Consider the following 224,305-nt stretch of genomic DNA (forward strand, 5'->3'; position numbering starts at 1 on the left):
TTCTATGGCCCAAGTACAGGTTATGTCCTTTTAGCCTTGCTGGTGGTCTTCCTTGGGACTGCCCGGCATCAGCGGGTTTTCAGGGGCATAGGCTTTGGTACTTTCTCTGGTGGGTAGGCCCCTGGGGATGTGGGCCTAGCAAGTCCCAAATTTATTGCCAACAGTCTTAGTCTAAGTTCTTCATAAGTAGTACACGGTATTTCTGTAACACTAGGAGGTTTTACTGATTTATTCCCTTCCTTAGTCCCGTTAATCCCTAACTCCAGGGAAACATCCCCACCTGGGGAAACAACCTTTCTCGGGGAGGTGGCCCTGGTTAGAACACATAGCGCTAAGAAGGGGAACAAACATATTAAGAACAGTATGCCATATACGCCAGGTCCCTTGGAACATATGCTGTGCAGATGTTTCTTCCCTGCAGCGACTGTGTCAAGCAGCAAGGATGGACCAGCTTCTGGCATCCACCCTCGTGCCTTCTGCATCCCCTTCGTCCTGTAGGGGAATGTGTCGACGCCAGGGCATGCGATGTCCCATCACTGGCCTCTGATGGTCGTGGGGATGGCTCCCAAGAGTGTGCCCACCTGGAGCCTGAGACCTTGGGCAGCAGAAGTGCCCTTCATGCAGGGTGGGTGGAGGCAGGCAGGAAGAAAAGTCCGGCCCTGGCCAGTTTGGCTCAGTGGATAGAGCGTCGGCTTGCGGACTGAAAGGTCCCAGGTTCGATTCCAGTGAAGGGCACTTGCCTGGGTTGTGGGCTCGATCCTCAGTAGGGGGTGTGCAAGAGGCATCCAATCAATGATTCTCTTTCATCATTGATGTTTCTATCTCTCTTTCCCTCTCTGAAATCAATAATAATGCATTTAAAAAATAAAATAAATAAATTTCAAAAACATATTAAAAAAAAGAAATAAAAAGGAAAGCCCACGAGGAACACTGACAGCGCCCACTCCCCGCATGTCTTCAACCCCGTCCTTCCTCCTCCACCGGCTCCTCAGCAGCTTCCTTTTCAGCCCTGGGGGTGGGGGTGACCCAAACTTCTGTTCCTTCAGGACAGGGGTCCTTTATGGGCCTGTGGCTAATGAGCTCCTTCCCTTTTCCCAAGAGGAAGAGCCATGAGGCACCACAGGGAACCCCCGGGGCTCCTCACACAGTGCCTGCCCCCATGGAGAACTATTTCACTTCCCTCTGAGGCCTGGGGTCACAGGGACCCTTCTCTGCTGGCTGGTCAGGGGCCAGAGGAACCAGAACCAGCCGGGGGGCGGGGCCCCTCCGCGTTACTGCCTCAGAAGCAGGACTATTTCCTGGTGGAGACTCCTGTCGTGGACATGAGCCCTTTGCAGGAAGTTTACCTGCCTCTGGTCTGAAGGAAAAGACAAGCATCCTCTCTCCTAGTTTTCGTATAAAACACCCTGAAGAAGTCGTCTGATGGGTCTGGCTCAAATCACAGTGACCCCTGATCAGGGGGATGGAGAGCTGACCAGCTGGGTCTGGGGGACATGCCCACTCCCCATGGCAGCCCCTCTAGGACCCCACGAGCAGACTGGAGACTCACAGGGCGTGGGGGGAGTGGGTAGGGGGTACCAGGCGGACAAACACAAGGGCTGCCTAGCAAAGGGACAATGACTTGTGTCCTGTGTACATGCTGTGAAACGTATCAGAACACTAAATGGAAATTTCAGGAGACAACAGATGTGGATTCTCAAGCCAGGTGTCAGGTCACCATATGTAGACCGTCAAGGGCAGTCATTGGAAACCGGTCCCAGACCTGGATTCAGAGGCGAGGAAGAGAGGGGGTCTGGGAACTTGGTCCTGCAGGGGCACAGAGCATGGGGTGTGCCACCCTTCGCCTGAAGCCTAGTGAGGGTGGCTTTCAAGTGATTCCTCAGAGCTTAACACTGGCCCTTATCTGGAGGTGCAGTGGACTGTGACGGACCCCAGCCAGGAAAAACAGGCAGGTGCTGAGCAAAGTGAGGGCGGCTGGAGAGGAGCGTCCAAGGCGGAGGGCTTGGCAAGTGCAAAGGCCCTGGGGCAGGAACAGTTGAGGAACAGCCAGGAGGCCTGTGAAACTGGAGTCTGAGATTGAAGAGGGTTGGGGTAGAGGGCTAAGCAGGGACAGGCTGAGCCAGCTGGGTCTGGAGATGAAAGGATATACTGCCCAAATGGGGACATTGTGGGGACGAAGGACATTGTTATACTTACACTGGGACAAAGACACAAAATAGGGACTGTCCCAGACAAATTCAGATGTCTGATCACCCAATTCTTTAAAAGTCAAGGTAAAGAATTCGGTCTTTATCTTAATACCAGTGGGAAAGCTTTGGTGTTGAACCAGGTTGGCACGACCCTTTTTCTTCTTCCTTTTTGAGGTATTATACACACACGGTAAAGTGCACAAATATTTAATTAAAATTTTTAAATAAATGTTTTTATTGATTTCAGAGAGGAAGGAAGAGGGAGAGAAACATCAATGATGCGAGGGAACCAGGCTGCCTCCTGCACGCCCCCTACCGGGGACTGCAACCCGGGCACAGCCCCAGCGGGAACTGAACCTCAACCTCACGGTTCACAGGTGGAAGCTCAACCACTGGGCACACTGGTCGGCCAGTGCACGCAGATCTAGAAAACGGTTGAAGCTTTATGTATGCAATGGCCCACGCAATGAGCTGGGTTTGCCTAATCAAGACACAGACTGTTCCTGCCGCCCCAGAAGCCTCCCTCGCACCCCTTCCAGCTCATCATGCCCCCACGAAACCACTCCTCTGGCCTCCAGCACCAATGACTAGCTCTTTAAAAATGAAGGTGTAATTACAGCAAGTGGTTTGCACGGCCCTGAAGGGCACAGTGTGAAGACTGCTGCCCACGGGCACCCCTGCGAACCACCGCCCCGAGTCTCCCTCTTGCCCTTTCCCCAGTCGAGACGCCGACAGGGGCAGCCGCTGTGCTCACTCCTCCCCCCCGTGGGCTGGTTCGCTACAGGCTCCTTCGGTTTTCCGTCTGCAACCCTCTACCCGCCCCTCACGGGCTCCGCGTGGCCGCCCTGCCCCTACCGAGGCTGCCTCCTCCCGTTCCCGTTCCCGGGGGCCCGCAGCCCTGCACCCTCGCTCCCGGCCTCACCCACCCCAGGGCCTGGGTGATCGCCCACGGGTTCCCGCCGGCCCCTCCTCTCCCGACGCCCGGGTTGGTCTGGGTCGGGGTACCCATCACCCTCCTCCCCGCCACCCCAATAAGCCAACCACCTCAGCACAACCAGCGCCTCGCGGGGGACTCAGGCCGGAGACCCACAGCCGGCCGCCTCCGACCGAACTGCCTCCCCGGGACGTGTGTTTGCGGGAGGGGCGCGCGGGGCAGCGGGACGGGACGTGGCCACCGCGAATGCACCGGGCGCTGTCCCGGCCTCGGTCTCCCGCCCGTCCACTCAGAGGTGGGCTCCCCGGCTCGGGACCCTGGAAGCCGGTCCGCGGAGCGCGCGCGCCTGCGCACGCGCCGGCGCCGCAATCTCGGCGGGGCACAGGCTCCCGCCTTCCGCCCCGCCTTCCCGGCATCCCGCCTCCCTACGGCGAGCGGCGAGGCCCGATCCCGCCGGGAGCCTGGAGCCGGGACGCAGGGCGGGGCGGCGCGCTGAGGTCAGCGCGGCGACGGCCGGCCCCACCGTGGTTGGCTGCGCCCGCCTGGCCGCGCCCTGGTTGGCTGCGGGCCGCGGGGCTGGGCCGCCGGGTCGGGGCTGGGTCGGGCCGGGGCGCCGGCCGGGCTTGCGCAGCGCTCGGGTCCGCTCGCTCCAGGGCGGCGGGGAGGGCGCGGCCGCGGGCGGGGCCGAGGGCCGCGGGCGGGGCGGGCCGCGCCGGGCGGAGAGGGCGGCGGCGCCGAGGGGAGGAGACCGGCCCATGGACCCGTGGGGCCCGGCGCCCCAGACGCTTCGCCGCCGGGACCGAGCCCAAGATGTCGGCCTAGGCCGGCTCGCGACGACGCGCACGGGGCGGCGACCAGACGCTGCCGGGGCTCGCGGCCGCCGGGGCCCCGAGGGCGCGCCCTGACGGCCTGCCGAGCGGGCGGCGAGAGGCGGGCGCGTGGGGAGCGGGCCGCGCGGCACCATGTCGGCCAAGGTGCGGCTCAAGAAGCTGGAGCAGCTGCTCCTCGACGGGCCCTGGCGCCACGAGAGCGCCCTGAGCGTGGAGACGCTGCTCGACGTGCTCGTCTGCCTGTATACCGAGTGCAGCCACTCGGCCCTGCGCCGCGACAAGTACGTGGCCGAGTTCCTCGAGTGGGGTAAGTGCGCGCGCCCCTCCCCAGCCGGCCGCCTCCTCCGCGCAGCCCTCCGGCCGCCGCCCCACCCGCCGCGCGTCCCTCTCCGGTCGCTCCCGGCGCGCCGGTCCCTCCGCGGCTCTCGGTCCCTCCGCGGCCTTCGCACGTCCGCGTCCGGCCGTCCCGCCCCCTCATCCTGCCCCGGGAGCCACATCCTCCGTCCCTCCCCCACCCCTGGCCGGGCCGTCGCCCCTGCCGCTTCCTAGATCCACCCTGAGCCTGGCTATCATTTCCTGCAGCCCTGCCTGGACATCCGCCCCCGCCCCGCGCGGTGGGGTCCGGGATCAGCGTCCGGTCCGCCCCCCCCCCCCCCACGCGCGCTGCCGGCCCGTGGGGGCCGCCGAGTGTGCTTTGTGCGTCTGCCTCCCCCACCGCCCGTGGGCCCCGCCCGTGGGCATCTCCTAGGTGACAGCCGGCCTACAGCCCCGTCACTGGGGCTCCTCCACGGGCGTTTCGGGGTTGAGAGCCTTATTTGGAGCACGCCACGCAAGAGCAAATTGACGTTTCTCCTGGCGGTTGCGCCGGACCCCTGCAGTATTTGGGGGTAGTGGGAATTGTCAGCATGTGGGAGCCCCTTGAGAACTTCCTTCCCCTGATCTTTGCGTGCCTTCCCCGCCTCATTCACGGGTCTACGATGCTGTAGTCCTTGGTCAGCTGACCTGTTATGCTTTATGGGGCCATAACTTTGATTAAGCCACTTAATGGTCATGAGACTCCAGAAGACAGTGAGACCCTCTGGCTTCGCCTTCTGCTACCGTGGTGTCTTGTCAAGACCCTCAGACTCACCTAGAACGACCTGGTGGGCAGACCCCGCCTGTGCCATGTTCAGGCCGCACCTGTGAGACTCCTGCCCTGGGGTCATCTGTGTCCTCGGCCTGGTAGGACATGCAGTGCGAACCAGTCATTTCTAATCTGTGGGGCTGATCAAGCTGCTGTTTACATGAGGGAACAAGCCAGTGTGTTCTGTAATACGGCCTCCTGCCCTGCCAGAATGGTGTCCACAGGTTAAAGCTCACGGTGCCATGTTCTCCAGAGGGCTTGCCTCCCTCGCTTTTTGCTCCTGAGGGAGATGCTGACATGATGTCCTGTGAGAGCAGCGGCAGGAGGAGGCCCAGACCCTCGGGGACCCCCGGCCTTGGTCACCATCAATATAGGGAAGAGGGAGTGTTCACTTTCTGGGGTCCTTTATCAGTGACCTGATTTCCAGCTGAATAATTTACCGGCTTCACAGTTGACTCGAAAGTGAGGTCTTTGGTGCCTGTTACGTCTCGGTCTCCTGAATATTGTATTGGCCACTCCTGAGTGTTTCATCTTGAACTCCAGTTCCACAATCAGGTCCAACCCCGCACAGCCTAGGAGTAACAGGATGATTGAAGGGAGGAAGCAGGGGAAGGTTTTAGCTGGGATGGTGTGGACCAGCTGGCCTGTGGCCTGGGGTCCGGGCTGTGCCTGGACTGGGGTTCGTCCCAAGGCTGGGTGCCCTGTGGAGCAGTGGTCCTGGTGCAGGCCCCTCGCCATCTGGCTTCACGGGAGGAGGCTCCCCAGCATGTGTGGCAGTCTTCCTCTACAAGATTTGACCTTTCCAGATCTAAACAGGAGCTGTGTGCTACGAAGATAGAAATATTTTCAAAATTGTATCCTGGCCCTTTGGAAGTTATTATCTATACTGGAGGCCTGGTGCACGAAATTCATGCATATAGGGGTTGGGGGGGGCGGCCCTGGGTCCCTCAGCCCAGCCTGTGCCCTCTTGCAGTCTGGGATTCCTCTGGGGATGTCCGACTGATGGCTTAGGCCCGCTTTCTGCACTGCTCCCATCACCACCTCTGCAGTCTGCTTCTGGCTGAGTGGCGCTTCCCCTGTGCGAGTGCACTGAACACCAGGGGGCAGCTCCTGTATTGAGCGTCTGTCCCCTGGTGGTCCGTGCGCATCATAGCGACTGGCTAATATGCTATGTGTCCCTCTGTCCATCCGACCAGTCCTATGACGTGCACTGACCACTAGGGGCCAGACGCTCAACACAGGAGCTGCTGAGCTGCAGTGACTTGGCAGCGGCGGTTCTAGGGTGACGCACCCTGGAACCAGAGAGGAGCCCGATTCCTCACGGGGCCGTGTGATTCCACCTTCGGCCGTGGGTTATGTTGTTGCTGGGGCCCTATCGGCCCCAAATCTGGTTTACTGCACACTTGTGTTTGCATTCCACACCCTGTACGACAGCAAGTTTGCAGAGTGCCCTCTCGCACTCTGGGACCCCTCGGGGGATGTCAGGGTGCCGGTTTAGGCCTGATCCCCACAGACCAGGCTGAGGGACCCCACCTGCCGAGGGACCCTGCTCACTCCACAGATGCTGGGAGGGACCGTGGGAGGTTGGCTCCAGGGCGTGTCTGGCCCATCTTGCCCAGTCCCGCCCCTCCGGCCACCTTCTAATTCATTTCCTTTCAATGTGCACAAATCTGTGCACCGGGTCACTAGTTATTAATAACTTACATTATCCTAAGAACTTAATTCACATGGAAGTGTAAACTTGAAGTCACACAGGCAAAGCATGGACTTAAATTTAAGGTGGCATTTTAATGAAATGGTAATGTCTTTTATAAACAGTATTTAACCTGCTGTATGTTAACATACGCTCCATGTAACTGCGGTGGTGTGCTGGTAGTGGGTGCAGTCATCATTTATTGTTACTTGGGATGCCTGGTGATTGAGATTGGAAGGCGAAGAATGGTCTTTAGACAGAATTCTTTGTGGAGCGTTATCAGGGACCCTAATTCCTTCTGCTCAGGAAACTAGTGTCGGCTGTTGGTCCATGGATGGTTGAGTTTTTGGAGTCACACTGTGTGTGGTGTTTGAAACCTTGGCTGGATTGTGTCCTGTCATGTGGAGGGCCAATCCTTTCCCACCTTCCAAATCTTGCTAGTTGTCTATGGAATTCTTGAAGCTGAGTGAAGAAAAATGGCTGATTGCGCTCAGACTTGGAGACTTACTAGGAGGTCTTTGGGGAAACCTGGAAAGTATAGGTAACAGAGTTGTTACCTTTTAAAGAGGACCGTCGCTGCTCCTGTTTCCTCATCCCACAGAGCTGCATGGGAGAGTCATCCTGGCTTCATGGCAGGTTTTTGTCTTTAATTTTCCTTTCATTGTGTTTATAGTTTGATTAGTTTCCTCTATTCAATCACGGGCCTTAATTAAAAGTTGGAACTATCCTGCTTTGCATGTGTATTTTTAAGCTATTTCTTTTTAAAAAAATATATATTTTTATTGACTTTTTACAGAGAGGAAGGGAGAGGGATACCAGAGAGTTAGAAACATCGATGAGAGAAACATCGATCAGCTGCCTCCTGCACACCCCCTATTGGGGATGTTGCCCTTGACTGAATTCGAACCTGGGACCCTTCAGTCCGCAGGCCGACGTTCTATCCATTGAGCCAAACCAACTAGAGCTTAAGCTATTTCTTAATGAACATTCGATATTGTTTGAAGCAGAGCACACGAGACACTGAAATTTCAGCACGTGAACAGCAACAAATACGGACAGCTAAAACGAGGTGGGTTTGTTCGTTCTTCTCCGTCATATAAAGATGCTTTTGCGGCGTTAAACATGCAACGCCACTTAAGTATCATGGCTGGTGTTACATTGGGATGGAGCTGCTGTTTGGCATTGGATGGACCACAGCGGCCCTCTGCACTGGTCCCCACTGGCCGCAGACGGGGTGGGAGGTCGAGGGCTCGCGGCTGGTGGAGGCACACCTCGTGGAGGCCGACCTGGGCTTGGGCTTCCCGGGTCCGGTCCAGGGCATCTTCTCTCCTCCTGACACACTTGCTCCATAAGGAGTTTTAAATGTTCTCCTTGGTGCTTTTCCCTCTGTGATTGCAGCGGCCCCTGCGCAGAGCTCCCCTCTTGGCTGTAAATTTGCGGGTCTTCGTTGTGAGGATGGGTGCTCAGCACTAGGTGTGAGTGGGATGACTAGCAAAGCAGTAAGTTCAGGCTTCACAGATGGTGCTAAGCATCTCAGGATTCATTCTAATCTGAGTGGTTTCTCCAGCTGGGGTGGTTGCATAACACGGGGACACTTTATTTTTACGACTTTTTAAAATGCTCAACCCAAGGGTATGCTTTTTATTGATTTTAGAGAGAGGAAGGGGGAGAGGGAAAGAAGGGGAGAGAGAGAGAGGAACATCAATGCGAGAGAGAAATATCAATTGGTTGTCCCCATACACACACCCGACCGGGAATCAAACCCACGACTCTTCAGTGCACCGGACGATGCTCCAACCACCTCAGTTACAATGGCCAGGGCAAGAACACTCTTTTTGAGAAACAGGTCTTTTGAGCAATAAGATACAAATTGTAGGGAAATATTAGGGTTGCATAATAAAAGATTAGGCTAACATAGTTTAGATTTTATTAATAGCTATTTAGAACGCATAGCTGTGGAGCACATGGCATGAGATGGGACAACTGAAGCTGCCTAACATTACCATGCGGGCTTCCCCTCTTCTCTCCTAAAACCTCCTTCACTGACAGACTTTAAAGTGGGCAGCTGTGTCTGTGCTAAACCCAGACCTTCAGCAAATCAAGTTGGAGTGGAGTGATTTGTTCTCACTTTAGGGCACCACCAAGTGAGCAGCCTGAAAAGCTGATCCGGTCAGTAAATTGCTCTTCAGCAAAATAACGCGGGTGGGTGAAAGCCTCACCTCCTGCTCTGGCAGCTGCCCCTGGCCGTGGCCCGCCTTCTGCTGCAGCCGGGCCGTCCTCAGAAGTCCCTCCTGTCTGCTGACGGGGATGACGGTGAGCACATGCGCAAACAAGACTGTTAATTCCAAACTGCATTAAGTACGGCCCAACTACTGAGTGCTTTTCTTGGGAAAGAGGCAAAGAGTATCTGTTGAGACTAATAAATAAGGATCTTGCTGGAAGAGACCAAATATGGATTTTTTAGCCTTTTTAAAAATAAGAAAACGGGACTAAATAAAATTAAAGGAAATTTAGAAAGAATTGAGAAAAGCAACAGTCCTGTAATCACATCACCTTAACCCCCATAACATAACACTGTTTAGTCTCTGTCCTCAGTTTAAGTTGGATTCTTAGATTCTTAGAATGTTCCAGAATGACAATATGTTAAAATTATCTTAAATGTGTGTGAAAATGGATTGAGAAGAAAAGACACTTTCCTTAAATGTAAAATCCCAAGTGTTTTGACAATGTGATATACGTGTGTGTGTATATAAAAATATATATGTATACGTATGTATATGTATGTATATATATGTGTGTGTGTGTATATATATATATATATACACTTAAAATCTACAGAGGAACAACTTTTTTTTTTGAGGAACAACTTTTTTAAAAGATACTGGTAGGGTCAATGAGGGAAATAGGAGATATATGTAATGCTTTAAACAAAAATAAAGATACTACCTATGGAATAAAAGTTACACTCTACAGGATGACTTCAGACAATCTGTGTATTAGGTTTTGACTGGTAGGTGAATTTTATTGACTGGCAGATGCTGGCAACAGAATTGTTTTTTGATTAAAGCTTTGCCAAAAAAGACATTTATATAATAGAAGACTTTGGATTTTGTTATCCTTAGGAAAGAATGAGAAATTCAAAGAGAAATTTAAATTGAATTAAAAAAATCTTAAAAATTGATTGATTGATTTGAGAGAGAGAGAGAGAGAGAGAGAGAGAAACATTGATGCGTTGTTCCACTTATCTGTGCATTCATTGGTTGATTTTTTTTTTAATATATTTTATTGATTTTTTACAGAGAAGAAGGGAGAGGGATAGAGAGTTAGAAACATTGATGAGAGAGATCAATCAGCTGCCTCCTGCACACCCCCCACTGGGGATGTGCCCGCAACCAGGGTACATGCCCTTGACCGGAATCGAACCCGGGACCCTTGAGTCCACAGGCCGACGCTCTATCCACTGAGCCAAACCGGTTCGGCTCATTGGTTGATTCTTACTAGTATGTGTGCTCTGACTAGGGATTGAACCTGCAACCTTGGTGCATCAGGACGACACTCTGAACCAACTGAGCTACCAGGCCAGGGCTCCTAAATTTCAGTTGAATTTATCCTGTTTTAAAGCTTCTTTGGAGAGTGTGGAACTTAATTTTTCTAAGGTGATTGTTAACGCCATTGGGATGGTGATGATCCCTCTAGCCTCCAAAATTGCAGGGGCAGGGCTTTGAAAACTGTTAGGAATTTGAGTGATGACATGGTCTGCCCTCTCCCCCAGCCCCGCTCTCCCTTGGGTAAACTCAGACTCTGGACATGTTCCTGAGTCATTCCCAAGCAAGCAGCCCCTAGCCAGGGCTCCTTTTCTCCACGGCTTCATCGCCAACCCTGGGCCTCTGCTGGCACCTGCTTTGAAATATCTCGGTTTTATTTTAGCCTTTTCTTTCCATTTTCATTATCACCGGCCTAGGTGAAGCTCTAAGCCCCAGACCTAAATGAATGCTTTTCTCACGTGCAGATTTAAATAGCTTTGCAGGTCTGTCTTAAACACTGCTTTTAATTTCATCAACTCTCCTTTTTCAGAAACCTCCACAATGACTTCATATTCTGTTGCTTTTCACCCCTTTCCCCACAACTTGTGCCCCAAACACACATCCCTTCCTCTCCTTTTTTCCAAATATAAGGTTATATAACCATTTTTGTTTAAACTGATATTCATTGTTTATGTTGCTGTCATTAGGTGAATCTTAGGAAAGACAGGGGATTTTCGTTTTTATCGGAATGAATTATTTTTTCTTTCCTTTAGCCTGGATACCATGCACCGTCATGAATGTAGTCCCAGGTGTCTCGACGAAACTCCCCAGTGCAGTCTGACCCCTGGGTGGTCTCTCGCTTTCCATCCTTGCAGAGCCTGTCATTTTCCTGGCCTTTCCACTTGCTCTCTAAGCTGCTGCTTAGCCGTCCCGCCGGCTTCTTTCCTGGCGGGAATTGGTGTGTCTCTCTGCTGAATGCCCCTTTCTGGAGTTCATGCCTTCCTCCTGCGGGTGGCGTATGTCTTCTAGTGGTTTCCTGAGAAAGCGTCCATCAGAGATACATTTTGTGAGACCTAGCCCAGTGGTCGGCAAACTCATTAGTCAACAGAGCCAAATATCAACAGTACAACGATTGAAATTTCTTTTGAGAGCCAAATTTTTGAAACTTAAACTATATAGGTAGGTACATTGTTATTAACTTAATTAGGGTGCTCCTAAGCTGGCCTTTGCTAAAAAACGTCCTCAATCTGATTGCAGTACGTTCGCTGAGGTCGACCCCTTCCAACTCTCCCATCCACACTCGTCTTGTGTCTTGTATACTTGTTTTGTCTATCTCCTTTCGTTCATCCTCTCTATATGTCCAAACCATCTCAACATACAGGGCACCTAAAAAATGTTTCATTTTATCATAATAAAGCCACCAACACAAAATAATTACAATTCTTAAATTGATGATAAAAATACCTGTAGGATTTGCAGCTGGTTGGAAAAATACAGGTAACTTTATGCTTCGAGTAGGTACTTTTGTCACCCGCGTGCGATTTGCGGACGCGACTAGCACTAACCACTGCACAATAAGACTGCTGACTGACTGGCTCACTCAACTCGTGCATGAATCACGCGCGCCTCCCCCACGCTGCTGCGTATCCCCCGGCCCGCCTGCACTGCCCGATCGATCGATCGACCGACCGACCGACACCCCCCACTTCTTCTAACGACACTTCTTCAAAATTGACTAGCTCAGGCTGAAAATCGACTTCTGCGCATGGGCCAAGAAGTTTCAATCGCACTGTATGTGTGCGCCCGCACGTGGTATTTTGTGGAAGAGCCACACTCAAGGGGCCAAAGAGCCGCATGTGGCTTGCCAGCCTCGGTTTGCCGACCACTGACCTAGCCTGTCTGAAAATACCTTTTCTTTGCTCACACTGCAATGACAATTTGCCTGAGTGTTAAATTCCAGGTTAGAAACCAGTTTTCCTCAGAAGTTTGAAAGCGTTACTCCATTGCTGTCTACCTTCCAAATTTGGTCCTGAGAAGCCTGAGTGAGACCTTGTGACTCCCAAGCCTCGGTGGGACTTGTTCCATCTCTGAGGCTTGCAGGCCCTTCTGTTTGTTCCCGGGGCTCCTTGATGGGGTGGCGGGGCTTTTGGCGGGGACACGGGTCCTTCAGATTTGGGGAACTTTTCTGTGTTATTTCTTGATAATCACTTCTCTGATTTCTCCACGCTAGCCTTCTTGATCTCCTGTTATTCAGATGTTGGACCTTCTAGCGTGTCCTGCTAATTTCCTTTTCTCCTACTCTCTTCCATTCATTATATTTTTGTTTTGATTTTTTTTTCCAGGAGCGGCCCTCAACTTTATCTTCTAGCTCTTATATTGAGGGTTGTTTTTTTTTAAAATATATTTTATTGATTTTTTATAGAGAGGAAGGGAGAAGGATAGAGTTAGAAACATCGATGAGGGAGAAACATTGATCAGCTGCCTCCTGCACACTCCCCACTGGGGATGTGCCCGCAACCAAGGTACATGCCCCTGACCGGAATCGGACCCCGGACCCCTCAGTCCGGTGCTCTATCCACTGAGCCAAACTGGCCAGGGCTCTTATATTGAGTTTTTATTTCTGCTGTCATATGTTTCATTTCTAAGTGCTTTTGTCCTCAATATTTCTTTCATTTCAATGTTTTTATAGATTTTAGAGAGAGGGAGAGAGGGAGAGAAACATCAAAGAGAGAAAAGCATGAACATTGACTGGTTACCTCTTACATGTCTCCTACTGAAGGTCACTCCCACAGCCCGGGCTTGTGCCCTGACCCGGTGACCTGGTGCCTGGGTCAACACTCAGCCACTGAATCACTCTGGCTCAGGATTTCTTTCTACAACATCCTATTTTGTTCCATGAAGGCGATACCTTTTTTGAGCATTTCTTCTTGGTTATAATTTGTTACTGATTTATGTGCGCACATTCATACTTACAGACATTTTCTGTTTCCTGTGCTGTCGCTGTTCTTCTGAGTCCTTTTCTCCTGTTTTCCACTTTGGTCTTTGCCTTTGATGTCAGAAGCCTTTGTCCAAATATCTGGTGATTATTGGCTGTCTTTTCATCATCATGAGCGGGCTGATTGGAAATTCTTTGTGCATGGACAAGTTTTAAATGTTGTCTCACCTCGAGGAAATAGGATGGGGACCCTGCCGGTTTGAGGGGATAGCACCAGAAGTTGCTAACGTAATTCTTTGTCTTGGGCTTGTCAGTTTCCGCAGAGAGGGGCTTCCCTCTCCTGCTTGGGTGGTGAGGAGTGTGGTCTGCGCCCAGCTGCCGGCTTTCTGGGAGGGTGGGGTGAGTGGTGTGGATGGCGGAGGAGGTCTGGGCATAGTTGCTGCTGCAGGCTTGAGTCACGCGTGTTTTCTGTCCATTACTGTTTAGGCCCCCAGAGATCCCGGGGCTGCCGCTGAGCTCCGACATTACCCCTGCCTCACACAGGGGTGACTTCCAGTTGCTAGCTTCGCTTCCCCCAGCTCAAAATTAAGTTGACATTTCTGGTCTGCTGTCATCTGTCATCCATTCATTCAAGTGTTCTTAAGGACTTAAAGATGTGCCAGGCACTGCAGTGGTGAATGGACTCCGGAAAAGGAGAAGTCAGCAGAGGAGAGTGATGAAACAGCCTCTTTCTCGGAGCTCAGTCATCTGCGAGCTCAGGAGCCGTGGGCTACATTTTAGTGGGGGTTTTGCGACCAGAGATAAGCTGGACGTTCTGTACGCTGTGCTAACTGGAAGGTGCCCCAGGGTTTATCCCAGTTTCATCTCTAGGTAACATTCGAGTGAAGAGTTACTAGATCCTTGATTTGGATGTACTGCCGTTTCTATACTTATTTATTGGAAACTAGAGGCCCGATGCACGAAATTCGTGCAAGGAACTCGGCCCTCCCAGCCCCAGCTGCCTCGCCCCCCCCATCCCCCCCACCCCCTTCGTCTAGAAGGTCATTCTGCTGTTTGGTCTAATTAGCATATTAGCTCTTTATTCTATAGGATATTCCTCCAGTAGAAGGAAGACATGGGAATAGGGAGGGCAAGCTTTTCTCTAGTAACTGCAGGACATTGAAAGGGAGAGAGGGGAGAAAGGCCCACGGTACAAGGAGGGGAGTGGCGTGCTGGCTGCTCTGAAGGCAGATAAAAGGTGTCTGGGAAGTGCTTCCGGGGTCTGGCAGGAGGCGGGCGGCCTCCTGGGGGCTAAGGTGCTGGGCTGTGCAGCGTGGGATGTCGGGATGGGGTTTGTGCCCCAGGCACTGCGTGTAGGAACTTCATTGGCTGGTTCTGTAGCTCCAGAGCTTTTTTTCCAGAGCAGGAAGAATCGCTCATTTAAAATAAATGAGCAGAGTAAGCAATGTTCTTGCCACTCACAATTTTCTAAAAACACAGATAAATGAAATGCAAAGGTAAATGACCTCCTTAACCGTGACTCGCAAACTACATTTGCAGGCTGTTGCTCAGTTGTACTTTATCCCTGTCCCCCTCATTTTGTTTAAAAACTTTAAATTGGGCTGATTTTATTTTTTTAACCTATACATTATTTTAACTTGAAATAGCATTTGTGTTGATTCTTCACTATTCAGAAAGATGTTGATTTTATAATGAATGTGTATGCAGCAGTCCTTACAAAATGATTTTGCAGCTCTGTCACAAATGGGCTTATTTCTTTTTTAAATATATTTTATTGATTTTTTACAGAGAGGAAGGGAGTTGGATAGAGAGTTAGAAACATCGATGAGAGAGAAACATCGATCAGCTGCCTCCTGCACACCCCCTACTGGGGATGTGCCCGCCACCGAGCCAAACTGGTCAGGGCTGGGCTTATTTCTTATCTAACCCAGTATTTGAAGTTAGGTTGTTGAAAGACTTGACGTTTTGATAATCTCGTGAAATAATATGTTAAGAGGGTTATTGAACAAAAACAAGTTGTCAGCAATATTTGAGAGAAAAGTAAATTGAGTTATACAGATAATTGATTGTTTATTTTAATGAAAAAGAAAGGTTTCTTTGCCATTTTCAATTACCAAATGATTTCTACTGTTTACTTACTTATTTTTGGTAACAGCTTCATTGAGACATAGGTCATATGTAATCTACCTGTTTCAGTTGTATAATGCGGTGTCTTAGGGGATAGCCGTGCAGCCGTCTCCCCTGTCCCATTCCAGAACATCTTCATCACCTCAGGAAACCCCTGTGCCCTTTAGCACCACCCCAGCTCCTCCTCCCCAGCCCCCGCAGCCACTAATCTACTTTTATTATGTAGTTGCCTATTTTGGATATTCCTGTGAATGGGTCATATATTACGCGACCTGTTGTGCCTGGATTGTTTCGCTTAGCATAGTGTTTTCAAGGATATGTCTGTGTTTCATTCCTCTTTATTGCTGAGTAGTTCTCTGTTACACGGGTAGTCCACATTTTGTTCATCTGTTTATCGGTGGATGAACATTGGGGTTGTTCCTACCTTTTGTTTATGCTAATGCCGCGTGAACATTCATGTGCAGGTTTTATTCATGGGCGTGTTTCCGTTTTCCGTGGGTGCATGTCTGGGAGTTGCTGGGTCCTTCGTAGTGAGTGTTTGAGGAGCTGCAGGCTGTTCCACGGCCGCTTTCCCCGGTCAGCACGTCGGGGCCCACCAGCAGCACGTGAGGGCCCGGCTTCTCCACATCCTCCTCAGTACTTACTGTCTTTTTAGTCTTGTCCGTGGGTGCGGACAAGATGCGTGTGGTTTGGTTTGCCTTTCCTTAAGGCTGATAATGCTGAGCCTCTTCCCTTGTGTGTATTGATCATTGGTATATCATTGTGGAAACGTCTGTTATTCCGTTGTTCATTTTCTGTGTTGTCGTTTTGTTGAGTTCTCAGAGTTCCTTACATATTCTGGATACAAGCCTTCATCAGTCTGTGATTGGCAAATATTTTCTCTTGTTCTATGGGTTTCCTGATGGTTTCCTTTGAAGCAAAAGTTTTTAATTTTGATGAAGTCCAGTTAAATTTTTTGTTGTTGCTTTAATTTTCATATCTGAGGATACATTGCCAAATTCAACGTCACAAAGATTTATACCTATGTTTTCTTTTAAGATTTTATAGTTTCTCTCTTACATTTAGGTCTGTGATCCATGTTGAGCCCATTTTTATTTTTATTTATTTTTTAAATATATTTTATTGATTTTTTACAGAGAGGAAGGGAGAGGGATAAGAGAAACATTGATGAGAGAGAAACATCAATCTGCCTCCTGCACACCCCCTACTGGGGATGTGCCCACAACCAAGGTACATGCCCTTGACCGGAATTGAACCCAGGATCCTTGAGTCCGCAGGCCAACACTCTATCCACTGAGCCAAACCGGTTAGGGCTATTTTATTTTTTAAAATATATTTTTATTGATTTCAGAGAGGAAGGGAAAGGGAGAGAGAGAAACATCAATGATGAGAGGGAGTCATCGATCAACTGCCTCCTGCAGGCCCCCTACTGGGGACTGAGTCCGAAACCCACTCATGTGCCCTTGACCGGAATTGAACCTGGGACCCTTCAGTCCTCGGGCCTACGCTCTGTCCACTGAGCCACACTGGCTAGGCGATTCCATTTTTATATATGGTGTGAGATAGGGAGTCCACAGTCATTCTTTGCATGTGGGTGTTCTGTTGTTCCAGCACCATTTGTGGAAGAGACTGTTCTTTCCCCATGGAGTAGTCTTGGCATCCTTGTCAAAATCAGTTGACCACATAGGTGTATGGCTTCTTTCTGGATGCTAATAATTTTCGTTTTTCTGATTTATTTGTTTCTTTTGGGGTCGGTTCTTTGCTTACCTTGGAACTTTTTCTAGTGATTTTCCTTTCTTCTTTTTTAATATATATTTTTATTGCTTTCAGAGAGGAAGGAAGTGGGAGAGAGAGAGAGAAACAGCAATGATGAGAGAGGTTCATTGATCGGCTGCTTCCTGCACGCCCCACACTGGAGATCGAGCCCGCAACCGGGCATGTGCCCTGACTGTGAATCAAACCCTGATTGTATTGCAAGTTTAGTGAGGCTTAAGATACTATATTTATTATCTGAGAAAAATATTCTCCAGTAAAATGAACTTTAAATGTTATTAAAACAAAGTCTGGTGGGGAGAACTGTGACTAGTTTTCCATGCCCCCAGAGTGTTCTCAGCACCGCCTCAGAGAGGGCGTCTTTAGGTAAACATTTAGCAGTGAGTGCGGAGGTAAACCTCGTACAGGCAGAGGGCAAAGTCCTGCTGGAGCGGTATTTCTGATCAGATCCGGGGTGCGCAGCGGTTATGCCGAGTGCTGGAACCATTAGTCACGCCAGCCCTGCAGAGTTGGTACAGATCTTACCAGCTCGTAAACTGCTTTATGACCCAGAAGGAATGCCAGCAGTGAAACAGGCTCGTAACCAGTGCCCTGGCACGTGGCCGACTCTCCTGCCCAGATCCGCGTCCGGGAGGAAAACTGCTGTGCGGCTGGGGTGGGAGCTCGCAGCACGTGGAGTCAGTCGCTCTGGTTTGAGTGTTTGTAAAAGGAAACTCGTTTCTCAAAAATGTTCAGCCTCGTGTCTGTGGTCAGGCCCTCGGCTGTCCCCCACTAGCTCTGCAGTAGCGGGGACTCGGTAGGAAGATGGCACTGCCCTTCTTGGAGTGGCGTGACTTGTTCCTGTGTTGATAGTCTTATTGTTGTAATCAGTCCCCTGAAAAGTGGTGACAATTTCTTGTTACAAATGTTTAATTTTGTTATGATAGGAGTTTCAGACACCTGAAGAGTAGAGAGAGAACCCCCGTTCCAGTCACCGTCTCAGCAGTTGTCAAGGCCTGGTCAGCCTTGCTTCCTTTTTCCCCCCCTTTTCCCCAGGAGGGTATTCTGAGGCAACCCCTAGCCATGTCGTCTCACTGCAAGGAAACAGGGCTTTCTTTAAAAACAGCCGTGATAACATTATGACATTAAAAACCCCACAGTACAATCAAGTAGTCATGGTTTAAATTCCCCCTTTTTGTTGTTGTTTTTCGTGGATTTGTTCTCTGCTGCACGTGGCATTATTCCCCTTTCACCCCCGGCTCCTTCCTCCTTTCTTTCTGCTGTTTATTGTGGAAGGAACCAGCCATTTTCCTGTCCTGCTTATACCATTTCCTTATTCCTAGTGTTTTCCTAACAGGACAAATCGGCTGTTAATAAATCCTTCCTATACTTTTGTCCCAGGATGCTTTTGTGGGGAAGAGAGCTATTTGGGGATTTAATTGTAAAAATGAGGTATTTCTTGTTCCATTTGAGATGTAATTTGTACACACTGTTGGGAGGTGTTTCCTGTCAGGGCAGGACTTGCTGACGGTCCTGAGTGAGGGCTGGTGCCCGGCTGTGGCGGGGTCAGGGGTTCGTGTTCCAGGCGGCGGTGCCGGCCGGGCGGGGCGGGCATCACCTCCCTTCCTCTCCCGGCACCAGCCCGGCCCTGGGGCCCGCCCTTCCTCCTGGAGCCCCGAGGTTGATTCACCCCGACCCCCGCATTTCCCCGCGGGGCATGTTAATGAACCCCAGACATTTAAGGAGCTGATTAACGTTTAGCTAAAACCCTTCCCCTTCCCCATACTTCACATTGGCTTCTTCAGCTTTTCCCTGTTCATGTCTTCAGCCCTTCCTATAGGAAAATGCCCTTTTCTGTGTTGCTTTTCTGTTTGCCTTTTGTCAGCACTTGCTGGTGTTCCGTGCTGAGTTTATTACACAGTGGAAGTGAGTGGCTCCGGGGCCTGAGTGTCCAGTGCTGCCCCTTCTCACTGAAGGCCCCGCTGTGGGCTGGATGGCGGCTGGGCTAGTCTCACAGCCACGTCCACAGCCGTGGAGGGGGACAGTGTGGCGTGGCCCTCTGTGGGAGGGTCACTCTGGTCTGGAACGGAGTGGGACGGCAGTCGGCCGGACGGCCCGGAGGCCTGGGAGTGGGGACAGTGGTGAGAGTTTGCCGGAGGGTAGGGGTCAGGGCAGACTGGGGCGCAGACCACCCTTGCCGGGTGGAAGCCATCAGGAACTGGAAGGAGGGGTGGCCCGCTGTGTGCCGGGGAAGTCACTGCTGTCTGCGTGCTGCAGGTGGCAGCCCGGCCACCCCTCGCTTCACTCCGGCTGTGGCGAGTGGTTCTGGGGCTGGACCCATTGACACCTGCACAGAGTGTCACACCGTTAGCCTGGCGGCCTCGAAGGCACGTTCGGGCAGCTGTCGCCTCCTCGGGTCGTCCTGCACCCCACCCTTTGTCCAGCCGCGTACCCAGCTTGGGCCTTCCACGGCGGTGCTCCCCGGGGACACCGGTGCTTGGTCTCCTGCTGTCAGGGCAGCCCGGAGCCCTGGGGGCTGTCTGTGGGCGGAGGGCTGGGCAAGCCCCGCGTGGCCGGTGATGCCAGGAGCTTGCTGGAGCCATGGCAGTCGACAGGGCTTTGGGGCTGGTGAGGGGGCTCAGGTAGACCAGACTGGCTGCTGTCCCTCCTCCGCACCCCGCACTGAGGACCCTCGCTGGGCCGGCGACTGCGACCTCTCAGCCGTCCTCAGCTGTCACCTCCCTGGCCTTTTGCTGCGAAGCTGCAGAGGCTCGGACCCAGGTCGGGTTCGGTGCGTGTGGACCTGTGGGAAGTGTCCTAACAGGGAAGTCGCAGTCATTCTCCTGTTCTCACCCTGGGGCTGGCGTGTCGGGGCAGGCAGGCTGTGAGTGTGTCTGTGCTGGAGGAAGTGGGGGCGCCGAGGGGACCGCAGACGGCCCGCGACAGCAGAGGGGGCAGAAGTGAAAGAGGTGGCGCCTCGCCGGTCCTTCGTGTCCGTGAGAATCACCCGCTGCTCTGAGCGCCCAGGGAGCGTCCTGGGCCACCTTGTCCCGGGGCTCAGGTGTCTGCACAGTGACCAGCGGCTCAGGGGACCCAGCGTTTGTCACATTTCTCTGGGAAAACACGTAATGTGAGGCAGGTCTCACCTGTGACCTCCTGGTTGTTCACTGGAAACACTGGGATTGACATTCGTGAGGACTTTAAGTGGGATCTTACGCTTTTTAGTTTTTGAGTTGAACTTAAGAAAAATGAGGCTTGCTTGTCCACCTCAGGGCGGTGCCCCGTTGTCCTGTGGTGGCTCTCGGCTCCCCACAGGGCCAGCTCCGCGGGGTGGGGCGCTCCCTGCTGGGGGCAGCCAGGCCTAGAGCTCCGTGTGGTGTGGAAGGCCTGCTGGGCACTAGTGGTCATGCGGGCCTTTCCTCACTGAAGGGCTGGGTCAGGGAGAACGCAGCTCTGGCTGCCTGGCGCACAACGCAGACTTCACAAAGCCAGCATCCTGTTTGAAGTGTTAAACATTTGCCAGCCGGTCAATGAAATTTCATTGATTTGTGGAGCTCTTGTCATTTGCCTGATTAGTGGGTCTCATCTCTGGCAAATACTGGGAAGAGGAACCGCTTGCCCAGCCACAAGGAACCAGAGTGAGACCTAAAGTCTTACTTAAAACCAGCTTCCTTCCTGTCCATTGATTAACTTCTCGTGTGGACGGAAGGCCCCAGCTGGCGTGGCTCGGTTGGTGAGCATGTCCCAGGCGCCGCAAGGTCACCGATTGGATTCCTGGTCAGGGCACAGGCCGGGCTGTGGGCTTGATCCCTAGCAGGGGGTGTGCAGGAGGCAACTGATCAATGTTTCTCTCTCATGGATGTTTCTTTCTTTTAAAAAAAAAGAAGGGTGGGGAACTCGGAAGACACCCTTCTTCTCGTCTTCGTGTCTGCGTTATTTTGTGTGTGTTTCATTCCTTTATGCTGACATTTTTATGTTACTGAAAAAATACTGAGCACAGAGGGTTTGCTTTCGTATTTTAGCAGAAGTACCTCAGAAATGCATGGGTTGGCTCAGTTGGATAATGTGACATACCATTTAATGCGGACAGTGGGGCCTCCAATTGAGTTGATGTTCAAATAAATGACATTTAATGTGAGTGAAGCCCTTTACCACATCCAAACTGTTTCTGCTCCTTTTTAAGCCCTTTTTCAAAAAGCATACACAGAAAGCAAGACTAGACTCTGCTGTGCATTCATGAGCATTTCCCCCTTGGCCTCGGCGGCCGGGCGAGGGCCTTGGACACACGTCCGCAGGTCTCGGGGAGCAGCGGCCTCCAGCAGGAGCATGTCCCGAGGATGGCGCTGGTTCTTTTCTGCGCTCAGAACCGAGGCCTTGACCATCACTAGAGTGACTGTAAAGACTCACTCTCGCGTGAGTGCTCTTCTCTCCACAATCACATCTGCCCCTGGGGCTGCAGTCCGGCTTTTCTTTGTAGCCGCAGGTATCTGGCATAGAATTAGGTTCTAGAAGATTCCTATAATTTTGGTAGAATACGTTTTGCTTTTTTCTTCTGGAGACATTTATTCCCTGTGCAAAACACAGAGCTTGTCACGAAATTCAGTGAAAGCTCAACGGGATCTTGGACACGAGAGGATTGCCCACAAGAACGTTTCCCGGTCGGTCCTGGGGGTGGATCGCTGCCTGGCTCGGGCGGTGATGAATGGTGAGGAAGTGGTTGCTACAGCGGCGTAGGGCTTGCAGGAAGGCTCCGGGGCCTCAGGTGTGTGCTAGACTTTTTCTTATTCCCTGGCATAGTTTTGTTCTAGTGTTTTCTAATTCAGTATGTTTAGACGTAAGTAGCAATCCTGTTGAACAAGAATCCCACGTCCTGTGTTCAGATAGGAGAGTGTGTGGTGCGCACAGCGTGAGCACGGAATGTGAGGAAGGGGTGGCTGAGAAGCCTTCTCGGAGCAGTGGGCACGTGTCACTGACACTGGGTCCGCGCCTGAGCGCTCCGGGGCTGTAGGGCTGGGCAGGGAGCGACCTCGCTAAGTTCCTTGGTGCCGGTGGAAGAAAGTGGTGAAAGAAGTGGTGGAAGGCCTAGAGCTGTGGGCGGGGGGAAGGCTGCCCGGTTGAGCACGGAGGTGTGGGCTGCGGGACGGGTGTGGGCTGCGGGACCGGTCTGCCCTCGCAGCAGCGGAGCCCGCCCTGCAGACAGGTGTGTGTCCTGCAGCACGTTCCTGTGGGGAAGGAGTCGGGGTGGAGCACAGTCTTCCTGTGACCAGGCCTGATCTCAGCATGACTAATGGCTCTGCGTGTGGACACAGTGCACTTGCTCATGGTTACGTCCACTGTCACATTCGATCCTCCCAGTGACCCCCAATCCCAGGATTGTCCCTAATTCACCGAGGACATGAGCTCAGATCAAGCATTTTGCACCAGGAGCAGGGCGGCCAGGTCTGGCCCCAGTGCCTGCTCTCAGCCAGTGTGTCTGCTGCTTCATTTCAGTAATTTCTTTAAGTACCTTAATGCCGTCTGAATAAATTCATGAATGATCATGTGCTGACCGGGCTCTCTGTGACCTCCTCTTCCCTCCTCACGCATGACCCCTTCCTTGACCAGCAAGCACTGTTGTGACACACATCACAGATTAGTTGTTTTAAGTTTATTATTATTATTTTTAAGTGTACGATTTACTTACTTTTAGAACATTCAGAGTTGTGCAACCATTACGACTATCTAATTCCAGAACATTTTACCGCCCCTACAGGAAACCCTAGACCAGCGGTTCTCAACCTGTGGGTCGCGACCCCTTTGGCGGTTGAACGACCCTTTCACAGGGGTCGCCTAAGACCATCCTGCATATCAGATATTTACATTACAATTTATAACAGTAGCAACATGACAGTTATGAAGTAGCAACGAAAGTAATGTTATGGTTGGGTCACAACATGAGGAACTGTATTTAAAGGGCCAGAAGGTTGAGAACCACTGCCCTAGACCCATTAGCAATCACTCCCCAGCCCCCTGCCCAGCCCCTGGCGAACACTAGTCTACTTCCTGTCTCTATGGATTTGCTGTTCTGGACATTTCATAGAAACATGTTTGTAGCATGTATCAGTGTTTTCTTTTATGGCTTCGTAATAGTCCGCGTTTGGCTCACCCACTCATCAGGGATGGACATCTGGGTTGTTCTGGTTTTTGGCTGCTGTGAATAATGCCGCTGTGAACATTTGTGTACAGGTTCTGTGTAGATGTCTGTTTTCACTTCTGTTGGGTTCGTACCTGGGAGTGGAGTCGCTGAGTCACAGCCACGCCATGTGAGCATGTGAGGAGCGGCCAGGCTGTTTCCCACAGGGCCTCTGAGGGGCTGAGGCTCCCTCTCCAGCGCTTTGCCAACACATGTTACTTGTCCTTGTTATTCTGGGCACCCTAGTGGGTGTGAGGTGGCATCTCATATGGTTTCGATGGGCCTTTCTGTGGTGGCTGAGGATATTGACCATCTTTTCATGTGCTTCGTGGCTATTTGTGTATCTTCTTTGGAGAAATGTCTGTTCAGATCCTTTTGATGCCAGAGGAATTGATGGGCCAGGTTTCTCTGACACGAGTGGGGATGAGGTGGAGGTTCTTGGGCGCCACTGAAATTAGCATTTTCAGAAGTCCCCGGGAGGGCGGGACGTGGAAGGTTTTATTGCCGTGGAGTTACATTTCCTGGGTTCCGAAGTCCCCTGCCCCTCGAGCCAGCCCTGGAAAGGGTGCAGCTGGGGCTCCTGCAGAGCCAGAAGCAAGACTGGTGTCAAGAGCTTCTGTTCCATGTTGCAGCCGGATGTGGTTCAGCGTTCAGGCCAGATGAAGCGTATTAGTTCATGTGTGGAGTCCAACATGGCCGTGCGCCATGTGGGCACGGGGGAGAGCACCCCCTGCCGCAGGCGTCCCAAGAGGGCGAGAGAAGAGAGCTTCCATTGTTGGGAAGTTTCAGTATTCAGGTTTCGCATGTTTGCAGTGGCCACGCCCATCTTGGCCAGGCCACTGATTCACTTTCAGGTGATTGACAGACAAGCACCTTCCCATGTCACTCAAACCTTTACTGGGCAATGTGTCTAATTGCCTTAGCCTAGGCCCTTCCCTGTCGGTCAGCGGGAACAGACGTGGAGCGTGTTCAGTGCACCTTTGGCAAAGCTGTGTAAGGGACATGTCCACGTTGTTTGGTCTCCCCTTCCACTCCTGGTTCAGTGATAACCAGATTATTACAGTGGCATCACGTAGCCCATTTTTCATTGGGTTGTCTTTTTATTAGTTGTAAGAGTTTTTATATATTTTGGATATAAGTCCCTTATCAGATATATAAATTAGCACATTTTTTTCTTCATTCTGTGGCTTATTATTTCATTTTTTAAGAAAATTTTTTATTGACGGGATGACTCCAACCAACTGAGCCACACTGGTCAGGGCTGTTGAAGTCCCATTAGAGATTTATTTTCTTGCTTGTGCTTTTGGTTTCACATTTAAGAGTCCCTTCTTTGCCTAACCCAAGGTCACAAAGATTTATACCTGCATTTTCTTCTAAGAGTTTTGTGGTTTTAACTCTTACTTTTATGTCTTCGGTTCATTTTGAGTTAATTCCTGTATGTGGTGTGAGGTAGGGGTCTGTGTTTATTCTTTTGCATGTAGATATCCATTGTCCCAGCACCATCTGAGGCTGTTCTCTCCCCGCTCGGCTGTCTCACAGTGGTGCCTGTCTGCGCTTCCTACAGGGGAGCCCTGCGTGTCCCCGTCCGGTTTCCTCAGCCTCACACTGTGTCCTGAGTTCATGGGTCATGCCTGCAGCAGGAGGCCGTTTCTTTGTTGCTGTTGGTTTTCTGTTGCATGCATTCTTCTGTTAGTGAACAACTTGGGTTGTGATTGGTTGTTGACAGTTATGAATAAAGCTGCTCTGAGCATTCTTGTATCATAACTGGGTCATAGGCATACATGTTAGCTTAAGAGCTACAGACATACACGGGGGCGGGGGACATGATAACCGTTCTGTTTAGAGGAGAGTGGGGAGATTGTTTCCTTGATTACCAGTTTTCAAAGAACCTGAGCGATCACCTGAGCTGACCTGTCACTAAGGTGGTGTTGGCGCCATCGGGACGTTAGACGCAGCCGCTGTTTTGCTGAGAGAAAACACACTGGATAACGTGCTGCCTGCCCAACGATTGTCAAGACAACGAGAAAAATAAGCGGAGTTAAGTTTTTCCCTGTCTTTTAAAATGGAAATAAAAATCCTCTTGATTGAGTTTATTGGGGTGGCATTGGCAATAAAATTACATAGGCTTTAAGTGTAAAATGGGCCAATGTTAATGTTTTAAGAAGTGTGAAGAGTCACATGTGTGGGGAGTAAAGATAAGTAACAAGGAATAAAAATACTAAGCGCTTATGTGAACTTGGGCCTTGTGTTTTCTCCGTTTGCTTATTTACCAAAAGCAGGTGACACTGCGCTGCAGGTTTTAGAGATTGTTATGACATCTCTGACACACATGCAGGTGTTCAGAAATTAGCACCGGGTGGGGGGGTGGGTGTTAATGTTCCATCAAATATTTGGGGTGGAAGAGAGTAAAAGAATTTAAAGTACAGTAAGTCTTGACTGAACAGCGTCGACAACGTGTAGTGAAACCACTTTCCCATAAGCTAATGTATATAACAAGATTCCCACGGCATCTTGTTGATGCTGTGATGAAAGGGTACCACCCAAGGACCAGCTGTGTGAGTCCAGGCCTCCCTTCTCACTCTCTCCAGTGGGACCACGTCACACATTTGAACTAATTATAACAGAAGGTTGGTGGATAGTATCTGGTTGCTGAAAATTCTCCCAAATTACTGATCCCTGAAATTAAGTTGCCTTCCTTGAGTGTATCAATTTGCTGATGTTTTTTTTTTTTTTTATTAAATCTTTATTGTTCAGATTATTACATTTGTTCCTCTTTTTTCCCCCCCATAACTCCCCTCCTTCCAGCTCCCACCCCACCCTCCGCCCTCACTCCTCACCCACTGTCCTCATCCATAGGTGCACGATTTTTGTCCAGTCTCTTCCCGCATCTCCCACACCCCTTTTCCCCCCAAGAATAGTCAGTCCATTCCCTTTCTATGTCCCTGATTCTATTATAATCACCAGTTCATTCTGTACATCAGATTATTTATTCACTTGATTCTTAGATTCACTTGTTGATAGATGCATATTTGTTGTTCATAATTTGTATCTTTACCTTTTTCTTCTTCTTCCTCTTCTTAAAGGATACCTTTCAGCATTTCATATAATACTGGTTTGGTGGTGATGAACTCCTTTAGCTTTTCCTTATCTGTGAAGCTCTTTATCTGACCTTCAATTCTGAATGATAGCTTTGCTGGATAAAGTAATCTTGGTTGTAGGTTCTTGATATTCATCACTTTGAATATTTCTTGCCACTCCCTTCTGGCCTGCAAAGTTTCTGTTGAGAAATCAGCTGACAGTATGGGTATTCCCTTGTAGGTAATTGAGTCTCTTTCTCTTGCTGCTTTTAAGATTCTCTTTGTCTTTTGCTCTTGGCATTTTAATGATGATGTGTCTTGGTGTGGTCCTCTTTGGATTCCTTTTGTTTGGGGTTCTCTGCGCTTCCTGGACCTGTAAGTTCATTTCTTTCACCAGGTGGGGGAAGTTTTCTGTCATTATTTCTTCAAATAGGTTTTCAGTATCTTGCTGTCTCTCATCTTCTGGTACCCCTATTATTCTGATGTTGGTACGCTTGAAACTGTCCCAGAGGCTCCTTACACTATCTTCGTATTTTCGGGTTCTTTTTTCATTTTGCTTTTCCGGTTGGGTGTTTTTTGCTTCTTCGCATTTCAAATCTTTGACTTGATTCTTGCGCTCCTCTGGTCTGCTGTTGGGAATCTGTATAATATTCTTTATTTCAGTCAGTGTATGCTTACTTTCTGGTTGGTCCTTTATCACACCATCGAGGGTCTCATTAGATTTCCTGTACATCTCATCAAGTTTATCAACAGAGTCTAGAAGCCTCTTGAGAGACCTCAAAAGTGTGGTTCTGAACTCAATATCCTCCCTTGATAGTTTTGTCCTGTTTCTTTGTCTCTGCATTTTTTATGCTTTCTTGGTGCACCCCCTAGTGGTCTTTGTGCGCTTGTTGTAGTTAAGCCTTGATTGTTGTAGTTAATACTAGAGGGATTTTACCTCCAGGCCGACTGGCTGTCTTGCTGATGTTTTGCCAACTTCTTACTTTCTTGTGTTACTCTCCCTGCCCTGCGCAGTTGTGGCGTCCTTTCTTATTAAGTAGATACCGTTTTTTATCAGCGCCTGTGATTAGTGTCTGCTAGACACGACCACCAGGCTCAGGCTCCGAGGCGGGAACTGGAAGGGTGAGGTGGACTTACTCTAGCACAGTGATGGCGAACCTATGACACGCGTGTCAGAGGTGACACGCAAACTCATTTTTTTGGTTGATTTTTCTTTGTTAAATGGCATTTAAGTATATAAATAAATGTCAAAAATATAAGTCTTTGTTTTACTATGGTTGCAAATACCAAAAAATTTCTATATGTGACATGGCACCAAGAGTTAAGTTAGGGTTTTTCAAAATGCTGACACACCGAGCTCAAAAGGTTCGCCATCACTGCTCTAGCAGGAGCTCCTTTCTGTCCTTGATCTCAAACAGGCTAACCCCGAGGCATCCTGGGAGGAAGGGGTGTTGCCACTCCCTTCCTCGTTGCTCACGTCCTCCCCGCCCTGCTCTAAGCATGAGAGCATCCCCGTCTCTAGGAGGCCGGGCTGTGTGTAGGGATGCACTGAGGGCTTCTTCCTTGATTTCTCATCCTGCTGCAGGCCTGCCCTGAGCTCATTTCCTGCGTCCTCTTCCTGGTGATGGGCAGGGTGTCCGCTCTCAGGGTGGATCATGTGGGGTCCTGCCCAGCTGACCCTCGGCGTCACCTAGAACCCTCGGGTGCCCAGCACAGTGTACTGCCCTTTGTCTTCAGAGCAGCTGAGCAGAGTGCCAAGGGTAAAGCTGGTCAGTTCCTGAGATTCTTAGATGCGGATCTAGTTAACTTAACGAGCCAGATTGGGAATTAGAAAACCATCTCTAGCGTGGCCGTGGCGCTGCACTGCTGAACTTGCCAAAAACCGCTCGTGTGACTGTGGTTGGTCTGAACTGCCTTGGTCTGGCTGCCGTGAAGTCTGTATGCTTACCAATGTATTTTCTTTATCAAAATTCAGTAGAGAATGATCAGAAAAACTAAAGAGAAACCAGGGAGTAAAATCACTAATGTCTCCTCCCCCCAGAATAGAGCCCTAAGAGCCCCCTGGGTGCCTGTGGAAGGAGCTGGTGCAGGCGAGCGTCCCAGGAGACCGCCGAGTGGCTGGGCGTGTCGGACACGCGGTGAGGACCATTGCCGCTCGCTGAGGGAAGGGCTGTCTCCCGTGGATTGCACGCGGAAGCTTGGGGCGTTTATTTTGTAGCCTTAGATTTGGTTTGTTGGTCTCTGGCTAAGCCAGTGAAGGGAGCTTTCTGATTCTGGCTGTGCTGGGAGAGCACAGACCTGTCCCGTCTTCAGTCGGGTTACTCAGTCCCTGAGATACCAGCATGGCTTTGGGGCGGATCAGTTTCACCTCCACTCCAAGATCAGTGTTTTATTTTTTTAACAAAACATTTGTTGAAAATGATTTCAAGTATATAATCCATGCATTTTTTTATTTTTATAAATTTCTTATTGACTTTTAAAGAGGAAAGGAGAGGGATAGAGAGAGAGAGAAACATGGATGGGAGAGAAACATCCCACAGGCCCCCTGCTGGGGATTGGGCCCGCACCCAGGCATGTGCCCTGACTGCAGATCGAACTGGTGACTTTGGGTTCATGGGTCAATGCTCAACCACTGAGCCACACCACCTGGGCGCATTTTTTTAGCAGCAAAACTCTGTAGAGTTGTCTGTTCTCACTTTCTCCACTCCCTTCTCCCTAATCAGACTTTTGTCCCCCACCACACCCTCAAAACTGCCACTTTTGTCAAGGCCACTGTGGTATCCTTGGGGCCAGAACGAGTAGTCCTCAGTCCTCACTGCCTCGGGGTGAAGCCCTGGCTGCCTGCGTCAGAGCCGGGCGCTCTTCTCGGCTGCGCGGCTTCCTCTTCGCTCCCAGCCGGTCGTGGAGCTCCCGGGCTCAGGCCCTCCTCTAGCCCTGCCAACTCCCTGGGGATCGCATCCAGGTTTGTGACTGATACCAGCTGTACAGCCAGTGCCCCAGTTCCCCAGCCGGCGCCCCATTCTGGAATCCGTACCGCATACCCGCTGCCTGCCTGAGGTCTGCTCCATCCTGCCCCTCTCGCTTGTTGGCAACTCCATCCTCCCGTTGCTCACGCCAGCGCCTCGGGGCCGTGGTCATCTCACCCTGCACATCCAGTCCTGCAGGAAGGCCTGTCGGCCCCACCACCTCCAGGCTCTGTCCCGACCGCCGACACCTGGGAAGCGTGGCTGTCCTGGCCCACCATGCTCCCTGTCTCCCAGATTCTTTTCATCGAGAGCGTTTATTGTTTTCTATGTAATGTACTTGCTTCACGTTATGTATGGTTTTTCTCGGTCTTGCTCCACTAGCATGTGAGCTCCACGAAGGCAGGAACTTTGTTTGCTCACAAACCTCTCCTACTGCCTAGAATAGTTCCTGCAAAAGCAGGTGCTTCATCCCGGCTCCATCGGGCCTGCTTTAGAACCGGCAGCCTCTCAGGTGCTTACAGGTTAGGGGTGGTCACTGCGGGGGGCAGCAGCGTTCCCCCCGGGGCTGCGGTGTACGGAGGGCTTTCGCTTACCGTCTCATGGCCATTTATTCAGCTCCTCTCCCCCAGTCAGCACATGGTCCGTGACGCGGGCTCCTCACTGCGGCCCCGCGCGCTCAGGGTCGGTGCCTGTGTCCGAGCTGGCCTGTCGGACTTTCGCAGCCAGACCTTTCTCCACTCCCTGCGTGTGGCTTACCCGGCAGCCTGGCCAGGCCTTTTGCCTCCCAGACGCTCCGTGGTCCCTTCTCCATGCTGCGTGCAGCTGCTGCTCTCTAACCCGTCCTGCTTGTGAATGCGCGCACACATGCTCTTACCTCACACAGTGGAGGCTTCAAGGTTGGTTGAGCCCTTACTGGTTGTTTTTGCCTCTGCCTCTCTCTTCCACGTCCTCCTTCCAAAAAAACGTCAAGTTCCCTCCTGTGTACTCTCACAGTTGGTTTCTTTTCTCTCGCTTTTAACAGCTTCATTGGGATAAAATCCCATCCCAATAGCTGTTTCTTTAAATTCTTTATAGTCCTTACCTTGTTCGTCCATGTGCGATACGCAGTGTGTTCCTGTCCCGCCCTCTGTCACCAGGAGGACCTGAGTGGCAGGGAGCAGCCTTGTGGTGGGTCCCTGTGGAGGGTCCCTGTGGAGGGTCCCTTGTGGAGGGTCCCTTGTGGAGGGTCCCTTGTGGAGGCTTTGCTCAGTGAAGAGGGATTGGGAAGAAGTTGGACTGCAGGCCTGCATTCCTCTGACCATGCTGGACCTGCTGGGGATGGATCAGAAAGCGGGGCCCTCCCCCAGGACTGAGAACTTCCTCGGACAAGCAGAGGGTGCCCATGAGGGTGCCCATGACACTGCTGCCAGCAGAAGGTCCTGCCAGCTCCTGCCTGCGGCCAGCAGTGGGCAGTGCAGGCGGCAAAGGACTGGCTGCCAGCCTTCGCTCTGTCTGCTCAGGTTGCCAGGCCTCTCCTCTCAGGTGGATAACTCTAGGCGTTAGAGGGAGATTTCCTCAGAGCTGTTGTGTTTTAGGAGCAACGCAGGTAAAGAAGGGCCCGGAAGACGTGTGCTGGAGGGAAACATAGAAGAGGATTGACAGGCCCTAGAAAGCTGAGCAGCGATGAAGGAGCAGGACCTGGGCTGGGTCAGGAGAGGAGAAGGAGGCGGCCAGCCTTTCTTTTTTGTTTTTCTTCCTTCTTTTTAAATATATTTTTATTGATTTCAGAGAGGAAGGGAGAAGGAAAGAGATATAGAAACATCAGTGATGAGAGAGAATAACCGATCGGCTGCTTCCTGCATGCCCCTACTGGGGATGGAGCCTGTGACCTGGGCATGTGCCCTTGACCGGGAGTCGAACCCAGGACCCTCCAGTCCGAAGGCCGACGCTCTATCCACTGAGCCAAACCGGCCAGGGCCAGCCTCTTTTCACGGCATGGCTGCTGCTGCTTCGTAGATACACACTCAAGTGAAAGACGTACATGTATTAAATTATGATTTTTCTGAGTTAAATTTTGGAACGGGGTACATTAGAGGGTAGCAGAAACCTAGTAATTTGTTCTTGTATCTGTCTTGGCGAGAGTAATCCCAAGAGCAGGGAGGTAACTCAGATGGCCTCGTGGGGAAGGTTACTAGAAGTGGCCCTGCCGACAGGGCCCTGGTCTCCCAGCCGGGGCCAGTGCCTCGTTTTCCTGCTGTGTTATCTCAGGCCGCAGAGGGTGAGACGCATACCTGGCTGTCCCCTGGAGCCCGGCCCCGGGCCCTGACCGGACACAGACCGCAGACATGGCGCCTGCCTTGGGTCAGGGCTGCAATGGGACGCAGACCCGTGGCGTTCTCCTCATAGACGAGGCTGAAGCTGCTCCTGCAGGGTGGCTGGGTGGCGGCCAGCAGCACCGCAGGCTGGTGCAGACTCGTGGCCTCCACTGTGGCTACTCAGCCGCTGTGGTTTCAGCAGCAGGTGCGCTAGGAGATGCTCTAAATTAGTGGGTTAGGGCTTCATGCGCCATGTAGACCTTGCCTTGGACCTATCTTACTAAAATGAGGTCAAACAAAATAGAGAACTAAAACTTTTCTGTTGAAAGTTCTACTTACTGCAGGAAAAATAAGAATCTTTCAAAAGGTTTTTGTCCCTAGAGCCGGAGGGTGACGTATCATGGGGCCCTTTCCAGGGTGTCTTCAGCTCGCACACTGGGGACAGACGCCAGCTTCAAGGCCTGGCCTGCGGGTGCCGGCAGTCTCTGCCTCAGGCAGGCATTTCATTTCAGTTGACCTTCCTGTTTCACATCAATAAGGAGAGTCTAAACGACCTCACGGAAGAGAAGTAGCCTTGCCTGCGTGTCCAAGTGTGAAGGTCATCAGGCACGCTTCCGTTCCCTCCACAGTCCGCAATCTCCGACACATCGGTAGGAATGCCGGTGAAGTCCGGGGTCCGTGACACTCGCTCCTGGGGGGGCGGGTACTGGCTGGAGACTGACTGTCGTGGTTTGGAGTTTGCAGGTCGATTTCCCTTCCTCCCCTCCCCGGCAGGTGCAGGGGCCTTGCTGGGGGCGGCCCTGCTGAGTGAGGTGTGCTCTGGGCTGCATGTGCCAGGGCCGGGTGGGGCTTTGGGGCACTTAGTTTACAGGTTGTGTCCCGTGTGACCTGCCCGGTGGAACTCAAGTGGAGCAAGGGTGCCTTGCTGGCTGGTACTGTAGCTGGACTCTAGGGCGATTTTGGTGATAGTTTGTTTACTTGTTAAATATGACATAGAAATAATGCAAAATAAGTGATTAAAAGGCAGAATGTCACCCAGTAGTGGCAGGAGCTCCGTTTAATGAGAACTTACTACGTGCTGGGCATAGTGCTGCATGTGTTGTGGGACCATCTGATTTAATACTCGCAGTGACCTCGGGTAAGTCCTGTTACTCGGTTAGCAGGTGAGGAGCTGCCTGGAGGCTGGTAGCCTGCAGGTAACTGGCCCCACAGCGTTTGGATTGAACACCGGCCCCACAGTTTGCCTGACCATGAGGATGCCCCTTCTAGTTACTAATGCCCGGTGGTTAGGGGGAGCTTAGCGTCCTGTCCCGTCCCCGCCTCCCCCCCATTTCATGACCTATACTCTGTACCTTTAGTGGCCCTTTTTCTTAAATTCAGAATGTGTGTGTGTGGATGCTTCTAGTGACTCACGAGTAAATGGCCTGGAAGCTGGCTGTCTCCCCGGACAGGCTCCACACTTCTCACAGACAGTCTCCTGTCTGTGCCTGTCTGTGCCTTCCTGCACTTCTGTGACTTGTCCATGTGACTCTGCGGCTGTGTCCCTCAATCCTTCCTGTGTGCACCTTAAAAAAACGGTGCATATTGGTGTTTGCATCAGCAGGGAGCCGGCTCTAGCAGAGGCGTGTGCTGTGAAGGTCACTGGCTTTGCACAGACTCTGCCTTGACAGAGGGATCCCAGAAGACGGGCCCTGCAGACTGGTGGTCGGGGCGCGCCGCCTCCCGGACTGTGGCTTCTGGGGGCGCCGCCTCCGCCAGAGGACAGGCACTTCTAGGTAGTCCTGGGAGGTCGTTCAGCAATGACAAAGCAGGATGGGCCAGATGGGAAGGAAGTGACGAAATTAGTCGAGCTGGAGAGAGGAAGCAAAGATGAAGGAATGCGTGGCTGACCAGAGTCAGGCCGAAACGAGGTCGCAGCCCGGGCAGCCGGCCGGGCAGGTGGCCTTCCTGTGACAGCAGCCTGTTGGAATGAGGACTTTCCTGTGCCGCTCCCCACCTGGCTCCTCGGCTCCTCCCCGACTGGGTCCGAGCCTCGCTTGGCCTGTGAGTCAGGGAATGAGGGCCACCGCCCGCTCCGAGTCCTGCCTCACCTGGCGCGTGGCCTGACGGGCAGCGGGAAGGGCTCGCGTCTGGAGAGCAGCTTGTGGAGTTCATTTCGAACAAGGGTTTGTGGCTGACGCCCTGGGAGGGTCTTCTCTCATTTGAAAAACGATCTTAGTTATAAACAAACCAAACCCATTGAGTGTAATTTAAGCACATTTTCCAAACACTTGGGGAGAGGTGTTGATCTTGTGTCGGTGTGTCAGCGGCCTGAGCTGTGGGAGTGAGCTTCCAGCAGGTTTTGGAACTGCACCCTCACCCCAGTGGTACTTGTAGAAAGTGGTTGCTTTCTGGCCCACGCTAGGCCCAGCCTGCTCTCAGCTCTCGCCTGTTGAACAGTTCCCCTGGGTTAAGCCGTGGTGCCCAGCGGGCATTGAACTTGTGCCCTGTCTGCTTGATTGTTCTACCTGGCCTAGTACACTTGGCCCCTTCTTCCCGGTACAGAGATTAGATACGCAGCACCTGGCGTGTTCCTGCTGCCCTGGCCGCAGCCTCAGGCCTCCTGCACCACCTGGGGGTGCCTCCCACAGCACCGGTGCCTGCGCCCTACCTGCCGGGGCAGTGCTGTGGGCAGCAGCAGGTCTCCGCACTGCTGTTTGTGCCAGGGCCAGAGCGGTAGCTGGCATTTACCGAGGAGGCCTTCCTGGGAGGGAGACCGCCATGTTCCTGTGGATAGAGATCTGTCTCCTCTGCATGGCAGTTGGCCTTGGGAGCCTGTGTTTTCCTTTCGTGTTTGATCGGGAGCATCTGTAAGATCATCTCCGACTTATGGCCACAGAGTGGCTGAGCCCGATGGCACGCGCTGGCCAGGGGCAAAGAGGGGCACCCCGGCTGCCTTCGGGGGCTGCTGTCCTGAGACACGGCCTCTTTCCTCAGACGTCCCTCTCGGGCCTCCAAGCGGCTCAGATAGAAAACCAAAGGGGGCCCAGCCGGTGTGCTCAGTGGTTGAGTGTTGACCTATGAACCAGGAGGTCCCGGTTCGCTTCCTGGTCAGGTCACATGCCGGGCTGTGGGCTCGATCCCCAGTGTGGGGCATGTGGGAGGCAGCCGATCAATGCTTCTCTCTCATCATGGATGCTTCTATCTCTCCCTCCCTCTCCCTTCCTCTCTGAATAAAAATGTATTAAAAACAAAACAAAATCAAAGGGAGGCATCAGGTTCTCATTGCCCGTGATTTTCTGTCTGTTTCAGCCAGAGACCCTCTCCTGCCCGGTCTGCTGGCAGAGCTCTGTGTACGGGAGCCCTGGTCTGGCTCTGCCCGCGGCTGGGGCTCCTTTGCCAGGGCTGCCTCTGGAGCAGTCCTTAGTCTGCCCTTGACTCCTGTGCCCTTGGAACTCGGACACATGCAGGTTGCAGGCTGGTCGTGGTGTCGTGCTCCTTCGGCGTACGTTCCCCTTCCTTCCGTTTCCTCATGATTAAGTTCAGGTTATGTAACTTGGGCAGGTGACGCACACCTTCTCCGTCACGTGACTGATGACCTTCACTCGGGTGGCCAGGTTTAGGCTGTGTCTGCCAGCTGCACGGCAGAGCCGCTTGTCCCCGCAGGATGGGGCGGCTTGGCTGGGATGTACTTTGTAACTGTCCCTTTCCGCACCAGCTTTTGCCTTCTTTAGCTCACTGCCCTCACCTGCACTCCTGGGGTCCTTACCGGCCGTCGCTGTGACTGTCCGTCCTCACGTGGGTTCGCCATCTTCCTTTGAGCGCTCTCTTCTTTCGCACAGGGCTTGCCTTGTGCTCCCTGACCCAGCTCTGAACGCCTGGAGCCCGGGTTTCTTTGCTGCAGCAGGTATTTCGAAACCACGATCTGACACTAGATACGTTTGTTGTTGGGGTGTTGCTGCGCCCGGGCTGCTCTGTGGACAGAGCTGCGCTCTGTGGACGCGGCATGTACGTCTGGTGTTCTGGATCCCATACACTGACCCATGAGTTCACGCGGGGGCCTCCAGGCCTCACCCAGCGCTCTAGGGTGTCCTCGCCCTCCTCCATAATCCCACTCTGACCCAGGAGCCTGGCTTCCAGGTCCTCACACCTGTTTGCTTCCTGGTTCAGCCTCCTGTGTGCCCATCTCCACTTTCACCCTGTGCCCAGCACGGACGTCCTCACCCCAGCATCACCCCTCTTGGGCTCCACCTAAAGGGGTGTTGAGGGGAGACTGGGGACCGGAGGAAGGAGAGGGACTTGGGGCTTTCTGCCCGCCCCCTCTTCCTTTGAGTGACAGCGAAGCGCTTTCTAGTGGTGGCTGATCCCAGTGTGGCGGCTCCCACGCTGGCGGGGCCCGGCCTCAGCTGGTCCAGCCCAAGAAGCCCCACCGTGAGCTTAGAAACCCCAGTGCCAGCAGCAGCCCAGAGCCCTTTGCGGGGGTCAGAGGTCCAGCCCTCCCTGTGGTCCTTCCTGACTGGCTTCCTGCGCCTGCTCTCCGAGAGAAGTTAGGGGTCAGCGTCGCTTCTTAGTTCCCTGCTTCATAGTTCTGTACATTAAAGTCTCTGTTCAAGTGACTGGTGTGGTTTCCGTCTCTTGACCCTACCCGGTCCAGATGGCAGGGTCAGCGTGGCCTTGTGTGGACACGGCTCATACCCTGTTGAAGTGTCACTTCCTCCTCTGCACCTCTTACGTCCTGTCCTGTCTGCTGAGCTCGTGGCCTGGTGCTGAGTGGTCTGCCGGGTTGGGCTTTCTGTCCTGGCCTAGTAGCCGTGGTGCTCACACAGGGCAGTGCTGCTGCTGCTGCTGAGGACCGATGGGAGCATTCGTGTTCTTGAGGAAGTGACTTCCCCGGGCTTGTCCTCCTGGCCCTCTTGGCGCCCACTGCTTAAAACGAGCGCCCGTGCCCACAGCTGCTTTCCGCTGCCGAGCCTGCCGTTTCCCGGTCACGCTTGCCTCTCAGGCGTGTGCCCGTAGTCCTCCCTGCTATCGACGGGCCCCGGCAGATCGCGCCGTCACTCAGGGAATTGGCACGGACAGGAAAAACGCAGCACGCCAAATGCCAGCAGCGAGCAGGAGCCCCGATGACGTGCCGGCAGTTGAGGGTCCTTGATGTGGAAAGGTCAGAGGTGAAGAGAGCTGCATGTAGGCTGCAGCCGTGGCACAAGTGCTTGACTCCTGGGCCTCAGTTGTCACTGCTAATGGGTTCCTGCCGGGGGTCGGAGGGACCTTTGGCCCACTTTCTGGATGAGGAAGTTTTGTCACAGGATCCAGTGCCTGCCTTTTCTAGATGGTACAGCCACCATGGCGTCCTCAGGACTTGCCTCCCTGCCTGAACGGAAGCTGGCTTTCCCCTGGGCCCACAGCGGCATGGCCTCTCCTGCCCGTGTGGCGGAATCAGCAGAATTGGGTAAAACACATCAGACCACTTAATACACATGGACGTTAAAACTGGAAGTTAAAATAAACACTCTAGCCCTAGCTGCTTTGGCTCGGTGGATAGAGTGTCGGCCTGTGGACTGAAGGGGTCCCGGGTTTGATTCCGGTCAAGGGCACATGCCCAGGTTGCGGGCTCGGTCCCCAGTAGAGGGTGTGCAGGAGGCAGCTGATCAGTGATTCTCTCTCATCATTGATGTTTCTATCTCTCCCTCTCCCTTCCTCTCTGAAATCAATAAAAATATATTTAAAAACCTAAAATAAAATAAACACTCCACACTCCAACGTCCTCTAGCCAACAGGTGAATAATGGGTTAACTATTTAAAAAGCCATTCAGCAAAAAAATAAGGTTGAATATCAGGTCTTTAAAGAGTTGACAACTTTCTAAATAAGCCTTAATAATAAAATGACAAAGGAAAAAGGAATTAATTCATTTTTACCAAAGTAATAAATTTTATACAATAAATATAGCATAATTAAGATGTAAAGCAGGAACAGAATGAAGGGGTGATGTTCGCAGCGCTTACGTTTGGGAGAGCCACAGTAAAGCACTTACACTCACTGTCTAAGCAGGTGTAGGCACGGCCGGTGAGCAGGCATGACTGGGCGCTGGCGCCGGGGAGGGCGATGGCCTTGGTGTGGGGACAGGACAGCTGACTCAGGAGGCAGTTTGGAGGGCAGGTTGGGAACCATAAAAGGTGAGTGCCCTTTGGAGAGTCCTGGCGTTTCATTCCAAAAATTACTGAAGGTGTAGAGCTCTGTGCCTGATGATGTTCATTGCATATTCTTCACCATAGCAAAATCATAATTTTGAGAATTAAATGTTCAGCCGATGTGTTTAATAGATACATGATTTTAAAATTGTTGGTGTGCCGCCCTAGCTGGTTTGGCTCAGTGGATAGAGCATCGGCCTGCGGACTGAGGGTCCTGGGTTAGATTCCAGTCAAGGGCACATGCCTGGGTTGCAGGCTCAATCCCCAGTAGGGGGCATGCAGGAGGCAGCCAATCAGTGATTCTCTCTCATCATTGATGTTTCTCTCTCTCTCTCCCTTCCTCTCTGAAATCAATGAAAACATTAAAAAAAATTGTTGGTGTGCCAACTTATTGAAATACTAGAGGCCCGGTGCACGAAATTTGTGCACTTGAGGGGGAGGGGGTCGCCTCAGCCCGGCCTGCACCCTCTTGCAGTCCGGAAGCCCATGGGGGATGTCTGACTGATGGCCTAAGCCGTCAGTTGGACACCCTTAGTGCTGCTGCAGAGGCAGGAGAGGATCCCGCCACCGCCGCTGCACTTGCCAGCCGTGAACCCGGCTTCCGGCTGAGCAGTTCCCTACCCCCCCATGGGAGTGCACCGACCACCAGGGGGCAGCTCCTGGTGGTCAGTGCTCGTCATAGTGACTGGTCGTTCCGCCATTTGGTCAATTTGCATATTAGCCTTTTATTACATAGGATAGGATTATACATCCGTTAAAATGACAGTTGAGTAGGATAGAAATCTGAAAATATAAGAAGTGAAATAAAAGCAGGATCCAAGTTGTGTCAACATTGAGTACGTCTGAGCAAGCATGGAGAGGGAGCGGGCACGATGCAGAGGCTTGGGTTCAGTTACGGGGTCTTGGACTTCGCGTGTTGCTGCTTGGTTTGCACATTGAAAACCGCTCGCGAGCTCCGGGAGTCTGGGTTTGTGGGGTGTCCGGCTGTAGTGTTGGGCCCCTGCCCGAGGAGTGTGCGGACGGCGACAGCGCTCATTCCTGGGCGGTGCTCCCTCCTTCCAGACGCGCTCTTGGAGGAAACAGAACGCGTCTGATTAATTGGGGGTGTTTTTCTTCATGGTAAAATGGGAGGTTCACCCAAAAGGTACCACGGGGGGTGTGGCCATCAGTGGCTGTTTAAACACATTTCCACGCGCAGTGTTGGGTTATTTCTGGCCATATTTGAAAGAAATAAAGATGAATCACAGATGACCTTGAAGTTCTAGCACAAGGGTTTTTCTACCCTGGCCTTAAACTAAGAACTCAGGGCCTGTGTTCCCTTTCCTGTCTCTGCCGATGGCACTTGTAGCCGGGGCAGCAGTTCACCGCCGATGGCACCGAGAGCCTCCTGGGCACTGGAGCCTCCTGGGCACCGAGAGCCTCCAGAACACAGAGCAGGTGGCAGAGCCGGACCAGAAGCCACAGGCCTGGCCTCCAGACTCCGCCCATCCCACTCACCGTCTAGCATCCCCTCTCCTACACCTGCTCCGATTCCACCTTCAGGCCTAATCCTTACGTCTTATGCCAACTTTCATGTTTGTCCTGCTCCCTCAGGTCCCCCATGACTGCTGTCCTGCAAACACTCCCATGGGGGGAAACTGGGCAGAGGGCAGTGAGCCAGGAGATGGGCCTTCCTGGCACACCCACAGTGAGCCAGGAGATGGGCCTTCCTGGTCCTAGGCAACTATTTAAGGAGAAACAGTAGCGAGTTAGGTTGGTAATGAATAGGGAGCTCAGTTAGCAGCCGGGATGTGTCAGGGGGCAGGGCTGCTTTGGAGATAATGCAGATGTCGGGTAAGAAAGCAACAGAAAGAGCCCTGCCCTCTGCCCAGTTTCCCCCCATGGGAGTGTTTGCAGGACAGCAGTCATGGGGGACCTGAGGGAGCAGGACAAACATGAAAGTTGGCATAAGACGTAAGGATTAGGCCTGAAGGTGGAATCGGAGCAGGTGTAGGAGAGGGGATGCTAGACGGTGAGTGGGATGGGCGGAGTCTGGAGGCCAGGCCTGTGGCTTCTGGTCCGGCTCTGCCACCTGCTCTGTGTTCTGGAAGGAAGTCACACAGACAATGGTGCAGTATCCTGGGCGACTGTCACAGGAGAGCGCCAGCTGGGGGCTCCCGAGGACAGAGATGAAGACGGCTGTAAGCTCTAGAGCAGCTCCCTAGAGCTCCCCTCTGAAGGTTCCAGGGAGGGAGCTTCCTGCCTCTCCCAGCTTCGGGGCAGCGTGTGGGGCACGACTGTCCTCCACATTCTCAGCTATTCTAGAGTCATTCACAGGAGACGGATTAACGGGAGAAAATGTCCTGGGTTACTACGGAGGTCCACGTGTGGGTGCCAGGCGACTGAGACCCCAAGCTGCATTGGGCAGAGGCTTAGGTGCCCTTCTGACTAAGGAGAGGAGGCCGGGGTCTGGGGCTTCTGGGGGAAGCAGAGGAGAAAGAGCAAACTGGCACCCATATTCCAGTTGGGCCGCCAGGAGCAGGGGCACGGACAACAGACGCCGGGCCAGCTTCCCCCGGCCCCACGCAGTTCCCGTCAGTGCCCAGGGGGTGCCCTTCCTTTAAGCAGGGTTCTGCCTGGATTCCTGAGGCAGGTAACGGGGGAGGGCCAGGGACTCTCTGAGTCTTCTGCTTCTTAAAAACCAGCTTAACGTCAGTTTCCCAAAAGGCATATTGCAGGATGGCCAGCCTGTGGTCCCTCGGCAGCCATCCCTGTTCCTTGGCCTGCACCGGAGCCATTCCAGGCCATGCCTCCATCTGCGGCCCCTTTCCCTCGGGCCCAAACCCCCTCTCGTTAGAGGGACGGCATTAATGCTGGCTTCAGGGCTCTGCCCATTCCTCTTGAGTCCTCATCTCATCCTGAGTACATCTGTAAGGCCCACTTCCAAACAAGCAGCCGGGTGGACGCTGTTAGCTAGTGCGTGCGCCAAGAAGCCTGGCTCCCTCTCCTCCTCCCCACAGTAAGGGTAATAATGGAATTAATCTCAGAGAGGCTGTGCGGATACAGGAGCGCAGCGTGGAGTGGGGTTCCTATGGGAGGAGCCATGCGAGTGTCAAGCCCCGTCCCCTCCGTTTTCTGGGGGGCACCTCCGTTGCTCCCTTGAGTCCATCTTGTGCTCCCCCAGCTGCCCTGCAGGTGAGCTCAGAGCTCACTCACCTGGAGCACATCAGTCACAGCTGCTGCAGAACAGGCAGCACCATGTCAGCTGCCTGGGTGCCGTTGGCAGCTGGATCTTACCTCGCATGACCTGCCGGGCCTCTGCTCTGAGGGTCTTTGTCATAACAGGTGTAGCTGTGTAGGTGCTGATGACAAACATCCACGTTAATTTAGCATAAAAGTACTTATTTGAAAAGTGAACATTTTTCTATAAAAAGTATAACTTCCTAGAATAACCCAATTATTTGGTTTTAGACAGCATTCATTTAGTTAATTCCGCTTTCTTCTTTGTAGCCAAGCCCTTTACGCAGCTGGTGAAGGACATGCAGCTCCGGCGAGAGGACTTCGAGATCATCAAAGTCATCGGGAGGGGCGCCTTTGGTGAGGTGAGCTCAGCTTCGTTTTGTTGACTTTGCACAGATTGCCAGGGCCACTGGCAGCATTCTTGGGGCCCTCCTGTTGATTTTGGGGTGAAGTAATTGGTAATCTTGGGAGAGTGCTGGGACAGAAAGGTGGAATTAAGAGAAAAACAAAAACGAAAGCTTGTGACTGGTGAATTACCCTGGGCATCGTTCTGGCCAAAATAGTTTCTTACAGACCAATAAGGTTTTAAAAAATCCACTTGTTAATTTTCTTTGAAATGCATAGAGAGTAAAATATGGTCATTCTCATTACTTGTGGCTGCTGCCACCAGTCCGTGCCGGCCACGAGTCCCCTGCCTGGCACCAGGAGAGGGCAGCTTGTCCAGCACGGGCCGCCTCCCTGCCCTGGGCGGGTGGTGGCCTCTGCAGGTGGCGCGCTCCTCCCAGGCTCGCCACAGCCTCGCTGTCAGAGATCAGGTGGCTTTACAGTGAGCCACCTTCAGAGCGCCTCTCACACTGGAGCGCATCGGCCTGTGCTCTGCTCGGGTTTCAGCTGCCGTGTCCTGAGGCCTGTGTGAGGGAGCCCTCCAGGTGGGCGAGAGCAGACGTGAGGTGGCCTTGGCCCTGCAGGCGTTCTGGGCTGTGCACTCGGAAAGGAAGCGAACAGCAGTTTCACTGGCGAGGTCTCGCCTGTGGAATCTCTCGTGACTTCTGAGTTAGAACAGGGCCTGGCATCTGCCTTAGAGAATGTCTCACTGCTGCCCATTCTTCTGCCGCAGACACACGGGGGCCCACCCATGGAGCTCACAGGGCTCCTGCAGAAAGCCTGCTGGGCCGGCAGCCGTGTGCTGACCGTCTTGTCTTCCTTGGAAACTGCCCTGGCCTCTGACCAGCCCCCAGGCCTCTGATAGGCCCCATTCCTCTCCCTCATACCACCCCCCCCCCCGCCCCGCCCCGCAGCCCTGCCTTCCAGCCCCTCTTCTCCACCCCTCATCCCTGAGAGTCAGTCTCCCCCCAGGCGTGGGGGGAGGGGAAGCAGCACCACGGGGGCCTGCTTGGGGGCAGCCTTGTCCTCTGGGATGGCCGCTCCTCCCAGGCCCGCCCCAGGCTGACCTGATCTCCAAGGTCACCTCAGAACCCAGGGATCCAGGGTCCTCAGCCAAATTCAATTCACTGTGGCTAGGAGGGGACAGGGAGGGTCCTCTGGTTTTGATGTTGAAGTACAAGGACATATAAATGCCCAGATCTCAGTGACATTGGGAGTGTGGCAGCGTGTGCACCCCAGTTGGAAGACAGCATTTCTCTCCCCTAGAAGGTTCCTCCTGTTGCTTTCCAGACCCCCCTCCTGTGAGCTCCACAGGCCCCCAGGCAGCAGCTCTCCTGGTTGTCACCAACGGGGAACTTAGTTTAAAGGAACCATAGGAAAGACTGAGTTCTGCATAGAAATAGCAAATCTCTGAGCTGTAGGTAGTTGTGTAAGGCATGGTTTTTGATGTTTGGTGAGAAGAGAGAGAAAGCCTGTTGAAATCAAGCCTGACTCAGTTCAGTCTATACTTTCACCAACTGTCGTCCTTGTCCCAGGAGCCATGCCAGGCTCGGGCTGCACAGTGAGCAAGGCCCAGGCCCTGCACAGCTCTGCAGCCAGTGTCCACGTCGAAGGGGCCCAGAGGGACGGGGAGAGACAGCGCCAGAGAGCGGTCCCTTCAGGAGGGAAAGGAAAGAACGAGAGAACACTGCTGTGCCGATTGTTTATAGTGACTTTTATTGATTTTTGAAATTATTTCAGAGAGAGGAAGGGAGAGGGAGAGAGAAACATCAATGATGAGAGAAAATCATGGATCGGCTGCCTCCTGCACACCCCCTACTGGGGATAGAGCCTGCAACCCGGGCATGTGCCCTGACTTTGGACTTGAACCGTGACCTCTTGGTTCATGGGTTGATGCTCAGCCACTGAGCCACACCGGCTGAGCTATAGTTCTTTTTAGTGCTCTTTTTTGCCAAAGAACTTGATACAAAATTGTTCTGAGTTTCAAAGAAGGTAACAAGAATCACTTTCCACTTTCCTTCAGATTAAGAGAAACACGTCCTTCCCAGGCCTTTGTGGAAGCCTGCGGGTTCTCTCCTTTCCTTTGCCCCCTCTCAGCTTTACCACCTTCTCTGGACTCACCCCCTCCACCCCCACTTCAACCCCCGGTCAACCTCCCTGGCCCCGAGGCCTGGGCTCCACACCAGCACTCCGCACCTACTCCTCCCACCACCCGGCACTCTGCCCCGTCTGGGGCCCTGTGCATGCTCCCATGCTCCCTGCCAGCGCTGGAACCTCGGATTGTGTCGACAGTCTTACTGAGCCCCCGTTGCTGTTCTGGAGCATCCTCGTAACCACGCACCTGGAATGGGCCCAGCTTCTGCTTCTCTGTCTCTGATGGTGCCGGGTGGGTCACAGAAATGAGGCCGCTCCTTATCGGTGTTGGGATCGGAAGCCTCTTCGCCTGTGCTTCTCATCAGATTATTCTTTCCTAAGGACGAGCCAGGGGCGCGCCAGGGCGTTCATGTGGGCTTCCCACCATCAGGCCCCGGGGAGGTGACATTGGATGATGCCCGTCATTTAACATAGGCTTCAGAAGCAGGCCCCTGGGGTGAGAGTGAGAGTTGGGGAGCCTGAACTGAGAGCGAGCGGGCAGGTGCTCGGGGCATATTGGCTCTCGGGAGACCTTGGCTATGCGTGGCATGTGCTGGTTAGAAAGCAAGGAAGCTGGTAGTGAGGGACTCTGCTTGACACCTGCTGTGGGCTGCCTGCCACTCGCAGCAAAAAGGTCTGCTTGCTCTCACAGAAGTTAGTCACTGTCAATACGCAGCTTATGGCCTTGTGATGGAGACTCGGGCCAATGAACAATCCATTTATGTCAGGTAGAAAGTGCCATGTGATCGCACAGACATCACATCTGGTGTTGGTGGCGGTGGAAGAGCTCATTGGAGATTGGGCAGGGATCAGGAAGTCCCAGAGGGCTTCCTGGAAGAGGTGGCTGTGTGTTGTACTTTGAAGAATATGGCTGCAGCCAGCATGCTGAGTCTGACATGTGTCTGATACCGTCCTGAGCACATTGCATGAGAGCTGAGTGAGAGGTGGGCCCCTGAGCACCCATGGGCGTGTAAGCATGAGCTCGGGGATGGTGCACGGGGGCGCAGGGGCGAAGCTTGGGAGCCGGTGATGAATTTTTAGAGGTTTATTATGAAACTCTCCAGACGCACCCCAAGTAGAAGACTCTACGCACCCAGTACTCAGCACTACATGGTTTTTTGTTTTTTTAAAAAATATATATTTTATTGATTTTTTTACAGAGAGGAAGGGAGAGGGATAGAGAGTTAGAAACGTTGATGAGCGAGAAACATCAATCAGCTGCCTCCTGCACGCCCCCTACTGGGGATGTGCCCGTAGCCAAGGTACATGCCCTTGACTGGAATCGAGCCTGGGACCCTTGAGTCTGCAGGCCGATGCTCTATCCCAGGGGTGGGCAAACTTTTTGACTCGAGGGCCACAATGGGTTCTTAAACTGGACCGGAGGGCCGGAACAAAAGCATAGATGGAGTGTTTGTGTGAACTAATATAAATTCAAAGTAAACATCATTACATAAAACAGTACGGTCTTTTTTTTTTTTTTTTTTTTTTTTAGTTTTATTCATTTCAAACGGGCCAGATCCGGCCTGCGGGCCGTAGTTTGCCCACGGCTGCTCTATCCACTGAGTCAAACCGGTTAGGGCAGCACTGCAGGGTTTTTTTGCCTGAGGGGGTGTGATCGATCATTCAAGTTGCTGTGTGGCTCAGATGAGTTTTGATGATTAAAAGAGCAAGTCCTGTGCTTGTGTAGCCCGCCCCCATCCAAGGAACAGCAGCCTCCTGATCACCATACCCTCTGTCTGAGGAATAGCAGCTGTGTGTGAAGCCTCCCCCCACCAGCCAGAAGAGCCACCACAGTGGTGAACAGCACCCACCACAGGAGCTGCTGCCAACTGAGGAGCAGCTGATACCACAACCGCCCGAGGAGCCACTGCTACCCAGGGAGCAGCCACTGAAGGACTCAACATCTAGATATGTCGGTGAGATCTAACATGGGTAGACAAAGAAACCCCCAAATTAAAGAAAAGGAGGACTCGCCAGAAAGGCAGCTAAGTGAAACTGAGGCATGCAGCATGACAGAAAAAGAATTTAGATTAAGGGTCCTAGAGTGCATAAACCGGATGTAGGAAAAAATTAACAACTTATGCAAGAAGTAAGAAGAAACAGATGAAAAAATCAGTAAATTATGTAAGAACCAAGAAGAAATGAAGAGTGATATAGCTGCAATAAAAAACACCATTGAAATTTCAACAGTAGACTAGGAGAAGCGGAGGACCGAATTAGCGAATTAGAAGACAGGGAAACAAAACACACCCAAACTGAACAGCAATTGTAGAAAAAAATTAAAAGACAGGAGGAGAGCCTAAGGGAGCTATGGGACAACATGAAACGAAACAACATACGAATAATAGGGGTGCCAGAACAACAGAAAGAGGAACAAGACTTAGAAAACCTATTTGAAGAAATAATATCAGAAAACTTCCCGGAGGTGGGGAAGAAAAAAATCACACAGGCACAGAGAGTCCCAAACAACGTGAACCCGAAAAGACCCACACCAAGACACATCATAATTACCATGGCAAATGTTCAGGACAAAGAGAGAATCTTAAAGGCTGCAAGAGAGAGACGGAAAGTTACATTCAAGGGATCTCCGATTAGATTATCAAATGATTTCTCAACAGAAACACATCAGGCCAGAAAAGAATGGACAGAAATTTACAAAGTGATGCAAAGCAAAGGACTGAACCCAAGAGTACTCTATCCAGCAATGCTATCATTCAAAATTGAAGGGGAAATAAGAAGCTTCACAGACAAAAAAAGGCTAAGGGAGTTTATCACCACCAAGCCAGCAATGCAAGAAATGCTAAAAGGATTGGTGTAAAAAGACGAAATAAAAAGCTCAGAAAGAAAACAGCCACACAAAAAAAGAAATGGCTACAAACAAGTACCTTTCAATAATAACTTTAAACGTAAACGGACTAAATGCTCCAACCAAAAGACATCGAGTAGCTGAATGGATAAAAAAACATGACCCATACATTTGCTGTCTACAAGAGACCCACCTCAGAGGAAGGGACTCACAAGGACTGAAAGTGAAGGGATGGAAAAATATCTTTCAGGCAAATAGAAATGAAAAAAAAGCTGGGGTAGCAATACTTATATCAGACAAAATAGACCTCAAAGTGAAGGCCATCACAAGAGATAAGGAAGGCCACTTCATAATACTAAAGGAATCAATACAACAAGAAGATATAACCCTGATAAACATATATGCACCCAATGCAGGAGCACCCAAGTACATAAAAAAACCTCCTGGAAGATATCAAAGGAGAGATCGACAACAATACAATCATAGTAGGGGACTTTAATACACCACTGACATCACTGGATAAATCCTCTAGACAAAAAAATCAGCAAAGAAACAGCAATCCTAAATGACTCACTAGATCAGCTGGACTTAATTGATATCTTCAGAACACTTTACCCCAAAGCCACGGAATATACATTCTTCTCAAGTGCTCATGGGACATCTTCAAAAATAGACCACATATTGGGTCACAAACAAAGTCTCCCCGAATTCAAGAAGATTGAAATCATACCAAGCATCTTCTCAGACCACGAAGGCATAATATTAGAAATAAACTACAATAAAAACAACCCAAAATACTCAAACACTTGGAAGCTGAATAGCATGTTATTAAATATTGATTGGGTTACCAATGACATCAAAGAAGAAATTAAAAACATCCTGGAAACTAATGACAATGAAAACACAACAATCCAAAACCTATGGGACACAATGAAAGCAGTCCTGAGAGGGAAGTTTATAGCTCTACAGGCCTACCTCAACAAACAAGAAAAAAATGGTAGTAAATCATCTAAATCTACAGCTCAAAGAATTAGAAAGAGAGCAACAAGAAAAGCCCAGAGTGAGCAGAAGGAAGGAGATAATAAAGATTAGAGCAGAAATAAATGACATAGAGACCAAAAAAACAATACATAAAATCAATGAAACCAAGAGCTGGTTCTTTGAAAGGATAAACAAGATTGACAAACCTCTAGCCAGGCTCACCAAGAAGCAAAGAGAGAGGAATCAAATAAAATCAGAAATGATAGAGGCGAAATAACAACAGACCCCACAGAAATACAAATGATTGTTAAACAATACTATGGACAACTCTACTCCAACAAATTAGACAACCTGGAGGAAATGGACATATTCCTAGAAAAATACAACCTTCCAAAACCTAATCAGGAAGAATCTAAAAATCTCAACAGGCCAATAACTATGGAAGAAATTGAAGCAGTCATCAAAAAGCTTCCAGCAAACAAAAGCCCAGGACCAGACGGCTTCACAGGGGAGTTTTACCAAACATTCAAGGAAGAACTAAAACCTATCCTCCTCAGACTACTACAAAAAATTCAAGAGGAAGGAACATTTCCCAGCTCATTTTATGAAGCCAGCATCACCCTAATACCAAAACCAGATGAAGACAACACAATGAAAGAGAATTACAGGCCAATATCCCTCATGAACATAGATGCCAAAATCCTCAACAAAATCTTAGCAAATCGGATCCAGCAGTACATCAGAAAGATCATACACCATGACCAAGTAGGATTTATCCCAGGGATGCAAGGATGGTACAATATCCACAAATCAATAAATGTGATACATCACATAAACAAACCGAAAGAAAAAAACCACATAGTCATATCAATTGATGCAGAAAAAGTGTTTGACAAAATTCAACACCCATTTTTGATAAAAACTCTCAGCAAGGTGGGAATAGAAGGATCATACCTCAACATAATAAAAGCCATATACGACAAACCCACAGCCAACATCATACTCAATGGACAAAAACTAACACCATTTCCCCTAAGAACAGGAACAAGACAGGGATGCCCACTCTCACCACTCCTGTTCGACATAGTTCTGGAAGTATTAGCCATTGCAATTAGACAAGAAGAAGAAATAAAAGGCATCCAAATTGGAAAAGAAGAAGTAAAACTGTCCTTATTTTCAGATGACATGATATTATACATAAAAAACCCTAAAGGCTCCATCAAAAAACTATTAGACTTAATAAATGAATTTGGCAATGTAGCAGGATACAAAATTAACGCCAAGAAAACTATGGCATTTCTATACACCAATAGTGAACTTACAGAAAGAGAGACTAAAAAAACAATCCCATTTACCATCGCACCAAAAAAATTAAGCTACCTAGGAATAAACTTAACTAAAGAGGTAAAAGACCTCTACTCAGAAAATTACAGGACGTTGAAAAAAGAGATAGAGGAAGACATAAACAGATGGAAGAACATACCATGTTCTTGGATTGGTAGAATCAACATCATTAAAATGTCCATACTACCCAAAGCAATCTATAAATTCAACGCACTTCCCATTAAAATACCAACAGCATATTTCACAGACCTAGAACAAACTCTCCAAAAATTCATCTGGAATAAAAAAAGACCCCAAATAGCTGCAGCAATCCTGAGAAAGAACAAAGTAGGTGGCATCTCAATACCAGATATCAAGCTGTATTACAAAGCCACTGTTTTCAAAACTGCCTGGTACTGGCACAAGAACAGGCATATAGATCAATGGAATAGAATAGAGAGCCCAGAAATCGACCCAAACCAATATGCTCAATTAATATTTGACAAAGGGGGCAAGAACATACAATGGAGTCAAGATAGTCTCTTCAATAAATGGCGTTGGGAAAATTGGACAGATACATGCAAGAAAATGAAACTAGACCACCAACTTACACCATTCACAAAAATAAACTCAAAATGGATAAAGGACTTAAGTATACGACGGGAAACCATAAAAATACTAGAAGAATCCAAAGGCAACAAAATTTCAGACATATGCCGAAGCAATTTCTTCACCGATACAGCTCCTAGGGCATTGGAAACTAGAGAGAAAATAAACAAATGGGACTACATCAAAATAAAAAGCTTCTGCACAGCAAAAGAAACCATCAACAAAACAACAAGAAAGCCCACTGCATGGGAGAACATATTTGCCAATGTTATCACCGATAAGGGTTTAATCTCCAACATTTATAGGGAACTCATACAACTCAACAAAAGGAAGATAAACAGTCCAATCAAAAATGGGCAAAGGACCTAAATAGACACCTTTCAAAAGAGGACATTCAGAAAGCCAAGAGACATATGAAAACATGCTCAAAGTCACTAATCATCTGAGAAATGCAAATCAAAACAACAATGAGGTACCATCTCACACCTGTCAGAATGGCTATCATCAACAAATCAACACATGACAAGTGCTGGAGAGGATGCAGAGAAAAAGGAACCCTCGTGCACTGCTGGTGGGAATGTAGACTGGTGCGGCCACTATGGAAGACAGTATGGAGTTTCCTCAAAAAACTAAAAATGGAACTCCCATTTGACCTTGTGATCCCACTTCTAGGAATATATCCCAAGAAACCAGAAACACCAATCAGAAAGGATATATGCACCCCTATGTTCATAGCAGCACAATTCACCATAGCTAAGATCTGGAAACAGCCTAAGTGCCCATCAGTAGATGAATGGATTAGAAAACTGTGGTACATCTACACGATGGAATACTATGCTGCTGTAAGAAAGAAGGAACTCTTACCATTTGCAACAGCATGGATGGATCTGGAGAGCATTATGCTAAGTGAAATAAGCCAGGCAATGAAAGAAAAATACCACATGATCTCACTCATTTATAATAAAGACCAGTATAAACTTATGAACAAAAATAGATACAGAGGCAGAGCTGCCTTGAACAGATTGTCAAACTACAACGGGAAGACCGGGAAGGTTTGGGGAGCAGGATTGAGGGGTAAGCGATCAGCTGAAGGACTTGTATGCATGCATATAAGCATAACCAATGGACATAAGACACTGGGGGGTAGCCAAGGCCACGGGATTGTCAAGGGCGGGGTAAAAAAGGAGACATATGTAATACTCTTTGTAATACTTTAAGCAATAAAAAGTAAAAAAAAAAAAAAGAGCAAGTCCTCATTTACATAGAACACTTTCCTTTTCTTAACACCTCTTTCCAGGCAATTGATATCTCACTGTGAGTTTATGAAAACGCACGTTTGTGACACTCCCGTTTGTATTCCAGGTTGCTGTTGTCAAAATGAAGAACACTGAACGAATTTATGCCATGAAAATCCTCAACAAGTGGGAAATGCTGAAGAGAGCAGAGGTGAGTGTGAGCGAGCCACAGTCCCTGCCGGTCTGCGCCTTCCTCCTTGACAAGCGTGAGCTGCTCCTGGCATCAGATGTTGGCTTCCTCCCTGCTCTGCCCCTGTGTTCTCGCCTGTACCCTCACCCCGCCCCGGGGTCCCCTCACCCCGCCCCAGAGTCTCCTCGTCCCGCCCCAGGGTCCCCTCATCCCACCCAGAGTCCCCTCACCCCGCCCCAGAGTCCCCTCGCCCCAGAGTCCCCCTCGTCCCAGAGTCCGCCTTGTCCCGCCCCAGAGTCCCCCTCGTCCCAGAGTCCCCCTTGTCCCGTCCCAGAGTCCCCCTCGTCCCTCCCCAGAGTCCCCCTCGTCCCAGAGTCCCCTCGTCCCGCCCAGAGTCCCCTAGTCCCGCGCCGGGGTCCCCTCATGCCACCCAGAGTCCCTTCACCCCGCCCCAGAGTCCCCTCTCCCCGCCCCAGAGTCCCCCTCGCCCCGCCCCAGAGTCCCCTCCCCCCGCCCCAGAGTCCCCTCGCCCCGCCCCAGAGTCCCCCTCGTCCCGCCCCAGAGTCCCCCTCGTCCCAGAGTCCCCCTCGACCCAGAGTCCCCCTCGTCCCGACCCAGAGTCCCCCTCGTCCCGACCCAGAGTCCCCCTCGACCCAGAGTCCCCTCGCCCCGCCCCAGAGTCCCCCTCGCCCCGCCCCAGAGTCCCCCTCGCCCCGCCCCAGAGTCCCCCTCGCCCCGCCCCAGAGTCCCCCTCGTCCCGCCCCAGAGTCCCCCTCGCCCCGCCCCAGAGTTCCCCTCGCCCCGCCCCAGAGTCCCCTTGAGTCTGGGCGGTGCTGGTTACTGTGAGGCCAAGCACAGCTCTGTGGACCTTGTAGGCATCTCTCTCGGTTCTGCTCCCTGTGCAAAAGGAGTGATGGGATTTGGAGCCTTGTAAGTGCAGATGCGTGTTTCTGTCCCGCTCAGCGGGGAATGGAGGCTATATGTAACCGTAGGCGACTGCTGCTCCGCAGTCCCATCCTCCTTCCTCCCCTCATGTCCTCCCTGCGGCAGCTGCTCATGCCCGGCACCCTCTCCGCAGCCCCCGCTGAGGCAGGCGAGGCCACCCAGAGCCAGGCTTTTCTCCAGCGGCTCCACTTCTGTCTCCACTGAGCCCCTCCTCCCCCGTCCTCCACTGCCTCAGAGCCAAGGGCCCTGCCAGGTACCGCGGGGCTCTGCCTTTTCCCACCTGCCCAGCACCCGTCCAGGCCCTCTGACTCTGCCCACCAGCGAGCCCTCAGCGCCTGGTCCCTGCAGTCCTCTCTCTGAGCGGCTCGTGCATGCCACACCTGCTAGGCAAGCCCTTTGTGGGGGGCCCTCCCTCTGCAATCGGCTGTTCCCTGCTTTTGGAAATTCCTCTTTTGGTTTCTAGCCTCTCATCCTATCCCTGCAAACCCTCCTTGTAACTTTTGGTGGCCCTTTCCTCTTTTATTCTGGAATTCTCTTCCCATGGTAGCTGCTGCCTTGGGCAGATAACAGAGCAGGCCACTTATTTCCGTGGTCACTTCAGGTTGTCAGGGCGTGGTGGGTGGGTGGGCATTCTCAGCCCAGCATCCACGAGGGTTGCTCTCCCTCCTCCCCGCATCCTCCCCTGTGTGGCACTTGTCGCTCAATAAGTGCCCGTTGGTTGACAGTGTCATGACCGATTTTGCAGTCACCTGGGCTCGCAGGGCTGGTGGCCCATGACTCTGCCTCAGCCCTCTCCTTCCACGCTGAACTGCAGCCTCCCTCCGCCCGTCCTCGCTCTGCTGGTCTCCTGCACCTGCGCCCTCACTCCTGCCGCCTCGACGCATCCCTCCCTCACGTCACCACTGGCACCTTGGCAATCGCAGGAACTCCTGTGGGGACACAGTTCTTCATGGGGGAAGATACAGCTGCTATTACATGAAAGTTTTGGGGGAACAATGGGTGTTTGGGGGAAAGAAATAGTAAGAGCACATTCCATTCAAGTTGTATTTCTACCGGAGTTGGCTTATGAAAGACAGCCGAGCCTGTTTAATAGCGCTTGTCATGTTAACCTCCGGAGTGTGTGTGTGTGTTTAAATTTTGAAAGTTATATAAGCCCCAAGGTTGTTTTCTCTGTTGTGCTAGTTAGTAGATAGGCGTGTGAGGACGTGGTGTCATGGTGAGTATGTGCGAGTAGGGATTGCTTGTTTAATTTGAACCTGGTGACACAAAGCAAGAAGTCAGTGGAACAGTTGCAAAGCAGTGTACGTTATAACTTGTAGACCCTCTGGGTGTTAGTTTAGCTTTCTTGGTCATAAAAAATAAAAATTAAAAGCTCTTCAGAGAAAACAGAACTGCTGGATAATACGTCTATTTCCTGGATGGTCGCCGTGCTGGCCGCCAGGCTAAGCGTGGACTTCACCGGGAATGGTGATGGTGGGTGCCGGTCATCCGGTCATCCGGTCATCCGCTCTGGAACTGTCCTGGGCCCAGCCGCCTTCCCCAGGCCCCGGGGCTGGGCAGGACTGGCTAGGGTGGACTGTGGGCCAGGCGTCCTCGCGTCTGCTTCTAATCAGTAGAATCAGGACATATCCACCTCAGGATTCCTTTTAGAAAGAAAAGGTTTTTAAAGAAGTTGAGAAGAGAAAACGTTTAGAGAAAGCGCATTGTAAAGGTCCTACTGAGACTTGGAGAGAACAGGTGCTCTGTCTAGCGCCCTGCACCCAGGCCTGCGTCAGGCCTTGTGTTTTTGCAAGTTTCACAGATAAGGAGTGAAAATCTTATGTTAAATACTCAATGAAGAGGAACTTTCATTGTAATTATGCTGAAGACCCGGTTACTTTTTTTTTAAAGCTCCCCTTTGCTCCCTGTCAGTTATTCCCACTCACTGCTGTGAGTGTTCCTGACTTTTCTTTCCCCATCGCCTTGTCTCTGCCCCTCTCTGCAGCTGTCAGCTTGTTCTCTGTGTGTGGGTATGTTTCTGTTTTGCTTATTTATTCACTGAGCATAGTAACCTCTAGGCCAGTGATGGCGAACCTTTTGAGCTCGGCGTGTCAGCATTTTGAAAAACCCTAACTTAACTCTGGTGCCATGTCACATATAGAAATTTTTTGATCTTTGCAACCATAGTAAAACAAAGACTTATATTTTTGATATTTATTTTATATATTTAAATGCCATTTAACAAAGAAAAATCAACCAAAAAAATGAGTTCACGTGTCACCTCTGACATGCGTGTCATAGGTTCGCCATCACTGCTCTAGGTCCATCTATGCTCTTGCAAATGGCAAGGTTCCATTCTTCTCCAAGGCTGAGTAATAGTTTCTTGCACGTGCCTGACATCTTTATCCACTCATCTGTTGATGGGCACTTGGGTTGTTTCCATATTTTCGCCATCCTCCTATATAATAAAAGGCTAATATGCAAATTGTCCCCTCGGGAGTTCAGCCGCTTGCTCTGATGTGCACTGACCACTAGGGGGCAGCATGGAACGAAGGAAGGCCCTAATTGACTCTGATTGCTGGCCAGCCCTAGGAACCCAACCCATGCACGCATTTCGTGCACCAGGCCTCTAGTTGTAAGTAATGTTGTGGTGAACATAGGGGTGCATATATTGTTTTGAATGAGTGTATTTGGTACTTTTTGGATAAATACTGAGAAGTGGAATTGCTGAGTCATATGGCAGCTCTATTTGTCATTTTTTGAGGAATCTCTATACTGTTTTCCATAGTGGCTGCACCAATTTGCAATCCCAACAACAGTGAATGAGGGTTCCCTTTTCTCCACATCGTTGCCCGTGGCTATTTCTAAATACAGATTCAACCTGTGTGTTAAAGCTCTTAAAAAAACCCAAAACTATATTCAGTCTAAAAAAATAGTCTTCTACTCACATGCTCCAGGCCATGGTTCTCATCGTAGAATTCTGTTAGGATGTGAGCATCTGTATCCTGCCAATAGGTCACGTTCCTTAAAAATAACCCACCCAGGCGAGGAAGCAGGTGTGTGCTCGTTCTGCCAGTCACGTGGCTGCTAGACTGTGGGTCCATGACGGGGCAGACACGAGGGGTGGCTGCACTCCTGGCCACCCCCAGGAGGCTGACCCTGTAGAGAGAAGGCAGGTGATACTGGATGGGAGGGGCCCAGCGGGGACGCTGTTGCCGACCCCACCCCCACAGTGAGTCTCTAGTTGGGCAGAGAGACAGCGGGTGTGGAAGGGGTGGGTGCAGGAGCAGGAGGCACAGGTGGGCGCAGCTTCCAGCTGACACAGGTGTGCTGCGGAGGGGGCGCAGCCGCCTGGGGAGACAACGTGCGCCTGGTTCCAGGTGAGCGGGAGGCCGGCTGCCGCAGCTGGAGCACAGGTGATGCGTGTCCAGAGCCTGTGGCAGGGGACCCTTGTCCAGGACGCCCTGGGGGGTTGCAGACGGACACTGACGGCCCTGATGCCTTGCAGACGGCGTGTTTCCGGGAGGAGCGCGACGTGCTGGTGAACGGGGACTGCCAGTGGATCACCACCCTGCACTACGCCTTCCAGGACGAGAATTACCTGGTATGTGGTCGGGCCGCGGGTTCTGACGCCTTCATGCTGTCACTGAAAACCGAGAAGACCCCGAAAACCGGCCTTTTATAGGAATCTGACTCCATGAAACTAGGGTTTGTCTTACATCGTCATTGGCAAGTGGGTTTTTAAATAGACTGTTCTGTCCCTGTTCTTCTCCAATCACTACAGAGCCTGGTTATTTTGTCCTCTGGGTTTATTGCATTTAAATAAACGGGGGGGAGGGGGCGGGGGTAAAACATTTCTGTTTTGAAGAAGAATAGGAAGCTGCTGCAGGGCTTTAAGAATTGAAAAGCCTCCTATTTGTGTGGGCAGAGGGGCAGCTCCTGACTCCTGGGCGCTGCGTGGGTTTCTCGGTCCTGTCCCGTGACCCAGCGAGCTTGGCCTTCACAGTTCCCATCACTTTCTAAGGCGGTGCCTGGGCACAGAGGCAGGGCCTGTGCCAGACCGGCCTAGCCGTGTGGCGGGCGGTGCGGGCGCCCTAGCTCTGCAGACAGCGCAGTCCTGGCGCTCGGGGCCATCCCCTCGGGAAGCCTTGCTCCCGCCTTGTCGCCGCCCCATGGACTCTCCAGTCCATTTCCTGTTTGATGGGAAGTGAAGGAGGTTCCTGAGGTGGGTACGGGCCCAGAAGGCACTGCATGTTTTGTCTGGGAAGTTTTCCTGAAAGCAGCGCAGCGTTGGGCTCTGAAACGCTAGGCATGACCCCCTTTCTCTAAGCTGACCTGGCCTTCCAGCCAAGGAGCCGTCTTGAGGTTGGAGGTGCCCGGTTAGAAGAGCAGCGAAAATTAAGGAGAGAAGGAAAGCGAGGGCTCTGGCGCCTTCTAGGATGTGAACACGCCGCTGCTGCGCTCAGGCTGGGCAGGCTGTCCCTGCCGCCCACTAGCGGGGTCCTTAGGTGAGTCCCCGCCCCGGGACAGTGGCAGGTGCCACTGCAGGGGCTGGGGGAGCGGCAGGCCTGGAAAGCTGGCCCCGGTGCGCGGCCTGGCTGCTGTGAGGCGCCTGGGCCCCCTGCAGCTGCTTCATGTAATTGCTGTTGGCATCTCATGAAGACTAAACCTGCTCCAGCAGAAACTGCGAGGGTGTGGCCTGTGTCGCAGGACAGGAAATAACTGGTCTCGTTCTTGGGAAACGAGTGTCTGCCTGCGGCCTCCTGCGCCCTGGCAGTCCCTTTCCCTCTGGCCTGAGCCCAGGCGCCCGCGGCCACATGGAGCACGAATGCTGCGCGTGCTGGTTTCTTCCAGGTTCCAGCCGACGTGGGGCGGAAGGCGAGGCGGGGATGCTGCCTGCCCTCCTGCTGCTTCCTTTTTATATATATATACATATACATACATATATATACATACACATACATACATATATATACATACATATACATACATATACATACATATACATACATATATACATATATATACATACATACATATACATACATATACATACATATATATACATACATACATATATATACTTTTAATTGATTTTTTACAGAGAGGAAGGGAGAGGGCTAGAGAGTTAGAAACATCGATGAGAGAAACATCGATCAGCTGCCTCCTGCACACTCCCTACTGGGGATGTGCCCACAACCAAGGTACATGCCCTTGACCGGAATCAAACCTGGGACCCTTCAGTCCTCAGGCTGACGCTCTATCCACTGAGCCAAACCGGTTAGGGCTTGCTTCCTTTTTTTAATATGTTTGTATTATTATTATTATTTTTAGAGCGCTAGGAAGGGGGGGGGAGGGGTAGAAGCATCTATGAAAGAGAATCATGGATCGGCTGCCTCCTGCACGCACCCTACTGGGGATGGAGCCCGCAGCCCAGGCGTGTGCCCTGACGGGGAATTGAGCTGGTGACCTCCTGGTTCCTGGTTGATGCTCAACCCCTGAGCCACGCCGCAGGGCATTCTGCTGCTTTCTTTAGGGCCCACAGACTCCGGCTGTTCATGCCTTGCTCTCCCTTCACCCACATGCCTCCATCAGCAGGTGCTGTGGTCTCTTCCTCCGCTGTCGGCCCGTGTCTTCATTCTGTCCACCCCTGCCCAACCCGTCACCCTCGCCTCCTGCCTGGACCACATCACGGCTTCCTAGCCCCGGTCCAGTCCTGCTCCTGCCCTTCCTCCCCAGCCACTCTTCACAGGGCAGTCAGACGGCAGCCCCTGCGCGCTGGAGACCAGCTTCTCCCTCCTCACTCGCCAGGCCCCGGCCATGGCCACCATTGCCTGTTTCTGCAATGGCCACCTTCGTTCTCTCTCAGCCTCTTTGCACGCATCCCTCTGTCTGGAATAGGTGGCTTCTGTCTGTCCCTCAGGCCTCACACCTGCCCGATGGGTCGTGTGCAGCAGTGCCCGCCATGCTCTGCCACGCCCTGGGCTGGTCCCTCCACTCGATGCCAGCTCCATGGGGGCGTTCCTGTCGCCTGGAGGGGTGCCAGCAAGCTCGTTATGGAGAGAATGAGTGCGCGAACCTCCTTCCGGAGTCGTCTTTGTGGCAGGAATTGAGCCGGGGGTGCGGGAGACAACACAATTCATCAGGCTTCTGCCCTCACAACTCGCTGTCACTGGCAGGGACAGGCCCCAGTGCCCAGAGGCCAGCGGGAGGCCTGGCTGAGGCTGCCCTTGGGGAGGGGCGGGAGGGTCCAGGAAGGCTTCTCAGAGGAGGTGGCAGTGGGCGGAGTCTCGAGAGCTGAGTTCCCAGACAGGTGAGGGCTGTGGTAAAGCATCTGCGGGCGCGGGCTGAGACCCTGCAGCGTAGGGTTAAGGTGGTGGGCTCTCGCCCCGTCACTTCCGCTGGTGACTGGGCCGCGCTCCTCATTGTGGACGGGGATCATGCTGGTCCCTGTGAGGCCCGGTGAGGTGGCAGGGAGTGGGCGTGAGCCCTGGGCCTGCAGCGGTTGCCCGGAGTGTAGCTGTGCTCAGGTTCTCAGTTAATATCCAGTGGCTGTTCTCCAGGCAGCGTGTCTCCTCCCTGTTGGCGAGTTAACTGCTCGGACCAGAGCGTCCATCTCTTATAAGGAAGCCAGCGTCAAGGAAGGGGTCCTGGAGGCCGGACCGGCAGCCCCTCCCACAGTTCAGAGGCTGGGCAGCCACCCCGGCTCTGGCGTCTGGGGTCTCTGGCGGGTGGGGTGCCCCATGGGGAGCCCCTCACCCCAGCCTTCCCAGTGCAGGAGGTGAGCTCTGAGCGGGTTTGGCTCGCCTGGGCCAGGCAGGCACATGCCCAGTTGCTCTGATTTCTACTCAAGCAATCGATTTTCTGGTTCTTCCACAGGGTGAACCCCCAAGTACTTAGCTTTTAGTTTGTTCATGTTACCACTGTCTTTTCTCATAAGAGCTGCTTGTTTTCTGTGATTTAGCTGGTTCCCCTTTTCTCTGGCCCAAGTGTGCTCTTTCTGTGACGTGAGGGCCGGGGGATGATCTGAACCCTAGAACTGTGGCCCATCGTGGTGCTCCCGTGGGGCCGCTGGCTCTCAGAGTGCCGCCTCCTAGAGCCCCCAGTCACTTCCCGTGGGTCCATGGAGCATCTGCAGGAGCTCATTCCCTGCCGGGAGCACGGCCTAGGTGGCCGCGGGGTTGTGATCGGCGGTGCGTGTGCTGAGGGCGGGTCCTGGGCCCTGTCCATCACTCTGGGGTCGCGGCTTCTGCGGTGAAGTTAGGCCTTTGCTCGTCAGGCGCAGTGCTGACTGGACGCCGTATTCTGTCCCCTTCCCGATCGCAGTACTTGGTCATGGATTACTACGTGGGTGGTGACCTACTGACCCTGCTCAGTAAGTTTGAAGACAAGCTCCCCGAGGACATGGCGCGGTTCTACATCGGGGAGATGGTGCTGGCCATCGACTCCATCCACCAGCTCCACTACGTGCACAGGTAACCCCTCCAGGTCATAGAGGCCACAGCCCTTGAGGTGATCCCCCTTCGGGGTCCCTGAGGCCTCGACCCCGTCCAGGTGATCAGCCCGGTCATGCACTTGGTGCTCACGTTGAGCGGCCCGGTGTTGGCACCAGAGGTCCCAGTGTCACTGACGGGAAAGCTAATGTCAGGCAGCCACCTGTCCTCAGTCAGCTGACCTGGCCCCCCTCCCCTGCACCCCAGAGCTCCTGTGGGGTCCCCACCCCATGTCTCCTCTCTCTCAGCTCCACTTCACTTTCATGCCAACCCCACAGGGCCCTTGGCCTCGAGCGCCCCGCAAACCCTCACAAAGGGATGTGGGGTGGGAGGGGTGGAGGGCTGTTAGGGGCTTGTTTGTGACGATGGGGCCCTGTGTGTCCGTCACGGAGGACAGCCAATCACTGCCCCGCAGAAGCCGGCCGGCATGTGGGCTCCTTCTGGCTCTTAGTGCTGCTGGGGGCATGCTGTGCTCCTTGTGCTCAACACCCTCCTTTGCTTTTATTTTATTTTTTTTAATATTTTAATATGTTTTTATTGATTTCAGAGAGGAAGGGAGAGGGAGAGAGGCATAGAAACATCAATGATGAGAGAGAATCATGGATCGGCTGCCTCCTGCACGCCCCTACCTGGGATTGAGTCCACAACCCAGACATGTGCCCTGACCGAGAATCGAACCTGGAACCCTTCAGTCTGCAGGTCAATGCTCTATCCACTGAACCGCACCAGCTAGGACTGCTTTTATTTTTATTAATTCTCACCTGAGGGTATTTTCCCCATTGATTTTTAGAGAGACACATCAATTGGTTGCCTCCCGCACACACCCTGACTGGGACCAGGAATCAAGCCCGTGACCCTTCAGTTTGAGGGCAGACACTAACCACTGGGAACACTGGTCAGGCCCCTCCTTTGCTTTCAAAGTTTCTGTTCCCTTTTCATGCTTATTCTGTCAGTGACGGCGGATACACAGACAGCAGGTGCGAGCGCTGGTTAGAGAGGCAACTGGCTGCTCTGTACCCAGGCAGGTCACCTCGCGCTCCCACCTCTATAAGTACAGTTTGGGGGTCCTGGTGGTGTGTGAGCCTGCAGTGGGGGGCCACCTGACCCCTCCATGTGCCACTCTCTGTCCCTCACCTGTTTCTGTTCTTCCTGTTCCTTCGCGGCCCCCACTGGTGGACTGTGCCGGGACCTGATGTGCAGGGTGAGAGGTGTGCCTGCTGCCGCCTCGCCTGGCCAGTCCCCGCAGGAGAGCTCGCCTGCCGCCCGGGGGGCGTGGACCTTCCGAGTGGGCGTGGGGTGTCAGGTATGTCTTTGTCTCACCAACAGGGACATCAAACCCGACAACGTCCTTCTGGACGCGAACGGGCACATCCGCCTGGCCGACTTCGGGTCGTGCCTGAAGATGAATGACGATGGGACGGTACGTGTCTGTTCTCAGTCCTCGCACGGTAATGTGTGCATTGAAATGCCTCTTAGAGAAGGAGGGAGGGAGGGAGTCAGCGCTGTCTGAATGGGGCGTGGATTTCCTTCCCCACCTACGCTGCACTCCATCAGTGTGGACGCGCACCCCGAGCGCCACCTGACCCCCATCGGCCAGCCGTCCGTGCAGCTCCTGAAGCCGCAGGTGGGGCGTGGCCTGGCCCGGGGCAGAGCCAGCGCCCTCCTCATTCCTGCGGACTGGCTCTGGGCTGCTGTCCGCTCTCTTCCGGACTGGCCTTCCTCGGACGTCAGGCCTCGCTCTCCAGGGACTGTCCTGCCCTTTCTGGGGCCTTAGCCGCCGGGAGACTGAAGGGCAGGCTGTGATGGGCAGCCTGACCCCCCACAGCAGGTTAGAACTGCTGCTGCCTGGAGCCTGTTTCACCAGCGCCCGGGGCTCTGTACGTGGGCGCATCTGGTCCCGACCACAGTGAGCGGCAACAGAGCCGTGGGAAGTGGCACCCCCTTGGGCTGCGACGCCTTGGGGGCTGTGAAGGTTTGGGCATTGAGACTGGCGAGCAGGAGCCCCTGGCGCTTGCCCTGCTGTGGCAAGGGAGCACCCATTTGCTTGAATTTTGAAACTCAGGCGTTTCTGAGTGAGAAACTTGACCCGGGCGACGTCCCAGTTCCCTTGAGCACGCCCTCTCCCCAGGTGCGGTCGTCGGTGGCCGTGGGCACGCCGGACTACATCTCGCCGGAGATTCTGCAGGCCATGGAGGACGGCATGGGCAAGTACGGCCCCGAGTGCGACTGGTGGTCGCTGGGTGTCTGCATGTACGAGATGCTGTACGGGGAAACGCCCTTCTACGCGGAGTCGCTTGTGGAGACCTACGGAAAGATCATGAACCACGAAGTAAGCGTGCCCTTCTGCATCCCCTGTCCGTGCTGAGGCCCAGCGCAGCCGCGGGAGCGCTCCGTGTGGAAGCTGGGGTCGTTGGGGAAGAGGCGGGGGGGTGAGCTGGGGGGGCGGCGGGAGCGGGGAGATTCAGGAAAGGGTAGCGGTGGACTTGGCTCAGGCTGTGACACAGCAGGTGCAGGCGGGGCTTCAAGGTCGGTCCGCGTTCTGGGGGCGAGGATGGCGTTCGTCAGGTCAGAATCCCTGCAGCACACGATGCGGCGCGTGGTGGCCGTGCCGTGTCCCCGGGACGCCAGCGGAAAGGACCCGGGCTGCCTGACCGGGGTCTGGATTTGCCACGCAGATCAGCACGGATCCAGGCCGTTTGCAACCATAGTAAAACAAAGACTTATATTTTTGATATTTATTTTACATGTTTAAATGCCATTTAACAAAGAAAAATCAACCAAAAAAGTGAGTTCGTGTGTCACCTCTGACACACGTGTCATAGGTTCGCCATCACTGCTCTAGTCCCTTCTCCACCCCTTCGCGCCTCCCTGGATCCTCTTCCCTCTCCCAGCCGCTGCCTTCTCTCGGTTTCCTTCGTTTGCTTGTTTTTATTTTCTTTTCCGACTAATGTTTTTGTCATCTGTTACTTTTCTTTATATTTTTTAGTCAAATATTTCTTTCTAATGCCCATTTCACCCTCTGTGCTCTCACTCACTCACACGCTCACACACTCACATGATCACACACTCACATGATCACACATTCCCGAAACAGCTCCCGGGGGCTGGTCTGTACTCGTGGGGAACGGTCTTCTAATGACTCAAAGCAAGGGGTCCTTTTAACAAACACTTTTTTCAAAGTAGAAATACATTTTTCACTTGTAAATTAGGTTATACTTACTATAAAACCTTCAGACGATGCCATGCACACAGTAGGTGGTGACGCCACCACCCGCTTCTCACGTGGGCGCAGTGCCGTGCGGGCTCTGAGTGCCTCCAGGTGTGTGGTCCTCACAGCAGCCCGGGGACTGGCTGTTGTCCCTTTTCATGCGTCACAGGTGACCTGAGACAGCCGTGGTGGCTGGCATGCAGGCCCCTGTGAGAAGGGGAATGCCGCAGGGGTGGCCCGGTGCCCTCTGGCAGGCCTGCCGCTGTCCCCCCACACGTGCGTGAACATTCACCGCTGTTCCAGTTCCCAGGAGGGTGTTGGCACCCGGCCCCGATAAAGCCGGCCAGGCCATGCTCTCGCTCCCCTGAGCTCACTGTCGTTAGCGGCCGTCTGCGCTGAGTTTGTTGACAGATGCGTGCTCTGCCGTGCCTCCCCGAGCGCCCTCATCATGCACCCACTTACCCCCACCCAGGAGCGGTTCCAGTTCCCGTCCCACGTCACAGATGTGTCTGAGGAGGCGAAGGACCTCATGCAGCGGCTGATCTGCAGCAGGGAGCGCCGGCTGGGCCAGAATGGGATCGAGGACTTCAAAAAGCACCCCTTCTTCCAAGGGCTGAACTGGGAAAACATACGGAACCTGGAAGCACCTTACATTCCCGACGTGAGCAGTCCTTCTGACACGTCCAACTTCGACGTGGACGACGATGTGCTGAGGAACATCGTGAGTGTGGGTCTGCCGGGCGTGTGCAGCGGTTTGCTTGCTCGGGGAGGGGCTCGCAGGTCCACAGGGGAGGGGCTCACAGGTGGGGGGGCTCACAGGTGGGAGGGCTCACAGGACCACAAGTGGATGGACTCGCAGGGCTTGTGTCCAGACAGAAGTCGTGCAGCTGCGCTGGTTTTTGAAAGGTTGGGCAGGAGTCTCAAAGACAGCGCCTTCTAGCTTGGGCCTTATTGTCCCTTTTTAAAATAATGGATTACAGTTGGAGTGGAAGCGAGTTAAACAGCTGTTTGTCTTAGCATTCATCAGAAACTCTTACCTTGGTTTTTATGGCAGTTTGTATGTTTTCAAAGCAGGTAGCCTCCATTGTCATATTAGAGGTCCCCCGAGGCCCCTCACCTCTTCCAGCCTAAACCCCCGAAGCCTCTGGCTCCCCCCCTCCACCACCCCTGACTCTGGGGCACGTGGCCATGGCCTCTGCTTCTCAGCAGCACTCGGCCCACAGGCTGACTTCCAGGTCGGATCCTGCCCTGGGACCCTCCGGGGTCTGAGCTGGTCGACAAGCTGGGTTCTCACACGCTGCACAGTTGGTTTGGTCTCGTCAAGCCCAGCCTCTTACTCTGTCCGCTGTGTCCCGGTTTGGGGACAGTAGCGGTCTAACCAAGGAAAGGGCGAGTTGGGTTGCTCCTCAGTTTACCAGTCACAGCTGCCTTCAGAGCACACCGGCGAGAGGCACCGGCACTGCTGAGCTCGCACCGCAGCTCCCAGATAAGTCGTCGCTGCGGTTTTATTTTGAATAAAGAAGCATTGCCAGGCTGAAGATAGGGCTGTAACTGGTGCTCACCTAAGATAGTCTGCCTTTGGGTCAGACCTCCACTCTGCCTCCGGCCTGATTCAGGCCAAGAACTGCAGCCTCTGCCCCAAGTCCCTGGGCGGCCCTGTCCCCTCTGCTCAGGATCATGTTGAGCAAGATGCGATGCCGTGGCTTTAAAAGTGGAAGTTACTGGCCTGGTCTGAGTTTGGCCTGTGCCATTATCACCATCAAAAGGAGTGTGTCTACCCTCCTAACTGTGGTACATCAGACGAACCAGGAGTGGAAAATGGCCCTGCCAGTGGCCAGCTGTGCAGGGGACCCCAGCAGTCACCCTGGGCAGGCCACAAGCTCCCCCCACTGCACCTGTGTGCTCCCTTCCCAGTGAGCGCACGCTCAGTGTGCCAAGCACACCATCACGGCGCCATGCGTGCTCTCACGGCGCCATGCGTGCTCTCACGGTGCCATACGCGCTGCCATACATGCTCTCACGGTGCCATACGTGCTCTCGTGCAGGAGATGCTGCCTCCTGGCTCTCACACGGGTTTCTCCGGGCTGCACTTGCCGTTCATCGGTTTCACGTTCACCACGGAAAGGTACGTGTGGTTCTGCTGTTCCCAATGTGAGGCTCTGCTCTGTGCAGTACGTGTGTCAGGGCGCCGGGTGCCCCATTAGGGGAGGCGTGGGGGGGGGGTTCTGTCCTTTAAAAATGCGCCCTGGTCACTGCATGAGCTGACGCAGCAGGTCAGACTCTTCTGAAGAGCCTGGAAGGAAGTGACTTTAGCACCTTCTTGGTGCCTGAGGCGGGGTGGCCCCAGGCTGCCGACTGCTGACCTGCCCTGGAGGCCACAGCACTGGTGCCATGCGGTCCAGTGGCGCCTCGGTGGCAGCCACACGCTCGGGCCAGAGCCGCCTTTCATTAGGACACTCTGGCCTTTCAGGGACGCCCGGAGCCCAGCTTCCTTTAGCTGGGCTGGAGCACACTCCCTGCAGAGCGAGAGCCACGCCCACGTGGGCCTCCAGCCCCGCGCCAGCCACTGTGTGTGTTTCTGTGGGTGTCTGTCTCGAACGGGCCTCTCGAAAGTCATGTCTCCCTCCCTCTGAAAAGGACACTGGGCAAGAGGAGAGGGGTTAGGGCGATGGCATCAGGTGCAGCTGCCACGGGGCCTGTAGGGAGCACAAGGCTCGGCTCCTGGTGGTTCCCAGGGGCTGGGGCCTGAGCTGACGTGAGCGCTCAGGAGAGGCTGCTCGCTGGCGCGGTGCTCGCAGTGCCTGAACATCAGCTGAGCGCCAGAGGCGGCTGCTGCCTCCCGCCCTCACGGGTGGCCCAGGAGGGAGCATGTTGCTTTCCTGTCTGTCCCAGGTGCAGGGCTCGCCACCTGCCAGGTGCGCCCAGCTCACCAGGTGCCGGTCAAGCCTGTGGCCTCAGGCTCGGAGGCTGTAGTTTCTCGGGTTGGACCCTGGGATGCACACTCCCCCAGGACACACCCCCCTGGACATACACCCCCTACCCCATTCACACTCCCCCAGGACACACACACCCCCGGGATGTACACACACACCCCGCCCCCCCCCCCCCCCGTGCACACACCCCCAGGACGCACACACACCCCCCCCCCCGTGCACACACCCCCAGGACGCACACCCCCCCCCCGTGCACACACCCCCAGGACGCACACACCCCCCCCCCCCCCGCCCCGTGCACACACCCCCAGGACACACACACCCCCGGGATGTACACATACCCCCGCCTCCCATGCACACACCCCCAGGATGCACACACCCCCGGGACGCACGGCATCCCGGCATCCCGGACACACAGCACCCCCAGGCCACTTTGAGAAACCCTGCTAGGCCCTTCCGTGCTGGTGCCTGCTGCACTCAGTGTAGGACTCACCGTCACACTAACGGCAGGAGCTGAAAGGGAAAGTCCGGGAGGGGAGCTCTGTGTGAGAGCGCCTCCTGTCTTCGTCTGCGCCAGCCAGCTGTCCACGGTGACCAGCTCAGTGGTGCTGTCAGCCTCTGGAATGGAAGGAACCCTCAGGTCGCACAGGGCTCGGGCCCCAGGGGCTGAAGGAACTGTCCCTAGTTAGTGGCAGAGCCAGGAAGCCCTTGATGCAGTGGTTCTCAACCTTCTGGCCTTTTAAATACAGTTCCTCATGTTGTGACCCAACCATAAAATTATTTTTGTTGCTACTTCATAACTGTCATGTTGCTACTGTTATGAATCATAATGTAAATGTCTGATATGCAGGATGGTCTTAGGCGACCCCTGTGAAAGGGTCGTTCCACTGCCAAACCGCTGCCTTGATGGCTTGTGCTGCTCTGGCCACGCCGCTGTCCTCCGGTGTCGCCCAGTGACACCTCTGCGCAGCCCAGCGAGGCCTCACAGGCCCAGCTGCGCACTCCCCTTCCGTGTGAGCCACGGCTTAGAAATTGCACTTCACTGATTTGCAGAGACGAGTCCCTGACTGGCTCCGAGGGCGTGTCCTGGGGCCATTGTCACCCAGTTCCTGCGTCAGGAGGACTCTTGTCTGACTCTGGCTCCATGAACAGTAGAGTCTTTTCACAGGTGTCTGTGCTGCCTCCCCCCCAGGGAGCCTTTAAATGCTGACGAGGCCTCTGGTGCCTAGTGGTGAGGCCTGTGCTTTGTTGCAGCTGTTTTTCTGACCGAGGCTCTCTGAAGAGCATGATGCAGTCCAGCACCTTAACCAAGGACGAGGGCGTGCAGCGGGACCTGGAGAGCAGCCTGCAGGCGGAGGCCTATGAGCGGAGGATCCGGAGGCTGGAGCAAGAGAAACTGGAGCTGAGCAGGAAGCTGCAAGGTGAGGGCCGGCTCCTGTGGCTACGGGGCTGGCACCAGGGCCGCGCTCACACCTGTGTTCCCCCCCTAGAGTCTACGCAGACCGTGCAGTCCCTCCACAGCTCGGCTCGGGGCCTGGGCGGTGTGGCCCGAGATAAAGAGGTGAAAAAGCTGACTGAGGAGATCGAGCGCCTGAAGAGTAAAATAGCAGGTACATTCTACAGTCGGACCGAGTAGTCTCTGCTCTCAGAGGGCGTTGGTCTCTGCAGAGAAAACTTCAGAGCCTTTTCTCGCGGCGCAGAAGCAGGGCAAGCCTCAGCGTTAGCAGGCCGGTCAGAGCTGCACATTTTGTCAGTTTATTGACAGCCCTTCCTCAGGTGCTGAGCGCTGATGCTCCCATAGCTCCAGCAGTCAGTTCCTGCTGTTCGCCCTGGCCTCAGAGCCTGTTGCCCTCCCTGCCCTGGCTCCTCGGCTCTGAGACCACACCCGGCCTCTCCACCGCAGCGAGCCTGCTCTCAGTGTCCTGGTGCTGGATCTGCTGCCCTGGTTCCTGGGTTCTCAGTTCCCTAAAGACTCAAGTCACTTCTAAGTCTTAACCCTTGACCTGACGGGTTGGCGCTGCCATTGACGCATCGCCAGGCAGACCCGAGGCGGGCAGCTTCTCCCCAGGTCTGTCTGGAACCCGCATCCCCACCGCAAAGGCTCCGTGGAGTCTGCTCTCAGCAAAGCTGTTGCCCCTGGGGCTCCACTGCCAGCTGCACAGGGTAGTGAGGATGAGGCAGGAGGGTGCACAGGTGGCTGCAGGGCCCTGCTGTGCGTGGGGAAGTCCGGAGGCCTCTGCCTGAGAGCGGGCGGGTCATGCGTGTTCAGGCCGGAATCAGATAGGAGCTTTCGTGGGGGAGGGAACACGATTTGTTCTCTCCTTTGCTCAGACTCAAACAAGCTCGAGCGACAACTGGAGGACGCAGTGGCGCTTCGCTCGGAGCAGGAGGGTTCCGCGCTCCGGCTGAAAGGCCTGGAAAAGCAGTACCGCGTGGCGCGGCAGGAGAAGGAGGACTTCCACAAGGTAGCGGGCGACTGCTGTGCAGAGGGGACGGGCGGGCGGTCTGCGTGCTCCGTGTGGCACAGCCTGGGGGCAGCCCCCCGGACGGTAGCCCCGCAGCTGCCCTGCTTCCAGAGGGACGCTTGGTCTCCACAGTCTGTGCAGAGGAGGTCCTGCTAACACTTAGGTGTTTCCCCAAACTCCGCTATCAGTTTGACTTTTCAGGAGGACACGTTGCTGTGTTCACTCGGGGTTGAGTTTTCTAAAAAGGCTCATTTAGACCCTCAGGTCAGTGGGCCTGCGCTTGGGGTCTGTTCTCTAAGATGTGGGGCTTTCAAACCCAGGCTGACGGTGGCTCACACGGTGTCACGGCACCTGCAGAGCGTGGTCTGGTGTGCGCTGGGGTGCCCTGCTGCTCCCCGTGTCAGAAAGCCGCTCTGAGCCCACGGGGCCTGGTGTGGGCACTCCCCTCCCCTCTCAGGAGCTACCCCCAACCTGTTCGGGTCCCACTCCTTCCAGCCTCGGGCCAGCGGGTGCCACAGGGACCAGCTGCAGGGAGTGGAGGTCAGTGCAGCCAGAGGGACACCGGCCTCCCCCCTCAGCCTCCAGGAAAAGGCCAGCTGCCCGGCACTGTTCACAGTTCTTTACTTTGATCGGAGTCTTAAGCCTCCCCGTGTGTAACATGTCCTTTCCAGTTCTGCTGTCTGAATGGTGGGAACTCTGGTTACTTAACATTCACCAGAGTTCATGCCTCGTCCACCTTTGTGCTTGTGTGGGCGGCACAGAGGCGGCCGCCGTGCAGGTGTGGAGCGTTGTTGCCCTGGCCAGAGGGTCTGTCGGGATGGGGGCTGAGCCGAGCTCAGGTGCACTTCCAGGCTGCACACAGCCGAGCTGGGGCTGAGGGACTGTGCCTGGCAGGCGAGCCTCGGACCGCGCTGTCCCTGAGCTCCCTGCCTTCACATCTCTGCGACAGCAGCGTCCAACAGCGTCATTCTTTCTGTTCAGCAACTGGTCGAAGCGTCCGAGCGCTTGAAGTCCCAGGCCAAAGAGCTGAAAGATGCCCACCAGCAGAGGAAGCTGGCCCTGCAGGAGTTCTCAGAGCTCAGCGAGCGCGTGGCAGAGCTGCGCGCTCAGAAGCAGAAGGTGTCCCGGCAGCTCCGCGACAAGGAGGAGGAGGTGGAGGCCGCCATGCAGAAGGTCGACTCCATGCGGCAGGAGGTCCGCAAATCCGAGAGGCTCAGGAAGGAGGTAGGAGCGTGAGCGCGGCTGCACCGGTGGGCCTCCGTGTGACCTGACACACCTCTAAAAGCTGGCGCCACACAGCGCCTGCAGAGTGGCTCATGCACTCAGGTGAAGCCCAGTGAGGGGATCTGGCCAGCGATGGCTCAGGGGTCAGCCCTACGTCCATGTGTGACGTCAGTAAGTGACTCCGGTAGTGCTGGTTTTTAAAGTCGCCTGTGAAAGCTGATAGAGGTACTCATGCCCACAAATGTGACAGAAACATGCCGCGATGGGCTGCAGCGGGGCTTCCGGGAACGTGCGCACCTGCGTCCATGCAGCAGCCAGGAGCGGGCGGGCTCGGCCCGCGCCCTATGCCCGAGGCCGCGGTCCTCACACTGGCAGGCCAGTGGGGCCTGGAGAGCTTGTCTGTGTGGCTGGTGGCTCTTAACGTTCACCGCGTTAGACCTGAAAAGTGGCACTTTTTTCATTATAACAGTAAACCCATTACAAGTTAGCATAAATAGTGTTTTTAAAGAAGTGTTTTCCCCAAAAATGTAGCGAGAAGAGTGGCATTTTTCACATTTTTGTACTTTTCTTAGATAACTGGCTGAACAGAAAACACCTCTGTGCCCACCTGCTCTGTGTTCTGTGTGGTGTGCACTGTCTGGGAATGGGCGGGAGAAACCCTGGGGGGCGGGGCGGGGAGCAGAGGGAGGCCTTGCAGGCCCTGGAGAGAAGCGCGGCCTCGGGGTCCCTGCGTCCTGCTGTTGGTGGGGACGCGCTGTGAGCCCGGAACGCTCCTCCTCCTCGCTCAGGGCCCTTCGCCATCCGCTTCAGAAGCCTCTTGGCTGTGGTTAATGTTGGCCCCGTTACAGACACCCCTCGCTCCCCAGTGCTCGCCTTCACCACCCAGTCCCCGCCTTCCCCACACTGTTGTCTGTGTCCGTGGGCTGTGCATGTGCATGTGTGTTCTTAGAGTCCGGCGCCTTAGACCACTCGGCCATCCTGACAAATTGGTACATGTATGTTTATCCCGACACATTGGTACATGTATGTTCTCTGGTTAGTTTCTTCCAGTTCCCGTCCCCCTCACCCCCCTCCGAGATCTGTCGGTCTGTTTCATGCAGCCAGGCCTCTGGTCCTACTTTGTTCATCAGTTTATTTTGTTCATTAGATTCCACATATGAGTGAGATCATGTGGTCCTTGTCTTTCTCTGATGGCTTATTTCACTTAGTCAGCATAATACTCTCCAGGTCCCTCCCTGCTGTCTCGAAGGGTAAGAGGTCCTTCTTTTTACTGTTGCACAGTGTTCCATGGTGTAGATGTACCACAGCTTTTTATCCACTGTCTACTGATGGGCACTTGGGCTGTTTCCAGACCTCAGCTATCGCACATTGCGCTGCTATGGGCACGGGGCGCACACATTCGTTCTGATGGGTGTTTCGGGATCCCAGCAGTGGGATCACTGGGTTAAGTGGCAGCTCCATCTGTCATTTTTGGAGGAAGCTCCACACTGTCTGCACAGCGGCTGCCCCAGTCTGCATCCCCGCGTGCTATTCTGCAGCCCGGATGCGTCTGTAGTTGTAGCCACTGTGACTCAGGGGGAGCCTGGGAGCACCGCCGCCCAGTGGATGGGGTGAGGGGTGCTGGGCCCGCGCACCCGCTGGGAGCAGAGGTGCTGCATTTAAGAAGCGGATGCGTGTCCTCCAACAGCAGAGAACTTGTTTTCACAAACCAGTGCCTTTCTCGATGTTTCACGTCAAATCACCCATTTCCGTGAGAGTTTAACGTTGTTTTACTAACCAGCCATTCTAGTCAAGCCCTGAGGAGTGCTCCTCAGACTTGACCGAGTGATGAAACCTGGGACAGAGTGAAGTGAGAGCTTGCAGGATTCTGCGCACTTAGAGACCGTGCTGGCGGGGAGGGGTGACGCGTGCAGCTGGCTCGGTACCTCTGAAACTCGGTTCTCCGTTTTGCAGCTGGAAGCTCGGCTCGAGGATGCCATGGCCGAGGCCTCCAAGGAGCGCAAGCTTCGAGAGCACAGCGAGAGCTTCTCCAAGCAACTCGAAAGCGAGCTCGAGGCCCTCAAGGTAGAGCCTGCTGGGTCCCGCTCCCAGCAGCAGCTGCGACCCTCCCTGCCCGTTGGGGACTCATCCCAAGGAGCGGCCCGGCCTTAGGAGCCCGTCACTAGCACCTGTGCCTCTGGACACCTGGGTTTCTAAACTCCTGGGCCCACTTCCGGGAAAGTTCCTTGAAGCCGGTGTCCTGCCACCGACAGTGGAGACAGGCTGGTCGTCCGTGGCCAGAGGCGGCGAGGGGCCAGGGGAACGGCCTGGAGTGGGAGAGGGCGGTGGGAGGCTGGGCTCCTGGCTGACCTCATGTGACCCCAGGGCCTCCACCTTTCTAGCCGTGGGCTCCTTGTCTGTGAGTGGAGACGCTGAGGCTTCTCTCTCCCTCGCACCCGCTCCCAGCCCCTGGCAAATCTGCCACCTCTCCCCTGCACATCCTCAAGGTGTCTGTGTCTCCCCCCATCTGCGCTGCCACCTGCCTGGCCAGTGCGTCGAACCGCATTCCTCCCTCCTCCCAGTCTTGGTCAGTCGCCTGCGTGACTGTCTTGTTCGCTGGTGTGTCAGTCATTGTCCCTCTGCTGCACGAGAGCAGAGATGTCATGTGGCCGCAGCCACAGGGGCCTGACATTCGGTCCCCAGAGTGCTGAGCGGGGTGCTGGGCAGAGAGGGACCTGGAACCATCCACCTTGCAGGGTGACACAGTGTGACACGGCCCCGGGTCCCACAGGTCTGGGCACGTCCCTCCTGCAGGCAGATGCTGTCACCCCCAAAGCTGCCCTCCAAGGGCCTGCACGTGGGAGGGGACGCAGCGTGACCCCGAGGGAGGGCGGGGGTGTGTGTGACTTACCTGAACCTTCATCTCCAGGGAAAGCAAGGGGGCCGGGGACCAGGGGCCTCCTTAGAGCATCAGCAAGAGATTTCCAAAATCAAGTCTGAGCTGGAGAAGAAGGTCTTGTTCTACGAAGAGGAGCTGGTCAGACGCGAGGCCTCCCACGTGCTGGAGGTAAAAACTGTGAGGAAGGAGGTGCATGACTCTGAGAGCCACCAGCTGGCCCTGCAGAAGGAGATCTTAATGTTAAAAGACAAACTGGAGAAGTCAAAGCGAGAACGGTGAGTTCCCCGTCTCCTCCGAGTGGGAGGCGCAGGCTGGTGCGGCTGGGCCCAGTGGGCTCTGACCCTGCCCCTCCCGCAGGCTCAGTGAGGTGGAGGAGGCAGTGGGCACCGTCAAAGACAAGTTGGAGCGAGACCGAGCCGTGCTTTCGGAGGAGAACAAGAAGCTGGCCGCCGAGAAGGAGAGGGTAATGGAGGGCTCCGGGCGCCTCGGGGGGGCGGGAACTTGACCCTCGTGGATGCTGGAAGTTTGCGTTTTAAGTATTTTTATTTTTCAGTGAAGTGATGGTGATCTTTTAAATGGGGTGTTTGTAACTGGCTAAAAGCTGCTGATTATCTGAAATCACTGGCTCTTGGTCCCTTTTATGTTCAGATCTGCATTGAAACGTGACTGGAGTTGGATACAATCAAAAGTCCACGTCCTGAACTTCATAACGATTAAAGAAAACTTCCAAAATCTTCAAAAGAACTTGTAGTTTGAATAATGCTAATGTCCTACTTGCAGGCGCCAAGTAACCCACTGTGTGTGCGATTGTTTACTTTCAGCTTTGCTCCTTCGTGGACAAGCTCACAGCTCAGAACAGGCAACTGGAGGACGAGCTGCAGGACCTGGCAGCCAAGAAGGAGTCGGTGGCCCACTGGGAAGCTCAGATCGCCGAGATCATCCAGTGGTACGTCGGCCCGCCCAGCGGTGTGGCCCAGGCTCAGGCTCAGGCTCAGGTGTGGCCCAGGCTCAGGCTCAGGTGCGGCCCAGGCTCAGGCTCAGGTGTGGCCCAGGCTCAGGTGTGGCCCAGCAGTGTGGCTCAGGCACAGGCTCAGGTGTGGCCAGGCTCAGGCTCAGGTGTGGCCCAGGCTCAGGTGTGGCCCAGGCTCGGGTGTGGCTCAGGCTCAGGTGTGGCCCAGGCTCAGGTGTGGCCCAGGCTCAGGTGTGGCCAGGCTCAGGCTCAGGTGTGGCCCAGGCTCAGGCTCAGGTGTGGCCAGGCTCAGGTGTGGCCCAGGCTCAGGTGTGGCCCAGCCCAGGGTGCCGTTTCTCCAGCTCCCATCTTCCTCTGTGACCGTCATGTACACCTCCTGCTATTTCTCGGACGTCCAGGCACAGCCCTCTGCTATGCCCCCACATCGCTGTGTCCGTGGCAGTTCTTCCCAGTGCCATTGCTGAGCTAAAGGTGGAGAGGCAGCCCCCAGGTCTCTGAGGTGTGGCTGAGGCTGTGCAGGCACACCCGCCCTTGGAGGCGCTGCTGGCCTCTACCTACGGCACGTTCTTTTTTTTATACATATTTTTATTGGTTTCAGAGAGGAAGGGAGAGGGAGAGAGAGACAGACATCAATGATGAGAGAGTCATTGACCAGCTGCCTCCTGCAGGACCTACACTGGGGAATTGAACCTCAACCTCCTGGTTCATAGGTCGACGCTCAACCACTGAGCCACACCGGCCGGCCACAGGGGCATTCTGTTGTCACGGGGACTGGTGTCCCGCGAGAGGACGCTGGGTCCCTGTGTCCTCAGGGGGGCGGGACCCATGCGTGCTCCTGGCTCCTGGCATTCAGACACCACGTCCCCTCCCGCAGGGTCAGCGACGAGAAAGACGCGCGGGGTTACCTCCAAGCTCTGGCTTCGAAGATGACGGAAGAGCTCGAGGCGTTGAGGAGCTCCAGCCTGGGGTCGCGAACACTGGTGGGTTGTGCCCTGAGCACACGTCTGTCCCAGGGGACGCACGAGGGGCTTTCACCGTGAAGCACCACACAGGCCGTTCCCTTGGGGACAGTGGTGTGAGCAGCACCGGCATGGGGTCCGCTACGGGAGGCCAGGTGCTGTCATCCTCGCTCATGTCGCCATGCTCAGTGGTGCCGCGCCCTGTGGGGACATCCTCCGTGAGCAGGACGGCCCACCCTCGGGGCAGGCTTCCAGGTGACCAGCCAGTGGTCTGTGTTTGCAGCGTTGGGAGTGTGGCCAGCTCGGGGCTGCACAGGTCCCCTCTCAGCCCAGTTCCCTCGTCCCCATTTACTTTTTAAAAACGATTCATTTTGTGAACGAGCGATACAGAGCAGTCAGAACAGAGGCTCAGTGAAAGGGTTTATAGAATTCTGGTTCCATCCTGTTTTCCTGGTTGGAAGGTATGTTTACCCAAAGGGACAACGCCTGCAGGTGTGGTGACTGCTCACCTCACACGAGCACCAGAGCTCAGTCTGTGGTGCGGAGGCCGGGCACGCAGCAGCCTCAGTGCGTGTCCCAGGGACTCCCCTGCGTCCCCAGAGCCCTCTGTCTGGGAGAAACAGTGACAGCTCAGGTTTCTTGAAGAGAAGACCACGGCTGCATCGCCCCGTCCCTGGGAAACATCTTCACTTTTAGGGGTGAGGTTTCTGCAGCAACTGGGATGGTCAGTAAGTGTCTTCCGTCTCAGCGCTCCTCTTCCAGCGCTGTGTGCCCTGGCTCCTAGGAGCTGCGCTGACCAGTCTGTGCGCAAACCTCGTAGGAGGAGAAAGAGGCCGTCACAGGTCCTGCTAGCGGCACGGGCTTCGGAGATTCTTGTTGCGGAACACTGTGTAGACGGCTCCTATTGAAGGACACACTGGATGAGGTTGCCGTTCCTTTTCCCTGAGGGTGTATCGTTCATGTACTGACTCTGGAGAAAATCTATCCAGGACCTTGTTGCCTGGAGACTGAGGGCTCAGTCTCGTTCCCTCCACGCCTGCTCCTGCCTGCAGCTGGGAAGGCCCCTCGGGCCGCGCTCTTCTCCGTGATGGACGGAGAGCGGCCTCGGCTGTGCTTGAAAACTTAGGAATAAAGTGTCCAGACGCCTCTCATTCCCCGTGGAAGTCAGCGGGCTGGTTGGCCCGCCCAGTGAGCAGGTGCTGCAGCAGCTGCTTCCCTCGCTGCGCCATCCCCTGGCCGTGCCCCGCCCCTCCTTTTCTTTCTTTTAGTCTCCTCTCAGGTAGGCATCCTCGGTGAAGAATGACATCATCCCTGCAGCGAGGAAATAGCCAAATGCTTCAGGATAGAACAGTGATGGCGAACCTATGACACGCGTGTCAGAAGTGACGCGCGAACTCATTTTTTTGGTTGATTTTTCTTGGTTAAATGGCATTTAAATATATAAAATAAATATCAAAAATATAAGTCTTTGTTTTACTATGGTTGCAAATATCAAAAAAGTTCTATATGTGACACGGCACCAGAGTTAAGTTAGGGTTTTTCAAAATGCTCACATGCCGAGCTCAAAAGGTTCGCCATCACTGGGATAGCAGGAGGTAAGATAACTGTGACCGTACAGTGCCGCTTAGCTTTGTAAGAGTCTAGTGGCCCAAATAGAAATTACATGATGGCCCTAGTTGGTTTGGCTCAGTGCTAGAGCGTCGGCCTGCGGACTGAAGGGTCCCGGGTTTGATTCCAGGTCAGGGCACATGCCCAGCTTGTAGGCTCGATTCCCCAGTAAGGGGTGTTTAGGAGGTAGCGATCAATTATTCTCTCTCATCGTTGATCTTTCTTTCTCTTCCTCTCCCTTCCTCTTTGAAATCAATTTAAAAAATTACATTATAGGATCCATTTTACTCTTTCAAAAAATTAGTGAATTTTTAGAAGATCTCTAAGGAAGAATAAAGGCCATAAAATATTGAAAATAAAATTGGCTGTGATGGACTTTGATAATACCCGAGAGTTAATCTTTAAATATGATAAACGTTTAAAGTTAGAAACAGATGAATTTATTATTTGTTAGTGCTAATTTTGTGAAGTTAGTAGTTTAAAATGTATCTCTCACATTTGAACCAACGCACACAGGACCCCCTCTGGAAGGTGCGCCGCAGTCAGAAGCTGGACATGTCTGCGCGGCTGGAGCTACAGTCGGCGCTGGAGGCCGAGATCCGGGCCAAGCAGCTGGTTCAGGAGGAGCTGAGGAAGGCCAAGGACTCGAACCTCTCCTTTGAAAGGTGCTTGTCCTCCCGTGTGGGCCCTGGGGCACGCCTGCCGTCCCAGGATGGGGCTGAGGTGTGGGCGGGTGTCACCACTACACAGGTGCGGAGCCAGGATTCGATGGCAGGTCCCCCCGTGCTGGACTGGCCTGCTTGCCGCCTCGCCAGATGTTGGCTGCAGCAGCTGGCTGCTCTGTCCCCCCACAAAAGCCTAGGAACCCCAAGACCTTGCGCTCAGGGAGGTGGTAGCCACCATCTTGCCGGTTAGGGGAAAGACACCGGTGTAAGGTCTGAGAGCCCTGGGCTGTGTGTCCTCAGAGGGCACAGGGTGGTCCAGAGAGAGAGCAATGTCCAACACGCCGCGGGCTCCACACTGGTTTTGCCATCCGTGTTTGTGCTGCGGAACCACTGGTACCGTCCAGACGCGCTAGGGGAGGCCGGCCCGTCACGCGTGTGTCCGTCCCATGTGTGTGGAGCCCGGGCGCGTCCCGGCACTTTCCCGGGGACAGCCCCGCCCCGCCTTCCGCTCAGCCGCTCGCAGATGGCCTGGCTCTGCACCTAACTCCGCCTATTTCTCCTTTTAGTAAACTAAAGGACTCGGAAGCCAAAAATAAAGAATTATTAGAAGAAATGGAAATTTTGAAGAAGAAGATGGAAGAAAAATTTAGAGCAGATACCGGTAAATTAAAATTACAAGTTTTTACATTTTTAAAGTATAAGCCTTTTTTAATGAAATGGTTTTGTTTTAGATTTAATTTCTTTTAGGTTTAATAGCTTTTAGTTATTTGAAGAGAGCACTTAGTCATTCCAAAGCCAAAACTCTGAAATGGGTGCGTACAGTGATTCGCTCCCTGGAGTCACCCGCAGGTCTGGGTGGTCCTTCCTGTGTTCGGTCTTGAAAGAAATGAGTGTAGTTAGACATCACATCCCATGACAAGGGACCGCTCTGTGCCCCTGTGGCCGGGTGTCTGCCACTCCGGCCTCGCTGTCCTGGAACCCGCTGCCGGGTGTGGACCCGCGTACAGCATTTCCCATTCCCGTCACTGTTTTGGGTGAATTGTCCAGCGTGGACTGCTGGTCCAGGGGTCAGCGTGACACCTTGCAGGTGCTGCCGCTGCTGCAGGCGCCGGGACGTCTGCGCCCGCCACGGGTTGGGCGGGTCCCCGTCACACCCAGCGGGGTCACCCTGGTCGGTGCGAAGCAGCATCGCAGCGGAGCCGGGTTTGCGTTTTCTTATTCTGAGCAGGACGTGGGCTGGCGGTGGTTCTTCCTCTGTGGTTTGTACATTTGTATCCTTGGCCCATTTTAGAAATAGAAGCTGTGCAGTCTTTTTCTTACTTCTCCGAAGCTTTCTGGGTATTTAGGATTAGAGGCTTTTGTGTGTGACTGAAGTTGCAAGTATTTTTTCTTGGCTGTCTTTTACTTTTTTATTTTTATTTTTAAGCCGGGGATAGGGTTTTAAATGGGGTGTATGTCTGATCGGTGTCTCCCCTTGGAGGCAGAGAGAGACTCCTGCACCCAGGTGTTCGGGCGGTGCGCGCGTGCAGGGTCGCTGTTCAGTGGCTCACCACCCGCTTGGAGTTCGTGAGGACGTGCGGTCCAGGGGGACCCGTTCTATCTTTTCCTGTGGCCCGTTAGTTGTTCACCAGTTAAGTTCCCATCCCTGCTGACTTCCTGTTACTCTGCTCACGCGGAGATTGCCCTGGGCGCCTGCTCCAAGCCGGGATTTTCTCCCCTGTTCGTCATTCCTGGGCCAGACCTCTCGTGGGTCCGTTTTCACAGCTGGTGGGTCTCCTCCCGCCCCTTTCTTTAGAGACTTCGAGGTGTCCGCCCTCTCCCTCCGCCTTCCCCTCCCCCTCCCCCTCTCCCAGGTGAGCTTGCATTCCCGTCCCGGCTGGGGAAAGTCACGGCATTGGCGTGGCACCACGTCAGGTTTATCGGTTAACTGGGAGCGCCGGCGTCTGCCAACATGGAGCCTTCCCGTCTCAGCATAAGATAGTCTTACGTTTTCACCGTGACTGTCTCTGTCTTGCAGGACTCAAACTTCCAGATTTTCAGGATTCTATTTTTGAGTATTTCAACACTGCACCGCTTGCACATGACCTGACTTTCAGAGTGAGTAATTGTTTTACAAGCGAAAAGCGCATTTATGATGGGTTAGAAATAGCGCCCTGTGTGACCTGACTCCTGTGGGGCCAGAACACACCAGCCAAGTACCATCTGACGCTGACCTGTCCTCCACCCAGGATGTGAAGTGTGTAGGTTATAGACGTGTAAGGACTTGCGATGTTTCCAGAGAAGCTTCCAGAATTCGTGAGAGCTGCTAAGAAACCGCTCCATGTCTTCAGGGCAGAGGTTGCCTGGGCCTCTGCCTGTGGTGCTCCAGGCAGCTGTTAAAGCACAGCCTCGCACTGCAGCCAGGGAAGAGCAAGCAGACCTTCAGGGGCGTCCTGGCTCCCCTTCAGGTCTCCCCGATGGGTGGAGGCCCCTCGCTGCCGCCGGAGTTGGAGCTGGGGCGGCACCTCCCCGGGGAGCGGGCGGTGCTGCCTGTGCAGGAAGCGGCAGAATGCAGGGCGAGCCCCACTCCCCGTGCACCGTTTCCCGCGCCTCGGGCGCCGCATCTTCCCCTTTTCAGGAGAGTAGGCTGGACCCTTCCTAGCAGCCTCTGGAAGCCAGAAAGGGAAAAGCGTGAAAGCAGGTCTCATTCACGGGGCCTGTGAGGCGTGTGCTGGATTTCCCGCCTTTATTTAGAAATGTTTACACCTGCAGCGGAGGTGGAAGAGCCTGCAGTGAGCACACGCCTCTGACCCGGTGCGTCTCACCCGGTGTCATGCCCCTGTGTGGCTCCTCCCTCCCCGTGCACCACACTCCTCCCAACTATTGAAAATGCGTTGTAGGCATCAGCGACCCTGGGCTACTCCAGAGTTCATGTCCTGAGTCAGGCCATCCTCCCGCATAACCACAGCTAACCACGATGTCTCTGTCGTGTGGACGAGGTGGCCCACGTAACCGCGATGTCTCTGGCGTGTGGACGAGGTGGCCCACGTAACCGCGATGTCTCTGGCGTGTGGACGAGGTGGCCCACGTAACCACGATGTCTCTGTCGTGTGGACGAGGTGGCCCACGTAACCGCGATGTCTCTGGCGTGTGGACGAGGTGGCCCATGTAACCGCAATGTCGCCGTTGTGTGGACGAGGTGGCCCACGTAACCGCGATGTCTCTGTCGTGTGGACGAGGTGGCCCACGTAACCGCGATGGTCGCCGTCGTGTGGACGAGGTGGCCCACGTAACCGCGATGTCTCTGTCGTGTGGACGAGGTGGCCCACGTAACCGCGATGGTCGCCGTCATGTGGACGAGGTGGCCCACGTAACCGCGATGTCTCTGTCGTGTGGACGAGGTGGCCCACGTAACCGCGATGTCTCTGTCGTGTGGACGAGGTGGCCCACGTAACCGCGATGTCGCCGTCGTGTGGATGAGGTGGCCCTGAGGCCCTGGTTGCCGGCCCAGGCGGAGCCTGGGACCGTGCTGAGCTGTCCTGCCTGGCCTCCTGTGCTCTGGAACGGTGCCTCCTTCCCGTGAGTGGCTGCTGTGCCTGGCCCAGACCAGCAGTGTGGTGAGGCCCAGCCTCTGGGTTTGTCTGATGCTCCCACTCGTGAGACGTGGGCTGGACATTTTGGTGGGAATTCTGCAGGGGACACGTGCAGGTTCCACGCTCTGCAGAAGCCGTTGGGTTGAGGGGGTGTGCCAGACCTCCCCCGGAAAGGGCCAATGGATGCGCCACCCACAGCAGCCTGGCCAGCGGCCAGCGCTCCGGGCCTGGGTTAGCCTTACCAAACCCGGCAGGCTTGCTCCTGTCGTCCTGGCACTGCCACTGCCGTCGCTTTGGACACGGGCTTTGTCGGGTTGGCGGCTTGTTTTCCCGAAGCCCTCAGTTTGTAATCCTCACCCCAGGGCGGTGTCTTTGTTGTCGTTTACTTTTTCTTTAATAGAGAGTGGCAGGAAGGGTGGAGAGAGAAACATTGATGTGAGAGAAAGACATCGATTGGTTGCCTCTCGTATGCACCCCCACCAGGGATTGAATCTGCAACCTGGGTATATGCCCTGATGGGGCGTCAGACCTGCAACTTTTTTTGCTGTACAGGACGACATTCCAGTCAACTGAGCCACCCGCCAGGGCTTTTTTTTTTAAGAGAGAAACATCGACTTGTTGTTTCACTTATGTACTCCATGGATGTGCCCGGACCTGAGATCAAACCAGCAACTTGGGCGCATTGGGCCAGCGCTCGAACCGCTGAGCCGTGCGGGCCAGGCAGAGGCTGCAGTGCTTAAGAGGCAAACAGATGGCACTGCAGCGGCGCCTCTGCAGCCGGTCATCGTGCCGGGAGCCTGCCGCCGCCTGCCTTCCCGCCACTGCAGCGGCGGGCTCCGCCGTGACCGCGAGTGCAGCTTCCGAGGACAGAGACTGCAGTTAACGGGCGGAGGTGCCCGGAGGGCCGCTCTCCTGTGGAGTGGGTGGCAGTGGCGTCTCCGGCAGGTGCTTTCCAGCTCGGACCCCCTCACGGGCCGCACTGGCGCATGTCAGCCCGGAGTGGGGCTGGTCTTGGTACCTTGTCCTCGGAGCCGGCCCCCTGCGTGTTAATGCCGTTAACGTCAGCGCTTTGACAGCTGTTCCTGCCTTTGGCTCAGGAGGAAGGACAGTCACTTACGGGAACAGCCTTGGTTGGAGTCTGGGTCTGCTGGGAGGTGGGCCCGCACCGGGATGTTCTCCTAGAACCTCTCTCTCCCCACATGAAGCACGCTGTTGAGGACTGGGAATGATGGAGTCCAGTGTCCATGCAAGTTCTCATTGGGTGGTAGTGATTGTTCTGTCCTCCTGTCTGTCCCTCCTCCACGTCCTCGCTGCCTCACTGGTGCCAGGGCAGCCTGGCACACGTCCACACGATACCTCGTCCACAGGACAGTGACATCGCGACTGCGTGGGCCACCTCCTCCCTCAGCGTGCACCCTTCTGATCAGTTCACAACTGCGTGGTGAACATTAAATTAATATTCGCTTGCTCCTCATTTTTCTAAAACTGTGGCTCTAACTTCTTTAACATTCCTGTTATGGGAGAAACATGCTTACATCTGCAGCCTTGATCGCCAGCTCTCCCCTGGGAAGTTCTGTACGCAGGCAGGATGGCTGCGGGGCTGCATGGGGGCTGCATGAGCTCCTGGCGCCCGAGGGCTCCTCAGGCAGCCCACTGACTGCGGCTGCTGTAGGGCTTCCCGGTCGGCTCCGTCCGCTGGAGCACCAGGCGCAGCTTTGGGCGCTCCTGTGGGCGCCTCCCGGCGTCTGTCTGGTGCCGTCTCCTTGTGCTCAGGCTGCGCTGCTTCCACACGTGTGAATGGTGCGCGCACCTGTGGACAGAGGGCGTGACCTTTGATGGGGAAATATTAGTTTCAGGAACGCTCGTTACAACCTAAAGATGGTCTTAGAATGCAGCGTTAGCTTCAAATTGGCCTCAAAGCTTTAGCTCCAATTTCAAATAGAAATTAATTTGGGAATCTTGAGTTGTCAGAACAAAACATTGCTTCCCTGTGTATCAAACTTTCAGGGAAATTCTCCCTCCTGGTCAGAGGCCCACAGGCTTCTGTGGTCCCTGAGATGAGGTTCAGAAGCACTGGGCTCCGGCTGGAAGGTACAGAGAGTCACGTCCGTCAGAGGCTGGCGTTTCCCGGCGCCTCCCCTTCCAGGGTGGCTTCTGCCTTGGCTGGTGACGGTGCCTCGTCAGGGTCCCGGCCGGAGGTCACCCTGCAGCCTCGGCATGCAGGGAAGGCTGAGGGGTGACGACACGTGCCCCGGGAACAAGACCTGTGCTGGACCTCAGCTCCCCAGTGGGAGGCACTTTTTATGACTCTTTATTTTGGGGGGATGCACTTTTTAAATAGAGAACATGTAGTAGAGTCTGAATTCTGCAGAGTGAGTTCTTTCATTCTCACAATTTCTTTGCCTTTTCCCCACAGACCAGCTCAGCTAGTGAGCAAGAAACACAAGCTCCAAAGCCAGAAGTGTCCCTGTCCACGTCCATGGCTGCAAGCACAGAGCAGCAGGAGGTAAGACTGTCCCGGACCGTGACCCTCAGTCTGCCCCCTCGGCCCCACGTCCACCTGCTGCTGGAGACCGAGGCCGGTGCGTTCGGTCCCGCCCACAGCGCCAGCTCTGAGCCCGACTTGCATTTCAGAGCTGCCGTCGGCGCATCGGCTCGATGAGGCGTGCTTTGACAGGTGTCTCCACAATGTCTCGAATTAAAAATGCATAACTGTTCATTATTGATCAGCTCCAGGGGGAAGGGATCCACGCAGGGTCTGGCTAGCGCAGCGCTGAGCTAGCACGGCGCTCACCTGTCCCGCTTGTCTCCCAGGACATGGCTCGGGCCCCACAGAGGCCGGCCGTCGGGCCGCCACCCACCTCGCAGGCCCTCGCTCTGGCTGGACCAAAGGTAAGCCTGGCTTTTCCCCCGGGCGCCTCCTCGGTTTAGAAGAGCCGTGTAAATCAGACAGACAGGCGTGGCCTGTTAGCGGGCGCTCTGGGCGCTGTGCGATCCAGGGAGTGTCGGGACCCGGTGGCCCTGACCAGCACTGCCTGAGTGGATTTCACGGAGACGTGTCTGAGTCGGATCTCCCAGCCCCGTCACTCCCAGACCAGTTCCCTCCCCAGTGCATCTGCTCTGTGATGTGTCTGAGCTCCTTCTCCAGATTTACTTCCCTTTACCCGCCTGCACAGAGAACCTCGGAGAAGTGCATGGTGTGGGGGGGGGGGGGGGTCCCCGAGCGCGAAAGGAGCTCCCAAGTGCGCACTTCGTCATTGGCCTTTGTCACTGGGCCCTGGGCCCTGAGAGCCGTGCATACTGCTCGACCAGGCCCACACGACCAGAGCCCCCAGGGGACAAGCCCACGCTTCAGGCTTCACTGGCATCTGGCCTTATGCACCTTAGATGCGGCTGCTTGTTGATGCAGTCATGGCCTCTCTTAGGGTTTCAGTCACAATGGCCATGCCAGCTAGAGTTCAGCTTGGTCTTGTGCAAGATGGTGAATGGTTTGGCCGTTGGACTTGATTCTCACAGTCAGGAAGCAGGTGGACTGCACCTGGGTTCTTCAATCCCTCCTGCTTCTTACGAAGGTCCCCATTTATGTCCCCTGAGGAGTAAAGGCTCGGGCTTTGCAGTGTGAGCCTCGTAGACAGCCTGCGTCTCCATCCTGTCTCCTTCCATCACCGACCGCGTCACTCGGGTCCCTCCTCCCAGCGAGGGCGCGGTCTCCACTCTTGCTGTTAGGAAGGGGCTGCTGCTCATTCCGTGTCTGTCTGTTGGTCTCAGGTGGGCGGGCAGCTCTGGGTGGGAGCCCCGCCCACACGTAGCCCCGGGCGGCCCCCAAGGGCCTCTGGGAGGCGAGGGGCTTGCGGCAGTCACGCTCCCTCTGCGCCAACCTCGCTTTATGCTGTTCGTCTCTGAAGGAGCGTGTGGTGACGGACTTTTGGGTCAAGCTCCTCGGGTGGGTGTCAAGCGCTGGTCTATGTGCTGGTCTTTGGTGGCACTGCCCGGGGCCATGGCACCTCAGCGGGAGATCGCACACGTTCTGTTTCTCAAGATGAAACAGATGGTGCCCAGCTGTTAATGAATTCCAAGTGTGTGCTTCACCTTGCCGGTGTTCTCCCCACAGCCCAAAGCCCACCAGTTCAGCATCAAGTCCTTCTCCAGCCCCACTCAGTGCAGCCACTGCACCTCCCTGATGGTGGGGCTCCTCCGCCAGGGCTACGCCTGCGAGGGTGAGTATCCCCGTGGCCCTGGGGTGCAGGGGGGCGGAACGCAGCCAGTGGGAATGAGCGAGGGAGCATCTTCCCCTAGTTGTGTAAATGCTCCGTGAGCCAGGGCTGAAAGCCTGGTCCTCGCTGCCTGGGAGCCGCTCTGGCGGGTGAGCCGGGCCTCTGGTGGTCACGGCTGCCCACAGAGTGTGCCGTGCAGTCATGCTGAAGATTAGCCCGGCAGAACGGAGCCCGACCTCCCTGCGAGTCCTCTGGAGGGAGTACCCCGGGGCCTCTTCCCTCGGCCTCATCCCAAGCCTGGGCTGGGCTTGCCACGCCCGCGCTCACTCACATTTGGGTGCAACCACCCGAGCAGCGCAACTGGCTAAGGTCACAGGTGCCAGTGACACCCTGGGCTGGGCGGCCCGAGCACCCGCGCTGGTCAGAGCCGCGTGCTCCCGGTGCAGGGCCAGCCCTGTGGTTGGTGGCCAGGACCCCCGGGTGTGCCGTCACCCGTCAGACCGGCACGTTGTTCCTGTGGGAGGACAGACTGGCTCCGGGACAGTCCTTGCACGTCAAGGTGTCCTGCGGCCCTGCCTGCCGCTGTGCCCGTCCCCGAGCTGTGGCGGGACGTGTTCAGAAACCCCCACGTGGGGTTCTGGGGCCTCCGGGCCACATTCTCACGCTGCCCCCTCCCTGCTCCAGTGTGCTCATTCGCTTGCCACGTATCCTGCCGAGACAGCGCCCCCCAGGTGTGCCCCCTCCCTCCCGAGCAGGCCAAGCGGCCCCTGGGCGTGGACGTGCAGCGGGGCATCGGGACCGCCTACAAGGGCTACGTGAAGGTAGGACGCTGGGCCCTCGTGTCTGCGATGACCCTCGTGCCCGTCCTGGGAGGCCCGGTCCTGAGGACCCACGAAGCACACTCGGAGTCAGGGCCTGTCCCGCCTCCTGCCAGGCGCTCAGACAGGCTCCGAGGCCGAGTGCCGTGAAGGCCCGGCCAGCTGTAGTTTCCGAGTGCTCCCTGGCTGTGAGCGTCCCTGTCGCTGAGCTGTCCGCCTCGTCCCCGAGTGACCTTGTCAGTGCTCGCCTCCGCAGCAGGGCCCTGACTCCCTGGCCCAGACCGGGCTCTGGCCACCGGCCTGGCCTGCGAGGGTGCGGGGAGCTGCCTGTGAGAAGCCGGCCGGCAGAGGGCGATGGTGGCCCGTGGCTCCTCCAGGAAGTCCCCGCCTGAGGCCCCGGTGGCGCTTCTGGAAGGTTGTGGTTGGCCTCGCTGGCCAGTGAAACACGGTCCGTTTACCCGCAGGTCCCGAAGCCGACGGGCGTGAAGAAGGGGTGGCAGCGGGCCTACGCCGTGGTCTGCGACTGCAAGCTCTTCCTGTACGACCTGCCCGAGGGCAAGTCCACGCAGCCCGGCGTGGTCGCCAGCCAGGTCCTGGACCTCAGGTCTGCGCCTCGCTCTCTGGGCCTCACCTGTGCTTGTCGCCAAGATGACAGCGTGTTGTTTGAGACCCTTCACCTCATTTCCGCCTCCACACCCTCCCTCACTGTGCTGTCCCCAAACAGGCACTAAAGTCCGTGCCAGAAGCGTCCTGTTTTAGATACGTTTGCACTGAAAATTGCCCAATGAGCATTTAACATAAGAACCTACACGCCCAAGAACAAGCAGGGAACGTCCAGAGGGCGCTGCGTGTCCTGAGGGGCCTGGTGCCTGGCGGGTCCCTTGTTGGCAACAGCAGCCTGGAGCCGGGCTGTGGGGCCCTAATGCTTGCTGCATGGGCACCTCTGACCCTTCCATACTTGCCACCTGCCTTCCTGGCACCAGGCAGAGGGCAGCAAGCACCCTCCTTGCGGCTTCTCTTCTCTTTCCGTCTGATTTCGCTTCCCATTTGTGTGACGGGCACCATCCCAGCACGGGAGTTGGAGGGTGTTTGTGAGGTTAAACAAGTTGCAGGTGGGTGTGCTGGCACAGGGCCTGGCGTGGCCTGTCCTGTCACCCACCCCAGTGCCACGGAGGACGGCAAATGCAGACATGGACATGCTGGCATCTGCCCAGGCCGGGGCCCAGCCTCCAGCCTGTCGCCAGCACTGGTTCTGGGGGGAAGGGACCCCGTGGTGGTGCCATGAGAGCCATGTGTCAGTCACCCCCACTGCAGTGCCCACCTCCCATTGTCCCCAGGACATGGGGCGAAGGAGCACTGGGACCTGTGTGTGGGAAAGCCCCAGGGACCCTGCTGCCCCTCCCCGCGCCCTGGCCCTGCAAGGAAGAGGCCAGCAGGCACCGAGCCTGGAGTGTAGAGTGTATGGAAGTGGGGCTGCCACGGCTGTCGCACATGTTCGCTCCTTTAACGACGGCCTGATTGTAGCCCCATCTGGGCCCACCAGCGAGGTGGGGTCTGTCCGTCCCCGAGCAGCTCCAGGACTAGAGAGAGCCATGTGGCTCAGGGAGGAGGGAGGGGTGGAGGGAGGAGCTTCTCAAACTCCCAGCATGGTTGGACGGCTTTGCTAGAGGAAGCGTTTTCTTACCCAGACCAAGGCAAGGGCCCCTCACATCGGAGGAAGTCGTCACGAAAGGGCCCTTTCGTCAGATCTGAGCACAGGAGGGTGCGCACGGCCTGTGTGTTCCTGCCCTGTGCGTGCGCTGAGTGTCCCGTTTCTTGCAGAGATGAAGAGTTCTCGGTGAGCTCAGTCCTGGCCTCCGACGTCATTCACGCTTCACGACGAGACATTCCGTGTATCTTCAGGGTACGGTTCTCTTCTGTGTTAGAGAGGATTCGCTGATCACAGAAAGTCACGGGGTTAAAACAAAACCCTCTGAGAGCATCACTGCCGTCGGAGGGGCCAGTGCCCATGGGAGAGGCCCCGGCTCCCCTCCCCGTCCTTGCTGCAGGCTCCTCACACACGTGCGCCCAGCCTCTGCCCTCGCTGCCGCCTCCCTCCCCTCCCCATCTCGGTGCTCTATGCCAGCGCTCGCTCTCGGGCGGGGCCTTCCTTCCCTCCCGGGCCTGCTGGTCAGGAGCTGGAGCGACACAGGAGCAGGGCCTGCTGGTCAGGAGCTGGAGCGACACAGGAGCAGCCGGCAGCCCTGCTCCTGCGCACTCACTGGCAGAGGGCATGGGGGGTCCCTCCCCTGAGCTGAGAGGTGCCTCCCGGGAGTTCTGGTTGAGCTCGTCTCTGTTCAGAAAGCTCCTCATACAACGCAGAGACTTGCAGCCGCACGGGCCTGTGCAGGTGCCCTGTGCTGTGTGAGAGCCTGTCGCCTGTGCACGTGCTCCGAGGGTCCTCCTTAGTGTAATACGATCATTCAGGAAAGCACCTTAGAATGGACATGACCCCCCAGATTGGGCAAGAGCAGGACGACTAAGAGCTGACGGGGAAGCGGGGCTGCCCTTCCTGTCCCGAGGACAGCACAGAGGGGCCTCGGAGCAGGGCCGGCGGAGCTTTAACCCCTGGCCCTTCTGCTCCTCCCTCTGGCGGGACAGCGGCCGGGCCGGCCGGGCGGGAGTCTGTGCCGTGCTTGCCGGCTTACGGCTCTCCTGTTTTCTTTTTTGCCCTGAAGGTGACGGCCTCTCTCTTAGGTTCACCTTCTAAGACCAGCTCACTGCTCATTCTGACAGAGAACGAGAACGAGAAGAGGAAGTGGGTTGGGATTCTGGAAGGACTGCAGTCCATCCTGCAGAAGAACCGCCTGCGCAACCAGGTGGTGCACGTCCCGCAGGAGGCCTACGACTCCTCGCTGCCGCTCGTCAAGGCCGTGCTGGCGGCCGCCGTGCTGGGTGCGTGCGCCTCCGAGGCAGCGCGTGCTGTCCTCACTGTCGTTCGAATTAGAGTCCGTTTCTCCCGTGTCCAGGGAGGGACAGGCCGGGCCCACAGCTGACGCGCTTTCTGTTCTCTTCCTTCTGCCTCACAGATGGCGACAGGATTGTGGTCGGCTTAGAAGAAGGGCTCTACGTCATCGAGGTGACCCGTGACGGTGAGTGCGGCCTGTCCGCTGTGCTGGCCCAGTGTCGGCCATGGGAACTTGTGAGAGCTGAGACCACGTCACTGGGCGGGTCCGTCGCCCCCATCAGAAGCTTTGTAATGAGAGGGAAGGCCACAGCCAAGACCACTTACTTGCGACAGCAGTGACGTTGGGCACATGGGGCCCTGGGTGCCTGGGAAGGGGTGGAGGGTGCTGAGCAGCGCCGGGAGCAGGGGTGGGCCCTGCGGTCCCCCCCGCCTCGGCCTCACGCCCGCCCTCCCTGCAGTGATCGTCCGCGTCGCTGACTACAAGAAAGTCTACCAGATCGAGCTCGCCCCCAAGGAGAAGGTCGCCGCGCTCCTCTGCGGCCGGAACCACCACGTCCACCTCTGCCCGTGGTCTGCCTTCGACGGCACAGAAAGCAACGTGGACGTCAAGCTTCCGGAAACGAAGGGCTGCCAGCTCCTCGCCACGGCGACGCTGAAGAAGAGCGCGGCCACCTGCCTGCTCGTGGCAGTGAAGCGGCTGGTGCTGTGCTATGAGGTCCAGCGGACCCGGCCTTTCCACAGGAAGGTCACGGAGCTCGCGGCCCCTGGCAGCGTGCAGTGCATGGCCGTGCTCAAGGACAAGCTCTGTGTTGGCTACCCTTCGGGGTTCTCTCTGTTGAGCCTCCAGGGAGATGGGCAGGCCCTGCCGCTGGTAAATCCCCATGACCCCTCGCTTGCGTTCCTCTCACAGCAGTCTTTTGACGCCCTTTGTGCTGTGGAGCTCAAAAGCGAGGAGTACCTGCTTTGCTTCAGCCACATGGGACTGTACGTGGACCCACAAGGCCGGAGGTCGCGCACGCAGGAGCTCATGTGGCCTGCGGTGCCTGTTGCCTGTAGTATGTATATGTTTTCTGTTGCCCTATCCCTGTCGCTGCTCTTCACGCCCGTCGGCATGTTCAGTTTTGCTTCAGTTCGTCTCTGGTTCCCCGGCCAGGGAGCTAGGGAGCGCCAGGAGGGCGGGCCCCACGCTCGGCCTTGGGAGGTGGTCCCGACACTGGCCTCGGGCGGCTGTGAGGGCCTGCAGTCAATTATGAACTCCCAGTAGCAGCACCCAGCTGCAGGGCTTGGTGCGGCCAGGAGAAACCTGCTGTCCTGTCCGTGGGAGGCCTCTGGGAGGCGGTTTCCTGAGAGGCAGGAGCTGTTCTGGAAAGAGCCAAGTTGGTCCAGGGATTGAGGTGGCTTTCCTGTGTGGGGGACTCCGTGTGTCTCTTCACGCCCAGCCCGCCATCTGAACTTGTCCAGGGCCCTAACCCTTAGCGCCCACCACTGGCGGGCAGGTGGGAGCCAGGGGTGATGGGACCGGTCACGGGCAACAGAAGTGGGGTTACGGCTGGGGGCGGGTGCCATGTTTTCCCTCAATTACCTACAAGGACAGCCTTTGTCCGCCTTGTTGCTGGCAGAGAACCCGGGGGTGTTGGACCAGGAGCCCCAGCTGTGGGTGCGCTGCCTCTGTTGGCTCCTGGGGCTCACGTGTGTGTCTGACTCCTTGGCCCTCTGCCGGGACTGGGGCATTGCAGCAGCCAGAGCCTCCTGCTGCCACGCCCGCCCCTTCCCTGCCGTCCCGTGTCCACGGAAGCCGCCACGTAGGAACAGCCTCAGAACTACAGGGGCCCTGCTCAGCGGAGCTGTTCTGCTAGGAGAGGAAAAGCGGCCCCGAGCCCAGGCTCCAGGTGGCCACACTGGCCTGGCGTTCGGTTCTGCCTCCACCTTGTGGTCTCGTTTCCGCCCTCGTGCCCAGCGCAGATGCTCAGCCAGTCTGGGGCCAGTGCACTAGCCCTGGCCACGCCCTGCTGGGCATCCTGTGTGCTCAGCCGCCCGTCCCGTGCAGAGGCGTGTCAGTCCCGTCTCTGCGGGCTGGCCATGGGGCAGGTGATGCGGGAGCAGGCAGCTGTGGTCAGATTCCACAGCGGCGCCCTTCCCGTGGAGACGGACACCTCCGTGCAGCGCCTCGTCCCGCACAGACGTCCTGGCCCTTGCAGGGAGCCCCACGTGGTCACGGGAGAGGCTGTCCGGCTGTGCGCGGCCTCAGGGAGCCGGCCTCGAGGTCGGGTCGTTCGTGGACGGCCCTCAGTCCTGCCTCCTGCCTGCTGCCCGACCCTGTTTCACTCCCTTGGGTTGGAAGGGAGGCTGGTCGTGCCGTCCACTAGGAACACAGCAGCAGCAGCTTAGACCCACCTGCTGTTAGTGACCTGCGCCCTGAAGCTTAGCGGTCAGCCGGGAGCCGGAGTTGGGCCCTGCGGCTGCCTCTGCGGTGCGGCTGCTCATGGTGCCCGGGCAGCGTTCAGCACACAAGTGGGCGGGAGGAGCAGACAGGCGCCCCGCTGTCTGGAAGCCCTGACACTTCAGATGGGCCCGCAGCCCTCGGCTTGTGTCTTTGGAACAACAGGGGGCTTTTCAGCCGCCACCTGATGGTTGGCGCCACTCTGAGCCGGGAAAGAGCCGTTGCCGGAAAGTAGTTCGGTGTCGGAGCAGACGCCAGGCGGGATGCCCGCCTCCCGAGGGCTCGCTCTGCACAGACCCGGTGCTCGCTGGGTGTGGCCGGCAGGCTCGTCCCCCAGAGCTAAGCAGTGGTTCTTGTGTGTCTGGATGTTCACCCACAACCCCCGCTCCTTGGCATCTCCTACAGGAGTTTGCTTCACCGAGCAGGCCATTCGGGCCTCCCTGAATTTCGGGGTGTAGAGCCTCGAGTGTCAGCTCTGCAGGAGCCGTGTAAGAAAGCCGACTCAGAAACCGTTTGTGCTACGGCTTTTGCCTGCTCCTCAGTCAGGAGTGGCGGTGATGCACGAACCTCTGGTTGTGCTGGTCTGAATCTGCGAAGGCCCTAGAGTGGGCGTGGTCAGGGTCTGTGGCCGGCCCTGCACCTGGGCCGAGGCCGCCTGGGCCGAGGCCGCCTGGGCCGAGGCCGCCTGGCCCTCGGCACCTTTTGGAGGCCGGGGATGGGCCTGGCCGCTGCCCTCAGGTGGAAGGCGCCAGGCCCGGGCCGCGCCGTCCCTCACCGTGCTCTGCTCTGTCTGCGCCAGGTTGCAGCCCCTCGCACGTCACAGTGTACAGCGAGTACGGGGTGGACGTCTTCGACGTGTGCACCATGGAGTGGGTGCAGACCATCGGCCTGCGGAGGGTAAGGCCCAGGCGGAGGGGAAGGCGTGGGCGGCTTCCCCCTGCTGTGCGCCCGCTGTGAGTGCGGCTGCCAACCCTCTTGTTTCCAACAGATAAGACCGCTGAACACGGAGGGCACCCTTAACCTGCTCAACTGTGAGCCTCCCCGCCTCATCTACTTCAAGAGCAAGTTCTCGGGTGAGTGAGCCTCCGTCTGACCGCGCCGTCCCTCCGTCCTGCCCTCTGACCTGCCGCGGCCTGTGGCTGCCCTGACCGCAGTCACCTCCCTCCTGCAGGAACCGTGCTCAATGTGCCCGACACCTCGGACAACAGCCGGAAGCAGATGCTGCGGACCCGGAGCAAGAGGCGGTTCGTCTTCAAGGTGCCGGAGGAGGAGAGGCTGCAGCAGCGGCGGTGAGGGCGGGGCCCGGCCGTGCTGTGGGCGGCCATGCCGTGGGCGGCCAGGGCAGAGCCCGAGGACTTTTCATGGTCGTGAATCCCAAAATGCCTTCTTCCCCAGGGAGATGCTTAGAGACCCAGAACTGAGATCCAGGATGATTTCCAACCCGACCAACTTCAACCACGTGGCCCACATGGGCCCGGGTGACGGGATGCAGGTGCTCATGGACCTGCCTCTGGTGAGTCCCGGGGGCGTGCTCCCCTCCCCTCCGGCCGCAGGGAGGCCCCCCACCCTGCCGGCCTTTCTTCACTCTGCTCTGAGCAGACCTGGAGCTCCTGGCCCGGCCTCGGGCAGAGAGCCAGCGCCCTTCACTGCAGCCCTGGCCGGGGCCATGTAATTTGCTCCGTGACTGTTAATGTTTCATGACAGAACTGGCTGTCAGAAATGGTCTCTAAATAATACCTCAGTGTGAGCAGGTAACATTTTTTTCTCTTCACCGTAAAAACGATGGGTTTTCTGTGGGATTCAACGTGGTCTAAGAGCACAGTTGCCGACTCTTAGCTCAGAGCTTAGCTGGCGTCACTGCAGAGCCTTCCCGGCCGTTTCCCTCATGGAGGGCCCGGCCCGGCCCTGGTCGCGCTGCAGGCTTCCCGGCCGGCCCACCCGCTGCTCAGCCGGTGCCCTGTGCTCACCTGCTGTTTTCTCTGCTCAGAGCGCGGTGCCCCCGGCCCAAGAGGAGCGGCCCGGTCCCACTCCCAGCAGCCTGGCCCGGCAGCCTCCCCCCAGGAACAAGCCCTACATCTCGTGGCCGTCGTCAGGTACCGGGGCGCCCGGGGCGGGGCCTGGGGCTGCGGCTCCTTTCCCTGAGTGACGCCTCCTTGTGCCCCAGGTGGGTCCGAGCCCGGCATGGCAGCGCCTCTGCGGAGCATGTCTGATCCCGACCAGGACTTTGACAAGGAGGTAAGGCTGCTGATGGTGGACGCGGCCCACGCGGAGCAGAATCCAAGCCCCACGCTGCCGTTCTTGGTGAAACAGGCTTCGTCTCCCTTGAGCAGCCACGTGGCCCAGGGGTAGTTTCACGGGAGGGGCGGGGGCAGCTGCGTCACTGCCCATAGAAGGAAAAGCAGCCCCTGCCCCAGCCGGCAGCCCAGCCAGTGGAGATGCTGCCGAGACCACGGGCCAGAAGGGCCGCTGGGGTGGGGCCGGCACCGGTGGCTGAGCCCTGACTGCCTTCCTGGGAGAGGCCCAGCCCACTCTTCCCTCTGGACTCTCACGGCTTAGCTGGCACAGACGGTTCTGTCTCTTAACTCAGGCAGCCCCTGGTCTTGGAGAGCCTTCCCTCTCGGCCTCTCCGTCCCCCTGATGGCCGCGAGGTCAGAATTCAGGTATGCACATGCTGAACTGGAGGGGCAGGTTACACACATCGAGGCCTTTACCTGAGTGGATCGATGGCGAGCCGGCCCTGAGTCCTGTATCCGGCGTCCTCCCCACACCCTCCTCTGGTGCAGGGCTAGCAGCCACGTGGCATCCGGCTACTGCCACCTGTGTCTCCTGCCTGGGACAGCCCCGGCCGCCCTTCACGTGGCTGACCAGTGTTCTCTAGGGGCTCCTGGTGGGTTTGTCTTGATCCACATCAGGCCCAGGGCTGGAGGCTTCACAGACAGTGGTGTCCTCAGTGGCACATGCCCGTTTGTCCTGCTCTGACCTGGTTTGTTCTTTTAAACTGAAGTGAAATTCGCAGAAAGGAATGGCTTGGGGAGTGGTCTGGTGGCTGTCCAGTAGGTTCACAGTGCTGTGCAGCCACCAGCTCTGACTAGTCAGAGCATTTCCGTCACCCGACAGGCAGCCTCTCCCTCCGCCCGCCCTGCCCGGCCCATGGCCACCGCCTCTGTCGCTGGGCCTGCTCTGGGCATTTCATGTCGGGATCACACGGTGGGTCTGTTCCCTCGACATCACCATGTCCGGTCTTCATGCTGCGGCCTGAGCGTCTGCGGGCTGCTCCTTTTTAGTGCGAACATCCCCCAGGATGAGCACACGTTTAGGAGTCCTTGGCCACGGATGGCTGCCGTGAACGTGTGTGCACGACTTGAGTGCTGTCTTCACTTTGGGGTGTGGCCCTGGGAGTGGAATGGCCGGGTCACATGATGACGGTTTGCCTTAGCAGCCGCCCATGTTACCCCCCCCCCCCCCAGGGCACGTGGGGAAGTTCTCTGCTTCTTACCAAGGCGCGTGGCCCCCCTTTTCTCCGCAGCCGTCCCAGCAGGTGTAACACGGAGTCCCCCGAGCCTGGGTGTGCGCTTCCCGAGTGGTGACTGGTTGCTGGGCCGTTTGATGCTTTTGGAGCAACGTCTTCGAGTCCTTTCTCCGTTTCCCATGGGCTGTTTGTCTTCTTGCTGTTGGTTTGCAAGAGTTCTTTCTGTCTGGATACCAGGCCCCGTCGCTGTGTGGCGTGCGGATGTTTCCTCCCGTCCCGTGGGTGGTCCTCTCGTTCATGCACCGTTTCCAGTTCTGATGGAGTCCAGTCTTGGGGCTTATGCTTTCGATGTCAGAACTTAGACCCGTTGCCACGTCCACAGTCATGAGCACTTACGGTTTCCTCCTACTGTTTTGTGGGTTGGCCTGTGCTCAGCGCATGGGTCCCCTGGCGTTCACTTGCGGGCGCGTGAGGCAGAGGTCAGCTCCTTCCTGTGGGGGCCCCGCACTGTGTGTGGAAGCGGCTGTTCTTCCCAGTTGAGTGGTGGGGGCGCCTTCGGCACTGACACCGGCTGCAGGTGTGTGTCTCGGGCTCTCGGGGCTCCTCCTGGCCTTGATGTCAGCACCCCCCATTTTGATGAGTTGCTTTTGAAATAATAAGTTTGGGGAGTGGGAGTTCTCCAGCTTTTCTCACTCAGTATGGTTTTGACTATTCTGGGCCCTCACAGTTGCATAGGAACTTGAGGGTTGGCTTTTCCATTTCGGGGGGTCAGGGGAACAGTGGAATCTGTCGGGATTGATCTGTAGGTCACTCGAGGGAGCTGCTGTGTCAACAACATGTGGTCTCCGGTCCTCTCGTCACCGACCTCTGTCTCGCAGCCGCATTTCCTGGTTTCCGGGACCAGCCTCTGTTTTTTTTTTTTTTTATAATAATTTTTATTTCTTAAAGTATTACAAAGAGTGTTACATATGTCTCCTTTTTCCCCCCCATGACATTCCCTCGGCCCCTACCCCCCGCCCCCCCCCGTCCCGTGTCTTGTGTCCATTGGTTAATCTTATATGCATGCATATAGGTCCTTCAGTTGGTCTCTTAATCCCCCCCCCAACCCTCCCCAGGCTCCCCATTGTAGTTTAACATTCTGTTCAATGTTGCTCTGCTTCTGTATCTACACCTGTTCATCAGTCCATACTGGTCCCCTTTATTTGTCCCAGCCTCACTGGAGCAGTCTCAACCTCACCAGGGCCGTCTGAGCCTCACCAGGGCCGTTTCAACCTCACCGGGGTCGTCCCTACCTCACGGGGGCCGTTTCAACCTGACCGGGGTTGTCCCTACCACGCCGGGGCCGTTTCGACCTGACTGGGGTCGTCCCTACCTCACGGGGGCCGTTTCAACCTCACCGGGGTTGTCCCTACCACACCGGGGCTGTTACAACCTGACTGGAGTTGTCCCTACCACACCGGGGCCGTTTCAACCTGACCGGGGTCGTCCCTACCTCACGGGGGCCGTTTCAACCTGACTGGGGTTGTCCCTACCACGCCGGGGCCGTTTCGACCTGACTGGGGTCGTCCCTACCTCACGGGGGCCGTTTCAACCTCACCGGGGTTGTCCCTACCACACCGGGGCCGTTTCGACCTGACTGGGGTCGTCCCTACCTCACGGGGGCCGTTTCAACCTCACCGGGGTCGTCCCTACCACGCCGGGGCCGTTTCGACCTGACTGGGGTCGTCCCTACCTCACGGGGGCTGTTTCAACCTCACCGGGGTCGTCCCTACCACGCCGGGGCCGTTTCGACCTGACTGGGGTCGTCCCTACCTCACGGGGGCTGTTTCAACCTCACCGGGGTTGTCCCTACCACACCGGGGCTGTTTCAACCTGACTGGGGTTGCGGGACCAGCCTCTGGCCTCCTTGGTGAAGTGACTCCGAGCCGTTCGTTCTGTCGGACGCTGTTGTAAATGGATTATTTTCTGAATTCCCGTTTCAGGTTGTCACGTTGGTGTAGGAACACGGGTGCTCTTGGTGTGCGGTCGTGTTTTCTGTGCGCAGACTCATGCCACCAGGGAGCAGGCAGCGTGGCCTCTTCCTTTCCCACTTGGCGCCTTCTCTCTCTCTCTCTCTCTCTCTCTCTCTCTCTCTCTCGCCTCTGGCACGCTAGCTAGCGCCTGTGTGCGTTGCAGCGGCCGGGGAAGCGGGCAGCCTGTTCACCTCCGGTGCGGGCTGGCTGTGGGGTTCGTGGTCGCCCTTCGCCCTGTGGGGAAAGGCCTCTCCTCTCTCTTCCTGGAGCATGCAGCACGAGGGAGTGTCGTGTCTGGGACTGGCGCCCACGGCGTCCGTGTCTCATTGTGCGGGGCGCCCCCTTTGCCGCCTTAATTACTGTCATTGTGGGGCCCGGCTTGGTTCCTGATCTCATCAGCGTGTGCTCATCACAGGAAAGGAGAGAGCAGGTGCCCCCACAGACACCCCGTCGGGCTGGGCCCCCACTGCGCAGACCCAGGGCGATGCTTCTCACGTTGTCCCTTTGTGTTAACAGCCGGATTCCGATTCCACCAAACACTCAACTCCTTCCAACAGCTCCAACCCCAGCGGCCCGCCAAGCCCCACCTCCCCCCACAGGAGCCAGCTCCCCCTTGAAGGCCTGGAGCCGCCGGCCTACGACGCCTGAAGCCACCGGCCACCACCTCGTCACCACGGGCCCAGGAGCCGCATGGCTCTGACGCCAGTGCCAAGACTGAGCTGACCCCCTAGTGTTGTCCACGGAGACGCAGAATGACTTGTAGATGAGGAGACGCAGAAAACTCTATTGTAACGTGACCGTTCATGCCACGCTGCTCGGGGCCGTGCACATGACCCTTCGTCCCCACCAGACGGTCGGAAGGTGCCGGGCCCGCAAGGCTGCCGCTCAGGCCCCGCAGCCCTGGCGCTCTGCTCGGCCGGACCGCCTGCTCCTCCCCAGAGCCGTCCTGGGGCTGGAGAAGGTAGGAAGCCGTGTCATCCAGCGTCTAGTCCTGAGGGCAGGAGCACGGAGGTGCCGGGCCTTCCGTTCACTAGCCGTTGCGTCGTCTGCTGCAGAAGTCCTGCTGCTGACCTTGGACTATGGACACAGGCCTGTGAGGGACGCTGCCCGGCCTGGTCCCCTGTGTGTGAGTCCCTTCCCGGTCACAACCACAAGTCACCAGTACCTACTACTGTGAAGTCGGCTGTGCTGTTTCCCACTCGCTTGCCAGCTCCCGCCTCCATGGAGCAGGTGTCCTGGTGCAGCCAGGCCCCTCCCACCCGCCCGGTCCCCCCATGGAGCCGGGTTAGCACCTGTGGGGCCCTTAGACGCCAGGCCCCTCTGCATATCGCCCTCCCTGGCCTTTTTTCACGCTCACCTCCCTGTGTCGCGTGCATAGCCAGGTCTGTGGCCGTCCGGGAGAGGTCGAGTCCCTGGCCAGCGCACAGCACGTCTCAGCCAGGACACCGCTCCCCGCTGCCCGGCAGCTCCTGGGGTGCTGTTGACGGCGAGCACTTCCTGAGGCGGCACAGTGCTCGGCTCCAGTGGGCCCGTGGGCACCAACCCACCCCCGGGCCTCTGCTGGGGCTGGGACCCGCTGGGGGTTTGGTTTTTACTTTTTTAATGTAAGTCAGAGTCTTTGTAATTATTGGATCACCGTGAGAACATTTTGAACAATTTACCTGTCAATAAAGCAGAAGACGGCAGTTGTAAAGTTCCCACGGTTTGTCTGAGTGTCCAGGCGCCCCCGGTAGTGCCGGTGCTGGGAAAGCGCCCCTCTGCCATTCCCGTGCCTGGGGCAGGACTGGCCGGAAGGGACCTCACCTGCCAGGCGGCGTTGGGGACCTCTTGGGGGAAGTGGTGCCAGGCAGGTGGCTCCCGGCCCAGAACAGCAGAGAATCCTGTCCACCCACAGGCGCTGGCCCCTCGATGTTGGGGGACAGGCTGGGGCGGTGGGTGACCACATCGACTCTGGCCCAGGAGGGTCTGTTTCCCCCAGGGCAGGGCGCGCCTGGTGGGTTGCGGGGTGTGCCCTGCAGAGCCCCCGGGAGTTCGGTGACAGGGCAATGACACCTACCAGAGGCAGCGCCAAGCCAGCCAGTGCCCAGCCTAGAGACGGCTAGAGCTCCCATCTCGTCCCCCAGCGAGGCCACTGCCTCTGGGCGTGTCACTTAGCACCCAGGCCCTACGCACTAAGGGGCTCCCACTGGGGGGCTCCGTGGCCACAGTGGGGAAGGAATTGGAGAAGTTGTAGGAGCTCTGGCTGCAGAGTTCTGCCCCAGGGGGTTCACACCCTGCAGCTCCCACCGTCTGGGCCAGTCACATGACCCTGCCCTCCCAGGGAGCAGACAGCAGTCCTCCCAGCCCGGAGCAAGCAGCTGGGGAAGGGAGCCCTGCCAGGAGGGCTAGAGTTAGGGGTGTTAGGGTTGGACCCGAGTTAGGATTAGGGTTATGGTTGGACCTGTTTTAGGGTTTGCATTAGGGTTGGACCTGCATTAGGATTAGGGTTATGGTTAGGATTTGACCTGGGTTAGGATTAGGGTTAGGGTTAGGGTTAGGGTTGGCCCTGGGTTAGGGTTAGCATTAGGGTTGTACCCTGGTTAGGGTTAGGGTTAGGGTTAGGGTTAGGGATAAGGTTAGGATTGGACCTAGGTTAGGGTTAGGGTTAGGAATATGGTTAGGGTTGGACCTGGGTTAGGGATACAGTTAAGGTTGGACCTGGGTTAGGAATATAGTTAGGGTTAGAGTTGGACCTGGGTCAGGAATATGGTTAGGGTTAACATTAGGGTTGTACCCTGGTTAGGGTTAGGGATAACATTAGGATTGGACCTAGGTTAGGGTTAGGGTTAGAATTAGGGTTAGGGTTGGACCTGGGTTAGGGGTACAGTTAGAGTTTGACCTGGGTTAGGATGAGAGGGTATAGATCCTGGCCCCTGGTGTGATGTCGCCACAGGAAGTCAGGGTGGTGTGTGTGGACCCAGGTGCTGGACCACTAGTGGTGCAAGTTCACACAGGCAGCCGAGTGGTTTTTTTCCTGCGACTGGGGTGTGTGTGTGTGTGTGTGTGTGTGTATGTGTGTGTGTTTGGGGGGATGTCCCCAGGGCCGCCCTCAGAATGGGGAGGGCAAGGCCTGGCCGCGACAGACGCCCCCCCCCCCCCTCTGCGCAGCTGCCCCTGCCCCCTGTCCCTGCACAGCTACTGAAAGGGACACAGGGGTCTCGGGTGCCCACCCCTGCCCCTCCCTTGTGCCTCCCCTCCCGGGTCCTCGGCTCCAGGGCAAACCTGCCACCTCCTGGGCGCCACTCAGCCAACAGGCAGCCTCGGGGCCTGCAGGCCGTTCACTGCCCTTAGCGGTGGCCAGGCGGCCTCTGGCCGGTGCTGAGGACCCCCCTTGCTCCCCGGCGACACCACGGAGGGCACCCGCGGCCCTCACTGCTCCCAGCAGCCCGGGGTGGGGGGCGGGGGTAGGGGGACACAGCGGTGTATCCGCAGAGGCGGGTGCAGGAAACCCCTTTATTGGCGGCCGAGGCTGTGACCCGCACGGGCCAGGGGCGCAGGCGGGGCGAGGGCAGGGCAGGCCGCCCGGCCCCTCAGGCGTCCGTCTCGGTCGCACTGAACAGCGGGTTGACGAAGTAGCTCTGGCTGGCGCTCTCGGCGGCCGTGGGTGCAGGTGCGGGGGGCTGCGGGGGCGCAGTCAGGGCGTCGGGCGTGGAGCCGGCCACAGGGAGGCCCACCCCCAGCCCCCGGCCACGCACCTGCTGCACGGAGCCTGACACGTCGAACACCGGGTTGTGGAAGCCCAAGGGCGTCTCCTCGCGCCTCCTCCACCTACAGGTGGGAACCCCTTGAGCCCCGAGTACCTGAACCCCTCCCCCTCCCCGCCACCCCCCCTCCCGCACCCGAGCCTTCCCACCCCCCTCCCCCCCCCCCCCCCCCCCGCCCGTGGTACCTGAGCTTCCCCGCGCGGTGCAGCAACAGCGCCCCCGCCGGCAGCACCAATAGCAACAGGAACAGCGCAGCTGCCAAGCCGCTCGCGAGCCCCACTCGAGACCCCGGTCGGTGCAAACCGTCCCCGACGGGCGCGCCCGACTCCCGGAAGGTCGCCGACAAGATCCCGAGGGCCTCCCCTGCCTCGGAGAGCCGGGCTCAGTCTCTCCCGGGCGGGCGGGCGGGCGGGTGGGCGGGCGCGGGGACGGGGCTATTGCAGGGCCGCGCTTACCGTGCTCCGCGACGTCCGCCAGGAGGGCCCGGGCCAGCCGCCCCGCGCCGCCCGTCTCGGGCCCGGGCTCCGCCAGCACCACCTGGATCTCCGTGTCATCCTCGCCCGGGGCCTCGCGGGGCTGGGGCGGGCGCGGCACCTTGGACACGGCCACCTGCAGCGCCTGGTACTGGGGCTGGGAGGACACAGGGTTGGCCCCGGGAACTGCGCCCCTGGGACCTGCGGGGGGGGGGGGGGGTGGCAAATGGCGCCCGGGTGGGCGAAGCGTGGGTGCGCCCATGAGGAGGTGGAGCGGGCTCCAGGGTCCCCGACAGGGGAGGTGCCAGGCGGGGCAGGGGCGCCATTACCAAGGTCAGGAAGTCGCTCAGCAGCCGCGCCCGGTACCGCGCCAGGTCAAAGGCAGGGCCGTGGGTCAGCGACACGATGGCTCCTGCAACCGGGGAGGAGGGGTCAGCGTGGCTCCCGGGACCCACGGGGTGGCCCAGCCGCCCAGCGCGCAGGGGCGGCAGAGGCGCTCACCGCAGAGGGCGCAGCATTGCCCCTCGGGCCGGAGCGCGTCGCGGCAGGCGGCCTGCGGACAGTGGCCGCCCGAGGGCCGGAGCAGAGCCGCGCAGACCCAGGGCTGCACCTGCAGGCGGGAAGCCGGCTCAGCGCGCAGGGCAAGGCGCGGGGCAGCCCTGTCCCAGCGCCAGCCTCCCCCGCGCGGAGCCCTCGCCGCCGTGGGCGCCCTCACCTCGGCGTTGCCGCAGACGCAGCCCGACGGGGTGGCGCAGGCCTCGGGGCGCACGGTCAGCGCGCCCGGCCCGTGAAAGCGCAGGCGGCCGGCGCGGGACGCCAGAAAGCCAGCCAGGTCCTCGTCGCGAGTGAACTTCTGCGGGGCCAGGTCACAGCGGAGTCACAGGCCGAGGAAGCGACAGCGGCTGAGCGCTCGGGACGCGTGTCCAGACCCCGGGGGTGGGGGCGCCTGGGGAGGGGCCCGAGTCCCGCCCCGCACGGCCCCTCACCTGGCCCAGAGCCCAGACGCTGCCCACACGCAGGGCCCGGGCGCCCGGGCCGAGGCCCACCCGGAAGGAGGAGTCCGGCGGGAAGACCACGTCATCGTGGCGGCAGGGCACGCGCTCGACGTCCAGTGAGAAGAGGCCGCGCGCCGCGTCCCCCGAGCGCCACAGGCGCGGGTCGTGCCACGAGAAGCGGTCGGGGTCGAGGAAGCGCGCGGGGGCGACTGCACGAGGGGACACGTGTCCCAAAGGTCCGCGGGGGACACGCCCTCCGCGCAGACCCCGCCTGTCAGGCCACGCCCCCAATTGGGACGACCCCTCGGGACAACGCCCTCTGTCTGGCCCCGCCCCCAGACACGCCCCAACCAGGCCACGCCCCCACCGGGAGTACCCATCGGACAACGCCCTCTGCTCAGGCCCCGCCCCCAGACGCTGCAGCGGGGCCTCACCTGGCCCGCAGTCCGGGTCCACGCTGGTGTCCGCGCCGCTGAATCCCGCCCCCGCGGCCAGGACGAACTCCCCGTCCAGGGGCAGGAGCTGCAAGAAGCGCCGCTGAGGAAGGACACGTGGCGGCCCAGGCTCCAGAGGACCCTTGTGGGCGCCCACCCCGCGCCCGTGTCCAAGGCTGAGGAGCGGGCGGGTGAGGCAGGCCTGGGGGCTCCCCGCCCTGGCTGAGTCGCAGATCCCTAGGGAGCAGGGCCGCGGGCCCAGGAGCCCAGCCACCCTGAGACCTGGGAGCACGGAGAGTTTGGGGTGACATTAGCCAGGGTCACTGCCTCACCCGTTACCCCTGAGGAACTGCACAAGCCAAGGGCTCATGGGTTCCAAGAACCCACGTGCTGGGAAGTCTAAAGGCCCCCCTGGACGCTGTGAGGAAGGGAAGGGGTGCCAGGGGCGGCCTTGGAGTCCCCCCTGGCTCCACTGTGGCAGCCCATTCACCACGAACATTCACCTACAACCCAGGCCTCAGGTGTCAGAGGAAATACAGCAGCGGGAAGGCCAGGAGCCAAAGGACTGACTGGCCTCTCCCTCTCCCTTCCGAGCCCCAGGATCCTGCCCCTCCTCCTGTTGACCCTCCTGGGAGTTGGGCTGCGGCCCAGGGCCCAGCCTCCGGCCCCAACTTGCTGGGCAGGGCCTGCTCTTCAGCTGTTCCCAGGCACCCACCGGGAAGCTGACCCCTCCGGGGCCGCGAATGTGAGGTCCCAGGCCAACTACCTCCACACCTGAGGGTGCAGCCCTGTGACAGCAAGTCAACCCCGCCCACAGCCCAGGGTGAGCACCCACAGCCCAGGGTGAGCCTGGAGCAGTCAGGCATGGCGGCCTCCGGCCTCCAGGGCAGGGGCCACTTACTTTTGTAAAGAACCAAAGGGAAAGTATAAACTGTGGAAAACATGATACTTGAAAGGAAGAGCACAACAGGTGAGAGAAACATGAGCCTCCATGCAGCTGAAGAACAAACACCAGGCAACCTGGGCCTGATACCAAGGAACTTTCCAGAAGGCAGCAGTGAAGGCCTGAGAGAGAACCCGCCCCCCAATCAGGACAAGCTCCACTCTGGGATAACGCCCCGCCTACAGGCCCTTCCCACGGACTCCCCTTCAACTTCCAGGAGAGACGGGAGGGTCCAGATTGGAGTGTCAAATTCAGATGCAAGGGGTGGGGGAGGAGAATGTTTGAAGAAACAGCAAAGGTGACTTTTCCAGATTTGAAGAAAGAAACCAGATGGAAAGGCCTCATGGACAGCCTACGGACCTAAGGAAAGTCATACCCAGACACAGGGCAGCAGGCTGGGCCCAAAGACACAGGACATCTTAGAAGCTTCAGAGAGAAAGACCAGGTCACAGGGAAAGAAAAAAATTCAGAAATCAGTTTCTCAGCAACAACAATGGATTCAAAAAGCCAATTGAATAATATTTCATATATACTAGAGGCCCGATGCACGAAATTCGTGTAAGCGTAGGCCTCCCTTCCCCCAGCTGCCGGCACCGGCTTCTCTCTGGCATCCAGGACCCAGGCTTCTCTTGCAGCCCCAGCTTCGTCCAGAAGGTCATTGGTCTAATTAGCATATTATGCTTTTATTATTATAGACTAGAGGCCCAGTGCATGAAATTCGTGCACTGGGGTGGGGGGGTCCCTCAGCCCGGCCTGCCCTCTCTCACAGTCCAGGAGCCCTCAGGGGATGTGCTACTGACGGCTTAGGCCCACGCCCCATGGGAGCGGCCCTAAGCTGCAGTCTGGCCATGGAGGCTCAGAGCAGGCGCAGTGTGTGTGTGTGTGTGCGCGTGCGTGTGTCCACTGGGGGCCTGCCCCCAGCCGCGCCACATAGGCTCAGAGCAGGCACCCCGTGTGTGTGTGTGTGTGGGTGTGTGTGTGTCTGTGTGTTAGCTGGGGACCTGCCCCCCAGCCGCGCCGGGGAGGCTTGGAGCAGGCGCCCCTCTGTGTTGTTCTCTCAGGCTCTAGGCCGCACCAGGCTCCTCCTCCTGAGCTGGTCCTGACCATTACAGAGTCCCGACCTCATTTGCATATTACTTCTTTAGATAGATAGATAGATAGATAGATAGATAGATAGGAAAAGAACTTTTCATCTAGAATTTTATATCCAGACAAACTCCCATTCAAATGCTAGAGCATAAAAAAGTGCCCTCAGGCCTAAAAGACATCAGAAAGTTGCAACACGGGGACCTGTCCTGACGACAGGCTGGGGAAGGAGAGTGGGAGGGGCCAGGGCTGAAGAGATGGGAAGTGGGGGTGAGATACATTGGTAATGCTTATTATTATCTTTTTAAATTTTTTAAAAGCTGGGACTGAAATGTGATGGGGAAAGGGGAGACCAAAGGAGTGGCATGCACCGCAGAGCTCACGTGGTGAGGGGAGGAACGGAGAGTGAAAAGCTTGAGAAATCAAAGGACCACAAACTTAACATGAAGTCTATCCATTTCTAGAAAAGCTTAAAACATCAAAATTGACACAACAACCAACAGAGAATTTGAACAGGCTAGCAAGCATGAAAGATATTAAAATGTTGGTCAAAGACCTCCTATTTTCAAAATATCCAGTCCACATGTTTTTACAGGCAAAGTATACCAAACTCTCAATGATTTCTTCTCACGGAAATGGTATGGGAAACAGAAAGGAGGAGTGGAAACTGTCCAGTCCATTTTATGAGGCCGGGGTGATCTCAGTTCCCAAACCAGATGAAGGACATTCCAAGATAAAAAAAAGTACAGGCTCATTTACTCATAACGGACATGCAAACGTCCTAAATAAAGTACTAGTTGACTAACAGCAACAGTGTATTTTGAAAATACACGGGGTTCAGCCCAGCCCGTGTTGCTCAGTGGTTGAGCATCAACTCATGCACCAAGACGTCACCGGTTCAATTCCCCAGTCAGGGCACGTGCCCAGGTTGCGGGCTAGACCCTCAGTAGGGTCACCGGCGTCACTGGCGCGGCTGGGTGTGCAGGAGACAGCTAATGGATGTGGATGTTGATCTCTCTTTGATGTTTCTCTCTCTCCCTCACCCTTCCTCTCTCTCTAAAAATCATTAAAAACATTAAAAAATACAAATGGTGTTCAAAGGGTTCATGCCCCAGGAATGTGGGAAGGCAGCCTGGGACCTCGGGCTGGTAGGTGTGTATGCTGGTGCCCCAGCAGGTGGCAGTGAGAGCCTTGTGCTGGGCAAGTCAGCCTGGCTGAGGGAAGGCAAGAGGGGCGTTTGAAGAAGTGGCACTTGTGCCCCAGCGGGAGGACAGTCTTGCAAGGATGGCTCCGCCTCAGAAGACCTCACCAACAGGCCAAATAACGGAGGGGAGAGAAGTCACATCTCATCGACGCAGGAAAAACCAAAAAAAGCCAACAACCTGCTTGTGATTGCTAAACACTGCTAGCAAACTCGCTCTGGCCGCAGCGCATTGGTGAGCGTCACCCCATAGGCCACGGCTGTGGCTTGATCCCGGTCAGGGCACACACAAGCAGCAACCCATGAAGGCGGGACAGCAAATCCATGTTTCTCGCTCTCAAATCAGCTTTAAGTAATTTTTCAAACTGCTAGCAAACTAGCAGTGGGACAGAATTTCCACAACTGGATAGTTTTTGTACCAAACCCAACAGCAAACTGGGCAAAGGGTAGAAACGGGAGGGGCAAGGGGCCCAGGAGGAAGAAAGTCACAGGGAGAGGCTTCCAACCTGAGAAACACACATTAAACCCGGGGTGTGTCTGTATGTGGGTGGGGCTGAGCGCTGTGGAGGGCCGTTCAGCCAGGGTGGGGGGTCCCTCCACCTCCCACGGGGACTCCTGGGCCATCGCCCCTGTTCCTTAGCCCCTGACTGTTCCCACCCCCCAAGGCCTCCAATGAAGCTGCAAGGATCCATGTCTCAGCCCCGCCCCCATGGCCTAGCTCCGCCCCCATGCCTAAGCCCCGCCCCATGTCCCAGCCACGCCCCATGGCCTAGCTCCGCCCCCATATCCCGGCCACGCCCCATGTCCTAGCCCTGCCCCCATGTCTCAGCCACGCCCCCTCACCATGTTCGAGACGCTGTGACCTCCTCGCACCAGGACTGACACCATCTGCCGGTAGAAGGAGAAGCGGCCTCAGCGGCGGACCCACTGGGCCGACACCCCCCGGACCACGCGGGAGCCAAGGTCCGAGCCTCCTCCCAGTTGGGCCCAGGCACCTTGTCCGCCGGGAACTCCACGGTGGCGCCTGCGCAGGGGGTCCGGTTCTGGCTCCAGTTGTCCGCATTGTCGAAGTCGGTGTTGGGGACCCAGATTTTGTAGGCGGCCCTGGTCAGCGCTGGGGAGGCGGAGGCTGAGTGCTCCCCGCGCCGCTGGCCTGTGGGGCCCCCCAGACTTCCCGTCCGGGGGTGCGGGGGGGACGACCTCCCCAGTGAGGCGCGGCGGCATGGGGCACACAGCCAGGCACCGAGGGGTCCCCGCGGGGCCCCGCCCCCCGCGTGTCAGACCAGACCCCGCGGGAACCCGCCCCGCTCTGAGGAGCTCCTATGGGCTCTGCAGAGCCCGCTCAACCGTGCCCTCCTCCAGGACGCCCGCCCCCCGTTTTGCCCGGAGCCGGAGCAGAGGACCCGGCGGGGGGACCGTGACACCGAGGGCCGGCGGAGGAGAAGGGGCGGCAGGAAGGGCTGGGGCGGGAGGCGGGACTGAGCCGGGACAGCGGAGCTGCAGTCCCTCAGCTCCCGGCGGTGGGCGGGCCCCGAAGGGGGGGTCAGCGGCGCCTCGGGACAGGGAAACCGAGGCAGCGGCGGAGCCCCTCGGACTCCCGAGCGCGGCCACCGCTTTCCGCGGGGATGAGGGCGGCGCCCAGGGCAGGCGGGTGGGTCTGGCCGGGCTCCTCGCCCCCCGCCACCTGCGGGGCTGCGCTGCTGGGACGGAGCCGCCCGCCCCCGGGGGACCCGGGCCCTCGGGCCGGGAGCCGCGCGGCCCCAGCCGCCCGCTTACCGCAGAGCTGCAGCCCCAGCAGCAGCCGGCCCAGCGCGCCCCTCGCACCCATCGCGCCCATCGCGCCCGCTCCGCCCGGCGCCCAGGACTTTGCCCGCGGGGCCCACGTGACCGGGCGGGGCGGGGCGGGGCCGCCGGGCGGTTACACATTCACAGGCAGGTCCGAGTCCCGGGTTCCTCCGAGGGCCCGCGGCCTCTTCCCCACATTCCGCCCCCAGGACCTGGGGACCTGTCAGGACCCCCTGCCCATGACGTGGGTGTATTGGGGGAGAAGACCTTGGGGCTCCCCCTTCTCTGTCCGGGTGCGGCTGGTCAGCACCCAGTCCGCCCACCTGGTGGGCTGGTGTCCACTCCGCCAGACGGGCCGTCCTGCCTCCCGGCCGGTGGGCTGTGGGTGGAGCTGCGGTGCCGCCTGTGGCCCCGCTGATGGCCGGCAGGGCGAGCGTGGGGCGTGGCGGAGGGTGTTGCACTGGTTATGGATGGAGGGCGATGGATGGATGGGAAATAGTGAGGGAAGGAAGGAATGAGTGGACAGAATGTGGGAAGGTGAGTGGTTGGTGATGGGGCGCATGTTGGGTGGGGATGGAGGGGTGGGTGCAGGGGAGGCGGGTGATGGAGGGTGGGTGGTGGGTGGAGAGGGGAGGTGGTAGATGAAAGGTAGGATAAGAATGGCGATTGGATAAGTGGACGGGTGATGGGTGAGAAAGTGCAGGCGTGGCCTGTGTGCAGATGGGTGTGTAGAGACGGGTGTGTATGGATGGTGGCTGGTTGAGATGGGTGGAATGAGAAAGGCCGCGGGTTTTGGATGGTAGAGGCGATCGAATGGTGATGATGGATTGATGGTGGATAGATTAATGGGGACTGGGGTTTAGATGAATTGTGAATGACGGTTAGTAGAGAGATGGTGGATGAAAGTGGAGATGGTTATTGGATACAGCAGATGGGTGGATGGCCAGGTGGGCGCCTGTGAGTGTGGGATATGTGGGTGGTTGGATGGATGGATGGATGGATAGATGGATGGATGGATGGATGGATGGATGGATGGATGGATAGATGGATGGATGGATGGATGGATGGATGGATGGATGGATGGATGGATGGATAGATGGATGGATGGATGGATGGATGGATGGATGGATGGATGGATAGATGGATGGATGGATGGATGGATGGATGGATGACGGGACGTTGGAGGGATGGGTTGGCTGATGGCTAAGCTTACCTGGAGAAGTGGATGTGTGGCTCTGTGTGCTGCACATCAGCATGGATTGTGGTGAGGGCGATGGGATGGTGGGGTGAGTGGGTGGGTGCACAGATTTCACACGCTGCCCCGGATGGTGGACAACGGGCTTATGGTGTGTGGATTACTAGGGGCCGGGCTGTGAGTCAGGGGGGAGATGGGTGGCTGATGTGTGGATGGTGGGAGACAGATGGTGCTTACTGCTTAGGGCGGGTGGAGGGGAGGAAGGGCGGGTGGAGGTGGCTGCATAGACGGAGGACAGTGGGAGAGGGACTACTCAGCCTTGGGAACTCCTGCCCGTCCTCCCTGCAGGTCCCTCGCTCTCCTGCACCCACACCCTCGCCTGCAGCCTGGGCCTCAGCACCCTTCACTCACACACGGGATGGAAGGAGCCGGCGCCCTGGGCACTCACCTCTGAGCTGGGAGGGGCGTGGCCCCTCTGGGAAGGAGGGAGCAAATGCACCAGCACCCCCCCCCCCCCCGGGGTTGCTGGATGGGGCACCAGAGGGGCGGGGAAGTCCAGTCCTGGAGTTTGTGGGTCTCACAGGAGGCTCCAGCCTCTGGCCTCGACCAGGAACAAAGGGGCTGTTTGGGGGTCACCTCTGTTTTGTCCTTTGTTTTGCTTCTCCCTGGGAAGGAGGTGGTGCTATTGATTGGGACTGTACCCCAATAAACTGCTGTCCCCTTCCTCCTTCCACCACCCACTTCGGATGCTCAGGGCAGAGCTCGGAGGCGCGGGGAACTTCGCCCTGGGCCCGAGCGCTGCAGCCAACCTGAAGGCCAGACCTGCAAGGCGGGGGCACTGAGGGGAGGGCATGGCCCCCGGAGAGCTCCAGGGGCTGGAACTCTGCCCACTCTGGCCCGACCTGGGCAGGCCATTCCCAGAGAGACTGTGCTGTCTAGAGAGGGCAGCCAGGCCACCTGGGCAGGCAAGGGAGGCTTCCTGGAAGAGGCAGCACGAACGCCGCCACATGAAGGCGGAGGTCACAGCTGTGGGTACAGGTGGAGGGTGGATGAAGGTGGAGTCAGGGCTGCGGGGTCTTGGCGGCGTCTCCATATGTTGAGCAGAGGCTGCAGGTAGGTCCCCTATCAAAGGGTGGCCCAAAGAGGAGCCCACGCCAGAAGCAAAGATGTGGGCAACACATGGCTGGACCATGCTGGCCACAGCACGCTATGCCCCGCCGCCCGGTCCACATGAGCACAGCTCCCTCGTGTGGCGTGGGCGAAATGCAACGCCCCAAAGAGTTTCTCCCAGTAACTGGGCCCCCCGAGCAGCTGCTTCAGGCACGGTGGGATCCAGGTGCTTGGGCTGCCTGGTCTCTTGGTCTCTCTGTCTTGCTGTCTGGGCTTGACCATCCTCGTGCTGGTTTCGTGTGCTCCGCCTTCTCCACAGGCAGGGAAGGCGGCCTGGGAAAGCCGGGCCCCACCGCCCTGGCCGGCCCTGTGCGGGGCTGGGAGTGGAGGGGGGCTCAGTGAGGTCTGAGTGTGGTTCACCTCATGGCCCAGGGTTGCTGTCCTCTGTTTGGCCGTCACAGCCCTCCCCTGGCAGCAGGGCACTGTGAGTGACAGCCCTGTTGCCCTGGGGGTAGAGGTGGGCAGACCTGCTCTTAGCCATGGCCCCCAGTCAGAACCCCGGGGCCATGGAATCACCCCCTTCCTGCCCCTCTCCTTTCTCTGTTCTCAGTTCTACGGGGACAGATCTGACCCCAGGTCAATTCCCCAGCTCTTCTCCCCACCTCGGTCCCTGACGGAGCGGCCACACCTGTCCCCCCACCTCTGTCCCTGACGGAGCGGCCACACCTGTCCTCTGAGCAGAGGGAGGCAGTGAGGGTCACAGGCCATCCGACACTCCCAGTCCTGGACCATGGGCCCCCTGGAGCCCCTGAAGAGCCACTGTCCCAACCCACAGACCAAAGCCAAGGCCTGGGCCTGTCAGCGGCCAGGTAGCCCTCAGCGAGGGCAGGACGCTGGGCCGGGAGGAGCTCCGGATGCCCCGCGCCCACGGTCGCTCTCTCTGGGGACAGAAGCGGCTGCAGCCTTCGGCCAGTCCCCAGCGCGCCCTCAGCTCAGGGCCCCTCTTCCTGGGCCGCACTGCTGATTGTCCCGTGGGACTCAGGGAAACCAGGAAGAGAAAGGAGAGGGTCCAGCTTCCGCCGGGGGCGCGGGAAACCCCATGGACACTGGGCAGCAGTATCAGGCGGGCTCGGGCCATCCAGGGGTCGCTTGGTGTCTGTCCCTGGTGTGGTCAAGGCTGAGGTGGGACCCCAGGCCTCAGGTCCTGCCCAGGAGGGTGGATGGAGCATAAGGGGTGCGTGGGCTGTGCCCCTTCTCCGAGCAGCTCCTGGGTGGGGTGGGGGTGGGTTGTGAAGGTAGGGACGGCAGGAGCAGTGTGGCCTCTGGACAGAGGTGAGCCCTGAGGTCTGGGCGGGAATGGCCTCTGGGGCTCATTCCTGGGTCCTCCTTTCCTGCTGTGGGTGGAGGCCGACGGCCCCTCCCAGGCCGGGCCCCGTGGAGACGTGGAGAAGGGGTGAGCAGGGCACTCCGGCGGCGAGTGGGCTGCAGTGTGGACACTAGAGGAGCAGGGTGGTGGGAGGGGCGGGCGGCTCCCGGGGCCTTAGTACCAGGCCTGAAAGCAGCCCCCACACTCGATAATTTGGGGAAACTCAAGGCAGATGCAGGCTCCTGGACGCTTGCGCGCGCACACACACACACACACACACACACACACACACACACACACGGGCACCTAGAGAAACGTGAGACCCGAGACCAGCTATGTGGGCACCGAGCTGGGGCAGGGCGAAGGGCGCAGACCCAACACTCCCGCCTGGAGGGGCTGCCTGACAGATGCCACCTCCAGCAGCCCCCACCCCACCCGAGGCCAGTGCTGGGATGCTTTTTAATAACCACTTTGTTTCAAGGGGAGGCAGGTACTGCCCTCCCATCTGACGGAAGAGGAGACTGAGGCTCAAGAAGCCTGGACTCCCACAGCTGAGAGTGGGCACTGGGGCAGGACCCAGATCTGCGGCCCAGCTGGGCCTCGGGAGGGGGAGGGCCCCCTGCTTGCTCTGGGTCAGGCACAGGCCTGAGCGTGGCTGCTGGTGCCCGGCCCAGCCCTGGGACTCAAGGTCAGAGCCATCACTTGCATGGACAGCCAGGCGGCCACAGGTAGGACTGGCCACTCAGCCTGCAGGGTTGGGGCAGAATGAGCACCCAGGACCCCTTTTCCAAAGTTAAGGAGAGCATTGCGCCAAGTGTGGGCCCAGGTTCCGCATGAGCCCCGCCCCCGCCCCCGCCCCCGCCCCCGCCCCCGCCCCCGCCCCCGCCCCCGCCCCCGCCCGGGGCCACTCCCCACACCTGCAAGACAGGGCGATGGAGAAATGAAGTCCTTCGTCAGATTTATTTGCCTCTAATGACAGTTTAGCATTTCAGGTTTGCATTCTATACTCGTACAAACTTCAGTATTAGCATCAGGAACACAAAGACATTGCAAGACCTCCAAACACAAATAAATACCAAATAAAACCACACACAATATACAGTAAACAAAAATAGAAAACATAATAATGCTATGAGAAAACCAGGATGGTACAAACTGATATGATTATTGCTGAGCAATAACTCACACGGTCTTTGTTGTTGTTTTCTTAGAAGAGCAGGAAAACACGGACGTGAACCACTGGTCGTCACACTCACGTGCAGTCAGATGGCCCTCACAGCGAGCGTCACCGGACGGCGGTTTGTAAAACAGGCAGATTAAATACAGTCAAATAAGAGATGGGCCTTCTTTGGTCTTTGTTTGGGGCAAGAACTGAAGAGTGAGCCACCGGAGAAAGAACGTGACTAAAAGCGCCTCCCGCCCGTGCGCGTGGGTTCACACGCTTCCTTGGTCAGAGATGCTCCCACAGAGAGCTCGCAGAGGAACCTTGGGAATCATGCGCTGCTGTGTTTACCAACGAGGGCATCGCGCTTGCTGCTGAAGGTCATCTTGCTTGTCTACGGGGACTGAGTTATAAACCACCGACCGCGGCAGCAGGGGCGGTGCAGCCCGGGTGCCCACTTTGTCCCTGTGCGAGTTCACAAGACATGGACACAGCGGCAGCGGAGAATGAAATGCAAGCACAGCTCAGTGCCCCCCAGGGCAGCGGCGATGCTCCCAGGATGCCTCTGGGCCTTGCCTCCCCTGCCCCCAACTGGCCGGGCTCCCTGGTGACAACCAGCGCTGCCCGGACAGACAGGAGTGACCAGGTCACCTGCCCACACTGGCTCCTCCACCGGCCTCCTCTGGCCTGGGCCTGGCAGCCACATTCCACTTTGGAGAAACCGCAACTACCAGATCGGCCAACAGAAGACAGAACCGTGGTCCTGGCTGAGAAGTGGCTTTGGGTGGCAGACCCCCGTCACCAGCGCTCACACAGGCAGACGGGCCCCTGGAACCCGCTCACCTCTGCAGCCCCAAAAAGGTCAGCTCTGCCCAGCCCTCAGCACAGAGGGCGCTTTGGGGCAAGGCTGGAGCTCCCGCCCGGCCCGCCCTGGGGAGACAGCAGAGGTGCTGGGGCTGGACCGTCTGTGACGGGCACAGAACAGCGTGGGCCTCACTCCGTGTGTTGTGGGACGGGCTGTGGGCCTGGGCCTTGGGGTGCGAGGGGGGGGTCCTGCCTATCTCCCCACATCCTCTGACCGGGCCATGGAATGACCCACCTGGGGACTCAGCTGTTTAAGGGTCTGTCCAGACCCTTCTGCCGATGATGCCCCTCGGCTACAGGTTGCTGGGCCGGCCATGGGGGGCCCCGACACCGCCCAGAATGAGCGGGCGCTGCTGCTGATGGGACATGGGCCCCGACCCTGGGCAGCTGAGGACCCTGGAGACAGGCAGGTGTTCCCTGTGGTCCCTAAGGTGGGCCACAGGTTCAGGGAAGCCTTGGGGCGTTTGCTCTGCTGTGACGGGGGCTCGGGGCAGCGGAAGGGCCTGGCGGGGGCGGGGAACGTGGGGAGGCAGCTTTCCTGCCACAGCCCTGAGGTCACAGGGCAGGAAGGAGCCGTGGGGCCAAGAGCTTCCCGCGCTCCCAGCTGTTCCCACATGGGGGGCTGCGGAGCTGGGCACTGGGGCCCTGACAGCAGCCGTCATGATGCCCCCACGATGCCCCTCGGTAGTGAACGCATACCGAGCTGCGCCCAGGGTTGGCGCCACCCTCTCCTCCAACAGGTCTGAGAACTTCCATCCCAGGCTCTGCTGTCACTGTGGCCTCTGGAAATGGGAAAACCTGCTCATAAAAAAGGCCCAGGCAAGGGGGCTCCAGCCGGACAGACCCTCAGGGACACCGGGCCCCAGGCCCCACACTGCGGCCTGCGCGCGGGCGAGGCTGCAGGGAAGCCGAGAGCGTGGGCTTCTCTGAAGCACGGGACTGTCCGTGGGAAATCTGCACTCTTAGTCGAGGGGAAAGTGCACCCGTCACAGCACGTCGGACACCCTCTTGTCACCAGGAAGTGGAAGGGCCGCGAGGGGCAGAGAGCCAGGCGGCGGCCCCCCAGCATACGCAGGGGAATGGGCACACGGCAGTGGCCACAGGCCCCAACCCCCAGTGCCACAGAACGACGCTCCCGCCATGCCACAGCCTCTTCCCAGCCACGTCCTCTGGGCTCCTTGGAGGTGGGGCTGTGGGCTCCCCCAGGGCACGTCCCCCACCCCAACAGCTCTCCACCCGGGAAGGAGGGAATAGGATGTTTTTTGTTTTTCTTTTTGGCCGGACCAAGGTGGTGCTTATTCTCAATTTGTTAAAGTGGAAGTCGCGGGAGGTCCCGCTGGTAACCCCTGAGCCGGCCATGAGGCCAGGCAGGGAGTGCCAGGCCCCGCAGGACGTCCTTCCTCTGGGAGTGGGGACGCGACCCGGACTGACTGCCTCACCTCACAGCGTCCTGCGAGTGGAGGGAGAAGACGAGACTGAGCATTTGAACTGGGGCCTGGCAGGTGCTCGGAACCCAAGAGGTCACTTACGGACGCCGGCATGTGCGAGGGGAGGGGCTTCCAGCAGGCACCGGGGCGAAGGCACACCCAGGCGGACAGCAGCACCAGAGACACGGCGGGCCCGGCCCCAGCCCAGCCGCCCGCGCAGCCGTGGAGCCAGGCAGGCAGGCAGGCAGGCAGGCAGTCTGAGCGCTGGCTGGTCGAGGGGGGGCTTTCGGATAAGCAGCCGCAGGCGGTGGGTCGCGCTGGTTGGGCCTGGGAAGCACCCGTCACGTGTAGCACCCGTCAGTTAGCACCCGTGGAGCGTGCTGCATAGCGGAGGGGAGGCAGGGCTCGGCTTCTAATCACAGTTGGACCATTGAGAGAAGGTAAACAGTGAGTTGAGAAAATGCCGGTGGGGCGGGCACAGGCCGGGCCCAGGGGCCTCCAGGCCACCCTCCTGAGGGTGGTGGTCCCGGAGGCCAGGGGTCGGCCTGGCAGGCCCCAGAGCGGCGGTCTCTGGAATGCTCGAGGGCCCACGCCTGCGCCCAGACCAGGTGGCTCACCTTTGGGCCTAGAGATTTGGGGTCTGTGATAATCAGGGGTAACTGAGCAGTGGGGGCCCCCAAAGCCGAGATGGAGCTGGCTCCCCCCAGCGGGGGCAGAGCTGCCTGGGCCGGTGAGACAGAGCTAGTGGTCGTGGAGGCTGGTCGCACGGTCACTCCCTAGAATCAGAGCACACAGAGCTTGGGTCGGGAAGCAGCGTGCAACGGTAAGGCACAGGTACAGTATGCCGCCACCTCTACGCAAAGATGTCACTTCCGGAGGTCGGAACAGAACGCAGCAGTATGACAGAATGGAGGGACACCTGCCGTGGCCACCTGCAGCACACGTCACCCGCCCACCCAGCGCTGGACGCCAGGGTCGGCGCTGTCGGCGATCGAGACCGTCGGAACTCGTGGGCACAATTTAAAGCCTGCAGGACTTTGTTCAGAACTCCGAAGTTCAACTAATGCCCTATTTTAGGGTGAAAACAATTATAAATCTGAAATGATGCACAGCATCCATGAGCAATTTCCTTTCGTAATAATTTGAAGTAGTGTCATTGACTACGACAGATATTGAAGGTTTACATTTCTAACGAGAAATAACACAGATTGAATATTCTCTTTCCTATCACAAGTGATAACCAGTGTTGGATAGTTTACATTTTCTTCCAAGAAATATAAGTCTATCAACGTTTTAAAATAAAATGTCTGCAGTAACCATTATCTTAGAACTTTAAATTAAAAAATGATTCTGAATTTAGAGACTTCCAGAAAAGACCGAGGTGACTTCAGGGTCTTCTGACAAACAAATTATTAAAACAGAGACCAGGTGAGGCCTTAAAAATAGACAATATGCTGTATTTGAAACAAGATTGCACTCTTGAGCTTTAGAACGAATATATCAGAACTGCATTATTATTTCATAAACTCTTCTTTACTTAACATGCTGACATGTCCAGCTAGCCCAGGCGTGTGTGCATGTGGTGGGTGTGTCTTTTGTGTGTTCAAGTTTCAGGAAGAAAACTCATGGTTCTTTTCGGAGCCTATGTGTCTTCCACCTTAATGAATGAGACCTTTAAAAATGGAAATGAACCTTCTCCGACAGCAGTGTTCCTCGCCGCAGGATAAAGAATTCTTCAGTGAAGTGTTGCTAGTCTATAGAAAGCGTCCCCGGCTGGCTCCTCCCGCCGGCCCGCGGCCGCCTCCTGCACTTCCTGCTCCACAAGGTCCTTACTGAGCGTGAGGACCCCGGTGGAGACAGCAATTCCAACCCCCGAGGAGTTGCCTTCTGCTCAATCCGCCCCCTGTGGCTGTCAGGGGTCAGGCAGGTCCGAAGTATCCACTATGACTTTAATAAAAATGGTGTCATCTTTGATGTACGTCCCGTTCTCCAGCACAGTCTGTGCCACGAACACTGGGCAGCCGGAGGCGATGTTCATCTCCCCACTGGGCTTCTTGAAGCTGCTACTGTTGGGGTCCGGCTTGAACGCGTCCCCCAAGTGGCGCCGCGAGGAACCCTGGTCCATGAGCATGAGCGTCACCTTCTGCTTGAAGGGCCAGGGAAGCAGAGCATCGTACTCTCCGCGCATGATGACAAAGAAGAGTGACAGGTGCGTGCCCTTGCCCATGCCGTCCCCATTCAGGTAGACCCGGGCGCACATCTTGTAGCCGAAGTAGCCGGTGTAGAAGGGCTGGCTGTACAGGGACAGCGTCTTCCCCATGACGGCCTCCTGCTTCCGCCGCTTGTAGTCACGGATCTTCCAGATGAGCACACCGTTGTAGCTGGCGGTCTCCAGCACCTGGAAGCGCAGGTCCATGTCGGCCAGGCGGATGTCATGGACGCTCAGCATCTGGTCGTGCCGGCTCAGCTGGGACTCCAGCAGGCCTGGCGGGCGGAGAGAGTGGACAGAGGGGTGAGGGTGTCAGCGGGGTCAGAAAGGGAGAGGCCGACTCTCACCAGTGCCTGCACTAAACACTGAGAAACCACCGAGGGTCCTGGCAGTGGAGGACAAACGCCACGCAGCTGACCTGACACAGGGGCCCACACACCCAGGGTGACAGTTGCTGAGATGCACCAGCCTGGGGTCCCTGGGCACCTCTGCAGCATCCACAACAGGGAGCTGCTGGGGGCGGGGAGGGCGCCCCTGTCCTTCCAGCCCAAGGCTCAGGGTCGTCTGTGCCCCGAGTTCCAGTGGCTCCTCTCCCACCTCATGTCCTCGTGCAGCTTAGTCCAACCCCACATGTTCCTCTCACCACCAGTCTTTTCACGCAAACACTGAACATTCATTCAGCCCCGAGTCACAGGCCCAGAACCGCCACCTGACACACGTGGGCCTCGCCTGCCCGTCACCTCCTGCTCCTGGGCGTCATGAGCACCTGCATGGCAGGCCCTGCCCTCCACCTGCATCCCCTCACTGGCCTCGCACGGAGGGGACAAGTCTGTGGGACCCATTTCTTTCAGCCAAAGACACCTCAGCAGGAGGCCTGCCGCCTGGGCACATGCTGCACCTGTAACAGACGTCCTGGGCCCCACGTGCAGAGGGGACCGCCTACCCCTCAAGTTTGAGCCACAACCCGTACCCGGGGTCGCAGGAATCTGCGAAGTGTGCCCCCGTCCCAGTCCCTCTCAGACATGTCACTGCCCCGCCCGCCCGCGCTCACCTGTGTTGCGGGCCGCCTGCCCTGAGCTTTTGTCCACACTCTCCAGCTCGGTCACCCGGTTCTGCAGGGACTCCACGCTGCTCTTCATGCTGTCTGCTTCCTCCCAGTTCTGCCGGAAGGGGCGGATCTCCTTGTCGAGCTCTTTCAGTTTCTCTGCTTGGCTGTCGATTACTCGCTTCCAAACCAAAGGCATCAAAAAGACAAACACAGTTAGCACTCTCTGGAACGCCCGTGCCACCACTGGAAGAGGCTGGGTAGGAGCGGAGTGGCCAGCTCCGGGCCAGGGCAGCCCCGCACCTGCCCCTGCACACGGGCCTCTCGTGAATCTCAGGAGACATGAGGGATGAGGGTCCACGTTCCCAGAGGGGACCGAGCTCAGCACAAGTCTCACCCGCCGATGGCAGGGAGGCAGCCCGTGTCCCTCTGTCCTGGGGAGTCTCAGGTTCATGATGCTCAAGTGACACCACTGGGCCTGTCGGAAGGCCTGTCCTGAAAGGCTCTCCAGCCATCAGCAGGGGCCAATGTGGCCTCCTCCCTGGCCGCCTGGGCCCAGGGCTGAGGGAACAGAGCCCTGGCGGAGGAGGGGTGGGGGGGTGAGGGGATTGCTTCCGCCCCTGCTCCCTGCTCCACGTCCCACGCCCTCCAGGCCACAGAACACCACACTGCTGGCCCACACGTGCTATTGACAGCGAGGCCTGGCTTTACGCTATTTTAACTTTTTAAAAAAATATATATTTTATTGATTCTTTACAGAGAGGAAGGGAGAGAGATAGTTAGAAACATCGATGAGAGAGAAACATCCATCAGCTGCCTCCTGCACATCTCCTTCTGGGGATGTGCCCGCAACCCAGGTACATGCCCTTGACCGGAATCGAACCCGGGACCCCTCAGTCCGCAGGCCGACACTCTATCCACTGAACCAAACCGGTTTCGGCATACACTATTTTAACTTTTAAACATTTTTATTGATTTCAAAGAGGAAGGGAGAAAGAGAGAGAATCATTTATTGGCTGCCTCCTGCACACCCCAGACTGGGGATCAAGCCCACACCTCGGGCATGTGCCCTGACTGGGAACTGAACTGTGACCTCCTGGTCCATAGGTCAATGCTCAACCGCTGAGCCACGTGGGCCAGGCTCTGCTATTTTAATTTAGATAATTCAGAAAACCTTTCCTCCCAGAAACACACAGACCATTTACATCTCTACAGGGACTGGAGGAACGAGACCTGCACTCCAGCTAAAGGACTGGCATGCCCACTGCCCAGACCAGGCCAGGACCTAGAGTTTTCACTTCTAAAAAGAATTTGCATTTGTGACATACAGCTCCTGGAGGCTGGGCAATCCGCCTCTATTAAACTGGGGGGCGGGGAGGGGCCAAATTCACTTCCCCTTTTGAAAGCCTATTTTTAAACACATAAGTTTCAGCACCTTTGGGGGATGTTACTAACCACGAAGGAACAAACATGGCTTACTTTTTTGGGGCAAAAGCAGTGTTACTCTTCCTCTTCTTTCCAAGAAAGCCTGGCATGGGCTCGTGTTTAAAAAGGAAAGATGATTCCTCCTCCTATGCGGGGGCTTTTTACTCTAAGGCGGGGGCTGTGGGCGTTTCCTTGGCCCCCGAGTCTGCTTTCGGGGCACAGCCCTCTTCACACTAGCGAGCACCACCCCCGAGGTGCCTGTAGCAGGGTATGCACTCGCCCTGTGAGGTGACAGGCGGGGCTCCCAGGGACTAAAGGAGACCCGCAGCGACCAGCCGGCCAGTCGTGAGTGATGCTGAGGGAGCCAGGAGCCTGGCCCAAGACACGCCCCACATGCATGTCTCATGGAGCCTCCTGCTCTCCCCACCCCACAGGGAGGAGCCTGGGACAGCGGCTTGTGGGCATGTGGTCACCTCAAGGACAGACTGTGGTGTCTGAACCGTGAGCTCCCGTACGGACAGCAAGGCCCGGCTCCGGAACGCGGGCACGCTCACGGACACATGGGTACACAGACAAGGCTCAACCCAATTCTGTAGGAGGGGCTCCACACAGCAAGGAAAATCGCCCTTTCAAATGACCGTCACCCGTACGAACGGCACTGCTTGAAGCAGAGGCCGGTCCAGGCCGAGCGTTCGCTGAAAAGCCAGCACAGGGGGCTTCATTCCTGAGGAGCAGGCTCCACCTGGCAGCTGCAGTTCCCATGAGAATAGATCTCAAGCGCAGGCGTGGGGCTTTCAGGAAAAACGCATTCGGGAGCCGAGATAAACTGGGGCCGCACACCACGTGGCAACCCGCGTGCGGGGCCTGCCTGCAGCGCACCAGCTCCTTTCTCGTGCACGGGCACTTTGGAGCCAGCGGCTGGGCCTTTCTGTCACCCGCACACGCCTGTCCCAGACCCGCCACTGCCAGAGCCCTGGGTCCTCCCAGACCCTCCTGACAACGGGACCTGGGCCTTACAGTATACCCAGGCTGCCTTTCTAATTTAGGAAAAGGTTCTTTAAAACGTCAAATATTAAGCTGACACACTCTTCACTTCCACCCCTGAGTCGTCTGTCTGCATCCCTGTCCGTGGGAACCCTCTGCTCAGATGCGCTGCCGCTGCGTCCGGGACTTTAGGGCCCACTGGAGGGTCAGAGGACCGGGTGGGTCCCATGCACGGGGCTGTGGGACAGCGAGAGGGTGGGGTCCGCCAGGCTTCCTGGAGGAGGTGGCACTGACACCTGAGGTGTCTGAGGAGGAGCCAGAGCCAGGAAAGGTGGGTGGGGAGAAGACCCATTTCTCCGTGCTGTGGACACACAGGTGACAGAGTGGCTGGTCATGTAAGTATTTCTGGCCACAGCACAGCATTTAAGACAAACTTCTCCGGGCAGCTGGGATGGGGCGGGGTGGGGGGGGTGTCTGAGCCGAGGAAGGAAGTAACGGCAGGTGCGTGTCTGCGCCGGCTCGGCTGGGGGGGGCCCGCAGGGACGGCAGAGGAAGCGAGGGGCTGACAGACACATCTGGCGCGCAGCCATGGGGCTCAGAAGACCCGCGTCTACTGAGACGGACGGATTTTCTCTCCTCCAGCCACGCGTTGGAACCTCCCAGCGGGGTCAGCGATCAACTGCACTCCACTCCTGGCTGGATTCCACGTGAGCCTGCGGGGAGCCGAGATCAAGCCGGCTGGAGCCCCCGTTTAAATACAGCCTGTCCCCAGGTCCTCGCTCTGGAGAAGGACACCAGCGGGCGGAGCCCCGCCTCCTCGTTAGTGTGCGCGGCCGCTGTGCACTTCACCTCACCATCCCGCAACGTGGCTTCCACCTTCCTTAGATCTCATGGGTTTATTCAATCACAGAAGCTTTAAAATGTAACTCACACGCAGTGGAATGACTAAGCTCCACAGAAAAGGACATTAAATTCCAACTTTTCTCACCGAAAGAGGAAGTGAATGCAGAGAGAATCCGGAGGTTTCCAACGAGGGCGACTATGACCTCATCATCAGATTCCAGCGTCTCAGTTACACTTGAACCCACGACCTATCCGTGCTTTCCTATGCTGTTGATATTTTTAACAGGTGCAACTTCCTCAGCCTTTCCACGCGCATCTGAGCCCCAGGTCAAACAGAGCAGGTTCGCTACAAATGGCTCGTCCTGCGCCCCAGGCAGGTGAGGGCCCCGGTCAGGTGTATCAATGGTTAGTGCACTGGCCTGTGCACAGGAGGGTCTTGGGTTAGATACCCGGGTCAAGGCTATGTACCTGGCTTGCAGGTTCGATTCCAGCCCAGGTCAGGGCACACGCGGGAGACAACCAATTAATGTGTTTCTCTCACGTCGATGTTTCTCTCTCTCTCTTCCCACCTACCCCCCCCCCCCCCCCCCCCGACTCTCTCTAAAAATATCCTCGGGTGAAGATTAAAAAACAACAACAACACAAAAAACACCACCAGGGACTTCCCGCAGGAGGCTTGCTGGTGGTTTACGATGCTGTACTTTTTGGCTATTCGGTGCTAACCACCTGCACCTTTCCTAACATAACCTAGCATCTCAGCGTTTCAGTGTCTTCCTCACCCCGGGACATGCACCAAGTCCAGACCATGAAGCTCCTAACGGGTCCCGTGCAGCGCCTGAGGCGGCCTCTCCCCCTGGGCAGGCGGGGAAACGCCCAGGCCGAGCGAGGAGCCATCTGGCCGGCACTGGGGTGTCCGACGCACGCACAGCAGCCGCCAGGACGACACACTGACACGGGCCTCGCGGACCCAGCTGGCAGCAGGCGGGACGGGACCATCCCTCTCTCCAGGCCCGGCCACGCCGGCCTCTGCCGGGCAGCGAGGGGCCAGCGCTGCTGCTCTGCACCCACGGGGACTCGGTGAGGGAGCCCGAGAATCGCCGGGAGTTTGCCTTCACTTCACTGTGGGACGTGAAACCTTACACATAACCACCGATGAACACGAAATCCTCAAAAATAAAAGGGCCCATGTTTAAATCACGGGCTGTGGGTCTTGCTGCACCCACAGCGGGTCAAAGGCAGAGAGCGAGGGAGGGAGGGGCCCTGTCCTGGGGCCGCCCGCCCTCCGTCGGCCAGGCGGTGCCTCTTACCTGTAAGTGCAGTATTTTGGATTCATTATTTCGCAGCATTTCCTTTTGTCTCTCAATTTCAATCTCAAAGCTGCATATCTGGTTGTGCAAGCTTTGTATGCTCTTGTTTTTCTCCACACTTTCATTCTGCAGCAAGGAAACCTGAAAAAGGAATGCTGCCATTAAGCGAACAAAATGCGGTTTAATATTAACGAGTAACCATTGGGCTTCCGGAGGCAGGCCTGAGCGCCCGGGGAGGCTTCCGGGAGACACCCCTTCGCCCCGGACCGGACCGCGCAGGGCGATGCGCCCCGAGTTCCAGGATGAGCCGGGCGCGCTCTAAAGGTTTTGCTGGAAATTGATGAGCCTCTCGCCGGGGAGGCTTTCGGACTCCGGCCGGAAACGCACTCACATGGCCCCCTCGCCCTGCGTGTGCGCCCGGAAAGCAGGCAACACAGGCGGCGCCTTCCTCACACGGGTTCCCTCACTCCCTCGCTGTAAACAATGTGGTCACAACCCGCCGCGTTCCGGAACCTCCTTCCCTCGCACCCGCCAGGGCGCTCCCTCCCACCAGGAGGCCCCGGGCGGCGGGTCCAGAGGCGGGCAGACCCTTGAGCCTGGGACACAGGGAGCCCCAGAGCCACCGCGGGGTCCGAAGCCCCCGGCAACCCCTTCACGGCTTCGTCTCGCGATTCCACGCGGGCAGCTGGCCCTCAAAAGGCGCCATCACCCACAGCCTCTCCGCACGGAGGACCGCGGTGGGGGCAGTGCGGGGTCAGCAGTGCGGGACGGGCCGTCACCACAGGAAGGACCCAGGGAATGAGCCGTCCCAGCCGAGTCCCGCCCAGTGAGCACCGGAGGCGGCCCTCCCCCCAGCTCGGAGGTCTCACTGCGGCTCCGCTCAGCGCCGCGCACTTCCCCGGGAACAAGGCGCCTCCGGCCCGCGCCCCCCGCACGAGCGCCCCCCCACACACGTGAACCCGCCGGCCCCGCACAGTGCCCCCAGCGCCCTCACGTGGCCCCGCCGCCCGCACGTGCCCCCTCACGTGGCCGCGCACAGTGCCCCCAGCGCCCTCACGTGCCCCGCCGCCCGCACGTGCCCCCTCACGTGGCCCCGCACAGTGCCCCCAGCGCCCTCACGTGCCCCGCCGCCCTCACGTGCCCCCTCACGTGCCCCGCCGCCCGCACGTGCCCCCTCACGTGCCCCGCCGCCCGCACGTGCCGCCTCACGTGGTCCCGCCGCCCGCCCGTGCCCAGGGCAGTCCTCAGTCCCGCTGTCACAGCCCCAGACGCCCTTCTGACACCGATGCCCGACCGGGCTCTTCTCTGCAGCAAACCAAGCGCCAAGGAGGCTCGGCCCCACCGCAGACAACAGCACCTTCCACTCGGTCTGTGCCGAGGGGCTGCCCTGCTCGAAGCCCCTTTCCTTCCTGATGCCTTCACTCCGGGAGCCCGCCCGCCTGCACCCCCGGCCCCGCCCTCCCGAGCGTGGCCCCCAGACGGTGCTGCTCCCTGGGGCGCGAGCCTCTGAAATGGAAGGTGTGACGGCGCCTTTAACTCCCGGTTTCACAGGACATTTTCTATAGTTTGACCCCAATGTGAGGCCCAGTCTCTGAACCGACCCACACGCCCCTTCCTGCCGCGTGAACCTGCCTGAGGCCCCCCTGCAGGACCTGCGCCAGGAGGAGCCCTTCCTACGAAGGCCACGTGGCCTCCATCTGGGCCCAGCGAAGAGCCAGGGTCCGCCCGCGGGGGCGGGGATGCGGGGCCCCTTGGGACGGACATGGGCGGGCAGACCCTTGAGCCGCACCCAAGAGCCGCTGCTCCCATCGCCCGCAGCCCCCGCAGCCCCCGCACCCCCGGCGCCAGTGTCCGGAGGAGGCCGCTGTGCTGTGGTGTGGCCCGGCGAGGCCGTTCCCGGGGAGCCGCCACCCCAGACCGGCAGACGCTATGCAACTCCTGCAGCTGGGTAAGCAACTCCTCCTCATGAGGGAGAGAACCTTTTAAATAAATGAGAAGGGAGAGACTAAAGCCCTGACATCTATGCCTATAAATTTTTTTTTAATTCCTCTTTCCATTGACTTTTTAGAGCGGAAGAGGCAGAGAAACATCGATTCGTCGCCTCCTGCACGTACCGGACCAGAGCCCTGGCCAGAGAGGAGCCTGCAACCCAGGTCTGTGCCCTTGACCGGAATCGAACCCAAGACCCTTCAGCCTGAGGCTGGCGCTCTACCCACTGAGCCAAACCGGCCAGGGCAAAACCTATACTTTTTAAAAAGGCAGAAGCAGTAGTCTCCAAAGAAAAGACTTCTAGGAAAACCACCGAGAACAGAGCGTAGACACACAGCTCATAGGACACCACACGTGACTCACTGACGACGTCACTGCACGGCCAGCGGACGCCTGCTCCGTGTACGTGTGCATCTCCAGCTATGGCATCTATACGGAAACGCTGCTTTATTTGAAGTACGTGAATATTTAAATTGCCTGGATTTAACTGAAAAGGCATTCGGATCGGCACAGACAAGGCTGACCGGGCTGCTCGCTGCTCAGGGCCTCCGCTGCGCTCTCCCTGCGAGTGTGCTGGGCGCCCAGGTTTCACTTTGTAAGTAACCCGCAGGGAGTGACCCCAGGACAACTCCATCTACTCTGAGGTCCTCGCCTTCTCGGAAAAGGCCTGCCGAGCAGCACCCCCTGAACCAGCTCCCCAGGAAGGGGCTGCTAACAGCCCGCCCACAGCCAGCCCCTCGAAGGGCAGCCGGGCGAGTGAGTCCCTCTGGGGAGGGGCCTGCCCGGAGCCCCAGCTCCCACGGTGCCGCTTGAGAAGCCGGTGGAGAACCGGTGACATGAGATGCCTTCCTGGTCGGGGGCTGGCACCTGTTCTCTAAGGGCCAGAGGGTAGGATGTGAGCTGTTCAGCCCCCGGTGCACAGCCATAGCCAACGTGGGAAGGAATGAGCCCGGTGCCCAATACGACTTCATTTATAGGAGAGGGAGGTCTGCCTGGTGGCAGTCCCTGGCCAGAGCAATGCTAAGATAACCACACGATTTTTAAAAAGCACGGCACACGTGCTAGCAATAAAAAGATAGAACAAATGCAAACACCTTCACAGTGAGACTGTGTGAGGGGAATTTACTTGACCATCTCTGGGTGCTGCTCCTTTCACCCTCAGACAGTGACTCACTATAGAAAAGGTCCCTCCCATACAGTGGAGGAGGCCACGGAGAGGACCAGCAGCAGCACGCGGGTGTCCTACCTTCTTCTCCAGGGAGTTGCTCCACTCCTTCAGCAGATTCACGTGCTGCACCGCGGAGCTGGCCTCGTGCGCCTTGATCTGCTGGTTCGTCCCCTGCAGAGCAAAGTGCAGGGCATTAGCCCTCGTCACCCACAGCAGAGCAGGAAGCCCGGGGAAGCCTGAACCGGGGGCAGCACCCAACGGGAAGCGGGAGCCTGGCTCCTGGGATGTGGCTGACTGCCGTGCCCAGCGGCCCCACTCCACTGCTAGCGGGCGCACGGGAGGCGGCTCTGAAGTTGTACAGGGATCTCGGGCTCACGGCTTCGCTCCTAAGCTGCTCTCACCAAGTGCCTTCTCGGCTGTTTCATACTTACAACATCAAGAAATTGAATTTCAGACATATCATTTTCCTTCCTTTAGAAATTTATTCATTAAAATATAAACGGGTTTGGATAGCTTCAGTTACAGCTAGATACTGATACAGTAATCGAGTGAACATGTAATCAGATGAGGGTTCTGACTAATTCACCAAAACATTAACTTATCAGTGACATACACTGTAGCAGGAAATGTACTGCTCGCTGTTCTAAGGCTACTTAGGAAGTTACACAGAAACATAAATAAACCAGCTACAGAGTACATAAGATGCAGACCATCTCAGGAACAAGCACAGCAAGTAGTGCTTCCATACTTAGGAAGTAATTGATAGGAAAATAGAATTTGTTTTGATATTGGAAAATTAAGAAGCCACAAGAAGCATTTTAATGATCTCCAAAACATATACTCTGTACAGAGAATATTCCTATGTATATGTTGACATAAGTGTTGCTATATGTCAACATATACAGACACAGACACAGAATGAAAGGTACTACACACGACGTCACAGGGGCGAGGCTCCGTCCCCAGGAAACTGGGGCAGAGAGAAGCTACATCCTCTTCATGCTCAGGCTTTCACTTCCTGAGACAATACTAGGACAGCATGTCTCGGTACCAACTTCATAACGATGTGTGGCTCATACATAAAATTAAATATAAAATACTTTAATAGCAACAGATACTGTCTTTTCATAGTTTTAATATTAAGATACACATTTAAATAGAAACTCAGTTCAAATTCACTAGCAATCTCAGACGTGTTAAAAACAATAAATAGCAGGGCCGGCGTGGCTCAGTGGTTGAGCGCCGACCTATGAACCAGGAGGTCATGTTCAATTCCAGGTCAGGGCACAGGCCTGCGTTGCAGGCTTGATCCCCAGTGAGGGGCGTGCAGAGGCAGCTGATCAATGATTCTCTCTCATCATTGATGTTTCTATCTCTCTCTCCTTCGCCCTTCCTCTCTGATATCAATAAAAACATATTTAAAAAAAAAAAATATATATATATATACTTAAAAAAATACAAAGTCAGAAACAGGTTTGTCACAGCAATGACGGAGACGTCCTCTCCATGCTGCTGTCCCAGGAGGTGTGGCTTATATGCAAAATGCATTTATGGATACACATGTGTGTGACCCTCACCACAGTGCACCGATACGCACACTGCTCACACCAGCCGGCTGCACACTTACTCACAAGCATTACAGCCGACATCGCCATCACCGTCTAGCTGCAAACCCCACCGCCGTCAGGCCTGTACGACCCACTCACTAGCTGGTTTCAGGCGGGAACGTCCTGACTTCCTTTTGGCTCAGGTGTCCACCTTAACTCTCAAAGCCCCACCGTCGTCACCCACGCAACAGGGTGATTCAGGTTCATGCAAGGACTCCAAGCCCAGAAGAGGCACGTTAAAATGTTAATGTAATAACTTGCTCCCATGGCAGAACGTCAGCGACTGGGAAGGACAGACATCGGATACTGACCTGAAAAACGCAGCCATAGCGCTTAAAACTACAGGTGCTGGGGGCATTGACACACTCTGACAAGTGGGCACTCAACTGCAACGGAAAGAGACGTGAGTTGTGGCACGAACATTCGCATGAAAATGTTCAAACAGGTTAAAGGCACAGGAGCACCCAGGCTGCACCGTCACGGACGGCGATTACAGCCGCAGGTGTGTCCCGTCACCGGCTCCCAGACTCCTCGGCAGTGAGTTCACAGTATTGTCACGTGTGTACACAGATACACCAATATACGGAAATACGTTCACTGTAGCGTTGCTTAAACTCGAGTTTTCGTTAGGAATGTTCGAAACGTGACCTGCCGTCTGCAGTGCCAGAGATAAGAAAGGAAGAAACGTAAACTGAAATGCACATTGAAAGACTGTAAACGAAAATTGCATGAAACACAAAAAAGGAAAGCATCCGGGATGCAGCTGGGCCACACACCTCATACACAGCACACAAACACACTTCCCAAGGAGCGGGGCGCCGCCTCCCGTCCCTTCCCTGACTCGCCCTGCAGGGCGTGCACTGAGGTCTCCAAAGGCCGCTGCGGCCGTGCTAACAGGAGTCTGAGCTGTCACCTCTCGCTGACGGGGATTAGAGGACCTGGGAGAGGATGACGATGAAGCTGCAGGTCGGCAACTGGTCCATACAAACCACCTACACCTGCGACGCCCCCTCCGGAGGCAGAAGGTGCTGGGCCCCGGGCTGACGCAATGTAAGGGCAGTTTTTCCTTTTACTGAAGAAATACATTCTCATCAGGAAACTCCGGGGACAGACCTTTATAGGAACAATCAGGACCTGTCTGTTGTGGGCCAGGGCCACACCCCCAGTGCCTGTGGGGCGTCACTCTGGTCGGGGGGGCATTGGTCTGCAGGGCAAAGCAGGCCCCTCCCTGTAGGTCAGCACTTGGGACAGAGAGGAAAGTGGCCACAGGATTGCTCTCTGTTGCGACTGCGATGAGGAGGGCCAGCACCGAGGGACTGACCGGCCACGGCCACCTTTGCGGTCTCTGAGCGGGGCAGCCCAGCACACCGAGGCTCCTCTGACCCAGCCTGGAGTCCGGCCTGCACCCGAGGGAGCACCTAGGGCAGTGATGGCGAACCTATGACACACATGTCAGAGGTGACACGCGAACTCATTTTTTTGGTTGATTTTTCTTCGTTAAATGGCATTTAAATATATAAAATAAATATCAAAAATATAAGTCTTTGTTTTACTATGGTTGCAAATATCAAAAAATTTCTATATGTGACACGGCACTAGAGTTAAGTTAGGGTTTTCAAAATGCTGACACGCCGAGCTCAAAAGGTTCGCCATCACTGGCCTAGAAGGTCCATCACGGGCCGGCAGAGGCGCAGCCTGAGCAACTTAAACTTTAAAAGGACCTTCCACTGCCATCACCGCCGTCAGGAACGAGCAGCCGGCTGTGCTGAGGGATCAGGGAGCAGAGTCCATGCGATTGTCAGGGCGCCGCCATAAATTCAGGGTCACACTTTTTCCTAAATTTGCTTTATTATCATCACTCTCAAAGCCTTACAGAATTTGCAGGCACTTTGGAATAGAGGCAAGAATAATCTATACGCCAATAACACCTTTCACCAGAAACTCAAGGTAAATGCTGGTTGAAAGATTTTTTTGAAATAAAAATAACTTAGAGGCAAAATGGAGGCAGCTTTCGTCCCTAATTCAGATAGCCCTGAGTGAGTAAAGATTTAGCAGAGTGTATAAGACCCTGAAATTATTTCAACAACAGACTCTGTGTGCGCTCACGTTAACAGAGTGGCTCTCTGGTTGTGGAAATGATCAATGTGTGTTTCCCCGCTGCTCGGAGAGGCACGTTCAGGGCCAGGGACCGGCCACCAGGCAAGACCCTGCCTTCGCCCCACAGTCAACTTGTGCAGGATGCACCTCGAGGGAGAGCGGCTCTTGGGGTCCTCCCTGCACTCCGCGTCTCCCACTCAGTGGGGACCTGAGGGGATGCTCCCCACACTGTCTCCAGTGGTAAAATTCCTAGTGGCCCAAAGGCTGAGGGGACTTCTCAGAGCAGAGCCCCCAGGACTAAGGGGACACACGCACCCACGGAGCCCACTGAGCCCACGTGAGCCCCAATGGCACCTCAAATGGCAACCAAAGGGGCTCCAGGTCAGGATTGGATGCAAAGACATGAAGAACCCTTGGAGTTTTCCGTCTGGGTATGTCTGGGGAAGGTGCCTTCCCAGTGGCCCCTGACACGCAGCCGCTGGTCGGTGCCACTCGCTTCCCACGCCAACCCCGCCAGCATGTGCGGCCTAAGTGCTCCGCCAGCATCTCTGAACAAATCCATTTTCTTGGGATAATCCTACAGTAATTCCTATTTTACTGATTTAAAAACAGCTGCTTTTAAAAATGGCATCTCCTTTGCTTGCACTGGAAGCAATCCCGTTTTCTCAATTCTTAGCAACACTCATCCTGCACTGACACTGTGGCCTTTAGTCGATTCTGAACCTCTGACTCCCAAGAGCAGCGGGAGGGTTTCTATTGTGATCTGCAAACCTAGGGTCTCGGAGTCAGGGAGGGGGGGAGTCTATGGCTCGCTGTCCTCGGACCCCGGGCCAGGCAGCGGCGCCCTTACCTCGCTCCTCAGGAGGGTCTGGACCCTGCACTTGTGCGGGCAGGACACCACCACGCAGGGACAGTCAGTGTCTTCGTGTTTCTGCAGGAGAAAAGGAACGTGTCGTCAGCTTTGAAACATAGAGGACCTGGAGGAGCCACTCAACGTCCGTCCGGATAGGCCCTCACACCGACCACGTGCTGGAAGATCCGGCCTCATGGGACCCCCGTCACCCTGACGAGCTACAGCCCTCGTGGGAGCAGTGTGTGCTCTTAGCGGGGCGCCTGTGCCCACAGCGGCGAGGGGACGGGAGGGCGGGCTGAGACCAGCCCGGGCCCAGCCTTGGCTCTCGGGGAGATGGGTTTTGTCTGGCCTCTCAGTTTGGGGTCTGGAAATGATGCTTCTCAAATGCCCGGAACAGCCAGACCTCCTGGGTAGTTAAATTACAGCCCTGAAATCCTACTGAAATTATCTTTAGTGCCTGGAAAATATGGGTAAATTCTGCTTGAGCCCTTCTCTGGATGGCACCAATTTCAAGTGCAGGGGCCTGAGTGACAGGGACTGATCAACTTGATGCTGCCGGCACCCATGCACCTGTCCATAAGTGCAGGAAGGGCAAGGGCCCGAACACAGGTGACAGGCGACAGGGCCGTGGGAGTAGGCTGAGGCGGAGGGGGAACTGCGCGCTCAGCAAGGTGCCCAGGAAGCCAGGCCCCGGGACACTCCAGCTTCTCTCTGGCCTCCCAGGCCAGGTTGCTGAGCTGAGTGACGGGAGCCTGGCCAGGCGCCTGGGTCTGACTGGGCAGGTGTGGGCAGAGGACAGGGTGGCCCCTGTGGGCGAGTGAGTGGGGATGCTTCTCCTGAGGCCCGGAGCCAGGCCGCACACTGTGCTTTCTCGCATGGTTTTAAGGCCCGTCTCTGGGTCTGTGGCCAGCGGTGACCTTCGGCACACGCTGCTCTGCTGCTGGGCCAGGTCCGAGGTCCCGGGGGGCGAGGCCACGCTGCTCGGAGCTCACTGGAGGGCCCTCGACCACAGGCCTCCCGGAGGCGCCGCGTTGGCTTCCCATCCTGCCTGCCTGTGTGCAGCATCCTGGTGCCAGGGCCAGGTCTTCAGGGAGAAACCTGGACAAGAGCTCCGCCTCCGCCTCACCTGTAAAGGCGGGGGTGGCGGGTGCTGGGAGGGAGGAGTCAGGCCTGGGCCTCAGAGCTCACCAGGCAACGCTCTGCCTCCTCCCCAACCTGCCGTCCCATCCTCATGCACAGACCAGCCCAGGAGGACCCTAGGGATGCAGAGAGCGTGTGTGTGTGTGGGGGGGGGGGGGGGGGGGGGCGGGGGCGGGGGGGCAGGAGGGGCGCCCTGAGGAGAAGTGGGGTGGGAGCAGTGTCCGGCCGCGGGGCCAGGCAGTCAGGCCTCTGCAGATTTGTGCATGGTGCCTGAGGACAGATGTCAGGACGCAGGCTGTGCTGGGTAGCCACGGTAGAGGCTCTTTCAATGGGACTTTGACAGGTATCGCCAACGGCCCCCTCTAACCCTGCACACACCCGTTACCACGTGGGCGAGTGCCTGCCTTGTCAGTCCCACAAACGTCCCACACTCCCACAGTGACCGTGAGGACGGCAGCGACCGATGTGGGATTCTTTAACAGCGCGTGGCTAAGCAGGTTTTTTACGTTGGTTGTTTATGTTCCCTGTGACTTGCCTTTTCTTGGCTCTCGCCCATTGCGGTGGGTTGAACAGTGAGCCCTCTCCCCATTCCTGTCTACCCGGAAACTCAGAGTGTGGGCTCACTTGGGAAGAGGGTCTACGCGGACGTGAGGTTAAGATGGGGCCTCACTGGATCAGGGGGGTCCTCACACGAGGAGAGGACACGCAGCAGGATGATGGCCACGTGAACACGGGCTGGCCCCGGCAATGAGGCTGTGGGCAGCGCACGCAGGAGCCCCCGGCTGAGCGGGGGGGGGGGGGCGTTCTCCAGAGCCTCTGTAAGAATCCATAATTTGGATTTCTAGCTCCAGGACTGTTAGAGCATAAACTTTTCTTGTTTTAAAACACCAACTCTGTGATCCCTTGTTACAGCAGCCGAAAGAGAATAACACCCATTAAAAAGCTGCTCATCGCCTGGTGGGCCTGGCTTAGTGAATGAGCGTCAACCTATGAACCAGGAGGTCACAGTTTGATTCCCGGTCAGGGCAGTGCCCAGGATTTGGGCTCAACCCCCAGTTTGGGGCGTGCAGGATGCAGCCGATCAATGATTCTCTCTCATCATTGATGTTTCTACGTATCTCTCTCTCTCCCCCTTCCTCTCTGAGATCAATACAAAAAATATCTAAAAAGCTGCTCATCTATTGGTAAGAACTCAGCACATGATGGAGTCAGCCTGTCAGAGTAAGTGGGGCTTACTGGGACACACCTGAGCTGTGAGCAGGACCAGCCCTGGCCTCACCTATCCGTGTGCTCCTGTTCAGTCTCACCGCCTCCCCCACAATCACCACCACACCTCTGACCTCTGCTTCTACTCCTTTGCTTAAAAGGTTCCCTTACACACGAATTTGTTCCAGACAAGACACTGTTGTGTTGTGGTTGCTTTTGAATTTCATCAAAACAGAATTCTACCCTCGGAGCCGTTGGCGACCTGGGCCGTATCAGGCTCCTCAGGATAACCCGTGCACTGCACACGGTGCAGGCCCTCACCTCTCACAGGTGTGTCACGACACCGTCACACAAGTGTCCCTGGGGCCACCACCACCTGTGCCCCTCCCAGCAGGTGGACGTTGGGCTCTTTCCTGGCTCCCGCGGCGCTGGCTCTGTGCGGCCATGGTCCTGGCGAGTGCACGGCAGCCTCCCCTCCCGCTAGGAGAGGAGCGGATCATTAACTGAGGACAGGAATGTTCCGCCAACTCGTTTTCCAACGTGGCTGTGCCTACACATCCTCCCATTACAACGCACATTGTCCCGTAAAATGAGATCTATGTAATTCTGACTTCTCACAAATAACCACAACCGACCCATATTCGAGCATTTCCAGACTAAATGTAAAATCATGCTACTTGCAGCCCCGCTGATGTAACACCGATACCGGCTCAAACAGAGGAGAGAGGTTGCCAATCTGCGTCTTACTTAGCAGCACAGGCGTGGGGACTAAGACGCCAGGCCTGGGAGGATGAGACGAAGGGAGAAGAGGGGAATCGAGCCGCGCCAGTCCACCGGGACAGGTGTGCGAGGAAGCGAGTCGAGCTCCCATGCACGAGCGGGGACTGTGAGTTACAGGCCCTGGCAGACGGAAGCACATGCCTTAACATACCTGGCACATCTGCATCGTTAAACAGTTGATCACTAGAGCGCAGTGAATTTCCAAGAGTCTTTCCTGGCACAACTCAGGCCCCCAACTTGCTAACTATCTTTTTGTGCCTCTCACCCGTTTGCCTCTGCACCTGTTTGCCGCTGACAAATTTAAGACCCAGATCAAATCGAATGCTACCTGCGTACCAAGGCCCCCATGGCCCCGCAGGCTACCGAGCCGGCCTTCCTCGGGCGCTCTATTCCCGCCACAGGGGCAGCGAGGGGAGGGGACAGAGCAGTGTGTGCGCACGCGGTGCGTCCTGAGCAACCAGCTCAACCAGGTCCAACAGGCACTCAAACGTCTCGTGAATCCCTCCGCTGTCATTTTAGCACCAGCCTCCTCACACCCGTCTGGAGTTCAGAGTCAGTTGCGTGATGTTTAATTGACACACTCTACAATTCTTTCGCAAATGAAAATTAATTACTGGATTCTATTCTGCAAATAGAGGTAATTGGTTCTTGCAAGAAGCAAAGGGCGTGTCTGACAGCAACGTGCCACCGCGTGCAGAGCTACAGCCCGCTCACTAGGGGCGGCCGCGGGCACCGGAGGGTCACCGAGGCCCTGCTCAGCCATGACCAAGACTCCGCTCGTTCCAAAGGGCAGGCCCAGCTCCTCCCAGTTCTGCACACCTGGGAGCGTCTACAGAATCGCAGGGGAAAGACTGCACAACGGGAGAAAGCCACAGGCATGAGAAAGTCATACAAAGTCAGGCAAACATGAAGATTATAAAGATTTTGTACCAAAAAAACAAAGACCTTTCCTGGATTCTGGTCAATAACTGCTTCAGAACATACACCAGGAATGCAGCTGCAGCCCTGCACCCCCTCCCTGTCCCCCCATCTGATGACCCCACAGTCATCGCTCTGCCTCACCCCGAAGTCAGCTCCCAGCCCCTCCTGCGCAGCCTCCCAGCAGCATTGCCTGCCCTGCCCCTCACCCGGATACCCCTCTCCTGACCCCTGACAGCAGCCTCTCCTCCGCGGACCACCTCCCGTCTCAGCGGCCTGCAAGCACCGTGTGCCCAGGCTCTGTCTGACCGGGGCTCGCCAGTCACACCCATCCCATGGCTGCAAGGACCAGCTGCTCATACCTTCTGGAGCCTGGACACCCCGCTTTCCCCCTCGCCCCCCAAGCCTCTTATCCCCCACGGGCCCCACCTCGGCAGGACGCTCCGGCTCCTAGAAATGCTGGGTGTCACCCTTAGCGCACACTCTATACTTGAGCCTTCAGGTCATCCCATTGGTTCTACCTTTAAAACTACCCCAGAACCCCTCCCTCTCCCTGCTCTCCTTGTCCAGGCCAACATAGTGCCTCCCTGCCCCGGCCCCGGCCATCTGTCATACCTGCTGGATGGACAGTGCAGGGAATGTCACCCCCAGCTCCCGGCTGCCATCGGCTTCCTGGACCCTCAGCACCTCGACTGTGTTCAGTGCTGGGAGTGCGCTGGCCTCACAGTTCCTACAGTCCACCTGCCCAGCTAGTTCCAGCTCAGCTGGGTCCCCTCGCTGCTCCCTCTGCTCGAGCTCTCCCGCACGCCACTGTGTCGGAGGGCAGCCGCAGGCCCGCTCTCCACGGCACCCACCGGACCACCCACCGCGTGTTCGCCATGGACCCTCAGGTCCCAGAACAATGCCTGGCGCTTAATAAATGTTGTTCAACAAATGGACCCATGTTGAGGGTTCCCACACCACTGGTTGTTTTCAAAGTTTGCCCTCATCCGCATCACCCCTCTCTCTTTAATCTACAGATAAGGGATCTGATTCTAACACGCCCATGATATTGAACTGGGCCAAAATAATCGCAGTCGGAGAAAAACGTGAACTCCACATCCCTGCGAGACAGACGGCTGTGCCGACGCGATGGTTATCACAGGGCTCACAGGGCGGTAAGAAATTAGGCGATCCAACACGATTTGGGAGCCATTCCCTGGGACGAGTGAGAAAGTCTACCTCTTTGGAATAATTAGTCTTCATTTTTTTGGCAACCCAAGTGATAGTCAACCCAGGCAATGAAAACATTAACTACGTAAATGAAAATGAGTAAAACAAATGGAGCTTAACTCTGAAATGAAGTCAGATGAAGATTGCTATTTACACCCGGCTTTTCTCTTATTCCTGTTAGAATAGTCACGTAAACGCTATTCTGCGGGCAGATCGCATCTGGCCCGAGCAGGCGGTAGGTGGAACGCGAATACTGCACCTGCAGCGTGATCATCGGGACTTGGCTTTTGCAGTGGCTGCATGTGGCCTCGCGGTATTTACAGGCCTTTTCCACGTGATCGCGCAGGTCTTTCCTCAAGACCCTTTCTTTGCAGTCAGGACGCACACACGAGAGTTCTTCAAACTGGCAGTCAGTCCTCAGATGCACCTGGGAGACAAACAATCCCAAATTCTTAGTCAGCAGCAAATACCATTGGAAGTGCCCGATTTCGGCCTCCACGCAATCAGCTCCCTCAGGAACATTTCCATCTGCCACAGACCAGTTCTCCAGAGGAGAGTGACACAGGATCAAAGACACTGAGTCCCACACCCATTCATTGGCTCCTCAAACGATACTGCTCTGAAGAATTAAGTTAACTTCTCTCCCTAGATAAATAAATGGTTATCTGCTAAGGACTTTGTTTTATTCTAATTCAAATATCCTTTCAGGATAAAATCTATAATAATAAAAGGATAATATGCTAATTAGACCAGACATCTTCTGGACGTCCTTCCTGACGAAGCCAGGGCCTAGGGAAGCCAGCCCGGGTCCTGGAAGCCTGCTGGAGGAGGGAAGCCTGTGTCCCAGGTGCCAGAGGGAAGCTGGTGCCGGCAGCCAGGGGAAGGAAGGCCTACCCTTGCACGAATTTTCGTGCATCGGGTCTCTAGTGATACTAATAAAAAAATACAAGAAGTTATGTGGAATTTCATGGTAAAAGTAAGAGGTTTTAATGGATCTTCCAAAATTAAAATTCGATACAGATTTCTTTCTGTTCTAAACAGGGTGGCAAGTTTACACCCAGTGGGGAATTCTGCTAATGGTGTCACAAAAGGGACATTTCAGGCCCACGTGGTATGACTGCTCTCACGTGTGGCAGGTCTTAGATGATGAATGCCTAGGTGCACACACACTGACCGGGGACGCTGTGTACACGGGACCCCCTGCGACCTCGGTACTGACCAGCAGCTGTCCCAGGGCTAACTGCTCGGCGCAGCCGCGGCTGACGTTGCGGCAGTGGATCTGGAGGGCCAGGATCTCCCGCTTGCAGCAGTTGTCCTTGAACACCTGCAACAAGGACAGCGGTGAGAAGCGGGCAGCACCCTCCTCACCACAGGCTGCTGCTTTGGGCGATGCAAAACCACTTTGAGAAAATCACGCAAGCTTCCCTTACGTGGGCTGCAAAGCATGGAGGACCATCTTCATTTCCCATGTCTACAAGCAGAAGGGAGAAGCTGCCCCACAAAGAGACACCATTTATTTGTTTAAACATATTTTTATGATTTCAGAGAGGAAGGGAGAGGGAGAGAGAGATAGAAACATCAATGATGAGAGAGAATCATGGATCGGCTGCCTCCTGCACACCCCACACTGGGGATCCAGCCCCCAACCTGGGCATGTGCCCTCACCGGGAATCGAATCGTGACGTCCTGGTTCATAGGTCGATACTCAACCACGGAGCCATGCTGGCTGGGTAGAGACACATTTAAATAGCACAACCTTAATACTGTCTTTTACTAGAGAAGCCAAAAGGAACCAAGTCACACTGAACACTGAGAGGACGCTGGGTTCATGCTGACACAATCTCAGGCGGGCACACCAGGATCGAGTTCACGTTGGAACTCTGGACACTCCAGGAGCCGGCACCGTGAAGGTGTCCAGGGGAGCTCACCTCCGGTCAAGGCTCAAGGGCAGAACCTGGGAGAACTTGATGCCTTGGTAGATCGCTGACTACAGAAACTACCGTGAAAGGCCACATCTCACAGACAGTTAGTAAACCATTTATTTTGGTTCCTTCTCCGAAGATTAAGTCACTGATAACTCATTTTTTAGCAAAAAGGAGGCATTAGCCTGCTATTAAAAAATCCTTTTAAATATATATTGCAAAGTTGATCCAATAATGAAAATGTTTCCCTTTCAAAATGAAAACCCTCCTTTCTTTAATCCCGTTTCCCCTTTAGAAAACAGGTATGCTCACTCCTAACGACATGGTTACCGTTAGCCCTTGGGCATTTAATTCTAAGGAACTCCCATATGCTAGCGCTGTCACAATGGAAAACCAGACAGGGAGCCTTTCTCAACCCCAGAGCAGAGAGGCAGAATTGACAGCTGTGAAGAGTTAAATATAAACTAATTTGGAGTCAGATCTAATTCTTTATAAACAGGACTTTAAAAATAGGTCATAATTTAAGATTCGAAAGTCAAACAGGTGTTTTTTAACCGGTAAGAAATAGTTCCTTTGGCTGGAGAATCGAAGATGGCGGCATAGGTAAACACCGGCTATGCCGCCGTAAACAACCACTTCAAAAATACAACTAAAAGACGGAACGGACATCAACCAGAACCACAGGAAGGCTGGCTGAGGAGAGACTCTTCAACTAAAAGGAAAAACAACAGCATTACGAGGCTCAGAGGAGGCGCAGTGTGGAAAATTTAAAGGTACGGTGGTGAGGTGGTGCGCGCGCAAAGCGGGCTGGCGGCTGAGGGCGAGGTTGTCGTTTTCAATCAGGAGGGAGTCTCAGACTCTGGGCTACAGATCCGGGCGAGTCTCTAGGGACCCAGACTCAAACGGGAGAAGCGGGACTGTCTGGCTACGGTCCCTCCGAGGTTTGCAGCGGTTGCGGGGACAGAGAGGCAGAGTCCCTGGGGACGGACTGAGAGCAGCCATAGCTGCTCCCTCCCCCCGCCCTGTTGATCCCGCCCCGCCCAAGCCCTGCGCAGAGCCATTTGCCGATCGCCTCAGGCAAAGGCTGGATTAGCGCCTCCCCAGAGGACTGAAGTTTTCCACAGCTGATTCCTACAGCCAGTCGGCCTGGTGGTCAAATCCCTCTAGTGTTAACTACAACAATTAAGGCTTGGCTAGAACAAGACTGCGCACAAAGACCACAAGGGGGTGCACCAAGAAAGCATAAAAGATGCGGAGACAAAAAAACATGACAGAAATGGAGGATATGGAGCTAAAAATCGCAATTTTGAGGGCTTGCTATAAACTTGAGCAGAGCCTCACGAAAACTAATGAGACCCTCGATGCTACGATAAAGAAATTAGAAAGTAAGCATACACGGACTGAAATAAAGAATATTATACCCAATAGCAGACCAGAGGAGCACAAGAATCAAACCAAAGATTTGACAAAAAACACCCAACTGGAAAAGCAAAATGAAAAAAGAATCCGAAAGTGTGAAGATAGTGTAAGGAGCCTCTGGGACAGCTTCAAGCGGACTAATATCAGAATCATTGGGGTGCCAGAAGATGAGAGACAGCAAGATATTGAAAACCTATTTCAAGAAATAATGGCAGAAAACTTCCCCCACCTGGTGAAAGAAATGGACTTACAGGTCCAAGAAGCGAAGAGAACCCCAAACAAAAGGAATCCAAAGAGGACCACACCAAGACACATCATAATTAAAATGCCAAGAGCAAAAGACAAAGAGAGAATCTTAAAAGCAGCAAGAGAAAGAGACTCAATTACCTACAAGAGAATACCCATACGACTGTCAGCTGATTTCTCAACAGAAACTTTGCAGGCCAGAAGGGAGTGGCAAGAAATATTCAAAGTGCTGAATACCAAGAACCTACAACCAAGATTACTTTATCCAGCAAAGCTATCATTCAGAATTGAAGGTCAGATAAAGAGCTTCACAGATAAGGAAAAGCTAAAGGAGTTCATAACCACTAAACCAGTATTATACAAAATACTGAAAGGTATCCTTTAAGAAGAGGAAGAAAAAGGTAAAGGTACAAATTGTGAACAACAAACATGCATCTATCAACAAGTGAATCTAAGAATCAAGTGAATAAATAATCTGATGTACAGAATGAACGGGTGATTATAATGAATCAGGGACATAGAAAGGGAATGTACTGACTATTCTTGGGGGGGAAAGGGGAATGGGAGATTCGGGAAGAGACTGGACAAAAATCGTGCACCTATGGATGAGGACAGTGGGTGGGGAGTGAGGGCGGAGGGTGGGGCGGGAACTGGAAGGAGGGGAGTTATGGGGGCGGGGGGAAGAGGAACAAATGTAATCTGAACAATAAATATTTAATAAAAAAAAAAAGAAAAAGAAATAGTTCCTTTTTGTGTCGAAGTTTCTGGAGCCATTTGAGTTTAACTTTATGATTGGAAACATAAGAACACGAGAAGTACAGAGCTTTAGAGCTAAAGAGCTCAGACTGTGCACTACAGCTGAGGACACCGAGGGCGCAGTGCCTTCCACCAGCAGCCTGACCTTGGTCTCCCAGGGCCCTGCCCCACGAGGACCCACGGCGTGACTCATCTCACTTATGCTTCTTCAACAAAACTAGCATTTTCCCTCCAGCTATCAATGCCATTGAAAAATAGGAATTGCCCTGGCCGGTTGCTCAGTGGTTAGAGCATCGGCCCAGGGACTAAAGGATCTCAGGTTCGATTCCTGGTCAAGGGCATGTTGCAGGTTCCATCCCCAGCCCCATCAGGGCACGTGCAGGAGGCAACCAATTGATGTGTCTCACATCAATGTTTCTCCCTCCCTCCCTCAATGGAAAAAAAATCCTTGGGTGAGGATTGAAAAAAAAAAAGGAATAATACTGATTAATGAAATGAGAGACCAAGAGGCCCTCTCAGTCCGTTGTTTGTTGTTCCAACTTCTTCCCATTATGTAGGTTAGATGCGTGTTAACAAGGTTAGCTACAATGTTAAGATAAGGAGAACAGGGTGATTTGTTTTTCTTAGAAACATTCCCTTCCCTGTTACCAACCGAAGTCTTTAGAGACAGGTAAAGGCTTAGAAAGAAAAGGTAGGAGAATCAAGATGGGGGTGTAGGTAAACGCCAGTACTCACCACCTCCCACAACCACATCAAAATTACAGCTAAAATACAGAATAACCATCATTCAGAACTGCCTGAAAGCTGGCTGAATGGAAGTCCTACAACTAGAGAAGGAAAGAAGAAATAACCAAAACACCAAGGGTTAAAGACAAAGAGAGAATCTTAAAGGCAGGAAGAGAAAAGCAGTTAGTTAACTACAAGGGAGTACCATTCGACTGTCAGCTGATTTCTCAACAGAAACTGCAGGCCAGAAGGGAGTGGCAAGAAATATTCAAAGTTATGAATAGCAAGAACCTACAACCAATATTGCTCTACCCAGCAAAGCTATCATTTAGAAATGAAGGTCAGATAAAGAGCTTCACAGAGAAGATGGGGCTGGCTAAAGGAGTTCATCACTGCCAAACCAGTATTATATGAAATGCTGAAGGGTATTCTTTAAGAAGAGGAAGAAGAAGAGGAAGAGGAAGAAGAGATGAAAAATATGAACAATAAAATGGCAATAAATACATATCTATCAACAAGTGAACCTAAAAATCAAAATAAAAAAACAAGGACTCTAATGAATGAAATAAACTGGTGAATAAAATAGAACCGAGGCCTGGAAGCATGGAGCAGACTGATGGATCTCAGAGGGAAGGGGGGAGGGAGGGAAGAGACTAACCAAAGATCCCATATGCACATGCATTCCCCATGGACACAGGCAATAGGGTGGGGGAGGGGGGCGGGAAGCAGGGAGAGGGGGCAGTGGGGGAAGGGGGACATCTGCAATACGCTCAACAATCAAGATTTAAAGAAAAAGAAAAGGAAAAAAGAAAGAAAAGGCAGATGGAGACTTGGCTAATTCCATCTCTAAACTGCCGTGTGGGTCCCCAGCCGCCCTGCCCTGCCGGGGCACCTGCCAGCGCCCGCAGCCGCTGCTCCTCACGGCAGACAAAGGCCAGCCTGCCGGGCCGCAGCCAGGAGCCCGAGCGAGAACTTCACCACAATGTCATGGCCTGCATTTAAGAAACTATTAGGTTCATTAATCAAAACATCGGAACCACGGATTTTTATTGATATTTTAAGTACTTCAATGAGTCATTTCCAACTACAAGTGTGCCTGGCGGAGTGTGGCAGCACAGGGAGGGCCTGGGGGGAAGCCGTGGGTGAGCTGGCGCCTCTGGTCTCTGGCAGAGTGGCCCCCGTGACACCTGTGAGCCCTGCACACAGGCCCGTGGGCAGGGAAGGGGCTGAAATCTCAGGTGGGTCATGGCTTCAGGATGCCCTTGGGGGCGGGAGCCAGCGGCCACACGGCAGAATGGACCGAGCGCCGCACGCAAACCACCCAGCTCCCAACACAGGACAAAACTGACAAAGAACCCAGCGATACCTTATCTTTAACGATGCTCTCCTGACACGCAGTGCATTTCGGGCTGGCAGAGCTGAGGGAAAGAGACAAACACGTCAGAGCGGAGCCGCCTCTGGCCGCGGTCCTGTCACTCGAGGGTTGTGGCCACCAGCACTGTGGGGTCGGCCTGGCTGGCGGAAGTGGGGCCGCAGGGAGAGGGCAGACTGTGGAAGGGTAACTTCGAAGGAAGTTAGCAGAACAGCGAGGTCAGTCCCGTCTGGAAAGCCCCGTTCGGTTAAAAGTGAAATTTTATTTCAGAAACCAAAACCAGCCATGCGTGGGGCTCCTCCGTGGGAGTGCCCGGTCTCAGGAGCCACACTTTCTCCACGCGCTCGTCCCCCACAGAGCCTTCACAGCCCGCGAGAGTCCCCCACCCACAGGCGGTCTGTCGGGGGCCCTGGGCAGGACCCCAGGAGGGAGGCCGCCGCTGCGCTCGGGGCTGAGTCAGGAAGAAGAGGGCACCTTCCCAGGCCCTGGGCCCGGCCGCGGGCAGCGTGTGCCCACACTGTGCCCAGGAGACACCGTGGAGAAGACACTCGCTCGCCCATGTCATTTCCGCTGGGACCCTGGACTCTGCCATGGCAGTGGGACTCAGCTGACCAGGGCTCCCAGGTCAGTGCATGCTCTGCACACACCCGCTCCGCCACGCACACACTGGGTGCCTCCTCGTCAGGGGCGTGCCCGGCCTCCCTGCTGCCTGTCCTCCTCTCCCGCACGCAGAGCACGTGTCCCTGGCTGATGGCGTCTCCTCCATGGAACTGTGAGCTCCTCAAGCAAACTCAGCAACACAGTCGGGGGACACCACGGACAAGGGATGCCAGGGACAGGGGACACCAGGGACAGTGGCCAGGGCCACTGAGAAGGTGGCAGGAGAGACTTTACAGATGCTTCGGGAGGAGACAGACAGAGTCTGCGGGATGGGGCTGGCGGTCCAGGCCTCAGTCACTGAGGCCCCTGCGCTCAGGTGTGCTCCCACCGGGTTCCCTAGGTGGCCCATCTCTGTGGTCCCCTTCGGAGCTTGCTTTATGGAGAAGCAGGAGACGGAGACACGCCGCAGTGGCCCGGCGCCTACCCCAGCACGGTGGCCATGCAGCTGTCGCAGAAGCGGTGCCCACACTCGGTCTGCTTGGGGTTGCACAGCACCAGCTGGCACTTCTCGCACTTGTACTTGTCCTCCACGGTCTTCACGAACTTCTCCTTGTACCCTCCTTGCTCGGGGACGAGCACCGGGGTGCCCGTGCTGCGGTCCGGGTGCAGCTTGAGCGACGGGTTGGTCTGCAGCGAGCCGGAAGGGTCCATCTTTTTACTCGGCTCCATTGTGAGACAGAGACACTCTGCTGGGAAAACAACAAGAAATGAGTCAAGTGCTGCCCATGGCCCAGCAAGGAGATAGCAGACACGGCCCTGGACGCCTGTCAGCCTGAGCGAGGCTGGGTGCTGGGGCCGGGGGGGGGGGGGGCGGGGGGGGGGCGGGGGGGGGGTAGCGCCTGCCTGCTGCGCCGTGCACGCTCACGCCGCTGCTCACAGCCCTGATGGCATGGATTGTATCTTGAAGGTTCTTTAAACCACAGAGAACACCTAGCTGGGCCGTAAGCTCCCATCCGAGGCCCCATTCCGACGCTCTAGCTGAAACCACAGCCCTTCCGCCAGTGTCGCTTCCCAGCCGGCCTTGCTGTGGAGGCCACCTGCTGGCCGACCGGGTGGAGGTGCCGTGATGGCCTGCAGTCAAGCACACTGCAGACTCCTGCTGAAGTGTACACGGTGCCACCCCGCGCGAGTGCCCCCCAGGTACCCGAGCCTGGGCACCACAGGCCTGGCCTTGCCTCCTGCCGGCCCCATCACTTCACCAACCCCGCAGCTATGGATCCCCACTCTGCCTGCAGAGCCACTGGTCCCCACACTTACAGAGCCGCTGGGTCCTGCACTGCGCCCACAGAGCCACCAGTCCCCGCACTTACAGAGCCGCTGGGTCCCGCACTGCGCCCACAGAGCCACTGGTCCCCGCACTGCGCCCACAGAGCCACCGGTCCCCGCACTGCGCCCACAGAGCCACCGGTCCCCGCACTGCGCCCACAGAGCCACCGGTCCCCGCACTGCGCCCGCGGAGAGGCCACTGTGGACTTGCAGGCACTTTAATGGCGGGACTCATGGCGGAGGGGACATGGGAAGGACGGGCCCACATGCAGGCTCTCCTACCACAGTGACCAGTGAGCACAGGGCTGGTCCCACCTCAAGTTGCCATCATGGGACGTGTAAGCGCCTCCCAGACACGAGCCACAGGTGCTCGCCTGGCCCGCCGCCTGCAGAGGAAGTGGCTTCCGAGCTCACCAGGACTCTCCAGCCACACCAGGCTCTTGCTCCACCCGTCCGTCCACTGCTGCTGCTTAACCTTCTCCCTGCTCTTGAGGCCCGTGGGCCAGTCCCACCTGCCCTCCTCCCAAGTCAGTGCTGGGTGGCCACGCGCCGGGCGCTGCTGGACCTGGAAGCGTGCTGAGCTGAGGTTCGAGTGAGGCCGGCGGAACCCCTCTCTCCCGGCCTCGGCCTCGGTCCTCACGCGGCCTCGGCCTCTTTCTGAGGCTGGAAGAAGGGATGTGTCCCACTCGGGATGTGGGAGCTCAAGCCAGCGAGCTGGGCTCCGCCACACGGGTCAGTTTTCGTGAAACAGAGCCCTACTGTGCAGTGTGGAGCCTCCTGTCAAGTCGACCTGTGAAACCAAAAACGTTTGTAAAATGACCTCAAAGGCCAGCAAGTCGTTGCCCACAAACCCATTCACTGCAGACGGCACCTGCTCGCCTTGCTCTCGAGAAAAGGGTGCACCGGGAGCCGACCTGCCCTTGGCCCTCTCCAGGCCGGGCACCTGCGTCTACAGATGCTCCAGGTGCCCCTCCTTCCGGGGATGCGCCCCCACCTTCCCAAGGAGCCCAGCCTGGCCGGACCCCGCTGCCCTGCCTGCCTTTCCATGGCACTCCCGCCGTCCAGTTCCGCAGGCGTAGTGTTCGCTGTCTCTCTCCGATAGACCAAGCTCCCGACGACTGGGGTTGATCTGTGTGGCTGACTGACAAGCCCCAGGCCCCTAGGACAGAGCCTGATGGGCAGCAGGTACTCCACACACACGAACACAGAACGAGGTGAGGCTGAGCCACTCCACCCTCGGCCGGACCTGAGAGCTCCTCGCCCTGAGGGCCTCGCCGCGGGCTTGGCGAGCTGTGCTCAGGACCAAGTGCTCCACGCGAACTGGCTGCTTCTACGGCCGAGCTCCTGTTTCTAGTGTGAGAGACACTCACTCGCCAGCCATCGGCCGTTTCCCCAAACATGCCAGGCTCCGTGCACATTAGTAAAGAGCACAGCTCGGGAGCCTGTGCTTACAGAGCAGAGGCCGAAGGCACCCAGCCCCGGCGGACGCTCGCCGCCCTGCCCTGGGTGAGGACAGCCCGCAGGAGTGTGTGTGTGGGGGGCGCCCCTCCCAGCGGCCCTGCAGCCTGCCCCACAGGCTGCCCACTCCTGAGCTACGCCGAGGGCTTGAGCAGCAGGAACAAGAAACACCAGCCTCCCTACGCACTGTCCACAGGGCGAGAAGCGGTGTACACGGAGACGTCCAGAACGGGCGGGCGGAGATACCGGGCAGGGTCCGGTGGCCAGGGGCGGGGGTGGGGCGCCTCCTGCTGGGCACGGCTTCCAGTTGGGGAGACAGAAGTCTGCAGCTGGACGGTGGGGCGCACACCTGCACAACCCACGAGAAACCACTGCACCTGGCTCGGCTCATGTGTGACATTTACTTAGAGCGTCACACACTTTAAAAGGCGAAAGATCTATGCGACCTGAAGAGAGACCAGAGGATGCACATAAAGCGCCAGACTCTGAAACGGAAACTGCACACGCCCGACACGTGAGGCCTGAGGTGAACTTATCCTGCACCAGCACCTGCTCTGCGAGGGGTAAAGGGCCATCTCAGTCCCTTCCCCGAGGCCGGTCCTTGGGAACAGCACAACGGCCCAGTCCCCAGTGCCGCAGGCCTCCGAGCTGTGCTGTGTGGAGCCTCTGCTGACCACAGACTGGACACAGCTGCGCCCTCCGGTCCCCGGGGCTGGGAAGCCTGACAAGGATCGGGCTGTCTCCTCCTCTCGATGGCTCAGAGCCTTCCTCAAATGCCCCTTCTGGCCTTGGGGGGAGGGAGGTGCGCTCAGTGTTAGAGTGTCAGCCCGAGCATCCAAGGGTCTCGGGTTTGATACCTGGTCAAGGGCATGGACCTGGGCTGCAGGTTTACTTCCTGTCCCCGACTGGGGTGCATTTGGGAGGCTACTCTCACATCAATGTCTCTCTCTCCCTCCCTCCCTCCTTCCACTCTCTGTGAAAAGCAATGGAAAAAAATAGCCTCACGTGAGGATTCAAAACAAAACAAAACAACAAAGCAGAAAACCCCCACAAATGCCCCTTCTCGGCAATTAGGCAAGAAAAAGAAATAAAAGGCATCCAGGTTGGAAAGTAAGACGTAAAACTATTTCTATTCTCAGAGGACAGAATATAAAACATACTAAGGAATACACCAAAAACGAGTTGCACCAACAGCAAAGCTGCAGGATACAAGATCAATACATAAAAATCAACTGCATTTGTACACGTCAGCAATGAATAACCCAAACCTGAAGTCAGGAAACCACCCATTTAAAATAGCATCAAAGAGAATGGAGTGTCTGGGAATAAACGTAACCAAGGAGGAGAAGCTGTGCTTATTGATGCTGGAGGACAGCGTTCATGGCCCGGAAGCCTGGAGCTGCTGGGACGCAACACTGTGCAGACCCGCCTACCGGGTCACTTATCCCTTCGAAAAGCCTCGGCTGTTTTGCAGAAATGCATAAGCTGAACCTAAAACTCACATGGAAATACAAGGGACCCAGAACGGACCAAACAACCTTGAACAGGTACAAAGTTGGAGGACTCACACCTCCTGGCTTCCAAACTCTCTGCAGCTCCATCGGGGTCGCAGGGTGCTGGCCTGAGGACAGACACAGACCAACGAACCAGAACTGAGTCCAGAGAAAAACCCTTACATCTGTGGTCACGCGGGTCCTGACAGGTGCCCAGGCCACGCACTGAAAGGGGCGGTGTGCACGCGGTGTCTGTCAGCATCTTGCGGCTGCTCAGAGCAAAGGCTCCATGCTGGGCGTCCTCATGGCGGCTCCGTGAGGGCGGGGTTGGGGTCACCACACAGGTACCTGCCCCCCCCCCTCCGGCCATCACCTGGGCATAGTTCTCGGACAGGAGTCCTGCCAGGGGGAACAGGAGGTGGGTAAAGACTCCCTTGCTGGTACCCTCGCTTGCCTTTCGGAAAAATGTACTAGCTGACACATACCAAAGGTCATGTGCACTCTACATGCAAGGTAAGAAGACAACCAAACCGTAACCCCAGAGCACACCACCCGCCACAGCCCCTCCCGCGTGCGCCTGCCTCAGCCACCCCTACCCGTCTCTCGTGTGCACAGACACACTCATGCCTCTCACCGCGTGGAACACTCCACGACGCACTCCCATCTCTGATCGCACTGTCTCCAGCTTCACTCTCACGAACAGTCGGAACATCCTGGCATCTGTGCTGGGCCGCATCCAGTGGCCCCAGGACACGTTCTCAAGATCGGGGGTCAGGGCCCAGCCAGCAGCTGTGGGTCCAACCCAGCGGCGCCGGTTCCTGTCAGGCCCTGCAAGAAGACTCCTCTCTAGGTTTTAAGGGGAGCAACAAATAAACGAAACAGGACACCTGGGCGACAAGACCTGCTGTGGCCCACAAAGCCCACACTCTCCCATCTCGCCCGTCACAGCGAGCAGGGCCAGCCCTGGCCATGGCCTCGGCGTCCAGAGCGCAGGAGCTGCAGGTGTGCACGGCCGACCGACCAGCCGGGCCAAACCGCCCTCCATGCCAAGCAGCGTCCTCACCGACGCAGCACGGTCAGAATCTTCATTTCTGCCAGCGAACAGGGACCACGGGTGGTCTTCCTCCTTCTTCTGATAATTAAACAGGTTTAGCATCTTTCATGTGTTGGTGGATCACTTGTGTCTTTCCTGCTCTGAAATGCCTGATTCTGCCTTCCTGTCATTTTTAATGGGGCTCTTCTGTCTTTCACAACATTGATCTGGGGGTGATTCGTATATTCTGACAACGAATCCTTTATTAGTTACATATCTGTCTTCACCACAGTTGATGGCCTGACTTTAATTTACTTATGTCTTTTAATGAACAGTGCTTCACTGTAATGTAGTCAGATTTATCTGTATCTTGAATGTTCAGATTAGGTTATGGGTGATGCTGACGGAAAAGGGACAGCCTGGTACCTACGAAACCAGACAGAAAGCGGTTCTGACGGTTCAGCCAGCACTTTCCCTCCCGACAAACACACGGAGGCGCCGGGACCGGGCACTGGACGGCTCTTCTCCGGTGGGGAAGCGGGAGCCTGACAGATGGTGGCTCCAAAGACCGTAAGGGAAGCTCCCTGCAGCGCAGGGGCGCCGGCACCGCTGGTTACATGCGGGGCTCTCCTCTGCCCACACTGTCACTGCTGCTGCTGACGGTCAGGGCGACGGGCAGCGGGGAGAGGGCGACACGCCATCAAATCGGCCTAACAGTGCGATGCCGACCCCTTCACGAGGAATTCCTGGGACTTCTCGGGTTTCTAGAATTAATACTAAGAATTTCTACTTTTGACATTAATCATTGTTAAATGTCTTCAAAGTTTTCATAAATGTATACATCTTTTTAAAAAAGAAAGCAGTTCTAATTCGATCACAGAATCATTTTCAAAAGGATGATCTGCTCAAATAAAACCAGCAAAGGAGCCGCTACATCACACACACAAACTGCCGAAGAAATGGCTCCTTCCGAACAGAAGCTCACGGGGCAGAGACGGCAGGCCCAGGCCTCTGTGGGGGTGACCTTCGCAGCAGGAGACACCGCAGCAGGTGCAGGGCAGGGCGGACGGAGGCTCTCGGGTTGGCTGACGATCCCAATCTCCACCAGCACCGACAGGCACCCAGAAGCCGGTTCCCACTGCGGCGCACGCAGCACTGATCCCCTCCTAAAGCCACGAGGGCGACAGGAAGCACGTCTGTCACGTGCTGAGGACACGGCGCGCCGGGCACAGGAACATCACCACTGGAGGCCAGCGCCTCCCCACGCGCTCAGAAAACATGAACGGCAGGAAAATGCTCACATGAGAACAGCAACGTATTAAACACACCTAGCACCTTGGAACCTGTCCATATTCAGATCCCAAGAACTTCACATCATTGTACGTATTCTAATGGGAAAACTGGAGAGGAGTGAAGCTACCAGAGGCCGTGAAGAACTAGGCTTGAGGAAGTAACAATTTAAATTAATGCAGAGAAATAAGGAGAAGAAAGAGGTAGAGGACAGCTGCCAACCTCAGATGTGGAGCCGGGCGCGCGCCGTGTGGAGGTAAGGGACGCCCGCCGCAGGCAGCCCACCTGGGTCCTGGGCTGGAGCCGCGGCACAAAAGCCAAGGCCGTGCTCAAAGGCCTCGGACTGAACGCCACTCTGAAAAAGGAAGCTCCCTGGCTCTTGTTATAGCTCTCTAACAAACGCACATTAAATGCTAAATGCGTCTACAATACCTGTGGGGTGATTGCTAACCTGCAGCTAAGCTGGTCACTCCGGCCACACGGCAGACAGGCCGTGGGGGCTGCCGGAAGTGGCAGTAAACAGGCAAAGTCCATCTCCGGAACCTCCCTCCAACATGGGGGCTGTGGACACCTCTGACTAGACTTCTTTCCTTTTCTTTTTTGGGGGGTTAATCCTCACCCGAGGATATTTTCTCCATTGAGTTTTTAGAGAGGGAGTGGAAGGGAGGGGGAGAGACAGAGAAACATTGATGTGGGAGAGACTCATGCATTGGTTGCCTCCCACACGTGACCCGATGGGGCGGGGGGGGGGGGCGGGGGGGGGGACTGGGGATCAAAGCCTGCAACCAGGTACGTTACCTTAACCCAATGGGCCTCATCCTCCGGAAATTCTGTTTCTTTGTTATGGGCTGAGGCCACAACATTAGTAACAAAGAAACAGAATTTCCGGAGGATGAGGCCCAGAAATCAGGATTTTAAAAAGATTCCCAGAGGATTCTAATGTACAGCCAAGGTTGGGAACCACTGCCTTAACCGAAATCGAACCTGAGACCATTCAGTCCCAGGGACGACGCTCTAACCACTGAGCTTCAGCTAGGGCCAGATTTCTTGATTTAAATATAAATATTTTGTTTCACTTGCTTATACGTGGGTATAAAAATAGTTAAAGTCCACTTACTCCTGAAGTTAGATGTGACAATTACAGGTTAATGAAATTCTATACTTGTCACGACTGTGTTGCTGGAAGAAAGCCATGTGAGCTCAGCAAATGCATAACAAGGTGGTGGGGAGGCATCGCTTAGGGCCTTGCAGCCTAAGGTTTAACTGCTGACTTGGGGACGCCCAGAGGCTGACACAGGTGCCTCTGGTGAGGACGGCGACCCTGCCAGTGGTGGAACCCAGACCTCGGCTCATGCCCACGCCCCACCCTCCCTTCGGCCTCAGCTTGGGGAGAGGATGTCTGCTTTACGCTCACACACAGAGAAAAAGGTTCTGGTGAACAGTAACAGCAGACACACGGAGCAAGGGGAGCGCAGAGACGGGAGGAGCAGCCCGTGACTGCAAGCGGCACCGCGTCTGCACCAGGAGCTGAAGGGTGGCCGGGACCGGAGCCCCCGGGGAGCAGCGGCCCTGGGTGCTAGAACTGACACTGCGGTTTCCTTTGAGCGGAATTATTACTCTGTTGCTGCCTTGTTCACTGCTGCCCGGTAGGCATGAATTTACTACGTTCTGGAGCCATGTTTTTACACAGATGAAAACCCCCGGTTTGAGGAGTCACTGCAGAGCACGCTGGTGTCTAGCGGCAGTGCAGGAGGCCAGGCTGCCGGCGGGCCGAGGAGGCCTGTGCTGAGAGGCAGGCGAGGCCTGGGCCGGGGCCTCCACTCCCTCCACGCAGCACTGACGACGGGCAGGCGCCCTGCTGCTGTGACTTCAGTGGAGCCACATTGTACTTGGAGATTAGAAACTGGAAACAAAAGCACATCTGCTGACAGAGGGAGTTCCAAGGCCGGGAAAGCCCGGGGAAACCCGAAAAAGGGAAGCAGCCGATGAACAAGAAAATGGCTCCTGCCAGCAAGAAGGTGCTGGACTCACAGACGGAAAACGGAGCCGATGGGGCGGGAGCTGCCGGCAGGCAGGCAGGCAGGCGCTGCGTCGGGGCTCCGGGGCTCGGCCACTGAACACACAGCGGGTCCAGGCAGATGCCGTCGGAGGCTGTGCTGGGGCTGCAGGTAACAAAGTTCATGTTCCTGGAGCAACAAGTTTACCTGAAAACAGGAGTGAAGGCACAAACCCTGGCCACATGAAGGAGCCATTGCAGTTTTTAAATCAACATTTGGAATAAACCTTGAGATTTAAAAACACTTGGCTCTGGCCAGGCCGGTGTTGCTCACGGGTCGAGCATCAACCTATGAACCAGGAGGTCACAGTTCGATTCCCGGTCAGGGCACAGGCCCAGGTTATGTGCTCCATTCCCAGTGGGGGCGTGCAGGAGGCAGCTGATCCATGATTCTCATCATTGATGTTTCTATGTCTCTCTCTCCCCCTTCCTCTCTGAAATCAATAAAAATATGTTTTAAAAGAACAACAAAAACACAGCTCTTCTCCGACCTGTTTCTCAGACCCTCCCACATTTACCTGCGGTCTCAGGACGAGCGCCGCCTCCTCCCTCCCCCGCACACCCGCGGGGGCAGCCGCCCCGCCAGGCCTCGCCCATCGGAAGCTTCCAGCGCGGGGCAGACAGGCTCACTGTTTGTCATATTGCACAGGCACTCGCGTGTACTCATACGTGGAAGCAGTCACCAGCGGTGCTTCTGCGCCCAAAGAAAACACCCATCCCAGGAGCGGCACCCTCACCACCCACGCCAGCTGCCCCCCATTCTGACATCCAACCACTAGCGAGGCCTGTCAGTCTCGCCGTCTCTACCTCTCTCCCCATGACCACCTCCCTGTGACGGGCACACACTGCGTTGCCGGCGAGACCCTCTCCGATTCCAGTTCCTCACTGGCGGTCTCTTCCAGCTCAAACAGCCCATCTTGAGCTTGTAGTCCAAGCCCCTCTACCCCACAGGAGGGAAACCAGGCCCAGACAAGCACTGTGCTTGCAAGAGCAGATCATTCACATTTCTGTGCAGGAGAAAGACACTGACTAAAGCCAAAACCCGCTGGGGGCCCATGAGCGAGCCTGCAACCCAGGTCCATGCTCTTGACTGGAATCGCACCCGGACCCTTCCATCCACCGGCCAACGCTCTATGCGCTGAGCACACTGGCTAGGGTGATCCTAAATTTGAAATAAAAACATCAATATGAACTCGTGGTGTATTTTTACTTACAAAGCGTATTTCCTGGTTGTCCAACAGGAAGGCCTAGAAATGATCACCGCCGAGCACCCGGGACCCCCAGACCGTGGTCTCAGATACCATCTTCCACAAGAGGGAAGCCGCGCTGCTACCGGAGAAACAGCCAGCTCCAGGCGGGGCAAGAAAGGACTAAGTGAATCTGAAACATCTTCCCACAGCAGAACGCAGGGAGGAAGACCAGGTCCCGGCCAAGGACGAAGGAGGTGGCCGGAGGCTCCTGGCCACCAGCGGCAAGAGCCAGCGTGCAAGTCAGAGCCCGTCACCTTTGACCCTTACGTTTGTAGCGACACTTAACATGCCCACCGGCCACTCGTGCGGCGGCTGTGGGGCCATCTCGTTCCACTGAGGACCGACGGAGAGAAAGAACCTGCCTTTCCCACTGGGACTGTCCCTTAGGGCGACCACGACGTCGATGGGGGGAGGCTTCTCTCTACAGAGGCCTCTCCTAATCGGGGCAGAGTCGGTGGTAACATCTACAACGTCACCACGTCGCCGACCCGACAGCTGGGAGTCCAGGCACCACTGGCCCTGCAGGTGCGCCCCCCCCCCCCCCCCCCCCCCCGGGCGCACCTGCACAGAGCCTGAGCCAGAATGGGGCCGGCCTCTGGGCGGACCTCACAGGAAATCCAGGGGACAGAACGCGTTCAAGGGAAACCTGGCTACAGAACCATCAGCCTGGACTTGCCGACAAAGACAAGGCGAGGAGAGCGGCGGAGGGAGGGGAGTCACCTGGCTGAGAGCTGAGCGCCAGCGAGGCAACTGCTTGCGCCCTGCTTCCAACAAACTAGAAAAGCGGAGGCCGCGGGGCAACGGGGTGCTGTGATGATGAGCACAACTGTAAACAGCAGCTCCCGGGTGTTTATGAGTTTATCAAAACCAGCAACGCACGAAGCAGCTCTGGACGCAAACATATCAAACCCATTTTATGTTCATTTTAACGTTTTACTATATTAGAGAATTCTTAATTTCAAATATGAAATGCCACTCAATCACAAATTAGAGACTAGCACACAGGGTGTTTGGTTTCTTTTCAAACTCCCAGAGAAAGAAGGTTGAGGAGCGCGCAGCTGAGGTGATGAAACACTGCGATGCTCACGAAAGGCCTCCGCCCTCAGCCCCCGCAGCACCACCGACTGCAGGCCCTGCGGGCAAGGGGGGCCTAAGGAGGCAGGGGGGCGTGCCCTCCCCTGGTTCTCAAACTCACGCATCATTACTGCCATTGCACAGATCACCATGTCTGTTATCCTCCAAGTTTAACGCTGGTTTAAGAAAAACAGAAATGAGGTCAGACACAGACCAAAATACACAGCTGTGCATGGACAAGATACTTAATACATCTGTGACAGATGGAACTGCTCGAGCCAAAAATGAGCAAGTTCTGGATATTTTTGAATATAATGATTTTTATGCAGAGCGAATAAATAGCAGCAAAAGAAAGACATCCATCGGATTAAAATGCCCCAGTGATATACCTGTGACCTGCAGGAAGACGGGCGAGCAGGAGGCTCCAGGAGGGGAGGGAGCGAGCCCTGCCACCCTCACCCTCCTCCAGACCACGGTGCAGAGTCCCTGGCCTAGGAGGCAAGAGTCAGCCACAGTCAGCTCACGCCTGGAGCATTACAGAGCTTTAAGACCAGGGATTCAAAAAGGTGACACTTGTAGAAAGTGATCAAGTAAGCAGTTCGAAATAAACATCTTAACCTCTCAATACACGTGTGCTTTGAGTTTTCCGCATTTTTTGAGTTGGACACAAATTAGATTATTTTTATTTTATTTTAAAATCACGTTTGTCATGAAGTATTACAGAAGTATAGAAAAAGCACAGGAAATACGTAGTTTTATAAGGTTACTAGAAGCCTGGTGCACGACATTTGTGCATTGGGGGAGGGGGCCCCTCAGCCCAGCCTGTGCCCTCTCGCAGTCTGGGACCCCTCGAGGGATGTCCAACTGCCAGCTTAGGCCCACCCTGTATGGCAGCTGGACATCCCTGGGGGAGTCCTTAGCGCTGCCACAGAGGCGGGAGAGGCCCCCACTACCACCGCTGCACTCGCCAGCATGAGCCTGGCTCGTGGCTGAACGGTGCTCCCACTGTGGGAGTGCACTGACCACCAGGGGGTAGCTCCTGCATTGAGCGTCTGCCCCCTGGTGGTCAGTGTGTGTCGTAGCGACTGGTCTTTCCACTGCATATTGGGGTTTTATTATATAGGATTACACAACAGCTGGTCCATCTGCCAGCCAGGCCCAGGAATGGGGCACAGCAGGAGCCCCAAGAGGATGGGCACCTCTCTTTGATCCCACACCCTCTCCTCCCCGTGGTGACAACCACCTGACACTGATGGACGCCATTTCCTCGCTGTTCTTCAGGTTTGTCTCCCAGGTGTGCAGCCCTGAAAGTTCATCTTTGCTTCTGAATTTCATATGCACAGGCCGCACATCTGCATTTGTTTGTCTTGCTTCCCCCTCCACTGTTCACTACTGTATAATATTCCATTGTGCAGCCCGGCCGGTGTGGCTCAGTGGTTGAGTGTCAACCTATGAACCAGGAAGTCACAGTTCAATTTCCAGTCAGGGTACACGCCCGGGTTGTGGGCTCGATCCCCAGTAGGGGGTGCTGGAGGCAGCAGATCAATGATCCTCTTTCATCATAGATGTTTCTATCTCTCTCCCCCTCTCCCTTCCTCTCTGAAATCAATAAAAATCTATTTTTAAAAATATTTAAAAACTATCAGTACCATGGCTGGGTAAAAAAGACAGCATGTCCACCCCAAAGTTAAAAAAATAAACAGACAAACCATAATTCCCTTGTCCATCCCACTGCCCCTGGGTAGCTTCTGCTGCACAGAAATGCAACCCCACGGAGGCCCGCAGGCGCAGCGCTCCCAGCCCGCGGGCACGCCTTTCTCCGTGCGCCCGCCTGGGAGCGCGGTGCTGGGTAGGTCCTGGGAGTGTTCTCAACGTCACTACTTACACCCAAACTGCTTCCCAAAGCAGCGGGAACGACCTACACTCCCGCCAGAGGGACTGCGTTTCTGGGTGTTTACTTTTTCAACAAGACTTGTCAGACTTTTCCAATCTTGCTAGCTGACTGGGTAGTGGTAGCCTAAGATTTCTTTCTTATGTAGAATTTTATAACTATTTTTTAAAAATACATTTTTATTGATTTCAGAGGGGAAAGGAGAGGAAGAGAGAGATAGAAACATCAATGATGAGAGAGAATCATTGATCAGCTGCCTCCTGCACGCCCCACACTGGGGACCAAGCCTGCAACCCAGGCATGTGCCCTTGACCAGAATCGAACCTGGGACCCTTCAGTCAGCAGGCCGATGCTCTACCCACTGAGCAAAACCAGCTAGAGAAGAATTTTATAACTATTTTGACTAAAGAATCGTGAAATCTTACAGCTGGACCATTGCTGCAATGGAGAGTTAATTCTGCAACCAGGCCTTCTTTCCCTTTCCCATGGTCCCTGCGTGGCGGTTCCTCACCAGCTGTGACCCCCAGCCTTGGCTCACCAGCTCGAGACACTGCCTCTGGCGAGGGGACCTGTGTGGGTCAAGCCTGCCAATACGAGCATGCTATCCCTGGCCAGTTAGCTCATCTCTGTGAACACACACCCAACTCAAAATCAGTGATGTCTTCCCTTCCTCCTCTCTCTCCCACAGAACCTACAGGGGCACCAGATCCAGGAGCGAGGAGCCGGTGTGAGTCCTGCCGCGTGGAGGGCGCGGGGTTGGGGGTGGCGGGGTGGGAAGCAGGCCTCCCTCAGCTGGTCCACAGGCCCCTTCTATTGCAACAGTGAAGGTCTACTTACAGCAGAAAGGCCCTCACAGACACACTCACTTTCAAAACCACGGATTTTAATCACTCAAGAAACTGTATGGGTCAATTAAGGTCACACACACCCCCTCATTATTCTTCATTCACATTTTACTAGACCATTCCATATGGAACCAATTTTTGGCTTTGTTGATCTTTTCTACTGTAAATATTCCATTTGATTAAGTCTGCTCTTATTTTTATTACTTTCTTCCTTTGGGCCTCCCCCCCCCCACCCCATTCTTTTTCTAACTTTTATTTAGAATGATGCTTAGCCTACTAATTTTCAGCTTTTCTACTTTTCTCAGACTATAAATCTCCCTCCATGTACAGCTTTGGCTGCATTCTACAAATTTTGATACATAGTATTTTCATTATCATCCAGTTACAAATACTTTCTAACTCCCATTATAGCATCTTTTTAGACCCATGACATTTAAAAACTATTTTTTAATTTTAAACTCTTGGGGATTTTATAATTATCTTTTTGTTACTGGTTTTTTAAAGGTGTTTTTAAAAATATATATATTTTATTGATTTTTTACAGAGAAGAAGGGAGAGGGACAGAGAGTTAGAAACATCGATCAGCTGCCTCCTGCACAACCCCTACTGGGGATGTGCCCACAACCAAAGTACATGCCCTTGACCGGAATCGAACCTGGGACCCTTCACTCCGCAGGCCGACGCTCTATCCACTGAGCCAAACCGGTCAGGGCTTTTAAAGGTTTTTAATTGATTTTTAGAGAGAGAGGAAGGGAAGAGAGTGCCTCCTGCACACCCACCACCAGGGATCCAGCCTGCAACCCAGGCGTGTGTGGACCAGGAATCAAATCCACGCACAGGACCACGCCCCATGAACTCATCCACACCGGCTGGGGCTTGTCACTAATTTATAGCTTAATTCTACTGAGGTCAGAGATTCTAACTGGTATTTTTATTATAATGCTTTGAAAAGTATGAGGTTTGTACTGTGGTCCAGTATTGATCAATTTTTACAAAGATCTTCTGTGTGCTTGAATATAAAGTTTCTGAATGGAATGTCACTTATATGTACATCAGACCAAGAGTACTGATCCTGTTTAAAACATCTGTGCTTACAAGTTTTTCATTTATTTATTTTTATCTGCTTATTCTAACAATTACTGAGAAAAGTTCCCATCTGAGAGCATTTTCCTCTACATGAAGTTCCTTTAAAATTTCCTGTAGTGCAGTTCTGCTGCCAACGAACCGTCAAGCTCTTATTGGCCTAGAAATTCTGATGTCACTTTCATCTGTGAAAAGCGTTTTCACTGGGAGCAGAATTCACTGACGGCCATGCCGCCGCCTCCTGGCCGCACCCGTGCTGACCGGAAGGCGCTGTCCGTGCTTCTCTCCCTGTGCCATGTGACTCCTTTGCTCCTCGCTGCTTTTCAAGGTTCTTTCTCTCAGTATCAATGGTGCGCTAGCGATGGATCCTGTGGTACCTTGGAGTGGTTTTCTTTGACTATTTGAGGTTTCTGAGCTTCGTGGTTTATAGTTTTCATTAAATCTGGCCGTTTTAGCCACTATTCCTTCAGATACTGTTCCCATCCCCTCCTCTCCCGGAACTCCATGCACACACACCTTAGAACAGTGCATTCACTCAAAGGTCAGGCGCGCCGGTTATTTTCTTTACTCTCCGCGCTGCAGTTTGAGGAGGTGCTCCTGCTGTGTCTTGACGTTCACGGATCTTTTCTGCGGTGCTAATTTGCTATTAATCTCTCCACTGCATTGTTCATTTCAGATATTACATTTTTTATCTCTAGAAGTCCTATTTCAGTCTTTTTTATATCTTTCATTTCACTCACTGTGCTTATTTTCCTCAACATTCTTGAATATGTGCAACTGATATGTTAGTTATTTTAATGCCTTTGTTAGCTAATTCCATCATCTCTGTTACTGTGGGGTCTGTTTCTATTGGTTAATATTCTTCCTGGCTTATGTCATATTTTCTTGCTTCTTTACATGCCTGGTAATTGTTATCAGATGCCAGACACTGAATTTTTTGCACCATTGAAAGCTGGGTTTTATTGTAGCCTTTTACATATAGTTGGGGTTTTTTATTTTTATTTTTCCCCCTGGGACTGCAATTAAGTTACTTGGACTCGGGTAGGGCAGTCCACGGCCGCCTTCTACCTGAGGGCTAATTTAGCTGCACTGAGTCCACCTGATGCCCTAAGTCGGGGTGGGGAACCTGTTCCTGTCCAGGACCATCTGGACATTTATAACATCATTCTCAGGCCGTACAAAAGTATCCCCTTAAAAATGAGCCTGCAAAAAAACAAACAAAAAATGAGCCTGCTATATCTGGTCAAACATTGGATTACCTCACCCCTGCTGCCTGGGCAGGGCTGACCAAATGATGTCACAGGCCTTATACGGCCCGAGGGCCGGACGTTCCCCACCCTGCTAAGGGAAAAAGCTGCTCTGGACCCACCCGAACAAAGATTTAACAGCAAGCCTTCAACGGGCCTCAGCGACACCACCCGAGGGACAGACACACGGTGCCGCCTACTCGTTCCGGAGCTTCTGCTCCCGGCTTTGAGGGTTTCCTGTGTGTCCGTGCACGTCAGCACTCGGCTGAGGTCTCCAGGGCTCTGTCTGGGGTCTCTGAGTAGCTCCCTCCTCTCCCACACTTTGACCCTCAGGTTGTAGCTGCCTGTCCCTCCCCCAACTCTGACCTCTGTTTTGTCACTTCAGCAAGGCCTGCCTGTGGGCTATGTTTGCTCCCCCCACCCCCAATGTAGAAACTGTCTCTAGGCTGAGACTGGCAACCTACGGCCTAAGGGCCAAATCCAACCTGCTGCCTGTTTTTATAAATAAAGTTTTATTGGAACATAGCTACACCCATTCATTTGCACACTTAGCAGGAAAGCAGCCACAGACAAAGGCAGAGCTGAGTTGTCACAGAGCCCGCGTCTGCCAGGCCCAAGACGGAGAGAGTGTGGGTCCCTGCTGGGCAGAGTGAACCGGACAGTCGCAGGGCTCCTTCCGTCGCCTTCTTGTGCTTCGGGGCACGCGGCCCTCACCTGCCTGGTGACCTCGACAGCGTCTGGAGGCTGTTGCTTCATGTATTTTGTCTGGTTTTCAGGTTGAAGACAAGAATCAGGTTTGGAACGAGGACAAACTTTAAAGGCGTGCCCAAAACTCAGTAATAGAGAGAAAACCAAAATTAATGCAAAAAATCCATGCGAAACAAAATGTTAAAATCTGAGATAAAGACAGGTATCAGTAACAGCATTGAGTTGAGCTATATTGAAGCTGAGGCAAAAAGGAAAAGTCATTAACTCTGTTGTCTCTATTAAAAATTAATTTTTTTCATCATAGATTTTTTTGGCATCAAATTTGATTTTTTTAAAGTAGTTCATGAAAATGTCATTAATCTCAGTTACTGAGCTCCCCGGTGCTCCCTGAAGTTCTGCACCTGAGGCAGGTGCCTCATCACTTCCACTCAGCCTTGGTGGAGAGGGGATCTAGGGCCTGTTATTAGAACACCTCTTAGTGAGCGGAACCACACTGTTACGTGGTACCTCCTACAGCTGATCCGAACTAGCAAACGAGCTGTGTCCTTTCTCAGAGGCATCTCGGAGACAAACGGCTTCCACGCGAAACACGGTGCTTTAATTCTACTTGCAACTAACAGGTCTTAGTGTGCATGTGCCCACATACCCGCGTGCAGACAGGAAAGTGTCACAAGAGCAACACTGGGTTCTCAGAATCACTAAAGCAGTACACGCCTCGAAGACCCTACGCTGCAGAGCACACTGCACAGGAACTGCACCGGCGCCGCAGCTACACCGGGAGGCTGTGCCCGCACCGGCTGTGCCCGCACCGGCAGTGCCCGCACCGGCTGTGCCCGCACCAGGAGGCTGTGCCCGCACCGGCTGTGCCCGCACCGGCTGTGCCCGCACCAGGAGGCTGTGCCCGCACCGGCTGTGCCCGCACCAGCTGTGCCCGCACCAGCAGAGAGAGGCGTGCTCGTGGCTTATGACGTCGGAAGAACCAGCAAAGATTTACGCTGTACAGCGACTCGCCACCTGCACTTGAATTATCTTCGGAAGGTCACCGTGCCCATATCTCTCCCTGGACCGAGCGGAACCCAGATCATGAGTCAGCGGACTGAAGTCGGGTCTCGGTCATGAGTCAGCGGACTGAAGTCGGGTCTCGGGGCCGGTGCTCCCTCCGGGACTCGCCGCAGCATCCCCGAAGCTCCGACACCTGCACGTTCAAGTCCCGGGCAGTCACCGATTCTGTATCAGGAGGCGAACGCACGCCCCAAAGGCCCCAACACATCAGTGATGCCGACAGAGGCGTCTGTCCCTTTAAAAACCAAGCACCTCCTCCCAGGGCTTTGGATCTCAGCGCTGACATCCCTGAGTTTGGTTCTTCCCGGCGCCCTAACCTGGCGTCACCAGATGCACGAGCCGCACCTCTCTCGGAGCCCACCGGCCACGCTGAGCTGGCGAGGCTCCAAGGGTCCCACAGCATCACAAGCCACCCCGGGGTGTTCTCCCAGTGGTACCTAGAGCAGAAGGGAGGGAGGACCAGGGAGAGGGGAGAGACACATCCGTTGGCTGCTTCCTGCCCCAACTGGGGCCCGGGGCCAGGGATGAACCTCCAACCCAGGTACAGGCCCTTGACCGGAAATCGTACCCGTGACACTGTGCTTCACGGCTGGCACTCTAACCACTGAACAACACCAGCCATGGCTCTCACAACATTTAAATAATAGTTTGCTTCATTTCTAGCTACTTTAATATGAAAATCGACTACATTATTTTATTTATTTTTTTATTTATTTTTTTATTTTTTTTTACAGAGAGGAAGGGAGAGGGATAGAGTTGGAAACATCGATGAGAGAGAAACATCAATCAGCTGCCTCCTGCACACCCCCCACTAGGGATGTGCCCTGCAACCAAGGTACATGCCCTTGACCGGAATCGAACCTGGGACCCTTCAGTCCGCAGGCCGACGCTCTATCCACTGAGCCAAACCAGTCAGGTGCCGACTACATTATTGAGCTTGCATTTGAAAAAGCATCGCCATGGGCCTGAATCAGGAGGAGGACAGCTCGTTCCGAGTGAAATGACTACTCCGTGCTCCTGGTTAGCACTGAACACTACGCGAGGGTGAAGGAAGCCGTGTTAGACTGTACGGCAGCAGTGGTTTAGTTTCGTTTCGGGCACTGGGGAGGCTTCTCTGAAGCCAGGTTCACTGAGCCCTGATCGCACACCCACTCCCACGGCACACTTAGTCCGAAAACATCAAGCGTCGCTATGCTCCCCGCCAGGTGGTCAGGCTGGATGTGTGAGCTCCCACGGGCACATGTCTCCTTGAATCTGATGCTCTTCATGCTACACACCCCCTGGAATAAACCCACTTCCCAACCAAGGTGACCCGCTGGGAAACTGGGAGGCCCGTCACTGGAGAGAGGAAGGCCCGGGCGGGGCTGCCTTGGGCAGCCGGCCGTGTGCAGGTTCTTGGCTTCATGCCAGAAAGATTTCACAGCGAGTCCAGTGGCTGAGAGGACGTTTACTGAAGCCGGACAGTGAGACGAGGAGGCCCCGGGCAGAAGCAGCAGCAGGAGAGCGCAGGCGGGGCGGCTTCGGCTCTAGAAACGTCATGGGGCTGCCGTCAGCTCACTGGAGAGAGAGAAAAGGGCCTTGGGCCTGGGGTCAGCCTGGGAGGAGCTGCCGCTGCCCACTGCTCCCCTGGTTGCGAGTCTTAGCGTTCAGGAGGTGCACGCAGTGGGGAAGCGAGGGAGGGAAAGGCGTGGGCCTGCTCCCAGGGGGAGAGCGCTGGGTCCTTTGTCTTGAGGGTCTTTAAAGGCGGGGAGTGTAGGGAGGGCGGAGGAGGGTCTAATAGGATAATCGTCTGTGCCCTTTCAGGTCCTGGCCTCCACTGATCGGTCAGCGCCAGGGCACGGGTCATTAGTCCTTGCAGCTGGTCCTGAGGTCAGCCCTGGCACCACCCGCCTGGTTTCGCTGCTTTTCTGGGCCTGGCGCTAAACTATCACTGAGGCCTAAATGTCATCTCCAGGGAGGAAAGGTCAGGGGTCCAAACCGCAGGACCAGCGATACGCCCGGGGACGAAAGGCCTCGGGGGTGGGGGTGGTAGCACTTTTGCCCGTTGCTGGGCACCTGGGCTCTCCTCACTGCGGACCTGTCTCTGCCGTAAACTGCTCGGCCGGTTTGTTCACTGCCTGTCTCCGTCTCCTATTCTGCTCGCCGTTTCCGCCGTTTCCGCTCCTACTGCCCTGCCTCCCGCGGGCGGCAGGTCCCGCACAGCCCCCTCCGACCACTTATTCTAACCAGAACTGTTCGAAGTGCGAACCTTCCCAGGCCGCCCTGCTCCGCCAGCTAATCGCCTTTCACACACCCTGTTCTGCCACGCTGGCTTTTGCTTAATATAGTTATGATTCGCTGCAGTTTGCTCAGTGAATTTAAGCAGAGATTTGTTATGCAACATCAAATCTCTTAGGTTCCCCTCAAGATTAATCAATATTTAGAATATAAAATATTCTACTGTCAGCACTTCTTATACAAATAAAATGGCGACATCATAACGTTTTCTACTGGAAAAATATGGAAACAAATCTCTGTTTGTAGGTTAAAGCACTGCTGCTAACGACTCCAGGATAGACGGAGGGGGCAGGCCGCGAGCGCAGTCCCCGCCGTGCCCGCCACCATGCACCCAGCACCCAGCTCATCCCAGGCGGTCCTGGGCATTGGCGCCCAAGCGAGGCTTGTCTGACCTCAGGGTCCACTCTCACAAGTGCCCGGTAAATACTTTTGAGCGACACAACCTGCCCCCATCTCAGACCCGTCAGGAGGAAAATGAGGGAATTTTCTATGTTAAATATCACAAGTGACAGGCAGGTTCGTTGGTTTCTCTGAACGACCTGACGCTCCTCACACATCTCCGCACGGGGCTTAGAAGGACCAGGCACCTGCCCTCCCCATCCGTCTGCTCTCGCACAGCAAAGAGGCCCCGGGGGAGCCGAGGAAGGAGGCCCCTGGGGCGTGACAGTCACCCATGCCGAGTGGCCCCTGCTCCCTGAGGAGGCGAAGCAGAAGGTTCAGTAATTTGAGAGAAGAGCCAGTTAGTAATGGGAAAGAATTTCTTGGTGGAGCCAGAGAACACGAAAGCTTCCCAGGCGGTTCTGTGAAGGAAAGAGTGGACGCAGCCCAGCCGGCCTGGCTCAGGGGTTGAGCGTCGACCTAGGAACCAGGAGGTCACGGTTCCATTCCTGGGTGGGGCACATGCTCGGGTTGTGGGCTCGATCCCCATTAGGGGGCGTGCAGGAGACAGCCGATCAAGGATTCTCTCTCATCGTTGATGTTTCTCTCTCTTCTTCTCCCAAATGAATGAAAATATATTTAAAAGAAGAAGGAAGGGTGGGCACAGACCACCACAGTGCCTGAGGAAGACCCTGGTCTCAGCTCACTCACTGGCTCAGCATCCTCGAGAGCCCAGCGGGCAGGCTCTGTGCAAGGAGAGGGGGAGGTGGGGGCACAGGAAAGGGGCCTCACCTTAGAGACCTGATGTGGACAGGGAAGGGGCCAGCACACCAGGAACTGTGCATGTGCGCACTCGCGTGTGACAGGAAAACTACCGCAGGGCAGCACACGCTGAACCCACCAGGACGCCCACTTATAAAGGCCTCCCTGAGGAGAGGGTGCTAAGCCATAATCTGAAGAATCCGCAGAAATTAACTGTTTCTGCAAATTTCGGAAAATTAGAAACAGGTAAATGCAATAAGAAAAATCAAGTGTTGCCCTGACTGGTGAGCTCAGTGATGAGAGCAGGATGCCCTCACCACCTCGCACCTCGGGGGCCAGGCGGGACCCACGGCTGGGCAGGTGCCGATGGCGGCATCTGGGCAGGCAGACGGGCCGCTTTGTGCCCAGGGCGACGGGACACAGGCGCACTCGCTGTTCACACGCCGTTGACCGCAGGGAGACAGGGCAGCCGCCAGCCTGCCCGTCCCCATGAGCCCTTCACAGAGAAAGGGGCCCCTCCCTCTGGGCCCTGCCTTTGCTTCTGCCCATGAAGTCAGCATCCACATGAGCGAGCGTGGAAACGAAACAGCACATACCCACGGGAGGGCAGCCAGGAGCATGGGAACACGTGTGTGCGGCGGGAGGAACGCAAAGGCACGCCACGCCCGCTGCTCCCCAAACACGGAGGTGCCCTTCCCATTGGCAGCACGTCTCTGCCCCGAAACCCTTGCTGCTGCCCCTGCATGGAAAGCCAGTTAAAGCTCACGGCTCATCAGAGACACAACAGCCAAGCCGTGCACGTAACCAACGCTCCAGGGGCTGCAGCCAAACCAGCTCCACCCGCCAGGCTCTCACCTGGGCGCCTCGCCGGGAACTCGCACACTCAGGAGCCTGGCCGAGCGGCCCCAGGTCCCCCGACACGTGGCACCGGGCTCCACACTGTGCAGCACCCCCACCTCCCACTCCCATTCACTGTGAGTCGAGTCAGGGTCTGATGGCCACTCTGGGGAGATGGAATGTTCTGGATGCACAGCTGGGAACACACTGAAAACTGCTGAACTGTATGCTGTAGCAGGTGCCATTCATGGCATGCAAATTATCTTGAAAGAGCTGTTATTTTAAAAAATTTAAGGCTAGTTATCCAGAGCCACTAGTTTCTTCTGCTTTCCCTCTCCAGCATGTAATAGAACGCCGTATCTACTACCGGTGACCGGACACTCGGATTCCAGAAACCAGGCTTCGTGGAGTGGTGAGAGCCACCTGGTCGTGTCCATAGGTCTGTGGGCCGTGCCCGGACACAGGACGGTGATGACTGACAGCACCTCTCGGCTCCGCGTCTGGGGCCTGCGCTAGAAAGTGAGAAAGCGGAAGCAGAACCGCCTGCTGCCACGCCCTCGCTGCCACGCCCTCGCCGCCACGGGGCTGACAGGCGGCTTCGGGGTGCCCCGGTCTCCCGTGGGAGCTGGCGGGCTGCTGCTCAGCATGGCAGCAGGTCCCAGAGCAGGCGTCCCAAAACCAGAAGCCAGGCAAAGCTGTGCCCTTTATTTTTTTTAATGCTTTTTATTTATTTCAGAGAGGAAGGGAGGGAAAGAGAGAGAGAGAGTGAGACATCAATGAGAGAGAATCATTGATCGGCTGCCTCCTGTACGCCCCACACTGGGGATCGAGCCCACAACCCGGCCATAGGCCCTGTCCAGGAATCAAATCTCCAATTCTTGATTCACGTGTCAACTTTCAACCACTGAGCCACGCCGCCCAGGCGAAGCTGTGCCCTTGTTAAGGAAGTCGCACAACATCGCTGCCTTACCACTGGTGAAGGAGTCACAACCCTGGCCCAGGCCCCCAGGGAGGAGCAAGACCCCACCCCTCGTCCAAGGTCTGTGAGAACCGCAGGAGGGATCCAGCACTGTCAGTCCTACAGTAAAACCTCAGTCTTCCTGAAGAGGGTGAGTTAAAATTCTGGGTTAGCCCTGGCCGGTTTGGCTCAGTGGATAGAGCGTCAGCCTGCGGACTGCAAGGTCCCAGGTTCGATTCCGGTCAGGGGCATGTACCTTGGTTGCAAGCACCTCCCCAGTAGGGGGTGTGCAGGAGGCAGCTGATCGATGTCTCTCTCTCATCGATGTTTCTAACTCTCTATCCCTCTCCCTTCCTCTCTGTAAAAAATCAATAAAACATATTTTTAAAAAATTCTGGGTTAACTGGCATCTGGCTAACCATCAATTTGTATGTCAAGCTGCATAAGCAGAATCTCTTATTACCTGTGATGAGCTGTAACCTGTAAGCTACACCCGAGAGCCCGTGTTACTGTCTTAGAAAACAGTGTCGAGGCCTGGATGTAGCAGGTGATGGTTCAGGCGCGCATCCCCCAGGCCCTGCCCCATGGCCACCGGGCCAGCTCAGCTTCTCTGCAAACAGCATGGACACACAGGCTGGGCTTCGCCACCACTCGGCCTGAGCCCCGGCACACTGAGCGCAGTCCCAGCAATGACAAAGGCGGAGAGAAGGCGGGCTTTTAAAATCACCAGCCAGCGAACTCTACTGCCACACGAGAGGGCCTCTCTACAGACCCAGAGCAAGTGGCCAAGAGTGAACCCCTTCTGCCAGGAGCCGAGCCGGCAGCCAGTGCTGATCCCAGACCTGGTTCTGACCTGCTCTGGACCTTAACCCAGTGGCATAACTTCTTTGGGCCTCGGTTTCCTCATCTGCAAAACAAAGGGCTGAATCTGCTGAAGACTGCACTGAGGCCTGCAGGTGAGTCACTGCTGCCAGCGTGGGGTGGGCCTGTGAGTCAATCCGCCCTCGAGCTTGAGCGTAAACTCGGAGTGTTTACTAATGAGGAGAACGGTTACACGCCAGTGACATGTCCTCCGGGAACCTGGCCGCCCATCTTGCGATCTACGGCCTCAGCAGCCCCTCAGGCCTCCTGCGCCCACACAGAGGCTGTCAGGAGGCCTTTTACAAAGTACTGACAGATTCTCTTCAGTCCCAGTCACGACAGGGATAGAGTTTAAATACACAAGAAACGATGCCACACACATTCCCACAAACAACAGACAACCCTGTCTGGCGATGAAGAAGTCGGCCTTTGTCTGTTATTCTCACAAGCTGGCATTTGGACAGGGGTCCTCCTGACTTGGGGCTCCCTCTGCACCCCAACCATGATGATGTCAGGGGAGAAGCAGGCGCCTGGCCACAGGGTGCTGCTAGGCCTGGGGAGGCGAGGGCCGCCAGCACCCACACCCGCAGACAGAGGTGCTGGGCCGTGGTGCTCACACAGGCAGACCCCAACCTGAAGCTGGACACATCCCTCAGCCACAGTCTGTGGCCAGGAAGCAAGAGGCGAAGGCAGACCTCAGCAGGAAGAAGCGCTGCACGGCCGCCTGGTAAACAGAGAGGAGGTGGCGCTGCATTCACTCCCATCATCAGGACGCAGCCTCCACCGGGACCTCGCGCTGAAAGCACCAGAAGGTTCAGAAGCCATTCATCAGCTTTCCCCGAAGGCATGCAGTTGCCATGGTAACCCTGGCAACGTATTTCTTGGTGCTGGGACATAGAAAGTATCCCTCCTGATGCATTTAATACAATTTGGGGCCACCGAGTCCTAGCAAAACGAATCAGAGCTCTGACTCTCAGCCCCTCTCTGAGCCACTGGAGGCAGAATCCCACACCCCGGACAGCAGAGCAACACGCCCGAAACGCTCGCCTGAAGGCAAGAACCAAGGAAACAAGACTTCAGCACCTGCCGCCACGCGGGAGGTTTTGTGAAACAGATGAAAGAAAGTGTCTTACGGCTTCGGGTAGAGGAGCAACGACATTGCAGCCATGTCTACCTCTGGAATCCAGCCGCTCGGGAGTCGGAGAAGCAGAGCTCTGCAAAGAACAACTTCAATGACTTACTCAGAGGGCATCTGCCAACCAATAAGGTGTCTGTTCAAATGCCCACACTGCCCCCTCCGAGACGCCGAAGGCTCGTCTCTCAGGACCTGCTGGGGCCTTTGCAGCACCTACAATACGGCCGTGCAAGGCTTTTAAAGCCCCTACCTTCTCACGAGCCACCGCGTGTGGGGACGGGCACGAGCGCTCCGAGCACCGCTGCACAGGCATCTTCAGCCCCGCGCGCCTGGGCAGCCACGGCGCCCGCCCAAGCAGGGAGCCGAGCAGGGAGCCGAGCAGGGAACCGAGCGGGAGCCGCAGCGGGAGCCGCGCACTGGCCCCAGCCTCCAGCCTCCGCAAACATCCCCCTGCTCCCGGCCAGGCGGCCAGGAAGCGCCCGGTACCTCCGCTTCACACTGCTGGCCGCAGGCAGCGCCGGGGAGGGGCCCGGAGGGCGCAGAGGCCCTCGTCTCAGGCTCCCATAGTAACAGCCACGGGGAACCGCTGCATTGCAGTCTTTCTGAAGCCACCGACCTCGGAGCGGGAGCGCGGGGGCTCCTGGCACAGGAAGCGCCTCTATAAAACGCTGCCAACACCTGGGGGGTCCTACCTCCCCAGCCTGCCTGCTGGGGCCGGCTGGTCTGTGGGTCATGGGAGGGGAGCCCTGACGACGTGCTGTGCTGGGTAAGAGCGCAGCCGTGAGGAAATGTAGGCAATGACACCGCCGTCCCCGCTCCCTCCCGGCTGCCTGTGAGAGCCGCACACCTGCTGAGCACGCTCTAACCCCTCAGGGCCACCTGCACACAGAGGGGCTGTCGCCCAGCTCCTCGGGGGCCGCCATCGCCTGCAGTCCCCGCTGCTTTCACAGCACCGAGAACCATTACGCGGTCGGAGCCAGAATTGTTAAGCCACCGGCCAATTCAGAAGCAGGGACTTGGACCGAGTTAAGCAGCAGCTACTACAGCAGTGACCTCTGATGTTCGCCTATTCAGCCCCTGTATACGGCGGCCACGGCCACGGGCAGACCGCACCATCCGGATGGGCACGGGTACTCGGTAAAGCCCACGGGGACAAGGCGTTCCAAGCGTGAGGCAGGCCAGCACACAGGGTGGGGGTCTGGGAGCCGCGGGGTCCGGGAAGGTTCTGTGCAGAAGGACAACTAGCAGCTGAGAGCCACTCAGCAGGGAAGGGAAGCCCCCACGGCGCACACGGCCCTCGGCACGGCCAGCGTGTCCTCAGCCTGAGCCGTCACACCACCACCACCACCACCACCACCACCATCACCACCACCACCACCATCACCACCACCACCACCACCACCATCACCACCACCACCACCACCACCACCACCATCACCATCACCACCACCACCACCACCGCGGACAGATGCCTGAGTGCCTGGCACCTGAGGTGCGCACGGGAGGGGCAGACTCTGAGCCTAGCAGGGCGACACCACGCACCCCTCGATGGGTGGCAGCTGTCTCCCAGTGACGCGGGGGACCACCTCCAGGCGGGACGGTTGTCTAAGTGGCCTGGTCCAGCCGTGTTGTATTCGATCCAAGTCTGGTGCCCAGCCTGACGCGAGCAGGCACTGGGTAAAGGGCAGGTGAGTGAATGAACGAGCTAAGGGTGCACGGGTCCCCTTGGTCTAGTACCACAGAATGCAGGTGGTGCCCTGCCAATACCGTGCTGCCTCTGTGAACCCCCTACCCCCCTGTGCAGGCTCCAGAATTTTCTCCTCCATCCAGTCTTCAACAACTCTCCACCCCAGCGGCGAAGCCCGGTCACCCCAGTAGTTAGCACCCGCAGAGTGACATCCCTGCTGACCCCCAGGCCCTTGCAGGGCAGACATTTTAGTATCTGTAGTGGGAGCTGGAAGCTGGGGCCCCCACAGGTCGGCCATCAGGCTCCGCCTGTCCCTCCGTGAGGAGCGCCCAGCACCCTCTCCGCCTGACAGCCGGACACCCAGGCCCAGGGAACCACGGTAAGTCCAGGTGCGGGAGGCGGACTCAGCCCAGCGCACCTCACCAGCGGCCGCTGCTTTTCTAGGCTCTGGACCAAAGCTCAGACCCAGCTCGAGGGTGATGCTCCCGGGGCCTGGCTGGGGGAGGAGAGCCACCTGTGGCAATACTGCAGCCTCCCGCCCCACCTCCTCGGAAAGGTGAGGATGGGAAATGAGTCTCAGAGAGGCCTCGGGCCAACTCCTGGCTGTCTGGCAACCTCCCAGCAGCGGGTGAGCAGAGGAGGGCAGAGCCGCGAGGAAGTCTCTGCCGTCAGTGCCTGTGGACTCACTACAGTAGCTAATGCCTCAGAGGCCCTTGTCTCAAACGCCTCTGGCATATCCAGGCCTGGGCACCCGCTGCCGCTCTGCCTTTCAAGTCAGAGATCAAGGCTGGCCCTGGCAGCCTCGCCCGCCAGCCGCTGCCAGCCGCAGCCCCGGGCAGGGAGGCGCTCTCCCCACCGATCAGCAGAGGCCCGGCCCGAGAGGCGTTCCCAGGAGCGTCCAGAGGAGCTGGCAGGGTCTTCCGTCAAGACTCTGTGCTTCCTGGAACAGACAGTGCCCAGGGGGTGGGGGCCGAGGCCAGCAGTGGGAACTACGTGGGGGTGGTAGGTACTGCACTGCGGGAGAGAAACCAGCGGGGAGTGGGGCTCTGGGGCTAGGGGTGGGGGTGGGAGGTCAGAGCAGGGGTGACAGGAGGAGCCCACTACAGGACCACTCAAACCGCTTCCAGGTCAACCGTCAGAAAACCAAGGGCAGGCCCTGGCCGATAGCTGGGTTGGTTAGCACTAAGGTTGCAGGTTCGATCCCCAGTCAGGGCACATACCAGAATCTACCAATGAATGCATGCATAGAACAAATTGATGTTTCTCTCTCTCCCCACCCCCTTCCTCTTGCTCTAAAATCAATTTTTAAAAAGAGATAAAAACCCAGGGCAGTGAGCCGGTTCCGGGCACGGGCGTGGCTTCCTCTCATCTCCCGTTAGAGACGAGGAGGGGAGGCCGCTCACAGGAGCCATACCTTTCCAGTGCACGGCGGGGAGCCCCACGCGGCTGTGCCGGCAGCTGCTGGCGCTCGGACTCGGCACCCACAGCCCCTGCCTCCCCGGGCACTTCTCCCAACCAACTGCTTGCCCTTTCTGACCTGGGAGTTCTTGCCTACAGGGAAGGAGTAGGACCTATCCTACAAACCTTAGAGCTCATTTGATTTCTCTTTCCTTTAGTAGTCACCCGAGGACAAGCTTAGAGCTCTAGAGGAAGGGAGAGAGGGAGAAACATCGGTTGCTTGCCTTCCCCATGCTCCCCCACCGGGGGTCAGACCTGCAGCCAGGCGTGTGCCCTGACAGAGAACCAACCGGCAATCTGTCGGTGCACGGAATGGAGCTCAACCAGCTAACACTCCAGCAGGCGAGTTCATCTGATATTTCTGTTGCTAATCCTCACACAGGATATTTTTCCCATTGAGTTTTAGAGAGAGTGGAAGGGAGAGAGGAAGGGAGGGAGGGAGAGAAACATCAATGTGAGAGAGACACATTGATTGGTTGCCTCCCTCATGCCCCAACTGGGGCTGGGGATCGAACCTGAACCTAGGTTCATGTACTTGACCAGGAATTGAACCCCAAACCTTTCAACACTAGGGCCGACACTAACCACTGGGCAACACCAGCGAGGGAGAGTTCGTTTGGTTTAGCTGATGTTATGCATGTGAAAGGTTCCCAAAAGTATACACTTCTCAAAATGTAAGGCACTGCTGTTACAAAATAGAGCCAATATCCACAAAGCCCACAATAATCTTCCCAAGGCTCACTCAGTTTAAATACGAGACGAGAGACCTGCAGGACGCTCACCATTAACTGGAATGACCATGACAGAATCTGTTCCTTAATTAAACAGCAGTAATGAAATTCATAATCTAGCTCAGGCAATTAGCTAATAGTGTTAATGTACATTCACAGGAATTTGATACAAATTATGGAACATCCCTGTAGGTCTCATTTGGACACTTAACAAAATGCTCAAGAGGATCACTACTATCTTAAGATGTTTATTTCCTCAAAAATAGGCAACCCAGTTACCAAAATTCCCATGAAAAAAGCCGCAGGAGTGAGTGGGATACGTCTAAAGGAAATGGAAACCATGCCGTCATAACCGCCCGATGCTGGGCACCAAGAAGAAGAGGGGAGAAGAACATAAAAATATAAACTAGAGCCCAGCCGGTGTGCTCAATGGTCAGAGCACAGGCCTGCACACTGAGGGGTCTCAGGTTTGATTCTCGGTCAAGGGCATGTACCTCGGTTGCAGGTTTGATCCCAACCCTGGTCAGGGCGCATGCGGGAGGCAACCAATTGATGTCTCTCTCTCACATTGATGGTTTTCCTCTCTCCCCCTCTTCCTCCCTTCCACTCTCTGAAAATCAAGGGGAAAAAATATCCTTGGGTGAGGATTAACAAAAACAAACAAAAACATATGATCCTACAGGCACGGGGTTGGGGGGTGGGGTGGGGAGGGGGGAAAGGATCATCCAGGGGTTTCAAGCATAAAACAGAGTCACCGAGTCACCAGGAAGGTCAAGAAGCCGTTATCCATTACAGAACCTCTTCACAAACCTAAATCAGAACCAAACAGTAGCTTAAAGAAGCACTAAAAGCAGACCCAGCCGCAGCTGGTGGCTCAGTTGGTTGAAACGTCGTCCCCTACATCCAGACACTGTGGGTTCGATTCCCCGTCAGGGCACATACCTAGACTGTGGGTTCGATCCCCGGCCGGGGCATGTAAGGGAGGCAACCCATTGGTTTCTCTCTCACATCAATGTTTCTCCCCCCCTACCCCAACCCCCCCGCCCGCCCGCTTCCCCTCTCTCTAAAATCAATTAAAAACCCACACATATTCTTAGGTAGAGGGCACAGGAAGGAGACATATGTAATATTTTCAACAATAAAGATAATTTTAAAAAAGACAGATGCAAACTCCTAGGTACACACCCCAAAGAAATGAAAACACGTGCACACAAACGCCTGTACAGGACGTTCCTAGCAGCACACATTCCCAACAGCCAACAAGGGGAACAACCGAGTGTTCACCCAGGGACTGCCGCGTGCATCAGCCTGGTGCCGTCCACAGTGGACAGACTGGGCAGCAAAAGGAACAACCGCAGCCGCTCAGCTACTCCATGGATGGACCCTGGGAACACCCTGCCGAGTGCAAAGACCCGCAGTACACGGTCCCATTACACCAAGTGTCCAAAGAAGGCACAACCCTGTGAACATACTAAAGCCACGGAATGGGCGCAAGGAGAGATGAACTGTGTGTGCGGTATGTGACTATCTCAATCAAGTTATTTTTTAAAAACCTGACACAATCCAGTCAATGGCAAAACATCTGAGTTCACATCACTTAATGAGATGCAGCTCATATCTCAAAGAAACAAAGAAAGAAAACTTTTCCCCAATTGCATTATTTGGGGGGTATCCCTTCCAAATAATTTTAGCACTAACTGATCTGGCTCAGTGGATAGAGTGTCGGCCTGCGGACTGAAGGGTCCCAGGTTCGATTCCGGTCAAGGGCACCTGCCCGGGTTGCAGGCTTGATCCCCAGTGTGGGATGTACAGGAGGCAGCTGATCAATGATTCTCTCTCATCATTGATGTTTCTCTCTCTCACTTCCTCTCTGAAATCAATAAAAATATATATTAGAAAAATATATATTTTTAAATAAATAAAAACAAATAATTTTAAATAAGCTTCTTGCAGTTAAACTCGTAACTGTTTTTAGTAACTTTTTCTCCCACAAATCTCAGAGCCTGACAGTTTTTCAAGAAAAAAATTGATTGCAACTGTAATGCTAAATATCAATTACAAATGTCTACAAAGGTAGCACTTTTAAACATGAAAGAGCATCACTAGGAAAACCATCAACCCCACCATCACCACCAGAAAGTGTGCATTTACTTAGTTCTTTCTATTATGAAATAAACAAAACCACTTGGGCTTTAAAAACCAGAAATATTTATAAAACTGAAGTCAATAAGTCAAAGAAAACACATTCATTAACTGAACATACTGGTAAAAACAGCCCAGATGGTGTGGCTCAGGGGTTGAGCGTCGACCTATGAACCAGGAGGTCACGGTTTGATTCTCAGTCAGGGCACATGCCCGGGTTGCAGGCTCGATCCCCAGTGTGGGGCGGGCAGGAGGCAGCTGATCAATGATTCTCTCATCATTGATGTTTCTACCTCTCTCCTTCTCCCTTCCTCTCTGAAATCAATAAAAAGAAAAACAAACTCTCATAAAAACCGAAGTAAGCCCTGCATAAACCCCCAGCCCACTGACGGACACCTCGCCCCGGCGCTCCCCCGTGTCTGTCCACCTCGAGCCCTCCGCCACCGGCCCGCAGGCACAGCGTGTGGCCGCGCCGGTGCGTGATCCCGAAGTGTCATTACGGTAGTGTGCTTCCACTTTCCGCAGGAAGACAATCGTGCCTGCTCATCACTCACAATGAGTCAGCCAGCGTGGAAGATGTTTTACATAATGGGAAATTTATTGCCACCCAAAAGTTCAGCGTGTTCTCATTAAGTTACCAGAAATTACAGATGTGAAGATACTTCTGCTAACTTAACCAAAATCAAGAAAAGAAACTACTTTAGATATGCACACTTTTCTGGTTGGTAGATCTAATTCTTCTTATGCTACTGTATTTCGAATCACTCAGGCTGGTAGGTTTGCAGTTTAAATACTGAATACAGGAAATCTGCACACGGACAACATGAGTGATTCTGAATTGGTTTGACACTGCACCGCTTGCTGCCTATATAGCTAAGCAATGTCAAACCGGCCAGAAAGGCTCTAGCTTTTGTGAACACCCCTACAGTGAAATGGTTTTTCCAAAATGATGATACCATCGGAAGCGTTAGCGGAGCCTCCCACTGCCTTAGTGGCATTAAAAACCTCTGCAAGCCCTGCCCAGTGTGGCGGCTTCGATGCCCAGTCAAGGGCATGTAACTGGGTTGAAGGTTCAATCCCCGACCCTGGATGGAGCACATGCAGGAGGCAACCAATTGATATCTCTCTCACACATCGATGTTTCTCTCTCTCTACCTCTCCCTTCCACTCTCTCTAAAAAACAATGGGAAAAATATCCATGGGTGAGGATTAACAAAATCCACAAAAAAAACCTAAATGAAAAATCTTAGCTTTTTTTTTTAATCCCAGTAGAAGAAAATATTTAAGCACTTAAGCACATAACACGTTTCTGGACCTTTTAAAAAGCCTTCTGTAATATACTACAACTAGAGGCCTGGTGCACGGATTCATGCACATTTAAAGGAAATTAATTGGAGAAATATTTTAATATTGCTATTCGCCCTTTCTCTATAATAGAAGTGTCAACCAATTCACGATCGACAATGACAGATTGAAACACATGCGTGCAACGGGTGCCAGCGAGAGCTTTATATGTATCACGCATGCGTGAGTCAACTTAGCCTTTTATAGACATAGAATATACTTGCTTAACTAGACCTGCTTTCTGATGTAGCTAAACTTTTCCCAGCCCAGTGAAGCACCCCAACTTCTCTTTCAGGTAATTGTCAGCAACACAGCAGTAAATATCAACACGAAGCAGATTATTATTGTAGATCACGCAGGGAGAACAAAGGGTAAAATATTTAACTGCAGCAGTGTTTGACTATATTCTGTGCAGTGAGAAAACCTGAGGTCATTTTCAAGGTCCACCATTTCTTACTTCTTTTCAGTTGGGTCAAGTTTCTAAGCTTTCTAAATCTCCATTTTCCAGCTAATGAAAAGAAAATAGGATTCCACTGAGTCTCTGATCTATCTATTCCAGGACTTCTGTGAGGACCAAATGAGATGAGGCATGTGAAAATGCTTCACAGGCATTTGGTTAAAGTGTACAATGCTTGCACCTGGCTATGAAGTAAGTCGTGTTCCTGGGCTGAAGAAACTCCAAGGAGGCTAGTCGCTAGGGAGAGGAAGCCGGGCATTGCTATGTGACATCATTACCCGGCACCCACAGCCACCCGCTTCCAGGGTGGGCTGTGCTGTGGGCCACATTTTGCACCATGGGGTCTCGGCAGCACTGGCTGCAATTTGGTGGACTGTTGCTCTGGGGAGGTGGCGGGCCTGTGTCCCACTTGGGGGAAGCTGAGTGTTGCTTGTGGGCGCCAGGTCTGCGGACTGAAACTCTGTTTCTCTGTAAATGGCCAGTGCGCATCAATGCAGCTCCTGCATTGAGCGTCTGCCCCCTGGTGGTCAGTGCGCATCATAGCGACCGGACAGACGGACACTTAGTATATTAACCTTTTATATACAGAGATACTGCAAAGGCTACTTGGAAACTGACATGTTTACACATGCAGTGCAGATGCAAACATTTAGACAGCGGAACACACAACTCTGAGGAATCACACATTTCCAATTCCATAAACATAATCCATGAGAGCAAAGATTATGCCACCAGATATTTTTTACATTATAGGTTGGTTCCCCAAAAAGGGTAATTATAAAACACAAGGAGTCTCTTTTGAACCCTGATAAACAAACTATTTGCAAATATTCACCACGCCCCTTGTCCTGCCACCATGCTCACCAGAGTGTCTTGAAGGAAGATGTACAATACAAACTCTCGTCCTAAGTACCTTACAATCTATTACAAAGGCATTTTAAGTCTTTTGAAGCGGTAGTAGCTGATAAAATCTGAAACACTGAATGTGTGCTTCTGATTCAGTGTCATGCTCATTAAACCTCAGGTCACGTACCGTGGACAGAAACAATTCTAAGTTGAAAGGAGAATCTTTACTACACACGCTCAGATGTGAGCTAACACATTCTACAGGGTTTATCAAAGTCCACAGGAAACTTCAGAAATAACAGTGAAATCTGCTTCGGGAACAAACTGGTTTGCCCCCTGTCCTCTTCAAAGGCTTGGAATATGCAGATCCAGGCACATTTGAGTATTGGCTCTTCATTTTCTAATAAAATGGGCAGGCTTTCATGCAGCTGGATATTAAACATTTTCTTCAAAATGCAAGCACCATTTCAGAAAGCAGGTAATTTTTAAAAAAGATATCTACCTACATCAAAAATGCATCTTAAAATAACAGTATACTCATATTTTAAAATTCAGGAAACGTACATGAAGTCCCTCTAACGTTGAAGCTCTTGGCCAGCCACGGGGCAGAGTGCGAGTGTGGACCAAGGACTGGCGTGCCAGGTGTGATGCCCACAGCAAGGGCACAGGGCGCAGAGGCTCAGAAGTGGGAGCCTTGTCTTGAGCCTCCCTCTCTGCCCTTGACCCGCGCCAGACCCACGGAAGGGGCGCAGGATGGTCCAGGCGGCCACTCCCCACACTCCCTGCTGGAGGCCGTGCCGTGTGCCAGGCCCTGTGTGGACACCTGGGAAGTCAGCACCGGCACAGCACACGTCTCAGAAGCAGGAAGGTGCTAGCAACGTGCCAGCACCCACGGCTGCCTCAGTGCCCGTCCCACCACGCAGCCAGCGCCCTTGCCCTCCCAGCTGGCGGCATCATGCCTGACAGACAGACCTCCACTGAGTCAGGCCCACCACCCTGGTCTGTGACTCTGAAACCCCAAAGCTCTGAGAAGAGGTCCCCAACTCACTGGGCGGAAGGCCCTGATGCACGCAAGGTCACCCCAGTCTCTGCACCACTTGGTGCCAACAGTCAGACCTGCTGCTGCAAGCATCTTCGTGTCGGCTGCCAGGTGCTGGCCAGCATATTCCACAATAAGATCCAGAAATTCCAAACTCCAAGCCACTGTGGCCCAAAGCACGGGCTGCCGAGTGGCGGCAGGCAGGCACGCGGGAAGCGGCCGCGAGCCCCTGTAATGGCCGGGCGCCCGGAGCTGCAGCAATCTGGAGTTAAAGTCCAGATTTGTACAGCTGTTTGCTCCCCAAACTCCCTGAGCAGGAGTGTGGCACGGCCCTCCCCAGAGGCTGGGTGTGCCAGCTGGAAGCAAGGCCACTGTGCCCGCCTCCAGGCGCCTGCCCCGAGGTGATGAGGGAGCACAGGGTGCCCGGTGCCCGGGGAAAGGCGGACACTCAGCAGCTGTGCGAGGGTGAGGGTGGTTGGGGAAGCCAGCCCTAGGATGGGGGTCTGGGGCCCAGCGGCAGGCCCCGGCTCAGGGAAGGCGCAGGCCCCGCCACGCTAGCAGCCCAGGAGGCTGCGGAGAACTGGAAGCAACATGGACTGGTCATGCAACCAAATGACCAGCTACCCAGCAGCTCCCGCAGCCTCGGCCATGCACCTGCCCCAGGAGGGACCTACTGGGCCTGCACACACTCCGGGCCAGGTCACTGTGCGCGGTGATCTAACTGTTCGTGGTGCCCCCTGTGGGAGGGGGAGACCTACCTGGGAGGGGGGCTTACACTAAAGCTGCATGGAAAGGAAAGAAAGCAGGCGATGCAAGAACAGGGAAGAAGCCGTCATCACAGGTGGTGAAGCACTGCCGGAGGCTGGCTCGCACAAGCCGCCTTCCCAGAGTGGAAAGATGCGCGATCTGTTAAAACCGGAAACAGTTCCGCTGCGATGTCCTCGAAGGGGGTTGCCCTCAGGCCCTGCCCTCCTCCACAGCCTCACCCAGGAAGGGGTGGGCATCAAGGGCACGCCGTCCTGCCAGACACCCGAGCTCCCCGCGGCCTCCCCCCCCCGCCCCCCCGCAGCATGGAGGGCTTGCCAAGCGGCTGTTAAGATGCACAGTGGAGGGATATCTGGGGCAGCTGCCAGAGCTCTATTACGGCTAACAAAATGGGTAAGTGACTCTCACACTCTTTAAGGTTAAATGCTCACTTGGGTGAGATTTAACGACAGAACCACAGAACTCAATAATGAAGTGGCTTCTCAAACTTCTCCACCAAAGTACCCCCAAAGGCATAGGAGAAGGAACCCTGAGGGCAAGCACTTTAAAGTGACTCAATTTATGTAAAACCATAGGTTTCCTATTAAAAATTCATGCAAATGTTACATTTAACTCCGTAACGGAGACTACACGACCCTTCCGTCCTGTCCCTCCTCAGCTTCTGACTCAGGCAGTCGGATGTTTTCTCAGGAAAGGCCTGCCAACGCCCCGCCCTCTCCCCTGGCCCTCAGCCGCCCCCCTCCCCCCAGCCTCTCCAGCCCCTCCCACCAGCGCGCGGGAGCCAGTCTGCCCCCAGCTCCCCACCCCCAGCATCCTGTGCTTTCAAGGAGTTGTCCATGCACACATCCCCGGACAAGCTCACCCACCACGGCCTACGCCATCCTCCTGCCCAGGCCCAAGACCTCCACGTTTCCGAATCCATGGTCACCTCTCACTCCACCGGCTCGAGGCCCATATGGCCTCTCCTAGCTCGAAATGTGCGTCCCAGCCCCACCTGCTCTGACTTCCGACTGGTACCCCATCACCAACACCCTGGACCCACTCTGACAACCCCTGGCTCAGCACGTGGCTCAGGGCACACACGCCACACCCACCCATCAGCAAAGACTGTCTACTCCATCTCCAAAGCGTGTTCCGAGTCCCTCCACTTCCCACCCAGCTCCCGCCACTCTGGCCTCCGTGCAGTTCCTAAACCACGCCAAGCATTTCCCCACTTGGAGGTCTTTGTCCTCCCTGACCCGGTGCCCCAGACCTCCGCACGGCCCTGCCCTGTTCGTTCGTTCAGTCCCTGCTCAAATGCAGCTGCTCCGAAAGGCCCTCCCTGACCGCTCTGCAGGCGGCACGCCCACGGCAGCCTGGGCCAGCGCCTGCTTCCCGCCTCGCCTCGCAGCCCTAACTGGCGGCTCACAGGCTGCCTGCTTCCCGCCTCGCAGCCCTAACTGGCGGCTCACTGGTGTCTTGACTGGCCAACCCGTTGGCTACAGGTTGGACTCATTCACCGCTGCATCGCCAGCTCTTGGAACAGAGCCTGGCTCATGGCGGGGGGTGAGGGGGGGGTGTCAATATTTGTTGAATCTGTTCACAGCCTTATTGGGAAACATTATCTTGTGTTAATGTGAAACCGTCATCCACGTACTTGACACTAACGCTAGTCTGCGTGCCCCAGACGCAGAAGTCCAGCCCACATTTCCCACGGCCTCCTGGTGACCTGCGTCCTGGCGGCACCCCAGGAACGGCCGACGGCGGGCCGAGGGCCTGGCTGTGCGAGGCAGAGGCCACTGGAAACAACCTAAGTGTCCAAGGACAGAGAACGGAACCAGGAAGCTGACTTGGCCATAAAGATGAACGAAATCTTGCCATTTGCAACAACACGGATGGACCTTGAGGGCATCACACTAAGTGAACTGAGTTAGAGAAAGACAAGTGCCAATGACTTGCTCATAAGTGGAGCCTAAAAAACAAAAAGACGAGCTCACAGACCACGAGGACAGACGGGGTCCAGAGGGAGGACAGACAGGTGCCCAGAGGCGGGCAGGGAGTGGGTGGAGGGGATGAAGGGAGGCAAACAGGCTCGCTTCTGGGTACAAAACAAACCCTGACAGTGGAGCGCACAGCATGGAGCCCAGCTAGCAACACTGTTAACCCTTTGCACTCCGCTGTCCCCTCTCAGGGGACATCGGAATTCTAGCATATCACTCGGATGTCCCCTCTCAGGGGACATTGCAGTTTATTAGTGATTACGGGGAATTGAGTTATTTCAACGCAACTTTTTAAGACATGCATGTTTCCCTGAAGTTTTATCTTGAAATGGCACAAGAAATTAAATCAAAATATCGTAAAATTACTAAGATATATACAAGAAATGTCAGCGGGTTTTGTGTCGGATTAAACAATAAACTACACATTCCCGATGTGGGACAAAGAAAACGGGACTGCATTGTGTGTTCTAACAGGAAAACACCTGGTGGCAGGCGTCAAACCACTTATTACTGTCAAACATGCACTAATCAGCCTGCAATGCATATTGGGGAGTGTTACAAAACTTATCATACTGTACAAAATTATAAACAATAAAATATTGTTTTTTTTGCTAATATACATTCCTCGATGTCACCCAATTCATATAAGTCCAATATCATTATAATACGTTACTTGGTTCCAAAATTATACTAAATAATACGAGGGTCTGTAAATGCACGTTTCCGCCGCAAAGTAGCGTTGAGTAGCTGGTAGCCAATGTCCAGAATGGTTCGGAGTGCAAAGGGTTAATACACATTTGGAAGTTGCTAAGAGTAAATCTGATAAGTTCTCAACACAAGAAAAAAATTCTATAATTATGCAGGATGTTGGATGCTAAATAGACTTACTGTGGTGCCCATTTCATAGTATATACGTATATCTAATCACTATGTTATACACCTGAAATTACTATAATGTTGTGTCAATTATACCTCAGTAAATAGAAAGAAACTTTGACACAATTACATAATCATCACATAATCAACCAAATAATATGTGATGCTATTAAAAAACACGTCTGGCCTTAGCCGGTTGCATAGTGGTTAGAGCATCGGCTCACAGACTGAAGGGACACAGGTTCAATTCCAGTCAAGGGCACGTACCTCGGTTGCAGGTTCAATCCCCGGCCCCAGGGGTTTGGGAGCAAGTGCAGGAGGCAACCAGTCGATGTGTCTCTCGCACAAAGATGTTTCTCTCTCTCTGTCTCTCCCCCTCCCTTCCATTCTCTCTAAAAAATCTAATGGTAAAAATACCCTCAGGTGAGGATTAACAAAACAAAAAAATGCATAAATATAAGAATCACATAAATAATTTTAAATCTTCTAGTAGTCACATTAAAAAGATAAAAATAGGCAAACTTATGTAATATACATTATTTAACCCAATATAAAATTTTACCACTCAATGTGTAATCAATATAAACAATTATTTGAGATGTTTTCTGTTCTTTTTTCCACATTAGCTCTTCAAAACCTGGTGTAAGCTCACCCTTAGAGCACATGGCAGTGTGGACAGACTGTACTCCACGTGCCCACCAGCCACAGGGTTACTATAGCGGACAACATGGGATTATATCATGAACATTTTCTTTTTCCTTAGTCTGCAAGTGAAAGAGAAAGTTATATTTTGATGAGCTGACCCTAAAATGAACAAGGGAATGCAAAGGACTTAGAATAGACAAAACAATCTTTAAAAAGAAGCAATTTGGAGGATTCTCAAGTCCCCAGGTTCAAACTTGCTATAAAGCTGAATAATCAAGAGCGTATTAGCATGAGGATGGACATATAATAGAAAAGAAGAGAATTGAGAGTTCAGAAATAACCCCTTACATTTGTAGTCAATTAATTTTTGACAAAGGGAAAAGAGTAGTCTTCTCAACTAATGGACAACCACATGCATCAGAATGACACCGAACCCCTACCTCACACCATACACAAATTTTAACTCAAAATGGATCACAGCCTAAAGGCAAGAGCTAAAACTATGTAACTCTTAGAAGAAAACAGGATTAAATCTTCATGCTCTTGGACTAAGCAATGGTTTCTTAGATATGACACCAAAAGCACAAGCAACTAAAGAAAAAAATAGTTAAACTGATTTCATCAACACTAAAAACTTCCGTGCACCAAAGGACAACACCAAGAAAGTGAAAAGACACCCCACAGAATGGGAGAACATATTTATAATCTATATATCTGATAAAGAAATTATATACAAAGAACCCTTATAACTCAGTAACAAAAAGACAAATAACCCAGTTTTAAAATGGGCAAAGGATATGAGTAGACACTTTCCCAAGGAAGATATCTAAATGGTCAATTAGCACATGGAAAGGTGCTTAACATAATTAGTCTTAGGAATATACAAATCAAAACCACAGTGTGAGCCTACTTCACACACACTAGGACGTCTAAAGTAAAATGAATGAACAATAACAAATGGTAGTGGAGATGTGGAGAAACTGGAAATCGCACACATTGCTGATATCCCAGCTGCTCTGAAAAACAGCCTGGCAGTCCCTCAAAATGTTACACATAGAGTTACCGATGGCCCAGCAATATATACAACAGATATAAATACTTAGGTCCTCACAAGAACTAGTATAGGACTGTTCTTAGCAGCATCATTCATAATATCCGAAAAGAGGGAACAACCCCATGCCCACCAGCTGATGAACAGATAACAAAGATGGTGTCTCCCTACAGTGGGGTATCACATGCCTATAAAAAGGAATTACTGAGACATGCTACAAAATGGGTGAACCCTGAAAACATACACTACCCGGACAAAATCAGTGGCCAAAAACCACATACTGTACGATTTCATTTGTATGAAATTTCCAGAAATGGCAAATCAATAGGGACAGGAAATAGATTAATGACTGCCTCGGGCTGGGGAGGGGAGAATGGGAGTGACAGTTAATGAGTACAAGGTTTCTTTTCCGGATTATGAAAATGTTCTAAAATTACAAAGTGGTGCTCATTGTAAAATTTTTGAATATAGTAAAAATGACTGGATGATACACTTTAAAAAGTTGAAGACTATATGTAAACTACATCTCAATAAAGCTATTATATGAAAAAGCAAATTATAAAATATAGAATTGTCATATATAATAAAAGCCTAATATGTAAATCAACTGAACAGCAAGTGACCAGTGGAACGACCAGTTGCTATAATGCACACTGACCACCAGGGGATAGACATGGAACACAGAAGCTGCCCCCCGCCCACAGGCCCCAGGCCAGCCAAGACGGGTGCCAGCAGGGGGGCTCCCCCCATCACCCCACTGGTCGCCCTGCAGAGGGAGGTGACCAGCGGCGGTGGCGGCAGGCGAAGCCAGCGAGTGGGCAGTGACAGGCCGGCCAAGGTGGGTGCCAGCAGTGGCCCCCCGATCGCCCCACAGGTTGCCCCCCAGATGGACCCTGATCATTGGCCAGGCCTAGGGACCCTAACCATGCATGAATTTCATGCACCAGGCCTCTAGTATTTTTATAAAAAGAAAACATCGGTATGCCCCAAGCATGGCTTAGAAGTGATCGGAGAGGGCAGGATTGCATTTGTATTTTTGTATCTCGATTTACCTATTTAACAATTTTCCTGAATGGGAATTCCTGTTTTAATAAAAAAAAAACTGTTTTGTTTTGTTTTCATTTTAAAAGGGTGTTTTTAAAAACTAAAAATTATTTAAATACATTCCTATTTTTGTAAAAATGCATAAGATTATGCCCCCAAAAGAGATGAATGACATACACCAAACATTGGAGCAGGCCCCGCCAGCTGCACTCACACCTGCTGTGTGTAGGTGAGGCAGGACCTCCCCCACCCCCCCATCCCTGGCCCCTCCGTGCCCAGCTCAGCCCACCGCACGGCTTGACGGACAGCACCTGTGCCCCCTCCTGCCTTTCCCATCACCCCTGAGCCTCTCCCCTTCACCCTGCTGCCCTGAAAATCAAAATGTCATTTATCCCATGAAATGCCTGCTCAAGTTTGAGGCTTCGTAAAGCATTTCCTAACACCTGCAGCCAAGAGTCAGCAAACTTTTGCTATAAATGGTCAGGTAATAAATATTTTAGGCTTCGTGGGCCACTGATGGTCCTGTTACATGTTCTTCTTTACTTATCTTTACAAGCCTCAACAAACACACAATCATTTACAAGACTGGAACCAGCACGTCCCCTGAACTAGCTTCTCAGACCCCTGCTCTCGGCGGCCACTAGGCTCCCCGCGCTCCGGACCAGGAGGCCTCCTTTTACACTCGGTCCATTTGGACACAGGCGATGCCGCCTGCCTAGGCAAGTAAGGGACAGGCCACACGGAGTCTTGGCGCCCACTTTCCGTGTCCTGCTGCCCAGGAGACGGCCACTCACCCACACCATCACCAGGATGGCACCTGGAGTGCGCCCTCCTGCACGCCTCACAGGGCAAGACTGAGGCGGCCGGACTCGGCCTGAGGGCAGGGGAGACCTGAGGGCAGGAGAGGCCTGAGGGCAGGAGAGGCCTGAGGGCAGGAGAGGCCTGAGGGCAGGAGAGGCCTGAGGAGAGGAGAGGCCTGGGGACCAGGGGAGGCTGTGAGGGCAATGCCCGTCCTCCAGCCCCGCTCGCACGCTGGGCCAGGCCGCTGAGACCATCAGCACTGGCTGCCCTCTGAGCTCTGGGGGGCGGGGCAGCACCCTGCAGGGATCAGCGCTGTCTGCCCTCCCCACCCCCACCCCGGCCTGGGCTCTGCTGGGGCTCCAGAAGGTGAGGAAAAAATAACTGACAGAAACCCCCATGCAAAACCCCAGCTCTCGGAGGGCGGTCCCTGTGCGCCTGCTCCTCCCGTCCCCGCACCCCCCCGCACCCGGTGAGGAGCGGCTCCCATCTGAGGACAGCGGCCAGGGCCCAGCACTGGGGGGCAGGCTCCTCGGGGGCGAGGCTGGACTGGGTGGGAGACCAGGCAGGCGGGGACCCTGGGTGCTGCCCAGCCCTCCGGCGTCAGCACCCGGAGGCGGGTGGGAAGGGCTCAGGAGCCACGGGACAGGGTAGGCGACAGGGAAGTGAACACGCTGGGGCCTCAGGCCATGGACACAGTGCGTTTCCCCGGCCGGCCTGGTCAGTGAGCCCCAGCCCTGCCCATCCCGCTCTATTCTGCAGCCGCACCGGACTCCCGATCTGTCCCGGCCACACCGGCCTCACGGCAGCGGGAGCTGCGCCTGTCCTGCTGGGTCCCTGGCGCTCAGGGCGGTGCCGGCACCCCCAGCGCTCGGCCAGGAGGGAGGTGAACACACCGGCTGGAGCCGGGGCACGGGGAGCCACGGGCTAAGGACAAACCGGGGCACGGGGAGCCACAGGCTAAGGACAAACCGGGGCACGGGGAGCCACGGGAGAAGTCCTCGATGCTGATGGTTCCTACTCAAAAACTCGTGTCCTGTGACCAAAGCCTCATTTAACCCATGGTTTCTAGGAAGGGCTTGGCCACACCAGCCTGACGGACAGCCGGCCCTCCGCCCGGGCCCCTGACCTCTGAGTGCCCCCGGGCATTTTAATACACTCAGAGCAGGCCCGTGCGACAGTGCAAATTAAACGCATTCTTTACTCTTTACGACCTCATCTAACAGCTAAAGACCAGCTGCCTCCTATAGAAATGGGGAGACTTGGGGATGTAGAAAGCACCTCACCTTCACAATATGAAGCTCGAACAGTCACACATGCCCTGGATCAAGGAGCACATCGGGCACCCCGACACCTGGGCCAGGTAGCTCTCCGCTGTGGGGCTGCCCTGGGCATCCCGGTGTTTACCAGCTCGGGCGGTGCTCACTCGACACCAGCCCCACCCACCAGCCAGGGGGTTTCCAGACACCGCCAAGCGTCCCTGGGGGACACCCTCGCACACACCCACGACCAGCATGACCCGGCCAGTGGCCTTTTCCCATCGCCACTGTAACGAGGACACGGGGATGGAGCGGGGTTGGACTTGAAAGGCTCCCTTAAAACCACTGGCCCAAATCACACGCCGCTGAAACCGAAAGCAGCGCGGTGCCTGCACCCGCCACCCTGCGGGGCTCTGAGCCGTGACGGCAGCGCCCACACTTCCTCTGGACGGGCCGAGTCTGAGCACGAGTCTCTAGGAGGCCTGCCTTCCTGGGGGGCGGGGGAGCTCATCCCCAAGTCTCCCCATTTCTATAGGAGGCAGATCCCGAAGTCAAAGGCATTGCTGACCGATGCCTGGGGGACACACATGAAACGTGCATGTGGAGCTGTTCTCGCACATGTGCAACGGGACCACAGCGGCGGCTGCCTCCTCCCCGCTCCCTGCCCGCAGCCAGGAGGGCCAGCAGGCTGCAGCTCCACGGAGGGCTTGTCTGCAGTCCAGTGGGAGGCCCACTCCAGGGGCTCCCTGCCCAGGACCATGACTGTGTCATCTACCTGAGACTGTCTTGGTGTGCACCGCTCTCTAGAAAGAGTTAGGAACCTTCCACACTCTAAACCAGCGGTTGCTAACCAGTGGTCCGCGCGACCCGAAAGGTCGGCGACTGCTGCTCTAAGTTGCTGAGACGTCTGGTGTCCGGGTCCCCTTCAGCCCACCAGGCCACGAGGTATGAACTCTTCCTCCCACCACGGAGGAGCGGCCACGCCGAGCGAGCACCAGCGCTCAGCCTCCCAGGGCCCCCAGTGGGGCTGGCGATGGTGGTGATCACATCACAACTAGCCACCCACTCCCCAAATTCCTGAAACCAAAAGGCACCAATTATACACGTAGAGCAAACACTCCCTCCAGGCCCAAAGGAAAGAAAACTGAGGACCATAATGAAGCCTTTAGAGACGTGTCCCTCTCAATACAGACTGCTCAGCCAAGGGCGGCCACAATCTCCCCGGCTTCTCGGGGTGCGGGGGGGCGTGAGACAGCCGGGGAGCACCCACATTTTCCTGTCCTGGAGGGTCAGTTCTGGCACACAGGAAGTCTCCTAGCAAAAGGCAAAAGCCGTGAGTTCCAGGTAAAGTAGACACGGATACCTGTGTTAAGATCAGGCTGTTGCTTCAGCCCTGGCCGGTGTGGCTCAGTGGACAGAGCATCGGCCGGCAGACCAAAGGGTCCCGGGTTCAATTCCGGTCAAGGGCATGTATCTTGGATGTAGGCTCCTCCCTTGGCCTGGGCCCTGGTCTAGACTCGTGCAGGAGGCAACCAATTGATGTGCTTCCCTCACATCCATGTTTCTCTGTGTCTCTCCCTCCTCTGGAAAATCAGTGGAAAATGTCCTCGGGTGAGGGTTCACGGCAAAAAAAAGAACAGGCTGCTCCAGCCCGGCCAGCGTGGCTCCGTGGCTGAGTGTCGGCCTAGGAACCAGGAGGTCACGGTTCGATTCCCGGTCAGGGTACGTGCCGGGTTGCAGGTTCGGTCCCCAGTAGGGGGCATGCAGGAGGCAGCAGATTAATGATTCTTCTCTTCATTGGTGTTTCTCTCTCTCTCCCTTCCTCTCTAAAATCAATTAAAAAAAGAAAGAAAAGGAAACAGGAAGCTAACACTGCGGTTCCCAGACACCATCGCTCCAAAGCGCAAGGGTCCTCCACGCCCTCGAGCATCCCAGCTCCTCTGGGAGCCTGCAGGGGGCCGGGGCTAAGCTGCCTCCTAACACGCCTTCTCTTGGTTGAATGTAACAAAATAGCTTCCTCAAAAACAAACTTCCCAGTTTTCTCTTTCTAGGACTGATTCTCACTCTGCCCGCAGGGCCAGGTCCCGCACACACTCACTCCCGGTGACATTGGCCCAGATGCATGCAGGGATGATGGATAGATACCCAGGGCGGGCGCAGCAGATGCTGACGATAGAAAACACTGGACTGTCTGAGCAGCGAGGCCGCCACGCAGAGCACCGAGGTTCTGGGAAAGCAACACCCCGGGGAAGGTGTGCACAGTGAGGTGCCGAGGAAGAAAGCCAGCTGCTGGCTGGGTGCTGGGAGCCGCCAGGAGGTTCGCAGACAGGCTGACCCCGGAGCCACAGCCTCTCACACCAAACCAAAGCCAGTTGTGCTTGAGGTCAGAATACTCTGGAAGCTAGGAAGGAAATCCTGTGTGCGGTGTGCATTACGTAACGCTCCCAGTGAAGTCGGGGGCAGCACCTGCAAGAACCACAGGAATTACCGTCTGCGGTGAGACACACCACATGGAACAGGGACTGAAAACAGCATCACCTCAGTCCAGGTCAGGTTCTGGCACCAAATCTGTGACAAATCCATTCCGTTTTCAGAGGCTCTGGGACGTCAGAATTGGACTGAGGACCTGGGTGCCTCACTTTCTGTGCAGGGGCCTGAAGGTCAAGTCACTCGCTCACGTTCATGCAAGTGGAGGGAAGAGAGGCCACGGCCGCTGGGGCTCCTCCCCTGGAGCAGGTCCAGCCCCTGAAAGCCCTGCTGAGGCGCCCGGGGCACCGGCGGCGTGAGGGAGGCCTGAGTCCGCCTGGCGAGGCGCCTGGGCAGGTGATGCCGGAGCGGAGTGTGCCTTCTGCTGACCCACCGGCTCGGCCCCGCGGGGCGGCAGTCCCACCCCAGGGCCGCTTTATGAAAGATACCCGACACGGCCACGTGCGGGGCTCCCGACGGAAATAGTCTGAAGCGGGCCAGCTTCTGTGTTCTTTCTACTCATCTTAACGTGCAGCCAGGATCCGGAATCGCTGACATGAAGCCACGAGAAGAAGAAAAAGAAGTCACCGATAAAGCAGAGGACAGAGCAGGCAGCCTGGGCCGGCCGGGACTCTGGGAGGCCTCCCATACCGACCAGGGAGCGTTAGGAAATCCCTTGGGATAAACTGCCCGTCCCGGGCTCTGTGGACCGTAAGCACTGTCCCTCCTGGAAACCCATGAAACCCTAGACATCCCACACGGAAGGCCAGTCCCACGGGACAGCCACCCGAACACGAAATCCAGAAGCCTGCGGGCCGCTGACAGCACAAACACGCAGCGGCCGCGAGGAGCAGTCCCGGTGGCGGTAGCTACGCTCTGGGTGTGAGGTCATGAGCGGAGTGGGATCCGCACACGACAGGCAAACTGTGATTTTCCACGACGATCACGAGTCCATGCAGCTGGCCCTGCGCCAGGCAAGCTCTGCCCTCCACCATCACAGGAGGTCCCTGAGCAGGCCTTCCACGCCCTATCTGCCCCCTAAACTCTCACCGTTTCCAATATTCCAGATTAGCCACCGGCTTCCACACCCAGTCTCGGGCCATTGATGGGGTATGTGCCCTTGACGGGGAACTGAACCTTCGACCCGCCGGCGTGCAGGCTGATGCCTAACCACGGAGCACGCAGGCCAGGGCTCGGGTGGGTTCTGAGACCACAGTCGCCCGGTGATGCAGGCTCTCCAAGGAGGCCCATCTGTGAGGCTCCTGGTGGGAACTGGCGAGAGCCCTAAACTGACACGGATGTGCTAACTCACTCGTCCTGTAATCTGCCCTTTATTTTTGTTCTCTTGCTTCTCAGGCCACACAGATGGGCTGAGCCTCCTTTCAAAGGGGGGTGGCCGTCACCTAGGTTTCCAGAGCCCTGGGGGCACGACCTCCTCTCAGGACCTCCACGCCGGGTCCAGAAGGGTTCCCTCTCCAGCCCTGAGACCTGCTGGGCTCCGCCTTGCGGAGCCGTGGACATGGGTGGACCCCCCCTGTGGAAGGAGCCCCCATCCTGTGCCTGCCGGCCGCCCACCGCCTGCCCTCCCCGGCCGGCTTGCTGATGAGCACTCTCCATGCTCCCACCACTCTGGGACTCAGAGGCTGACCTTGCAGGCTGGTGCCTGACGAACAGAATGTTGGAGCTGGAAGAGCCTTATCTGTCGTATGCAGACCTGGGACCTCTATGAAGATGCCTCAAACACACCTTACTTACTTCTCTCTGTGCAAAGTGACTAAAACCTGACGCAGGTCTGGCACCCCTATACCAAACATAGGGAGAATATACGTAGGGTGTCCCAAAAATGCACACACACTGAATAATCATAAAGGCGGTGTTTGTTAACATAGATTTCATTTCCAAAATTGCGCTATCAGCTGTTAAAGTGTGTTCATTTTGGGGGGACACCTGGGTATAACTTTACCGCTGTAAGAGACCTCAGGCATGATGGGAGGGGGTTCAGGAGCCCCAGGGCTCCCTGAAATGCCAGGCATCTGTCAGTCACGCTGACACATCCACCGCCCGCAGCGGTGACTCTGTGGACAGAAGGCTCGCTCCCAGGAGTGGTGGGCATTGCGAACAACGGAAGGGATGCTCGGGACAGCGGGCCTGGGCGCCCGGCGCTGCGGCCGGCACTGCGCTGGGCAGGCTCGTGGGCAGGGCTCCTGGGGGGTGCAAGCAGAGGACCACATGGACCAGAAACCTCAGCCCCTCTCCACCCTCACCAACCCCACACCGTGGGGCTCCCCTGGAGCCAAAGATTCAGATTTCTTGTGTCCACTCCCCACGCCCTGTGGCCTCGCACACTCGCTAGGCTCCCTGGTGCTGCGGCACCAGCTGGGGGCTGAGAAGCAGGGCTCACAGAAATGACACTCAGGGGCAGAGCCAACGCAGCCTCTGCACAGGCTCGTGAGGCACCCCCACCGCCACACGCCAGCCTGGCTTTCGCAGGGACGTCTGCACGGGGTCCCTAGAACAACCCGGGTGAAGAGAAGGACATTTAGGGTACATGGGCTTACTGGCATTGTCTCAATGAAGCTTCACTGAAGAACAGAGAGAGAGAAGCTTAAGCCCCATGATACTCTTCAAAATGAAAGTGACGTTCTCAAGGTATTTAAAAATAACCTAATAGGAAGGGAAACTTTATGGACCCAAAGTCGTACCTGGAAAACTCCTGACAGCCTGGCCTGGGTGGCTCAGTGGTTGAGCACCAACCTATGAACCAGAAGGTCACGGTTCAATTACTTGTTCGGGCACATGTCCGGGTTGTGGGAGTGTACAGGAGGCAGCCGATCGATGATTCTCTCTCATTATCAATGTTTCTATCTCTCCCTCTCCCTTCCTCTCTGAAATCAATAAAAATATATTTTTAAAAATCTCCTGACAAACAGATGATCAAGGATGCCTGCTGGTTGTGTAAATAAAACATACCTTTTGTACAGGCACCTATCATTGTATGAATGGGTGCATTCCAAAACCTTATTCACAAATTCTTGGTACAGAACACGGAATTCAGCCTGGCTTTCCAACATTGCAGGCATGTGAGTGCAAGTGTCCGGACCCTCCAGACCAGACCAGAGGCCAGATAAACACCAGTGAGTGGCCTCAGTTAATGCCACATAGAGCAGCAGAAGCGCCAGCTGAGCCCTGCCTGGTCACCCACAGAACCATGAGATGGAGGGACAGACCACTGTTTGAGGTCACTGATGCTCAGGGTGGTTTGTCACGCAGCTCTCGTTTCCTGAACAGCCTGTGGCTCTTTCAGGAAATGACAGAAGCACATCTCTCTGCTGTCCTGGCACCAGGAATAGAGTCCCTTCCTCCATTCTCCGCTGGTGGACCCAGTGTGGTGGCAGCATCACCAGGATCTCCCAGCTACCAGCCCTTTTAGGGGCAGCTTGGTGTTGGGAAACCATCAGAGTTCCCTGTCTGCTTTGAAATCCTCCTAGAATCTGAGCTAAGGGAGGGCAGGGTTCAACATTCTGAATAAACGCGAGGCACGGTCAAAACGCGGTTGGCAGCCAACTACCAAGCCAGACACAGATACCACAAGAAAAGGAAACTAAAGACCAATGTCCCTTACGAACCTGGATGCAAAAATTCTCAACAGAATAATAGCAGACCGAATCCAACAACACCTTAAAGGGAACAGCCACCACAATCAAGTGCGATTTATCCCAGGAAAGCAAGGGCGGTTCAACACATGAAAATCCATGAATGTGATGCACCACATTAACAGACGGAGGGGGAAGACATGCGTCCGTATCAACAGACACACAAAAAGCACGTGACAAAACGCAACAACCTTCCATGATCAAACACTCCGCAAAGAAACTTCCTAACATGATAAAGGGCACTTATTTTTGAAATCCTACACTAACTCCATAAGCAATGGTGCAAGTCTGAAAGAGTCCCTAAGATCAGAAACAAGACAAGGCTGTCTGCTTTCACCACTGCTGGTCAGCACTGCAGAGCCCCAGCCAGAGCAACCAGGCAAGAAAAAGAAACAAGAGGATCCAAATTGGAAAGAGATTAAAAGCATCTCTATTGCATTTGTCATGATTCCGCATGTAGAAAATCCCATAGAATCCACAAAAAGCTACTAGAGGTAATACAACCAAACTCAGCAAAGTTGCAGGCTATATGATCACCACACAAAAATCAGTTGTGGCCAACTGGTGCGTGGCTCAGTGGTTCAGCTTCGACCTATGAACCAGGAGGTCACAGTTCAATTCCAGGTCAGGGCACATGCCCAGGTGCTGGGCTCGATCCTCAGTGGGGGGAATGCAGGAGGCAGCTGATCAACGATTCTCTCTCATCACTGATGTTTCTATCTCCCTCTCCCTTTTTCTCTGATTTAATAAAAATATTTTTTTAAATCAGTTGTGCTTTTATATACAAGCAATGAAAAATCTTTTAAAAATTAAGGAAACAATTTGATTTACAGTAGCATCCAAAAGAATACAATATCTAGGAATAAATTAAGCCACAGAGGTGCAGACTTGGTCACTGAAACAGAACCTTGCTGAAAGAAATGAAAGATATGAAGACATGGAACAGTATCCCATGGTCATGGACTAGGAGACCGAATATGGTTAAGATGGCAACTCCCCAAAGCACATGCAGTGTAATTCCTCTCAAAATTCCAAACTGTTTCTGCAGAAAGCGAAAAACAGAATCTAAAATTACTATGGAGCTGCAAGGGATCCCAACTAGCCCAAGCATATAGGAAAAATAGGTTGGAAGACACACTTCCCAAAATTATTTCAAAACTTTCTACAAAGCTGCAGCAACTACCCGGCCAGTGGGGCTCAGTGGTTGAGCATTGACCTATGAACCAGGAGGTCACAGTTCAACTCCCCGTCAGGGTACCTGCCCAGGTTGCTGGCTCAATCCCTAGTAGGGGGCATGCAGGAGGCAGCCGATCAATGATTCTCTCTTCATTGATGTTTCTTTCTCTCTCTCTCTCTCTCCCTTTCTCTATATTCAATAGAAATATATATATGTGTGTGTGTATATATATATATATATTTTTTTTTTAAACTATAGTAATCAAAACACAGTGTGCTATTGGCATAAAGACAGACCTATATAATGGAATAGAGAGTCCAGAAATAAATTCAAACATCCGTGGCCAATTGATTTCCAACAAGGCTACCAAGACCATCCAATGAGGAAGAACAGTTCCTTCAACACATGGTGCTGGACAACTGGGAAAGCACTTGCAGCAGAACGGAGAACCCCTGCCTCACTACACACATAAAAATGAGCTCACGGGGATCAGTCTGAATGTAAAAGCTAAAACTATAAAACATATAGCAAATCTTCATGGCCTCAGATTTGGAAATAGATTCTCAGATTTTATACCAAAGCAACAGCAACAAAATGAAAAATAGTAAAAGTGGACATCGTCAAAATTAAAAGCTTTTAAACATCAAAGGACATTAACAGGACTAAAAAAATCTTAGGGAATGAGAGAAAATGTCTGTAAATCATGTAGCTATCCAAAATATAGAAGGAACTCTTACAGGTCAACAACAAAAAGACAAACGATCCATTGAAACATGGGCAATGCTTGAATAGACATTGTTCCACTATATACGATGAAAAGATAAAAGATGCCCAATGCCATCGGTCATTAAGGAAATACAAAAACCACAGGGAGATGCCACTTCATATCCACTAGAATAGTTTTCACCAGAAAGACAAAAATAAATGTTGGCACAGATGTGCAGAAATTGGAACCCTGGCACCTTGCTGGTGGGAATAAGGTAAACACAGAATCACCATATGGCCCAAGAGAAATGGGAACACCTCTCCACATGGACTTATACACATGATTCGTCAGAACCAAAAGGTGAAAACCACCCCAAAAAGTGAGTGAACGCATAAACAAAACTGTGGTGAGACACACGATGGAATATTATTCAGCCATTAAAAAACACAACAGCTTGGATGCACCTCAACAACACTGTGCTAAGTGGAAGGAGCTAGACGCAAAAGCCAGTCGTGTTGTCTGGCTCCTGTTCCGTGGCACGTCCGGGACAGGCAAATCCATAGGGACAGACAGCAGGTCAGGGGAGGAGGCACAGGGAACGAATACGCCATGAGCACAGGGTTCTTTAATGGGTGATAAAAGCATTTGAAACTAGAAAGAACTGGTGCTTGCACAATATTGTGAACGTATTAAATACCACTGAACAGTACATTTTAAAATAGTTAATTGTATGACATGTGAGTTTTGCCTCAATAAAAGAAAATGTGGTCAGACTATAGTTTATTGATTCATTCACACAAACTCTTAGCTTCCTACCATACCCCAGGCACTCTCGGGTGCACAGGCTAAGGCGATGGACAATTTTCTGCTACGAATTTAAAAAGCACACAAGGAACTAGACAGAGACAACCGGGGCTCTTGGAATTAGGGCAGTGATGGCGAACCTATGACACGCATGTCAGAGTGACAAGCGAACTCATTTTTTTGGTTGATTTTTCTTTGTTAAATGGCATTTAAATATATAAAATAAATATCAAAAATATAAGTCCTTGTTTTACTATGGTTGCAAATATCAAAAAATTTCTATATGTGACACGGCACCAGAGTTAAGTTAGGGTTTTTCAAAATGCTGACACGCCGAGCTCAAAAGGTTCGCCATCACTGAACTAGGGTGTTCACGGAAGACCTCCTAGAACAGTGGTTCTCAACCTGTGGGTCACGACCCCTTTGGCGGTCGAACGACCCTTTCACAGGGGTCGCCTAAGACCATCCTGCATATTAGTTATTTATATTACGATTTATAACAGTAGCAACATTACAGTTATGAAGTAGCAACAAAAATAATTTTATGGTTGGGTCACAACATGAGGAACTATATTTAAAGGGCCAGAAGGTTGAAAACCACTGTCCTAAAAGAAGTGACATCTAAGCAGATACCAGAATGGATTGAAGAATACTGTTCTGCTAAATAATTTACTAAAATATAAATTTATCACAAACCATCACATACAAAAATTGCTTTTTTTTTTTAAATGGGGGGCTACCTGCAGACATTCCTGTGTGTGCAAACATACAGTGATTGCTAGTTTCTAGACCTTTTGCTCTTCGTCACAAATCATTTCCTTACAATCCAATGGGTGCTTCTTCTACCCCCGCTGCAGCCAGGCCTCCAGGCCGCCTTCATCCCCAGAAGGCCTGTCATTCCTGGCTCGTCTTCCCTTCCGGAAACTCTCAGGAGAGGAGGGAGGGAGAGGAATTCCCGCTGTGTCGGGTCTCCCAGTCTCCCCTGCAATACCCAGTCACCTTTCCGTCGATGAGAACATGAGGTGCAGGGAGGAGACGTGACTTACTATCACTGGCAGATCGGACTCAAACCCCGAGGCCCTCCGTACAGAGGAAGCCTCACTGTCACCGAGCACATCTTTGGCCAAACTGCAAAAACACGGTGAAGTGACCCTGTTCTTAAGAAGCTTGTCACTGACCCCTTCCAAGACGCCCTGAACACCCCTCGAGCCGGGGGGGAGTGGGGGAGCCTCCAGAATCACAAGGCTCCATGTTGCCGCCTCCACCCAGCACCAACTGTGTCAGAAAGAAATGTGCCCTCGTCCCTCCAGGAAGCTGACCCCCGGCTCAGGCAGGTGCCTCTGGCAGGTGCATGGTGCACCCTCCCGGCCGGGCAGAACGTCACCGAGGTTCCGGCAGACGGCACACACCCACTCCTCCCAAACCCCAGCACGCCTCGTCCTGCCAACCGCGCAGAGGGCTCCTGTGCCTTCAACGTGCGTCCCCATCAGCGACGCGTAGCTATTCTTAACTCCCAGGCGAATGGCAGGAACCTGACTGTCGGGGACCCCAGTCTGCTCCGTCCAGAGTGACCAGGCCTGGGGACGTGTCATCACCAACGAGCCATGAAGCCCTGAGAAGACAGTAACTGAACACCGTCCTGATGAGTCAGAATGTGAGCGCAGGGATGGGGTCACCAGCACATTCGCACAAGACATCAGCAGCACCTGAGGGTGTTTGAAGTGGATTTTAAAGGGCGTTGAATGCAATGCTGCTGACACAGGACAATAACTCTGAACAGAGAGAAGGAACGGGGTGCCGGCTGGGAAGTCAGCGCAGGCAGAACGGACTTTGGGGGAAGAACGGCTGCACAAAACGCTCGTGCTGGACCCCACCCCGCTCCTCAGCGCGCCGCTCAGGAGAGAGCGAGAACGCTGGAACCAGAAAGCAACACTTAAGGTCTGGATCTGAACGGAACCCAGAAGCGGACTTAGTTCAGCGCCAACTGCCCACCGAGCACAGTGATGAGAACCTGAGCTCTGGGGTCCCACAGGCCTGGAGCTCTTCAGTTTCCTCATCTGTAAAATGGGACAATCTTCTCGCCAAAGTCAGGCTGGCACCCAGGGCAGCCGCCAGACCCCTGGGCCTCACCGTGAGCTCGCTCCCCCACAGCCAGCTTGCTCATGCTCATCCTCCCAGAAACCACCTCCTAAGCCCTGGTCCCAGGCAACGGGCCCTGCCTCCCCCAGAGTCCCCCCCCACCCCCACCCCCGCACCTGCCCTTGGTGCCAGCACCCCAGGACTCTCTGGCGCATCCTGGTACAGAAGCTCCTTGGAGACTGATCACAGAGCATCTTACTCGACTTTCCAGCTTCAGCAACTAGCACTGCTCCTGAGCAAATTCTCAAAACTGCGCTGATTAAATAACTCTCCACTCTCCTGGGTCGGAAGTGGAGGCCAAGCAGCCTCCCGGGTGGATCTTGGGGCATGAAGAAGGCAGGGGACACTCCACTCGGGGTGACTAGTCCCTGCTCTGTCATAAAGGACCTGGGGGAGCCACTACCCCATCCTGAGCCTCAGCTGCCGCCCTTATAAAATGAGGGAACTCAGTGAGAAAGTCGCAAGGGTCCCTAAGACTGACCTCTTGTTTACACTCCCAGACTCCCACATGCTGACTCCCCACATGCAGTCCTCCATGGAAGTGAGCGAACACGGGACGGTTCACGGTCTACTCCTGACGAGCAGGGCTGGGGGGTGGTGCCATCCGCCGTGCGGGCAGGGAAGCCGACTCAGAGGGCAAAGGCCGCCCTCGCTGCTGGTGCTGAACAGAGGGCAGCTGCGGTTCAGATGCTGCCACTGTGTCTCCCACCACGCCCACACGCTGAAGCTGGGGGTGGACAGCCCGGGGACACACAGCCCGGGGACACACACAGCCCCGGGGACACACACAGTCCGGGGGGACACACAGCCTGGGGGATGCCGGGTGCCCAGGGAAGCTAAGCATAAACACCATCTTACAGAGAACCTACCATACCCAAAATTCAGGGGGGCAAAGTGTGTTTATGTTAGAAAAATCAGACATATCACTGAGTACAACGTCACATTCGCATTAAATGTTAAGATGAAACAGCCTGAGCCGTCCCCGCACCACGCCAAGCGCGCTCTCCCGGGAAAGCCCTCTGCAACCAGAACACTTCATTTCCCCTGTAACCACGTTTCAAAGGCCGGGCCATTATTAATCCAAAAGGGACAGATTTGATTTCCAGAGTAAAGTTGTGACTCCTGGGCATGACTGAGCAAGGAAGGCTGGGGAGTCCCTAACGCAACTGACCAGGGCACGCACTGCTTCCGGAAGGGTGCGTGGGGTGCACAGGCAAGGGTGGCAGCTGCGAGGCTCTGGCTCGCCCACTGCAGAGCCGCCCACTGCAGAGCCGCACCACAGGACCACCGGGTGGCCCGGTCCGCCCTCCTCTCCCAGGCCTGCGGAGGGTCTAGCCCTGGGGAGGGGAGAGGCCTACTGGGCGTTACCCTTCCCGAGCGGAGCTGGTCTTAAAGCCCTCAGCACAGTCAGCATGACGCTGGCTCTCCCCCTTCACCATGTGGAGCCGCCGCTGCCCTAAAGATGTTTCATGCCACTTGGTTAATCCGTTTTGCTTTTCTCCCCGCTTACGGAATCCAAGTTCCCTATAAATATGTATTGAGGTTTTGCCATAGAATCAAGTGTTTAAATTGGAAAGGAAATCAGGATATCAAAACCACAAGTGTGGTATCTTTCTTGGTAGAATGGCATCATGAGAAGTTACCAAGTAACCTCCATTTAAAATAAATAAAATTTAAAAATATATTTTTATATATGGAGTCAAAATCAGCATGGAACAAACTCTCAAAAAAAATCATGAAATGAAATTATAGGGCCCGATGTTTTATGTCTGGAGAACTAAAGAGACGTGGGTGATTCGGGGTGGGTGAGAGGGCAGCAGGGAGGGGAGGCCCCGGGGAGGGAGAGGCTCTGTAACCCCGACCCCCTGTGCACACTGGGACCCCCTGCGCACACCCCGACCCCCTGCGCACACCCTGACCCCCTGAGCACACCCCGACCCCCTGCGCACATGGAAACCCCCTGAGCACACCGGGACCCCCTGCGCACACCGGGACCCCCTGCGCACACCGGGACCCCCTGCACACACCCCGACCCCCTGCGCACACCAGGACCCCCTGCACACACCCCGACCCCCTGCGCACACCGGGACCCCCTGCACACACCCCGACCCCCTGCGCACACCGGGACCCCCTGCACACACCCCGACCCCCTGCGCACACCGGGACCCCCTGCACACACCCCGACCCCCTGAGCACACCGGGACCCCCTGCACACACAGAGACTCCTACCTGGAGAGGGAGGAGGGACGGCTGCGTGCTCCACCCAGGGCGGCCTGCACAGGGCGGAGGCCTGACCGCCCAGCTCGGGTCACAAAGGGCCTGCAAGGGCCGGAGGATGCGCAGAGACATCACCCCTGGACACGCCACTGCGGGGCAGCCAACACTGCACCCCTGGCCAGCAGCAGGGCGGCCAGCCTGCAGGTCGCATCTGACAAACACCAGGGGTACTTGGCAGGAGCTGGAGGCACACTTCCGGCCTCCCGACCCCAGGCAGCCAGGACCCTGCCCTTTTCCGAACTCCACCAGGACGTCTTCTATACCGGAGTCCACATTGACTCAACTTTCTTCCAGGGGTCTTCGCTCTGGCTGAGAGGCCGGTCCAGGCTCCTCCCCTCACTGGGTTCCGGCTCCTCCCCACACTGGGTCCCGGCTCCTCCCCTCACTGGGTCCCGGCTCCTCCCCTCACTGGGTCCCGGCTCCTCCCCTCACTGGGTTCTGGCTCCTCCCCTCACTGGGTCCCGGCTCCTCCCCTCACTGGGTCCCGGCTCCTCCCCTCACTGGGTTCTGGCTCCTCCCCACACTGGGTCCCGGCTCCTCCCCTCACTGGGTCCCGGCTCCTCCCCTCACTGGGTCCCGGCTCCTCCCCTCACCGGGTCCCGGCTCCTCTCCACACCGGGTCCCGGCTCCTCCCCACACCGGGTTCCGGCTCCTCCCCACACTGGGTTCTGGCTCCTCCCCTCACTGGGTTCTGGCTCCTCCCCTCACTGGGTCCCGGCTCCTCCCCACACTGGGTTCTGGCTCCTCCCCTCACTGGGTTCTGGCTCCTCCCCTCACTGGGTCCTGGCTCCTCCCCACACTGGGTCCTGGCTCCTCCCCACACTGGGTTCTGGCTCCTCCCCTCACTGTGCACCAGCCAGGAAGCCCCAGACTTCCGCAGACCCTGAATTTAAAGGCAAGTGCGGTCTCTCCCTCACCCTGGCACTGTAACTAGAACATCATGGGAACTCGAGGCACATTAATTGAACATTAAATTAAATGGGCAAAAGACTCCCAAGTCCCAGCTAATGATCCACTTATCTAGAGGAATACAGAATTCAGTACAAGATGCCAACCTGATTTCTGCAGTTGACAGAAACCAGGAGTCACCTGCCCCGGTGACATCTCACCACCTGCCAGCCTCACCCCAAGGTGCCTGCACAGGGAGACAAAATTTTCGGCCCCCAAAACAGGTTCTAATGCTGACTGATAAGAGCCTCACCTCCTCTTCCTGGGCTGGTCAGTGCCCCACCACCCACCACGTCTAGGATGGTGCTGTGCACAACACAGGAAAGGCGCTCCAAAATGAGAGCCATTTTGTCTTTTTTAGTTAATTATGAATAATACTACACAAGCACAACTTTCCCTTTTCTCTTCTGTTTCCATGAGCTCCTTTGGACCCCAAGCCTGCTAACCTGCCAGCTGCACCCCCCGCTCACCTCTCTGCCCCTCCTGCCTGCGGGCGTCGGGCCCTCTCTCATGGCTTCATGCCTCCAGCTCAGAACAAGTCTCAGCACCATCTCCACACTTAGGCCTCAGCTGCCTCTCGCTGGTCACCTTCCAAATCCCCTGGCCTCACCGCCTTCTTCCCCACTCCACAGCCTTCTCCCAGTTTCTCTCTGTACCTTAAGTCAATATTATGACTCTCCTCGCCCGCCCCCCTCCCGGCCCCCCAGATAACGTATCTTCCCCTGTGAGCACTCCAGCGGAAGCCCCCTAGGGGTCAAGCATGATCCCCTGGTCCATGCAGAGGGCCTTGGTCAGAGGATGCCCCCTGGGCTAAGGGAGTTCTTAAAGTGACCACTACAAGGAAACCCGGCGGTTGCGTAATATGTGATAGGTTAGATCCCCGCTGCTTGGGAGAATCGGGTAAGAGGATGAGAACACAGAGATGGGCAAATTTAATGCAATTTCCTTTGTGTGCTTGAGCTGGCTCAGGCTTGCAACACCACAGAGGCAGTTTTATCTTTCTTCAAGTACAGCTTTCACATCATTTTTAAAAAGGACTTCACCGGAGTCAATCATTCTCACCCTTCAGCTCATTAGCATATCTATCCTGACAACACCCCAGAAAGGTCCCTCTCTGCAGAGTGAAAAATGGAAGGGACCTGCCAGGGGTGTTTACAGAATCAAAATCCCCAACACGGGAAAACAGCAGAAGCAAACATGTTTCAGGTGCACGGAGGGCCTTCTTCAAGGAGGAATCCTTTTTAACAGAACTGGCCCCTGCTCTTGCCATCTTTCTGCAAAATGAATGGGTAGTGTCCAAGGAAAATAATGGGTCCCCGTTCCCCTCACAGAAAAATTCACATGAACGTCTTAAAAAAAAAAAAAAGTCTGGCCTTCTCCCTGGCAGCTCCCGGCGCCCCTGGCTTCTGCATTGTGACAGCTGGGACCGATGGCGTCTGGGCGAGACTCCGAACATCTTACGCCTCGACCCGACCCGCAAGGCCTGGTGCTCGCCGGGGATGCTGGCATCCCGGCCGGTTTCTGTCCCCAGCGCCTACTCACAGGAGGGTTCCCAATCCGGGGTGACACTGACCACTTATCAGACTGGCGAGGCTTATTTTCTTTGGGCCCAAAATGCTTTCGTCTTCCGACTCATTCCTAACATGCACCTTGTCACAACGCGGCCCTCGGAGCAGAGCAGCGGACGGCGGCCCGCCGGCCGGCCAGGCTCCTGCCCGGGCTGGGTCTCCCCACAGGCCGTTTCAGAGGAGATCTTAGCGCCCGCCGATGGCGATGGCCGCCGGGTTTTGCAGACATAGGAAGGGACAGAAATCAACATTTCCCAGAGCTTCCCCGTGTGTGTTCCCAGCAAACGCGGGGGGGGGGGGGGGGGGGGGCTCCTCAGCTGTGTGCTGTGAATGTAAATTAAGAAGCGGCAACAACGCCACTCCACGCAGCCTCTGTGGACTCCACAAAAATAAATGAATAACCACACACACGCACACACACACACACCTCTATGCCATTCGAAAACCGAGTCACAGCTTCACACGAAAAAGGTGCAATAAGATTGTCCCCTTCGGAGGTCCGTGACCTGAAGGCTCCTTAAATTTCCGGGCACGTCCACACGCTTCATTTCCATCTCGCTGCTGTTTCCCGGGAAGGGACGGGGTCCCGCACGGAACCCCCGCGACGGGGCTGAACAGGAGCGGCGTCCCCGGGCGGGCGACGGGGAAACGTGGCCGGGCGGCCGGCGCCCGCAGCGGGCACAGCCCGGGCCGGCCCCGCGCTCGGGGCGCCGCGCTGACCTTCCGCGGCCGGAGGGGAATGCGTGCATCTGCCCCAAACCGGGCCGCCCGCCCGCCGCCCGCCCGCAGCGCCGCGTGAATCAGGCGCGCTCCTCTGCAGAGGAATGACTCAGGGTAAACTTTTAAATAATGGCTCGGACGCCGCCGCAGCCGCCGGCCACCGCTCGTGCGTGCGGGCAGCCCCGCGGCCCGGGTCCCGGCACCGCCGCGCGGCAGATGCTGCTCTCGCTGCCGCGGGGTCACGTTCGCGGGAGGCCCGGGCGCCCGTTTCCTTAAAAGCTGCGGAGCCCCGGCCCCGCGGCCCCGGCCCGGCCTCGGGCGCAAAGTTTCCCGAAGTTGAGGCGTCCGAGGGGCGGGCGGCCCGGCGGGGACCGGGCGAGGCGGCGCCGCACCGGGCACTCGCCGCCGGGCGCCGGGCCTGCGCCGCCCCGGCCCCGCGCCGCCGCCGAGGGCGCGGGATGGAGCCCGGGATGGAGCCGCCGGGCCGCCCGCCGCCGCCCGCCCTCCCGCCCGCCGCCGCCCCTTACCCCGCGGTCCGTCGCCGCTCGTGGCTCAGGGGCGCCGGGCGCGTCCTCCGCCGCGGTCCGCAGCGTCCTGCTCCCCGGGCAGCCCCATGTCGGGGGGCGGGGAAGGGCCGGCGGCCGCCGCCGCCGCCGGCTGGAAAGTCCCTGCTGGGCTGCAACCGGCTCGCGCACGCGGCGGCCGCGCCGCCCCGCGCTCCTCGCGCCCTCGCGCTCCCGCTCGCAGCACTTCCTCTCGCGCTGGAAATCCCCGCCGGCGCCCGCCCGGAGCGCGCCCGCCCCGCCCCCGCCGCGCCCGCGCCCGCGCCCGCGCGCGTGGGAGCCGCAGGACCGCCGGCGCGGCCGCCCCACGCGCACGCGCGCACGCTCGCGCCCGGTTGCCAAGCCCCCCCCCCCCCCCGCCGGCCTTAGCAACGGCGCCGCCGCGCTGGCCCCCTCCCCCTCGTCCCTCCCGCCTGCGCCCCGCCCCCTGGCCCCGCGCGCCCGCCTGGCGTCCCCCTTTCCGGGTCAAAAAGCCACGCAGGCCGCGCGGGCCCGAAAGGTGCAGGTTTCCTCGCGGTCGAGAGCTATGGCGTCACCCGGTTCACCAGGGCAGCCGTCCTCCCTCACACTCAGTCACTCACACTCACATCACACACAGACACACTCACGGCCCGCGGCTTCAACATGTATTCTCGGTCACACACACACACTCATACAAAGGCTCACATACACATATCCAACATTTACGCTGTCACGCTGACAACACACTTGCTCAGTCACACTCACTCTCAGACGCACAGGTATAGACTCGCTCACGTGCTCTCGCATTCCTACCCACACATGCATGCTCTGCAACACACACACACACCCATACAGACACACCTGCTTCACCCACAGCCGCACGCACACCAGCAGGCCATCTGGGCCAGGGCACTTAGTCGGAGAGGTCTCAGCATGGGCTTAGCTGGAGTTCCCTTCCTCTCCCTGGCCCCTCCACACCCAGGAAGTTGGTTTTGGTCAAGTGTGAACAGGGTGGCCAGTGTGCCATCAGCTCCCAGAGTTCCCAGCTCGCCTGGACGCCCCTCCTTCTTTGACCCCAGGCCTTCTGGGGCCTGGGCAGCCTCCAGGGCCACCCTTTCCTCCAGAGGCCTCAGCCCTCTGTCCCCTAACCAGTGGTCGGCAAACTGCGGCTCGCGAGCCACATGCGGCTCTTTGGCCCCTTGAGTGTGGCTCTGCCACAAAATGCCAACTTCTGCGCATGGGCCACGGAGTTTCAATCGCACTGTACGTGCGCGCCCGCACGTGGTATTTTGTGGAAGAGCCACACTCAAGGGGCCAAAGAGCCGCATGTGGCTCGCGAGCCGCAGTTTGCCGACCACTGCCCTAAGCCATCCAGGGCCCCTCAACGTCCTCCAAGATTACCCCGCCCGGCTGGGCCTGCAAGCCCTGAGCAATGGAGGCCCGTCTCTGGGAGTTCACAAGTCCACGCTGAGGAGGCAGAATGGACTTGTCATTTTTCTCTTCTCAACAAGACTTTGTACAAAGATTCCTGGACCAAACACACAACATAATATAGACAATGTATTATAGCGCTGTACACCTGAAACCTATATAATTTAATGAGCCAAGGTCACCCCAATAAATTCTATAAAAAATAAAGAAGTTTCCTGGAGTGTGACCAGCTTAGGCCAGTCCTCCTTGTATCTCTCAGTGACTCATGGGACTAGAGGCAGGAAGTCCAGCACCTCCTCCCGCGGCCTCCCCATGGGATGTCCCAGAACTCTGAATGGTCTGACCAGGCTGATGGGGCTCCATCATCCCAACAGGTGCAGCCACAGCGGTGGGGCCTTGTACCCAGACTCAGCCAGGCCCCAGTGGCGCCCCCGCTCAGGCCACTAACAGAGCACAGCTCTTTGAATTCAGACCAGAGAACCAGAGGTGGCTGCCATTCACAAAGCAACCATGTCGGGGTGACAGGCCAGTCCTCGCACACAGGCCCCGAGCTCTGAGTTGACCCCGAGTCACCAGACTGGTTCCCCCTCCCCTCATAGTGGGTTCCCCTCTAGAGCTTTGGGTGTCCCTTCCTGCCTGTCAGGAGTTGCAATGACACTGACCTCAAAGGATCATGGGCCGGACTGCATTCCCTCCCCCAGGCTCCCAGGCCTTTGCACGTTTTCCCACCTCCTCCCAGGTCCCCAGGCCTTGAACACCGTCTGCCAGGTGCCCCCTCCCACCTACGGCCTCACTATCACAGGGGACCTATTTAAGACTTGGCCAAAATCAGACTTTGCCAAAAATTTCCCAGGCTGCACTACGTATGGTTCTTATAAAATAAGCAACTAGGTAGACATTTCAAAGACCTGCCAGAGGGGTTTTCTGCGACTCCTCCTATTCTCCACCAAACCAATTACCAAGCAACATTCCGAATGCAGATGCAACCACGGTCGAGCCCTCTTCTGGCGAGACCTGCTCCTTCTCATCTCTCCCCCTTCCTCCTCCTCTTCCCCCCCTCCCCCCAACTGTCTGAGCAGCTATGGACCCCTTGCTATGGGGGATTGGAGGTGAGCCGCACCAAGACGTTTGCCTCAAACCCCGCAACTGCTTTGGAGGCCAGCCTTCTGCCCTCTGCAGTGATAGCTGCTGAGCAGCAGTGATGGACAGCAATAAGAACCAATCACAGCTCTCTCCTCAATGCATTTCAAAGGCAAAGGCGGAACTCTCTGTTCCCTATGGCAACGTGGAACAACAAGCTGACACCATTTCTGGACAAAGACCTGTCTCCCAGGAATGTGTGTAGCATTACATGTTTGCTGCATGTCTGCGAGAAGTGCACACAGAAATCAGAGGGACTCACATCAAGTAAGACTCAGAAAGAAGAAACATCCGCTGCACAGTGTTAGGGGGCTTCAGGCCAGTGAAGGGGCTTCCTGAGGCTCAGGCCCTCAGTGACACCTCCCCCCAAAGACCGTCGCCCCAGGGGTCCAACTTGGGCTGAAACGTGCTGGCAACTTCTTCCACTAAGACATGTTAAATATGCATCAGGAGGGACTCGCACACATGGCAAAACAGTTACTAGTTGTTCAGACGAGAGGATTCCGAACTTTGCATCCCAGGGAGTGGCTGTGACCACCGGCTCTGCTCCGTTCTTTCTGCCCAGGCTGTGTTGGGGCCCCCTGTGCTCATGCCCTGTTATTCACGTGAAGCATGTGAAATGAGCTATGATTGAGAAAGTTAGCTACAACTAGAACCCCCAAACTCGGGCATGCAAGGCCTTTTGAGAAAGCGGAGGCTGGTGGTGGGTGAGCTGGGTCTATGAGCAGTTCCCGGGGACAGCAGATGGGATGGGAGTTTCTTTTGGGGGGGGTGGGGGTGGCGGGGACGGGAGTTTCCAGTCTGGAGACCAAAAGGGGTCTGAGTAGGCCTGTAATTGTCAGACCTCCCCTGCTCTCCAGCCTGGGTAGCGAGGATAAAAAATGATCAGATTCACAAATTCAGGTTGTCCCTACACCTCCGGTTCACCCATTGTTCTCAGACGGTCATCTCTGTGAGTGATTTGCAACGTAGGTGATGTTTCACAACTAACCAAGTTTGAATTTCCCTCTTCTCTTTCTCAGCATAAATGCAAATAGTGAGCTCATGTCACTGGAGGCTCTCACAGTGCTACATCCGATACTAACGGGACAGTCTTAGGGCTTCTTTAAGTGAATAATTAGCAAGCTACTAAATAACCCTCCGTCGTTCTAATCAGAGTTTTCTGTCTGGTCAGGGCCAAGAGGTCACGGTTTGATTCCTGGTCAGGGAACCTGCCCAGTTTGCAGGTTCAATCCCCAGTGGAGGCCGTGTAGGAAGCCGCCGATCAATGCTTCTCTCTCATCATTGATTTTTCTATCTCTCCCTTCCTCTCTCTGAAATCAATAAGAATATATTTGAAAGAGTTTGCTAAGCACCAGCTGTCCCGTACTTCCTACAGTCTGGACGAAGGAGCCTGGGGCCGTGACTGAAGGGACAGGGCTGGAGGGGACTCCACCTGGGCCCTCTGCGGACCCCTGGCCGGGGCCCAGGCATCTGGGGCATGTTCCTGGGCCTCTGAGGCTGAGGTGCCCGGCTGCCGGAAGCCGGTCCATCCTTGCTGCTTGACACAGTCGCTGCAGGAAAGAAACATCTGCACAGCATATGTTTCAAGGGACCTGGCATATATAGCATATTGTTCTTAATATGTTTGCTCTCCTTAGTGCCATGTGTTTTAACCAAGGTCACCTCTCTGAGAAAGGTTGTTTCCTCAGGTGGGGATTTTTCCCTGAGGTTAGGGAGGGGATACAACCCCTTAATTAAGTGCCAGGCGGGTAGTTAAGCTACATAATCTTTACTCCCTGGAATGGAGATAAGAAATGCCCTAACCTTTGTAATAGAAATTGACAGGATTAAAATCCGCTGGTATAAATACGGATGTAACAAGACAATAAACGTCAGATCCTAACCAGAACCTAGCCAGAGAACATGGCAAAAGATCCTGGACAGAACCTGGCTACAGAACTTCACTGGAGAACCTAGACAGAACATGGCAAAAGAACCTGGATAGAACCTGGCTAAAGAACCTGGTGACTGAACCTGGCTGGAGAACCTGGAGAACCTGGCTGGAGAACCTGGTGACTGAACCTGGCTGGAGAACCTAGCGAGAGAACATGGCACCAGAACTTGGTTGGAGATCCTGACCAGAACTTGGTTGGAGTTCCTAACCAGAACTTCGCTGGAGATCCTGGAGGGAGAACCTCGCTATGCTGATGAACTGAAACCAGTTTCCATGTCATTCATTCTTCGCCGACTCCGTCCACACCTTTGGGGATCCCTGGACCTGCTGGGGCTGCACCCCAGCACCTGGCTTCCCCGAGGTGCTGTGCTTCCCCCGCTCTGGGGTGTTAAGAGTCAGGCAGGCAGGGCTCCTGCGGAGTGAGGCTGCCAGGGTGGGCACCTGAAGCAGGTGGCGGCCCAGTGGCCCTGTCACAGGAAGTGGCCTTTCCTCCCTTGCTGTTTCCTTTTGAGTATGAGGCAAACCAAAAAATTTCCCCGCAGATGGTTAAGGAACCAAAATCGGACACTGACTTCGGTGTGGGGATTTTGCCCTCCGGGTGGGGCACTTCATTCTGCAACTCCAAATGCAGAAACTGCCCGACAGGCCCCGAACACAGCCCTTCTGGGCAGGCACTTCCAGGTCACCCCCAGAAAGGACATGGGGGAGCTCCCTCCGGGGAAACAATTTGAATAGGCGTGGGCCTGTCTGAAGCTGTCCGGGGAACTAGGACATGGGGCTGGGGTGTTCCCTCCTGCTCTGACTCAGGTCGAGGTGACATCTTGTTTCCCAAAAGAAAGCAAAAGGTATGCCCGGCCAGCGTGGCTCAGTGGTTGAGCATCGACCTATGAACCAGGAGGTCACGGTCAGGGCACAGGCCCAGGTTGCAGGCTTGATCCCCAGTGTGGGGCATGCAGGAGGCAGCCAATCCATGATTCTCTCTTATCATTGATGTTTCTCTCTCTCTCTCCCTCTCCCTTCTTCTCTGAAATCAATAAAAATATATTTATATATATTTTTAGAAAAGGTATAAAAGGATGAAGGAAAAGTTCCCCATTTTTTCCAGAGCCTTGATTCCATTTTTTCCTTCATTTTTAAGGATAAATAAGATTGATTTTACCCCAGGATCAGAAAAAAATAACATCCATTTATGGATCTTGGAAATAGTCATTCATTCATTCATACAGCCACAATGTCCGCTAGGCAGTTGAGAAATCAGATCTACTCTGAGCCTATTCTGCTTGTAAATCCCCCAAAGCTGCCCCAGGCTGGGGTGGGGCTTGCAGCTGTCCCTCCTGGGGTCCCCACGAATTAATGCCCTTGAAGGTGTCCCCCCACGCCTTCCTCCCACTGTCACTCCGCCTGCGCTGTGTGACTCCCTGGAAGGCCTGTGAAGACAGGCGCCTCACACACCTGAAGGTATCTTCAGAATTGCGTTGTGGGGGTTTTCCCCAGAGCAAGGGTCCGGCTGCCACTGGGTTGTCAAAAGACCTGAAATGCTAATAATGCAACAAAAGCTCTGACATTTGCCCAGAAAAACAAGACAGTCGAGCACACACCTCCAAATACCTTTTGCAGTTAGGCAAATCCCAGTAGCACCATTTAGCTACATGCATCCAAGTTAAGATCCTTTCAAAAGCTGGAATTTTCCCTAAGCCATTCCTTGCTACCCGCTACCCCCCAGGCCTTACTGGCATCTGCCATTGCTCCTCACCACTCTGCCCATCTTTCCTGACACCCATGCCCTCACTACCCGCCTACCATCCCCTTGTTCTCCCTACAACCCCCTTACTGTCCCCCACATGTCTGCCATTCCCTGCCACTCACCCCATTCCTCCCCATCTTTCCTCTGCCGCCCATTCTCCCCCACCATCCCCCACGCATATGAAGTGTGTCCCTCTCCCACCACTGCTCGGCCCCAGGCCCAGCTATTAGGCCAAGGCTGAAGAGTGGGCAGCCTGGGGGTCCGGGAACGGACACCAGCACCTCTAACTGCATCTGACCCCAGAGCTCAGACCCAGGGGCCAGCTCCTTCCTGGCCCTCCCCGCTCTCCGGGTCCCTGAGAAACTCCAGCTCCTCTTGCAGCCACGCTCCCAGGATGGGGACCTGCTCCCATCACACACATTTCGGTTCCAGAGTTTCCATCGGAGAAGACAGACCTATGACAGACCCCCCCTCTCCCCCTGTGCAGGGGAACCACGGAGGCACCCCCCGTCCTGGGAGTCCCCTCCTGGATTCCGCAGTGGGAGGGAGGTTAGGGGGCCAAAGGGCCTGCAGGACGACCAGGATCAGGGCCTGGCTGAGGCCTGAGCTCCTGGTGCGCCAGGCACGCGCAGAGGCTCCGGTGGAAAGAGAAATGAGGCCAATAGGCTGAGCAGACACGCGCACACACAGAGTGACGGAGTGTCGGGGTGACACGGAGGACCCTCGGCGTGGACTGTGCCCCAAGTCCTCAGGAAGCCCCCCTTGTCTGTGTTCCTCATGATGACAGGGAGGCGGACATTGTCTAAAATCAGTCTCCGATCTCCAGGACTGCACAACGAATGCGGCCAAAACCAAGTGGCTGGCTCAGGCAGCCATGTCAGCTCATTACCTCTCAAGGTTCCTGCGGGCCAGGGTCCGGGGAGGGCTGGCCGGGCAGGACTGTCTGGATGGGGAAAGAGGGACTTCCTCAGAGGGCTGGTCCTTGGCCCTCTGACCCTCTGCCGTGCTCCTCACAGACCTCAGAGCCATCAACCAAGACTGTTCCCTGCACAGCCAGAGATCCCCACCCACACGGAGCCCTATGGCTCAATGGGGAGTGCTGGGGCTCCTGGGGGTCCTGTGGGCAAAAGGGAACCAGCCCTGAGGGTCACAGGGTCATCTTTCCACTCCCCACGTCCTCAGAGCCAAGGAGCTCTGTCGGCAGGTTTGGGAATGCCGAGCTGCCCATTGCAAAGCACTTTTGGGGTCTCTTGGATAAAGATTTCAGTATTAAACATTAAGATTTTGCGATGATTAAATTCTCGCCAGGTGTGAGGAAAGAGCTGTAACTACATTTCAGTGTAGCATTTGAAAGGATTTAGTGATTTTCCATTAAATTTTTTTTTTAAATGTCAAGGGTACAGATCTTTATTCGAGGACTCGGCCTATGGCAGGTTTCAGATTTAAAAAGACCCAGCCCAGCGATGGACTTGTGAGACCAAGACCGGGGGGTGAAAATCTACAATTCAAACATTATGAAGCTGTTATGTCTTCAATTGGTTAAAAAAATCATCTCCGTGGAAAATTTTGTAAGCTTTCCATGCATAATCAACTAAAATGAACCCTTGTAAGAGCTTGCTTTCTGAATAAAATGATCAAGCTCAGATCAAAGGCATTGCTGAGGGGTCCGATCCCATTACAGAAAACTGAAATGAAGGCCCAGGGTTATGCTGTGGGGAGGAGACTGGCCGGACCTTGCTTCCCCCCTTCCTTGCCCGCCTCTGTCTCCTCTCCCCCAACCCTGTCTCGCGGCCAAGAAAGCATGTAGAGGTGCAGTCTTCAATTTTATGGAGCCATGGGTTCATTGTAAATATTTATTAGCTATTTAGTAGATACAATTAAATTTCTGGCTGAGCTTTGCTGGCTATTTCATTAGAATTCACTAAGGCCCACTTTCAAGTCTAAGTGGGTACCATACAGTAGAACGGTGTAGACACTAAAGTGCAATGAGCCCGGCCGGCGTGGCTCAGTGGTTGAACGTCGGCCTATGAACCTGGAGGTCATGGTTTGATTCCCAGTCAGGGCACATGCCCGGATTGTGGGCTCAGTCCCCAGTGGGGAGGTAACCAATCAATGATTCTCTCTCATCATTGATGTTTCTCCCTCCCTCCCCCTTCCTCTCTGAAATCAATAAAAAGATATTTTTTAAAATAAAGTGCAAATGAAGAATTGGTGCTGATTACAGCAGGTGGGCAGCGACTTCCTGTCCGTGAGGAGCAAAGGGCCTGGTCTGAGAGCCAATATCCGGGCAGAGGCCCGTGTCCCGTGCCTTCCATGCCCTCTGCGTGTGGGCACCATCATCTCTCCCCAGCACAGCCAGAGGAACAGTGGGCTCCTTCCCCAGGAAGAAAGTGGGCAGGCAGGAGCCCCTCGGGCATCAACCCCAGCGCCCCGGCTGAGACCCGCCCAGAGAAGACCTCCGGCCAGTCACCAGACAGCACAGCAGGGCCCTCACCCTCTGCTCCTGCTCCTGCTCCTGAGCCGGCGCTAACCCCACTCACCCACCCCCTACATGTGTGCTTTCACCTGGTAAAAAGGGCCCTGGCCCGGAGAGCCTGCTCCCGGGTGTCTTCCCCAGAGGAATGAACACACCTGTGCACGCGTGGCCATGGCTTCCTTGGTCATGAAGCCGCAGGTGGGAACCAGCCCGCTCTCCTTCATCGGCTCAGCGGAGAAACGTGGTGAGGGCTCTCCTACAACGAACACCACGTGGCAGTGAGGGAACCGAGCACTGGCCCTGCCACCACGAGGGGACCCTGCAATCACCACGTGCGTGGAGGCCCACACAGGGGCGCATTGCACAGGGACGCATTGCACTGCACAGGGACGCATTGCACAGGGACGCATTGCACTGCACAGGGACGCATTGCACAGGGACGCATTGCACTGGGACGCATTGCACAGGGACGCATTGCACAGGGACGCATTACACTGGGACGCATTGCACAGGGACGCATTGCACTGCACAGGGACGCATTGCACAGGGACGCATTGCACTGGGACGCACTGCACAGGGACGCATTGCACTGGGACGCATTGCACAGGGACGCATTGCACAGGGACGCCCCTTGGGCCCGCAGTGTGAATGCTCAGAACCACAAGCCCGGAGAGAGCACTGTGGTTGCTGGGCTGCAGGGCGGGACGGGGTGGCCACCAGCGGCGTGTGGTTTCTTCCGGGGTCAGGAGCTTGTTGTAAAGCTGGTTGTGGTGACGGTTGCACAACCGCGAGCGCACCAGCCACCGCTGGACTGCACACTGTAACGCGGCGGGTGCGGACGGCACTCGGCTTCTGAAAGGCTTTCACGGCGGGCGAAGGGGACGCCTAGCTCCGGGGGGAACCCCAGCCCCTTCCCGGCCGTGGGGCTCCCCTCGGGCTCCTGAGCGGGTGCGGGACTCAGCAGCCGCCCCAGGAGCCCCCTGGGTTCTCAGAGCAGCTCCTTGGTCCGCGGGGTTCGGGGCCAGGCCCCCCTCCCCGAGGTGGCGCCCTGCGTCCAGGCCCCTCGAGGCGAGCGGACAGGCAGCAAGGCCCCGCTCCCCCGCTCCCCCCGCTGGCCCCTCCAACACGGGTGGGTGGGGGCGGGACGTGGTGGGTGGGAACCCCTTCTCCCAGATCCTAGAACGTTCTAGAAAGCCTTCCCCTCCCACAGGCAGAGCACAGCGACGTCTGTTTGGCCACAAGTTAGAAGTGGCTTTTAAAAAAAATGACACAAAATAAAATAAAATAATACATTAAATTCAGTTAAAATAAAAAAGAAGTGGCTTTTAGGACAGCCTGGGGCCACGGAGGGCAGCCGCCCGTCCAGTTGTCCAAGGTCCGAGCCCAGCCGGTGTGCCTCAGGGGGACACTCTGATTGGCTAAGCCAATGGTCCCCTAGCCCGTGATTGGCTGAGCCCTGCGCACGCGGCCCAGGCCTAGCCAATGCGGTGTGAGAGGCTGGCTATTCTGGGGGAGGTTCCTCGGGGAGGCAAGACGGGGGGCGCAGGCGGCCTCCCTTGGCAGATGCGGGGGGCTGTGCCCGGGGCCCCCAGACTTGCAGCAGCCGCCTCGCCGTGCGGACGCCCCGACGGCGACCTGGTCCGCCCGGAGCGGCCCTCCTTGGGGAAGGCCACGCGCTTCCCTTCTCCTCAAGCCAGTGGTCCCCGACCTGCCCGGAGGTCCCGGGCCACGCGGCGAGGTGTCTGACGTCAGCATGTGGGGGGGCACTTTTCCAAGTCGGTTTCTGGCTCAGCCGCTGGGTTGTTTTCTCCTGGACACACTCCTTCCCCAGCCCCCACCCCCTCCTCCCCGGCAGACCTGCGCAGAGCATGTGTCTCCCCGGGGCACTGCGCCCGACACCTCCTGCCCGGGAGGCCTGCGCAGAGCGTGTGTCCATCCCGGGCCATGGTGCGCCCGACACCTCCTCCCCGGGAGGCCTGCGCAGAGCGTGTGTCCATCCCGGGCCATGGTGCGCCCGACACCTCCTCCCCGGGAGGCCTGCGCAGAGCATGTGTCTCCCCGGGGCACTGCGCCCGACACCTCCTGCCCGGGAGGCCTGCGCAGAGCGTGTGTCCATCCCGGGCCATGGTGCGCCCGACACCTCCTCCCCGGGAGGCCTGCGCAGAGCGTGTGTCCATCCCGGGCCATGGTGCGCCCGACACCTCCTCCCCGGGAGGCCTGCGCAGAGCGTGTGTCCATCCCGGGCCATGGTGCGCCCGACACCTCCTCCCCGGGAGGCCTGCGCAGAGCATGTGTCTCCCCGGGGCACTGCGCCTGACACCTCCTGCCCGGGAGGCCTGCGCAGAGCGTGTGTCCATCCCGGGCCATGGTGCGCCCGACACCTCCTCCCCGGGAGGCCTGCGCAGAGCGTGTGTCCATCCCGGGCCATGGTGCGCCCGACACCTCCTCCCCAGGACCAGCCACTGCAAGGAAGACGGCACTAGCTGGTGGGCACTCCGCCATCCACTTGAGTTTCCCTTTGTGAAGCTTATCCTTGATGCCAAGAAGAGAGGATGTCAGGACCCACCGACCCGCTGCTCAGAGGTTCTCCCCAGGGGTCCAAGCCAGGGCCACAGCCTCGTCGATGGTCCCTCGGGGAGGAGCTGCAGGGAGTCTGCAGTCTGGCAGACTCTGGCCTGTCCAGGACGGCAGGAGGCTGGGGGCGGGTTCCACCTCTGCCTCGGTTTCTCCATGGTCAGTGGACGGGTCCGCAGGATTTCCACATCCCTCCTATCTCAGATGGGCCATGATCCAGCGGAGGTGGTGGCCGGAGAAACCAAGGGCCACTACTCCCTCTTCTGGGGAATTCATTCATTCAGTCGTACATTCATTCATTCAGTTCCTACGGCTCCACCTCTGGGGCAGGAGGACAGGAGGGGTCTTTAGGCAGCGAACCCGAGATGGGCTGGGGCAAAAAAGACACCAGGGGTCATGCGCTCAGGACACCGAAGGGCAACAGGGACCCTCCGCGGTCATCGCTAGCTGTGATGGGGTCAGGAGCAGATCTGAATCCTCTCCATGGGCTCCAGACAGAGGCCGCTGGGGGAGGGTGGGCGTATGCTCGGCTCCTGTGCAGGAGGGAACTCCAGGCAGAGTGAGGACCGAGGCAGCCGGGCGGAGCGGGCAGGGCTGTGAGCCACCACGGGACAGCGATGCGAGGGGCTGAGCAGGGGCCAGAGCTCCAGCGCACAGGTGGGCTTGGGCTCTGTCACCCATGGATTTAATGACCAGCTGGACATGCAGGAGGGAGAAGGCGCAGTGCATGCTGAGGCTTCGATTTTCTGACTCAGGGGCCGGGGTGGGAGGTGCCAGGAGAGGGGATCTGGGGAGAAAGGACTGTGCTGAGCTTGGACCTGTGCATTGGGGAGATCCAAGAACGATGTGGGGGTGCAGGTGGTGGACCTCAGGGATGGGGGCCATGGAGGCGAGGACAGGGAACCCGAAGAGGAGGACCCACAGGCCCCCGCCAGGTGTTCCTTCCCAGCAGGAAGCAGGGTTGTGGCCAGAGACCTGTGTCCTCGGACCCTGAGCTCCCCCTCAATTGCCATGAGCCTGAGCACCTCGGTGGAGGAAGGAGCCGATCAGGGGAGCGGAAATAAGGCCTCGGGGCATGTACAGCCAGGACAGGCGTCACTTACTTTGGGGTAAACAAAGTAACTCAAACACCCTCTCCCCTGAGGGGCCGAAAGCCCCGATTTCCCAGTGGGGTCAACTGTAGCAAGAGTGGGGTTCAGGTGGCTTGGCAGACAGTTCCCAAGTTTCCTCAGTGGCCGCATTGGTTCTGGCCGTTGGCTCCACCTCTGCCTCAGTGTCCCCATTATCAATCGTCACTATCAGAATTGCTTTCTCCCACAGTCTCACCCAGGGGGCAGCCCTAGCCCTGGAGCTTGAGGCCCCAGATGGGAAAATGAGGCCTCATTTTCACTCACTCATGCCCCAAGTTCCTGGTCCCCCAAACCCGCCGCCTCACCCAGCTCCCCACAGGGCTTATAGGACTGAATCGCTGAGGGCTGTCATGAGCGCTCAGTTTATTAAGATCTCATTTCTCTGAAAATGTCTCATGACATTTTCTCTTAAATAATTAAAACTAAATGCCACTGATCAAAATAAATGAAAAGGCGTGTTTGGCTCTGTGGTGTCCTCGAGTGACTTCCTGGGGCCACACGCTCTTTCCCATGGGGTCCCCGGAGGCACTGGCCTGCAGGTCCCGAGATCTCAAAGTCCACTTCTCCTCCTCTCAGGCCGCTGTTGGGCACAGGGACGCTGGCCAAGTCCCAGACCTTCCCAATATACCGCTGTCCTGAAGACACGCAGGCCAAAAAGATCATGCGACATCAGATGTGACACCAATTGGCCAAGCCCAAAATAAGGGTTTATCTGTATCCCGAGGACGCGACCTTATCCATACTTAGTTGTGGAATTCCACACGCCGGGCGCCGGTGAGCTCATCGCCCCCAAAAGCCAGAACCTGGAGCAGGGCTCAGCCCTCCAGACACTGGGCCTCCATGTGGGTCCCTGCGTGGCCACTGCTCTCTCGTGACAAAGTGGAGATGTCCTGTGGGGCGAGGCTGCGGTGACAGACAACAGGACGGAAGGCAGGCTGAGCAAACTGACCGATTCAGCGTCCTTCCCACGAGATCTGGGCCAGGTGTGTCTCCCTCCCACTCACTCTCACGGGCTGGTCCCGAACCTCCCTCGCCAGAGCCTCGTTTGCACTCTGCGTGGGGAGGGGCTCGGCCTGGAAGCTGTTCAGCTACCTGGGTTGCTGTCCTACTGGGTGCCAGGCAGGGCGCCAGGTGGGCCTAGTGTTGTGCTTTTGGCGAATCTCACTGACCCAACGCCCCAACTCTCCCCGCCGTCGGGCGGTGGAGGTGGCCTGGGGTTCCGTCCTCGCTCCTGCGCTGTGGCCACTGCCTGGTCCCCGGTGTCAGAGACCGGGTCTCGGCTCCCTGGGGCCCGTCCGTGGCTCCTGCAGCACATTTGCTGTGGCTGAAACGTGAAGGATTTTGTTGAACTTTAACTCTGTGGGGCGTTTTGTAGGAACAAAACCATCACCACCTTCTCTGGGTGTCCCTGCCCTGCACCCCGTTCTGCCCAGCCATGGCGGACAGTGCTGTGTCAGGCCCACACCAGCCGAGGGCCGTCCAGCCCCAGGCTCACGGGTTCCTCTGAAGAAGGAGGCCACAGCCTCGCCCGTGGAAGGAGTGGGTGTCATCGCCCCCAGGGGCCGCCCGCCACCAGCTGGAGCTGTCTCTGGATGAGCACCCCCTCCTGATGGGCTGTCCTGAGGTGCAGGCGAGGTGATTTCCAGGCCCCCCACCCCCCACCCAGGACTGAACGCCCAGCGCTCTCACTGCTGGCCGCCGGCCTGATCACCAGATGACCTGCCCGCACCCAGCTCCTGCTCAGCCTCTGCTTCCGGGCACTTGGACGGGCCATGACCTCAGTGGACTCCACCTTCCTCGCCTGGAAAGGGGACTAGGAGACAGGCCACAGGGTGTGCCGGGAGGTTGGAGGATGGAACGCAGAGCCTGGCCGTGACCGTGAACGCTGCGGGAGGGACACGCGGGCAGAAACGCAAAAGGCCGATGGAGTCTTCCGCCATGGCTCCCGAGAGTGCCCCTCCTGGGCTGCTGGCAGCATTGCTGGTGGTCGGCTGGTTTTGATTTGTTGGTCCTGGGCTTGCACAGCGCCCACCTCATTCCCTGCTGCTTTCTGGCGAATTCAAGCAAAGCCCAGAATGTTCTGCCAGTGCCTCGCGGCCATGGGACAAGGGACAGGCCGAGGCCCTGCCCCACCTGCTCTAAAACCACACAGAACCCCCAGCCGGAAAGAGCCGGGCGGCGGGGAAGCAGAGCAAGCGATGGGGGCCCGGCACGCAGACGCCCCTGCGGCGTCGGGGACAGGCTGAGGGGGCCGCACCGAGTGCTCCTCTCCCCTGGGATCAGCGCCTTCACGTTGCTGCTGGGTCGTCTCAGTCAATGGTGAAATGCTGAGGCATTAACTCGTTAAGAAACGTGCGACACAGGTGACATCAAGAGCTGCCCCCACCCGGCCAGTGGGGCTCAGTGGTGGAGCGTCAACCTATGACCCAGGAGGCCAGGGTTCATTCCTGGTCGGGGCCCAGGCCCAGGTTGTGGGCTGGAGCCCCAGTGTGGGGCGTGCAGGAGGCAGCCGATCCATGATTCTCTCTCACCATAGCTGTTTGCGCCTCTCTCCTCCTCCCTTCCTCTCTGAATCAATAAAAATATATGGGGACGGCTCCTCCAGCCTGCTGACAGCTGGGCCCGCGTGGAGTGGCCGGTGGTGGCAGAGAGGGGACACACGTGGCCTCTCTTTTTGTTGCACTGATTCTGGGGTTAGGGCTGTCGCCTGGGCAGCCCCAAGTGTGGCCTCACGCAGACGGGCTGGGCAGGAAGGCGGGGGAGCGGGAGGAGGGGGATGCCAGCTCTGGGAGAATCTGCTGACGCGGGGCCGGGGGAGCAGGGCCGGTTCTGCTGCAGGAGGAGAATCTGCAGGAAATGTCTCCTCCGGGCCTCGCAGGGACACGGGTCCTGACTCGCCAGGGAGGCGAGGTCTCTGGGGCCCGGAGGCCTTGGAGCTGAAGCTGCTGAAAATAGCTGGGGCCTTGTCCCCTGAACCCACTCCACCTGGCCGCCCGGCAGGTGTGAGACAGGAATAGGCCGCGACCCCAGCACAAGGCCTCCACCCTGTGGGGATGAGCTGGACAGCGGATGGTGGGCCAGAGCCGATCTGCAGGGCAATGAGGGGGGCAGGGGGGCAGGGGGGCAGGAAGGCGGGGGAGCGGGAGGAGGGGGAGAGGCGGGGAGGGGGCCCGGGGGAAGCAAGCCCAGTACAAGGGGCAGGCCCTGCAGCGCCCTGGATTGGCTGGAGCAGGTCTCAGTCTCTGCGTGCGCTGTGGCGTGGCCTTTCCAGGTGCAGCCTCCTGGCCACGCTCTGGGCCCCGTGAGTCTGACCCCGCAGGGCGATGGGAAGGGGTGCTGCGGCCGATAGCTCCAGGGCAGGGGCGGGAGCAGGGGAAGGTGGCCGAGAGCCAGGCCACGTGAGCGGGCGGGTGTGGGGTGAGCCCTGGGAAGAGACATGGTCCGAGGGCTAAAAAGGTCTGGCCACCAAAATACAGCAGCGGCGTCGGGGTGGGGGGCTGGGTGCGCTCTTGGACGTCGATATCATGGATTCAAAATATCACAGCCCGTGAGGACGCGCAGCCTGGCCGGACGGAGGCCAGGGCCGTGTGCCTTCCACTGCTTTCTATGAGCTGTGGGAGCGGCTGGCTCCTGGGCCCGGGTCCGAGCACCGCAGCACCCTACCTGGGACGGGGCGCTGCTGGGCAGCTGGGCTGTGGCTGAGCCAGGCAGTCACTGGGGGCGCAGAACCCCACGTGCCCCTGCAGAGTTGACGTGGGGTTGAGAGTGTGAGCACAGCCCGTCCCGAGGCTGCTGTCTGCTCCCCAGTATCAACATCCCTGGGGCCACTGGGGGCCCTGCATCGGCACACAGCCCGCTGACCACAGGCAGCAGTCCCACGCTCGGCCGTCCCCTCGCTAGGTCATCCCCTCGCTCGGCCAGCAGGGTGGGCGCTCCCTGGACGGCGTGGGACGCAGACAGGCTGGCCAGTGGAGGAGGGAGAGGACGTGGGGGAGAGGTGCACCCACCGCCCTGGGACCCCCGCTCGCTCGGGCCGGGCCTGGCATCATCACGGGGGGTGATATTTTGAACTCATGAGCTCCCCTCGCTCTGGCATCCTGACAGCCAGCCGGGTTGGTGCCAGCGGGCACCCTTGGTCCAGGGAGACTGCTGTCCTACAGCCCACGCCTCTGCTCAGGCTAGACAGCGCTGGCCTCGCAAACAACCCTCTGCACCTTGGCGGCCCTGCCCAAGGCCTTCTGGGGGACCCTGCGCTCCCCCGAACCCTGAGGGCGGGGGAATGGTCAAGAGCCCCTTCCCCAGGGACCCCGGCCCCAGCTCACTGTCCCCTGAGCCCTCCTGCCGAGCACAGGAAGCCCTAACAGCTGTGGCGGGTGGAGCCGGCCCCTGCCCTGCCGCGGGTGCCCAGCAGCCTCGTGGGACCCCTGTTCTCCCTCTCTGTCCTGCCCAAGTCTCCTGGCCACCTCGCCACCCTTCACCCTCCCCATGCCCCCCATCCCCACCCCCAGGATACAGGAGAGCACGCAGGGCCGGCTCTGCCACCTCAGAGCCTTCTTATTAAAAAATGTGCCCCAGGCAGCCTGGCCGGCGTGGCTCAGGGGTTGAGCGTTGACCTATGAACCAGGAGGTCAGGGTTCGATTCCCGGTCAGGACACATGCCCGGGTTTCGGGCTCAATCCCCAGTGTGGGGTGTGCAGGAGGCAGCCGATCCATGATTCTCTCTCATCACTGATGTTTCTCTCTCCCTTCCTCTCTGAATAAAAATATATTTAAAAAGAAATAAAAAAGTGTTCCACAGGCACGAAACAGCCCTGACCCCAAACAGGCACCGGGCCAGGCTGAGCGAGGGGCCGAGCGCCTGCTTCACCAGGGCTGATGCAAGAGCAACACCATCACCAGGGGCTCCTTGCCCACTGCCAGGGGCTCGGAACCTTCCCCAGAGCAGCCTCAACCCATCCTCAGGACGACTCCCAGGGCAGGTGTGACCCGGGGCAGGTGTGACCCAGTGCAGGTGTAACTCAGGGCAGGTGTAACTCAGGGCAGGTGTGACCCAGGGCAGGTGTGACCCCAAGCCTGGATCTCCCTAAAATGGCTTCTTGGGGACTCTGCCCCCCAAGCCTACCAGAAGGTCCTGGGCAGAGAGGGCCTAAACGTCACGGGGCTCCCCTCCGACACCCCCACGTGCACATGGGCCTTCGACACCTCCATGCTTCCGGCAGTTTCTCCACATCCTCACCCACGCTTGTTGTTTTCAAACTCAGGGTCTCCATGCGCTCACCCCCAGCCAGGCCCCCCCCAGGGCCCCGGCTCAGTGTGGCCTCACTTCACCTCCCCTGGGGCATCTGAGAGTCAGCCCTGGGGATGGGGTGGGATGGCATCTCCAACCAAAACCATGCTTGGCAGAGGGGCCCTGACCTGCCCCAGGGCTTCCTGAGCCAACCGGGAGGGGCCTCAGAGCTGCCCCCACCCGGACACAGACACGTGAGGTGAAGCTCAAGGTCACCATTGCTCAGAGAAATGCAAACTAAAACCACAGTGAGGTATCACCTCACACCTGTTAGCATAGCTACTACCAACAATCAACAAACAACAAGTGTGGGTGAGGATGTGGAGAAAAGGGAACCCTTGTGCACTGTTGGTGGGAATCTAGATTGGTGTAGCCACGGTGGACAGCAGTATGGAGGGTCCTCAGAAAGTTAAAAATGCCCCATCCAGCTAGCTCAGTGGGTTATAGTGTCGTCCTGATATGCCAAGGTTGTGGGTTTGATCCCTGGTCAGGGCACACACAAGAAGCAACCAATGAATGCATACATCACTGGGACAACAAATCAATGCTTCTCTCTCTCTAGAAAAATAATAAATTAAAAAGAAAAAAATTAAAAATGGGACTGCCTTATGACCCAGCGATTCCACTTCTGGGCACTTATCTGAAGAAACCCAGCACACTAATTTGAAAAGATATGTGTACCCCCAGGTTCATCGTAGTGTTATTTACAATAGTCAAGCTATGGAAGCAACCCAAGTGCTCAACAATAGACAAGTGGATAAAGTACATACACACAATGGAACATTAGCCATAAAAAAGAACAAAATCTTACCATTTGTGACAGCTTGGAGGGACCAGGAGAGTACACTAGGTCCTCGGATTACGTCAGAGATCCGAGCCTACGGTGCAACGTAACGCAATTTTCGCCATAAGTAGGAACCCACCTACGTAAGCACCTACGTCACTCACATGGAGCACATACACAGCAGTAATGAAGTGAAACAGTAGAAAAGAAATTAAAAGAAAGATACAAGTCCTGACCTTTACTTGTGGTAAATAATAAAAAACATAAAGCACATATGTACACACCTCGAAATGATGGAACTTTTTTTTATATAAATAAATGGGAGATGGCGACGTAATCATGAAACAACATACATACATGGAGTCCGATGTAACCCAAGGGCTGCCAGTATTGTGCTAAGTGAAATAAGTCATACAGAGAAAGACAAATACCATATGATTTCGCTCATGTGTGGGATCTAAAGAGCAAAACAAACAAAACAGACTCACAGATACAAAGAATAAACTGATGGTTGCCAGATGGCAGGGATGTTGGAGGACTGGGTGAAAAGGGTGAAGGGATTAAGAAGTACAAATTGGTGGTTGCAAAATAGTCATGGGATGTAAAGTACAGCACAGGGAACATTATATTGTAACTAGAGGCCTGGTGCATGAATTTGTGCACCAGTGGGGTCCCTCGGCCTGGCCTGCAGGATTGGGCCAAAACCAGCTCTCCGACATCCCCTGAGGGGTCCCAGATTGCGAGAGGGCGGTTCTCAGGTGACGCACCCGGGAATCAGGCTCCCTCCTCTCTGTTTCTGGGTGCATCACCTGAGAACCACAGCTGCCAAGTCACCGCAGCTTGGCAGCTCCTGCATTGAGCGTCTGCCCCCTGGTGGTCATTGTGCGTCATAGCTACCGATCAGACGGTCAAACGGTCGGATAGTCACTTAGGCTTTTATAGAGAGAGAGATGGAATGTCAAAAAAAAAAATGATTAAAAAGAAAAAAAAAAACCTTCTTCGTTGACATGATGAGTGGTTTCTGTCCTCTGTCTGGATCTTGGAGACACATCTAGTCTTTGACCCACACGCTTACCACTTGCATTGCCATCCATCTACCCGTTCATCTTAGATGCCAGCTAGAGCCACCCCTTCAACATCACCAACTCGCTTTCACATTTCTCAGAATGAAGATCTGCTTAGGAAAAATTCTCTTGGTTTTTGTTTATAGAAAATGTCTTTACTTGGCCTTCATTTTGAAGATTTGCTGGATATAGAGTTCTTGTTTGGTAGTTTTTAATTTCAGCATTTTGATGTTCCAGTTTTCTGTCCTCTATTGTTTCTGCTGCGAAGTCGGTTAATCGTGTCATTGTCCCTCTGTGTAACCTGTTTTTCTCTCACTTCCAAGATTTTCCAAGATGTTCCCATTCCCGTTGGCTTCCAGGGTTGGCTATGGTGATCCTAGGACTGGTTTCCATCGTTTCCATCTGGCTTCAGGCTCACTGAGACTCTTGGATCTAGAGTTTACGTGGCTCACACATTTGGGGTGGTTTCTGCCTTATCTCTTCAGAGGTGTGTCCTGTCCCTTTCTCCGTTTCCTCCTTCTGAGACCATCATATGTGTGTGGCTGCTTCATGTGGTCCCACACGGCTCTGAGGCCCTGTTCATCCTTCCTCTTTGTTCTCTCCATTTTTTGGATTAATTTCTATTGCTCTATCTTGAAGTTAACCAATTCTTCTGCTATCTCTAATCTGCTATTCAAACCATCTATAAACACACACACACACACACACACACACACACAATTTTCCATTTTAGTTTTCATACGGTTCAGCTCTAGAAATTCCATTTAACAACTTTTTAAAAAATCTCTTGAGCTTCCTTATCTGTTCACTCATTAAAATAATTATCCCTTAATTATTGATACATATTTATAATATGATTTGAAGTGATTGCTAAGTTCAGCATCATGGTCCACTTGGCGCCAATTTCTATGTTTTTTCCTGATTCTACATTTTTCTGCTTCTTTGCATGTCGGTTAATTTTTGGTTGAAAATCAGACATTGTAGTGATTCTGGATTCTGTTGTGTTCTCGTGATGGTTACTTTGTTGTTATTGTTTTGGAGCGCAGGTAACTGGCCTGTATTCAAACTACAAATTCCGTCTCACCCCACAGCTGCAGCAGCTGAACGTGCTCAGTCCCATCAGCTTCCAGCAGCAGCTGGGGCGGGGGTGTACTCCCCTCTGCCTGTGTAGTGGGCAGTCAGTCAAGGATTTCAGGAAAGTTTTTTTTTTTTAATATATATTTTATTGATTTTTTCACAGAGAGGAAGGGAGAGGGACAGAGGGCTAGAAACATCAATGAGAGAGAAACATCGATCAGCTGCCTTCTGCACAGCCCCCACTGGGGATGGGCCCGCAACCAAGGTACTTGCCCTTGACCGGAATCGAACCCAGGACCCTTCAGTCCGCAGTCCGACGCTCTATCCAGTGAGCCAAACTGGTCAGGGCAGGAAAGTGTTTGTTTGTTTTTAATGAATTTTTACCGATTTCAGAGAGGAGGGGAGAGGGAGATAGAAACATCAATGATGGCCCTAACCAATTTGGCTCAGTAGATAGAGCGTCGGCCTAAGGACTGAAGGGTCCCAGGTTCGATTCCTCATATCCAGGCAGGTACCTTGCTTGCAGGCTGCTTGCAGGCTCCTCCCCAGCCCTGGCCCTGGTCGGGGCGCATGCAGGAGGCAATCAATCAATGTGTTTCCCTCACATTGCTATTTCTCTGTCTTTCCCTCTCTCTTCCACTCTCTCTAAAAATCAGTGGGGAAAACTATCATCTGGTGAGGATTAAAAAAAAAAAAAGAAACATCAATGATGAGAGAGAATCGTTGATCGGCTGTCTCCTGCACGCCCCACACTGGGGACGGAGCCTGCAACCCAGGCATGTGCCCTGATCAGGAACTGAACTATGACTTCGTGGTTCATAGGTCAAAGCTCAACCCCCGAGCCACGCCAGCGGGCGGGTTTCAGTAAGTTTGCAGTTAGGCTATTCTCTGTGGTTCCCTTGCTTCTCAAATTCCCTTTAAGTTCACAGCTTCTCTGCCAGCATCAGGTTAGATAGTTGACCCTGAACAACACGGGAGTAAGGGGCACCGACCCCTCATGCAGTTGAAACTCTACATATAACTTTTTTGGGTCCTTTTGTCTTTTTAAAAAAATGCTTTTATTGATTTTTAGAGGGAGAGGGAGAAGGAGAGGGAGAAGGGAGAGAGATAGAAACACCAATGAGAGAGAAACACTGATCGGCTGCCTCCTCCACGCCCCCTACTGGTTTAAGCCCACAACCCGGCATGTGCCCTGACCAGGAATCGAACCATGACCTCCTGGTTCATAGGTCGATGCTCAATGCTCAACCACTGAGCCGCATGTCCAGGCAGGCTGGCTCTTTTCAGTACGTGCACTCACTGGACGGATGGAGACAGGAAGCCACGAACTGAGTCCCGTGTGGGCGTGGTCACTCCGTCTCCGTGTCCGGCCGACAGGCTGGGGGAAGAGGGCGTCTGCTCACACGTGCTGCCCTGGCCGAGGACCTACCGAGCGCAGCCTGTTGGGGGGAGGGTTTGGCTACTTCGGCTCTAAAGTGACCCCAGGGCGCAGGAGCAGGACCAGGACCCGTGGGTCAGTGGATAGAGTCCCTGCGTGTTTGGATTGGCCTCCGCTGTGGCCCGGTGAGCCCTGCAGAGCTGGTGGGAAGGGACTCAGTCCCGCGCCCCACGTGAGAGGCGTGACACCTGCCTGAGGCTGCAAGGCCGATTGCTCGGGTGAGGTGCCGTGTCCACAAGCGTCCTTCCCTGGAGTCTGCAGGACGGGGCTGGGCCGCGCTCTCCACGGGCCCTTCATCTGGAGACCCGTGACTTGTCTCCTACCCCTTCCCACAGCCACGGTTCCTCCAGCCCCGCCAGAGGTCAGCAAAGGCCAGGCCCCTCTCCCGCCACAGGAAAGTGCAGGGCTCCCTCTTATCTCTGTCACGTCACCTCCCTAGGTCACATGGCATCTGAGCCCTGGACCCCGGTCCTTTTCTTCCTCAGAGCCTCAGCAGCCCTGGCAGGCGCCCAGGGATACTCCGCATAGGAGGCTGGAGCACCCCCCATCCCAGGCCCCCCACTGCGCACACACAGAGGGACCTGTCCCAGACCCCCCACTGCGCACACACAGAGGGACCCGTCCCAGACCCCCCACTGCGCACACACACAGAGGGACCCATCCCAGACCCCCCACTGCGTCCACACACAGAGGGACCCGTCCCAGACCCCCCATTGCGTCCACACACAGAGGGACCCGTCCCAGACCCCCCACTGCGTCCACACACAGAGGGACCCGTCCCAGACCCCCCACTGCGCACACACAAAGGGACCCGTCCCAGACCCCCCACTGCGCACACATACAGAGGGACCCGTCCCAGACCCCCCACTGCGTCCACACACAGAGGGACCCGTCCCAGACCCCCCACTGCGTCCACACACAAAGGGACCCGTCCCAGACCCCCCACTGCGCACACATACAGAGGGACCCATCCCAGACCCCCCACTGCGTCCACACACAGAGGGACCCATCCCAGACCCCCCACTG

At 55.8% G+C, this 224,305-nt stretch overlaps 3 protein-coding genes across 11 annotated transcripts; 1 reads left to right on the forward strand and 2 right to left on the reverse strand.

Annotated features, from left to right (window-relative positions):
* The first annotated feature begins 3,853 nt into the window (after window positions 1-3,853).
* CDC42BPB (CDC42 binding protein kinase beta) lies at window positions 3,854-97,148 on the forward strand. 2 transcript variants are annotated; one of them, XM_070411535.1, is made up of 37 exons: window positions 3,854-4,260; window positions 41,274-41,365; window positions 50,602-50,685; window positions 55,097-55,192; window positions 58,915-59,063; window positions 60,408-60,501; window positions 61,210-61,410; window positions 62,762-63,010; window positions 64,335-64,414; window positions 66,477-66,643; window positions 66,713-66,832; window positions 67,554-67,687; window positions 68,669-68,911; window positions 70,865-70,975; window positions 71,820-72,064; window positions 72,147-72,252; window positions 72,611-72,735; window positions 73,634-73,739; window positions 75,843-75,991; window positions 76,558-76,652; window positions 78,009-78,088; window positions 81,980-82,069; window positions 82,378-82,455; window positions 83,675-83,780; window positions 84,462-84,598; window positions 85,060-85,199; window positions 86,417-86,498; window positions 87,313-87,529; window positions 87,664-87,726; window positions 88,001-88,597; window positions 90,782-90,879; window positions 90,971-91,055; window positions 91,154-91,271; window positions 91,378-91,495; window positions 91,970-92,075; window positions 92,147-92,217; window positions 95,980-97,148. In XM_070411535.1, exons 1-37 carry the CDS (start codon window positions 4,086-4,088, stop codon window positions 96,109-96,111), a joined length of 5,139 nt encoding a protein of 1,712 aa, XP_070267636.1. In that variant the 5' UTR covers window positions 3,854-4,085; the 3' UTR covers window positions 96,112-97,148. The 2 variants fall into 2 exon arrangements, with proteins under 2 accessions (XP_070267636.1, XP_070267644.1); XM_070411543.1 differs by lacking the exons at window positions 91,154-91,271; window positions 91,378-91,495; window positions 91,970-92,075; window positions 92,147-92,217; window positions 95,980-97,148 and having other exon boundaries at window positions 88,001-88,413; window positions 90,971-91,056.
* A 1,791-nt stretch (window positions 97,149-98,939) lies between these two features.
* AMN (amnion associated transmembrane protein) lies at window positions 98,940-106,043 on the reverse strand. Of its 4 annotated transcripts, none has more exons than XM_070400192.1 (11): window positions 105,334-105,452; window positions 105,182-105,226; window positions 101,109-101,196; window positions 100,666-100,883; window positions 100,395-100,532; window positions 100,181-100,289; window positions 100,009-100,091; window positions 99,662-99,836; window positions 99,392-99,569; window positions 99,198-99,270; window positions 98,940-99,122 (listed from the first exon to the last, which is right to left on the reverse strand). In XM_070400192.1, the coding sequence occupies exons 2-11, from the start codon at window positions 105,224-105,226 to the stop codon at window positions 99,033-99,035; spliced, it is 1,197 nt and encodes a 398-aa protein (XP_070256293.1). In that variant the 5' UTR covers window positions 105,334-105,452; the 3' UTR covers window positions 98,940-99,032. The 4 variants fall into 4 exon arrangements, with proteins under 4 accessions (XP_070256293.1, XP_070256381.1, XP_070256491.1 ...); XM_070400280.1 differs by having other exon boundaries at window positions 99,392-99,573; window positions 105,334-105,371; XM_070400390.1 differs by lacking the exons at window positions 100,666-100,883; window positions 101,109-101,196 and having other exon boundaries at window positions 99,392-99,573; window positions 105,334-105,444.
* A 4,692-nt stretch (window positions 106,044-110,735) lies between these two features.
* Window positions 110,736-201,359, reverse strand: TRAF3 (TNF receptor associated factor 3). 5 transcript variants are annotated; one of them, XM_070411554.1, is made up of 11 exons: window positions 201,202-201,357; window positions 141,556-141,817; window positions 140,466-140,517; window positions 135,250-135,354; window positions 134,290-134,457; window positions 128,772-128,852; window positions 126,136-126,210; window positions 124,296-124,388; window positions 121,061-121,201; window positions 116,508-116,682; window positions 110,736-115,731 (listed from the first exon to the last, which is right to left on the reverse strand). In XM_070411554.1, the coding sequence occupies exons 2-11, from the start codon at window positions 141,798-141,800 to the stop codon at window positions 115,160-115,162; spliced, it is 1,707 nt and encodes a 568-aa protein (XP_070267655.1). In that variant the 5' UTR covers window positions 141,801-141,817; window positions 201,202-201,357; the 3' UTR covers window positions 110,736-115,159. The 5 variants fall into 5 exon arrangements, with proteins under 5 accessions (XP_070267655.1, XP_070267649.1, XP_070267659.1 ...); XM_070411548.1 differs by having other exon boundaries at window positions 141,556-141,820; XM_070411558.1 differs by lacking the exon at window positions 201,202-201,357 and adding an exon at window positions 184,244-184,299.
* Window positions 201,360-224,305: the final 22,946 nt, after the last annotated feature.

The sequence above is a fragment of the Myotis yumanensis genome, unplaced genomic scaffold (assembly GCF_028538775.1).
Source record: "Myotis yumanensis isolate MYYU_CA2020_CCGP unplaced genomic scaffold, mMyoYum1.0.hap1 SCAF_1, whole genome shotgun sequence".
Taxonomy (NCBI): Eukaryota; Metazoa; Chordata; class Mammalia; order Chiroptera; family Vespertilionidae; genus Myotis; species Myotis yumanensis.

Excerpts from the sequence above, each read along its gene's own strand:
- CDC42BPB (XM_070411535.1), top strand. The coding sequence starts at position 4,086 with ATGTCGGCCAAGGTGCGGCTCAAGAAGCTGGAGCAGCTGCTCCTCGAC. Across the intron at positions 50,686-55,096 it reads AAATGCTGAAGAGAGCAGAG|ACGGCGTGTTTCCGGGAGGA; the intron begins GTGAGTGTGAGC and ends GATGCCTTGCAG. Across the intron at positions 70,976-71,819 it reads GCGAGCTCGAGGCCCTCAAG|GGAAAGCAAGGGGGCCGGGG; the intron begins GTAGAGCCTGCT and ends CTTCATCTCCAG.
- AMN (XM_070400280.1), bottom strand. The coding sequence starts at position 105,226 with ATGGTGTCAGTCCTGGTGCGAGGAGGTCACAGCGTCTCGAACATG. Across the intron at positions 101,197-105,181 it reads GTCACAGCGTCTCGAACATG|CTCCTGCCCCTGGACGGGGA; the intron begins GTGAGGGGGCGT and ends CGCTTCTTGCAG. Across the intron at positions 99,837-100,008 it reads TGAGCGACTTCCTGACCTTG|CCCCAGTACCAGGCGCTGCA; the intron begins GTAATGGCGCCC and ends GTGTCCTCCCAG.
- TRAF3 (XM_070411554.1), bottom strand. The coding sequence starts at position 141,800 with ATGGAGCCGAGTAAAAAGATGGACCCTTCCGGCTCGCTGCAGACCAAC. Across the intron at positions 121,202-124,295 it reads GCAACTCCCTGGAGAAGAAG|GTTTCCTTGCTGCAGAATGA; the intron begins GTAGGACACCCG and ends TTCCTTTTTCAG. Across the intron at positions 115,732-116,507 it reads GCAGGCGGCCCGCAACACAG|GCCTGCTGGAGTCCCAGCTG; the intron begins GTGAGCGCGGGC and ends TCCGCCCGCCAG.